Source organism: Misgurnus anguillicaudatus, chromosome 6 (assembly GCF_027580225.2).
Source record: "Misgurnus anguillicaudatus chromosome 6, ASM2758022v2, whole genome shotgun sequence".
Classification (NCBI taxonomy): domain Eukaryota; kingdom Metazoa; phylum Chordata; class Actinopteri; order Cypriniformes; family Cobitidae; genus Misgurnus; species Misgurnus anguillicaudatus.
Window position 1 is genome coordinate 90,809 of NC_073342.2, and position 288,358 is coordinate 379,166.

Here is a 288,358-nt window from a genome sequence, read left to right on the forward strand (position 1 = left end):
GGAAGGGCATAAGCACTTTGAGGGCAGATTCTGCAAGCTTTGGATGTTCAGGAAGGAGCTGAGCCCAGAAGTCTGTTAAGGGCTGTTGTTTGAATGACATTTTGAGACCTCCATCTGATGCAATGTCCGCAAGACTATTGCCTTCTTGTATTGAGAGCTTGGTACATTGCTCAATGATGTCACCAAATGGATTTCTGATCCACTCAAAGTCCACATCTAGCTCTGGAAAATATTTTTCCAGCTGCATGTGAATGCCTTGTAGATGTTCCTTTATGGCTGTGATGGTGTCGTCATCCAGAGTCTCTTTAGTTTCGAGAAGAAAGTCCGCTAGAGTGGGGAAACAGTCAAATTCACGGCGATCGATATGCGCGCACCAGAGCTTTAATTTGGTGCGCGCCCCTTTAATTTTGTCCTGTACATTAAAGACTGTGACCGCGTTTCCTTGCAGTGCTAAGTTGAGCGTATTGAGCGTGCTGAAAATATCTGCAAGATAGGCTAGTTTTGAAAGCCACATAAAGTCATGAATTCGATCATACAATTCATCAGCTTGGTGCAGAAATAATTTTACTTCATCGCGCAGTTCAAAGAGACGACACAGGACCTTGCCACGGGACAACCAGCGCACTTCAGTGTGGAACAGAAGTTTTGTGTGCCCACTCCCCATTTCCTCACACAGGACTTTAAAAAGACGCGAGTTGAGGGCCTTGCCTTTGATTGAGTTGACAATTTTAACTGCCTCGTCCAAAACAGTTTTAAGGCAACTTGGCATCTTTTTCACCGCGAGCTGTTCTCTATGAATGCAGCAATGAGTTGACACAGCGGATGGAGCAACATTACGCACACGCGTTACCAGGCCCTTGTGTTTGGCTGTCATCGCAGTTGCACCATCAGTGCAAACTCCAACACAACATTTCCAGTCAATTTTATTATGCACAATGAAGTCATTTAGTGCATCAAAGATCGCTTCTCCTGTGGTGTTCGTTGGAAGGGATTTACAGAAGAGAAAATCCTCATGAACTGAGCGCGCATGGATGTATCTGACAAAACACAGAAGATTTGCTTCGTTACCAATGTCCGTGGACTCGTCCAATTGAAGAGAAAAGAAGGGACTCTGGGTAATCGTGTGATCAGCTGCTCTTGGATATTTTCGGACATTGAAGTTATGCGTCGCTGGACAGTGTCATTGGACAGAGGTACTTTGTGCATGTCATCACTAGCTTTCTTCCCTAGCATTACGTTTGCCATAACTTCGGCAGCAGGCTTAACTAGCGTCTCTCCAATTGAATGGGGTTTTCCCGTTTTTGCAATGAGTAGAGACACTTTGTATGATGCCTCCGTAGCCTTTGCATTTTCACCGGGCATAAAAACTGTGAAGTGTTTTTACTCATGTGTCGCTCAAGCTCATCACGTTTTCTCTCAAAAAATGACACTGGTTTATCTGTACAATCTTTGTGCTTAGACTCGAAGTGACGCTTGAGTTTGGATGGTTTCATTGCTTCATTAGCCAATATTTCATAACACAAAACACAGTGAGGTCTAGCATCCTCAAGATCCCCAGTCCAGGAAAATCCAAACTTTATGTACTCATTGTTATATTTTCGCTTAACTTTCTCACATGGTTTTCGCTCCATGGTCGGCGGGAGTGTGGTGGCCAGTGGCCGTGACTCGGTGTCATCGATCCCGGCTTCAGTAGGCCTTTGTGATGTTGTAGTTTTGCTGCTTTCAGGGGACGCTTGTTCTTTTCTTTTAACCCCTTTTTGGTTTAGCCACCGATCCATTATACGTTATTAAAACAGTCTTGCAAAAGCATTAAAAATCTTCTTAAATAAGAGATGATTTAAAAACACTTGCCTATAGGTCATCTTTTCGCAGACCACTAGGGGGCGATGGCGGACCACACTTTGAGAATTACTGGTCTACACCCAAGCAGCTGTCGAAGTGTGGCTTGCCCACCGGTCATTTTCAAGCGCAGTGGGCGCAAACTTTATGAAATATTACTAGAACAACCGGCTGGGGTGTGTCTCTCTTAAACGGAGATGTAAGAGAAATGAAGACGACACATATACATGTTTTGTGTATGATCGATCGGCGGTAAAAGTGAATCTGCACGGAACATCGTTGTTGTACTGAATGGTTAACGTTAGTCTACGCCTACGTAAAACGACACTAACGAGATGCATACATACGTTTGAACAAACCAGTGTACACAACAAACATTTTAAATAGATATCAATTAAATCAAATGAATACTTACAATCACACAAAGAATGTCCTTGGCGATGGTCAATTCCGCTGCAGCTCGTTTATGAATCCGTAACAGCTGTTCTATTAACCTAAATCTGATTGGTTAATAATAATCCTATGTCAGTATCTTGCCGCTCTATTGGTTTGACTGATATAGTAGGCAAAAGCGTTTGCCTGCATATTTACGGGGGCATTTTATCATTTCGGGGGAAAATGTGCAATAAATGCGAGTGGCAACACTTTTCATATCGTTGAGAATAAAACAACCGTCCAAACTTTACAAATTCAGGTTCTCCCTCCATGGGGATCATCCATTTCGAAAAGTAAAGCAGATACGGAGCCTCGGCCCACCGTCTATTAGCAAATAATAGTACGTATGAAAAGTTACAATCAAGATTCAGGCCCCACCATAGCACAGAGACAGCGCTGCTTAGAGTTACAAATGACCTTCTCCTAACATCCGACCGTGGCGAAATATCACTCCTTATATTATTAGACCTTAGTGCAGCCTTTGACACAATAGATCACACAATCTTACTTAATAGGCTAGAAAACTATGTTGGCATCAGTGGTCAGGCGCTAGCTTGGTTCAGATTGTATCTAACCAATCGCTATCACTTTGTTTATGTAAATGAGGAGGAGTCACATCACTCCCTGGTTAAATACGGCGTACCGCAGGGATCAGTTTTAGGTCCTATCCTGTTCTCGTTATATATGTTACCTCTGGGAGATATTATCAGAAATCATAACATACAGTTTCACTGCTATGCAGATGACACACAGCTTTACATCTCCTCGCATCCTAGCGAAACACAAAATTTTTTCAAGCTATCAGACTGCATCAGCGATATAAGTGACTGGATGTCACATAACTTTCTTATGCTAAACTCCAATAAGACAGAGATACTTGTTATCGAACCGAATCGCTACAAATATAATATGACAGATTACAAGTTGCCCATAGATGGCTGCACTGTGGTGCCAACCTCCACGGTTAAGAATTTAGGTGTAATGTTCGACAGCAGTTTATCTTTCGACAGCCATATCTCCAATGTCTGCCGCACAGCATTCTTCCACCTTAGAAATATCTCAAAAATACGCCATATGTTGTCTGCATCAGATGCAGATAAGCTTATCCACGCTTTTATGACCTCTAGAATAGACTATTGTAACTCGTTACTCGGAGGATGCCATGCAAAACAGGTCAACAAGCTTCAGCTAGTTCAAAACGCTTCTGCAAGAGTTCTTACTCGATCTAAGAAGTATGACCGCATAAGCCCAATTCTGGCATCTTTACACTGGCTACCAGTTAAATATCGTATACAATTTAAAATATTACTAATCACCTACAAAGCCTTAAATGGCCTAGCACCCTCATATCTTAGAGAATTATTATCAGAATACAATCCATCACGTGCATTGCGGTCACAAAATTCTGGCCTCTTAATTATCCCTAAAATATCAAAAGTGTCTAAAGGTGGCAGATCCTTTTCCTACTTAGCCCCTAAGCTATGGAATGATTTACCAACCAATGTCCGAAAATCAAAGACGGTAGATAACTTTAAATCTAGACTTAAAACTTTTCTCTTTAACAAGGCTTTCAAATAGTTGTTTTAACAATGCTACTTATCTCCTAATAGCTAGCTTGTACAACCTAATAAATACATAAATTAATGAATAAATTAAAACCTTTTTTTCGTCAACACTCCAAAGCATGGTAAATCTCATTAATACTCTTTAGTAATATGCTGAAACTTTGAATTAGTTTTCGATTGAGTCTTAACTGCCAAATATGGCCGGCTTGCAATTTTGGCCTTTTCCCATGACCTTAAAATAGTATGTCATACAGAACCGTTTGCCACTGTACGTCAGTATTAATGACGGCAGTGGGGCCTCTGGCCTTAGTCAAACGAGCTCTGTTTCTAAAATCATCAACTATATGTAATACACTTAACCAGCAATAGTTAGCCTGCCCGGAACCGAGCTGACTAAAATCCACATTACTGTGTGACACTTGCTTTTTATGTGAACGGCCCCTACGCTAATAAGATTTTGTTTCTCTCTCCCTGTCTCGTCCTTGATCCCGAGGACGAGACAAACAGATCCAGTTCCGGTACATGTGAAAGTCGGCACACACCTGATCTACTAGCTGTTCTTCAACGTGATGTCCAGCTGATGCCTGACCAAAGACCACCGGCAGAACCCACTTAATCTCCGCTTAATCTCCGCTTAATCTCCTTCCGTTTCAATGTGTATATATATATATATATATATAACTCCCAAGGGTTTTTTCCTCCTATTACTTTTTTTACTTCCCCGGCTAAAAATTCCGGGGTTTTTTTCTCCTAGGGGGTTTTTCAACCCGGGGAGGCAGCCTTTTTGGGCTTAACTTCTATACGTTACATTAGTAATACGCTTGCTTATAATGTTGATTTATAGCCGTAGCAAATTTAACTGCTTGTGCTATCGTTTATTATGTTGTGCTATCTGTCGATTTTCTGTGCTTTTCACTGCATCTATTATGTAAAGCTGCTTTGATACAATTACCAAATTGTGAAAAGCGCTATATAAATAAAATTGAATTGAATTGAAATTGAAATTAATGTTGGACTTAAAGAAAGGTGTATATACGTCCGTTTCTCGTCATGCATCACAAACAATGACAAGCGCCTCATCAGACTATAAGCAGCTTTCATTAAAACCCGGAACACAGCAGACGAAAGAGGTACATTATACTTTCTTGCACGCGCACATCTGCACCGCTTTGAATATTTACAGGCATGAGGGTTCATGAAGCGCGCACACAGAGAGCAGTCAGCAACACGCGTGATCACTAAACTTAAGTTTTCTTTCTTGTCTAAGTGAACATAAACAGCTGGATGTTTATCAGTATATTGAAGCAGAGCAGTTTTAAAGCTGTCTTGTGTCTTAAAGTGACAGTAACCTGGTGCTATCTGTGTCAGAAATGTTTATTACGCACTAAAAATTAAAATCACTCCTTACTCTTAACTGAACAAGCTTCTGCAGCTCCACATTTAAAACCCTACTGTGAGGACTGTGCAGTGTTTTATTTGTATTTTTTGCTTATGTTAAATCATAGATTCTAATAACTAATATATTTACATTTATTACAGATGCCTGAAAAGTAAAACAAGAGATAGTCTTATGATTAAAAGAAAAAACTAAACATTTGCTTGTCAGAAGCATTGTTGTAGTGACAGCCAAAATACATTGGCCTGTATGTTATTTTAAATAAAACTTTCAATAAATTTTTGTTAAATTGTATTTTTTTTAATGTTCTTAGATTTAAAAAACAAGTTTGTCTGCAGAAGAGCAAAGTCCTGCAGAAAACGTGGTACAATGTTTAAGAGGTTTTAAATAAACAGTAGCACAGCATCTTTCTTTGGTGCTATTAAAACCACCGCAACAAACCTGGATGTAGCTCTTTTATTATATACTAATGAATCGCACTTAAAATCGCGAATCGCAATTAGATTTTTTCTCCGAATCGTGCAGCCCTAGATTGCCTCCTCCCGCCTTTTCATCAGTGTTAATTTCGTTAACGAAGACGATGACGAAAAATATTCGTCAACGAACCTTTTTTCACGGACGAAAACTAAATAAAAACTAAATAAAAGTCAGATATGATGACGAAGACTGTAACGAAATATAACTGACACTTTAGTCAACGAATAAAAATAAGACGAAAATGTTAGGGAGGGACGAATGGACAAGAGATCCAATCAGAGCGACTCATTTTGTGGGACAAGTTGTAAAGAAATCCAATCAGAGCGAATCTGTTAGGGTAGGTTGATCTACGGAGGCAGCAGTCGGCAGAGCCATTTTAAAAACCCGCGGCAAAGTTCGTTTTCACAACAGGTTGTTTACATTATATTTAGTTGTAGCTACCGTCTTAGTTACCCAGCTTTGGCTGATTTTAGTTGACTTCGCTCGTTAGCAACACGCTAACGTTTTGCGGTGCACCCGGTCCGAAGACATGTCTCATTAACAACAAATGTCAATGTCAGAGCTACTGTAGCGTCTAAACTGGTCACACTTCAAATAGGTATGTTGCTAAAATTTTCAAAATGGTTAAATGCTAAAACGAGTTGGTCAGATAGAAAGAGCTTGAAAAAAGCTTTTAAATGAGACCAAGATCATGTATATGGGTTAAAGAATAACAAAATACTGGCCATTTGAAACTCGAAAATCATCACTTTATTTGGTCCCATGTTTTCCATTAAAATTCAAGAAAATGTGTGACCGAATCATGAAAATTATGAAGTTTTTAGCTATAACTTTTTAAATCGTTAAGATATTGACCTGAATCTTTCAGGATAAGCTGTTTGATATATCCTCTACATATTCCACTTCTGAAAAGTCAGATATATAAAAAAACAAACCACTAATTACACCAAATAACACTCTTTATTCAGTCTATATATACAGATATCTTCTACATGGCTATACGGCTGCGTCCCATTCTTTACCATTCAAGCAGATTTTGGTAGAGGTAAAACCACCTTTGGTAGTCGGTCAAATTTCTTAAAATTTCGTTCACTTGTAGTTTAGCAATTAAACTAAATGTCTTTACAATTTCAAGAATGTCTTTACTCAACTTCAGCAAAAACAACGACTATTTTTCAAACAACCGACTTTGGCGAGCTCGCACGGCCAGTGGTTAAACATGAAAGGTTGTGACTGAAAACGAGAAGGTACCTATGGTTCTTCTTCTTCTTCTTCTTATGATTTTGAATGGCGGATTGCAAACCAGCTTTTTGGAGCATTACCGCCACCATCTGGACTGGAGTGTGGATCAAGAGGTCAACCCACACTTACTTAAATCCTTTTTAATAACCCAGTTATCTTCAAAAAAGGAAACAAAAATTGAAAGCAAATGTTCTCTGATCCTCTTTGCAATAAAAGCTGTAAATTTAATGTCATCTGGCTCTCACTAAGTTGTGAGATCAATCTTTGTCTAGCTTGATGGTATTTAGGACAATACATAATTACATGCTCTATGGTCTCTTGACTATTGCAATATTCACACATTCCATCAACATGCTTTTTCATTATAAATAATGTTCCATTTAATCCTGTATGTCCTAGCCTCATTCTAGACAACACATCTTCTTCTTGCTTATTTCTGCATGTATTCCTGCTCTTCCCCACTTCTCTTTGGAATCTATACAGGTGTCTCCCAGACTGATCATTATCCCACATAAACTGCCATTTTTCTTTTGTTTTAGCTTTAATTATACTTTTGACTTCAGCTTTACTGTACTCAACATTCACCTCTATATCAGGTAGTTCTGCTGCTTTCTTTGCACACATATCTGCCAGTTCATTACCTCCTACACCTATATGAGCTGGTACCCATATAAATGTAGTACTAATACCAGACTTAATCAGATTGTTCGCTAGTTGCATTATTTCATACACTATGTCCTGTCTTGTCTCAGAGTGAAGAAACTTAAGGCTTGTCAAAGCTGAACTGGAGTCTGAGGCAATCACCGCTTGCTTAGGTCTGTTGCTCTCTACCCACATCAAGGCCAGCCATATTGCTAACAGTTCTGCTGTATATACTGCCAAATCATCACTAATTCTTTTTGCAACTTGAATGTTTAATTGCGGGATAACATACGCAATTCCCATTTTCGTATCAGTCTTCTTAGAAGCATCAGTATATATAATAATTCCTCCTTTATATTTCCTTGAAATGTATCTCTGTACCATGTACTGATCCACTTCATTATCCTCTTTTTCCTCCAATAAGCCTAAGTCAACTGGTACCTCTGCCAAAAACCAAGGAGGAACCCCTGGGTAAACTACTGAAGGGCTTATTTTAAGTGCACTAATTCCCATTATTACTACCTTCTGCCTTATTGTCCATCCAAAACTTTTAATTAAGTCATTCTCTCTTTCTTGACATTGCCATAGAACTGACTGACTCAAATGTTTGTCACCATGACCCCTCAAATTCGCCCAGTAAACAAGAGACAATTGGTCTCTTCTGAGATCGAGAGGCATCTCCCCCATCTCTACCTGAACTGCTGCTACTGGAGTGGTCTTAATTGCCCCACAGCATAGCTTCAAACCTTGATTTTGAATTACATCTAACTTTTTTAATGATGTTTTGGCAGCTGACCCATACACTATACACCCATAGTCCAATACCGATCTCATCAGCCCTGTATAAATGGATTTCAAAGCAGTTCTACTTGCACCCCATTCTACTCCACGGAGACATCTCATCACATTCAATACTCTCTTGCATTTTTCTATAATTTTTTGAATATGCATTGTCCAAGTCAGTTTTTTATCAAACCACATACCTAAATATTTATAAGCTTCTACTCGTTCTAATTCCATTCCAGATAACTTGATTTTTACATTCATACTTATTTTCTTCCTAGAGAAGAATAACGTCTTTGTTTTGTCTATAGAGAACCTAAAACCCCATTGACAGGCCCATTCTTGGACTTTGTTTACTGCCTGCTGCATCTTATCCCGTACAAATTCTATATTTCTTCCCTTTTTCCACATTGCTCCGTCATCTGCATACAACGCTACCCCAACTGAATTTTGTATATCCTGAAAGATATCATCAATCATTATTGAAAATAATAGTGGACTGATAATGCTTCCTTGTGGGACACCATTTTCCACACTGTAGCTCTTACTTAGTTCTCCATTTACTTTAACTTGTATTGTTCTGTCAGATAAAAACCCTTTTATCCACTGGAGCATTCTTCCCTTTATTCCCAATATTCTTAACTTAATTAGCATACCATCTTTCCACAACATGTCATACGCTTTCTCGATATCAAAAAATACTGCCACTACAGATTCTTTATTCACCTGCGCCTTCCTTATTGTATCTTCTAGGTATACAATGGGGTCCATGGTACCTCTACCTTTCCTGAAACCACTTTGATAATTTTGCATTAGACCTTTATGTTCCATCCAATATGTAAGCCTGTCATTGATCATCCTCTCCATAGTTTTCCCCATCTGAGATGTTAAAGCAATCGGCCTGTAGTTATTCGCTTTTTGAGGATCTTTCCCAGGTTTCCTAATTGGAATGATTATAGATTCCTTCCAGGTTCTAGGAATGCAATTACTTATCCACACTTTATTATACATATTCAACAACACATCCTTCCCCTTATCACTTAAGTTTTCCAACATGGAATAACAGATTTTATCTTTCCCTGGAGATGATTTACCTAATTTCCTCAATGCATTACTGAGTTCAAACTTTGTAAATAATACATCCAATACCCCTTCAACACTATCCTCATTGTCAAACACATATTGATATTTTTGAACTGTTTCTTCTCTACCTCTCTTTTCTTCATAGTGTAAATTTTCTGTGCTGTGCACCTTGGCTAATGTTTTTGCCATAACCTCTGCTTTTTCCTTACTACTAGTGATAGTTCTTTGCCCCTCAATCAGCATTGGATATCCATATTCCCTTCCATTCCCTTTCATTTTTTTAATCATATTCCAAATTCTCTCCACTGGAGTTGTTCGACCAATTGAATCACAGAACTGTTTCCAGTAATCTTTTTTCACCTGTCTTATAGTTTTCCTGACCATTGCTTGAGATCTTTTATATCGAACTAAATTCTGGTAATTATGTGTTCTCTTTAATTCTTTAAACGCTTTATTTCTATCTTTTATTACTTCCTTACATTCTTTCGACCACCATGGTACTATTTTATTTAACATCTTAGGCTTAGTTTTTGGAATAGAATCACCTGCTGCAACAATTATACAATTGCTAATTTCACAACATAATCTTTCGACTTCATGATTATTATCAATAGATGTCAATAATTCATCACTAACTTCTCTATACTTATCCCAATCTGCTTTATCCAAAATCCATCTCTCTTCTCTTACTTCATGTTCCTTTCTTAATTCCACTCCTATCTGAATTCTAATAGGATAGTGATCACTTCCTACTGTATTTCCTCTCAACACCTCCCAAGTACATTTTACTGCAAGTGTTTTAGTGACAATAGTGAGATCTATTGCTGTCTCTATACCCCTTGTCACATCTATTCTGGTTCCAGACCCATCATTCAGACATACCAGCTCTTTCTCTTCCATAAATTCTTCAATTACATTTCCATTAACACCATCCCTCTCTCCCCATAATGTACTATGTGCATTAAAATCCCCACAACAAACAATTCTCCCTGTCAAATCCTTCCAAATATCCTCCAGATGTCTAATCTCTATTTGCTTACATGGATTATAAAAGTTTATAATGGTCACCTTATCTTCACTTGACCTTACTTCTGTGATTATATACTCCAAATCTTTTCCCGTTTTAATCTGTCTATACTGAAGTCCCATTTGTATAAATATTACAACCCCTCCTCCTTTACCTACTTCTCTATCCCTTCTTATAGAATGATACCCCTTTATTACAAAATCCAGCCTAGGCACTAGCCATGTTTCCTGCACACAAATTATATTAGGCTTTTCTTTGAAATTGTCAACATATTTCTTAAATTCTTGACCGTTTGAGATTAAACTCCTAGCATTCCATTGGAGTATAATTAAAACCATTATGTATCCCCAACCCATGTCTGAGATTGTTGTGCTTCATCATTAAGAATGTCTCTTACTCTTTCCCAAGGCATACCTTTTGCATCCAAGTATTTTTCTGCAGACTTAACAATTATTTTAATTCTTTCAGTTCTGCTACTGGTTTGTGCCGAACAATTGATTATCTCCGCCATGAAAAGCACAAAATCACCTTTACTCACAATCAATGTCTCTTCTTTCAATTTCTCACACTTTGCACATTCCCCAACAACTTTAGTTCTGGTTTTTATTGCCTCTACCGGTACACCTTTTGGGACTTTCTTAGTTGCCTCCGCAAAGGAAACTCCTTGGACTACTTTAACTCGCTGTACCTCCTGCATTCTTTTGTTAGTCTCACATCCACCATATGCTGCGCTATGTTCTCCACCACAATTACAACATTTTGGTTTTGTCCCTTCTTCACATCTTCCGTATTCGTGTTCACCACTGCATTTGCTACATCTTTGTTTTCCCTTGCATATCGCAGCTACATGCCCATATCTTTGACATTTAAAACACCGCAGTGGTGGCGGGATGTAAACCCTAACATCATAGCTCATGTAGCCTATAAAGACTCTTTCTGGGAGTTTCTCTTCCTCAAAGGTTAACAAGACTGAAAGACTGTCACATATATTTCCATTCCATCTTGTCTTTAGTCGTTTTGCTTCCCTAACTTTAACATTGCTTATTCCTTCTTTCACCGAATCTACTGATTCACTTAGGGGAATCCCTGAGATTACACCCCTAACAAGCTTCTTGTCAAACACCTTTGAACACTTCACTTGCTGTCCATTTAGTTTATTTATCTTTATTGCTTTTTGTTGTTGTTCCACATTTCTACATATTACCAATAAAGAACCATTTCTCAATTTTTTAGCACTCTTTACCTCCCCAATATCTTTATGTAAAGCTTTGGTTAGTAAAATTGGACTCCACTTATCAAAAGTAGTCCCCTCTTTCAACAGTTTGATAAATACCTTAACCTCATTTTCACTCCTTTCCACCGTATTTGTTCCCTTATCACTGTCACTATCATCCGACTTATCCCTATCCTTATTTTTGCGCTTTTTTTTAACTACTTTCCACTCTTCCACATTCCCACTTCCAACATCCATCTCTCTTACCTCACTTCCTGATCCGTCACTATCTAACTCTTGCCCATTCACAGTCCAGTTGTTGCAAACCGCCTGAAGCTCATGGTTAACAGACAAACGTCTACGTTCCTTTACTCCAGAAGCCGCCATTTTTCGAATCCCCGGTGGAATCACCTATGGTTCTTCCGGTGGTGTTAACAATAAAAACTCAGAAATTTCGCCATCAACAAACCAACAGAAGCATTATTTTCAACAGCACCGCGCGCCGCCTGAGAAAATCTTGAGTTTCGCTGAGTGGAACCAAAACGTCAGCCGCGACAGCGGAGTTAGCAACATACCTACTTCAAATATGACAAGACGACAGCCTGTAAAGACGACTCATCCAGAAATACATGCGAAGGTAAGCATACACGCTATCAGATAAACTACCGTGTTTTCGCTAAACTTGGAATAACATAGAAACGAAAGGAATACACCTCTGAACTGTATTGATTGTATTGGTTTGTCTGAATTAATACTGAGTATAAATATTCAGTGTCCTCAAATTGAATGAAATGTGTAACGTTACTATTATAGTAGATGTTGTGGTTTTACATGACTGGACAAAGTGCGTGCGTAAGTGCGTGTGTGTGTGTCTCTGTCTGTGTGTGTGCGCGCGCGTGTGTCTGTGTGTGCATGTCATTTAGGGAGAATGCATATCTTTTTCAGGGACCATGTATATTTTTAGGTAGAGCGGGCCTTATGCTTGTTTTATGTGATATTATCTTTTTATAAAGCCACGGTCAGTTTTTTGACATTAAGAATAAAATAATAATACGTGTTTTCTATAACAACCATTAAATCTGTTTCTGTATTGCATATTCAAACCTTGATACCATTCCATAACAGACTAAAAAATGTAAGACTGGACTAAGACTAAAACTCTTATGATATTTCGTCGACTTAAACTAGACTAAGACTAAAAGATTTCAGATGACTAAAATAAGACTAAAACTAAATGGTGTGTTATTCAAAAGACTAAGACTAAGACTAAATCAGAATTTGCTGCCAAAATTAACACTGCTTTTCATTTAAAAAAAAACCCCACACCAACGGTCTAAAACTCTCCTGGCAACAAGTTCCCAGAACATCACCGTCAATATCTTCTGTTTAACTCCACCAAGGTAAGATTTTTATACGTTTTTTTTCGTATTAACTTAGTTTTACTCAGTATTTTTAAAACTAGAGATTTCGGAATCATTACAGGTAACTTTAACATAGGTTAATTAGCCGAGATGGAACAATTACAAAAGCGAACTAAAATGAAGTTGGTTAATTATAAAATGTTATATAATAAAAGTGTGCACGCCGACTTTTCGCCATTTATACGCTTAACGTTACCATATTTGTCATAATCGTTCGGTCTCATGATCGAGAAAGAATGCTTCATTACACTTCTAGACGTTTCTTTGCTTCGCAGCCGATGTGAACCATAAGCCCAAAGTCGCATAAAATAATAAATACTACTCGTACACACAATTTAAGTATTCATGAAAGTTTTATTTGAGGGATAGATCGAAATTGATCGTCGTAGTTAAAGAAACATTAGTGATGTTTTCCCGTGCAATGGGCGATTCATTTTTTAATCTGTTCTTTTTAGTGAACCTGTTGAATAACTGCACAAAACTGACATAATGATTCATTTGAAGTCTCGCTCGACTTGCTGAAGTGCGGATCAGGTCAAGCAGTTTCTAATGCGATGTCTCCGCATACATGGATGTAAGTTACCTTATTTATCTGTTATTTCAATGAATCAGTGTCGGTATTAGGGATGGTAACAATTACTGTACTTGATATTCAATTAGTTGTCGATAAGAATTAAATCAGCAGTGGATCTGATAGGGTCCGATACAGAAAATTCAAATACGGTTAGGTTACTGAAAACCAAGACCCTCTTCAGGGTAAGCTGCAACATTACCATAGCAACGCTGCTATCGGGGAAGGAGACCAGAAGCCGTTTTTAATGTACAGATTATAATCTTAAATCCTGGCAAGAAACTGTCAAATGTAAACTGTAAATGACTGACGTTAAACTCTGAACGCCCGCAACATCACTGAACATTATTGACTGGCTACACGCTAGCCAAGTTGACTGTTGCGTGTTTTCTAATGGAAGGTTGCTTTCTGAATGTATGCCGGAGGTCTAAGCTGAAGTGACGACGGGAAAAGTGGCCTTTGTGTGCTTCTTGGATATAATTACAGAAAACGGTGTATCAACGACTATGAATGCGAGGTGAACAACTAAAAATAACACTTGATGATAATGAAACTTTTATTTTGACATGTCATGGACGCGACTTTCATGCGACTGTTGAGTCATATACTGTGTCATTATATTTCATTACGAGATTAGTTTAAATTGATGATTTTATTAAAACACCAACTACATTTACTTATTTTACAATCCCACTAGCATATTATTTAAGACAAAATAAAATCTTTTAATTCGCGTGAGGAAGCTGCCGTTTTTACGTAGATGCACACTTTTATGTCATTGGCTTTGATGGGCACCGAACTCTGTACTTTTATAGGCACCGACCGAATTGCGTCGGTACTACCGAGTATCGATCCACATAAAATCAATCGGTGCTTAATTTCGGTACCTGAGAGAACACGTCAGCGCGCCGCGTGAGTCTGGTACATAGCAAAAGTGTGTGTGCCTGCGAGAGAGAGCGATCGTGTGGGAAGTGAGTCCCCTTTGCAACTTGCTCAGTGGCTAACAGAAAGCGCTCTAACCTGTGGTTACATTTCACAAAGGATGATGCAGATAATGCTACCTGCAATATTTGTATCAGTAAGTGCAAGGCAGGCAGTGGTAATACATTCAACCTGAGGAAGCACTTACACAATGTGTAATTAAAAGCACAGGAGTGCTTATTAAGATGTGTTTTCGTCGATCGGATCACAAGTGGATGAGAGAGACACATTTTGTTTACACCTGGTATTTATCAATACTAGTTCGTCTATTTTGTCCACTTTCGACCGCTTCTGTCCTGATAACTTTCCGTGGAGACTGCGGGGAAGTCCCTCTGCTTTCGTTTTAACTCGAGCTGGAGTAATGACGGGTTTACTAATACTATGGCGCTTCTTGTGCTGTAAGTAAACATGCTGCACATTGTTTTGTACATGAATATGTTGGAGCTTTCTGATTTTTCAGCGCAATTAATGAAATAAGATTGCGCAACTTTCATGCGCTCGCAAAATGAAACTACACGGAGATCGGCCACTTTAGTTTTATCAATGAAAGACTAAAGATAGCGCTGTAAACTGTGTTCACGCTAAAAGTCAGAAAAGACGTAAAACTTTGTGCTCGGTACCACAGCTTACATAAATAGGCGGAGAGAAGGCGGTCTGTGTGATTGTTCGACCACATTCAATCAACCACATGCGGACCAAATGCCAATGCTGGCCAGCTTGGCAAAAAGTATCTCTGTGTCCTCTTCTACATCCTTGGAGCGAGTGTTCTCTACAGCAGGGGACACAGTGAGCGTGGAGCGGGCGGAACCACTACACTCTCATTAGGTTCCGCCCTACTGAAGTCACTCCGTGACACTGACATTTTTGCCACACTTGAATGAGTAAATACATTTATTATATTGACCATTCACACACATGTTGCCTAAGCTTTATTTGTACACATAATATTAATATTCATCTGAATTTCATCAGCTTGTTGCTTCACTGACGGAGCTTCTTCCAGCTGCTATAGGTTTTATTAACCAAAAGATGGCGCTGTTTGCGACACCCTCGTTGAGGCTTCGAATCATGGTTCGAAACAGTAAGGGAAGTATCGGTGCTTGACACTAGACACAAGACCAGGCCCGGCGCCACGAGGGGGCAAAAGGGGGCATTGCCCCCTCAGATCTGATTTGTGCCCCCTCTGTTTCATTTTTGTATTCATGGTTACAAATAAAATGTTCAACCTTTTGAGTTAAGTAATAATTTAAACTTATCCCCATATGGGATTTATAATGTTAAGTGATGTGACATTACTGCCAGATTCAAACGTCTTTCGCGTTGGTTGGCGCTGAGTCAGACGGACGGGCTCAGCGCTGTCATATATCAATGCAGTGTTTTCAACCTCATAATGTTTATTTTAGATTTCAGACATTTAAATATACATAAGCACTGGTAAAACAATAGCCTACATTTAGTTTGTAAAATACACACTGATGTCTATGGAAGCAGCAATAAAAATCTATTCAAATAAGATAATAATTTGCAAATAATAAATAAATATTATTTTCAAATAATAATAATTTGCCGACGTGTGTTATTCATGTCAGACAAACACAGTGGAAGCAACTATAAAGTTTACTCTATTGTTATAAAGGTTATAATGATAACTGTTTGAAAGACGGAGATGCGCACCTGTCAAGCATGCTATTACATAACAGAGCGAGGGCAGAGACAAACGTGCTCTTAAACAGGAATTAATATGGAATAATTTGTGCATCTTTACATAACTGTAAGAATACGTTTCCTTTAAATATAATTTTTGTCATATAAAGTTTTAAGAGATAATAATGTTTTATCCACTTTTATTGTTTATTTAAACTTGCTGTTAACAGCGTGTTTGGCACATTTAGCCTGCCTCAGAGATTATTTCAGAAGGCTAATATTGCTGTTATTCCGGTAATAATAATAAAATTAACATGTCAATCCTGCTTCGTTCTCTGTTTTTTAATTTCATTATGCTGCTAACATAGTTATATGTGGAAATGTATTGCCATATGAGACGTCCGTTGCCATTATATAAATACCCTCGTCTATTCAAATCATATGCGGAATAATGTGTGCATCTTTGAATAACTGTAAGAATACAGTTCCTTTGAAAATAACTTTTGTCAAAGTTTTGAGAAATAATGTTAGGATATTTATTGCAGACGTTTATTTCCGTTGAATAGCCTACTCTCCTCTATAATATGGAAATCACATAGGAAATAATCTGGTATACTGCACAGTTACCCTGCTAATTTTAATTTATATGTGGAGATAAATAATCCTTTGCAAATCTGCTGATTTAATCCATTCATTTCCTGACCAGTGACCACCCAGCACCAGGCTAGAGATTTTAAACATTATTAATCCACACTTACTAGTCTATCAAATAATATCTCATTATCTATCATCATAAGTGAGTTTCTGGTTACCTGTGCTGTGCAGTTGCGTATGGAGTGTTTTATGGACGCTGCATTTAAAAGTATGTCTTTCCAAAGCAAGATCTCAGTGTATCATTGATGGTATTCATTCATTTCTCTTTTCTTCTTATCATGAAAATGCATTATTTATACAAGGCACATACAATTCATTTGAATTTTCCTTTACATTTCCATGATCAGAAAGGAGCAGATGGAAGAATAATATTCTTATATTTTTCTGTCCCCTTTATAAACATAAACAGTAGATGGCATTAACATTGTTCCCTCCACCATCACCCATAATTTATTAACATAAATAGTAGATGACATAAATATCACCAGAAATATATTTACTTAAACAGTAGATGTCACAGCATTATTCCCTCCACCATCACCCAAACATTTATTTAAATGTTTTCAATAATCACATACAGTCCAATTCAAAATTCATTTTGATATAATTCAAGTTGTTTCTTTCTGTAACTCCTTTTAAATTCTAAAATATTTTTACAACTTTTTAAACCTTTCCTAATATAAAGTATAGGTATAAAGTTAAGCCCCCTCAAAAATTTCACATGCCCCCTCAGTCATTTCATCCTGCAGCCGGGCCTTAGTCAACAATGTACTTTACAGGTAACAGTAGACTACACTAAACAGGGTACTCACAAGATTATTCAAACAATGACAGCTCTTGGCACAGGTAACAGACTGGTAACGTCAGACAAACGAGCACAGAACAATGAAAACGAGGACTTTAAATAGGGAGCAAATGATGAGGACAACAGGTGAAACCAATAGACAACATCAGCAAGGGAGCGGGGTAAAAGAGACGAGACACTGAAAACACGTGACTGGAAACACACATCCAAAGCCACGTGTCCCCACACATAACATGGTACTGTCAGAACCCTGCCACTAGAGACTAGATTCTAAACATGACAAGATTCTGACAGGATCCTGACACATCCAGTACAAAAAAAAAAACACACAACACAGAACACTACAAACCACATAGGGACAATTAAATAAATACTCATACTAAATAAAAGTGCTCTCAAAACATTAAAATATTGTCTTTGTAAAAGAACCTAAAAAATATCTTTAAAAAAAACACCTCTACAATTTGTTTATCATATTAACCGCATTTGGTACAAAGCTGCTCTTATATCTTTTCGTTCTACACCTTGGGACTTTATACCTCCTTGCAGATGGCAATAACTGAAACTCACTATGCAGGGGATGAGAATCATCATCTAAGATTGAGATGGCCATCCTTTGTAACTGTTTGGTATACAGGGATGCCACTCCTGGTTTAGACTCACCCAGCAAACGACCAGACCATTTTACTATCTGGTCCAACTGATTTTTTGCCTTTACAGTTTTTTACAGATGCTAGGACACATTTCTCAATATTTGGGTCACTTTTGCAAAACTCTTCACACAGTGAGCACAACAGAAGTATATGTGGGCTAAACTTAACATAATACAAAACTGAATAAGACAGCAATTTGCTACATTTATACAGTAATATTTTAATGAAATATATTTTAAATCTTTGACAACTGGACCAGACACAGCTGTCCACAGCTGAGTAGATTAGCATTACTATTGTATCTATCTGTATCAGTGGATGGTGTGTATAGAAATTATGGTATTTTGGAATTACGCAATGCAAAAAAGTAAAAATAAATAAACGACATAGACATGATGCAGAATTCTTCAATATTTTGAGTCATTCCAGTAACATATATTGCAGTGAATTATAAACAGAGATGTTACACAAGAAAACATTGTATAATGCTATATCCCAGCCAACATGTCCACGTGGGCCCCTTGTGGGTCTTTGATGGGCTGTAACTTGGGCCCCGCATGAGCCACCCAAATGGGGCCCAGATAAATTTGTCCATTGGCTCCACATGGGCCCCATGTGTGTTAGCCCCTGTGGGTTAATGATGGGTACACAGTGGGCTCCAAGTTGGGCCCATGTAGGAGTTCAGTTTATGGGCCCACTTGGGTCCCACATTATATAATATTAATGGGCCCAAAGTGGGTCCCATACATCACCCTTATGGGACCCCAATGACCCCGTATATGGGTTGTGGGACCACAGTGGGCCCCATTTATTAAGTAAACCTGATTCATGTGGATCAAGTTAATGTGCTTTTCTACAAAATTAACTTTCAAATTTTTGTAAACCAGTACCTTCTCAAACCAAGAAAGCATCAAATCAACAGATTTTGTGTTGCTTTAATATTTTAATGTCTAAGGAACTACTAAATATTTGAATTGCAGGGAAAAAATGACTTCAATTCAGAATGTGTAAATAAAAGTTTTTTTATTGAACAATGTCTTCAAGATAAAACCTCAAGTTGTCAGTCCTGTGCCTGTACAGACTCCTCAGCTTCAAACCTAAAGAGTAAAGAAAGAAAAGACAAATAAATACTTTAAAAATCCTAGCAGAACTGCAGAAAACTCACATGAAATTCATTAAAGAAATGCATGAGTATAATCAAAATTATAATTACCCTTATACCCCCCAAAATAATCTAAACTAATACAACCAACATGGATAGAACGTCTCGGTTACGGATGTAACGATCATTCCCTGAAGGAGGGAACGGAGACGTCACGTCGTGACCGACGAATTGGGAACTCGCTTAGAGAGACCAATCTGCTTCGAGTACTACTAAAACGCCAATGAACTTGGCATTGAGATATTTGCATAATGCTGGCGCCGCCCCGCCAGGTGCCTTTATAAGCAGCAGGTGCAAATAGGGAAATTAGCTTCTTTTCGCTGAGAAAGCCGGGAGAATGTGACCGGCCGACAGCAGGGAGCAGCACCTGTGGCGACGGGACGTGATGTCTCCGTTCCCTCCTTCAGGGAACGAGGGTTACATCCGTAACCGAGACGTTCCCTTTCAGTCGGTCACTACGACGTCACATCGTGACCGACGAATTGGGAATCCCTACCAAAAGGCCACTAGGGGCTGACCTCTTCCAGTGTCTGCAAAAAACCCTCCAAATTCCCTTTAGGAAATGGAGAAATAGGATAAGGCAGAAAGGCCGGGCACTAGATGTTCCTTTAATCCCACAGAGTGCCAGCGACTGGGAAGCGCCCTACCTGAGCGGGATAGGAACGCTGCGGAAGCCACCACCCCACTTAAGGGCAAATGGTGGACTAATAAACAGTAATAAAGGACAGCCGTGGCTGTGTAAGCAAAGCAGTGCTCTGCTAAGGGAAACGTGGGCTGGTAGGATTAACCCCACGGAATAATACTCACGAAGGAACCCGGTGGGACACAATGTGGAGCCCGAGCCAGACACGTAGGTTCACGAGGATACAGCTAGTGAAAGGCTGACAGCCAATGCTCCGCAACAAAGGCTGCCAAGGCAGCGGAGGAAGAGCAATTCAAACCATTACGCATTGTTGCTCTGATGGCCTTCCATACTGAAAACTCAATTTGGAGCATCAGTCGGAGGCTGCAAGCCGACTTGCGAGTCTGCTCTCCGTGCCCTCCCTGGTGAGGAAAGAACACGAGAGGATACAGGCTCGATACGAACACTGTAGAATCTAATGAACGTATTAGGTGTCGCCCAACCAGCAGCTCTACAGATGTCTGTTAGCGAGGAACCACGAGCGAGAGCCCAAGATGAGGTAACACTCCGTGTGGAGTGCGCTCTCAAATTAAAGGGGCAAGGAATACCCTGAAGATTATAAGCCAGGGCGATAGTATCAACTATCCAATGAGACATCCTCTGCTTAGTGACAGCTTTCCCTTTCTGCTGGCCACCATAACAAACAAAGAGCTGGTCTGAGGTCCTGAGGCTTTGCGTGCGATCCACGTAGAGTCGCAGTGCGCGTACGGGGCACAACAAAGCCATGGTTGGGTCTGCCTCCTCCGGGGGCAACGCTTGCAAGGTCACCACCTGATCTCTGAAAGGAGTGGTGGGAACTTTGGGCACGTAGCCTGGTCTGGGTCTCAATGTTACGCTCGAGACAGCAGGACCAAACTGAAGGCACGAATCGCCAACAGAGAATGCATGTAAATCCCCTACTCTCTTCACGGAGGCCAATGCTAGCAGGGTCAGAGCTTTCATTGATAAAAGCTTCAGACTCACAGACTGCAAAGGCTCGAATGGCGGTCCTTGAAGTGCTTTCAGCACTATGGACAGGTCCCAGGGAGGAATAGAAGGAGGGCGCGAGGGGTTTAGCCTCAAGCGCCTCTTAGAAATCTAATAACCAAATCATGCTGGTTAACTGATCTGCCGTTGATAAGTGAGTGATGAGCAGAGATAGCGGCGATATCAACTTTAATAGTGGAGGGTGACAGCCTACCGTCTAACCTATGTTGAAGATATGAAAGCACGATAATAATAGGGCATTCTCTGGGGTCCTGGCAAAGAGCACCATGTGACGAAAAAGGTTCCATTTAAACGCGTAAGCCCGTCTCGTAGACGGAGCTCGTGCCGCGTCGATTGTGTTAGATACCGCCTGGAGTAAATCACTTAAACCTTGCGCGCTCAACGACCATACATGGAGATCCCACAGGTCGGGGCACGGGTGCCATAATGTGCCCCCTCCTTGAGAAAGAAGGTCCTTCCTCAGGGAAATCCGCCAGGGAGGGGCTGTCGCGAGGAGCATTAGTTCTGGAAACCAATTCCTGGTCGTCCAATATGGGGCGATCAGTAAAAGGCTCTCCTCGTCCTGCCTGACTTTGCATAACGTCTGTGCTATTAGGCTCACTGGGGGGAATGCGTATTTGCGCATCCCCCGAGGCCAGCTGTGTGCCAACGCATCCACGCCGAGGCTGCCCTCGGTTAGTGAATAAAACAGGCGACAGTGGGTATTGTCCTGCGACGCAAATAGATCTATCTGCTCACGACCACACTTCTTCCAAATCAGCTGGACCGTCTGGGGGTGGAGTCGCCATTCGCCAGGGCACGCAGCTCGGGAAAGCGCATCTGCCGCTGTATTGAGTGAGCCGGGGATGTAAATGGCACGAAGGGACCTCAGATGCTTCTGACTCCTAAGGAGGAGATGACGAGTGAGATGCGACAGGTGAAGGGAGCGCAAACCGCCTTGACGGTTGATATACGCAACGGTCGCAGTGTTGTCGGAGCGTACTAGTACATCCTTCCCTCGCAGCTCCGTAGCGAAGCGTACAAGTCCCAGATATACAGCCCACAACTCGCAGCAATTGATATGCCAATGCAACTGGGGTGCTGTCCACACCCCCGAAGCTGTAAGCTCGTCGTACGTATTATAAGCTAACCGTTGAGGTAAGCCAATATGCGAACACCGCTCTCTCTGAGGGGCTTTAACGCAGCCTCCACTACTTTCGTGAACACACGGGGAGAGAGAGACAGCCCGAACGGTAAAACTTTGTACTGATATGCCCGACCTTCGAACGCAAATCGGAGAAACGGTCTGTGACGAGGGAGAATGGACACATGAAAGTACGCGTCTTTCAGGCCTATTGCTGCAAACCAATCTTGGGGGCGTATTGAATTGAATATTTGCTTCGGTGTAATCATCCTGAAAGACCTCTTCTGAAGAGATCTGTTCAGGACGTGCAAATCCAAAATCGGTCTTAACCCACCGTCTTTCTTGGGTAATATGAAATAGCATAGCAAGCATCATCAGCGGAAAGAGTGCGGGGCTGGTCTGGGAGAAAGGACGGCGTGGTTGGTTGAAGGAAGTTGAAGTGTTCGTTTGTGCTGAAAAGATCGCTGGTAGTGTCTGCGGGCTGAGTCGTTGCAAGAGGAGATAACAGTGGGCGAGTGTTGGAGACCTGCAAGAAAGAGAACATCGTTAGAGAGAACAAAGGGGTGAGCATTGGAATCATTGAAGCCGTTTTGAACATTGGATTACCGCTGTGTGTGGACAACAGTCTGGGCGAATTGCACTCACTGTGTTGATGATATTGGAAGCCTCCTAGAGAAGGGAGAAACGACGATCGAGACAACAGAGCCGTGAGTAATCTCAGATGTGTGTATATGACGACTGCACAACATTAAAGGAGTGTGTGTTTTGCTTTCTTAGCGGCCCCACCGAGTGTGAAACGGGTGGGCGAGCCGGGAGTCGAGTGTGTTGATCAGAGACAACAGAGCCGTGAGTAATCTCAGATATGTGTATCCTTGAAAGTGGTAGTCATGTTTGCTGTTACTGGTGAGACAGAAAGCTCTCTTTGAAAAGATAACATTTTAAAGATCTTTACTTGTGTTCAGAAGATGAACAAAAGTCTTAAGGGTTTGGAACGACTTGATGGTGAGTAAATGACGACTGGTGGTATTCAGCCTATCTGCCCTTAATGTTGAAATGCCACTAATTTGGTTTCCATAATACTTCACATGATGATTTACTATGGACAATTTTTTTTAAATAAGCTACGATTTGACCATACTTCTCTCTTTTTTTTTTAGAATTGAGCCTCTATGGTGTGATGTTTGGTCAGCCGTCTCTTGTACTATGAAGAACTGCAATGGAAGAAGAGACAGTGCTTGATTCGGCAGGTGAACTGCACCTATTTTGTAAGACCAGATTTAATTTTAGAATATTTATCAAGAATAAATGTTTCATTTTTCATCTTTTATTTTTATTCATAATTCTAGCTGGGTAGGTGGCATGACATTAAACTATTAATAAACAACAAAAACACTGTAATAATACATCCTTCCCCCAACACTTTTTTTGCAAAGTCATTACTCATTATCATAGTAAGTAGTGTGCTGTCCCTTTCCCCTTAAAGCAAATGTGGTCTCAAGACTCATCCAATGCCATGTGTAAATAGGGCCTATGTTACATGAGATTGGAATGACAAAGTAAATTTCAGGATTTTATTCTTGACATTCATGTACTTGCATATAGTTACTTTGGCATTATGTAATTATGTGTCCTTAGAAATTTATCAAACTAAATTTGGTTAGCATTATCCCAGCTAGAAATAAAAAGTTCCAAGAACGCTCCCCGAAAGCTCCCAATGCTCCCAAAAACATTCTGCCAACGTTAAAAGTGTCCAGTTTTTTTTTAAGTTCTAGGAACGTTTCTGTTGTCTGAACGTTAGAGTAATGTTACATTTTACCATTTTTAAACGTTATGACAATGTCATGTTTTAATGTTCACACAATGTCCAAAACAACAGCTGTCCACTATATTTACCCGTCCAATTGTTATGTAAATGATAGAGCAACATTGCACCCCATTATTCTAGAAAACACCACCTCTGAATGTTCAGTCAATAAACTCAATTGACTTACCAGGTTTAGATGTTGATGTTTTGTTTCATTTTAAGTCACCCTTATTGTGATTAGTGTTTGTTTTAGTTGGACTCTTGACTCTTGACTTTTTGCTTACTAGTTTTTTCATAGTAGTGTTAACTTTGTGTCAATGCACCACACCTGCCATGAAAAGTTAACAGTGCAATTCTGCGGTGCCCGGCACACAATGGCAAAGATCATCGCCCGACCAATTCACCAATCAAAAGTCCATCCTCTGTCAAAAATGCAAACGAGATCCAGTGCTTTCACAGCAGTTTGTCATTAAGGAGTTTTAGAAACTTTGGACAAAATAGCCGCTGTATAATTGGGATGCACCAACATCAAGAATCAGTGTATGAGTCTCAATCATGGTGACAATTAAATGAAAAACTTCATGCTGCAATGCATGCTGGGTATTAACAAATTACAAATCTCATTCAGGACTCCCAGCATGCACTGCAGCATGGATAAATAAGGATTTATTTTACGATTTTATTTGTCACCATGGTTGAGATTCATAGTCTGATTCTTGATGTTTGTGCATCCCAATTATATAACGGATATTTTTGTCCAAAGTTTCTAAAACTCCTTAATGACAAACTGCTGTGAAAGAGGTGGATCACATTTGCATTATTGACAGAAAATAAACTTTTGATTAGTAAATGAATTAGGTGATGATCTTTACCATTATGTACCAACAACCACAGAATTACACTGTTAACTTTGCATGTTCATAACAAATGTGGTACATTTACACAAAGTTAACACAACCAGGGAAAAAAATAGCAAGCAAAAAGTCAAGTGTCAAGAGTCCAACTAAACCAAACACTAATCACAATAAGGGTGACTTAAAATGAAACAAAACATCAACATCTAAACCTAATAAGTGAATTGTGTTTTCTACAGCAATATATTTACTGAACATTCAGAAATAATGTTTTATAAAATAATAAAATGCAATATTTCTCTATCATTTACATAAAAATTAAACAAGTCAATATAATAAACAGCGGTAGTTTTAAACATTGTGTGAACATTAAAACATGACATTGTCATAACGTTTAAAAATGGCAAAATGCAACATTTCTACAACGTCCAGACAACAGAAACGCCCCCAGAACTCAAAAAACCGGACACTTTAAACGCTGGCAGAATGTTCCTGGGAACATTGGGAACTTTCAGGGAATGTTCTTAGAACTTTTTATTTCTAGCTGGGACAACACATTGTTTCTTTTTCAGATGGTGGAGCAACTTTTTCAAGAGGAAATTGTTGACATTGTCACAGAGGATGATGGTGATAAATTTCATAAAATACAGGGCTCAGTTCTTTTGCACAAGACTTTTTGTACAATAGTTAGCTTGTCTGGAACAAAGCATTCACATAAAGGCTCGTACAGACTACATGACTTTAAAACATTGTCAAGTGTCAAGAGCTCATTATTATTCGACTGAAGCGTGCAGCCGAATAACACTCGCTGCGTAGACGTTTGTAGCACGGCCAGCTACGCAATGCTCGTTCCCGTTATTTCAGGGAACCGGGGTTACGCGAGTTCCCTTTCAATACGGTTCACTTCGCATTGCGTCAGTTGCTGACGCTATGGGGGAAAGTAATCCCATCACGCCGTGCATACACAACGTACTGAAGTGCCTTACCGGAAAGACACTGCGTGTGGCCCTATATCCGGCATATTCACAGCTTTAAAGCAAAAGTGTAAGCACCATATAAAATGTTAACGCGCATACGGTGGGGTTTTAACTGCACCGGGAGCACATAACATAGCACAAGCCGGCAAGATCACCGAGCGCGCCACGAGTGTGCGAGATAAGTAAATTCAGAGTCACGTTAGTGAGCTCGCTGAGCGCACCGTGGTGTACACATAAAACGCATGAGCGTGCATGATTAAGCTGAGAGAACCTGCGCTCGTAGGGCAGGGACGTCTAAGCTGTACAATCTGACAAACGTAGACGGCGAAGACCAGCCGACCGCGTAGCAGATATCAAATATAGATACCCCTGTAGACCAAGTCCATGATGAAGCCAAACATGCGCAGAGTGGGCTCTAACATATAGGACATAGCTCATAGAGGGGCGTGAGCCAGTGCGATGGCTTCAACGATCCATCTAAATAGCCACTGTTAGCAACAGGCATATGTAGTGAGTGATCTGCGAAGCTCACGAACGGCCGATCTGACTATAATATGCGGCAGAACGGTTCGTAGCATGGTATATACAGAAACCACAATAGTGTGAACCCAGGTGATCCCTCGAGTGCATCGGGATGCACATAGGTAGTATTATAGTGCACAGATCGGTGAGCTTTCCAAGCGTGCCGTAAATGTGTACTGACTATAAATTGCACGGGCACAGGTGAACACTTGAGTACATCGTAAATGCATATAGATGAATCAGAGTGTTATAATGCACAGGCCGGCAAGATTCTCGAGCGCGGGGGGTTTAGACTTTTCTCTGTCACTAGACAGAATAGATCAGACTTTGCATAAGGACGCCTTGCGAAAGGGATCCTAGCAGCTTGTGTCAACATGTCATAAGGCAGGTCGTGTCCCACGGATGCAATCTCCACACGCCCGTCGTAACAGGTTAATATGTCTGCATCTTGGTGGTTTAAGCACGAGATGCGTATCACTCTGATTGAACATAGCTTATAAAGCGATGCAATGAGTTTATAAAGGAGATGACTCGTCAGCTTGTACAGGGGTGAGATCTCAGTCTGGCTCGGTGAATAATGAAACCACCGTAGTTTGGTCGACCGCATTATCACAATAACACGGTCGAGAGTGCTGCAGTGCTAAAATCATCCCCTTAATGGACCGTATGTACAGTACAAGGTGATTGATGTGAGACAAACGGGCGTTCCACGCGCTGAAGGCTGATTGCCGTCGTAAGGCGTGTTCAACCCCCATCAGATGCTGGGCGAGCTCGTAATGATAGCACTTCATGTAGCCGTGTGTAACTTAAAGTATAAGCTTCCCGGCCGTCAGCTCGGGGCGGGACCTTGCTTAGTCAAACTGAAGTGGTCTTATGAACAGAATGCCACAATATTCAGCTTTCTGGGGCTCGTTAGATACCGCACATCTGACTGTGAGCGCGCTTTGGTGTTGAGCTCGCTTTCCGAGCATCATAAACGAAACTTATTGTGGCGGGTAGCAAGCTCACTTGAGGTTGATATTACCCTTAATATTTCCGAGTATTGGAGCGGAGCGGAGGTGTGAGCGTCTTCGGATTCACTGATATAAACCAGCTATATGGCCGAAAAACGTCATAAACCGATTGGCTGTAAGCCTTTGAGTGGCCGTCCGGAGAGGGTGCGATTCAAACGCTTGGAGCCATGAAAAAGTCTGAGGCTGCCATCTCTCTAGGAAGAGAAAATAACAGCCGTAAGACCGTGCTCGGCTGCGAGCGAATTTCAACGAGAAGCGTCAAAACCGGGTTTTTCGGTGAGCATCGTTACAATTATATTACTGACTACTTGGCGGGTAAGGCAGAAAGGTGTTAGAGACACCGTACAGCCATGGGGTGTCAATACACAGTATATGGCCAAACTGGGTTTTTTTCGGCGAGCGTCGATACAATTATGGACGGCAGGCCGTGTGTGCGTATTACTGACTGCTTGTCGGTAAGGCAAAAAGTGTTTAAAGACACCGTACAGCTGTGGGGTGTCAATACACTGTATAGTAGGCACGGAAATTGCTCTTAGAGGAATTCAATACCGTTCGCCATTACAGTGAGGTCGCATAACCGACAGTATTACACAGTATGTTTTTTGGATAAACAGCACACAGAAAACATTTCAGGGCAGTCCAGCCGTGGCGCGACTTAACCCTTCCTCTCCCAGACAGTTGGTTCTCTGTCGACGCAGCTTTGCTGCGAAGACCAGATCTCGGCCGTTCAGGTGCACGAGCCTCAGTAGTGACGGTGACCAGAGCGGCTCACAGAGCAGAGCAGTATGTCTGGGTGGTTTAATGTCAGACTGGACCGATCACAGAGAGGAAGTCTGCCGTGAGGCCCGCGGTTTTGCCGTTTATTTAAAGGCAGAAAAACCGGGGTATATAAGAAATGTACCAATATTCAGCGCACTGCATAGGACGGGACTGAATAAAGGGAGGTATTCGGGCCTCAGCATGTTATAAACAAATTTGTTCTGCCTCTGATTCCGTCTAAGCCAGAGAGAAATGACCGGGCAGACGAAAAGTGAGCTCTACCGAAGTGAGACAGACTCAGGCCAGTTAAGCTCTTATAATAAGTGTTCTTAGTGCTCCAATAGCGGCGTGTCCGCCTTATCGAGCAGACGAATGAGATTGCGCCGCTCCAGGAGGGGAGGGGCATGAAGCTTTGTATAGACGAATAGTGAGCTCTACCGGAGTGAGACAGATTCAGGCCGGATAAGCTCTTATAATAAGTGTTCTTAGTGCTCCAATAGCGGCGTGTCCGCCCTATTGAGCAGACAAATGAGATCGCGCTGCTCCAGGAGGGGAGGGGCATGAAGCTCTGTAATCGTTGAACACTCGACAGCTGCAAGCGAAGGCTATCTTCGGTTCTCAGCCGGAAAGCGGCAGGGGAAGACGCTAGACCTGGATTCTGCTATCTTCGGTTCTCAGCCGGAACGGCAGGGGAAGATGCTAGGCCTGGACTCCGCTGCAGGGCTTGTGTCGACGGCGAGGTAAGGCTTCATCTTCTTTGGAGCAGCGAGAGGTTCGCGCTGAAGGAGAAAATTAATGAGCTCTTGACGCTGAAAGGGAACTTTTGTTTGTATATAGACTTCAGACAGAAATTAGTGCTGCAAACCGTTTGCGCGATGCAAAGTCGCAAAAGAAAAAAATTAAAGAGATGTGGATGTGGAGAGGTGGATCAGCACCACATGCGGACAGCAGGGATTAAAGAGTTGGAGGCGAGTACAGCTTGTTTACATAGGAAATATAGCTGCATGCTTATGTTTGGCTATGATCACATTTAAAATATCAAAGTTTTGTCTACTGTGCTTAAAAGCTGTGCTTAAAAGCTGTGTTTCTTGATTTAATTATCGTTCAAATAGAATAGGACAGGCGCAAAGCATGACTTGGAGAGCATTTGACTTTGACCCTGCGATTCTATGCAACAGGTTTGTGTGATTTAATTTCAAACGAATATGAACGGAATGTTGTCATAACGTTTTTTCTGTCTGGGTATGTTTTTGGACTTTTTTGTGTCATGCAGGTGACACATTCAAGTCCCTCAGGTTCAAGTCCAGGATGGGGGACCAGCACCATCTCATAAATAGTTTTGGATACCTGTTCTGCTCTGTACCAGGTTATAAAGGATGATTTCTTGAAGGTAGGGTTATTACAAAATATAAAGATATATATATACTACTTCATTTAAAAAAAGAACACCCATAACATTGTGGACATCAGCAGTTGACTGTCTTTGATAAAAGTATTTTAGTAAAAACTATTATTAGAAACAGGGATATTGTTCAGAAAAGCATAAGTAATTCTATTTTAGGTCTGAACATACCTGTATATATTAATATCATAATTTTATCTGAGCTTACACTATGTGTATATTAAAGTATTTTGTGTATAAACATGAATTATGTTAACTAACACAGCAATAAATATAAAATGACTTCCAAACCTAATATTGTAATATTTGTTATTCTACATGTTGTTTAGTCCCTAGTTTATCTTTATAATTATTTATATGGATTAAGTAAGAAGGGGTCTCATTTATAAAGCATGGGTACGCACAAAACAGGTCTGGAAACATGCGTAGGCCAGTTCCCACGCAAAGGTTGTGATCTATAAAAAAAGCTTAATGGGAGAATGGGCTTGCATGGTGGGATCTGAAGATAATTCATGTACGCACACTTGCAGAAAGGGAGCATTGCTTTTTCTGTCTTAACTCATTCACCGCCAGCCTTTTTGAGAAAAGTTGCCCACCTGCATTTTTGTGATTTTAACAAAAGTTTCACAAAATTCCTTGCAGGAAAAATTATCTTCTATAAATATATAAACATACAAATTATATCAAATTAAAGAACACACCCTTTGCTTTCAAACAAACAATAAACAAACAAACAAACAAACAGGGGAAAAAACGTTTCATTATATATACTTTTTCCACTTAATTTAACCACTGAAATATGGATATTTCTGTTCAAAAATACAACATTTTGAGGAAAAAGCTTAAAAAATTGCGTTTTTGTAAAGGAATTTATGTTAGATATCAGACTCAGAATGACTATCAAACATAAAGGCAGTTAAAATAAATCATTACTTCTTTTTAACTTCCGTTTTTGATAAATTCGGTTTTGGCGCCATCCAGTGGATAAAAGCGGTATTACACTTTCACTTTGAAATTCGTCCAGAAAGGCATAATTATTAGTTAAATATTAACTCATAATTGACGAGATAACTCGTCAATGGCGGGGAATGAGTTAATATTTTTTGACGTATGCCATTTTGGCTTTTGTGCATACGTAGACTTTTAGTAAGGATCCTACGCAGTTTTATAAATGAGACCCAAGGTGTTTGACTCAATAAAGCATGGCTTTCCAATTTTGTTCTACATATAACTATGCAAATAAATCCATTGTAAACTGTAGTCTTGAATTTATAATAATTTAATCACTGACATTTGGTGTGTCCATAATAATTTAATCACTGACATTTGGTGTGTCCTATTGTTTTAGACACCATCAACGGAAGGAGAGTGGCATACAATAGCCATGGACTTCGAAAGGAAGTGGCAGTTTCCACATTGCTTTGGGGTACTTGCTACCACTCCAGCTGTAGCAGACTGCTGACCACAACATGGTTGATGGGCAGTGGAAGAATCATAGGTGCTTTTCAACCAATGAAATACACCTCACATCGCAATTGTATGGCAACAGCAAAAGTGCAACCCACTGAGCAAAGCGTCTTAAAAAGACGTCATTTCGACGTCCCATGAGGAGCCAGAATGAAAGTTTTTATGACGTCTTTTTTTGACCTGTTCTGAACATCCAATATTGATGTCAAGGGGACCTCTACACAAAGTAAAACTATTTAAAATGTGGCCATTTTAGACATTATATTTGTTTATATAATCTTTATATATGAATAAATGTAAAAAAATATTGCTTATAGGTAATTCCCAAATATACAAGTTCCACCTTAACTATCTGTGTCTGCAATCTTCTCTCTCTCTCTCTCTCTCTCTCTCTCTCTCTCTCTCTCTCTATTGAAGTGAAGTGACGTGAACTTCACTCTTCCTCCCACGCTTGCTCTTGCTGGATAATTGTTACATGTACATTCTCTAAAACAATGTCATCACCATTACAAACAGTTGTTTTAAAAAGCATTGTTTTGAAGCAGGACCATACTAAACAAACCAAATTTACTTTATTTTTTTGTAATTTCTACGGCTCATTTTTGAGAATTTACAAGATTCTGATGTTTTATTGAACATGTTTTGTCACCATCATGGTGATCAGTGTTTCCTTTAGTTGGGTAGTTTGACTCCTTGTTTTTATATTATAATATGTGTGCTTGATGATGGTGTTTTTAAAACACATTATTATTGCACCAAGTGTTAGCTGCCAATGCTTGTGGCTTCCCATTAATTACATTGATGGTCAGAAGTGGTGGTATAATATAACTGAACTAACAACACAGATAAAAAATTATATGTTTTGTTTAAAATTAAAATTCTAACACAGTTTTGTTTTGAGCTGCAATAAACATACTGCTGCCTACTGTAATGGAGATTGAAACCTTGTGGCTGTTTCTTTTCTTTTTGACACAGATACAGACATCAAGAATCAGCCCATGAATCACAAGGATGGTGAGTTTTCTAAATGTTGCAGTGCATTGCACCAGCGTATTATAAAAACTTATGAGTCCAGAGAGTGTCACCACTGTTGTGATTCATGGGGTGATTCTTGATGTCTGCATATGTGACAACAATATCTGGACCTTTAATTTTATATAAGCGCTTCACAGTGGTGATATGAACCTAAATAAGTTGGATGTGACACTTCAAATCAACTGAGAAATTGAGACAATACTACATGCTCTACAAAATTAATTCACAGACTTTACATATGTGGAATTACTGTTGATAAACGTTCAGTAAAGTTGTAAGATCCACATGTGAGTTTTGTTTATAACAAATTTTCTTTGCAACAAATAACATGCTTTAGCAAACACTATTATAAAAAGTCAAAGAGTCAAACTACCCAACTAAAGGAATCACCGAGCGTCACCATGGTGACAAAAGATCTTCAATAAAACGTCAGCATATACATCTCTGTTAATACATCTCTGTTAATGAAAGAGAGAGAGAGAGAGAGAGAGAGAGAGAGAGAGAGACAGCATTTAAGGTGGAACTTTATCTATGAGCAGTGCTATGTTTTTGAACACACATTCATATATAAAGATAACATGATTTTAACAGCTTAACAAAATATTCTACAAAAATACATGTTTTTTTTGACTCAGAACTCATAGACCACATTTGTATAAAATATTTTTGTTTTGATTTCCCGAACCCCTTTTGGACGTCTACATGACGTCCAAGAGGGGTCATAGTCAGACGTCCAGATACTGGACCAGATCTGCACGTTGTATAGACATACAGATAAGGGCCTGGACCAACCGACCTAATATAGACATGATCTGCACGTCGTGCGGACGTCTCATGTTTGGTGGGAACGCAATCTGATGCGGGACTACTTTGTCTGAACCAGCGGGTAGTGTTTATTGGCAAGTTCAACACATTTTAAAAGGAACTGATGTAGAGTTATCCCTGCAAACAGCAGATTAAAGTCAGTTATTGTCAGTTTAGGACATTTGTTTTCGTGTGTGTTCTAAAGTCCTGTATTTGTAAAGAACACAAATGTGGTTCACTTATTTATTGTTTTGAGTATTCTGTTTATTGTTGTGTTATTATTCAATTAATTTTAATTGCATACAAATCAAAAGGTGCAGGAATGTAACAAATAAAGGCAATCTGTATGTTGCAATTAAGTGCATTATACTAACTTTATTTCTTGATCCACACTTTCTTGATTCACAGAACATTTACAATGTCTCTATACTAGGGCGATAAACATCAACATATCTGATGATCATGATAAAATTTATGGCGATTGTGATGATAAGCTCTGGGCATTTTTACTCAATGTGGATTAATCTAACAGCCAATCACACACAATTATATTACGATATTTATATCACCACATAGCGAGTTTTGTAATGTTTAATTGTGTTAATGTGGCGCACTGCATGTGTTCTAACAATGTATATTTTGTCTGTCCACATAATATACATTCAAATGTTCTACATTGTTTTCAAGTTGCACAAACAACAATGCAATGCTATAAAGCTCTATATTCATATTGCCTGTTTTTGTAAAATATGACTCAATGTGTTTTATACTTTTATACTTTGTTGCAATAAATGTATTACTTTCGATAGACCATTTATTTCATGAAACAACACTGGGAAATTCAATCTAAACCCTTTAACAAGTTTAATCACCTTATTGATAAATGTAATGCATAGTAAAGTCAATAGTTTGTAAACAAAAACACATCGGGACCGAACATGTCATGTATGATATATGCATAGGGTAGGTTGTTCAGGTGCAGGCCCGGATTGGCCATAGGGAGAACCGGGAGGATTCCCGGTGGGCCGGTCTGTTTTTTTTTTGCCACGAGGGCCGGTGTTGTCATGCCACCGGGATGAAGTGTATTTGCGGGTGAGAGATGTCCCCGCCGCTTTATGCACAAGTTGATTGTGTCCCGAGTCCCGACCACTTATTGGAAGAATTCTTGCGTTAGGGTTCATTGATACCTAAAACGCATGGGAAACGCAGGACGTGCCGCTGTCTTCTGGTTTTCAAAGCGCTTATTTGAACACGAGTTTTGTTTCAGACGTGTCTATATTGAGTGCGCTTGCCGGCCGCGCGTCTATATTTAAAATAAACTTGAGCGCGTCTTTTGAGTGCGCTTGCCGGTCGCGCGTCTATATTTTAAATAAACTTGAGCGCGTCTTTTGAGTGGGCTTGCCGCCCGCGCGTCTATTATATTTTAAATAAACTTGAGCGCGTCTTAATACAAACAGGCTGGCCTCTAAAAGGAAAAGAATTTACAAAACATATTTTTTATCCAAGTCATAGATGAATTCTCTATGAATAGTCATTATTCATCGTTTATTGCAAGAGGAACAAAAATCTATTTGATGCAAAACGCATTAGTTTATTTAAAAAAAGTAGTTTCAAAAGTATATCCATGATGTTTTCTTTTTTTAACACAATGTAGGCCTACCTTAGCCTACGTTATTTAGCAATAGACATGATCTAAGTACTAAAATACTTTTTTTCCATTTGTTTCCAATGCATACTTGATAAATCTTGCTTGTGTCTTGTATATCAGGGGTTTCCAAACGTTATCAACCCAACAGTTAATCTCAAGACTCACCATTTTTTTGAAATATAAATATAGAGGAAAACACAAACACATTTGTTTCCTTTAGTTTTTGAATAAGTTTACTTTAGTAATATTATGGTCTTATGGCAGGGCTGCATGATTATGGCAAAAATTATAATTGCATTTGCACGGAATATGAAATTATATATTTGAAAAATACAGTGAATTGCAAGGCTGCAGAGAACAGTGCACTACTGCAGACTTATACTACTCAGGGTTTAAAGATATTATTTTAATAGTCAGTCGTGAACTAAAGTGGGCCGGTCTAAGGCATGAAACTCCAGGGCTGAAAATGAGTCCCACTCCGGCCCTGTTCAGGTGACAACATTGATCCGCTTCTGTCAGTTTCCTGGGCATTGTATATCATCACCATTATGCTTCTTCTGAAATGTGATAAGAGAACTGGGTCTTTAATTAAAAGAGTCATTAAGAGAGATAAAGTTTGGTACCTAATTAGTGTTAAAGTAGGCTTGGGCGGTAATACGGTAATATGGTATACCGCGGGATCTAAAAATAGCAAAGGTATCAGTTTCTATACCGCCATACCGGCATTAAAAAAAACAAAACAATGAACTTATATAGCAGACAAGGATTAAATATTAAATTAGGGATGGCAAAAACTAAACATTTTCTTAACCGACCACCGAGCCATTAACTGATTAGTTTAAAACAAGTTACGCTGTTTATAATAACAGCCATTTCGAGCTGCGCCTGCAATTTCGCAACTCTGTCGCATCTCTCTGCTGCTCTGCCTCCGGCTCATCCGAAACATCATTCCCGCAAACGCGTCGCCGCGGAGCTTGTATGCTGCTTGTAATCGGAGGACAAATGACTCCTTAGTTTCAAAATGGTTTTGGTAAAGTGATCGCGTGGAAAATAAAGGCGTTTGTCTTATTAGAAGCTCATTTGAAACATTGCCGCGGCTTATTTAAGAAAATGACAGACGCCGCCTAAGTTTGAGGTAGTGCTAAAAATAATAAAGAAAGATGATGATCATCATCACCTTATCAGTTAGCACTGAAATGTAGATGTAATGTATTTCCAAATCTAAACCCAACTTGTGCGGAATGTTGCCTAATAGACTGCAACACGATAAAACAGGCACCTTTAGGGCTCAGTCACACCAAAAGCGTTTATGGCAGTTGCAGGCGCCTTTTTTGAATGATATTCTATGGGCAGGGCGCGTTTGCGCGCTGTTTATGCGTGCCGAGCGCCTTGCGGTTTTCTGCCGCCTGCCGCGCACACGTTTTTGAAGGAGCGCTGAGAGCGGAGAAGCGCCTGACGTCATTCGCGTCTTCCATTGTCCAATCGAATGAGGGGAGAGGCGGGCCTTACGTTGTGCTGAGGGAAGTTTACAGTTGCTTTTAAGAACCGGACTCGCTCACTCTCTCCTGCGTGTTTGTGCACTTCTCACCCTCAAACAAGGTCAGAGCAAGCGCCCTCTTTTTAAAGTTTCTGCTAATATGACAGTTAACAGCAAAAGAGCGCTCACGCTTCAATATTTGATTGACAAGACAGCTGACTCGGTGGTTGCTTAGCAATATGAAAAGCCGTGCCGCACTGCTCTTTTTTAAAAAAGGCAGTGCGTCGCGCCTTGCGTTTGCAAGCGTTTAAAGCGCTTTTGGTGTGACTGGCCCCTCAGAATGCATAAAAGACGCACCGCCAAGGCAGGTCTAACTCACTCTGTGCCTTCTAGTAACGACTAGAACAACTCTTTTGTATAATTATTATTACTTTTTCATTTTTCAAAAAGACAAGTGTCAACTTCTGTTAAGTGCAACACGATGCAATGCTTTGCTGATGCGAGCCGCGAGAAAGCCCTTGTCTGTTTTAGAAAGAATGCAGCAAAGATATTTAATGCTAATGTATGAGTTTCATTCATTTATGATGAGGTCCGTGCGTTCTAGTTAACAATGCAATGCAAGCGAACGCGCCATGCCGACGCCTCCATGTCATGGTTATTATATTGTCTATATTTGCTTTTAATTTATTAAATAAATGCAATTGGTTGATAAAACATTTATTAAAATTAAGACACAATTTATACAAAACGAAATTCACTTTAAAGAAAGGCTTTCTACAAAGCAAAACCTAATTAAGTGGTAAAAATGTCTAATGATTTACAAAAACAAAACTTAATCTGCACTTTACTGTTAACAGACGTGAATGTTAATAATTTGGAATACAACCAGGAAAGACTTTCGTTTTAATTATTTAATTGCTGGATTTTACAAAAAATATTTTTATTTTATATGCTGGAATATGCAGAAATATAAGTTAACAGAAGGAGGACTTTCTTTATTTCATTAAAATATGGCGGAATGTGCAGAAAATAGGTTTAAATGTTCAGCAATTTTCTTCAAGTCTGAGACTGTTGCTTTGATAAAATTTTAGCTTGATACAATGTGAGTGCACAAAACCAAACGCCGTGACCTCGCGCCAGAACCCAAATGCCGTGACCTTGCGCCAAATGTTTTTATTGGTTTATAAGTACAAACAGGCGAGTTACGAAATATTGAGTGTGAGGGATTTGTTCACTTCACACAAAAATATCCTGGAAATTGGAATGAGATGGCTAACTGTAGTCGCGTTTAGTCCACTGTCTATAATAGCCTAATTTAGAGATAATTTTTTTTAACCGACAACTGGTTAATTCTGTTTGACCTTTTGTATTTATCTTTTTTATAAACTGCTAGTTGTTGCTAATAAAAGTTGTTAATATTGTTGTGCATGTTATTTTGTTATTTCAGTATTAGTGTTTGGTATTCAGTTTCTGAAGGGTTTAGCCAACATTATAGTGACGCTGTCTGATTACGTCATAATTGTATAATTATTCACGGTAATACCGTATACCGTAAAATAGGGAGGCGGTTTGATGGTATCAAAATTTGGATACCGCCCAAGCCTATGTTAAAGAGTTATTAAGAGCGACAAGACTCAAAAGCGATCTCCTCACGATGACTGACTGACATCTGAAGCGCGTGCACACAGACGCGCAAGTGCGCGGCCCAGATATATAGACATCTACACAAAATTACAGTTTTACAAAGATCTGTTGGTTAACTGTTGGGTAAAAATATCTAATGGTTTAAGAAGTCTGTCTCAATGTCAATCAAACAAAAGGGAAAAAAAGTTGAACATACATTGATGGTGTTTTTGCTCTGTGTGTGCTAAATCTATTAGCTTTACCAGTGATTTTAAGGTATTGATGTGGTAATTTAATGTATGGATGTGGTGATTTCTGTGGTAATTTGACTCTTTCAAATTCAAACAGGTGTAGTTCTGTCATATTTTGTTATATTTCAACAAATCATGCATTGTTCTATGTTTTAATAGAGAATGTCAAAATATGAACAACAATTTTTTTAAATTTGCTAATTCCGACTCAACTTGCCAGCACAGGTCAGAAATGATGCAGCAGCAAACAAAAATGGAGAAAGAAAATTCTTCTGAAAGGAAAATTCATACAAAACAATGGCTGACGATTCTGTTAAAAATGTAAACAGGCTGTTGTTAACATACATTTGCATAAAGCTATATATATGATTAGAGTATTAAAAACCTTAAAAGTGTTAAATTAGGGTAAATTTAGAATGGATAAAAATTAATTTGCGATTAATCGCGAGTTAACTCATGAAATCATGCGATTAATCTAGATTAATTTTTAATCTATTGACAGCCCTAATATATATATATATATATATATATACACTAACCGGCCACTTTATGAGGTATACCTGTCCAACTGCCCGTTAACGCAATTTTCTAAACAGCCAATCACATGGCAGCAAATCAATGCATTAGGCATGTAGACATGGTCAAGATGATCTGCTTAAGTTCAAACCGAGCGTCAGAATGAGGAAGAAAGGTGTTTTAAATGATTTTGAACGTGGCATGGTTGTTGGTGCCAGACGGGATGGTCTAAGTATTTCAGAAACTGCTGATCTACTGGGATTTTCACACACAACCATATATAGGGTTTACAGAGAATGGTCAGAAAAAGAGAAAATATCCAGGGAGCGGCAGTTCTGTGGGCGTGTCACAGGTCGGAGCGGACCACCCCTATCGTGAGTCTCGCTCCTCCCTCAGTTTCCACCCTGAGGAGGTCCCAAAGCACCCCAATGACGAGACAGACGAGAAGGTATAAAATTAAACAAGGTTTATTTCTTTTTAAAAAAGAGAAATACTAAAAGGGCTGCTGGAATCAGATGGGTAGCTGGGGGTAACTAATGTGAAAGCCCAGGCTCGTCCTCCCGGACTCAAGGGTGCAGAGAAGGGAATTCCTCTAGATAGGCCTCGTACACAACAGGTAAGTGATCCTGGGTTTCCTTCCTCGCTTCACTAGGCGGCAGCAGGTATCTTCCTCTCAACCTCTGGTCCTGGGCTTACTAGAGGAAATGACAAATGAAAGTGCAAGGGTAAGTACGTAGACAGAAACAACAACTCTTAACTGTAGGTTATCCAAAGGCTTACGGTCCATCCACTGATCACTCTGTGTTTGCTCTACGACAGGGGTCCGGTAGGGTGCGCAGACCAATATCACAGCTCTCAGTATTGAACGAACGAACATACAGGTGAGTACCCCGGACTTTTAACTTTGGGCCAACAGGTAAGTTCCCAGGGCTCTCGACGTTGGACAGACAGGTGTGTATACAGGCCTTTCGCTTTGGGCAAACGGGTAAGTAGAGGGGACCTTTAACTGGGGCCAGCTGGGCAAATACACAGGGTCTTTAACTTCGGCAACAGGTAAGTATGGGGGCCTTTAGCTTTGAACAACCAGAAGAGTACCCAGGGCCTTTAACTTTGGGCACCCAGGTAGGTACAGGGTCCTTTAACTTTGGGCGAGCAGGTAAGTATATGGGGCCTTCAACTGTGAACAGCCAGGTAGGTACAGGAGCCTTTACTTTAGACAGGCGGGTAGGTATACGGGGGCCTTTAACTTTGGACAGACGGGCAAGTATATGGGGCCTTTAACTTTAGATGAGCAGGTAAGTATACTGGGCCTTTAACTGTAGACAGTCGGGTAGGTACAGGGGACCTTTAACTTGGGACAGACAGTTCACTTTTACAGCAGGCGGTGAATATACTAAGCTTTAGCAGGCAAGGAGGCTTTACAGGTGAGTATTTGGTAAGCTTAACTTACAGCAGGCGGTGAATACACTGGGCTTTAGCTTTAGCAGGCAAGAATGCTTTACAGGTGAGTATTTGGTAAGCTTAACTTACAGTAGGCGGTAAATACACTGAGCTTTAGCAGGCAAGGAGGCTTTACATGTGAGTACTTGGTAAGCTTAACTTACAGGAGGCGGTGAATACACTGGGCTTTAGCAGGCAAGGAGGCTTTACAGGTGAGTATTTGGTAAGCTTAACTCTCTGGGGTTGACCGCGGCGGGGGCGCCGCAAACTCTTTATTTTTCAATCACTCCACAAAGAGACTTAGATAACTCTGCTGATTTAGGACATACAAATAGGATTTATATATCATTTAAAACATTGAAGTGTCTAGTTTTTTTCTATCCACTTCCAATAAAAACAGAATGATTAAGCAAACAACAAAATTAAAAAAATAAACATGATGCATGTTTTGTTCTCTCTCCCTCAGTGAAGTCCTTTCTAAAACACATCAGAAAAATTCAATGTAACTTATCTTTTGTTTCTATGACATGTATTCGTTAAATGTCTACATAATGCTTGGAATGTCAGCTTTTAAAGGCGGAGTGCATGATGTTTGAAAGCCAATGTTGGTATTTGAAATCACCTAAACAAACACGCCTCTACCCCAATAAAATCTGGACTTTTTGTTGATAGACCCGCCCCACACATACGCAACCCGGCAAGGATGTCGGTTAGTAGACACGCTCCTTACTGCTGATTGGCTATAAGTGTGTTTTGGTAGTCGGCCCGTCTCCTTTTCCAAAGCGTTTTTCAAACATCGTGGACTCCGCCTTTAAATTATGTAAGTTAGATTGAAAACATATATTGTCATTCGGTGTAAACTGTATGAGAAGGAGGAGAGGTACCGTATTTCTCCTGTTACCTGTTTATCTGTAATGAGATGAGATCGCCACACCCCCGCGCCATTGAAGTGAATGAGCAGAGACATCCATATGCATAACTCATGCCTCCTACAGTCAATTGATACGCAATCCAGAATCCAGTCTCTCCATTCCTTGTTGTTCCATCCGAGTGCACCAAATATGACATCTAAATCCTTATTTACTTGCATATGTGTGTCAGTTTCTCCAGACGCGAGTGTTTTCTTTGTTCTTCCGTCAAACAGTTCACGCAACGCGACGCGCACAAACACAAACTCACGAGTCAGGAAATTCAACGTGCTTTTTGGTATTCTTATAAAATACGGGATTGCAAACAGCTCAATCCTTATTGAGTTGCGTCTAGGCGCTTATCTCCGCACAGCAAGTTTATTAAAACACAAGATCACTCGCATGTGCACACATACTGGTTTCATGATCAGCACGTGAGGGAGTAACTTAATGGTGGCGGCTGTAAACAAACATTGATAAGTTTATCACGTTTGTCACTTGTGTTTCTACTATAATGATTACAAAAACACAAACAAGAGTCCAGACAACGATATGTAGTTATTTTGAGCTTTTTACTGCACAAAAGTAAATCTCTCGCTGGCCAAACTAACACTAACCCTGTGTTCATTTTTACAATGGCCAACAGTACCTTTACTATGATTACTATGGTTTTTAAAGGTTTACTTGTGAAATTCATAGAAAATATTTCTATTTAATTATATATATATATATATATATATATATATATATATATATATATATATATATATATATATATATAGATATATATATATATATACATGTGACCCGCCATGGAAACCAGGGACACAAGTCGGCAGCACAAGTTCCGAGAAAATGAGAAACAAAGGCTTTTTTCAAAATTTGTGATTTTCGTTTTATTGGAGAATCTGTTAGTTGAGATCACGAAGAAGCCTCTCCATGTTTGAGATAGCAGTTTTTGTATATTTAAAAGCGTACATTTTGCGGTTAAAATAGGCTTGTTTTTCCAGAGATTCTAGCGTGCAGCGGGGGGCGTCATTGTCTGTGTATATTTACATACTGTATAAGCTTGTGTTTTCGCCTCCGCCCCCAATGGAACAGCGTGACTACTAAATAAGGATAGTTCGCCCAAAAATGAAAATAATGTAATTAATGACTCACCCTTATGTCGTTCTAAACTCGGAAGACCTCCGTTCATCTTCGGAACACAGTTTAAGATGTTTTAACGTTAGATTTAGTCCGAGAGCTTTCTGTCCCCTTCATTGAAAATCTATGTATGGTTTCCATGTCCAGAAAGGTAATAAAAAGATCATCAAAGTAGTCCATGTGACATCAGTGGGTCAGTTTGAACGTGTTGCAGCATCGAAAATACAGTTTGGTCCAAAAATAGCAGAATTACGACTTTATTCAGCATTTTTTTTTTTTTGACTTTATTCAGCATTGTCTTCTCTTCCGGCTCGAGCGCGAAGTCACGTGACTGTAGTGACGCGGCTGCCCTGTTCCTCAGATATGTTTGCTAAGTTGTTGTTTTTTCAAGCGTATAGCGTGCGTCTCCCCAGACTGTAAAGCTCGGGCGCACAAAACGAAAGAAAAATAAAAGAAGCTGGGGCGGAACAAATAACAGTCAGCTGCATCGTACGTCAGCCGCGTCACTGACTTTATGCGGCGCCGCAGTCGGATGACGTCAAAGTACCGCGAGAGCTCCGCAAGAAATCTTTCGGAGTAGTTTAATTTCGAGTCGCTCTCGCGGTACTTTGTCGTCATCTCTTTGTCAGTTCCTGCAGCGCAGCACGAGTCCAAACACACAGAATTTACATAAAGATTGTTGAATTCATTATATAATTGGCTACATGTTTTGTCTATCAATATTTTCCATGAAGTCATTGGCTGATGGAGGAACGAGCGAGCGATTGGTAACATCTTTAAAGGACGTCACGTTTTCGACGGCGCTGTTTGGATGATCTGTTATACTACCTATAAAATAAAAACTTAACTTTGAAGGCGGGTTCACGTGTTTAACGGAGTGTAATCATATACCCTTACATGTTACGATGTAAATAGTCCTCAGATTGTATATTATGTTGTATTACTAGACATTCATGCGAAATCTGATGTCAACAATATAGACTATACATCTTTATTTCACGGATTATACGCATTTGTGGACAAAATGGTCATTGGATCATCTGAAACAGACTGGATTCGAGTTGTGATCAACACAAAGGTAAAAAGTCAATGTTTATTTTTGCATGTTGTCATTTGGACTTCTGTCATAAAATACTACATGATGCTAGAACATCAGTATCCCAAAACGGCTTTACAGAGGGTATGGCTTAGCTTAATGAGATGTAAATGAGCCCTATTGTCTCCCCCAGTTGGAAAGAAGAGTCTCTTTCGTCTCGATTTTCTCGGTTTTAGTATTTCTGAGTCCATATATTCAAATGGCCACAACTTCTCCATATGTTATCAGATTTCCATGTGTTACACATCGTTGGAAAGCTTAGAAAGTGCACTTTCAGAATCTGTGAATAACTCAAAATGGCCCAGATCCGACTTGTGTCCCTACTTTCCGTGACTGGTCACATATATATATACACACATTATATAGATATAAATTGTTGTTATAAATTCCAAAGTAAACCTTATCATGGTTTTACTACAGAGAAAGTTACATTCCTGTTGAACATCCCCACAAGGTTCATTATGTGGCTCATTATTTAACTCTTTTGTTCCTCAGCTGTCAATCACTGATTATTCAGGAGCTTTTCCGCCTCCACACATATGGCCTTTCCCAAGCAAATGTGTCTTAGAAATTGTAAATCAATATATTGTTTTATGTGAATGAGCAGGCCGGATGATTTCCACATCATTTTGAAGAAAAAACTCTAGACTACTAGATCATATTTTGAAAAGTCTTGGGAAAACATGTTTAGAATGAGTTCTGTGGACTTATATCAGTGACTTAAATATTTAGCTTTTTCAAAAACCACGGATAAACCTTTTTTTCTCAAAAATACAAACATGTACATACATGTTGATCATATAATATTGTAGCCCAGTTTGTGCTGAACACAGTGTTATGAGACTTTTGCCATTAATATGTTTTAAGCAACTTAAAAAAGCACAAATGCCAGTGCATGTCAAAACTTCCCCAGGGCCCTAAAAACCCCTTAGACCCCAGAGGGTTAACTAACAGCAGGCGGTGAACACACTGGGCTTTAGCTTTTCAAAGCACACCAGATGGAGGAGACAAGTGTGGATTTATCCTGATCGTGATATTCTGCTTGCAAGCGGACTTCCGGAGAACTCCCCGACACTTTCACTTTTCAATAGTCGATGGAAACAGTACCACATAACCATTTGTTACAACCGAGGTATGCAGAAGAGCATCTCTGAACACACAACACGTCGAACCTTGAGGCGGATGGGCTACAGCAGCAGAAGACCACACCATGTGCCACTCCTGACAGCTAAGAACAGGAACTAATGCTACAATTCACACAGGCTTACAGAAATTGGACAGTAGAAGTTGGAAAAACGTTGCCTGGTCTGATGAGACTCAATTTCTGCTGCAACATTTAGATGGAGGGTCAGAACTTGGTGTCAACAACATGAAAATATGGATCCATCAATGGCTCAGGGTGGTGGTGTAATGGTGTGGTGGATATTTTCTTGGCACACTTTGGGCCCATTAGTACCAATTGAGCACCGTGTCAATGCCACAGCCTACCTGAATCTATGCCACGAAGGATTAAGGCAGTTTTGAAGGCAAAAGGGGGTCCAACCCAGTACTAGTAAGGTGTACCTAATAAAGTGGCCGTTGAGTGTATATTTATATATTAGGGCTGTCAAAATAACCCGTTAATTTCGATTAATTAATCTGAGAAAAAATAATGCGTAAAAAAATAACGCAGATTATATATAGAGTTTATATGGACGCAAACTAATATTATGTCGGAGTCCGCTGCTTGTGTTTAAGTAAACATGCTGCACAGTGTTTTGTACATGTATATGTTAGAGCTTTCTCTGTATTTTCAGCGCAATTGATGAAATAGGATTGCGCAACTTTCACACGCTTGCAAAATGAAACTGCGGAGATCAGCCGCTTTAGTTTAGCAATGAAAGGCTAAAAATAGCGCTGTTCACCGTGTTCACCAGAAGTCAGAAAATACATAAAACATTGTGCTCAGTACCTCAGATTAGATAAATGGGCGGAGAGAAGGCGGTCGCATGTGTCACGACCGGTTCTACACCGGGAAGTGAAAACAAAAGGTGAACCCAAACGCAAAGATGTATAAAAATATAACTATGATTTATTTACAGAAAGGAATAACAGAAACACCCACGAGGGGGTAAAACAGAAGATAACTGAAACACTGTGATGAAACACAAACACGGGAATAACTGGAACAGGTCACGGAGAACATGAACACAGAATTTACAACAACGCACACACACCACACAGAGAACACAAGGGCATTATATAGACAGCACATCAATGGGGAACAGGTGAACATAATTAATCACTTAAGACACGAGTACATAAGGGAGTAGGGTAAAAGTGACAAGACACTGGGAACACGTGTCACACATACATGATGTGAAAACACACGTGTTCCCACACAAACACAATGCTGCCATAATCTTGCCAACATCCGACCTGGACTATAACCAAAGTCAGGCAAGACCATGACAGCCACAAAACACTGGGAACACGTGTCACACATATATGATGTGAAGCACACGTGTTCCCACGTACACACAATACTGCCATGATCTTGCCCTCTAACATAGACCTGAACCTATACTAAGGTCTGGCAAGATCACGACAGCAACAAGACACCGGGAACATGTGGAAGCCACACACACAATGTGATTCCACACGCCCCCACACAGTACATGATACTGCCACGGTCCTGTCAGATGCACTCAGACCAACATCTAGCACAGATGTCTGACAAGACCGTGACAGCATGTGGCTGTTCAAACACATTCAACCACATGTGCGTTTACACTACAAAAGCAATCCGATCGAAAGGGTTTTTGACTACCTCTGAATGTGGTTGAAAGTGGACGAGCTCAAAACGTTTCAACAGCCTCATTGATTGGAACATAAACTTATAAAAACGTCCTGATGGAATTGATGATAAAAATAAAGTTGTCACCAATGTCTGCAGCAAGGAATTTGCATATAACTCTGGAGTTCGTCCACTCTAAAGTACCACATCAATGTAAAGCATCTAAGAACGTTCCGTAATACCAAAGGTAAAGGGGCTGATTTTTTATTTAAGGTTTATGTTCAATTGCACAAAATGCCCTGCAATTGATATTGCACTGTTAAACTTTTGGTAAATAATCTTCCTAAAGCACTTTTACATTTATTTTCTCAGCATATTACTGTAGGTCATTTTGTTGATTTGATATGGCCATTATTTGAACAGTGAAAATACTGTAATAATAAAAGAGTTTTTGGAACTTGTCACTAATGCTGATTATTCATTGATTCATTTAAATTGAAATATTTAATATTTTAACAGCAAAAGTTATGTATGCGATTAATCAGATTAACATTTTTAATCGATTGATTGCCTTTTGACAAGATGAAAACAACTATTTTCTGTTACAAACTTTCACATAGCATCTTTAGGTTATAAAAACATAAAAAATTCAAATCCATAAGTTGATTTTCAAAGATTTATTATAAAAACGGATTATTTTTTCCACAAAATGAAATAAATCATGACAAGATTTTATTCAAAATGCTATAAATCTATTGAATCAATAGCCTATATAAATGCGCATTCATCTTTGCCATGTTATATTCATTTAATTGACTAGTTGTACACACTAATTAAAAATATAAACATTAATGTCATTAATCAAAACACTTACTTTGTCATATTAAGAACCCTGTCATTGTGGTTACGACGTTGCTTAACGTCTTTCACAGCGATCAGCTGTAAAATGTTTTTGGTCCTGCTCGATTTTCGTTGACTTTGAGTAAAATTATGTAAAGTTTTTCATAAGATCCTCTGGGGTCGATGTGTTAGCATGAGAAGCTTGATGCTGTCGGGAGAACAAGCACCCGTCTCCCGAGTGCCTCTCAGGGAAAATATTAGATGCTGATGGCTTACGTTTCTTTCCCATCACAGAAAACCATCACAGGTTTAGCGATGCAATTAAAGTATTATTTTGTTTTGTTTGTTGATCACGAAGTACAAAGTAGATGAGGAAAACTTTTACCGCTTATTTAAACGACGCGTTGATCGTTTTTGTCACCATGTGCTCAGACGCAGCTCCGCATCTCACTCAGAACCTCAAGAATGCGCATTCGCGCAGGATCATTTGACATTACTGTAGAGATGAGAAATAGAGAGGTAAGAATGGTGCACACGTCGAAAAACTTAATAGAAGTCTAGAAACAAAGAATTAAAGTATGTATAGCCATGTCACTCATCTCATTACAATATGTTAACTAGATAACTGGATACAACTTATGTATAGTTTAATAAAATAATGTATTTTGATTATGCAAATTAACTACGACCTTACTATAGGTATTTTTTAACTAACTGCTGACCAGCTTAGGGAATCTCTATGGCTATTTTATAAGACATATTGCTGAATCAGTATGTTGTTTTCTTGTTAATTGAGTCTTTTTTGGTAGCCTATCTTATGCCTAGAATTAGTCAAGGAGGTTAAGTCTTATAACTTCCTTCAAAGTTTGAACAATAGTGCATATGTGCAACAAATGCATATAGGGTGTCAGACTCATAGATTTTCATAATTTAAAGTTCAGGTTTTAAAGTTTGGGTCAACCTGTGGCAAAGCTTTAAAACTGAAACTTATAAAATCCTATCAGAGGTACAAAATGTCATTGAAACACACCAGTGGCTTTGCTGTCATCAGGATTAAACATGTTACCCCTCGAACCCTCCCTCCCAACAGAGCATCCCCACAAAATAAATCCCAATTTAACCCCTGTATATATATTATATATATTCTCATTATTTTTTAACACATCTAAAGATATGCGCTGGCACATAGTTAGACTCTTTTTTACTCCACACAGAAACAGCAACGCGTGCGGCATGACATAAGGAACATCCTGGTTCTGTTTTTTTTGCTCTTCTTTATTCTTTTTTTTAATGTATTATAGAAGTATTGGATCGGGACTCGGTATCGGCAGATACTCAAAATCAAATGACTCGGACTCGAGGGCAAAAAACCCTGATATATAGTATAATGTTTATAAAATTGTATAAAATAGAGACTAGGGGTTCTCAAATCCGGACTCCGCTCCGGATCCAGACCCGACGAGAACTTGATCCGGTCCGTGTCCACTTCATATTACAAGTGCATTAATTTCTATGTGATTGATTAAATGTGTGCATTTGCTACTTTACAAATGCATATTAAACTTGTAAACCATTCGTTTAGTTTTTTTACTTTTTAGATTTAAGAGTATTCCTGATCCGAAAATAAAACGGTTATTTAAAAATTTCCTGCGTGACGCTGTAGCCGTCACACCCAGATATTATGCACAGCTACTTCATGTACTACGGCTTTTGATCAGTAAGTCCTTTTCAATCTGAAATCACTGTTGGTTTGAGCCGTTTAAAACATGCATTTGAAAAAGCAACACTCGTCAAAGATAATCGTTAAACATATTCTTTATTATCATGAAAATACCTGAAAAGGTTTGAAGAACAGCAATATAAATATATCCTTAAGACATTTCCTGGAGCTGCGTGTCTCTGGTTCTTCGTCTGCAGCGCATATTAAGTTTCTGCCCCAGAGCCCCCTTCTGGCTTTTGGATGTAGCGGCATTTCACCGTAATTCATTGAGAAGCATAGCAAGCATCATCAGCCTATTTTATAGGTGCACTCCTAATTTTGGTCAGTTTCTCTGCCTACACTTTTTTTGCCATGGTTTATGCATCTGATGAAGAACAAACTGTGCCATTTCTCTAATTAGGTTGCTCTATATTTTGCACCTGGTTACTTTTGGCATATTTCTTGTGTTTATGTTTAAAACATTTTTAATACACTTAACTATTTGGTTTGATTTGTTATATAAACAAATTATTTACATGAAGTTTTTCCGGACCTATGAAAATGATGAGAATTCAGATTTGGACCTTTGAATGTAAACTTTGAGAACCCCTGATCTAAAATATAGTATATCCTATAGAATCAGCTATGTCTGGCTCTCTCCTAGGATTTTTTTTCCCTCCTGACAAAAAAGCCAGGGGGGGGGTTATCCTAGGGTTTGTACCTATATGTTACATTATTACTACACTCGCTAGTACGGTTTAATCTCCGCAGCTGTATTCTGCTGCTTATGTTGTCCATGGATTTTTCTTTTTTTTTTCCTGCATCTATTCATGTTAAGCTGCTTTGAAACAATTAAAAATTGTGCAAAGCGCTATATAAATAAAATAAAATTCATATTGATAAGGTAGTAAAGACGATATTAAGTCCTGTCAGCACTGGATTGTGAGCTGATATTCTATTAAATATGGTAAGAAGCATCACTTTTCCACCAGATGTTTAAGGTATTCAGCACAACACCCTGGATAGCTGGCCAATCGGGCACACACCGCCTTTTAGAACAATGAGCTTTGTACATAATCGACACGTTTCAGGAAGGCAGGGCATAGAGGAGCAAGAATAATGTATGGTATGTGGAAAATAATGTGTTTTTTGAACCATGATAAATTACACCACATACACAAAATAACATTCTTTTTAGCAACGTAATAGGAACTCTTTAAATTATCATATTGTAAATACATTTTTAATAGCTTAATGTTGAACATAAATCTTTTGTTTTGATCATTTATTTCCCTGCTTCATACATTAAGTTTTTATTTATGAATATATTTCACATATATAGTTTTTTTTGATTATGCAGAGAAAAAAAAACTTTGTCATCATCAGTTATACATTTAAGACTGGTAGTGGTATCACTATATATGTGTTACATACCTTTGCTCCTCGTATGCCAGTTTGACTCCTTGTACTGTGTGTAATGATGTTGCAATACAGTTGCATGTTTGGCATTGTACATCACATCTACTGCTGCCTACACACTGAAAAAAACAACTTGTAAAATTTACTTTAAAAAATCCTCGTAACAATTTGCACGAACTTTTTTTAAGTAAAATTTACTGCTTTTTTATAAGTAAAACTTACCTACTAAAATCTAATAAAATTTACTCAAAATTGCATGATAAAACATATGTTAAATAATTAATTAAATGTTACTTAATTATTTTATTTAGAAGTTAGATTTATTTTAATCGTTTAGGTAAAGTCTATGAGGGTTTTTTTGAAAATTGAAGCATTACTGTCCTAATAATATTAAATAAATTGTATTTTCTGTTTGTTATTTTCTTTAACATATTCCTATGGACCTAGTTATTTTTAGTGTTATAAATGGCATTATAACGCAAAATTCATGACTGACAACAAGTCAGTCATTGAATAAACTTGATTCGGAACAGAAACGCACACAAACTGTGTTTCTGACATGCATTATCAGCACTGCGGAGAGAATTACAATACACTGTTCTGAACAGGCTTCATGAAACACTGATCACCTGAACGGTGACTTCACAAAATTATTATTTACAACAAAACATCATCAATAATATAAGAGCTTAAACCTTTTTGACATTTTGCTAACAAATATTTAAGTAGTTAAAGTTCTTATCAGTTCTTATTCTGTGATAAAGCTTAAAAAATAAAAAATTTCAGTCGCAAAGAATTGTGGGTATTCCTTACAACATGTGCAAATAAATGTAAGTAAATTTTACTTAAATAATACAAGAAAATATCTAATAAGACTTACTATTCCCACACAGTTCATTTTTTACATGAATTAATTGTGTATTTATCATCATTTTACTTAGGAAAATCTAGTTCTCAATAAATGTTAATATTATTATGTAGAAATTATGAGAGTTAATCTAATAAATATTACTACACCAAAAAGTTCGTTTTTTCAGTGCAGTGTAGAAGGGTGTGTCCAGCTGCGAATCTAGGATATAGACAAATAAAACAAACATGTATTCAGTCAAAAAGACATATTATAACAATAGGGTACAACGACTATAAATCGTTAGACTATTCATTAAAACGTTCATGTATTACATATTACATGGCCCAACATTAGCAACACACATTACGTGTTTACTTCATTTCAAAATCTAAGAAAGCTTCAAGTAAATACAACAGTAAAATAGCCTACATATAACGTTAAACAAATCATCTGTACTTAGAGTTTCTTGAGTTTGATCATGAGAACAAACTTTACCGGTAGCCTAACAGTTTAGCTGGTAACTTAGCAAGTTTGTAAACATGTCTAAATCAACATCGATAAAAAACGATAGTCTGCATAATTCAACATACACGTATGTAAATATGGTACGTGTTAGGGTTGCCACCTGTCCCGGTTTTACCGGGATTGTCCTTCTTTTTAATAACCTGTCCCGGGAAATTTGTCAACTCTCCCGGGACACTGAATGTCCCGGTTTTCGAAAAGCTATGTGAATATGTTATTTAGCGCGCGCGGCAGAGACGGAGACCTTGCGTCTGTGTGTGTGTGTGCCTCAGTAAGCGCATGTAAGACAAAGAGCATCCTGATTGGCCTCTTTCGGTAAATCAACCAATCAATTGTCAGTGTGGGCGGGCTTTTATCTCTTCTCAGAAACAGGAGCGCCCCAAAAGCGAAAATATAAGACACGTGTACGAAAGTGTACCCCTGTCTTGTACGCGTTAAAAATAATGACAATCTTGCACAGTGAACAGTTTGTAACAGTGACATATGGGTTAAATGATTGTAAAAGACATGTTGAGGTGAGTTCAACAAGTTTAATTATATGTGCATTATTCAGGCCGGCTAGTTGCTATTTAGACCTGTTTAAATGGAATATAAATAAAACAGTTTACATAAATGGTATAAGCAGCTTATATAAATTGTAAAAGTGATTTACCTATTTAAACTTAATGTTAACTAATGTAGTAAACTAATGAACCCTGTAAAGTGTTACCCAATTATTTGTTAATTAACTAATAATGAACTGCACTTATAAAGCAATTTTTTAAACCTTTGTTAATGTTAATAATACATGATTTAAATGTTGTTAACATTAGTTAATGCACTGTGAATTAACATGAATAAACCATGAAAAGTAATGTTAACAAAGATTAACAAATACAGTAACAAACATACTGCTTACGGTTAGTTCATCTAAGTTAATACATTAACTAATGTTAACAAATAAGAATTGTAAAGTGTTGCCAATAATTGCATAGGTCTATAGAAATATTATGACATTGGGGGGGGGACTTGTGAGCAAAACAATTGTTCAGGTCATTGATATGTCCAGGTTTTTTATCAGACCTGGGTGGCAACCCTAGGTACGTTGTTTATGAAATACAGTATTACAACACAAACAATTAGCTTGCAAGCTTAGCTTTACACGCACATAATGTTAAGCTCCGGTTACGGGTAACGTTACTTAGAGTAAAAGGCAAATAATAAACATGAATACTTACAGCCTGTGATCCAGAAGTGCACGGTAATCCAACTTTCAGGAGGAGATGTCGCGCAAAGCCAGCTTCGGTTCATGAAGCAGTTATTGTGAAAACTCCGTGAACATATTTAACAACTTCTGACTGGATTTTCCCGGAACCTTATTAAAAATGAGTCCTCTGTGGAAGTCCATAAAGTGCTATTTTGCCCTCGCATCTAAAGAGACAGCGTCTACTCGAGAGTTTTTATAGCTAAACGATGAAACAAGAGTTTGCAAACAGAGTCAAAGCAGGGACTCCCAACCTCCGCCATTTTAGCTCTCTTCTGACTCGGCGCTCTCCACCCCCGTCTTTGAGGGCATACCCAAGCAAACAGAGGTGGGTAGAGTACCCAAAATCTGTACTCAAGTAAAAGTACAAGTACTTATGCAAAAATGTACTCAAGTAAAAGTAAAAGTATCAATCTAATTATTTACTTGAGTAAGAGTAAAAAAGTATTAGATGAAAAAACTACTCAAGTAGTTAGTTACTCGTTACTTCCGATCTGATAAAGAAGTAGCGGAAAAGCACTGAATTTCAGACTACTTGGAGGGTTTTCACAAACTTCTCCTTAAAAGTCTCATTGTTCTGCTTATATACAAGTAAAGCAGCCTATCTCAGTCCTGCAAAGGGTACATTAACATCACGTAACGTGTCATTTGAGAAAAAATCTCAAACACACACACACACACACACAGATGTTTTTCTGACGGTTAACTCTGTATTTATTTTCATGTTCACAACACAAACTTGTCAGCATCTGCCTTTAAACATGCAAACAGTAAACAAAAAAAGAACGTGTGTGTCTGTTTGTTATCATGTTTTTATATGAATAGATATTTTCATTGACATTAAAGTGCAATTACTGAACATAAACAGGAGCTTAACCCTCTGTGGTCAGACCATTTTGGGACACTCTCAGAGGTTCTGACATGCTCTTACATTTGGTCTTTTTTCAGTTGCTTTAAAACATAATAATGGCAAGTGTCTCATACCACCGCATTCAGCACAAACTGGGCTTAAATATTATATGAGCTACATGTATGTACATGTTTGCACTCTCGAGAGAAAAACGTCCATGCGTGGTTTTTAAAAAAGCAGATTTCTTAAGTCACTGATACAAGTCCACAAAACCCACACCAAACACGCCTTAACAAGACCTTCCTAATCAGAATCTAGAGTCTTTTCTTCAAAATGATGTGAAAATCATCCTGCCTACCCACTCCCCGCAGTGCAGCATTACTCAAAGTTGCCATGAAGGATACGAAAGTGAAACACTGTACAGCATGTAACAGATATCCGCCATTACGGGAGGTCACGCGGATTTGTTTGTAAATAAGCATGTAAACATGGAATCATATTACAGCACACACTTAAAAGATACAGCAGTTCAGGCTTACTGAAAGTTGCCATGAAGGATATAAGTGAATAACTGTGTTTAACACTGTTATAGCATGCAACAGTGAAATCCGCCATTACGTGAGATCGCGTCCGTTTGTAAACAATGCGAAAGTTTTTCAATCCGAAGCGTGCAGTCTGCTAAGGTTGCTTAACGTTACTGTATGTAGGCTGAACTGCACAAGCCATGAGCATAGCCTATTAAGTTACATGATAGCAAATATAAATGGTATAAATTAACTGTTAACGTTACTTACTTCTAATCCAGCTCCAGTGCGTTCTCTTAGGTAACGTTAAAGAAAAATGCTTCTCTTCCTCAATGTCCAGACATAAGTGAAGATATTCCTCACGTGTGTGTAAAGTTTATCTCCCAAACATGCGGTAAAGTCTTTAAATCTGATCAAACTTTACGCTTTGCTTGTTATGGTTGAACAGCTTGTGTGTCTTCATTACAATGTCAACAGCTGTGGGCGTGGCCGAATTAAAGATAATGAAGTCAGCCAGGAAAAACGGTACTCTCTTTACTTCAATGCAGATTACATAAACAGGCAATATTTGTTTTCGATTATATTTAGCTTGTTTAAAAGTAGACATTTCAGGCTTTCGTTGGATATGTGTATCATGCTTGCGCGGAGTTTCAATTGATTTTTGTAACGTGTTTTGAGAGACAGCTGGCGGAGACAGAAATGTCTGGATGCACACCCTGTTTATTTTCGTTATTTGACAAAAACACAAAGATCTGTTGTTATTGTGAATGAACACTTATTAAAGAAGACCCTTTACCGTTTCAAATGATGTCAAACACGTAAGTGTATGATTATTAATGATGGAGTATTATAAGTTGATTCTGCCATGATAAGGAAAAACACGTCAAAACGCAGCCCCGCGTTTTTGGACCCCAGGGGTTAATAAAAATGATAATTTTAGAATTTCATATAGAACTTATCTGTTTGTGCAAATCAACTCTACATTTATTATAATATATAATACATGTTTCTTTAAAATCAAACTTTATTCTTTTATTTTTATTCATTCATTCTGTAGGAAGGATTTAAATAAAATTCAATTCCGTTTTTATTTGAATGTATTTTCTACACATTAGTGAGGTGTCCGGATTTGTGTATAAATGCAAGACGTCATTACATTATGCTGTTCAGTTCCCTTTCAGTCGGTCACTACGATGTCACGTCGTGACCGACGAATTGGGAACTCGCTTAGAGAGACCAATCTGCTTCGTATACTACTAAAACGCCAATGAACTTGGCATTGAGATATTTAAATAATGCTGGCGCCGCCCCGCCAGGTGCCTTTATAAGCAGCAGGTGCAAATATGGAAATTAGCTTTTTCGCTTCGAAAGCCGGCATTATCTGCTACTGAGAAGCTACTTGCTCTTCTGGGAACGTTTGCTGAAGTTGATTGACAAGCAGTACTAACACAGCGGACGCTCGCAGTATTCTACTGCTCTGCATATTTTTTGTTTTGAGTTTCACCTAAAGAGTGATTTCCCTAATAGAGTGATACGTGAGAGCTCTGTGTCTTTTTAAAGACAGCCACTCTCTCGTATATTCGGAGATCAGCGTCCTTTTCAGGATTGCTTTTCGTCCGTGCGATCCTGGATGCGAGAGGTATAAGGGTTCCAGTGACGGTCACGAGCCCTGTCTTCGTGCTTAGGCATCAAGCACTCCGAGACTACGTTTGTGGAGAGTTTTTGTTCTCTCTGTGAGAGCATAACCCTCTTGGATTGCGGAGATGACTGACGTTTCTACGGGAATGCTATCCGCGCCTTTGCAGTGCTGACGCCGCCATGGTGCGGCTGTCAATCGCTCGCAGGACGCTCTTCGCATCACTACGCTGAGTAGGACGGAGGATGCGTCCTCCACCTACCGGCCTTCTCATCCTCAGCCGGTTGAGGCTCCGGTGGAGACTGCAGAGTCGTGGTCTACGATTTCTGCCGAATCCATTGGACCTCCTTCTGTTCCCGTCACTTCTGCAGCATCACAGGGGTGTCCATGTTTTCCTCCGAGGCGGAGTCGTCCCGGAGATGGTGGCCGTGCCCGCTCGAGCGGCGGAAACGGTAGAGTTGGAGAGGTTAACACCTCTCCGCCCAAACCGTACCGCCCACACGATTGGTACTTCGGAGCTGCTCGGGTCTCTCGGTCCTCTCCTCTTGTGCCTTTCTTTCCCGACGGCACAAAGAGCTGACGTGATTTGCGGCCGTCTCGGACGTTCAGCTTTCACCCCTCACCTCCCTCACCAACGGAGCCGCTAAGGGCGGGGACCCTTCAGTGGAGCGGGGGGTTGCGATGCAGCTGCATTCCTGGAGGGACCACCCAACCCTTCCGGTTGTTGTCGTCCGGTTACGGGCGCTGCTCATCAGGCATGTGGAGATGCGGCTTCAGCCCTGCACGCAATAACGTTGCTGCCGGTTCAGCAAGGATTTACGAGGGAGGCCGCGACCTTCAGTCGTGCGATGTCCACCACAGTGGTTCAAGATCGCCACCTTTGCCTGTGTCTGGCTGACATGACGGACGCAGACGAGAACAACTTCTTGAATGCTCCTGTCTCACAGACCGGCCTCTTGCGCAAGCCCGTGGAGTCGTACAGCTCTGCTGAGCAGACTGAGGCGATCTCCTAGGTCAGTAATTCTCAAAGTGTGGTCCGCCAAAAGATGACCTAAACTAGGCAAGTGTTTATACCAGGGGTTCTCAAAGTCCGGACTGCGGTCCCCGACGGGAACTTGATCCGGACCCGCGTCCACTTCATATTACAAGTGCATTAATTTCTATGTGATTGCTAAATGTGTCATTTGCTACTTTACAAATGCATCATAAACTTGTAAACCATTCGTTTAGTTTTTTTCTTTTTAGATTTAAGAGTATTCCTGGTCCGAAAATAAAACAAGTTTTATTTTATTTTTTGAAACATTTACGAATATTTTGTTTCGAATCATTGGTTCGGAGCTTGTTTCAAAGTGGCCAAAGTCACGTGATCTTAGCAAACGAGGCTTCATTACATCATAACTGTTTCGAAACGTTTCGAAAATCCGACGATTCACCACTAGTGGAGTTGATCACAAATGACCAGTGTAGGTGAACTCGAGTCAATTTTATTAAAAAAGTTCATAAAACATTCATCCTTCTGACTAATAACACTACAGTTTTGTCTACTTTTTGTTTATAGACAGATTTAATGACAGTTCTTCGTCTCCAGCGCATATTAAGTTTCTGCCTGAGAGGGCCCCCTGGCTTATGGATGTAGCGTCATTTCACCGTAATTCATTGAGACATTGAGAAGCATAGTAAGCATTATTTCTTGTGTTTATGTTTAAAAAATTATTTTTAGTTTAAATGCAAAATACACTTATGTTTTTCCCAAACTATTTGTGTTGATTTGTTATATAAACAAATGATTTACATAAAGTTTTTCCGGACCTATGTAAATGATGAAAATTCAGATTTGGACCTTTGAATGTAAACTTTGAGAACCCCTGGTTTATACAATTGTCACTTATTTAAGTAGATTTTTAATGCACTTGCGAAACTGTGATATCAGTTCTTGCCTTTCTGTTTTAATAACATAAAAATGGATCAGTTGGCTAAACCAAAGAGGAGTCAAAATAAAAGATCAAGCATCAACTGAAAGCAGCTAAAATCCACAGATCCAGAGATCTATTAGTTTTGTAATGTACTAGTTTTTGTTCATGTGTAAAATCCCTGTAATTTCAGTGATTTTGGACATTAAGGGGAACATTTTTTTCCAGTATTTTATTGTTACTATAGTTACAACCATAGACTTCATATACCCACCACCTCAGTTTTAGTATGTTTAATTTTTTTCTAGGGATGCACCGAATCCATATTTTTTAGGTTCGGCCGAATCCCGAATCCACCGTTTAAGATTCGTCCGAATCCGAAACCGAATACCGAATCCTACTCGCATCCTTATTCCAACACAGTAAAACACATTAATGAAGTAAAAAACGTCCACAGCAGTGTATTTTTCATTTTATTTAATTTTAACTGTACATTATGCCAGGATGACAAGTTGGAAAAACTATTTTGACAATAACCATAAGCCTATGCATAATGAAAGCGATGCGTTGCGACACGCTCGTTTTTCCAATAAGCAAGCAGCTCCGCGCTGACAACTATATTTAACTGTGAGTGAGAAGCTCCGCTCGTCAATGTCACAGTCTTCACACGGCCGTCCAATTACAGTGGAGGAGGGGCGGGACATTACCACAGCAACCAACCGGCTCACAGCTGAAGCGTCACAGCTACCAAGCGCTCGGCTGAAAAACAGCTGGCATTTGGGGTCCTCAATGCGTTTTCAGCGGTGTTTAAAAGTTTTGGTGTGTCCAGCTGACCGAAAGAGAAAGCTCATCTTCACGTCAGCACCCGATGTGTGTAATCAACGGCTGCGTGACGTCGACCAGCGTAGCGCAAGCCTAGGGGTTCGGTTCGGTGGAAAAAAAATCTAGGATTCGGCCGAACCCGAACCCCGCCAAAAAGCCCAGTATTGGGCCGAATCCGAAACCGAATCCTGGATTCGGTGCATCCCTATTTTTTTCACATGTGCAGTTTGTTGTTCATATTAAGCTGCAACTCATTTCACATTTACTTTTTCAAATGAAATAAAATTCATATAATAATTTCTAAACATAGCATTGCATTTGTTTTTAAAAAATTAGTTTTTGACTTGAAACAGTTGCATATTAAACTTAAACTTAGCTTATCCTTCCTATTTTCTTGTTTTTTGGGGGAGTGTTAGAGTGAGATTCTGTTAGGTGGTCCTCAGATTGGCAGAGAATCACTCTTCAGGAGACGGTATTCGCTCCTTCCCCCGGTAGAGGGTCGGGTGGAAAATTCTTGGGTTGCATGTGTTCCACCGGCTGTTCAGCCGGTACCCACTTAACCACACATAAGTGTGCATTCCTCTTTCCTCTCCAGGGGGTGTATTACAGAAAAGTCCTAACTTTAAAATCTTATCTTAACTGTTTGGTAACCATGGTAATTTTAGTTAGGACCTCATTTAAGACAAAAGCTATTACAGAATGATGTTCCTAAATGCATTATCTTATCTTAATTGCAGATAGGAAAGTGGTATTACAGAAGCATCCTAACTTGACAAAACATCCTAAAAACGGTCTTAACTTTAGGGTAACCTCACAGGTGTCCTAACTTAAAACTTTAATGAGAGCCAGCTGAAACAATCACATTATGATAGAGCTGCAGGAGAATGACATTACATTTTTAACAAAGTGGAGGATGAAAAACATCAATGTTTGTTTTTGGATTACTCTTTGAATGTTTTTTACCTTCACACATTCACATAATCACAATGTTTCTCAGTAGTGGAGCAATCTTTCAATCTCTGTCATCCCTCATTATTAAAAAACGGATATCTTATCAGTGAACACTTGATGGGATTATAGTGAATACAGTACACACTCTATTTCTTGTCATGTTTCTATCAAATGTTGAAATGTACAATAGTATCCTAGCACTTAAGAAGAATAATTTTTTTAATTTTTGTAAGTCACATTTGCTAAATGTTTAAATTGAATGGTAACTGATAGATGATGTGCTAAAACACTAATACAAAAAACACAGACTATGATTACTATGAATTTAATAAAATGTATTTTTCTGGCCCATTGAAATTAAAAGGACAATTCTTTTGTTTACTGTAGGAGCAGCTCAGGCATTGCTGGTTGCTTGGTAACAGACATGACAGTTGATAGCCGAACATGATTAAGCGATTTGGGATTTCCTAACTAGAGATGAGATAAGTTTTGGTGAGATAAGATGAGAATCCTAAATCAATTTAAGATTTGCTTCTGTAATATGAATTTGTGAAAAATCTTAACTTAACACATCATATCTTAAGTTAAGACCTAAGATAGAAAGTTTCTGTAATATGCCCCCAGGTCTCCGGAGGATCGAGAGAGCCGTGAGCGGGCACACACCAGCTCACCCTACCTCTCCTCTATCGCCAGCGGGTGTCCTGAGGAGTCCGAGCTCTCCACTGAGGAGACCGGACCACCAGCACCCTCATCGGAGTCTGCGCTCTCTGCAGAGGAGACCAGACGACTGTCACCCTCAGCGGGCGCTGGTCAGTGTCACACACACACATACTGTAGATGTTTATGCTGTCACAGCAGACGCACCGGCAGTCCGACCTGTCTCGCTTTGCTGCCCCACCGCGGGTACTTCGGTAGTGTCGTTAATTTTCCTCGTACGGTGCCTGGGTGCTTGGCTTCAGTTCCCAGCCCGTTTCGTTGGGTTTTACGCACGGTCCGCCTCGGTTACAAAATTCAATTACCGGCACACCCCAAAATTCTCGGGCTTCGTTTTTACTATAGTGAAAGCGTCCGATGCACATGTACTGCGTGCAAAAGTCGATATCCTGCTGGCGAGGGATGTATCGAGCCGGTCCCTCTTACCGAGATGATGATAGGGTTTTTCCAGCCTTTATCTCATAGTACCCAAAATACGCGGCGGGTTACGATCGATTTAATTTACACTCCGGCTCTACAAAGGTGATCCTTTAGGAGGATAACGCTGAGGATCGTATTTCAATATTCAGATCGGGTTGCAGCCTTAGACCTGTAGGACATGTATTTCATGTGTCCATCTCCCCTCGCCTTAGACCGTTTTTTCGCTCTGCGTCGTGGGGTGGACATATCTCTCTCTCCGTGTCTCCATGAAAGTGCTAGTCACGGCATTAAAATCTCAGAGAGAGAGAGAGCGTTGTTCACGTTCTGCTTATATTTACGTCGACTTATAATAGCTTGTTCATGGCAGATGTGCGCGAACACAGAGAGTTAATGCTTCGGCATCTCGCTCGTTTAAGTCTTCAGGTCAACTGGGAAAGAGTACTTTGCCCCGTGCAGAGGATCCTTTTTCTCAGTATGGAAATAGACTCGATCGACTAATTGGCGTGTTTTACAAGAGCGCGCAACCAGTCAGTTCTGACTTGCCTCGGTTTAATTCGAGGGAAGTACGCGGCCCCTCTGAAACAATTTCAGAAGCTCCTGGACATATGGCAGCAGCTGCGGCTGTGACACTGCTCGAGCTGCTTCATATGAGACCGCTTCAGCGTTGGCTTTACGATTGAGTCTGGAGGAGAGCGTGGCGCACCGGCATACCCCGTAGTAGACCCAGCATTTCTGATAGCAAGATATGCCCCTGAGGGGTCTCCTGGCATTCTGTATCATGTGATGCCCTCAGCACGGGATGATCAGCCACGTATGACGGGCTTGCAGTCTCAGGGGTGTGCATAGCACCCCAACTGCCGCGAGCGGTGCGCTGTATATCTGGGACTTGTACGCTCCGCTATGGAGATGCGAGGGAAGGATGTATTAGCCGACACCGACAACATTGCGACTGTTGCGTTATTTACCGTTAAGGCGGTTTTGCGCTCTCGTCACCTGTCGCATCTCACTCGTCATCTCCTCCTTTGGAGTCAGAAGCATCTGAGGTCCCTTCATGCCATTTACATCCCGGGTTCGCTCCATACAGCGGCAGACGCGCTTTCCCGAGCTGCGCGCCCCGGCGAATGGCGACTCCACCCCCAGATGGTCCAGCTAATTTGGAAGAAGTTCGGTCGTGCGTAGATAGATCTGGTTGCGTCGCCGGACGATATCCACTGTCGCCTATTTTATTCACTAACCGAGGGCAGCCTCTGCGTGGATGCGTTGGCACTCAGCTGGCCGCGGGGGATGCGCAAATACGCATTCCTTCCTGTGAGCTTAATTGCACAGACACTGTGCAAAGTCAGGCAGGACAAGAAGAGCCTTTTATTAATCATCTGTACTGGACGACCAGGACTTGGTTTTCATAGTTAATGCTCCTCGCGACAGCCCTCCCTGGCGGATTCCCCTGAGAAAAGACTTTCTTTCTCAAGGAAGGGCCACATTTGGCACTCGCGCCCCGATCTGTGGGATCTCCATGTATGGTCGTTGAGCGCGCGCAAGGTTTAGGTGATTTATCACAAGCGGTATCTAACACCATCGACACGGTTCGAGCACCATCCACAAGACGGGCTTACGCACTTAATGAAACCTTTTTCGTCACCTGGTGCTCTTCGCAACGCGAGGACCCCAGAGAATGCCCTATTAACATTGTGCTTTCATATCTTCAAAATAGGTTAGACGGTAGGCTGTCACCCTCCACCATTAAAGTTGATATCGCCGCTATTTCTGCTCATCACTCACTTATCAACGGCAGATCAGTTGGCCAGCATGACTTAGTTATTACATTTTAAGAGGCGCTCGCAGGCTAAACCCCTCGCGCCCTCCCTCTTTCCTCCTGAGACCTGTCCATGGTGCTGAAGCCTTCAGGTCCCCCATTTGAGCCTTTGCAGTCTGCGAGTCTGAAGTTTTTATCAATGAAAACTCTGACCCTGCTAGCATTGGCCTCCATGAAGAGAGTAGGGGATTTACATGCATTCTCTGTTTACGATTCGTGCCTTTAGTTTGGTCCTGCTGTCTCACTGAGACCCAGACCAGGCTACGTGCCCAAAGTTCCCACCACTCCCTTCAGAGATCAGGTGGTGAGCTTGCAAGCGCTGCCCCCGGAGGAGGCAGACCCAACCATGGCTTTGTTGTGCCCCGTACGCGCACTGCGACTCTACGTGGCTCGCATGCAAAGCCTCAGGACCTCAGACCAGCTCTTCGTTTGTTACGGTGGTCAGCAGAGAGGGAAAGCTGTCACTAAGCAGAGGATGTCTCTTTGGATAGTTGTTACTATCTCCCTGGCTTATAATCTGCAGTGTATTTCTTGCCCCTTTAATTTGAGAGCGCACTCCACACGGAGTGTTGCCTCATTTTGGGCTATCGCTCGTGGTTCCTCGCTAACAGACATCTGCAGAGCTGCTGGTTGGGCGACACCTAATACGTTCATTAGATTTTACAGTGTTCGTATCGAGCCTGTATCCTCTCGTGTTTTTTCCTCACCAGGGAAAGCACAGAGAGCAGACCTGCAAGTAGGCTTGCAGCCTCCGACTGGTGCTCCAAATTGAGTTTCAGTATGGAAGGCCATCAGAGCAAAAATGCATAATGGTTTGAATTGCTCTTCCTCCGCTGCCTTGGCAGCCTTTGTTGCGGAGCATTGGCTGTCAGCCTTTCACTAGCTGTATCCTCGCTGACCTACGTGTTTGGCTCGGGCTCCACATTGTGTCCCACCGGGTTCCTTTGTGAGTATTTTTCCGTGGGGTTAATCCTACTAGCCCACGTTTCCCTCAGCAGAGCACTGCTTTGCTTACACAGCCACGGCTGTCATTTATTCCTCAACTACGGTTGACTTTCGCCCACCATTAGACAGCCACTCTCTCATATATTCGGAGATCAGTGTCCTTTTCAGGATTGCTTTTCGTCCGTGCGATCTTGGATGTGAGAGGTATAAGGGTTCCAGTTACGGTCACGAGCGCTGTCTTCATGCTTGGGCATCAAGCACTCTGAGGCTGCGCTCGTGGAGAGTTTTTGTTCTCTCTGTGAGAGCATAACCCTCTTGGATTGCGGAGACGACTGACGTTTCTACGGGAATGCTGTCCGCGTCTTTGCAGTGCTGACACCGCCATGGTGCGGCTGTCAAGCGCTCGCATGACGCTCTTCGCATCACTAAGCTGAGGAGGACGGAGGATGCGTCCTCCACCTACCGGCCTTTCATCCTCAGCCGGTTGAGGTTCCGGTGGAGACGGCAGAGTCGTGTTCTACGATGTCTGCCGAATCCATTGGACCTCCTTCTGGTCCCGTTCACTTCTGCAGCATCAGAGGGGTGTCCAATTTTCCTCCGAAGTGGAGTCGTTCCGGAGATGGCGGCCATGCCCGCTCGAGCGGCGGTAACGGTAGAGTTGGAGGGGTTAACCCCTCTCCGCCCGAACCGTACCGCCCACGTGATTGGTATTTCGGAGCTGCTCGGGCCTCTCGGTCCTCTGCTCCTGTGCCTTTCTTTCCGACGGCACGAAGAGCTGACGTGGTTTGCGGCCATCCGGCCGTTCAGCTTCAGCTTTCACCCCTCACCTCCCTCACCAATGGAGCCGCTAAGGGCAGGGACCCTCCAGTGGAGCGGGGGGTTGCGATGCAGCTGCGTTCCTGGAGGGACCACCCAACCCTTCCCTCCCGTGTTTGTAGATAGTCGTCCGGTTACGGGCGCTGTCCGTCAGGCATGCGGAGAGGCGGCTTCAGCCCTGCACGCATTAACGTTGCTACGGGTTCACCAAGGATTTACGAGGGAAGCCGCGACCTTCAGTCGTGCGATGTTCACGACAGTGGTTCAAGATCGCCACCTTTGGCTGTGTCTGGCTGACGGACGCAGGCGAGAACAACTTCTTGAATGCTCCTGTCTCACAGACCGGCCTCTTCGGCGAGGCCGTGGAGTCGTACAGCTCCGCTGCGCAGACTGAGGCGATCTCTGTGGTCATGCCCCGGCGAAGGAGAGCTGCCCTTGGTAAAAACCACCACGCCGGTTCCTCAGTCTGCCTCTCGCCGTCGGCGTCCTGCGGCGACCACCTCCGTTCCCCTCTTCGGACCCCATCTCGGCAGCGCGGGGGAACCGGTCGTCAGCAGATCGGGAGTTTAAGTGGCCAGTAAGCGGGCGACCTGGATTGGCAGAGGATCACTCTTCAGGAGACGGTGATTCGCTCCTTCCCCCGATAGAGGGTCGGGTGGAAAATTCTTGGTTTGCATATGTTCCACCGGCTGTTTAGCCGGTGCCCACTAACCACACACAGAGTGCATTCCTCTTCCCTCTTCAGGTCTCCAGAGGATCGAGAGAGCCGTGAGCGGGCACACACCAGCTCACCCTACCTCTCCTCTATCGCCAGCGGGTGTTCTGAGGAGTCCGAGCCCTCCACTCAGGAGACCGGACCACCAGCAAACCCGTCGGAGTCTGCGTCCTCAGCTGAGGAGACCGGACGACCGTTTCCCTCAGCGGGCTCAGGTCAGTGTCACACACACACATACTGTAGATGCTTATGCTGTCACGGCAGACGCACCGGCAGTCCCGCCTGTCCCGCCTCGCTGCCCCACCGCGGGTACACCGGTAGTGTCGTTAATTCTCCTCGTACGGTGCCTGGGTGCTTGGCTTCAGTTCCCAGCCCGTTTCGTTGGGTTTTACGCACGATCCGCCTCGGTTACGAAATACAATTACCGGCACAACCCCGAAATTCTCGGGCTTTCGTTTCACTATAGTGAAAGTATCCGATGCACATGTACTGCGTGCATAAGTCGATGTCCTGCTGGCGAAGGATTATCGAGCCGGTCCCTCTTACCGAGATGATGATATGATGATAGGGTTTTTCCAGCCTTTATCTCATAGTACCCGAAATACGCGGTGGGTTACGATCGATTTGATTTACGCCCGGCTCTACGGAGGTGGTCTTTTTTTGGATGATAACGCCAAGACTCGTATTTCAATATTCAGATCGGTTGCAGCTTTAGACCTGTAAGACGTGTACTTTTGTGTCCATCTCCCCTCGCCTTAGACCGTTTTTTCGCTCTGCGTCGTGGGGTGGGCATATTAATATTAAGTACATCATTCGAGCTGTCTCTCTCTCTCCGTGTCTCCATGAAAGTGGTAGTCACGGCATTAAAATATCAGAGAGAGAGCGTTGTTCGCATTCTGCTTTATTTACGTTGACTTATAATAGCCCGTTCTTGCCAGACGTGCGCGAACACAGAGAGTTAATGCTTCGGCATCTCGCTCGTTTAAGTCATCAGGTCGACTGGGAAAGAGCAACTTTGCCCCGTGCAGAGGATCCTTTTTCTCAGTATGGAATTAGACTCGATCAACTAATTGGCGTGTTTTACAAGAGCGCGCAACTAGTCAGTTCTGACTTGCCTCGGTTTAATTCGAGGGAAGTACGCGGTCCCTCTGATACAATTTCAGAAGCTCCTGGACATATGACAGCATGCTGCAGCCGTGACACTGTTCGAGCTGCGTCATATGAGACCGCTTCAGTTTGGCTTTACGATCGAGTCTCGAGGAGAGCGTGGCGCACCGGCATACATTGTGTAAACACTACACCTGCGTGTCATTTAAATTTCCCCGTAGTAGACCCAGCATTTCTGATAGAACAAGATATGCCTCTGAGGGGTCTCCTGGCATTCTGTAGCATGCGATGCCCTAAGCACGGGATGTTCAGCCACGTATGACGGGCCTGCAGTCTGGGGTGTGCATAGCACCCCAACTGCCGCGAGCGGTGCGCTGTATATCTGGGACTTGTACGCTCCGCTATGGAGATGCGAGTGAAGGATGTATTTGTCGACACCGATAACTTTGCGACTGTTGCGTTATTTACCGTTAAGGCGGTTTTTGAAAACCGCTCGTCATCTCCTCTTTTGGAGTCAGAAGCATCTGAGGTCCCTTCGTGCCATTTACATCCCGGGATCGCTCAATACAGCAGTACGCGCTTCCGAGCTGCGCCCCCGGCGAATGGCGACTCCACCCCCAGACGGTCCAGCTAATTTGGAAGAAGTTCGGTTGTGCGTAGATAGATCTGTTTGCGTCGCCGGACGATACCCACTGTCGCCTATTTTATTCACTAACCGAGGGCAGCCTCGGCGTGGATGCGTTGGCACACAGCTGACCGCGGGGGGTGCGTAAATACGCATTCCTTCCAGTGAGCTTTATTGCGCAGACACTGTGCAAAGTCAGGCAGGACGAGGAGAGCCTTTTATTAATCGTCCATACTGGACGACCAAGAATTGGTTTTCATAGTTAATGCTCCTCGCGACAGCCCTCCCTGGCGGATTCCCCTGAGGAAGGACTTTCTTTCTTAGGAAGGGGCACATTTGGCACTCGCGCCCCGACCTGTGGATATCCATGTACGGTCGTTGAGCGCGCGCAAGGTTTAGGTGATTTATCGCAAGCGGTATCTAACACCATCGACGCGGTTCGAGCACCGTCCACAGGACGGGCTTACGCGCTTAATGAAACCTTTTCGTCACCCGGTGCTATTCGCAACGCGAGGACCCAGAGAATGCCCTTTAACATTATGCTTTATATCTTTAACATGGGTTAGATGGTAGGCTGTCCCTCCGCCATTAAAATTGATATCGCCGCTATTTCTGCTCATCACTCACTTATCTACGGCAGATCAGTTGGCCAGCATGATTTAATTATTACATTTTAAAGAGGCGCTCGCAGGCTAAACCCCTCGCGCCCTCCCTCTTTTTTCCTGAGACCTGTCCATGGTGCTGAAGCCTTCAGGTCTCCGATTTAGCCTTTGCAGTTTGCGAGTCTGAAGTTTTTATCAATGAAAGCTCTGACCCTGCTAGCATTGGCCTCCATGAAGAGAGTAGGAGATTTACATGCATTCTCTGTTGACGATTCGTGCCTTTAGTTTGGTCCTGCTGTCTCACTGAAGACCCAGACCAGGCTACGTGCCCAAAGTTCCCACCACTCCCTTCAGAGATAAGGTGGTGAGCTTGCAAGCGTTGCCTTTGGAGCAGGCAAACCCAACCGAGGCTTTGTTGTGCCCCGTACGCGCACTGCGATTCTACGTGGTCCGCACGCAAAGCTTCAGGACCTCAGACCAGCTCTTTGTTTGTTATGGTGGCCAGCAGAAAGGGAAGCTGTCACTAAGCAGAGGATGTCTCATTGGATAGTTGATACTATCGCCCTGGTTTATAATTTGCAGGGCATTCCTTGCCCCTTAATTTGAGAGCGCACTCCACTCGGAGTGTTGCCTCATCTTGGGCATTAGCTCGTGGTTCCTCGCTAACAGACATCTGTAGAGCTGCTGGTTGGGCGACACCTAATACGTTCATTAGATTCTACAATGTTCGTATCGAGCCTGTATCCTCTCGTGTTCTGTCCTCACCAGGGAGGACACGGAGAGCAGACTCGCAAGTCGGCTTGCAGCCTCCGACTGAGGCTCCAAATTGAGTTTCAGTATGGAAGGCTAACAGAGCAAAAATGCGTAATGGTTTGATTTGCTCCCTCCACTGCCTTGACAGCCTTTGTTGCGGAGCATTGGCTGTCAGCCTTTCACTAGCTGTATTCTTACGAACCTACGTGTTTGGCCAGGGCCCCACATTGTGTCCCAACGGGTTCCTTTGTGAGTATTAGTCCGTGGGGTTAATCCTACCAGCCCACGTTTCCCTTAGCAGAGCACTGCTTTGCTTACACAGCCACGGCTGTCATTTACCTCAACTACGGTTGACTTTCGCCCACCAATAGCCCTTAACGGGGCGGTGGCTTCCGCAGCGTCCCTATACCGCTCAGATAGGGCGCTTCCCAGTCGCTGGCACTACTGTGGGTTAAAGGAACATCTAGTGCCCGGCCTTCTGCCTTAAAACCTAATTCTCCTATCCTTAAGTGGAACCGGAGGGCTTTATGCAGACACTGGAAGAGGTCAGCCCCTAGTGGCGTTTTAGTAGGGTTTCCCAATTCGTCGGTCACGACGTGACGTCGTAGTGACCGACTGAAAGGGAACGTCTCGGTTACGGATGTAACCCTCGTTCCCTGAAGGAGGGAACGGAGACGTCACGTCCCGTCGCCACAGGTGCTGCCACCTGCTGTTTAGGCCGGTCACCTTCCGGCTTTCTCAGCGAACAGAAGCTGATTTCCCTATTTGCACGTGCGCCTTATATACGCACCTGGCGGGGCGGCGCCAGCATTATGCAAATATCTCAATGCCAAGTTCATTGGCGTTTTAGTAGTATTCGAAGCAGATTGGTCTCTCTAAGCGAGCTCCCAATTCGTCGGTCACGACGTGACGTCTCCGTTCCCTCCTTCAGGGAACGAGGGTTACATCCGTAACCGAGACGTTTTCGTGGTGCTTTAACAAACAGTGTCAGCTTTGTTTATGGCAAAGAAAGTTTGGGGTGGTTAGATTAATGAACTATAATGTGAAATTAATATTAATGTTTAATAAATCAAAGTATTGTGTTGTGTCACACATTATTAGTTCTTTGTCACATGTATAGTAGACCATTTTTGTCGGTGGATATAATGATTGCCCTTTTCACGAGCTACCACCACAAGTAAATTTCAGATCTGTGGGAAACACTGCCATTTGACAGTAGCGCAGTAACGCCACTGAATGTAGCGAAGTAAAAGCACAGTTTTTTCACTAGAAATGTACTTGAGTAAGAGTAAAAAGTACCCATCCTTAAATTTACTCTAAAAGTACTAGTTACCCAAAAAATTTACTCAAGTAAATGTAACGAAGTAAATGTAATTCGTTACTACCCACCTCTGCAAGCAAAGCAGAGAGGGCTGAACTATGATAATGTTGGTCTTCTCTACGTCACTAATCCCAGGAAGTAAACTGTTGCTTACAATCTGAGTGTTTTTTGTAGTCCTAGAACGTTAGAGACGATAACTCGCGTCATCGTTTTCTTTGAGGTATGTACTTTTTGAATATCTTTAGCAATGTACTAATACACACTTACACACAGAAGGATGTTTAAAAACGTGTATCTCATAATAGGTGCTCTTTAATTACTCATGAATATTTTTATTTGTACAGACATACAAGTTTCTCAGCTAGTTCCAGTTTATTATCATTTGACACACTGCTGATTTTACTCTTTGTGAGAGAACTAAGCATTTATGCAGACAGGCTTTTCAGACCAGTGTCCACTCTTGTTACAGACTACTTCCATAGGTCCATCCAGAACATAGCCCTTACTGCAGCCATATTTTATCCGTGCCATATAACCATATTGCTTAAGAACAGCAGATGTGATAAATCCATTTTCTATAGTAGGGGGTACTTTACAGGATACTTCTACAAAAAACAGAAAAAAATATATAAATTACAAACTTATCAAAAAGATTCAGTTATACAATTTTTTGTGTGTTTACACACTACACTTCCTTATAGGGATGTCCCAATTCGATCACGTGTTTGGAAATCGGGCCAGATCACGTGGTTTCAGACTCGATCGGAATCGGCACATAGGCTGAAGGTCTCCCTCTGCTCCGCGCCAGTGTACGTGCTGCGCTGGTGCGTGTGAACTGACGAGAAGTGAATAATGACGTGTTTTCATTCATAGGCTTCACGCTCGTGCGTGCTAGGGCACCCACGACAAAAAATGGATTGCGTGACCGGGTTTTCACCTCTCATTTAATTGACGCGTCGATCGTTTTGACACCATGTGCTCAGTTAATCTACATCTGTACACAGCTCCGCGTCTCACTCAGAACCTCAAGGACGCGCATTTGCGCAGGATTATGACATTAACACATTGTAGAGATGAGAGATAGAGAGAGAGGTAAAAATGGTGCCCACGTCGAAAGTATGATAAATTATGTATAGCTAGGGGTGTGACGGTCATTATATAACCGTGAGACCGACGGTTATAGTTAAACACCGCCATTAGAACTCTATAACCGCCAAAACCATGTTATTATTATTTTTTTTATTATTTATCATAAAGATTTTTAAATACTATTTAAAACAATTGTTAACAGTCTGTGTAAAACGCCCCCTCACGTTCTCACGCAGTGAATAATACAGAGCGGAGCAGACACTGACAACGTGCTGACATAAAGGACAGACCAGGTTTACTTTCGGTTACTTTTGATATTAAACATATTAAACAAAGTCTAACCTTTCAAATAATCTCTTCCTTCTAGTTTATATAGCATCAAATAAACATGAATTACCATGAGAAGGAATGTTGTTTTAACCGCGGAAAGGCGTCAGTACACTCCGCTTTTCAAGTTCAAATCCTCTCATGCTAATCTACTAACTCTTCTGAAAGCACATTCACTGCTAGTTGTCTTGGTGTTATTTTTAAATAAACGTAGAGCAAGTAGCTAATTAGTGTCTAGTTTATTCAAACACCGGTTTCACATCGCAAGCGTGAGCACTGAGCAGCGCGTCTGCGGAGAGCGTTTGCTGTGCGTTGCCATTGTGCTTTTACACCCGCTGCGTCCAGTGCATACTGTGCAGTTTAATAACACTATAACAATCTTAAATTCACATTACTTTCTTTTACATGCATTTATGAGCAAAACCTCTGCGCTTTTTAATCCACATTGTTTTCATGCTGTTCTGGTCCGCAGGGCCGGTTCTAGACATTTGGAGGCCCTAGGCAGAAGTTATGTTGGAGGCTCCCTGCACCACTCATTTCTTCCACTTAAAAAAACGGTTCTTAACCTTTTTATTATATATCTTTTATTACTATTTGTACATTTTCACTAATATATATATATATATATATATATACACACACACATACAAGAACTGTATGTTTTTTGTGTACATGTCTCTTTTCCCTGTATTTGTGTTTCTTCACAATCACTACTATTGCTCCTCTCTCTCTTTGCCATGTTGTTTACCTGACTCTCCAGTGTTCTTCAAAAACCTCATCATTGATCCTACAACATATTTTAAAAAGTGTACCAGTAATGTCATGAGAACGTCTACATTGTTTTCTACAGAGTAAAAGTAAACTTTAGTACTGTAAGTTATGAGATGTACTTCAAAATTATAAAAAATTAGGCCTGTAATTGGTTATTATCATTTTAAAACGAGTAAGCATTTAAGTCAGCCAGGATTTTAGTAGTAGTTTTGCTGTAATTTGTTCAGTAATTTATTTATTTTGCAATAACCTGAGGTGGAAAGAGTAATAAAACATTGTCCTCAAGTAAAAGTAAAGTTACTTTAATAATATTTTACTTAAGTAAAAGTAAAGTTACTGGTCTAAAAATCTACTCAAGTAAAAGTAAAAAGTAAGTCATTTTAACTTTACTCAGAGTAAAAGTTCCTTTTTTTTACAGCGGGAAAGGTGAGGATTCTATTATAGTTCAAAAATGACAAGGGAATATAAATCTCAAACTAGTTGTTTTTAATTGTAGGAACATCTTTACAATTAAAGTGCAATAACAAAAAGTTAATAAAATAAAATAAGCTTTTTTAAACTAAGAAACATTTATGGAATTGTTTATTGATTTTACATATGAGTTATGCACTTTTGAAGGTGGTCAGCAGCTAGTAAATACAATCACTATAGTAAGGTTGTAATTGATGTATTGCTGGTAACATACATTATTTTATTAAACTATATTAAATGGTTGAATGAGCATATAATGCGATGAGTGCCATGGCTATATACTTTTGACACGTTTATTGACTTCTAGCTTGATGTCAGACCTTTATTCTCTCTCTCTCTCTCTCTCTCTCTCTCTCTCTCTCTCTCTCTCTCTCTCTCTCTGCAATGTCTAATGACCTGCGCATTCTCTCGGACGTTCTGAAGTTGTGTTTGACTTGACGCGAAGCTGCTAGACCTCGGAAGATAATGCGCATGGTCTTAAAAATGCGTCGTGCAAATGAGCGGTAAAAACCCAGTCGGCAAACACTCGCTTCGCGTCAGTGGAAAGTGCTCACTTAAATATGACAAGGGGTTTCTTTCATAAGATTTGAACTGAGGCAGGTCTGCATTAGCATGCGCCTGTCTCGTCCGTCTCCATGGTTCTTTTTGCGCGTGTCCCCGCCCGTCAATCATCCGTTGCGCGTCTTTTCACATTGTTTTTTTTTTTTTTTTTACTCAGTAACACATATGATTTAAAATGTAGCGAAGTACAATACTTTAAACAAAACATACTTAAGTAAAAGTAAAAGTACAGACTTTAAAAACTACTCAAAAAAGAAAAAGTACACAAAAAAACTACTCAATTACAGTAACGCGAGTAAATGTAATTTGTTACTTTCCACCTCTGGCAATAACACAGAACAAGGAAAACATCTATACAGAACAACATTACATTTACAGAAGTACACTTGCTGGACATCACATCAGTTCATAAACATCAATGCCTTTATAGTTTTTTTCTATGTGGGTATGAACAGGATTTCCCCTAAAAAACAATGATTTAATATTGCCACATTATGCCATTGCAACACATTAAACACACTATATATACACAAATTAACTGCTAGTGGAAGTGAAACAGACAAACTAAGCAAAAAAAAAAACAGTTGGTTGTTATTTGAAACAATTAAACATACTCTATTGTATTTGCTCCTTGTCTTGGAACTAAAATGTATTTACTGTAATATAATGCAAATCAGTTCCTGACGCGATGTTATTATATGCGCAATTTCATCACGTCTGACAGTCTCGAGTGGACGCGTTACGATGGTCGCCTCAGTCAAATTAAATCGGCCAAGTCAGTAAAATAAAGCGAATGATCCGTATTTGGCAGGTTACATTACAAATTACTTCAAAAGAGGATGACAAATCACATACCTTCATCACGCGCTGCACTTTCTTTGCGTGCCTGCTTTGCCTTTCGCTTAGCAGCCCCCGAAGGATGCACTCGTTTAGGCACCATCATAAATCATTGACTTTTTGCAGAAAAAAACTTTTTTGCATATCGATCTTATCTCACGTTCAGAGGGCGGGAGCTGCGGGACCCACATAAGTGGTTTCACTACAGGTGAGTGACAATTCATTTATAGCCAGTAGACAAAGAGACCACTTGTTGCTGTCCATCCTGATTGGTGTATTAGCGTATAGGGATTTTATGACTATGGAGGCCCCACCTCTAAGCTCGAGGCCCTAGGCAATTGCCTACTCTGCCTATAGGTGGCGCCAGCCCTGCTTGTCCGTGTAATGACAGATATAGACACAATTACAGACATAAAAAGTCCATGGCACAAATCTGTTTCTCTAAAGATTATAAGATAGATGATAGATGGAGGATTAATTTATGCTGGGCAGAGAGTGACAGCACAGTCTTCTGGAAACGGCGTTTTTTTAATATATTTCATTGATTTCTGTCAAATTGCTCAAAGTTATTACTGTTTAAAACACACTTTACATCACATTCATGATTTTATGGTTAAATGACACTTTTGCGTCAATCCACGAGCATTTAAACCAGCAAAACGCACCCCCCCCCAGCCACCGGCGGTTATGTTACGAACTGTCACATTTGACTCATGTCATAACCGTCATCACCAATTCTGAAACCGGCACACCCCTATGTATAGCCATGTCACTCATCTCATTACAATATGTTAACTAGATAACTGGATACAACTTATTGTATAGTTTAATAAAAAATTATCTTGATTATACAAATCAATTACGATCTAACTATAGTGTTCCCTTTCAGTCGGTCACTACGACGTCACGTCGTGACCGACGAATTGGGAACTTGCTTAGAGAGACCAATCTGCTTCGTATAATACTAAAATGCCAATGAACGTGGCATTGAGATATTTGCATAATGCTGGCGCCGCCCCACCAGGTGCCTTTATAAGCAGCAGGTGCAAATTAGCTTTTTCACTTCGAATGCCGGAATTATCTGCTACTGAGAAGCTACTTGCTCTTCTGGGAACGGTTGCTGAAGTTGATTGACAAGCAGTACTAACACAGCGGACGCTCGCAGTATTCCACTGCTCTGTATATTTTTTATTTTGAGTTTAGTGTGTGCGTTGCCTCTCCCTGTGCGCATCATCAGCTGAGCACCTAAAGAGGGATTTCCCTAATAGAGTAATACGTGAGAGCTCTGTGTCTTTTTTAAGACAGCCACTCTCTTGTATATTCGGAGATCAGCGTCGTTTTCAGGATTGCTTTTTTGTCAGTGCGATCTTGGATGCGAGAGGTATAAGGGTTCCAGTGACGGTCACGAGCGCTGTCTTCGTGCTTAGGCATCAAGCACTCCGAGGCTGCGTTCGTGGAGGGTTTTTGTTCTCTCTGTGAGAGCATAACCCTCTTGGATTGCGGAGACGACTGACGTTTCTACAGGAATGCTGTCCGCACCTTTGCAGTGCTGACGCCGCCATGGTGCAGCTTCAGCAGCTTGCCCCGTCCGCTTAGCCGTTGCCGTGAAAATCGGGAGTTTAAGTGGCCAGTGACGGCCGACCCGGTTTGGCAGAGGATCACTCTTCAGGAGATGGTGATTCGCTCCTTCCCCCGGTAGAGGGTCGGGTGGAAAATTCTTGGTTTGCATGTGTTCCACCGGCTGTTCAGCCGGTACCCGCTTAACCACACATAAGAGTGCATTCCTCTTCCCTCTCCAGGTCTCCGGAGGATCGAGAGAGCCGTGAGCGGGCACACACCACCTCACCCTACCTCTCCTCTATCGCCAGCGGGTGTCCTGAGGAGTCCGAGCTCTCCACTGAGGAGACCGGACCACCAGCACCCTCATCGGAGTCTGCGCTCTCCGCAGAGGAGAACAGACGACCGTCACCCTCAGCGGGCTCAGGTCAGTGTCACACACACACATACTGTAGATGTTTATGCTGTCACAGCAGACGCACCGGCAGTCCCACCTGTCTCGCTTCGCTGCCCCACCGCAGGTATTTCGGTAGTGTCGTTCTCCTCGTACGGTGCCTGGGTGCTTGGCTTCAGTTCCCAGCCCATTTTGTTGGGTTTTACGCACAATCCGCCTCGGTTACGAAATACAATTACAGGCATTCTCGGGCTTCGTTTCACTATAGTGAAGGCGTCCGATGCACATGTACTGCGTGCAAAAGTCTATATCCTGCTGGCAAAGGATGTAGGACCGTTTTTTCGCTCTGCGTCGTGGGGTGGGCATATTATTAAGTACAACCATTCGAGCTGTCTCTCTCTCCCCGTGTCTCCATGAAAGTGCTAGTCACGACATTAAAATCTCAGAGAGAGAGCGTTGTTCGCATTCTGCTTATATTTACGTCGACTTATAATAGCCCGTTCTTGGCAGACGTGCGCGAACACAGAGTTAATGCTTCGGCATCTCGCTCGTTTAAGTCTTCAGGTCAACTGGGGAAGAGTACTTTGCCCCGTGCAGAGGATCCTTTTTCTCAGTATGGAAATAGACTCGATCGACTAATTGGCGTGTTTTACAAGAGCGCGCAACCAGTCAGTTCTGACTTGCCTCGGTTTAATTCGAGGGAAGTACGCGGTTCCTCTGAAACAATTTCAGAAGCGCCTGGACATATGGCAGCAGCTGCGGCTGTGACACTGCTCGAGCTGCTTCATATGAGACCGCTTCAGCGTTGGCTTTACCATCGAGTCTCGAGGAGAGCGTGGCGCACCGGCATACACCGTGTAAACATTACACCTGCGTGTCATTTCAATTTTACCCCGTAGTAGACCCAGCATTTCTGATAGCAAGATATGCCCCTGAGGGGTCTCCTGGCATTCTGTAGCATGCGATGCCCTCAGCACGGGATGATCAGCCACTTATGTCGGGCTTGCAGTCTCAGGGGTGTGCATAGCACCCCAACTGCCGCGAGCGGTGCGCTGTATATCTAGGACTTGTACGCTCCGCTATGGAGATGCGAGGGAAGGATGTATTAGCCGACACCGACAACATTGCGACTGTTGCGTTATTTACCGTTAAGGCGGTTTTGCGCTCTGGTGACCTGTCGCACATCGCTCGTCATCTCCTCCTTTGGAGTCAGAAGCATCTGAGGTCCCTTCGTGCCATTTACATCCCGGGTTCGCTCAATACAGCGGCAGACGCGCTTTCCCGAGCTGCGTGCCCCGGCGAATGGCGACTCCACCCCCAGACGGTCCAGCTAATTTGGAAGAAGTTCGGTCGTGCGTAGATAGATCTGTTTGCGTCGCCGGACGATACCCACTGTCGCCTATTTTATTCACTAACCGAGGGCAGCCTCGGCGTGGATGCGTTGGCACACAGCTGGCCGCGGGGGATGCGCAAATACGCATTCCTTCCAGTGAGCTTTATTGCGCAGACACTGTGCAAAGTCAGGCAGGACGAGGAGAGCCTTTTATTATTCGTCCGTACTGGACGACCAGGAATTGGTTTTCAGAGTTAATGCTCCTCGCGACAGCCCTCCCTGGCGGATTCCCCTGAGGAAGGACTTTCTTTCTCAAGGAAGGGGCACATTTGGCACTCGCGCCCCGACCTGTGGGATCTCCATGTATGGTCGTTGAGCGTGCAAGGTTTAGGTGATTTAACGCAAGCGGTATCTAACACCATCGACGCGGTTCGTGCACCGTCCACAAGACGGGCTTACGCGCTTAATGAAACCTTTTTCGTCACCTGGTGCTCTTCGCAACGCGAGGACCCCAGAGAATGCCCATTAACATTGTGCTTTTATATCTTCAACATAGGTTAGATCAGGGGTGTCAAACTCAAGGCCCGCGGCCAAATCCGGCCCGCCCCCTCATTTCATCTGGCCCGCGAGAGTTTACAAATTATGTTAATTATGTGGCCCGCGAGAGTTTACAGATTATTTTATTGTTATTATAAGTTTTATGTTTTGCAGGTTATTTCCTACATTGATTTTTTTTAGCAGCCACCGAAACTAATTTTTGTCCGGCCAAAGTCTTTTTGTAATATAATTACAGTGATAATGTTGATGATTGCATGAGAGAGAACGAGCTGTGTCCCGCACGCGCGCACTACTAGAGTGGCCGTGTCTTAATGCGAAGAATGCAGCGTCCGGAGGTCGCATTTCCAGGCTGCATACGTCATCAAGACTGTCTTGTTTCAATATATTAACAATTATAAAGTTAAATATTATTCTTCGTTTATAGTAAATAGTTGTAATATGCGTATGACGTGCGATTGTAATGGTTAGTTAATTTAAATAAACCAGGCTTGATGACGCTGCATATGCGACCTCCTCAGGCTGCAGCCTTTGGATATAGAAACAGAGTATCTGCTCGTTCTTTCTCTCCCTCTCTCGCGCACGCTCACGCGCATCCAGCGAGAAAATGTTTTCCGTCTCGTTTCCAGAAATGTTTCGCGATGTCCAGCTGGGATTAGTTTACAACGCATCTATTCCCGCTAAATACGCGAACTAATGACTCATCTGAACTGATTACTTTTAATAAACGATTGAAACTATTGATCTGTAGCCTACAACACCGAACTCATGAGACGTCAGTCAATCAGACACTCAAAGGCAGGTAAAAAATTACAACTTTTTTTGTAAAGAGGGCAAGAAATGACAAGTGAGAGTATATGTGTCTAATAAATGCATATTGTGGTGGAGATTGTAAAACAGATTAGTATCTTAAAATTCCTCTAATTTTCTTACCTGCACAATGAAGGATAACAGAAAATGTTGAGTCTACTCACATACAACATGTGTTTTGTCATCACAATTATTTTTAGAATAATCTGTAGAATAGTTGTACTCTATACACTTTGTCAGTATTTGTCCTGAACTTCTACTTTTAAGGGTATTAATTGAGTTATTAACAAAACCAATAGTAAGCAAATGCAGAGAAAATTATGCAATGTACAGTAATTAAAGAGTTGATACATTCATACAGTCGTTCAAATACAACTGGCCCTTTGAGAGTAACCGTAATGCTGATGTGGCCCGGGATGAAATTGAGTTTGACACCCCTGGGTTAGATGGTAGGCTGTCCCTCCGCCATTTAAGTTGATATCGCCGCTATTTCTGCTCATCACTCACTTATCAACGGCAGATCAGTTGGCCAGCATGATTTAGTTATTACATTTTAAGAGGCGCTCGCAGGCTAAACCCCTCGCACCCTCCCTCTTTCCTCCTGAGACCTGTCCATGGTGCTGAAGCCTTCAGGTCCCCCATTTGAGCCTTTGCAGTCTGCGAGTCTGAAGTTTTTATCAATGAAAACTTTGACCCTGCTAGCATTGGCCTCCATGACGAGAGTATGGGATTTACATGCATTGATTGACGATTCGTGCCTTTAGTTTGGTCCTGCTGTCTCACTGAGACCCAGACCAGGCTACGTGCCAAAAGTTCCCACCACTCCCTTCAGAGATCAGGTGGTGAGCTTGCAAGCGCTGCCCCCGGAGGAGGCAGACCCAACCATGGCTTTGTTGTGCCCCGTACGCGCACTGCGACTATACGTGGCTCGCACGCAAAACCTCAGGACCTCAGACCAGCTTTTTGTTTGTTACGGTGGTCAGCAGAGAGGGAAAGCTGTCACTAAGCAGAGGATGTCTCTTTGGATAGTTGTTACTATCACCCTGGCTTATAATCTGCAGGGTATTTCTTGCCCCTTTAATTTGAGAGCGCACTCCACACGGAGTGTTGCCTCATTTTGGGCTATCGCTCTTGGTTCCTCGCTAACAGACATCTGCAGAGCTGCTGGTTGGGCGACACCTAATACGTTCATTAGATTTTACAGTGTTCGTATTGAGCCTGTATCCTCTCGTGTTTTTTCCCTCATCAGGGAGAGCACTGAGAGCAGACTCGCAAGTCGGCTTGCAGCCTCCGACTGGTGCTCCAAATTGAGTTTAGTATGGAAGGCCATCAAAGCAAAAATGCGTAATGGTTTGAAATGCTCTTCCTCCGCTGCCTTGGCAGCCTTTGTTGCGGAGCATTGGCTGTCAGCCTTTCACTAGCTGTATCCTAGCGAACCTACGTGTCTGGCTCGGGCTCCACATTGCGTCCCACCGGGTTCCTTTCTGAGTATTTTTCCGTGGGGTTAATCCTACTAGCCCACGTTTTCCTCAGCAGAGCACTGCTTTGCTTACACAGCCACAGCTGTCATTTATTCCTCAACTACGGTTGACTTTCGCCCACCATTAGCCCTTAACTGGCCATTCGCCCACCATTAGCCCTTAACTGGCTAAGGGTGGCTTCCGCAGCGTTCCTATACCGCTCAGATAGGGCGCTTCCCAGTCGCTGGCACTACTGTGGGGTTAAAGGAACATCTAGTGCCCGGCCTTCTGCCTTAAAACCTAATTTTCCGGAGGAAACCGGAGGGCTTTACGCAGACACTATAAGAGGTCAGCCCTCAGTGGCGTTTTGGTAGGGATTCCCAATACGTCGGTCACGACGTGATGTCGTAGTGACCGACAGAAAGGGAACGTCTCGGTTACGGATGTAACCCTCGTTCCCTGAAGGAGGGAATGGAGACGTCATGTCCCGTCGCCACAGGACTGCTCCCTACTGTTTATCGACCGGTCACATTGTCCCGGCTTTCTCAGCGAAAAGAAGCTAATTTCCATATTTGCACCTGCTGCTTATAAAGGCACCTGGTGGGGCGGCGCCAGCATTATGCAAATATCTCAATGCCAAGTTCATTGGCGTTTTAGTAGTATACGAAGCAGATTGGTCTCTCTAAGCGAGTTCCCAATTCGTCGGTCACGACGTGACATCTCCGTTCCCTCCTTCAGGGAACGAGGGTTACATCCGTAACTGAGACGATTGTTTTACTGACTGCTGACCAGCTTAGGCAATCTCTATGGCTAATTTATAAGACATATTGCTCAATCTGTATGTTTTTTTCTTGTTAATTGAGTCTTTTTTGGGTAGCCTATCTGATTGTGGCAGTATGAGTTAAACTCGTAATTACTTTGCATTCTTGTGGCCAATTGCTGTCCCTGGCTCTCTCCATAAATGCACGTCGTAGTCCTTTGGACTGCTGTCTTGCTCACTGGTAAAGGAAGTGCATCATACTTCTGGGTCACTCGCTCCGTGGGCTCTGCTGTCTCTGTGTATCTCGCTGTTATCAGCTATCGTTATGTTTACCTTGTACTGAATGTTCGTAGATCTCCGGTTGGTTTGTTAATCCTCTATACGGTCGCTTGACGCATTCAAAAGCTGATGTTACTGAAGGCTACCTGTACTGTTTGTACCCTTTGAGCTGCCTTCTCCTGGGTGATACAGAACGATGCCTGATCAGTATGTAGGCACTTGGTGCCAGCTTTATTTATGGTTGATTGGGGTTAATTTTTTTTGTTAAATAACAGAGACCGGGCTGGTTCAACTGGAGACTGACTTCAGCTGCTGAGCATTCATTCACTAGCTGCTGTTTTGCCTGGATCATTGTTCGTGTAGCATGCATACTTTGTCATAATAACCTTAGTGTTAGCTGTGCTGTTCGATGGTTGTACGTTTGTCCCGGATTACTGGTTGTGTAAACGTGCGTCCTTGAAACATTTTATTAATCACCTTACGTGGCTGTCGCACGCTCGCCCTGTATTGCTGTGTGTGTGCACGTGCGTGCTGAGAACATTATACTAGACACCTCATTCAATCTGCATGCCTGCCCTGGACTGTTGTTCATGTACATGCCTGCTGAGAACATTATACTAGACACTTTATTCCATGTAATCGCAAAACTCTCGCTTTGTAGTTCTGGGTGTGACGTGCATGAACATTATACTAGACACCTCATTCAATCTGCACGCCTGCCCTGTACTGTTGTTCATGTACATGCCTGCTGAGAACATTATACTAGACACTTTATTCCATGTAATCGCAAAACTCTCGCTTTGGAGTACTGGGTGTGACGTGCATGTCTTGCGGTCATCTCGGTTATTCTATTAGAGTACTACTTGCTGCTGTTAGCGAGGAACGTATTTTGAACATTGTGTCAGCCACTTTACTGCTCTTCAGCCTCTACGGCCATTGGTCCATTCGTTTACATGGGCGAGCCTCCTGTTTATTGGGCTAGTATTTTAACTGTTCTATGCAGCTGAAGGGGTTTGCTTTGTTATAATTTGGTTGGTTAAGTGTTTTGTTGTTTTGTTTTCCGGTTTGTTAAAGGTTGTCTCTCTTTATTTGGATTTTGTTTTTTTCTTTTGTTACAGTACAAATTAATTTAAGTGTATTTCCCTTTATTGTTTTTTTTTTTTGTTTTATTAGTTTCTTTTCTTTGATTTATTGTATTTTAATTATATTTGTTTTTTGTTTAGTGATAAGTTTAATTGTGTTATTCTGTCTTTATGTGCACTGCCTTTGTGGAGCCATTGTTGGCCCTGGCAATTTATTATATATTTTGTGATTTAAGTGAACTTTAGTTAGCTCGCTTTCATATTGAATTTTGCCTGTTGATTCAACCTCCTGTGTGTTTGTTTTTGTTTCAGTTGCTGAGAGCTGAAGGTGGTGGTATTGGTGCCCCGGGTGGTGGTGTCCCTTGCCTGCATGCCGTGGCAATTACCCCAATTTCCCCATATTCACTGTTGTGTTTTGCTGTGTGTGTGTGTGTTCACGTGGGTGATTTTCTTTGTTTTTTTGGATTTCCCTAAAGCCCTTGTGACTCCTTTTTCCTCCACCGGTAAGCCTCAGCAACCATTATAATTTGTCCCCTTCCCAAGTATGAATCTGTTTTAAATTGTGTATCTAGAATATCAAAATTAGGAACTAACTCCAAGTATTCCCTGGGTGTAAGTCCCAGGGTGGCGTAGTCTATGTTTTGGGGGTAGGTTCTCTTTAAAACTACCCCCCCTCTTTGTAACGCCACATTATGCATTGAATTAGTCAAGGAGGTTGATTCTTATAACTTCCTTCAAAGTTTTATCAATTGTGCATGATGACATGTGCAACAAATGCATATAGGATGTCAGACTCATAGATTTGCATAATTTTAAGTTCAGGCTTTAAAGGCTCAGCCTTAAAGCTGAAAATTATAAAATTCTATCAGAGGTCCAAAATGTCATTGAAACACACCAGTGGCTTTGCTCTCATCAGCATTAAACATGTTACCCCTCAAACACCCCCTCCCAACAAATCCCCCTCCACAAAACAAATCCCAATTTAACCCTGTCTGTACATATCGTCGCTGTCAGATGAAAACCACTTATGTCCATTTTGCATATTTTTTGATTTTTCGACGGATTGAATGCCCAGGTTCATTTCCGTATACAGTATGCTTCACATATCTAAATGGCCAATGAAAAGTTGTGAAATCATGTCATCTGATTTTCACGTATATCCATCTGGTTTCAAAGCTGTCAATCACGCCGCGTATCTCCCACCCTCGTGAAGTTTCATCAAAGCTCAGCACTGGATAGCCAAATAAACATAACCTGGTGAGACAATGACTTTCTTTCATCGAGGTAAACGTTTCCCCCCTGACGGCAGACGTACGTCTAGGAGTGACAAAATTACGGTAGGACTGTGCAAACAAAGTATCTGTCTAGCACAGGGGTGTCCAATTGATCGCAAAGGCAATGCCGGTAGATCGAACATAAGTTAACTCCTGCTCCACGCGCGAAATTTGCATTTTGGTCTTGCAATCTTATGCCAGGCTGCTGCAGCTCAGTCGTCTTTAACCAAAATTCACCAGGATGCTCTTTCTCTCCTTCACACAGGAGCTGATCCACGCGCACAGTGTGTGTGCGTGTGTGTGTGTGTGTGTGTGTGTGTGCGCGTGTGTGTGTGTGTGTGTGTGTGTGTGTGTGTGTGTGTGTGTGTGTGTGTGTGTGTGTGTGTGTGTGTGTGTGTGTGTGTGTGTGAGAGCAAGCAAATGAGAGAGAGACAGAGAGGCAGCATAGCGCTGATTCTAGTTTGTTTAACTAAACCACATCTCCACTATTTTAAGGAGTACTCCACATGTACTCAAGGATTTTTTTAAAGGGGACAGAGAATGAAAAATCATTTTTACCTTGTCTTTGTTGAATAATGGTAGTCTACCCGAATTCACGAACATACAAAAAGTGCTAGACATGCTAAACATCTCATAGAAATTCCTCTTTTAGAAATGTCAGCCAGAAAACGGCCCAATCTGAAAAACGTCTCGGTTACGTATGTAACCCTCGTTCCCTGAAGGAAGGGAACGGAGACGTCACGTCGTGACCGACGAATTGGGAACTCGCTTGGGAAGTCACATTTCAAACGGTGACGTCACGCTGAACAGATCACGCTGAACAGATTGTGCATCGGAGCTCCGTCGAGTTCTTCATCTAAAAACCTTTTTTTACTATCTTATTCCTATTTATATAATATAACTTATTAGTTTTACCTAGGAATACTTTACCGTGACGATTATTGAGCAGTACTACCACGTGAAACTATTTATCACTAATAAACACCCAGTGTTAGCATATAGCCCGCTAGCGTCAACAAACGCTGCCGACTGAAGCTAGCATTTTTCGATCTGATGGCGGATTCATCTGATATATGCTTTTCTGACCTGTCCTCGCCTGAGCGGGAAGCTGTGGAGGAGTTGATCGGTTTGAGCAGATCCAACGCGAGCTACCGCGCCCACCTCACCCTGTCTCCGGACGTCCACACGCGACCCAGGCGTGCAGCAAACAAGCACTCCACGCGATGCAGCTTCACGGACCATGCACGAGTGAACGGAGACGCCATTGCCCAACATGAAAGCGATTGGGAAGCTGTGGAGGAGCCGCTGCCCGGGTTTCGCAGATTCAGCATGCCCCACATCACCTTGGACCCAGATGTTCGCAGGCGACTAAGGAGGCGTGTCACAACCGAACACCCCACGCGATGCAGCTCCGCGGAGCGCGCTCGGGTAAACGAAGACGCCATCGCCCAGCATGAAAGCGGTAAGACTCCGCTTGTTATTGTAACATGTACTTCTTGCCACATGTATAGTTTAGCTTCTGCTGTTAGCATAGAGGGGTTTACATGCACTAAGTGTATTGAAGTATTAAGATTAACTGAGAAGGTTGCTGAACTAGAATCGCGCATCCGAACGCTAGTTGAGGATAGAAAAACCGCTAATGTTACTGTTGTAAATACTGTATCGAGCGAAAAGACTAATGGCTCGGTTCCGACATCAGATGCTAATGTAAACACTACAAATACTGTATCGAGCGCGCATAGTGTTTATCAAAATACACATGGCTCGGTTTCGACATCAGAGTCAAATCAGCGGTCTAACTGGGTGACTGTCAGGCGGCATAGTCATATACGGGGTCCATCTAAGACCCATAACGTTACGGTAATTTCTAACAGATTCGATCCCCTAAGGAGTACATCAGCTGAAACACCTGTTAAAAGTGCCCTGGTCACTGGAGATTCTATACTCAGGAACACTAACATTGAGGCACCAAACACCCTAGTCGACTGTATACCGGGAGCCAGAACGTCTGACATTAGATCCAAACTTAAAGTGCTGGCTAATGCTAAGCGGAAGTTTTCTAAGATTGTTATTCACGCCGGCACAAATGACACCAGACTCCGACAGTCGGAAATCACCAAAGATACTATTAAGGAGATGTGTGAAATTGCAAAAACAATGTCAGACAATGTAATATGCTCTGGTCCCCTCCCCGCCAACCGGGGAGATGAAACACATAGTAGATTAGTGTCTCTAAATGGCTGGATGTCAAAGTGGTGCCCTCAGCATAATGTAGGGTTTATAGACAATTGGAAACATTTCTGGGGGAGACCATTCCTCCTAACCATCCGACATCAGAAGGAAGTGCTATACTTACCAAAAATCTGATTAATAGTCTTAATTCTGATATAGTCTGACTATCCAGGGCCCAGGTCAGAAAAAGACGGATCAGCTTAACCGTCCGTCTGTCAGCTGGCATGATATGTCAAGATCACATATATCCCAGCACTTCGAGTCGATCTCACCAGAAACTCAACACATTTCAACTGTATCTGTTCCCCGAACAAGCAAATACAGAGCACCGCTTGCCACATCACGTACAAATTTGATTAACATAAAATTAGAAAACAATACATTACCAGATGAACCTCAAATGTTAAAATTCGGCCTTCTTAACATTAGATCGCTTACCAATAAAGAACCTATTGTTAATGAAATAATTAATGACCAAAACTTAGATGCACTCTGTTTAACAGAAACCTGGCTTAAAGCAGACGACTACATTAGTTTAAACGAATCCACCCCACAAGACTATTATTATAGACACGAACCTCGATTAAAGGAGAGAGGGGGCGGTGTAGCTACAATATACAACAACATTTTTAAAGTTAACCAAAAATCTGAACTAAAATTTAATTCATTTGAACTAATGTTATTAAATATGGAAATAACTGATCGTAACAACAAACAGCTTTCTTTTGTCTTAGCTACAATCTATAGACCTCCGGGCCACCATGCAGATTTCCTTAAAGAAATAGCAAATTTCCTGTCTGAGCTTGCAGTCACTGTAGATAAAGCTCTTATCGTTGTTGATTTTAATATTCATGTGGATAACTCAAAAGATGCATTAGGACGTGCGTTTATGGATGTTCTAAATTCTCTCGGTATTAAACAAAACGTGTCAGGGCCCACGCATACTCGTAAGCACACATTAGACTTAATTCTGTCACTCAGACTCAATATTAATGACATCGAAATATCACCTCAGAGTGATGCAGTTTCTGACCATTACCTTGTGTCATACACTGTACTTCTAGATAGGATCACTCAATCCACAACATCCTACCGACTAGCCAGAACAATAATTTCCACCACTAAAGATAGCTTTATTAGCACTATTCCAGACCTGTCCCAAATGAAACATGTAGCAGATAACTGTGACGATCTAGATACTTTAATAGAAAACCTGAACAATGTCTGTTCTAACACACTGGATGCCGTTGCTCCCATTCGAAAAAAGAAAATCAAAGAAAAACCGCCAGCTCCATGGTATGACCATCACACCGCTGCTCTTAAAAAGGCAGCTAGAAAAATGGAAAGAAATTATAGAAGCACAAAGTTAGAGGTATGGCGTGCAGCATGGACAGATAGTGTTAAACACTACAGACAGGCTATAAAAACGGCCAGATCAACCTATCTCAGTACGCTTATTAAAGAAAATCATAACAACCCTCGCTTCCTCTTTAGCACAGTCGCAAAACTGACAAGAAACAAAGAACAAACAGAAACCAATAGTAAACTTCAACACAATAGTAACGATTTCATGAACTTCTTTTCTAACAAAATTACGGCTATTAGGGAAAACATCGTAACTACCCAAGCAGCCATCACTCTACCCATTAGTTCACTAAACACTAGATTACCATATGAACATCTTGAGTCATTTAAACCTACTCCCAGCGATGAGCTCTCGACCCGCGTCACCTCCTCCAAATCATCATCCTGTATATTAGACCCCGTTCCCACAAAACTACTTAAAGAGGTATTCCCTGTAGTGTCAACCCCGGTACTACAAATCTTTAACTCATCGCTAGAAATAGGATACGTTCCAACAGCTTTCAAGCTAGCAGTTATTAAACCGCTGATTAAAAAACCACAGCTTGATCAGGGAGAGCTTAATAACTTTAGACCAATCTCAAATCTCCCTTTTCTTTCGAAAATATTAGAAAAGGTAGTGGCAAGCCAGTTACGCACATTCTTGACAAATAATAGTACGTATGAAAAGTTCCAATCAGGATTCAGGCCCCACCATAGCACAGAGACAGCGCTGCTTAGAGTTACAAATGACCTCATGTTAACATCCGATCGTGGTGAAATCTCAATCCTTATATTACTAGACGTAAGCGCAGCCTTTGACACAATAGATCACACAATCTTACTCAAAAGACTAGAAAACTATGTTGGTATCAGTGGTCAGGCGTTAGCCTGGTTTAGGTCGTATCTAACCAATCGCTATCACTTTGTTTATGTAAATGAGGAAGAGTCATATCACTCCCTGGTCAAATATGGTGTACCGCAGGGATCAGTTTTAGGTCCTATCCTGTTCTCGTTATATATGTTACCCCTAGGAGACATTATCAGGAAACATAACATAAGTTTTCACTGCTATGCGGATGATACCCAGCTTTACATCTCCTCACATCCCAGCGAAACCCACACGTTTTCTAAGCTAGCAGACTGCATTAGCGATGTTAGTGACTGGATGGCACACAACTTTCTTAAGCTGAACTCCAATAAGACAGAGATGCTTATTATTGAACCGAATCGCTACAAACATAATATGTCAGATTACAAGTTGCACATAGATGGCTGCACTGTGGTGCCATCTTCCTCGGTTAGGAACTTAGGTGTGATGTTCGACAGCAACTTATCCTTCGATAGTCATATAGGCAACGTCTGCCGCACAGCATTCTTCCATCTTAGAAATATCTCTAAAATTCGCCACATGCTGTCTACATCTGACGCAGAGAAGCTTATCCATGCTTTTATGACCTCTAGAATAGACTATTGTAACTCGCTACTTGGGGGATGCCATGCAAATCAGGTAAACAAGCTGCAGCTAGTTCAAAACGCTTCTGCAAGACTGCTTACTCGATCTAAGAAGTATGACCACATAAGTCCAATTTTGGCATCTTTACACTGGCTACCAGTTAATTATCGCATACAATTTAAAATATCACTTATCACCTACAAAGCCTTAAATGGCCTAGCACCCTCATATCTTAGAGAATTACTATCTGAATACAATCCATCACGTGCACTGCGTTCGCAAAATTCTGGTCTCTTAGTTATCCCTAAAATATCAAAAGTGTCTAAAGGTGGAAGATCCTTTTCCTACTTAGCCCCTAAGCTCTGGAATGATTTGCCAACCGTTGTCCGAGAATCAGACACAATAGATACCTTTGAATCTAGACTTAAAACTTTTCTCTTTAACAAGGCATTCACATAATTGTTTTATTAATGGTACTCTTCTCACACTAGATAGCTTGAACAACCTAATAAATAAATAAACTAAATCCTCATTTTCGTCAACACTTCAAAGCATGGTAAATGCTATTAATATTCTTAAGAAAAATGTTTAATCTCTCCTTACTCGTTTACATATGTGCAGCAAACCATGAGCCGGGCATAAACTTTTAAAAACAAATGTCCACGTTACGTCACGTCGTGACCGACGAATTGGGAATCCCTACCAAAACGCCACTGAGGGCTGACCTCTTCCAGTGTCTGCGTAAAGCCCTCCGGTTCCATTTAAGGATAAGGAGAATTAGGTTTTAAGGCAGAAGGCCGGGCACTAGATGTTCCTTTAACCCCACAGTAGTGCCAGCGACTGGGAAGCGCCCTATCTGAGCGGTATAGGGACGCTGCGGAAGCCACCGCCCCGTTTAAGGGCTATTGGTGGGGGCGAAAGTCAACCGTAGTTGAGGTAAAAATGGCAGCCGTGGCTGTGTAAGCAAAGCAGTGCTCTGCTGCGGGAAACGTGGGCTAGTAGGATTAATCCCACGGAAAAAACTCACAAAGGAACCTGGTGGGACGCAATGTGGATGCCCGAGCCAAACACAGGTTCGCGAGGATGCAGCTAGTGAGAGGCTGGCAGCGGATGCTCCGCAACATCAGGTTGCCAAGGCAGCGGAGGAAGGCAAAACAAATTATTACACGTTTTTGCCTCGATGGCCTTCCATACTGAGCTCAGTTTGGAGCACCAGTCAGAGGCTGCAAGCCGACCTGCGAGCCTGTTCTCTGTGCTTCCCCTAACGAGGAAAGAACACAAGAGGAGACAGGCTCGACACGAACACTGTAAAATCTAATGAACGTATAGGTGTCGCCCAACCAGCAGCTCTGCAGATGTCTGTTAGCGAGGAACCACGAGCGAATGCCCAAAATGAGGCAACACTTCTAGTAGAGTGAGCTCTCAAATTAAATAGACAAGGAATGCCCTGCAGATTATAAGCAAGGGCGATAGTATCAACTATCCAATGAGACATCCTCTGCTTAGTGACAGCTTTCCCTCTCTGCTGAGCACCGTAACAAACAAAGAGCTGATCTGAGGTCCTGAAGCTTTGTGTGCGATCCACGTAGAGGCGTAACGCTCGTACGGGACATAATAGGGACATAATAAAGCCATGGTTGGGTCTGCCTCCTCCGGGGGGCAGCGCTTGCAAGCTCACCACCATATCTCTGAAGGGAGTGGTGGGAACTTTGGGCACGTAGCCTGGTCTGGGTCTCAGTGAGACAGCAGGACCAAACTAAAGGCACGAATCGTCAACAGAGAATGCATATAAATCCCCTACTCTCTTCACGGAGGCCAATGCTAGCAGGGTCAGAGTTTTCATTGACAAAAACTTCAAAGGCTCGAACGCGGTACCTGTAGTAGGGCTTCAGCACCATGGACAGGTCTCGGAGGAATAGAGGGAGGGCGTGAGGGGTTTAGCCTGCGAGCGCCTCTTAAAATCTAATAACCAAATCATGCTGGCCAACTGATCTGCCGTTAATAAGTGAGTGATGAGCAGAAATAGCGGCGATATCAACTTTAATGGTGGAGGGTGACAGCCTACCATCTAACCTATGTTGAAGATATATAAAAGCACAATGTTAAGCATTCTCTGGGGTCCTCGCGTTGCAAAGAGCACCAGGTGACGAAAAGGGTTTCATTTAAGCGCATAAGCCCGTCTTGTGGACGGTGCTCGTACCGCGTCGATGGTGTTAGATACCGCTTGCGATAAATCACCTAAACCTTGCGCGCACTCAACGACCATACATGGAAATCCCACAGGTCGGGGCGCGGGTGCCATAATGTGCCCCTTCCTTGAGAAAGAAGTCCTTCCTCCGGGGAATTCGCCAGGGAGGGGCTGTCGCGAGGAGCATTAACTCTGAAAACCAACTCCTGGTCGTCCAGTACGGGGCAACTAATAAAAGGCTTTCCTCGTAGTGCCTGACTTTGCACAGTGTCTGTGCGATTAAGCTCACTGGAGTGATTGCGTATTTGCGCGTCCCCCGCGGCCAGCTGTGTGCCAACGCATCCACGCCGAGGCTGCCCTCGGTTAGTGAATAAAACAGGCGACAGTGGGTATCGTCCGGTGACGCAAATAGATATATCTGCGCACGACCGAACTTCTTCCAAATTAGCTGAACCGTCTGGGGGTGGAGTCGCCATTCGCCGGTGCGCGCAGCTCGGGAAAGCGCGTCTGCCGCTGTATTGAGCGTACCCGGGATGTAAATGGCACGAAGGGACCTCAGATGCTTCTGACTCCAAAGGAGGAGATGACGAGCGAGATGCGACAGGTGACGAGAGCGCAAAAACCGCCTAAACGGTAAATAACGCAACAGTCGCAATGTTGTCGGTGTCGGCTAATACATCCTTCCCTCGCATCTCCATAGCGGAGAGTAATGCTGGGTCTGCCACGGGGTAAAATTGAAATGACACGCAGGTGTAATGGTTACACAGTGTATGCCGTTGCGCCATGCTCTCCTCGAGACTCGATCGTAAAACCAATGCTGAAGCGGTCTCATATGAAGCAGCTCGAGCAGTGTCACAGCCGCAGCATGCTGTCATATGTCCAGGAGCTTCTGAAATTGTTTCAGAGGGACCGCGTACTTCCCTCGAATTAAACCGAGGCAAGTCAGAACTGACTGGTTGCGCGCTCTTGTAAAACACGCCAATAAATCGATTGAGTCTTTTCCATACTGAGAAAAGGATCCTCTGCACGGGGCAAAGTTGCTCTTTTCCCAGCTGACCTGATGACTTAAACGAGCGAGATGCTGAAGCTCTGTGTTCGCGCACGTCTGCCAAGAACGAGCCATTATAGTTGACGTAAATATAAGCAGAATGCGAACAACGCTCTCTCTCTCGGAGATTTTAATTTTAATGCCGTGACTAGCACTTTCATGGAGACACGGGGAGAGAGAGACAGCTCGAATGGTGTACTTAGTATTAATATGCCCACCCCACGAACGCAGAGCGAAAAACGGTCTAAGGCGAGGAAAGATGGACACAAGTACACGTCTACAGGTCTAAGGCTGCAAACCGATCTGAATATTGAAATACGAGCCTCGGCGTATCATCCTAAAGGATCACATTTGTAGAGCCGGTGCGTAAATAAATCGGTCGTAACCCACTGCGTATTTTGGGTAATATGAGATAAAGGCTGGAAAAACCTTATCATCATTCTCGGTAAGAGGGACCGGCTCGAAATGTCCTTCGCCAGCAGGACATCGACTTTTGCACGCAGTACATGTGCATCGGACGCTTTCACTATAGTGAAACGGATGCCCAAGAATTTGGGGGAGTGCCGGTAATTGTATTTCGTAACCGAGGCGGATAGTGCGTAAAACCCAACGAGACGGGCTGGGAACTGAAGCGAAGCATCCAGGGACCGTACGAGGAGAATTAACGACACTACCGAAGTACCCACTGTGGGGCAGCGAAGCAAGACAGGTAGGACTGCCGGTGCGTCTGCCGTGACAGCATAAACATCTACAGTATGTGTGTGTGTGACACTGACCTGAGCCCGCTGAGGGTGACGGTCGTCTGGTCTCCTGCGCGGAGAGCGCAGACTCCGAAAAAACACCCGCTGGCGATAGAGGATAGGTAGGGTGAGCTGGTGTGCCCGCTCACGGCTCTCTCGATCCTCTGGAGACCTGGAGACGGAAGAGGAATGCACTCTTATGTGTGGTTAAGTGGGTACCGGCTGGACAGATGCAAACCAAGGATTTTCCACCCGACCCTCTACCGGGGGAAGGAGCGAATCACCGTCTCCTGAAGAGTGATCCTCTGCCACTCCGGGTCGCCCGTCTCTGGCCACAAACTCCCGATTTTCACGGGAAGCGACTAAGCGTGCGGGGCGAGCTGCTGACGACCGGTTCCCCTGCGCTGCCGAGATGGGGTCCGAGGAGGGGAACAGAGGTGGCCGCCGCAGGACGCCGACGGCGAGATGCAGACTGAGGAGCCGGCGTGGTGGACCAAGGGCAGCTCTCTTTCGCCGGGGCATGACCTAGGAGATCGCCTCAGTCTGCGCAGCAGAGCTGTACGACTCCACGGGCTCGCTGAAGAGGCCGGTCTGTGAGACAGGAGCATTCAAGAAGTTGTTCTCATCTGAATCCGTCATGTAAGCCAGACATAGCCAAAGGTGGCGATCTTGAACACTGTGGTGGACATCGCACGACTGAAGGTCGCGGCTTCCCTCGTATATCTCTAAAGCCTTCGCTTGGTGAACCTGTAGTACGTTATTGCGTGCAGGGCTGAAGCCGCGTCTCCGCATGCCTGATGGGCAGCGCCCGTAACTGGACAACTGTCTATATAAACACGGGAGGGAAGGGTTGGGTGGTCCCTCCAGGAACGCAGCTGCATCGCAACCCCCCGCTCCACTGAAGGGATCCCCCCTTAGCGGCTCCGTTGGTGAGGGAGGTGAGGGGTGAAAGCTGAACGGCCGAGATGGCCGCAAATCACGTCAGCTCTTCGTGCCGTCGGGAAAGGCTGGCCAGGCCAGCTCCGAAGTACCAATCATGTGGGCGGGACGGTTTGGGCGGAGAGGGGTTAACCCCTCCAACTCTACCATTTCCGCCGCTCGAGCGGGCATGGCCGCCATCTCCGGGACGACTCCGCCTCGGAGGGAAAAAATGGACACCCCTCTGATGCTGCAGAAGTGACGGGACCAGAAGGAGGTCCAATGGATTCGGCAGAAATCGCAGAACACGACTCTACAGTCTCCACCGGAGCCTCAACCGGCTGAGGATGAGAAGGCCGGTAGGTGAAGGACGCATCCTCCGTCCTACTCAGCGTAGTGATGCGAAGAGCGTCCTGCGAGCGCTTGACAGCCGCACCATGACAGGGTTCAGCACTGCAAAGGCGCGGACATCGTACCTGTAGAAACGACAGTCGTCTCCGCAATCCAAGAGGGTTATGCTCTCACAGAGAGAACAAAAGCTCTCCACGAACGCAGCCTCGGAGTGCTCGATGCCCAAGCACGAAGACAGCGCTCGTGACCGTCACTGGAATCCCTGTACTTCTTGCATCCAAGATCGCACGGAGGAAAAGCTATCCTGAAAAGGACGCTGATCTCCGAATATACGAGAGAGTGGCTGTCTTTAAAAAGACACAGAGCTCTCACGTATCACTCTTTGGGGAAATCACTCTTTAGGTGCTCAGCTGATGATGCGCACAGGGAGAGGCAACGCACACACTAAACTCAAAACAAAAAATATGCAGAGCAGTGGGATACTGCGAGCGTCCGCTGTGTCAGTACTGCTTGTCAATCAACTTCAGCAACCGTTCCCAGAAGAGCAGAGAGTAGCTTCTCAGTAGCAGATAATGCTGGCTTTCGAAGCGAAAAAGCTAATTTCCATATTTGCACCTGTGGCTTATATGCGTACCTGGCGGGGCGGCGCCAGCATTATGCAAATATCACAATGCCAAGTTCATTTGCGCTTTAGTAGAGTACGAAGCAGGTTGGTCTCTCTAAGCGAGTTCCCAATTCGTCGGTCACGACATGACGTCGTAGTGACCGACTGAAAGGGAACTGATGCTTATGACATCACAGGGATCTCACTGCCCCTCCACTTTAAAATAATTGGCTACATTTTTGAGTGGCTGCAAAGCCAATCAGTAATGAGATTGCAAGTTAAGCCAGTAGGGGGAGCCAAATAGGTGCAAAACACTTGTTTAAAATTCCCCACACTAATAGAGCTATCTGAGAGAGGTTTTTAGGAAGCTTCTAAAGCATTACAGACCCAAACAAAACAACATTTTGTCTACATGTCACATCACAGATCAAGGATAAATACCCCATTTAATCATTCTATGTCACCTTTAAAGCTCCTCAAAAAGAATAGAGTAATGGTGACAGCCCTTAATTCAATGTAGATATATATTGAAGTAGTTTATTTTAATCCAAAAATGTGCATCATGAGTTTACTAATATAATCCAACTATGCAGTAGTCTAAAGAACCATCTGGACCAGCTGGGTGTATTCAGGTTTCAGGGTAGTTTAAAGAGCCATCTGGACAGGCACAAAAAGTTTTAGTATTAGCAAACAGCCAAGGGTCAAATAGGTCATGGGAACGAGACACTGGTCTGAGGAATGTCATGAGGTTCTTTAGATTACAAATCCTATATTTGTTCTAAGCATAGAGGGGAGGGACCCAAAGTATATATATATCAGCCATGGTGCTAGAAGAAGCGAGTGGATCTTGCAAGATCTCCTCACGGCTTTATTTCGCTAACAATAAAGTCCATCTTTGAAATCAAAACCTAAGACTGAAGATTGTTTCATTTGAAGAAAAAGAAAACCACAACATTTGGTGCCGAAACCCGGGATAGAAAAGAGCTGGACAGTCACACCACCTGGGCGAACCTGACGAGCAACACAAACAACGTATGGCCATAAGGTAAGCACTTTTTGCTTATTAATTAGGTTTGTGTTGTTTGTCAGACTTTGCTCAACGTGGTGAGAAATTTAAGCTCTTCTAAATTTAAGAACCTATATGTGAACTGGGTTTTGATTTCAAGGATACAATCTAACTAAGGGATGCATGCATGAATCTGTATTTTCTTACTGATGAGTTGGCGTTGATGATCACAGTGACTTGAAACAGATTTTAATTGAAGAGAACGCGTAAGAGTTTCTTATATTTGTCGGTGTAAGTGTATAATATAGAAGTCTATACCAGTGGAAAGGAGGTGTATGGTATAGAGGTCAATTTTGTGTGGGTGTAAGTGTATCAAAATTGACAGTATACCGCTTTAAAGTGGTATATTTTATTGTTTTAGTTAACGACCGTGTTGAAGGAGGTGTAATGGTCATTTGATTTGGGTATATAAGGTAATATCAAGGGGTGGCGTACAAGGTTTTATGTATGAAAATATATGTACTCTGTGTGTCTGAATTTTGAGTGTGTTTGCAAGCTGCAGTGTGAGAGTGCGTGTGTGTTCTATAAACTTTGCATCTAGTTGGGGTGGTGCATGCGTTTCCCTTGGTCTGTCATTGTGGCTGAGCAGGGGGGCCGTAAGTGCTGTCTTACTGGGTATAAAGTGAATGCTTGAAATAAGCCCGATAAGGGATAAAGTATGATAGATAAGCCCTATAAATGAAGGGATAACTGTATGACTGAATTATACACCCTACAAATAAAGGGTTGGAGTATGCAAGAAATGAGCCCTAAACTATGAAGGGAGCCCAAATAAATTAATAAAGGGATTGATATGAATGCTGAGTCATTACTGAAACATTTTTGGGTAACAATGTGGTTTATAGATTATTGAGCTAAAATATTGATGTATACTTTTGTAATTTAAGGTTTGGTCAAAACTTATTTTCTGTACCAAATATAAAAAGTTTAGGAAATATAAAAGGTGGCTGATGTTGTGGTTTGATATGTTTTGGATGTGAAAAAAACAAACATTTTAAAACATTTTGAGAAACTGTGGGGATTTTTAGGAGATATATAATTAAAAGATAAGAACATTATAAAGTGTTCTGAGAACAAGAAAATTAGAGGGCTGGTGTATTACAAAATAAAGATATGGCAGACAGTCCTGTTGAACTCTTGGGAGTAAAATACCCATTGAGTAAAGATCTCATAAAGCATCTCTCTAAGAAATGGCAAAAACGTACAAAAAGTATGGTTACCAGATGGCCAAAAGAGGGGACTTTTGATGTGGCATTGTGTGAGGAAATGGAAACATTGGTTAAAAATTACAAAACCAAAAATACGAGTAAGAAAAACAAAAAAGAGAAGAAAAACGTGAAAAGGAGCATGAAGTGTTAACATTGTTCAAAAAAGAAGGGGAATGTCTGCGTAAAAATTTAAAACAGGCCAAAAGGCTGTTGAAAGACATGGAACAAGAAACCATGATTAAGGAACAAAAATATGCAGACCCCCCTCCTTATTTGACCTCTGAGGGTCAGTTTCCATTGCTCAAGGGAACTGTTGAGATTTTGGGTGAGATGCAGATGAAGGGAAATGTTGAAATAGACGATGAGGAGAAAGAGGAGGATGAGGAGATGGAACAAGTAGTAAGACCTAAAACTAAGCCAGCTATAAAAACAAAAGAAACAACACTGCAGTTAGATTGTTACAAACAAGCACGAACAGCATTAGAAAAAATGAAAACACAGTATAAAATGAAAACACCAAGTGCAAAACAAACAGATGAGCAGGTAGAAAAGAAAAAAGAGTTTACAAAAGAAATCTTACCAGAAAGAGAAGAATCTGAAGAAGAATATTTGTTTGAGGTCAAATGTGAACCGAGCAGGGAGGGAGAAAGAGGAGCGGAGTCCCTGGTTGATGAGGGAAAGTGGTCACGCGGGGAAGAAAAATCACTGAGACCATTAACAAAGCAGCTCCCCATTCTAATTAAAGGAGCACAAGGTAACTACGTACCCTGGGGGTCACAAGACTTAGAAAATCTGGTCAACCGACTCCCAGACATCCACGAGGAGGCTGGTAAGTTCATCAGAATTTTGGAGGAAGAATTAGCTGGAAAGCTGATTGCAGTAGGAGACATCAAAGCCCTCCTAGCGAGAATTGTAGGGGGAGCAAAGACTGATCAAATCCTTCAGGACTCTAACTTGCACAGAGCCGTTAATTCCTACGATATGGATGGGATTGTTTTTGATGCATACCGTCCCGCCGTTTGCCGAGTTTTACGAACTGAATATGAAACCAGAATCGACCCCAAGGCACTGAAGGGGGAGGAACTGGGGGAAAAAGAGAATCCCATCACTTATGTTCAAAGACAATTAAAGAGGTGGAAACAAGAGACTGAAGGAGACCCCGAGGGGGACCCTTTAATGACAACACTTTTTAGAAATGCCATAGTGGATGCTATGCCACAGACTGTAAAAAGCAAACTAGAAGAGGTGGTATGTCTAAACTCTAAATCACACAAAGAGTTTTGTGACCACGTGTGTCATGCTGTGGATTTATTCAGAAAAAATGAACAAAAGCTGAAAACACAAGAGAAAGAACTGCAAAGAAAACTGACACAGTTACAGCTGGAAGAACTTTCAAATAAAAACAAGAGAAAGATTCAAGCAGCCGTACAGAAAGATGAGCCTAACCAGATGTCAGTGATGGCTCCTGTGAATTCTCCTCCACCAGCTGTTCAGCAGACTCCGCCCACAACAAACCCTCCTAATGCACACCCGACCCCCGTACCCATCATCAATGTATACGCTCAGCAGCCAGGGCCGATGCAGTGGAAAAGAAATCCACCTCAAGGGGACAGGAGAGGAGCAGGCAGACTTCCTGAAGTATCATGTTGGGGGTGCGGCGAGAGAGGACATATAAAGAGTGGTTGCCCTAGCAACCCTTGGACTCAGCCCCCGAGGGGAAGAAGGGGGAACAATTGGCAAAGGTCTGTACGAGGTCCTGTGAACCCCTGGGTAGGTACAAACCAAGATTTTTAGAGATGCCCAGAGAATCCTATTGGGGAGAGACAGTTACCAATTTTAACCACTAATGCAAATCAAGAACCAATTTTACAGGTTGAAGTAGAAGGAAAAAACATACCCATGATGGTAGACACAGGAGCGGTTTATACATGTGTAAATTCAAATTATGCATCACATCTCCCCATGTCTGGCAAATTTGTAAAGACAATAGGATTCTCGGGACAAACACAGTTAATTCCAATGACCGCTCCGATTTGTCTACAAACTAAAAACAACCGTGTGACCTTACCAATCCTGATATCAAACCAGACTCCTATTAATCTTTTAGGAAGAGATGCATTGTGCAAATTAGGTCTTAAAATGTGGTGTTCAGCAGAGGGAGTGTATGTGGACATAAAAGGAACTCAAATGATGATCTCTGAGCCAAAAGCGAATGTGTATTGGTTAGGACAGATAGAGAATGATGTGAAACAAGCATTTGATAAATGGGGTAAATTTATTGAAGCACAGATTCCTGATGCACAAATACCAAAATCACAGTTCCATTGTACAATGATGTATGACCCTTCAAGAAATACAGAACTTGAAACAAAATGGCAGGAAGGAACCAAAGGACAAAAAATTCAATTGATTTCACATTCTATCATAATAGGTAAACAGGGAGCCGCTATAACCGTAAGTGAGAATGACTTTACAAAGCAATGGTTCAATGTAGCAGATTCTGTACCACATATATCTTTATATGTAGGAAAAAATTGGAAAACGAAAGATATTGGGCCTATGTTAAAAAAGGCTACACAAAGTCAATGGGAAACAACTGACAATCCATTGATTTTTCATTCAGCTGATAAAAATTACATTCAAATACTGTATGGAACTTCTTTGTTAGGTGTTCCTCAGGAAATCATGATTAACAAACAGGAACAAATTCAAATGATGTCAATACCTGAAACAGAGGAGAGTTTTTATGCTGAGTTATTACAAGATGTAGAACGACAAGTCCCAACAGAGCTATGGTCAAAAAATGAAACAGATGTGGGTTTGGTAAAATCAGCCAGCCCAGTCAAAGTAAAGCTTAAGCCAAATGCATGCCTTCCTAGAAAAGCACAATACCCGTTACGCCCAGAGGCTGAGTTAGGCATAAAAGATACCATTGAAGGATTAGTGAAAGCGGGAGTACTGTTTGTAACAAACAGCTATTGTAACACGCCAATTTATCCTGTAATTAAAGCAAACAAAAATAAATGGCGCCTCGTACATGACCTACGAGCAATAAATGACATAGTAGAGGATAGTCCAGTTGATGTGCCAAATCCACACACTCTACTAACAAACGTCCCCACTGATGCCAAATACTTTACTGTGATTGATCTATGTTCTGCATTTTTCAGCATACCAGTTGCGGAGGAAAGTAGATATTTGTTTGCATTTACATATGCGGGTAAACAATATTCATATGCAAAATTACCGCAGGGTTTTAAGGAATCACCCACAATATTTAATCAGGTACTTAAAGCTGATTTGGAAGATATCATGATAGACAGCACTTTGCTGCAATACATGGATGATTTGATGATTTGTTCAACCTCACTCGAACAATGCCATAGGGACTCAATAAAGGTACTTACTAAACTAGCTCAAGGAGGTCATAAAGTATCCAAAACCAAACTACAATATTGCCAGCCACAGGTGGAATATTTAGGGCGGTTAATCTCATATGGCACAAAGGCCATAGCCCCAACACACCTAGAAGCCATAAGTAAAGCACCATTGCCACAAAAAGTAGGACAGATGATGACTTTTTTAGGAATGACAGGTTTCAATGCTGATTGGATAGAAGATTATGCAATCAAAACAGCACCATTGAGAGACATAATGAAACAGGCAGGGTTACAAAATCTAAATGCCTCCTTAAGTTGGACTGCAGATGCATTAGCAGCATTTGAATTGAATAAACAGGAACTACAAAAATCACCTGTTTTAAGTACACCTGATTATACCAAACCCTTCCACCTGTTTGTTGCCAACAGAGCTGATGGATATGCTTCTGCAGTATTAATGCAAGAAACCTGCAGTGGTAGGAAAAAACAACCAATAGCATACTATAGCACTAAATTAGACAATGTAGCACAAGGGTATCCACCTTGTTATCAACAAGGTCTTGCAGCAGTATTTCAGACGTATGAAAAAGCATCTACAATAACTATGGGATACCCAGTTATCATATATACTCATCACAAAATTGCAGAATTAATTGAACAAGGGAAATTTGTTTTGACACAAGCCCGTACTTAGGCATATTCATTGCTACTTACACATCCAGATATTACAATTAAACGGTGTAATACAGTTAATCCTGCAGAGTTAATTCCTTTAGCTTATGAAGGTGAGCCACATGAATGTGTTGCTAACTCATTAGCATTCACCAGGTTACGACCTGATCTTGAATCTACCCCAATGACTGAAGCAGATGTCACGTACTTTGTAGATGGGTCTAGTTTCAGAGATCATTTAGGAATCCACACTGGTTATGCAGTAGTGAAAAAAGAGGGAGATGACTTTGTGCCTGTACTGTCCCAATACTGCACCCAACCATGTTCTGCTCAATTAGCAGAATTAAAAGCTCTTACAGCAGCATGTAAATTGGCAAAAGGACAAACAGCAAACATATTTAGTGACTCAGCCTATGCACATGGCGTCAGCCACTTTTTTTGGGGCAGTATGGAAACAAAGAGGTTTTAAAAGAAGTGATGGAACTCCCATTCAACATGCTGAACAGATAGTTGAATTAATTTCTGCTATGATGTTGCCAAAAAGATTAGCCATTATCAAATGTCAAGCTCACAAAAAAGGCAATAATTTTGTCATCAAAGGTAATAATGCAGCAGATTCAGAGGCTAAAAAAGCCTCTGGGTGTCAGGTGGCAATAATAGTTCCAGAAGTTCTTATAGAACCCAATCCAACCATAGATGATATTGCTCGGATTCAGCAACAGGCAGGACCGTATGAGCAATCTATGTGGCACAGAAGAGGGGCTACAAAAGACTCCCAAAACATTTAGCGGTCTCATGAAGGTCACATTGTTGCACCAACCGCACTGTTAAATATTCTAATCCCAGATGCACATGGATTTGATCATTGTGCCAGAGCAGAAGTGATTAGGAAGATTAAAGAACAAGGGTATTGGTCTCCATATTTGTATGCAACCGTAGAGGAATTTTTGTCAACATGTGAAGTGTGTGCTAAATACAATGTCAGAAAAGGAATAACAACGCCAATAGGTCATATTCCGGTACCAGAGGGTCCTTTTAAACACTTGGTGATGGATTATGTGGATATGATCAAGAGAGTGCAGGGTAAGAAATATATGCTTGTTGTTATTTGTAGATTTAGTCACTGGGTGGAAGCTGTACCGTCGGCTGACAAAGGAGCTGGGACAGTGATTAAATTTCTGACAAGAGAGGTTATTCCTAGATTCGGAATACCATCAGAAATAAGTTCAGACAATGGATCTGCGTTTATTCAAAAAACAGTAAAACAAGTACTTCAACATTTAAGAATAAAGCAAAGATTGGGATGTGTTTATCATCCACAATCTCAAGGAATGGTAGAAAAAGCCAATGGGATCATCAAAGCAAAACTCAATAAAATATGTGCAAGTACTAAACTTAACTGGGTTGATGCCTTACCTCTAGCACTAATGAGCTATCGCATGCAAACTAACAGAAATACACATCTAACACCGCATGAAATGCTTACAGGTCGATCTATGCCCGCTCCACATTGTAGAGGCCTATACTCGGGTCCTCCATTAGAACAATTGCAAATGGAATTAAGGTCATACATGAAAAAACTAACTGCTATCCATAAGGTTATTTATGTGCAGGAAAAAAGAAAGCAGTCGTGTGAGGAGACGGAGACCACATGCCCAATTGCCCCAGGGGACCACGTCTATCTGAGGGTATTCAGGAGGAAATGGAACCAGGCCAGAAGGGAGGGACCCTATAAAGTAGTGGCTGCTAACCCAACAGCAGTTCGAGTGGAAGGCAGCAACACGTGGTATCACTTGAACCACTGCACCAAAGCTCATACAGAAAAGCCAGCGACTGGAAAGGACAGCCTTGGAACGAACAAACAAGAATCATCGACAGATAGAAGCAATGAGACACAAGGTGTGGCATCAGGAAATGACAATGGACAGAACACATCTGATGACATGCCTGATCATCATATGCTTGTGGCCAATTCATGCTACGGACAACACAACGACACCAACCATTCAAGTTCAGAATCACACCACAATGCCATGGACTCCAACACCTGTAACTCCGATTCTGAATCATACTTCCCTGTCATTAACTTCACCTGGAACATCACAGATAATTGATCACACATCTCGAACATCAATTTCACCGGCCATAACACAGACTTTGAACGATACATCCGTTACATCACCGTCACTTGCAACCACAAAGACTTTTAATCACACCTCCTTTCAGCCAACCTCACTTGCACCGACACAAAACCTCAGTCACATGGCCCTGTCATCAACTTTACTACCCTTAACACAAACGCTCAATCACACATCCCAGCAATTGACTTTTGCACACACAAAGGAACCTAGGAACAACACAATTGCGAATACAACTGAACTGACACTGAGTGGAAAACAAAGGAGAAACATTGAGGACGATTACAACATGTATGAAGAAGATACCCAACTAGATATTTTATGGGAAACGGCACAAAGTAATCAATGGTATGAATGGGCAACCTTTACAGCAGGGTTCCCCAAATCTTGCCCTGGAGGGCACTGCAGAGTTTGGCTCCAACCCTGATCAAACACACCTGAGCAAGCTAATCAAGATCTTCATGATCACTAGACAATCACAGGTGGGTAAGTTTCATTAGGGTTGGACCTTGACTCTGTAGTGATCCGGCCCTCCAGTGTAAGATTTGGGGAACACTGCTTTACAGCAACAGACATACAAGGAAAAAACTGCCTATTTTGTTCTAAATCACCTGCAAGCCAAGTAATAATAGTACCAAATCCATTTGATTTTGAGAAATGTGCCGAGATGAATAGACTCTATTGTAATATGAGAATGCTTAAACCTACTTGTCCAGCAGAATGTTTGGGTTTTCTAAGTAATGCCAAAGACAGACTCATGTATCGACACATACGATCATTAGCAGCTAGATGTAAAGGTATCGATATATCCAAAATTATGCAAATACAAAATAATCAAAAAATAGAGATTCCACAATGGTACACCATAGATTATAGTAAGGAATATGAGTGCTTTGTAAAAACCACAGGGGATATTAATATGGGACAATTTAAAGGAAAATGCAAAGTAATTTGGACCATAGATAAAACAAAACTTCGACAGGCTGGCGATTCCTTAGATTTCCACCCTATTAGGTCATCAGGAATAAGAAAGGGAAAGAAAATAGTTCCAGAAAAAACCTGTGAAAATCAAACTATAGCATTACCTGATGCGGATACCTATAAAGATCAAACACAAGCAATAGCAGATTTTTTCTGGGTTTGTGGCCATAGAAAACTTTTACCGTCTTTGCCAATAGGATGGAAAGGAAAATGTACAAGAGTACGACTAATACAGGAAATTCAAATAATGGAATGGGATTTTGATAATAAGTTGGAGAAAAAGGACACAAGTAACCATAGAGTTAAGAGAAATTACGAACCCGATCCTAAAATATATTTAGACCCAATAGGTCAACCAAGAGGAGTACCAAATCAATTTAAGGCTAGAGATGAAGTGAAATCAGGTTTTGAATCAATATTTATTTGGATTTCACAAAATAAAAATACAGAATGGATAAATTACATATATTATAATCAGCAAAGATTCATTAATCACACCAATGAGGCGTTGATGTCATTAGGAGAACAACTTGATGCAACAAGTAAAATGACATGGCAGAATAGACTTGCTCTAAATTGGATATTAGCAGATAAAAATTGAGTGTGTATTTTATTTGGAAATCAATGTTGTACCTTTATTCCTAATAATACCTCACCAGAAGGTACATTTACAAAAGCCATGGCGAAACTCAAAGACTTGCAAATAGAAATGGAAAACAATGCAGGAAGAGACGAGAAAATATGGGACTGGTTCGATTTAAAACTAGGAGCATGGGGAGCTTGGTTCGCAAAATTAGGTATATTCTTGGGAGTAGCAAGCAGCATAGGAGGACTATTATTTTGTTGTGTAATACCCTTATTAAAGTCTTCATTATCAAAGCCACAGTTAAACAAATGGAAGTGCTGAGATATCAAGATGATAGGAAATTGAAATCGCAGAATAATCAATCTGTATATTATCAAGATCTGCTTTACAAGACAGTAATGAATTTACAACTAGTAAATGAGAATTCAAGCACCTCTGATGAGGATGGAGACGAAGATTTAAAAAAAAAAGGTTTTCTTGATATCAAGAATTATTATGCATGCTTTACTCAATTGTATTATTGGTTAATTCCATTTACTAGTTTTATTTGAATTAATTACATTTATGTGTGTATTATGCAATCTTTACTTAGTTTATTACTGGCTATTTACATTTACTTGTTTTATTTGGAGTACTTTACTTTCATTTGTGTTGCAATCTTTACTTAGTATATTAGTGGCTCACATTTTCTTATGTTATTTGAGTTAATCTACATTTATTTGTGTTTATTATGCCATCTTCACCTAGTATTGGTTATTTTTATTTACTTTGTTTATTTGAATCAACTTACATTTATACTTGTTTATTATACTTAATTTTTACTTTTTATGATTCAATTCAGTATCAATTAGTTATATTTACTCGTTTTGAATTTGAACATTAATCTTTAACATTTATTTTGTTTTTATTATGCATACTTTACTTTTGTTTTTATTATTTTTTACTTGGATTCATTAACGTTGACTTAACATTTACGATGTTTTTCATATACTCTACATAACTATAATGATAACTGTAAGCGCAGAACCAATTGCGCACAAACTGTTTAGGGCTTAAGTTCTTTTACTTTTACATTCAAGACAAAATGAGAATGGAAAGACGTTTGTTCTTAATGTCCATAGTTCGAAGTGCTGTGGCATAATTGGGTAATTGGTAATGTATAGTGGCTTTCTTTAGCCACAAGATAGTAATAGGGAGACACTGAATTATGAAACAGCACTCCGGATTAAAATAAATAAACAGGAAAACTCAGGCTAGGTAAGCCTCAGAGCGGGGATTATGAAGTAGTTTATTTTAATCCAAAAATGTGCATCATGAGTTTACTAATATAATCCAACTATGCAGTAGTCTAAAGAACCATCTGGACCAGCTGGGTGTATACAGGTTTCAGGGTAGTTTAAAGAGCCATCTGGACAGGCACAAAGAGTTTTAGTATTAGCAAACAGCCAAGGGTCAAATAGGTCATGGGAACGAGACACTGGTCTGAGGAATGTCATGAGGTTCTTTAGATTACAAATCCTATATTTGTTCTAAGCATAGAGGGGAGGGACCCAAAGTATATATATATCAGCCATGGTGCCAGAAGAAGCGAGTGGATCTTGCAAGATCTCCTCACGGCTTTATTTTGCAAACAATAAAGTCCATCTTTGAAATCAAAACCTAAGACTGAAGATTGTTTCATTTGAAGAAAAAGAAAACCACAACAATATGCAGTATACAGTAATCCTATAAGCATTTAAAGTGTTATTAATTAATACGTTTTTAGCAGGTAGATCTTGTCGGCTTTACCATTTAAAAAGTAGATCGCCACACAAAAAAGTCTGGACACATCTGGTCTAGCATTACCATGTCAGTGTATTGATTTATTGTCCCTTCATAGTTTGCAAGAGACATTTACTAAATGTATAATTAATATTAAACAAACTAAGAGATTTAATAAACTAAGACGTAGGCTATTTAATAAACTGAGCGTATTCATCTGTCAATATGAAATGCGACTTGGCCATTCTTATTAAAGGCAGGATAGGCAGGAATTATCTAAAAAAACTTTTTTACAAATTTGTTTAAACTGTCTTTATATATCAATACATAAGTAAAATGTAAGTACTCTGAAAAAGACAGTATAAAAATCGAGTGCCTGTAGACCTCTCACCACAGCTCATTTTTCCATTCACTCCACCCCCTCCCTTCTGGGTTTCTTCTAAAGCCACACCCCCAAACACATGAACGCGCGACACCGACTGCTTAGCTGGGAGAAGGATTTACCTCAGACAAGCGGAGAGGAAGGAGCACGGTGCATGTAATAACATCATGTCACAATCACATGTAATGATATACCTAACTTTATCACTAAGAATATAAACAGATAGGATGGCTTTTAGTACTCAGTATTAACTCATTCACCGCCATTGACGAGTTATCTCGTCATTTATGAGTTCATATTTAACTAATAAGTATGCCTTTCTGGACGAATTTCAAAGTGAAAGTGTAATACTGCCAAAACAAATTTATCAAAAACGGAAGTTTAAAAAATATAACGTTTTATTTTTACTCTCTTTATGTTTGATAGTCATTCTGAGTCTGATCTCTAACATAAATTTCTTTACAAAAACGCAATTTTTTAAGCTTTTTGCTCAAAATGTTGTATTTTTGAAGAGAAATGTCCATATTTCAGTGGTTAAATTAGGTAGAAAAAGTAAATATATAATGAAACTTTTTTCCCCCATTTTGTTTGTTTGTTTGTTTGTTTATTGCTTGTTTGAAAGCAGAGGGTGTGTTCTTTAATTTGATATAATTTGTATGTTTATATATTTATAGAAAATAATTTTTCCTGCAAGGAATTTTGTGAAAAATTTGTTAAAATCACAAAAATGCAGGTGGGCAACTTTTCTCAAAAAGGCTGGCGGTGAATGAGTTAAGCCAGTGTTTTGCATGGAAGAGTTTCCGTGATGAAAGCATTGTTGACTCTGATGAGGACTACACTCCGCAGACAATACCGCTACCGCATCATCGACTCGAGGAAAAGCCACGCGATATTTAATCTCGTTTGATTGCTTCGTTTATTCCTTTGTTTGCCTTGTTTGCCTTCGCTGACTGGATATGCAGGTACTGTGAGTGAATGCACTTTTGCTCTTCCTAGAGTGCCTCGTGCAAGTTCAAATCAACCGGGTGTGCGCATGTCTGGGCAGATCCCATAGCAACGGGTGGTGCCATGGTCGCGAGAGAGAGTGATATTCGCGCAAGCTAATCATTTGTTTCGTCCCAAATGGAAATAATTAACTGTGTTTAACACAGTCGTGAGAGGTCTACAGACACTCGAGTTTTATACTTTCTTTTTCAGAGTACTTACATTTTAATTATGCATTTGTATATAAAGACAGTTTAAACAAATTTGTGAAATTTTTTTTTGATAATTCCTGCCTACCCTGCCTTTAATGATCGGAAGAACGCGTATCGACGCGTATCAAAAATATGCATGTATGTCCATTTAAACAAAATTTTGGTCAAATGTGGATTATATCATTACACTGACAAGAATATGGTTACATGTAAAGATGCCGTACCAAATATGACAACGCTACATTCAACTGCTTTTGAAATACAGTGGTTTTATTCACTTCCTGAAAAGTAACCGTTTTGGACATACGTGAGTTTCATCGGGCAGCGACGATATGTATATACTATATATATTCTCATTATTTTTTAACAAATCTATAGTTATGCGCTGGCACAGAGTTAGACCCTTTTGACTCCACACAGAAACATCAACACGTCCGGCATGACAACACTTTGTTGCAGAGATGCTACAGAACTGCTCTGTTTGTTCACAGAGTTGTTGAATGTTAAAATAAGGTGAATTCAGTAAAAAATAAGGTGAACCGTTTCAGCTAGTAATGGGAGAAAGAAGCTTTTCAAAGCTGAAAATGATTCACTGTTGCTCCAGAGAACACGTCTCCACTGCTCTAGAGTCCAGTGGCGGCATGCTTTACACCACTGCCTGCCCATGGAAACCCATTCCATGAAGCTCTCTATGCACTGTTCTTGAGCTAATCTGAAGGCCACACAAAGTTTGGAGGTCTGTAGTTATTGACTATGCAGAAAGTTGACAACTTCTGCAAACTGTGCGCCTTAGCATGCGCTGACCCTGTTCTGTGACCTACAACTTTGTGGCTGTTGTTCCCAGCTGCTTCTATTTTGTTATAAATATTACTAACAGTTGACCATGGAATATTCAGTAGTGAGGAAATTTCACAAATGGACTTATTGCACAGGTGGCAACCTATAACTATAACCTATAATTTACCATGCTTGAATTCACTGAGCTACTGAAAATTACCCATTCTTTCACAAAAAGCTGTCTGCATGCTTATGCCGAGTTCAGACTGCATGATTTTCAAACTAGTCGGGTCACAGATGTTTTTACACTGCGTGATTTTCTGGGGTAGCGTTCAGTCGCTGCTGTTTCAGACTGCATGATAGATTGGCGACAGGGGTTCCCTTTCAATACGGTTCACTTCGCATTGCGTCAGTTGCTGACGCTATGGGGAAAACTCCTGTTTACTCCGCGATTGAAGCCTATTGGTTAACGTCTGTAATTACAGATCTATGGCGTTCGAGCCCACGAAAGTGGCGGGACTATGCCCTATAATAGTCAGAAAAAGAGTGCCATAACTCATTCGCATTCTCCTTCAGCGCGAACCTCTCGCTGCTCCAAAGAAGAAGCCTTACTCTCCGACGACACAAGCCCTGCAGCAGAATCTAGGCCTAACGTCTTCCCCTGCCGTTTTCCGGCTGAGAACCGAAGATAGCAGAATCCAGGTCTAGCGTCTTCCCCTGCCTCTTTCCCACTGAGAACCGAAGATAGCCTTCGCTTGCCGTGGTACGAGCCCTGTGCAGCGGACACATGCCTGACGAGGTCTCCCCTGTGGCCGCCCGGTAAGATCAATATTTTTAATTTAAAGCTATAAGCTAAAAGAGCAGGCGCTGTTGTAATAGCGTCCAGCACAGCAGCTCGAGTGAGCCCCTCTGCTATGAATTTCCTCCGTGACCGCTCTATTATGCACGGTTGTTCTATCCATGTTTCGTGCTCCCTCCGAGTGCATCGCCAGGTGATGACCGCTCATACGATGCATGGCTGTTCTATCTGTGTTACATGCTCCCCTCTGCTGTTCCTCTCTTGTTGAGACGAACAAGCGGCAGAGCCGTAGAACTAAGATAGATGAATAGAACAAGCAAACACGGGCGGGTCCGGCCCCGGTTCTTTGTCATAACACAGCCACTCATGCTCTACGCTCGCGGAGTCCCTCGCTCCTCTCTCCGCAGTGGCGAGGTCTCTTTAGCGGCTACTTAGAGTTAGCACGCTGTCTTACGGCTCCTTGCCTCTAAGTGCAGCTGTCTAGTGTTCAGCGATTACAGAGCTTCATGCCCCTCCCCTCCTGGAGTGGCGCGATCTCATTTGTCTGTTCAATAGGGCGAACACGCCACTATTGGAGCACTAAGAACACTTCTTATAAGAGCCTAACTGGCCTGAGTCTGTCTCACTTCGGTAGAGCTCACTATGTTTGTCTGCCCTGTCATTTATCTTTGGCTTAGACAGAATCAGAGGCAGAACGAATTTGTTTTATAATATGCTGAGGCCCGAACACCTCCCTTTATTTAGTCCCGTCCTATATCAGTGCGCTGAATATTGGTACATTTCTTTTTCTGCCCTTTTAATAAACAGCAAAACCGCGGGCCTCACGGCAGACTTCCTCTCTGCGTGATGGGTCCAGTCTGACATCAAACCACCTAGACATACTGCTCTGCTCTGTGAGCCGCTCTGGTCACCGTCACTACAGAGGCTTGTGCACCTGAACGGCCAAGCTCTGGTCTTACCCCCAGCATAGCTGCGTCGACAGAGAACAGACTGTCTGGGAGAGGAAGGGTTAAGTTGTGCCTCGGCTGGACTGCCCTGAAATGTTTTTTGTGTGCTCTGTTTATCCAGAAACATACACATGTAATACTGTCGGTTATGTGACCTCACTGTAGTGGCGAACGGTATTGAATTCCTCTCTGAGAGCAATTTCCATGCTTACTATACTGTGTAATGACACCCTACGGCTGTACGTTGTCTCTAAACACTTTTTTGCCTTTCAGACAAGCAGTCAATATACGCACACACAGCCCGCCGTCCATAATTGTATCGACGCTCGCCGTCAAACCCCGGTTTGGCGATCCATTCCCGGGATTCTAAACAATAATTCAGACGCTTTCTTGCTGAAATTCGCTCGTAGCCCACCTCAGTTTTTCCGCTACGATACTGACAGTGCAAGCGAGCATGGTCTTACGGCTGTTATTTTCTCTTCCTAGAGAGACGGCAGCCTCAGACTTTTTCATGGCTCCAAGCGTTTGAATTGCGCCCTCTCCGGATGGCCACTCAAAGGCTTACAGTCAAGCGGTTTATGACGTTTTTCGGCCATATGGCTGGTTTATATCAGTGGATCTGAAGACGCTCACACCTTAGAGTGGTTTTTGTTTATATTACTGATCATATACTGTATACTAGGCCTAAGGCCTATTGTTTCTACACAAGGCTATAATGACACCCAGTTAAACTTCTAAGGCCCATTGCTTTTACACAAGGATATAAGACACCCAGCTAAACTTTCGTTTCCTCAGTTAACTTTCGTTTTCTCAGTTTCCTAATTAAAAGAGACCAGTTGCTATCCTGCAACTATACCCCGATTGTTCTCGCCACGATTAGTTTGAGAAACAAGGTCGACATAAGCGATAAAGAAGAGGACGCCATTTCAGATTAGTTATCTTTCGTTTTCTCAGTTAACTTTCGTTTCCTAATTAAAAGAGTCCAGGTGCGATCCTGCAACTATACCCCGATTGTTCTCGCCACGATTATCTTGAGAAGCAAGGTCGAAACAACTGATAAACAAGAGTACGTCATTTTAGATTAGAGAATTCGTCCAGCTGTACTTCGCTACATTAACAATAAGGTATCTGTGCAAGCTAGGCCAAGGCCATGAAAACCAATAAGCAGAATATATCATTTTAGATATGAGGCAGGATGCAGCTGCACTTCTGCTGCATCAAACAAATAAAATTAATTGTGGCAGACCGACACCAATGAGAAGAATATACGTCATCTCAGATAAGAAGTGTTTGATCTTACTGTATAAAAATGGAGTCAGATGTTGGGAGGGCAGATGATCTTTTAGCGCCTCTATGAGGGGTATTGATTGTCTCACTTTGTTGGCTCGAGCGAATAAAGTAATTTTTGTTTGGCACCTGGAACCTTTGTCTCCTGAGTATTTTTTCTTATGAAGATTCAAGCTAAGACTTTTTGCCACAACATAACTTGGTGACCACGACGTGATTGGACAGAGGCTACGGAGTGGAGGGCTGCAGACGGGCAGAGGTTGGCCAGGTCACACAAGGGCGCGCCACTATAGAGGTGAGCATAAATTTACTTGCTTATTCTGTATAGTGCTTGTGTGGTCTGCCGAAGGTAAGCCCTGAGCGGTGTTGATACTCTAGGCCTCTCCAAATTGAACGCAGCGATTTGATACTTATACTACTAATTAATTTGCTTCTATTAAGATAAAGATAAAATATTGAATTGCAAAAACAAGAAAGGGTTCCAGATTTCAAACAAGTGTGTGCGTGTGAGTGTGGGTGTATTTTGGTGTTGGACCTGAGTGTTACAGTGCCTTGGGATCTTAAAAAAGATCTGAGTGTTACAGCATTTTGGGGTCCCACGAGAAACCTGAGTGTGACGACATCTTGGGGTCTTTATAAAGATCTGAGTGTTACGGTGTCTTGGGGTTTCAGGACCTGAGTGTTACAGTGCCTTGGGGTCTTAAAAAAGACCTGAGTGTTACGGCATTTTGGGGTCCCACAAGAAACCTGAGTGTGACGGCACCTTGGGGTCTTTATAAAGATCTGAGTGTTATGGTGTCTTGGGGTTTCAGAACTTGAGTGAAATTGCAAGGGTGTGAGTGTAACCACTTCTTAGGCAAGGCGTGTTGGCACCCAGTGTTGGACCTGAGTGTTACAGTGCCTTGGGGTCTTAAAAAAAGATCTGAGTGTTACGGCATTTTGGGGTCCCAAGAGAAACCTGAGTTAGACGGCACCTTGGGGTCTTTATAAAGATCTGAGTGTTACGGTGTCTTGGGGTTTCAGAACCTGAGTGAAACTGCGTTTTAGGTAAAACGTATTGGGGTTCCAGGGTGTGAGTGAGACCACGGTTTAGATAAATCGTGTTGGCGCCCAGAGCGAAGAGCGCTCATAAATCCTGTAGGCCAGGTGGCCATAGGTACGGTCTTTATTATTTTGTTGCTTTGTACATTGCGTTTGTCAATCATTGTAATAATTTGTGGTGAATTGTGTTGAGACAACAATCACTGCCAAAAAGAAGTAATATAGGAAGTTTGAGTGTTCTGTGTGAAGGCCCGGGCTGATGAGAGAGTGTTTTGCATGTCTGTGTATTATTTAGCGTGGGAAAATGTTTGCCTGCTAGCAGAGCATGTGAGCGGTGCGGAGCGGGAGCAGAGCGTTGAGCGGTGCGGTAATATTTCCATCAGAGCACAGAGCGCATTTCCGAAAATTCTGCTCCGCTCGCTCAATACACTCAGCACCGCTCGCTCATCCCAGAATGCCCTTTGGTAATTTGCTAGTTCGAGAATCTGTAAAAATGGCTAGCAATAAGTTATGGAGTTCAAATATTGTTTTAATGAAGTCGCCAGTCTTATATATAAATGAAAGAAATGAAACTAAGATGACAGAATAACTGTAGCGTCGTCTGCTGTTCTAGATGCAGTTTTAAAGATTAAAATAACTTTAATCCAACTGATCAACACAAATACAAATATATTTGTACATAATATAACTGATTGCTTACCAGCATTAAAACCACTTAAAATAAAAACATTTATAGTTCTTTGTGTATGTACAGCGGCCACTCCGTGGATGAGGAAGCTGTAGCCAAAAACGCCGGTGCCTTTAGTATTAACTGACTGAACACTTGATTTACCTGGACATTTAGATATTAAATTTTTTCATCAACAGTATCTGCGTGGAACATTATAAACATTGATGATAATCTGCCGACTCGACTGATTCAGCACATCCTCTATTTTACAGAGACTCCGCTTAATTAACGGCTTTTCGTTCGGTCCGCGTGACCTAAACATTTTTGTTCTGTAATTTGTTCTCGTATAGGCTATATTTCTACATATTTTCGACCATGTAACATTTGGGATAAAATGTACGTTGTTATAGATAGCATTTAAGCTTGTTCTTGTTCTGAAATGATGAAATGTTTAGTCTGACTGAAATGATCTATCCAGATTAATTTAGCCAAAATAATGATTTATTCGTTTTCATAGATACATGTTAATTTATCTACTAATATACTATTGAAAATGCCATAAATAAATATTCTGTATTGCATTCCTTTTGTACATTTACAGGTTCATAAATTAAACTGATCAACACAAATACAAATATATTTGTACATAATATAACTGATTGCTTACCAGCATTAAAACCACTTAAAATAAAAACATTTATAGTTCTTTGTGTATGTACAGCGGCCACTCCGTGGATGAGCTGTAGCCAAAAACGCCGGTGCATTAAGTATTAACTGACTGAACACTTGACTTACCTGGACATTTAGATATTAATTTTTTTCATCAACAGTATCTGCGTGGAACATTATAAACATTGATGATAATCTGCCGACTCGACTGATTCAGCACGTCCTCTATTTTACAGAGAGTCCGCTTAATTAACGGCTTTTCGTTCGGTCCGTGTGACCTAAACATTTTTGTTCTGTAATTTGTTCTCGTATAGGCTATATTTCTACATATTTTCGACCATGTAACATTTGGAATAAAATGTAAGTTGTTATAGATAGCATTAAGTTTGTTCTTGTACTGAAATGATGAAATGTTTAGTCTGACTAAAATGATCTATCCAGATAAATTTAGCCAAAATAATGATTTATTCGTTTTCATAGATACATGTTAATTTATCTACTAATATACTATTGAAAATGCCATAAATAAATATTCTGTATTGCATTCGTTTTGTACATTTACAGGTTCATAAATACTGTCTAATTTTAATTTCTTTAAGACACTGTGTTCTGTTTTTACCGATGCACTGTAAATTCGCACTTAAAAACCTTCTTGTTAAGAAATTGTTATGTTTATTTTAGTTTATTCAAATAATATATTTATATAATATTATAGTTTGTTAATCTTTTTCTCGTAAGGGGAACGAATTGTTATAATATTTCGTAATTACTTATTACATTTATTATAACTTGGATGTCGTGAAAACAAATTGTTAATTTGAATTATATCCATATCAGTTAAACTAAGTCTAATAGCCAACACACAACTGTACATAACTGCTATTTCACTAGTTCGCCAGCGCATTCAGTCTATTGAATGGTGGTAAAATAAAACTTGGTTTGCCGTCCTCAGAGGGAGCTCTATCCCGAGGCTCGCCTCGAGCCCCAAGTTCAGAAATCCCCCCTTTTTAACATTGAGCAGAGAGAGAAATAGGCAACATACAGGAGGAGAATTGGGGAGGAGGAGGGATGCCGGATGAATCGTCAATGTAGGGCGTGGAGATTAACTCGCTTAAATAGGCTATCCGGATGATTGACAGGACTGAATGTTTTAGGCTCCTCCCGAACCTACGTTTAGAACTTCATTTATCAGCTAAAACTTTAATTAAATGCAATTTTCCAAGAACGTCAGTACAGAAAACAATTAGGCTTACTAAATATTTTTTTATGTCGGAGCGGGATCTGAGCGGGAATTGGTTTATTTGCGAGCGTGAGCGGAAAGTTAACGGAGCGCTTGCTTGGGCGGTGAGCGACTGAGTGGAGCGCTTGAACAGTAGAGCGGAATATTTAGGGGAGCGTCACACCGCTCCGCACCGCTCCGCACCGCTCACATGCTCTGCCTGCTAGAACAGTGTCTGTGAAGAGATAAAAGCTTAGAGGGCAGAGAAAGGAGGGGCTCATGGTGTATGAGAAAGAGAGTGAGAGAGATTTTTGTGAATAAAAAACTGTTTTAAGTGAGAGCATATGAGAGATCATTGTGTGTGTCTATATGTGTGTGTTAGTAAAGAGAAAGTGAGGCCTCTGTAAATATAAACTGTAAATATGAGTGATTTTATCTTTAAAAACATAGCTTTTGATCTTATTTTTCATTTTCTCATTTTCTTTTTGCCTTAATATACCTGATGAAGTAATTATGGATGATAATAACTTAAAATATAAGGGACGTGTATTTATAGCAGCTTGTTCATATTGTATATAATAATAATTGCCAACGCATGGTTACACAAAGCTGGCTCCTAAATGAGACAAATTAGCAAAAGCAAAACTTTTTGAAATGCGTCCTACTTTAGAAATGACTTCTGTGGTAGATGAAAAAGAGACAATCTGCCCTTTTTGATTATAATCATATGAGCTGATTGCGTGTTCTTTGATGAGGTAATGTTGCCTGAATATCTGATAATGTATGAATCCTGATTCTGTTGTTGATCTGTTGCTGCTGTTTGCACGTTTAAATGAGATAAAATGTTTTGTTTTTTATCAGGTCACAGACAACTGTCAACTATTTTTACTCAATGACAATTTAATATTAAAATCTTAAGTTAATGGTTAATATTCAGTTAATAAGCTGCGGTTGTGAAAATTAACTGATATGAACATCCCTATTAGCAGCAGAAAGAGTGTGAAATGCTTAAATTCAAACTGAAATAAGAGATATTAACAATAACATCTGGAAAAAGCATTTAGCAAATATTTAGCAGTAATATAAATGAATAGACTGGTATCTGAGATAATTAGTGGAAGTACAAAAGTTACCAGAAGTGAAGAAAAAGTGGCCATAGATAACCTGACAAGTAATAATTTGAATCCTTTGTGGAATGTCATGTTGATAGAATATTTAGATGAGGTTTGCTCATACAACCTTCAGAGATCAAGTAGGCCACGTACGCCTGAAACTGAAAATAATAATATTTTGGAAATATTATTTGTGAGTAAAGTTGTCTATTTATTCATTGGTCACCCCTTATTTTGTATTAGAGAATATACAATAATTATTACATAATATTAAACAATAATAAACAATATTATGAATAAATAAATGAATAATTAAAAGTAATACGTGATAAGAGTATATGCATAAATAAGACCGGTGCATTGTGAACGTAGGCCTTTGATTGCCTGTGACAGAGATGTGTAATAAGAGTATTTGTGGGAGAATTTGAGGGAGGAACCTTGAAGAAATACATTTTTCAAATTTACCTATGTAATTAATTCTAATTATGGTGAAGTGTGTTTACAGACATGGCATCCATATCATTGGAAAGGCTGAAGTCCAGACATCCTATCAGCACGGATTTGATTACAAGAACTACCAAACAAATGGACCAAACGTACCAAACACTTGAGGACAAAATGGCTAGAGGATGGGACATTTGAGGTAACAGTGTGTGAGGATGTGGAAAATTTGTAGAAATTACAAACCCTAAGAGTAAAATATGAGAAGAGATGAGAAAATAATATTATTAATAATAATAATAATGATACTAATTATAAAATAATTGTTTTAATTTATTTAAAAAGGAGGGACTTAACTTTTTAAAATTGAGAGTAAATAGATTTAGAATAAAGAGATTCTAAAAGAAGATGATAAAAAGTTGCAGACAAAGAAAAAGGCCTCCTCTAGGGATGAGGGATCTGAAAACCAATTACCAATAATTACAGATGACATACAATTTGAGGACAGAATAGAAGTAGAGCCAGACCAATCACAGGCTAGAGCACAACCCCTTTAACAAACCCCTAAACTCATCACAAACACAGATGAGCCCACAAGCCCAAAAAAAAAAAAAAAAAGACAGCAAACCAAGGCCACAACCCAGTTCTTAACGCACAGGCCGATGCAGCCAAAACATTAGGAAAGATGTTAACACCCCCTGAGATACATAAGGCATATGATAGTGTAGCCACAGCCCTACATCAGATAACACCCCTAGATGTAGGCAGAACAGAAAGGCTTAAGTTAAGGATGGACAAATTTAGGAATGACATTTTAGAAAAAGTAAATGATACAACACCGACAGGAAGTGTAGAGTAGGGACCAGGCAGGCTGGAGAAACCAGGCCAGTAAAAGCTACAAGCAAGAGGAAAATTCAAGGAAGCAGCCGGTATCTCAAGGATGGAGAGAGAGGGTGCAAGGATTTAAAGTTTGAGACTGGACGCTGGGTAAACGTTGGATAAGAACAGCAAGCTGCATGGATTTATGCCAAGAGACAATGTTTATGTTGAAGAACCCAGAAATACATCAATGTGCCTGATTTTGATAAACGGACAACAAGGACAATATATACACTGGGCCATGCAGGATTTTGATGGACTAGGTGCACGCCTTCCAGAAATACATGAAGGAGCTGGAAAATGGATACAAATTTTTGAGCAAAAGACAGCAGGGTGTGTCTCAGCCATAGGAGATATCATGGCCCTGTTGGCAAAGTGTGTCGGTGGAACAAAGTTGAATGAACTTTTGAATGATGCTGGACTGAGAATTGCAATTGACAACATCAGAAGAGATAAAATGACCTTTGCCCCCTTCAGGAAGAGCACGTGGACAACAATACACAGAGAATACCCCATGCAGATTGACCCGAAGATGCTGAGAGGTGATCCTTTTGGTGAAACAGAGAATCCAACCGCATACGTACAGAAACAGCTGAAACGATGGCGTGAAGAACTGGAAAAAGACCCGGAAGAAGACTTTGTTTTAGCTGCACTGTTCAGAAAGGCAATACTGGAAGCTATGCCACCACCGGTTGAAACCAAACTCAAAGATGTCGTCGAACTGAACTCCAAATCACACAAGGAGTTCTGTGATCATGTTTCACATGCAGTCGAGCAGCACCTAAAGAATGAGCTAAAGGCAACAACAGCAGAGAGAGAGAGAGAGATGCAAAGGGGGCTGCCACAGTTACAGCGGGACGACTTTGTAAGCAAAACTACGAAAAAAGCACAAGCTGTTCTGAAGGAGGAACAACCAGCTCTAAAGGCGCTCATCAACAAACTTGCCCCCCACCATCCAGCAAACACAGATAGGAGCACCAGCCCAACCCACTCTGGGAAATGCTCAACAGCAAGCCAATCTCATTGTTATCTGTGCAAAGCCAAAACAGCAAAACAGCAGGAATGGACAAAAAACAGCGAGGAGGCAGAGGACAAGGCAGAACAAAAAGATCACGTGATAGATGCTGGGACTGTGAAGATGCTGGGGCTAGAGCTGAAGATCTTTGCCCGAACCCGACGGGACCCGTCGGGACCCGACGGGCTCGGGCGGGTTCTGGCTTCATTTCTAACATTTTACACGGGCTCGGGCCGGGCTCGGGCTTGCACTCCGGCTTTGTGAGGTAAATGAGTGGTCAAGTTCAATGCTGCTGGATGCACTATCAGTAGCGCAGGACCGCGCTGAATTCATTTACAGTGGATTTAATGATTTTCCTCATCAAAAACATGTAGCCTAATCTTGGTGAGTAGGTTTTTCAATGTATAACTAAATATGAATCGAGTCTTAAATACATAATTTAGACATAGGATATAGACTAATGTTGGCAGTAATGGAGAGAAGTGCCGACGCAAATCCCGCGGAGCCTTTCTCTTAATTTCGTGAATGCCAAATACCCATCTTAATTCAGAATGTGTTATCTTAATTTAATTCGTTAAGAAATAATAATTTTATGGGCCTATTTATAGTGTATTGCATAAGCCTATTTAGAATGAGATGTTACAATGTTACAGATTACTTATTTTATTTCTTTGTTTCAACTTCCAAGTGGCGTGTAGATTATTAGTCATGAATAAATAATGTTAAAACCTGTGTAAATTTCTCATTCTTGACAAAAGCTGTGTGTGTGCGCACATTTAAATAATGTCGGGCTGTAAACGGGTTCGGGCTTTTAAAAAGCTGTCAATCTAAATGTACGTGCGGGTTCGGGCTGCATTCTGTAGGGCTCCGGACATTTCGGGCCTAACTTTTAAGGCCCGATTACAGCTCTAGCTGGGGCAGCATGGACACTTCAGAAGTGAATTTCCGAATAACCCATGGTCTAATTAAAGATCAACAAAACTGACAGCAGAATCAACAAGGCGGACAGTTGAACCAACAATACTGGTAGCCAAACCAGAGACAGTAAGGCCCACCCATAGCAGCAGCAGCAATCACAACAACAATCACAGTGTGGTCCAGTGGATCTGTGGCATGGGGCAGACCAAAGCTACTACGGTTGCCCAGAGGATTCTAACGGGAGGGGCCAACATCCAATGATAACTGACAATGTTAACAAGAGATTATTGACTCTGCGGGTTGAAGTTGAAGCCAAGTCTGAACCTATGATGACTGACACTGGAGCAACTTACACATGCGTAAGTCCAAATTATATCACACACCTCCACCTGTTTGAAAAATTTTGAAAACAAGCAGGATGTTAAGGAAAACTCCCAGCTGACACCTCTGACTGCTCCAGTCTGTCTGTAAGCAAAAGCTAAACAAGTGATTTTTAGCAATATTAGATTCTAAGCACACCCATTAATTATTAGATTAAAATTGCAGATATCTTGTTCCCCTGTTGGAATTTATATTAACAGTGAGGTAGTTAGAAAAATTACAATGATGACACCACAAGTAAACTTATATTGGATAGGAAAATTTAGAATAGAATATATACATGATAATTACAAAATGGAAAAAGTTTGTGAAAGAGCAAATTAATTAACATAGAAGGTACAGTCTGAATTTTTACTGTATTATGATGTATGACCCCTTATGCAGAACAGATCTAGAAAAAGAGTGAATAAATAAGAAGGAAGGATAGAAAGTTCCCCTGATTTCACCACATATAGAATAGAATAGCGCCCCAAGTTACAGCTTCACAGATAGACACTTGATTTAATTAAAAAAAAAAAAAAAAAAGGATTTTTGACTCTACAGCACATGTAACTATTTTGCAGGCAAATAATTTTAGTATTAAGATCTTAACCATATGATGACAAATAAAATAGGGAACGCAGTAAAGTTCTATACTGCTCATTTTGGAAGAGAGGAGAAACAAGAAAGTTGTGTGCACCATGGTTCTGGCAGTAGTTGCAACTGATAAGATAGAGATTCTTTGGCAGTCATCCCAGAGCAGGCCTAACATCAGAAATAGAGCAGCTGATTCAAACTAATTTATGGAAAAGCTTAAACATATGTGAGTTTAACAAAAATTTAGCAAAATCTGTAAGAATTAAAATAGAAAACAAGAGGTACCCATTGTGACAGGAAACAATAAAATGTAGTGGTTGTCCATTTGGAAGGGGGCGGAAACCAATTATATATTAAACCTGAGGTATGACTATTTAAGAGATGTTGTGGCCCCTTACAAAGGAGAGCTACAAATTGGTTTGAAAACCTTTCGTATGTTTGCATTTCATTTGGTATCAAACAGTGAGTTTGAATTTGTCTAGTTAAACTAGCTCAGAGAAAGTGTGGGTAAGTGAGCTGAACCGGAAGACTTTTTCCTGTGTTTGTTATTTTCTTTCTCGGAAGTTAGGAAAGCTTTAACTCAGGAGATCTTGTAGTTCAGATTAGTTAGCTCACTGCCCTGGCCTTATCTAAGTATTTAGCTTTGACTTTAGTGACATTATATTTTCCATTAGTTTGTTTCGGTTACATTTTTATTTTGGAAAAAAAAAGAAAAAAAGTGATTGATTATCTTTTGCTTCGCCATAATGATTTGTTTTCTGTTTTTTGATTAGCTTAATATAATAGTACCTCAATTGGGTGGTAACAAGCATAATGAGCATGTTGAGCCCTGACCACTTTATGATAGAATAAAAAGAGCCTATCAAATTGCCAATTCTTTTATGATTGGATAGATTATATTGATCAGCCAAGAGAAATACCAAATGGTATCTGAATTCTAAATTTGGATTTAAATTCACACTGGTTTGGATCTGAATGGATTAATCATCTCTATTACAATTAGAATCAATTTATTAACTATAGTGATGATAAAATGAAGCTGATAGAACAAGTAAGACTCAATGATGGTACTAATGTGAAAATTGATAACTGGTCTGCTTCTGTTCCTGGGGAGCTTGGCTAACCAAAACCAATATTTCATGTTATCTTGCACTTGTTTGTTTTCTTTTTGTCTTCTGTTGTGTTCTACCTATCCTCAGGTCTGTGGTGGACAAAGCTGCTGTAAAGATGCAGGTGCAAACAGAACTAAGTCTGTGCCAAAGTACCGACGGCCTAATGCTAAAACATACAGTACAAATTGCACCATTAGCTGACACTACACCACCACCCGACTATGCTTATGAAACTATGAATTAAAATGTCACAACACTTTGTTTTTACTTTACACCCTTTTTGTGATGTTTTTGGTAAGTGAGGGAGCTAGATTGTAATTGTATTTCTTTTATTGTTTTTCAGTATTAGTTACAAATCATTAGTTCTGAGTAGGCAGGAAGTTAGAGAAATTTGTTTTTATCTTTGTTTTCATCTTTAATTTCCCCTCTTGTGTGGTGACTGTAGGTCCTGGTGTCTTTTTAGATATAAAATCCAGGGGACAAATTGTCTAGCTCGGCCGCACAACGGGGGACAATGTAAAGATGTGAAATATACCATATAATACACATAGACTCGTATTATGAAACACAGATATCGGAGCACAACTTCACCTCAACGACTACACTAAAGAGTGTCTCAGATAGCGCCCCTGGTGACCGGAAAAGCTAGGGGTTCCTCTGAGAACGAAGGTCCATCATTGTGCAGTCGCTGGAAATATAATCGTTGCACTAAAGTCACACACATCACCATTATGTTATTAAAAGTAGATTGTCTAGATGTTTTGATTACTGATATATTACACTACTGAATTGTCACTGCTGTATTACATTACTGTTGTATCTCTCTACCTGCACTGAGCACATCTTTAATTAATCAATATATTTACTACTGATCATGATTACTGGCTTATTTTGATTGATATATTTTCTTTCTGCATTCGTTAGTAATGATAAGTTTTGCACATTTTAAAATGTCTGAATTTGATTTTACATGTGTCTTTCTTTTTCTTAATTACAAATAATGAGATATTAATTGTTTTTGAACATTTTCATATTTACGTTCTTTTAGTATACACAGGGTCCAAGAATCTTTTTTTCCTTCCTTTAAGTTAATATAATCACTTAAACAAACAAGAATGGTGCCATTTTGGGAAGGTTTTTGGTTCTTGTTCCCTTAAGGGCGTGAGTGCTGCATCTTAACTGTGTTAGGATCTGCATGGAACCTTTATCCATGAACGCTCTTAGCTAGTATAACATCATGTGCGACGACGTTCTGCTGCAGCACTCTCATTATGTGATGGTCTTCTCAAAAATAACCCCTCATGTTTGATGGACTTAGTAGTCCATGAGGGGGGAATTATATAGTGGTTTTTGTTTATATTACTGATCATATACTGTATACTAGACCTAAGGCCTATTGTTTCTACACAAGGCTATAATGACACCCAGTTAAACTTCTAAGGCCCATTGCTTTTACACAAGGATATAAGACACCCAGCTAAACTTTCGTTTCCTCAGTTAACTTTCGTTTTCTCAGTTTCCTAATTAAAAGAGACCAGGTGCTATCCTGCAACTATACCCTGATTGTTCTCGCCACGATTAGTTTGAGAACCAAGGTCGACATAAGCGATAAAGAAGAGGACGCCATTTCAGATTAGTTATCTTTCGTTTTCTCAGTTAACTTTCGTTTCCTAATTAAAAGAGTCCAGGTGCGATCCTGCGACTATACCCCGATTGTTCTCGCCACGATTATCTTGAGAAGCAAGGTCGAAACAACTGATAAACAAGAGTACGTAATTTTAGATAGCTGTACTTCGCTACATTAACAATAAGGTATCTGTGCAAGCTAGGCCAAGGCCATGAAAACCAATAAGCAGAATATATCATTTTAGATATGAGGCAGGATGCAGCTGCACCTCTGCTGCATCAAACAAATAAAATTAATTGTGGCAGACCGAGACCAATGAGAAGAATATACGTCATCTCAGATAAGAAGTGTTTGATCTTACTGTATAAAAATGGAGTCAGATGTTGGGAGGGCAGATGATCTTTTAGCGCCTCTATAAGGGGTATTGATTGTCTCACTTTGTTGGCTCGAGCGAATAAAGTAATTTTTGTTTGGCACCTGGAACCTTTGTCTCCTGAGTATTTTTTCTTATGAAGATTCAAGCTAAGACTTTTTGCCACAACAACCTCCGCTCCGCTCCAATACTCTGAGAAATTAAGGGTAATATCAACCTCAAGTGAGCTTGCTACCCACCACAATGGCGAGCTCACGTACCTCCCTAACGAGTCCCAGAAAGCTGAATATTGTGGCATTCTGTTCATAAGACCACTTCAGTTTGACTAAGCAAAGGTCCCGCCCTGAGCTGACGGCCGGGAAGCTTATGCTTTGAGTTACACACGGCTGCATGAAGTGGTATTGTTACGAGCTCGGTAGCATCTGCTGTGGGTTGAACACGCCTTGCGACAGCAATCTGCCTTCGGCGCGTAGAATGCCCGTTTGTCTCATATCAATCACCTTGTACTGTACATACAGTCCATTTAAGTGGGTGATTTTAGCACTGCAGCACTCTCGACCGTGTAATTGTGATAATGTGGTCGACCAAACTACGGTGGTTTCAAACTACTGTATTCACCGAGCCAGGCTGAGATCTCACCCCCTGTACAAGCTGACGAGTCATCTCCTTTTTATAAATCTCCTTTTTATACATCTCCTTTTTCCTTTTTCATCGCTTTTATAAGCTAAGTTCAATCAGAGTGATACGCATCTCGTGCTTAAACCACCAAGGTGCAGACATATTCCCCCATTATGACGGGCGTGTGGAGATTGCATCCGTGAGACACGACCTACATGCCTTATGACACGTTGACATGAGCTGCTAGGACCCCTTTCGCGAGGCGTCCTTTTGCAAAGTCTGATCTATCCCTGTCTGGTGACAGCGAAAAGTCTAAACACCCGCGAATTGTGGTGTGGAACACTTTTCTCCTCACTACAGAGGCTTGTGCACGGCGTCTCTCTCCCCCTACGCTATATCTATGTGGCGGCGATAACAGCGAACCACGCTTTTACGACCGACCATTCATTTAATTCACAAGCCTGTCATCTCTCAGATGCGGACGGCGGCGATAACAGAGAACCACGCTTTTACGGCCGGCCATTAATTTAATTCACAAGCCTGTCATTTCTCAGATGCGGACGGTGCCCGAGGTGCAGCACTCTGGAAATGTCCAAGGTCCTGAATGACAGATACGTCTGACATACATCAGACGATCAGCTGTTCGTCTGCTTCACAGATCACTCACTAGCGCACCTGTCAACACAGGTTATTTATGGATCGTTGAAGTTATCACCACAATGATTCTCACTCGTGGTTAAACCTACTCCATGTGTGGATTAGCTTTACCTCGGGCATAGTCTTAGAGGTCTCTCATTTTGACATTTGTGACACGGCCGGATGGTCCTCGTCGCCCACGTTGTCAATTTTTCAGCTTCGACATCCCTGCCTTGCGCGCTACTGGGGTTTGTTGCATTAAAAGGTGCTCCTGTAAGCTCACCTGTATGCACGATATGGTTTTTATTATATGGGTCCACCGAACGCTTAGAGAAGCTCACATATGCATGCTATAAGATTTCGGTATACACTAAAGATGCGCTTGGAGAAGCTCACCTGTATACACGGCTGTGTTATCCATTTGTGACACATACACACTGTTGTTGTTCATCTGTGTACGTTCACGGTGCGTTGGGTACCCACTGTTACATTCATCAATCATATCTGTACACATTCACGGCGCGTTCTGTGCACTGATTTATCTATACGCATTCACGGTGCACTGAAGGGTTCACCTGTGTGCACACAATTATTATCAGGACACATGACGGCGTGCTCGAGAACCTTGCCGGCCTGTGCACTATAACACTCTGATTCATCAACACATTCACGGCACGTTCTGTGCACTGATTTATCTATATGCATTCACGATGTACTCAAGTGTTCACCTGTGCCCGTGCAATTTATTGTCAGTACACATTTACGGCATGCTTGGGAAGCTCACTGACCTGCGCACTATAATATTACCTACTGTATATGCATCCCCATGCGCTCGAGGGCTCAACTGGGTTCACACTATTGTGGTATCTGTATAATCCCACGCTACGAACCGTTCTGCCGCATATTATAGTCAGATCGGCCATTCGTGAGCCTCGCAGATCACTCACTAAGTATGCCGGTTACTAACAGTGGCAATTTAGATGGATCGTTGAAGCCATCGCACTGGCTCACGACTTCCTCAATGAGCTATGATGTTAGATCCCACTCTGCACGAAGTTGGCTTCATCATGGGCTTGGTTTACAGGAGTATCTATTCTTGATAACTGCAACGCGGCAGGCTGGTCTTCACCGTCTACGTTTGTCAGATTTTACAGCTTAGACGTCCCTGCCCTACGAGCGCAGGTTCTCTCAGCTTAACCATGCATGCTCATTCATGCGTTTTATGTGTACATCGGGGTGCGCTCAGCGAGCTCACCAACATGACTCTGGACTTACTTATTCTCGCACACCCGCGGCACGCTCTGTGATCTCACTGTCTTGTGCTATGTTATGTGCTTCCCGGTGCATTTAAAACCCCACCGTATGCGTGTTAATATTTTATACAGTGCTTACACTTTTGCCTTAAAGCTGTGAATATGCTGGATATAGGGCCACATAGAGTGTCTCTCCGGTAAGGCACTTCAGTCCGTTGCGTATGCACGGCGTGATGGGATTACGTTCCCCCATAGCGTCAGCAACTGACGCAATGCGAAGTGAACCGTATTGAAAGGGAACGCTTAGATTACTCACGTAACCCCGGTTCCCTGAAATAACGGGAACAAGCATTGCGTAGTTGGCCGTGCAACAAATGCCTACGCAGCGAGCTTCATTCGGCTATGTGCTTTAGTCGAATGCAAGTGAGTTATGGCGCTCTTTTTCTGACTATTATAGGGCATATTCCCGCCACTTTAGTGGGCTCGAACGCAATAGGTCTGAAATTTTTACAGACGTTAACCAACAGGCTTCAATCGCGGAGTAAACAGGAGTTTCCCCCATAGCGTCAGCAACTGACGCAATGCTCGTTCCCGTTATTTCAGGGAACCGGGGTTACGTAAGTAACCTAAGCGCTTTCATACTGCATGACTTTACCGTTACTGTGTCCCAGTCCGCAATCTACGTCTCACAACCAAACGCACGCAAGAAGTGACGCAAAGGAAACAATGCAAGACCAGAGTTCTCACGTGAGACTGGAATTATTATTAAAAATGGTAGCTCGCAAGAAGCTTACCATACAAACTGCATGTGCGCTCTGCAGCAGAAAGAAGAAGAAATAAAGATTATGAAGGAGGAAATGTTTGGAGAGACTCCTCCCCAAACTTCCAGCTGTCCTGTATGTTGCTCTTTCATTAGCTGTATACATCAACGCCAATGTTATTTTCAGTCAAAACACATTTCACATGGCATGATTTTGAATCGCCGACAGGTTCAGATATCTAGCATGACAGATATCTCACAAGTGTTGTCGACTCTTCTGCGATTCTCTGAGAACCCGTCTTTGATAATTCATACTGTGTGATTGTCACTTGCGTGGACTTGTTTATCATCGTGGAGCCGTTTGGATTTATTTTATAAAGGATGGATGCACATTTTTTGGACTTGAAGGTCGTGGACCCCATAACATCACATTTGATTAACTGAAAAGATCTAAAATACCTGAAAATGTCATCGTCTGAAAAATGATCAGGCTTCGGGGTGAGTAAATCATGGGTTTTATATCATTTTTGGCCGAACTATCCCTTTAATAATCATGACAATTAACATTTGTGTTCAATTTTTTTGGGTTGGTAAAAGTATTTTTGTTTGAGGTATTGCTAAAATGTATGTCCTGTCAGCCTTGACCAACAACTGGCGGTTCCTGCGGTTTTTCTCTACGAATGAAGCATCTAGTCAGCAAATTAATAAATTTCTAATTGTAAAGCAATGAACACAACTCGATTAATCAGAGTCTACCTCTACCAAAAATTACTAATTATCACCTTGGGAATGTCTGACACTGGTGCATACATACTGTTATAGACTTGCCAGAGGCAAAAGCTTGACAGGGGTAGCAACAGTAACTAAGGGGGGCAGGGTTTAGTGAAGGGTCAATTGAACAAATCATGAAGAGTGCTTTTACCATGACACGTGGGTGGGTCTGTCCATGTTCTGTTAGCAGTGCAGTACCCTCTCTCGTTACCGAAAAGTGCCAGTGGTGGCAAACATTTATAAGTAACACCTAATCCGAACTCTGTGGTGTTACCAGTAAAGACCTTATCGTAAATAATTTTGGCATATTTTGGAATCACTGGAAGCCCGCATTTCACAGCTAAAAAAAGAAGGATCATTAGAATTTCATTAAAAAATTTGAATTATATTCGAAAAATTGCAGTTTTAAAATGAGTATACACATATGGTATTTTATGAGTATACACATATAATTACTCTTATACCTACGTTTACAAAGAGGGGTTGGGTTGCTCCATATTGCTGTATGTAAACATTCACAAGAATTGTTCCCATGTAGGACATACCTGAGTAAATAATAACTGGTTATTTCAGAAATTAGTTAAATGACCACAGGGGGATTTTACATTTCTTGTGTAATGTTCGAGTGTGTGTAATATCCTTCACCCTTCATTACAGGTATAATTGATAGTGCTTTGGAACACAATGCTAGTGAAATAAACTTTTCCGTTGGCAGGAGGGTCAGGAGTTGGGCACCGTTTTACTGTGTGAATGTTAAAAATGTAAAAAAATTATATGTAAACACAATGCATGTATAAAATTATGACAGCATGATTGTTCCATTACTTTCCTTTATTAAACCTTTTTTAATCAAGTTAGCCAAATGATTATTAGTTTTATTAACAGTTTATTAAAACTTAATTAAAAATAACACAAGACTGTGATGGAGACATACGTGTGCATTTGAGTGAGCGATCTGTCCACTTTCCTGTAATAGTGCATGTCATCTTACGAGAGCCACCAGTAGGTGTGTATCCTTGAATACATCTTAGAGTGGCCTGCTCACCGGGCTCAAAAACGCGTTGCCCCCCAGAAACCTCTGAACCCTCCACAGGTGGGGGACGACTACATACTGAACATGCATCCAAATAACAGACATACAGAACACAGAACATTTACCCTTAATAACAATGAGAAGCACACACAAGCACCTACATACACTCACCACAAACTGAAAGTTTAGTGTAACAGCTGTGTTACCAAATTGTAAACTTTTGATTTATTGTCTTTAATTTATTAACTTTTGTCTTCTTACCATTTTTTATCAATAATTTTATTCTATCATTATTAATTATTATACAGTATTCTACTCACTGGGTGCATTTATTCAATCATAATATTCTTTGTTGTATGTACTGTATTATTCTTTCACATCTCATTGATTCCTTTTATCACTTATTAAGGAGGAGGAAGCAGTGAGAAGCTTACAGTACACAATAAAAAAAAATCAAATCGTCTAAAGATGATCTTTATCCTACCTATCCCCTAAGCTGTAGAATGACCTTTGCAGCAATGTTCGGGATTCAGACACACTCTGATCAGTTTAAGTTTAAACTAAAGACTAATCTCTTTAAAGGCGGAGTCCACGATGTTTGAAAACACTTTGGAAAAGGAGACGGGCCGACTACCAAAACACACTTATAGCCAATCAGCAGTAAGGAGCGTGTCTACTAAGCATTCACATAATTCAGCTCCTAAACTTATGTTGCAGTAGTTAGCTTTACTGTGACTGGGCAGACACATCCATTATACTGTATAACTGTATGCCTTCAACATGATGACATGTGAGCAGCTTCTACAAAGGGCTTGCAAAATGTTAAAAATCCCTGGTGTACCTTCAGGCAGGTATTCTTCTATTTCTGGTAGCCCAAAATGAATATACTGTAAGTAGCCTGAATAAAAATACATTGTTTTTATGTTGAACATTGATAAATTGATGCAAACAAACTGTTCCCGCCACACTTGGATCACTTGTGATCAACTGAATCACTATAAAATGGTGATTAGATCAAAGCAGATGTGTAAAAAGTACGCAAAAGTTATTCAAGTGAAAGTACAAGTAGTGATTCTAAATTTTACTCAATTAAAAGTATCTGGCCAGAATCATACTTGAGTAAAAAAGTAACACATTAAAATTGTACTTGAGTTTTAAACAAGTAAAAGTAACAGAAAGAATGAAAAATAGAGATTTTTGTTTAAGCTTTTAATCTCTAAAAATGTAAAGTGAATGAACCACATACAAGGTTAAATCTGGCTTAAAATCTGTTTGTATTTAATTGTATTTATTTATAAAACTATAAGACTACTACCTAATTTCAGTTGGAAAACATGCTACTCAAAGTTTTAAAACCTCGAATTTAACTTAAGCAGAAGGTGATTTTCAAAATTCAAGCTCTATCAAGCCTCTCAGAGGCAGCCGATGCAGGAAGAGGTGTATTTGACCTTGTTCACACAGTCAATCCAAATCAGATTTTGGTGCATATCTGATAGGAATCCAATAACATTTAGAATGTGTGAATGGCCAAAAACAACATGAAATCAGTTTTTTTTAAATCCGTTTTACAACCCCAAAACAGAAAAAGTTGGGACACTGTAGAAATTGTGAGTAAAAAAGGAATGGAATAATTTACAAATCTCATAAACTTATATTTTATTCACAGTAGAATATAGATACCATATCAAATGTTGAAAGTAAGATATTTTGAAATGTCATGCCAAATATTGGCTCATTTTGGATTTCATGAGAGCTACACCTTCCAAAAAAAGTTGGGACAGGTAGCAATAAGAGGCCAGAAAATTTAAATGTACATATAAGGAACAGTTAAAAGACCAATTTGCAACTTATTAGGTCAATTGGCAACATGATTGGGTATAAAAAGAGCCTCTCAGAATGGCAGTGTCTCTCAGAGGTCAAGATGGGCTGAGAATCACCAATTCCCCCAATGCTGCAGCGAAAAAAAGTTTTCTAAGTTTCTCAGAGAAAAATTGCAAAGAGCTTGAAGTTATCATCATCTACAGTGCATAATACCATTCAAAGATTCAGAGAATCTGGAACAATCTCTGTGCATAAGGGTCAAAGCTGAAAAACCATACTGGATGCCTGTGATCTTCGGGCCCTTAGACGGCACTGCATCACATACAGGAATGCTACTGTAATGGAAATCATAACATGGGCTCTGGAATACGTCCAGAAAACATTGTCAGTGAACACAATCCACTGTGTCATTCGCAGTTGCCAGCTAAAACTCTATAGGTCAAAAAAGAAGCCATATCTAAACATGATCCAGAAGCACAAGTGTTTTCCCTGGGCAAGGGTCATTTAAAATGGACTTTGGCAAAGTGGAAAACTGTTCTGTGGTCCAACGAATTAAAATTTGAAGTTCTTTTTGAAAAACTGGGATGCCATTTCATCCGGACTAAAGAGGACAATGACAACCCAAGTTGTTATTATCGCTCTTTTCAGAAGCCTGCATCTCTGATGGTTTGGGGTTGCATGAGTACGTGTGGCATGGGCAGCTTACACATCTGGATAGGCACCATCAATGCTGAAAGGTTTATCCAAGTTCTAGATACATATGATCCCATTCAGACGTCGTCTCTTTCAGGGAAGACCTTGCATTTTCCAACATGACAATCCCAGACCACATACTGCATCAATTACAATGTCAAGACTGCATAGATGAAGGATCTAAGTACTGAAATGGCCAGCCTGCAGTCCAGATCTGTCACCCACAGAAAACATTTGCCGGATCATAAAGAGGAAGATGTGACAAAGAAGACCTAAGACAGTTCTGAAGTTCTGACGCAAGAGAGAGACGCAAGAGAGAGACGCAAGAGAGAGAGTGGCAACACTGTTATCTGAGCTCCGCCGAGTTCATCATCTAAATCTTACTTTCTTACTATCTTGTTCCTATCTATATAATATAACTTACTAGTTCATCTTAGGAATACCTTACCGTGACGATTATTCAACAGTTTCAATAAGTGAAACGATTTATCACTGGTAAACACCCAGTATTAGCATATAGCCCGGTAGCATTAGCAAACGAGGAAACGCTGCTCCGTGCATTGGAGCTCCGTCGAGTTCATAATCTAAATCCTATTTTCTTACTATCTCGTTCCTATCTTTATAATATAACGTACTAGTTTATCTTAGGAATACTTTACCGTGACGATTTTTGAACAGTATTAAGAAGTAAAACGATCTATCACTAGTAAACACCTAGTGCTAGCATATAGCCCACTAGCATAAACAAACGTGCCGGTTGAAGTTAGCACTTGCTCACTGTCTGTTTACTGTAAATCTGCCTTCTTTTTCGATCTAATGGCGGACTCATCCGATGTATGTTTTTCAGACCTTTCCTCACCAGAGCGGGAAGCTGTGGAGGAGTTGTGTCCCGGCATTAGCACCAGGCGGTACAGCGTGCCTCACATCACCCTGGCTCCAGGCACCCGGAGACGACCGAGGCACGGAATGAGCGAGCACCCATCTCGATGCAGCTTCACGGACCGCGGTCTGGCGAACGGAGACGCCATCGCCCAGCATGAAAACGGTAAGACTCCGCTTGTCATTGTAACCTGCACTACTTGCCACATGTACAGTTTAGCTTCTTCCGTCAGCATAAAGGGGTTTACATGTGCTAAGTGTATTGAAGTAGTAAGGCTGACGGAGAAGGTTGCAGAACTAGAAGCGCGCATCCGAACGCTAGTTGAGGACAGTAAGACCGCTAATGTTAATGTTACAAACACTGTTTCGGGTGCGCCTAGTGTTAAGCGTAATACACTTGGCTCGGTTCCGACTTCAGAGTCAAGGCGGCTGACTAACTGGGTGACTGTCAGGCGGCCTAGTCGCATTCAGCATCCAAATAACGTTCCTGTTTTAATATCAAACAGATTTTCTCCACTCAGCAATACACCGGCTGAGACATCTGTTAAAGGTGCCCTGGTTATTGGAGATTCTATACTCAGGAACGTTGGCATTGAGGCACCAGCCACCATAGTCGATTGTATACCGGGAGCCAGAGCGTCTGACATTAGATCCAAACTTAAAGTGCTGGCTAATGCTAACCGTAAGTTTTCTAAGATTGTTATTCACGCCGGCACGAATGACACCAGACTCCGCCAGTCGGAGATCACCAAAGATACTATTAAAGAGGTGTGTGAAATTGCAAAAACAATGTCAGACAATGTAATTTGCTCTGGTCCCCTCCCCGCCTACCGGGGGGATGAAACTTACAGTAGATTAGTGTCTCTTCATGGCTGGATGTCAAAGTGGTGCCCTCAGCATAACGTAGGGTTTATAGACAATTGGAAGCATTTCCGGGGAAGACCTGACCTGCTAAAGAGAGATGGCCTCCATCCGTCTCCGGAAGGAAGTGCTATACTCTCTAGAAATCTGACCAATAGTCTTACTTTTGATATTGTCTGACTATCCAGGGCCCAGGTCAGGAAACAGACAGATCGGCTTACCCATCAGTCTGTTAGCTGCCTTGACATGTCAAGATCACATATATCCCAGCACATAGAGCCTTTTTTAACAGAGTACCAACACATCTCGACTGTGTCTGTTCCTCGAACAAATAAATACAGAGCACCGTTTACCTCGTCTCGTACAAATCTTATTAACATAAAAATAGAACATAATACATTAACAGATGAAACTCAAATGTTAAAATTCAGCCTTCTTAACATTAGATCACTTACCAACAAAGAACCAATTATCAATGAAATAATTACTGACCAAAACTTAGATGCACTCTGTTTAACAGAAACCTGGCTTAAAGCAGACGATTACACCAGTTTAAACGAATCCACCCCACAAGACTATTATTATAAACATGTTCCTCGTCTAATAGGGAGAGGGGGTGGTGTAGCTACAATATACAATAAAATATTCAAAGTAAACCATAAATCCAACCTAAAATTTAATTCGTTTGAAATAATACTGTTAAATATGGAAATAACTGATCGCAACAACAAACGACTTTCGTTCATTTTAGCTACCATATATAGGCCTCCAGGCCACCACACAGATTTTCTTAAAGAAATAGCAGACTTCCTATCTGAGCTTACAGTCACTGTAGATAAAGCTCTTATCGTTGGTGATTTTAATATCCATGTGGATAATCCAAAAGATGCATTAGGACGTGCGTTTATGGATGTTCTAAATTGTCTCGGCATTAAACAAAACGTGTCAGGGCCCACGCATACTCGTAATCACACACTAGACTTAATTCTGTCACTCGGACTCAATATTAATGACATCGAAATATCACCCCAGAGCGATGCCGTTTCAGACCATTGCCTTGTGTCATGCACAATACTTCTAGATAGGACCGCTCAGCCTACAACATGCTACAGATTAGCCAGAACAATAATTTCCACCACTAAAGATAGCTTTATTAGCACTCTTCCAGACCTGTCTCAAATGAAACATGTAGCAGATAATCGTGAAGATCTAGATATTATAATAGAAAACCTGAACAACGTCTGCTCTAGCACGTTGGATGCCGTTGCTCCCATTCGAAAAAAGAGAATCAAAGAAAAACCGCCAGCTCCATGGTATGACCATCATACTGCAGCCCTTAAAAAAGTAGCTAGAAAAATGGAAAGAAACTACCGAAACACAAAGTTAGAGGTATGGCGTTCAGCATGGAAAGAGAGTGTTCAACACTACAGACAGGCTATTAAAACTGCCAGATCTACCTATCTCAGTACGCTTATTAAAGAAAATCATAACAACCCTCGTTTTCTATTTAGCACAGTTGCGAAACTGACTAGAAACAAAGAACAAACAGAAACCAATAGTAAACTCCAACACAATAGTGATGACTTCATGAACTTCTTTACTAACAAAATTATGTTTATTAGGGAAAACATAGAAACTACGCAAGCAGCCATCACTCTACCCAATAGTACATTTTCCACTAGATTACCAAACGAACATCTTGAGTCATTTAATCCTACTACAATAGAAGAGCTCTCTAAACTAGTAACGTCATCCAAATCATCGTCCTGTATACTAGACCCCGTTCCCACAAAATTACTAAAAGAGGTATTTCATGTAGTGTCAGACACGGTACTTAATATCTTTAACTTATCTCTAGAATTAGGATACGTTCCAACAGCTTTCAAACTAGCAGTTATTAGACCGCTCATTAAAAAGCAAAACCTTGACCAGGGAGATCTTAATAACTTTAGACCAATCTCAAATCTACCTTTTCTTTCTAAAATATTAGAAAAAGTAGTGGCAAGCCAGCTACGCACATTCGTAGAAAATAATAATACATATGAAAAGTTCCAATCAGGATTCAGGCCCCACCATAGCACAGAGACAGCGCTGCTTAGAGTTACAAATGACCTCCTATTAACATCCGATCGTGGTGAAATCTCAATCCTTATATTACTAGACCTTAGTGCAGCCTTTGACACAATAGATCACACAATCTTACTCAATAGACTAGAAAACTATGTTGGCATCAGTGGTCAGGCGTTAGCCTGGTTCAGATCGTATCTAACCAATCGATATCACTTTGTTTATGTAAATGAGGAAGAGTCATATCACTCCCCCGTTAAATACGGCATACCTCAGGGATCAGTTCTAGGCCCTATCCTATTCTCGTTATATATGTTACCTCTAGGAGACATTATCAGGAAACATAACATAAGTTTTCACTGCTATGCGGATGATACCCAGCTTTACATCTCGTCGCATCCTAGCGAAACCCACCAGTTTTCTAAGCTAACAGACTGCATTAGTGATATTAGGGACTGGATGGCTCAAAACTTTCTTATGCTAAACTCCAATAAAACAGAGATACTTATTATTGAACCGAATCGCTACAAACATAATATGTCAGATTACAAGTTGCCCATAGATGGCTGCACGGTGGTGCCATCTTCCACGGTTAAGAATTTAGGCGTAATGTTTGACAGCAATCTATCTTTTGATAGTCATATCGCCAACATCTGCCGCACAGCATTCTTCCATCTTAGAAATATCTCAAAAATACGCCATATGCTGTCTGCATCAGACGCAGAAAAGCTTATACATGCTTTTATGACCTCTAGAATAGACTATTGTAACTCGTTACTCGGGGGATGCCATGCAAATCAGGTAAACAAGCTACAGCTGGTTCAAAACGCCGCCGCAAGAGTGCTTACTCGATCTAAAAAGTATGACCACATCAGTCCAATTCTGGCATCTTTACACTGGCTACCAGTTAAATATCGTATACAATTTAAAATATTACTAATCACCTACAAAGCCTTAAATGGCCTAGCGCCTTCGTATATTAAAGAACTACTATCAGAATACAATCCATCACGTAAACTGCGCTCACAAAATTCTGGTCACTTAATTATCCCTAGAATATCAAAAGTGTCTAAAGGTGGTAGATCCTTTTCCTACTTAGCACCTAAGCTCTGGAATGATTTACCAAATAATGTTCGAGTATCAGACACAGTCGATCAATTTAAATCTAAACTTAAGACATTCTTCTTTAACAAAGCATTCACATAAAATGTCCAGTAAATGTACATTTCCCGCAGTAGTTAGTTTGTCTAGAACAAAGCACTCACATACCTCATATGGGTAATATACTATTGCCGCAATAGTTAGCCTGTCTGGAACCGAGCCGACTTGAACCACTATAATGTTTGACACTTGCATTGCATGCGAACGGCCCCTACACTAATAGAATTCTGTTTTTCTCTCCCTGTCTCGTCCTCAACCACGAGGACCATGAGACAAACAGACCCAGTTCCGGTTGCTGTGAAGATCATTGCATCACTGATCCACTGGCTGTCCTTCAACGTGATGACCAGCCGATGACCAACGACCACCGGCTAAACCAGTTTAATTCGCTTACCCGCCTCCTATCCCTACCGTTTCTATATATATATATAAATATATATTAATTCCTCCCAAGGGTTTTTGTCCTTCTAGGACTTTTTCCCATTGGGTTTTTTTTTCCTAGAGGGTTTTTAATCCCAGGGAGAGTCAGCCAACTTTGGCTTAACTTAGCACTTTACAGTATACGTTACATTATTAATATGCTCGCTTGTACGGTTTAACCGCTTTCTCTACTTCTTATATTATCTATTGATTTTCTGTGTTCTCCTCTACATCTTCTCATGTAAAGCTGCTTTGCAACAATTAACACTTGTGAAAAGCGCTATATAAATAAAATTGAATTGAATTGAATTGAATTGAACAGTTGAGCAACTAGAAGCCTGTAATAGACAAGAATGGGACAACATTCCTATTCCTAAACATTGGTCCTCCTCCAGCTGTTCCTTATATGTACATTTAACTTTTCTGGCCTCTTATTGCTACCTTTCCCAACTTTTTTTGGAATGTGTAGCTCTCATAAAATCCAAAATGAGCCAATATTTGGCATGACATTTCAAAATGTATCACTTTCAACATTTGATTTGTTATCTATATTCTACTGTGAATAAAATATAAGTTTATGAGATTTGTAAATTATTCCATTCCTTTTTTACGCACAATTTCTACTGTGTCCCAACTTTTTCTGTTTTGGGGTTGTAGGCAGTAGCGGAGTGGCCATCGGGAGAGTCGGGACATTTCCCGGTGGGCCGGTAGTGTTTTGAGGCTCCGAGGGCCGGTCTGATAATAGTTATACATTGCAAGTTAACCCCGTCTGGTGGCCTGATGTGCGGCTGCTTCCCGCTGGTCAAACTGTGCAGCCTCTTTGCTCAACACAGTAGGCTATATAAAAGTGCTCAACCTGTTCGGCAGGTCCAACTATGTTTAGGATTTTAAAAAAATATAGGGGGATTATTGAACGGCCCCTCTCCAAATTGCATAGCCTGTCGGCCTTTGATGTGAAAAGTTGCGTCGCCGAATGCTTGTTTATTTCATAGTGATGTTACGTTTGTGAACGAATCGTTCTTTTTGAACGAATCTTTTAGGTGAATTAATCGTTCACGCCATCCACTGACTCATATTTCTCGTTCAGTGAAATTTCCCTCCCTTCTTGAGGAGCACGGACAAATGAAGCGCGGCTTTCTTTCCGCCTTCAAAGAGTGACAAAACTACGAGCCAATGGCAATCGAGTATAAGCTGTGGCCGAGCATATGATTGGCTCAACGTACTGAATGAATACGCCCTTCACTGACTGAGCCGCTGTTTTGAGTCTGAACGAGAGAGAGAGAGAGAGAGAGAGAGAGAGAGAGAGAGAGAGAGAGAGAGAACGCGTTCTTAAACAAACTGAATGACTTGTACAAGTTACAATCTAATGAATGAGAGAGATCGTATAGAAAGCGAGTGCAACGTAAACAATCTTGTGAAAGAATCATGTGGTTTTATTTTAGTAAAGTTATAGTAACCATGTTTAGGCTAAGGTGACCAGACGTCCCGGTTTTCCAGGGACAGTCCCGTTTTTTGGTGTTCTGTCCCCGACTGAAGCTGTCCCCGGAAATGTCCCCGTTTTACAGCATGTCCAAAACAACCAGCAAATACACAGAAAAACCCGATCAACATTGCTTTTGTAGTACCAGACCAGAGCAATCATGTAATGATTATTTTCACCAGCAGAGGGGGCCGCGAGCTACTTATCACTTGCGCTAAGAATATAAGTCTAATTTTTAGACCAAAATATCAAATTTGTGCTTAAAACAAGCAAAAAAATCTACCACTACTTAATTCAACAAAATATTTTTTTGCATCATTTCAGCACAAATTCACTTAATTTTTTTGTCTTAAAGCTATATTTTTCTTAGGGGATTTTGCTTATAAAGAAAATGCATCTTGTTTTAGATATTTGTACTGAAAATAAGACAAAAATTCTATTAAGTAAGAAGAAGGTCATTTGTTTTTTTGCAGTGAACCGACAACAATAAAAAAAGAAAACTTTTTAATTCATAGATAACTACAAATGAGATTTTAATGATATTTTCACCATTTAACTAGGAAATGTCCCCGGTTTTCATTTTAAAAATCTGGTCACCTTAGTTTAGGCGGACTATTTACCTTAATACAAATGATAAGCAAGGTAATTACTGCTGAAAAATTTTGCATTTCTGTTTAATATAGTTTTATATATATCTATATAGTTTAATCCACCCTTTCACTGAACTTAAATCAGTCATCTGCGTCTGAACGAAGTCTTGAACGACATGACCTAAATTATATGATTCGTGAACGAGGATCTGATGACTGACTGAACCAGAGTAGGCATGCACGGGAGTCTTTATTTACAACAAATCCAGATTAGATGTACTATAAATGTACGTGTGTCTTAATATATTCTGTAGCTTGATAAAATTATGCTTAGTATTTCACAATTTGAGCTTTATTTAAAACTAGAAAATGCATTTCGGGACGAACTGCAAAAGTGTGCTTGCTCTGGTGCCGCCGATTTAGTTTGTGCATCCTCACATTGGAGTCCCAAGTTCATGTACAAAGTTTGGTTTCAATGCGTGAAAGCGTTCCTGAGATAAACTACTTCCTGTTTTGGCGGCGTCGACGCACATTTAGTTTTTGCGGTTAACTTATTTACTCACTTAAGTACACATAACCAAAAGTTTATAATATGGAATATAACATTGTTTTATGCAGTTTTTTGTCAATGCTAATTATTTCACGACCTCTATTTAAACTACAACCGCCATTTTAATAGCTGGCAAACATTAGGCTAGCTTCTAATAAGAGAAATTATACTTTTAGATTTCGTCAGGGCAGTAAAATCAGGTGTATGTTTGTCAGCGCGATACGCATGCAGTGGTGCAGGTGCTGGGCTGTGAGCGATGGGCGATTAACTTACTATCTGTCTGATTATTTAGGCTTCAACGTGGCAAACTCAGCCTAGATTCATGAAGATTTTAACAGAGGTGGAAAGAGTAGCCAAAAACTTTACTGAAGTTAAAGTAAAAGTAACTAAATAAATAATTACTCAAGTAGAAGTAAAAAGTATGCAATGAAAATAATACTCAAGTAGCGAGTTACTAGTTACTCATGAAAAAATAAATCTAGATATATGCACACACACGCACACACACACGCACACACACACGCACACACACACGCACACACACACACACACACACACACACGCGCACACACACACACACACGCAGTGCCCTCCATAAGTATCAGAACAATAAAGACAAGCTTTTTCTGTTTGATGTGGAGACCAGAAATTGGTAAGATAAATATCAGTATGCCAGAAGTTTAGAATGTCACATTTTATTAACCTTTGTTTATGTTTCAACACATACATGCTTTAACAACAAAGAACAACAGCATTAAATGCTGACTTATGTGTATTGTACACAAATGCACATAAGTGAATCAAACTGATCCTGCATATTTTATGCTTTTCATGTGTAAACAGTCAGGACACAGCTCAGTGCCCATTAAAAAAAATAATGTGACAGATTCTGTACTTTTGTCTCATGTTCATCTTTTAATGTTTAGACATTTCTTGACTCCACAACAAACAGAACAATACTTATGAAGGGCACTTCTACAGTATGTGTAAAACTGCAACATACACCAACAGTACAGAAAAAGAATACAAGCACAGAATAGACAAGCATTTCAAATTAACAAATTAACTTTAGTCTCAATGTTGATGTAGCTTGTAGCTGAAATATCAGACAAGTAAACTGACAACAGTTCTGTATATGTATAAAGTTGGAATCTCCTAAGATGGTCTGAGGACATTGACAGTTTACACTATAACAAAACTCATGTTTTCTTACGTTGTCATGTCACGTGTGTTTTGTGAGAATCACTTACATCATACAGTACATTAAACAGCGAATCAGACGTCAATCATCGAATTCATGGATCATGGATTTTCTTCAATCTGTGCTACAGTGTTTCTGGAGGTTGCACGCGTTTAACTGTGTCTGACGACGAACAGGTCGGCGGTCGCGCGTATGTAATGGCGGGTACATGTGTGAAGTTTTGCTTTTAGTTAAAAGATTGGTAAATTCATTTCCACGTCACCCAACACTGGTTATATTCTGCGTGTTTCTACATAGGTTACGAGTAAAACAGCTTCGGACGATTCCGTGTTTGAAGCGATCTGAACAATTCATTCAAACTGATTCGCGAACCACTTTAAAACATTTGGCCCATTCGCTTTGTAAAGAGTCGACTCAAAAGACTCATTTATTTGCAACACTTTGTAATGAAAACGACTCAAATGAGTCATTAATCCGAGAAAAGGCCAGAAACACAAGATAGCAATTTAAAAATAAAATACAAATTTCGTAATTAATTAAAATACCGATGCCAAACGATCACTGCTACGCGAGGACGCGAAACTGACGTCTTTACAAACTAATACGTTTACAATGTATTACATTGATGAAAAAGGGAATTAAACTTGTCGTGCCATATATCACTGAAATAAAAGAAAGGGATTAAAATATGTCTGAATCATATAATTCCTACCTGTATGTGAAAATGCACGTTCTCCAGAGAGCTCGCGTTGATTCAAGCATTCAGAATAGAAAATCCATTTGCAGTTTTGCGTCCGAAACCGCATACTGTATAGTGAATAAGATGAAGTTTACGATTCTAAAAATATGTATCCAGGAATCTGTCCATATACGATACGAAGATTGGGTGGCAGCCGAGGTTACTGAGTCCTCCACGGGCTCGCAGCAGAGTCTGAGGGTGTCGCCTCTTCTTCGGGCTTCTCTGCTTTCTCTTCCTCAGCTCTTCGCTGTATTGTGGCTCTTAAAGGAACACCAGATTCTCTCAAAAGCTCTTTTAAATTCCATTTTGCCATCTTAACATTAAAACTACATCCCGCCATTGTTATTCAAACTTTTCCACGGAGCAATAGCCTGTTAGCTTAGCTTCTAAAGATGGCTGCCGCTATCTTTACATTCTGTCTAAAAAACACGTTTGAACGTAAAGGCTGCCCTCTACTGGTAAAGGCTAATGACATTTTTTATTTTTTACACAGGTTTTAATTGGACATTTTAAAGTGAAAATAACATAATATAGACATGTTACTGCAATTTTTTTTATCTTGGGCATCTTCACATTGGAGTAAAGAGTTCATATAAAATTTTTGGTTAATAAATGTTACAGACATATTGAGATTTGAACTACTTCCTGTTTTGGCGGCGTTGACGCACATTTAGTTTGGGCTGTGGCGCGCAAACGCTTCCGAAAATCAAAAATCCTTCTAGTAACTTTTGTGAGGCTCGGTCCAAGGATCGCGTACGTGGAATTTCATGAAGTTTGGACAAAATTTGTGACCTGTGAAACTTTTTTAAGGTTTTGTGTTCTTTCCAATATGGCGGCCGAACGACATGGATCTGTGACTTCATCCTCTCAAGCAACTTACACCGGTACTGCCCGAACATTTTAAAGTTTGAACGGTGTCTCTGCGTCAAACGGTCTGGTCGCTAGAGCTGACACAAAAAATCTACCCGGGAATAATAATAATAACTAGAAAATGCACTTCCAGAGGAACCGCAAAAGTGTGCTTGCTCTGGTGCGGTCACTAACGTGATTTGTGAAATGTAAAATTTTAGAATGTTTTTTATCTTGTGCATCCTCGCATTGGAGTCCCAAGTTCATGTACAAAGTTTGGTTTCAATACGTGAAAGCATTCCTGACACACACACACACACACACACACACACACAGAAATGTATACAGGCTTGTAACCAGGGGTGTTTCCAGCATTTAAGGACATCCGGGGCTTAGCACAGACCATTTTATGTAAATACAGGGATCACAAGCCTAGAGAACCCGCTCTAGCTAGCCTAGAACCAACTATAACGGCTGTGCTGCACATGTTCAGGGTTCGACATTAAGGCTTGTCCGCTTGTCCGGGACAAGTGGATTTTTTGTAGGACAAGTGTAAGAAAAAATTAGTTGTCCGACTCCTCTATGAAAAATCCCTTGCTCTGCCACTGATTAGCAAAACACAAAAAATACATTATATTATAAAACTTTACCCGGACAAGTGACTTTTGTGCATGGACAAGTGAAACACAAATTTACTTGTCCGAAGGACAAGTTCCTCAAAAAGTTAATGTCAAGCCCTCAGTGTTTTCTTATTAATTTTTTTTTAGAATTGTAATTTAAATAATTTTAATTTTTGAGTGAACAATCCCTTTAAAGTGCCCTATTTTCACACACTAGTTTTGTACATAATATACCAAAAATCCTTTAGTAGTTAAGATAATCTTAAAAACATGAGACTTAAAGGTGCAGTGTGTATATTTTAGCGGCATCTAGTGGTGAGGTTCCAAATTGCAACCAACAGCTAAGTTCACAGCTCACCCCTCGCTTTTGAAATGCATAGAGAAGCTACGGTAGCCACCACAGGACAAACATGTCATGATTGGAGACAACTTAATAAAAAAGTTTGTCCATTAAGAGCTTCTGTAGAAACATGGGAGCACAAAATGGCGACTTCCATGTAAGGGGACCCTCGGTGTATGTAGATAAAAACGTCTCATTCTAAAGTAATAAAAACATAACGGTTAATTATGAAAGGTGTTTATACACCACTGATAATATAGTTTTGTATATTATTTTGCATTTCTGTCAAGAGATCCTTCCAGAAATTACACACTGCACCTTTAATGTAGGCCAGAGTTCACGTCACCAAAAGCAGCAGATATAAGCTGCATTTTATTGATCATAAGCTCATTTTTTAAATAAGCGATAGGAGAGAGCGACAGCAGCACTGATAGCCTAATATCATTGCATTTCTTTACTATTTATGAATATGATTGTGTGTTGAGCATCTACGACAGGGCTATTCAATTAGTTTGTCATGAGGGCCAGAGATATATCAGTGATGATGACTACATATACATTTAAACATACTCATGTTGTAGGCTTTATCTACATCCAGACATGTTCGTATTTTGTATTTTAAAACTGCATAACAACATAAGTGCATTGTAAGATACCCGAGTAAGCTTTATTCTACATTTAAAGGGGTAAATAAGAGCCATATCACACTTATTGAGAATTTAACTTATTTACTCACTTAAGTACACATAACCAAAAGTTTATAATATGGAATATAACATTGTTTTATGCAGTTTTTTGTCAATGCTAATTATTTCACGACCTCTATTTAAACTACAACCGCCATCTTAATAACTGGCAAACATTAGGCTAGCTTCTAATAAGAGAAATTATACTTTTAGATTTCGTCAGGGCAGTAAAATCAGGTGTATGTTTGTCAGCGCGATACGCATGCAGTGGTGCAGGTGCTGGGCTGTGAGCGATGGGCGATTAACTTACTATCTGTCTGATTATTTAGGCTTCAACGTGGCAAACTCAGCCTAGATTCATGAAGATTTTAACAGAGGTGGAAAGAGTAGCCAAAAACTTTACTTAAGTTAAAGTAAAAGTAACTAAATAAATAATTACTCAAGTAGAAGTAAAAAGTATGCAATGAAAATAATACTCAAGTAGCGAGTTACTAGTTACTCATGAAAAAATAAATCTAGATATATGCACACACACGCACACACACACACACACACACACACACACACACACACACACAGACACACACACACACACACGCACACACACAGTGCCCTCCATAAGTATCAGAACAATAAAGACAAGATTTTTCTGTTTGATGTGGAGACCAGAAATTGGTAAGATAAATATCAGTATACCAGAAGTTTAGAATGTCACATTTTATTAACCTTTGTTTATGTTTCAACACATACATGCTTTAACAACAAAGAACAACAGCATTAAATGCTGACTTATGTGTATTGTACACAAATGCACATAAGTGAATCAAACTGATCCTACATATTTTATGCTTTTCATGTGTAAACAATCAGGACACAGCTCAGTGCCCATTAAAAAAAAATAATGCGACAGATTCTGTACTTTTGTCTCATGTTCATCTTTTAATGTTTAGACATTTCTTGACTCCACAGCAAACAGAAGAATACTTATGAAGGGCATTTCTACAGTATGTGTAAAACTGCAACATACACCAACAGTTTACAGAAAAATGTAGCTTGTAGCTGAAATATCAGACAAGTAAACTGACAACAGTTTTGTTTTGTATATGTATAAAGTTGGAATCTCCTAAGATGGTCTGAGGACATTGACAGTTTACACTTAGACAAAACTCATGTTTTCTTACGTTGTCATGTCACGTGTGTTTTGTGAGAATCACTTACATCATACAGTACATTAAACAGCGAATCAGACGTCAATCATCGATGGATTTTCTTCAATCTGTGCTACAGTGTTTCTGGAGGTTGCACGCGTTTAACTGTGTCTGACGACGAACAGGTCGGCGGTCGCGCGTATGTAATGGCGGGTACATGTGTGAAGTTTTGCTTTTAGTTAAAAGATTGGTAAATACATTTCCACGTCACCCAACACTGGTTATATTCTGCGTGTTTCTACATACGAGTAAAACAGCTTCGGACGATTCCGTGTTTGAAGCGATCTGAACAATTCATTCAAACTGATTCGCGAACCATTTTAAAACATTTGGCCCATTCGCTTTGTAAAGAGTCGACTCAAAAGACTCATTTATTTGCAACACTTTGTAATGAAAACGACTCAAATGAGTCATTAATCCGCGAATGCGCCAGAAACACAAGATAGCAATTTAAAAATAAAATACAAATTTCGTAATTAATTAAAATACCGATGCCAAACGATCACTGCTACCCGAGGACGCGAAACTGACGTCTTTACAAACTAATACGTTTACAATGTATTACATTGATGAAAAAGGGAATTAAACTTGTCGTGCCATATATCACTGAAATAAAAGAAAGGGATTAAAATATGTCTGAATCATATAATTCCTACCTGTATGTGAAAATGCACGTTCTCCAGAGAGCTCGCGTTGATTCAAGCATTCAGAATATAAAATCCATTTGCAGTTTTGCGTCCGAAACCGCATATTGTATAGTGAATAAGATGAAGTTTACGATTCTAAAAATATGTATCCAGGAATCTGTCCATATACGATACGAAGATTGGGTGGCAGCCGAGGTTACTGAGTCCTCCACGGGCTCGCAGCAGAGTCTGAGGCTGTCGCCTCTTCCCCAGCCTTCTCTGCTTTCTCTTCCTCAGCTCTTCGCTGTATTGTGGCTCTTAAAGGAACACCCTATTCTCTCAAAAGCTCTTCTATATTCCATTTTGCCATTTTAACATTAAAACTACATCCCGCCATTGTTATTCAAACTTTTCCACGGAGCAATAGCCTGTTAGCTTAGCTTCTAAAGATGGCTGCCGCTATCTTTACATTCTGTCTAAAAAACACGTTTGAACGTAAAGGCTGCCCTCTACTGGTAAAGGCTAATGACATTTTTTAATTTTACACAGGTTTTAATTGGACATTTTAAAGTGAAAATAACATAATATAGACATGTTTCTGCAATGTTTTTTTTATCTTGGGCATCTTCACATTGGAGTAAAGAGTTCATATAAACATTTTGGTTAATAAATGTTACAGACATATTGAGATTTGAACTACTTCCTGTTTTGGCGGCGTTGACGCACATTTAGTTTGGGCTGTGGCGCGCAAACGCTTCCGAAAATCAAAAATCCTTCTGGTAACTTTTGTGAGGCTCGGTCCAAGGATCGCGTACGTGGAATTTCATGAGGTTTGGACAAAATTTGTGACCTGTGAAACTTTTTTAAGGTTTTGTGTTCTCTCCAATATGGCGGCCGAACGACATGGATCTGTGACTTCATCCTCTCAAGCAACTTGCACCGGTACTGCCCGAACATTTTAAAGTTTGAACGGTGTCTCTGCGTCAAACGGTCTGGTCACTAGAGCTGGCCAAAAAAATCTACCCGGGAAAAATAATAATAACTAGAAAATGCACTTCCGGAGGAACCGCAAAAGTGTGCTTGCTCTGGTGCGGTCACTAACGTGATTTGTGAAATGTTACATTTTAGAATGTTTTTTATCTTGTGCATCCTCGCATTGGAGTCCCAAGTTCATGTACAAAGTTTGGTTTCAATACGTGAAAGCATTCCTGACACACACACACACACACACACACACACACACACACACACACACACACACACACACACACAGAAATGTATACAGGCTTGTAACCAGGGGTGCTTCCAGCATTTAAGGACATCCGGGGCTTAGCACAGACCATTTTATGTAAATACAGGGATAGCTAGCTAGCCTAGAACCAACTATAACGGCTGTGCTGCACATGTTCAGGGTTCGACATTAAGACTTGTCCGCTTGTCCGGGACAAGTGGACTTTTTGTAGGACAAGTGTAAGAAAAAATTAGTTGTCCGACTCCTCTATGAAAAATCCCTTGCTCTGCCACTGATTATCAAAACACAAAAAATACATTATATTATAAAACTTTACCCGGACAAGTGACTTTTGTGCATGGACAAGTGAAACACAAATTTACTTGTCCGAAGGACAAGTTCCTCAAAAAGTTAATGTCAAGCCCTCAGTGTTTTCTTATTACATTTTTTTTAGAATTGTAATTTAAATAATTTTAATTTTTGAGTGAACAATCCCTTTGAAGTGCCATATTTTACACACTAATTTTGTACATAATATACCAAAAATCCTTTAGTACTTAAGATAATCTTAAAAACATGAGACTTAAAGGTGCAGTGTGTAAATTTTAGCGGCATCTAGTGGTGAGGTTCCAAATTGCAACCAAAAGCTCAGTTCACAGCTCACCCCTCGCTTTTGAAATGCATAGAGAAGCTACGGTAGCCACCACAGGACAAACATGTCATGATTTTGTCCATTAAGACTGTAGAAACATGGTGGCACAAAATGCCGACTTCCATGTAAGGGGACCCTCTGTGTATGTAGATAAAAACATCTCATTCTAAAGTAATAAAAACATAACGGCCATATAAGAGCCATATGAAAGGTCTTTATACACCCCTGATAATATAGTTTTGTATATTATTTTGCATTTCTGTCAAGAGATCCTTCTAAAAATTACACACTGCACCTTTAATGTAGGCCAGAGTTCACGTCACAAAAAGCAGCAGATATAAGCTGCATTTTATTGATCATAAGCTCATTTTTAAAATAAGCGATAGGAAAGAGCGACAGCAGCACTGATAGCCTAATATCGTTTCATTTCTTTACTATTTATGAATATGATTGTGTGTTGAGCGTCTACGACAGGGCTATTCAATTAGTTTGTCATGAGGGCCAGAGATATATCAGTGATGATGACGACATATACATTTAAACATACTCATGTTGTATTTTGAAACTGCATAACAACAAAATAAGTGCATTGTACAATATACTTTTTCTACAAACATGTATTTTCAAACTGCATACAACAAAACTTGTGCATTGTAATATGACCAAGTAGGCTTTATCTACATCCAGACATGTTTGTATTTTGTATTTTAAAACTGCATAACAACATAAGTGCATTGTAAGATACCCGAGTTCTATTCTTATTCTACATTTAAAGGTGTAAATAAGAGCCATATCTACTCACTTAAGTACACATAACCAAAAGTTTATAATATGGAACATAAAATTGTTTTATGCAGTTTTTTGTCAAAGCTTATTATTTCACAACCCTTTATTTAAACTACAACCGCCATCTTAATAACTGGCAAACATTAGGCTAGCTTCTAATAAGAGAAATTATACTTTTAGATTTCATCAGAGCAGTAAAATCACGTGTATGTTTGTCAGCGCGATATGCATACAGTGGTGCAGGACAGATGCTGGGCTGTGAGCGATGGCCGATTAACTTACTCGTTTAAATTGCATTCTTTTGTGAGAACGATGACTCGCATAATATTTGAGCCTTTGCTGTATGAGCAAGCACAGAGAAAACATTCGTTGTGGCGTTGACTAATGAATATGGATGATCTCTGTTCTTCTCTTCAATGGAGCGGGGCGTGGCTCTTTATAAATAATGCAGTAACATGAGAGACGGTACATCTCCCTCTTTTAATACAGTTAACAACGAAGTACAATATTTGTTTTCGATTTCACTTACACCATTTAAAAGCAGACATTCCAAGCATTATGTAGACATTTATCTTATGTTTCTATGAAAACAATTCGTTAAGTTACAGCTCATTTTTCTGACGTGTTTCTGAAAGGACGTCACTAAGAGAGAGAGCAAACCCGCATTATGTTTATTTTCTTAATTTTGCGAAAAGCACAACATTCTGTTTTTAATGGGAGTGGACAGAAAAAATACTAGACACTTTAAAGTTTTAAATGATGTATAAATCATATATGTAAGTCCAAAATCAGCAGTTATCTAAGTCTCTTTGCGGAGTGATTGAAAAATAAAGATTTTGCGGCGCCCGCGCCTCTGTCGACCCAGACTGTGAAATTAATGATAAAAGAAAATATTTCCCTCAGTGATTGACAGCATAATGCAATCAATCGTGTTCCCGTTCAACAGTAGCTAAGCATACGATTTAGATAAATGTATCTTCTTACCTGAAGATCATGTAAATGGCATATACGCAGTCTTCTGGCAAAAGCTGTGTTTTTAAATGTGTCATACATTTCTGAAAGTCATGACTGTTTAAATACACTTGGCATCACATGCATGATTTAAGGTAAAGTGACACTTTTTCGCGTCAATTCACAATCATTTAAATCATGCAGCTGTCATAGAGCCGACGCCAAACGATCACGCGAGCGAGGACGCGATACTGACGCGAGCGAAACTAATACGTTTACAATGTATTACATTGATGAAAAGGGGAATTAAACTTGTCGTGCCATATATCACTGAAATAAAAGAAAGGGATTAAAATATGTCTGAATCATATAATTCCTACCTGTATGTGAAAATGCACATTCTCCAGAGAGCTCGCGTTGATTCAAGCATTCAGAATATAAAATCCATTTGCAGTTTTGCGTCCGAAACCGCATACTGTATAGTGAATAAGATGAAGTTTTAGGATTTTAAAAATATGTATCCAGGATTCCGCTGTCCATATACGATACGAAGCTTGGGTGCCAGCCGATGGTGCTGCGTGCCCCACGGGCTCTATGCAGCAGAGTCTCAGGCTGTGGCCTCTTCTCCGGGCTTCTCTGCTCTCCGTCTTTCTCAGCTCTTCGCTGTATTGTGGCTCTTAAAGGAACACCGATTCTCTGAAAAGCTCTTTTAAATTCCATTTTGCCATTTTAACATTAAAACTACATCCCGCCATTGTTATTCAAACTTTTCCACGGAGCAATAGCCTGTTAGCTTAGCTTCTAAAGATGGCTGCCGCTATCTTTACATTCTGTCTAAAAAACACGTTTGAACGTAAAGGCTGCCCTCTACTGGTAAAGGCTAATGACATTTTTTATTTTTTACACAGGTTTTAATTGGACATTTTAAAGTGAAAATAACATAATATAGACATGTTACTGCAATGTTTTTTTATCTTGGGCATCTTCACATTGGAGTAAAGAGTTCATATAAAATTTTTGGTTAATAAATGTTACAGACATATTGAGATTTGAACTACTTCCTGTTTTGGCGGCGTTGACGCACATTTAGTTTGGGCTGTGGCGCGCAAACGCTTCCGAAAATCAAAAATCCTTCTAGTAACTTTTGTGAGGCTCGGTCCAAGGATCGCGTACGTGGAATTTCATGAAGTTTGGACAAAATTTGTGACCTGTGAAACTTTTTTAAGGTTTTGTGTTCTTTCCAATATGGCGGCCGAACGACATGGATCTGTGACTTCATCCTCTCAAGCAACTTACACCGGTACTGCCCGAACATTTTAAAGTTTGAACGGTGTCTCTGCGTCAAACGGTCTGGTCGCTAGAGCTGACACAAAAAATCTACCCGGGAATAATAATAATAATAATAATAATAATAATAATAATAAGAATAATAAAACTTAAGAAGAACAATAAGTGTGCTTTTGCAAGCACACTTAATAAAACTTAAGAAGAACAATAAGTGTGCTTTTGCAAGCACACTTAACTAATGAGTTTTTGCAAAAAGTCTTTCATTGTCTTATAACACATAATGACACACATCTTCGCCACCTATTGGTGTATTTATGTAAAATTAAGAAATGGTCACTGAACGAATCAGTGAACGAGACTGAACGAATCATTTTGGTGAACGAACTGAAAATGAACGAGTCACCTAAATGAACGAAAATTTCCATCACTATTATTTCAGTACGCGGTCGGATTGAACCATTAAGCGGAGACTATTTGATAGAAAGTGTGGATTAAGGATGTTTAAAATCTCTAGCCTGGTGGTCAGTACTTGAATGGATAAAATCAGCACATTTGCAAAGGTTTTACAGTTGGTTGGGTTGGGTTGCTTTATCTCCATATGGCAATATATCATAAATAAAATTTAGAAGGGTAACTTTGCAGTATCACATTTTATATTTCCTACTATTAGATGTCTATTAGATTTCCATATTAATAGACGAGAGTATTCAACTTGAATATATAAATATCCTCACAACATTATTATTTCTCAAAACTTTGACAAAAATTATTTTCAAATGAACTGTATTCTTACAGTTATTCAAAGATGCACACATTATTCCAGATATGATTTTAATATTAGACGAGATTATATAACGGCAATGAACGTCTCATATCCACATATAAATTAACATTACAGCATAATGAAATTAATAAAAAGACAAGGAAGCAGAATTGGCATGTAAATTGTATTATTATTAGCGGTAAAAAAGCAATATTACTGAAATAAACTCTGAGGTAATGCGCCAAACACTTTAAAATAAATAAGCAATAACCGTGGAAAAAACATTATTAGGCTATCTCTCAAAACTTTATATGACAAAATTATATTTAAAGGAAATATTTCTTACAGTTATTCAAAGATGCACAAATTATTCCATATTACTCACGTTGATGAGCACATTCATCTCTGGTCTCGCTCTGTTATGTATTAGCTGATTGAGGTGTGCATCTACGTCTTTCAACCAGGTATCATTTTGTATAGTTACTCATTTAGGAAAATTAGCCATGATTTTATAACTTTATTATTATTATGAAAAAAATTTTTTTTTTGCAAATTGATTACGATTTTTATTAGCCTACCCTAGTTTTACTACAAATAGGCTACGAAACATTTTTTTTACCACGGAGGGCCGGTGGTATACGAAATTTCCCCGTAGATTTTTTGGTCCCACTCCGCCCCTGGTTGTAGGTTACATCCAGAGGTGGTTTGAAATCCTTTTCAAATCGCATTTCCATAAATCCATTTCAGTCTGACCGTACTGATTACATTTGTGTAGCTTCCTGATAGAGAGGCTGCAAATAGCACACTTCATGTGTTTCATCGGTTTCAAAGAAGTGAAAAAATTTAGCATATTTCATATTAATGTACTAAAGAACAAAAAAAATTTAGACTTATAGGATGCATTAATAGGTGTGTACGACTTCACTTCACGAGGCGCTGCAAGAAACAACAAGTGGATGACGACAGTGTAACGCGAGAGTGATTTGAAATCAGCCTCCTCTGCAAGATTTCTCACTCTGTCGCTGATGGCGCTGCGTCCATTAATTGTATATAGCAGGACAATTTATCTCCTACTTCTCAGCATGAGAAATACAAGGTGTGGCGTGTAACTGTGTGAACTGACCGAAATGCATGTGTCTCATGGTGAATAGGTGAGACTTGAGAGCCCTGATAGATGTACTTCCACTCACATACCCAACAACTGCTGAACAACGCCGACACACAGACCTTGTCTTTTCCACCACTCTCTCACCTGTACTACTGTAACTGACTGGAAAACCAAAGTTTTCCCAAAGTTACGATCTTAAAGTGCCCATCTTATGACTGCTTTTCCACAAGTTAAATAGGTGTATGAGTTCCATAAAGCATGTTTCAAAAGTTGTTTGCTCGAAATAGCTTGTATGAAAAGATTGTTACCCATCTCTAGGAGCCTCTTTTTCAGCCCTGCTGAAAAAAACAGCATCACACCAGCATGAACCAGCATGGGAATTATGCTGGTCTATGCTAGTTAAGCTGGTGCTAATACTGGTTTGGTGCTGGTTTAGCTGGTGCTAATGCTGGTGCTGATGCTGGTTTGTTGCTGGTTTAGCTGGTGTTCACTAGCAAACCAGCACCAAAACACAATGCTGCTGGTCTTGCTGGTATGCTGTTTTTTTTCAGCAGGGAGGGCATTTCAGATTGTGCTGTTTTGAGCTAGTCATTACATATTTATGAGCTGCTGCTCCTTTGATCACGCCCCACTACTAACGTCATGTGCACGTGCATAGTGATATCATGAGCAGTACAGACCATACTGTGTTATTATTTTATATATTATTATTATTATTGACGGTTTATGTTGCCAACAGACAAATTATGCAGAAAAGTATCACTAATATGTACACTCCAGGAGAAGAAACTCATGACACACAATGATTCCAGAGTCAATTGTGATGTAGCAGTCTCAACAATAAACTCATTTTCCCTGGACAATGCTAACATATTCCCATTATAAAACATTTTCAAACGCATTATTTTCGCAAATTACAGAAATTAAGATCCGGCGGGGGATGTATACTGCTTGTGGACCGCGTGCAAATTGCTAGAAGCTAGCGGGAGGTCCAGACTGTAAAGTTATAAGAGGCTCGGGGGTTAGCCTCGTCAGAAAAGCCGGGGCGGTGTGTCAAACTCATCATGACACACAAAGATTCCAGCGTAAATTGTGATGTAGCAGTCTCAACAATACACTAATTTTCCCTGGACAATACTAACATATTCCCGTTATAAAACATTTTCAAATGCATTATTTTCGCAAATTACAGAAATAAAGACCCGGCGGGTGATGTATACTGCTTGTGGACCGCGTGCTAATTGCTAGAAGCTAGCGGGAGGTCCGGACCGTAAAGTTATAAGAGGCTCGGGGGTTAGCCTCGTCAGAAAAGCCGGGGCGGTAAGGCCCGGTCTCGGTTAGTTTGGCATAAAACTTTTAGTTTGGCAAAGCACTATTACTTAGTTCTTGTAGAATTGTAAAATAAAGCCGTTCAATTTTTTTTAACTTTCGAAACCACGCTGTAAACTATCTAAACAATTTTAACATCACTATACATTTAAAAGGTATAATTTCAGGATTAGCATCAATGTATGATCTCTGTTTTGAGATACAGATGCTCTAGCTCAAAAATGTAGTATTTTGTGACAGAAGATGACAACATGCAAAATATAACGTGACTTCTTACCTTTTGTGTTGATACAACGATCGCGAATCGAATCCAGTCTGTTTCAGATGTGTGAATGATCCATGAAAGTCCAATAAAATACATCCAATGACCCTTTTTGTCCACAAATGCATATAATCCGTGAAATATAGATAGATCTGTTGTTTACATCAGATTTCGCATGAACGTCTTATCGCCTACAATCTGATGACTATTTGTGTTGTAACACACTGTATATAAGATTACTCCGGGTTCCAATAACCACGCGTTAAAACTTTGTTTTTAAAAGTAGGCGTAGGCTCAAGTGAAATCAGTTGTGTTTCCGGTTTCACGCTGAACAGATCGTGCATCGGAGCTCCGTCGAGTTCTTCATCTAAAAGCCTTTTTTTTACTATCTTATTCCTATTTATATATTAAGTTTTACCTAGGAATACTTTACCGTGAGGATTATTGAGCAGTACTACCACGTGAAACTATTTATCACTAATAAACACCCACAGTGTTAGCATATAGCCCGCTAGCTTCAACAAACGCTGCCGACTGAAGCTAGCATTTTCCGATCTAATGGCGGATTCATCTGATATATGCTTTTCTGACCTGTCCTCGCCTGAGCGGGAAGCTACGAAGGAGTTGATCGGTTTGAGCAGATCCAACGCGAGCTACAGCGCCCACTTCACCATGTCTCCGGACGTCCACAAGCGACCGAGGAATGCGACAAACGAGTACTCCACGCGATGCAGCTTTACGGACCGTAAGCGAGTGAACGGAGACGCCATTGCCCAACATGAAAGCGATCGGGAAGCTGTGGAGGAGCCGCTGCCCGGCCTTCGCAGATTCAGCATGCCCAACATCACCCTGGACCCAGACGTTCGCAGGCGACTGAGGCGTACCACAACCAAACCCCCAACGCGATGCAGCTCCGCGGAGCGCGTTCGGGTAAACAAAGACGCCATCGCCCAGCATGAAAGCGGTAAGACTCCGCTTGTTATTGTAACATGTACTACTTGCTACATGTATAGTTTAGCTTCTGCCGTTAGCATAGATGGGTTTACATGCACTAAGTGTATTGAAGTATTAAGATTAACTGAGAAGGTTGCTGAACTAGAATCGCGCATCCGAACGCTAGTTGAGGATAGCAAAACCGCTAACGTTACTGTTGTAAATACTGTATCGAGCGAAAAGACTAATGGCTCGGTTCCGACATCAGATGCTAATGTAAACATTACAAACAATGTATCGAGCGCACATAGTGTTCCGACATCAGATGCTAATGTAAACATTATAAATACTGTATCGAGCGCGCATAGTGTTTATCATAATACACATGGCTCGGTTCCGACATCAGAGTCAAGTCGGCGGTCTAACTGGGTGACTGTCAGGCGGCATAGTCATATACGGCGTCCATCTAAGACCCATAACGTTACGGTACTTTCTAACAGATTCGATCCCCTAAGGAATACACTAGCTGAAACACCTGTTAAAAGTGCCCTGGTCATTGGAGATTCTATACTCAGGAACACTAACATTGAGGCACCAAACACCCTAGTCGACTGTATACCGGGAGCCAGAACGTCTGACATTAGATCCAAACTTAAAGTGCTGGCTAATGCTAAACGGAAGTTTTCTAAGATTGTTATTCACGCCGGAACAAATGACACCAGACTCCGACAGTCGGAAATCACCAAAGATAATATTAAGGAGATGTGTGAAATTGCAAAAACAATGTCAGACAATGTAATATGCTCTGGTCCCCTCCCCGCCTACCGGGGAGATGAAACACATAGTAGATTAGAGTCTCTAAATGGCTGGATGTCAAAGTGGTGCCCTCAGCATAATGTAGGGTTTATAGACAATTGGAAGCATTTCTGGGGTAGACCATTTCTCCTAACCCGAGATGGCCTTCATCCGACATCAGAAGGAAGTGCTATACTCACCAGAAATCTGATTAATATTCTTAATTCTGATATAGTATGACTATCCAGGGCCCAGGTCAGGAAACAGACGGATCAGCTTAACTGTCCGTCTGTTAGCTGGCATGATATGTCTAGATCACATATATCCCAGAACTTCGAGTCGATCTTACCAGAATATCAACACATTTCAACTGTATCTGTTCCCCGAACAAGCAAATACAGAGCACCGCTTGCCACATCACGTACAAATTTGACCAACATAAAATTAGAAAACAATACATTACAAGATGAACCTCGAATGTTAAAATTCGGCCTTCTTAACATTAGATCGCTTACCAATAAAGAACCTATTGTTAATGAAATAATTAATGACCAAAACTTAGATGCACTCTGTTTAACAGAAACCTGGCTTAAAGCAGACAACTACATTAGTTTAAACGAATCCACCCCACAAGACTATTATTATAAACACGAACCTAGGTTAAAGGGGAGAGGGGGTGGTGTAGCTACAATATACAACAAAATTTTTAAAGTAAACCAAAAATCTGAACTAAAATTTAAATCATTTGAACTAATGTTGTTAAATATGGAAATAACTGATCGTAACCACAAACAGCTCTCTTTTGCCTTAGCTACAATCTATAGACCTCCGGGCCACCATGCAGATTTCCTTAAAGAAATAGCAGATTTTCTGTCTGAGCTTGTAGTCACTGTAGATAAAGCTCTTATCGTTGGTGATTTTAATATTCATGTGGATAACCATAAAGATGCTTTAGGACGTGCGTTTATGGATGTTCTAAATTCTCTCAATATTAGACAAAACGTGACAGGGCCAACGCATACTCGTAAGCACACATTAGACTTAATTCTGTCACTCGGGCTTAATATTAATGACATCAAAATATCACCTCAGAGTGATGCAGTTTCTGACCATTACCTTGTGTCATACACTGTACTTCTAGATAGGATCACTCAATCCACAACATGCTACAGATTAGCCAGAACAATAATTTCCACCACTAAAGATAGCTTTATTAGCACTCTTCCAGACCTGTCCCAAATTAAACATGCAGATAACTGTGATGATCTAGATATTGTAATAGAAAACCTAAACAATGTCTGTTCTAACACATTGGATGCCGTTGCTCCCATTCGAAAAAAGAGAATCAAAGAAAAGCCGCCAGCTCCATGGTATGATCATCACACCGCAGCTCTTAAAAAGGCAACTAGGAAAATGGAAAGAAATTATAGAAGCACAAAATTAGAAGTATGGCGTGCAGCATGGAAAGATAGTGTTAAACACTACAGACAGGCTATTAAAACCGCCAGATCTACCTATCTTAGCAAGCTTATAAATGAGAATCAAAATAACCCTCGTTTCCTCTTTGGCACCGTTGCAAAACTGACTAGAAACAAAGAACAAACAGAAACCAATAGTAAACTCCAACACAATAGTAACGACTTCATGAACTTCTTTTCTAACAAAATTACGGCTATAAGGGAAAACATCGTAGCTACACAGGCAGCCACCACTCTACCCGTTAGTTCACTTAACACTAGACTACCACACGAACATCTTGATTCATTTAAACCTACTACAATAGAAGAGCTCTCTAAACTAGTAACGTCATCCAAATCATCGTCCTGTATATTAGACCCCGTTCCCACAAAACTACTTAAAGAGGTATTTCCTGTAGTGTCAACCCCGGTTCTAAATATCTTTAACTCATCGCTAGAAATAGGATACGTTCCAACATCTTTCAAACTAGCAGTTATTAAACCGCTGATTAAAAAACCACAGCTTGATCAGGGAGAGCTTAATAACTTTAGACCAATCTCAAATCTCCCTTTTTCTTTCGAAAATATTAGAAAAGGTAGTGGCAAGCCAGTTACGCACATTTTTGACAAATAATAGTACATATGAAAAGTTCCAATCAGGATTCAGGCCCCACCATAGCACAGAGACAGCGTTGCTTAGAGTTACAAATGACCTCCTATTAACATCCGATCGTGGTGAAATCTCAATTCTTATATTATTAGACCTTAGTGCAGCCTTTGACACAATAGATCATACAATCTTACTCAATAGACTAGAAAACTATGTTGGTATCAGTGGTCAGGCGCTAGCATGGTTTAGGTCGTATCTAACCAATCGCTATCACTTTGTTTATGTAAACGAGGAAGAGTCATATCACTCCCTGGTTAAATACGGTGTACCGCAGGGATCGGTTTTAGGTCCTATCCTGTTCTCGTTATACATGTTACCTCTAGGAGACATTATCAGGAAACATAACATAAGTTTTCACTGCTATGCGGATGATACCCAGCTTTACATCTCCTCACATCCCAGCGAAACACACACGTTTTCTAAGCTAACAGACTGCCTTAGCGATGTTAGTGACTGGATGGCACATAACTTTCTTAAGCTGAACTCCAATAAGACAGAGATACTTATTATTGAACCGAATCGCTACAAACATAATATGTCAGATTACACGTTGCACACAGATGGCTGCACTGTGGTGCCATCTTCCACGGTAAGGAACTTAGGTGTGATGTTCGACAGCAACTTATCCTTCGATAGTCATATCGCCAACGTCTGCCGTACAGCTTTCTTCCACCTTAGAAATATCTCGAAAATACGCCATATACTGTCTACATCTGACGCAGAGAAGCTTATCCATGCTTTTATGACCTCTAGAATAGACTATTGTAACTCGCTACTCGGGGGATGCCATGCAAATCAAGTAAACAAGCTTCAGCTAGTTCAAAACGCTTCCGCAAGGGTACTTACTCGATCTAAAAAGTACGACCACATAAGCCCAATTCTGGCATCTTTACACTGGCTACCAGTTAAATATCGCATACAATTTAAAATATCACTACTCACCTACAAAGCTTTAAATGGCCTAGCACCCTCATACCTTAGAGAATTACTATCAGAATACAATCCATCACGCACACTACGGTCACAAAATTCTGGTCTCTTGATTATCCCTAGACTATCAAAAGTGTCTAAAAGTGGAAGGTCATTTTCCTACTTAGCCCCTAAGCTCTGGAATGATTTACCAACCAATGTCCGAGAATCAGACACAGTCGATAATTTTAAATCTAGACTTAAAACTTTTCTCTTCAACAAAGCATTCGCATAATTTGTCTAGTAAAAGTACTTAACTCGAAATAGTTATATGTACCGAACAAAGCACTCGCGGTCATAAAACAGACCAACCAAATAAATAAATAAAAACCTTATCTTAACCTATAGTCGGATTGCGATTTTGGAACTTTCGTGTTCTTGTGAATAGTATGCCATACAAACCCGTTTGCCACTGATCGTGCATTAACGGCGTCAGTGGGGCATCCAGCCTTAGTCAAACGGGTTGGCACGTATGGTTGGGTTGGGCTTTTGGCGCTTTCTTTATATTGCGAATACTATGCCATACAGACCCGTTTGCCACTGAACCTGCATTAACGACGACAGTGGGGCTTCCAGCCTTAGTCAAACGGGTTGGCACGTATGGTCGGGTTGCGATTTTGGCGCTTTTTTGTGTCTTGTGAATAGTATGCCATACAGACCCGTTTGCCACTGAACCTGCATTAACGACGACAGTGGGGCCTCCAGCCTTAGTCAAACGGGTTGGCACGTATGGTCAGGTTGCGATGTTGGCGTTTTCTCATGATCTTGTAAATAGCATGCAATATAGACCCGTTTGCCACTGAACCTGCATTAACGACGACAGTGGGGTTACAGGCCTTAGTCAAACGGGTCGACAGGTTTCATTTTCTCTTTCTCTTAAAAATCAGAAGGTGACCCTTAGTTACCATATATACCGTCGCAGTGGGCCCCCAATTTGCAAAATCCTCAACTGTGGATAATATAATTATGCCGCAATAGTTAGTCTGTCTGAAACTAAGCTGATTAAACCACATCACTGTGTGACACTTGCATTACATGTGAACGGCCCCTACGCTAATATGATTTTGTTTTTCTCTCCCTGTCCTGTCCTCGACCCTGAGGACAATGGGACAAACAGACCCAGTTCCGGTAGATGTGAAAGTCGACTCACCTCTGATCTACTGGTCGTCCATCACTGTGATGCCCAGCTGATGCCTGACCAACGACCACCGGCAGAACCCGCTTAAACCCCGCTTAATCCCCGCTTAATCTCCTTATCCGTCTATATGTGTTTATATACATATATATCTCCCAAGGGTTTTTCCCTCCTAGGACTTTTTATTTTTTTTTCCTCAGCTCAACAACCCGGGGTTTTAGTTTTTTTCTCCTAGGGGGTTTTTTACCCCGGGGAGGTAGCCTGCTTGGGCTTAATTTAGCATCTTCTCCTAGACGTTACATTAGTAATACGCTCGTTCATAATGTCGAGTCATAGCCTCAGCAAATTTGACAGCTTATGCTATTGTGTATTATGTTGTGCTATCTGTCATTTTTCTGTGCTTTTACTGCTTCTATTAATGTAAAGCTGCTTTGAAACAATTGAGTATTGTGAAAAGCGCTATATAAATAAAATTGAATTGAATTGAATTGAATAATCCATAATATCCAAATAGCGCTGTTATTTCCGTGAGAAATGATGACAGCACAGAGGGTATCAGTGAAGTGACTGCTCTCTGTGCTCTCTAGCTACCTGGTGGGTGGAGACCTGCAAGTGGGGTGGTGGGCGGGAAAATTCAAACTGAATGTGACGAAACGGCTAGTTACGTCACTTCGGGGCTGAGTTTGAAACCGTGTAATCTGAGACTCAAGGCAGAGGACATTCAGAAACCTGTATCTCACTCATGCATGGGTGGATTTTTTTCCAAGTTTGTATGCGTGTGGGAGCATCAGAGACACAAATGAACACCCCAAAACCCAGAAAAAGTGAGTTTTCATAATATGGGCACTTTAAAGAGGCTGGTGGATCCTCTAACTCTTGTGGAACACCATCACTTGCCATACTTGCTGTCACTGCTATCTCTGACTCACTCACTCTACCGTCGACCCGAGAGAACTGCAGAACTGCAGAGTGCCACAGAATGTAGACGGGCTCTGATGGAGCGCATACATAGGGGGAGCCCGGCTGCATTGGCTCTAATCAGAGTTTCAGAGCTTTCAGAACAAATGATTAGTGCTGCATTAACACTGAAATCACTACTGAAAACTAATAGAGAAGAGCGATTAACTAATCAGTAGGTAATAGCATACTAATGTTTGGGTTAAGTAACAACTAGTTACATATAAACTACTGCAATGTTGAAAAATCCTGGTGAACAATACATTAACTCATTCACCGCCATTGACAAGTTATCTCGTCATTTATGAGTTCATATTTAACTAATAAAAATGCCTTTCTGGACGAATTTCAAAGTGAAAGTGTAATACCGCTTTTATCCACCAGATGGCGCCAAAACGAATTAATCAAAAACGGATGTTAAAAAGATTTTAAGATTTATTTTAAATGCCTTTATGTTTGATAGTCATTCTGAGTCTGATCTCTAACATAAATTCCTTTTTAAAAAACGCAATTTTTTAAGCTTTTTGCTCAAAATGTTGTATTTTTGAAGAGAAATATCCATATTTCAGTGGTTAAATTAAGTGGAAAAAGTAAATATATAATGAAACGTTTTTTCCCCATTTTGTTTGTTTGTTTGTTTGTTTATTGTTTGTATGAAAGCAGAGGGTGTGTTCTTTAATTTGATATAATTTGTATGCTTATATATTTATAGAAAATAATTTTTCCTGCAAAGAATTTTGTGAAAATTTTTTGAAAATCACAAAAATGCAGGTGGGCAACTTTTCTCAAAAAGGCTGGCGGTGAATGAGTTAACTAAGACTTATTTCAAGTAACTATGAATTAACTACATATTAACAGTCACAATACATAAAGTCTGATCCTGTAAACTTTTTCGGCGTGCGCATACTTTTTACTTTTTTGGCGTGCGTGTACTTTATGTAGGGATGGGAATTGATAAGAATTTAACGATTCAGATTTTATTATCGATGTTGCTTATCGGTCCGATTCCTTATTGATTCTCTTATCGATTCTCATTGGGTGAGGAAATAAGTACAAATTTGTATGTTTGTATTAACTCGCTTTAATATATGTTCAGAAGACACATAACAGAGTATACACAAATTATGTGTAGCAACCTCAGAACAAACTTAAAAGTAGGTGAGCTACTTCTTAAAGTGAAGTCCAGGGACCTATAGCCTAGGGCAGTGTTTCTCAACCAGTAAATATGTGATAGGACAAACAGAACTAGACTGACATAAAACATGCAACTTTTGGTCATGCATGCATTTGTTATTTTCTTTTGAAAAGACATGATGCTAGACAAAATACAGCAAATTAACCTACCGAAATGCAGAGGCATCTACTGTGGCAAACGGATGCAAACCCTTTATCACTTTACTGCTTGGCAGAGGTGGACACTACTTGAGTATTTTAGTTTCATTTTCCAAGCATCTGTGCAAGAGTGTTGTCTTGGGAAAACAAATTACTTAACTTTACTAAAAAATGTTCACTACATTCTAAAGCATAGAATCATACTGGGTATTCGTTTTATATTGCATATTAAAACTGATTTAATACACAATTACATAAAAATTGTGTACTTTTACTTTTCTTGAGTAAAAGTACAAAAGTACTTTTTACTTAAGTAAAAGTAAAAAAAATATAGCTGCAAGCAGCGATTGCCGAGGTTTAATCGTTTAGGACCTTGACACACAGTTTGAATGATAAAACCCAACCCGCATGTCTGTATAATGTTCTATGGTTCTGGTCAGCGCAGCTGTGTTAAATGTGCTATATAAATAAACTTTACTTACTTACTTACTTACTTACTTTGGCTTCTTGTAAGTTTGAAGCACTTAATCAAGTCCCAATTTCATTGTCATTCAGATTTGAAGATATAACTGTTCAGGATTGCAGTATAGCACCATCTAGTGGTCAAGTGGTGCAATGTTTGCATGAGACTCAGATTATGCACATAAATATATGTCCAAAGTTTGGCGTCAAAAGCTAACTCCTGTACTGCTTTGAAGCCAATCTAATAAAAGTGGCTCGACCCACGATCAGTTGAGGGTACTCGCCAATACCAATGCTCCAAAAGGCTTCTTTGTTAGTTAGAATTATATAAACTAGCCCACATTTTATTACAATATTTATATTTTAAATTATAACCACTTGGAATTGCATTATAGCGCCACCTAGTGGTCAAGCTCTGTAATATTTTGTTTGTAACCCAGATTGGACCCATACATGTGTACAAAATTTGGTATTGGTAGCTCATTTTTGTCCAGATTTATAGGCAAATAAATGTGTGGCTCCGCCCTCAATTGTCATTTGCGTGTGTTTGCCAGTAACAATTCACCAAATGCTGCTTGTATGTTTAAATCATATAAACTAGCCCACATTTCTTTACAGCATTTACATTTGAAGATATATAACCACTTGGAATTGTGTTATAGCACCACCTAGTGGTCAAGTGGTGCAATGTTTGCATGTGACCCAGACTGAGCCCATACATTTGTGTACCAAGTTTGGTATTGATAGCTCAATCCTGTCCTGATTTATTGCCAAATAAATGTGTGGCTCTGCTCACAATGAACATTTGGGGTGCTTGCCAATACCAATGCGCCAAAAAGCTACTTGTAAGTTTGAATCATATAAATTAACCCACTTACATTTACAACATTTGGATTTGAAGATATAACCATTTGGAATTGTGTTATAGCACCACCTAGTGGTCAAGCAGTGCAACGTTTTTATCTGACCCAGATTGGGCCCACACATATGTTTACCAAGTTTAGTATTGATAGCTCATTCCTGTCCTGATTTATAGCCAAATAAATGTTTGACTCCGCCCACATTGGTCATTTGGGCGTGCTTGCCAATAACAATTGATCAAATGCTGCTTGCAAGTTTGATCATATAAACTATTTGAATATGTAACCACTTGGAATTGCATTATAGCGCCACCTAGTGGTTAAGCTCTGCAATATGTTGCATATGAGCTCAGCCTGGGCCCATACAGAAGTGTAGAACGTTTTGTGTTAATATCTCATTCCTTTGATAAATTATAGCCATTTAAGTATAAGTGGCCATGCCCCTTTTAACGTTTGGGCATGGTGTTGCGTCGTCAAGACTAAAGTTCAAATTTTTTTTGATAATAATTATTATTCAGTGTCTAAAGAATATTTCAGCAGTAGATTGGTTGCAATCGGTCAAAAAGCCTAGGACTAGTTTGCGAAAGTAGATATCAGCCATGTTGCTAAATATATAACAAATGATTTGACTGAGACAAGTGGTTCATGAGGCAAGTTATTCAAAATTAGGAGATCTATGCATTGATATGAAAAGTGTGTTTATATCTAAAATACTGCGTAATACACAATCACATAAATACTGAAAAAATGTGATAGCGCCCCCATGTGGCCGATTGTTTTCATTCTTTGTACAGACATTCAGGGCCAAGAGTAAAGCATGCCCGCAGAGTTTCGTTCCGATAGGCCTCCGTTAACCTTGTCAAATAGCTGCTTTTATTTGATTGGTCGATGGCGACCATGTTTTTTGGTAGACACAAATGACCTTTTAGTCGTTCAAAGTACCTTGGACAAAGACCACACGTGCCAAATCTCAAGTCAATCGGTCCAAAATTTATGTGTGAGGATTTGCAGGACAGATGAACCCAAATGCAGACGATGTCGGGGAAAACAGAAAACACTTTTATTTTTACACTTAACAAAACAAAGACCCACGAGGGGGTTCACGACATGAAACATGAAACACTTTACTTGGTATCTAGACTTGACACGAACACCAAACATGGGAACAGAACACAATGAACCTGCACAGAACAAAAGATACACTGACATTAAATACAGAAAACCAAACAAGATAACGAGCGGGAACAGGTGATGGGAATAAGTAATAATAACAATAAGCAGGAGGACGAGGGGGCGGGGACAAATGACAAGACACCGGAGGCACATGCCCAAACACAAAAACAAGGCATGAACCTCCACACAAGGCCAGGGACTGCCAGAACTCTGCCACCATGACAAAATACAAATATAACAAGACTTCAAGGCAGAGTCCTGACATTATGTAGTTATAGCCCTTCAAAATGTATGTCATGTTATAGCCCCAACTAGTGGTCAAGTGGCGGAATTTTTTGCACACAGATTGGGCCCATGTATATGTGTACAAAATTTGGTATTGGTAGCTCATTTTTGTCCAGATTTATAGGCAAATAAATGTGTGGCTCCGCCCTCAATTGTCATTTGCGTGTGTTTGCCAGTAACAATTCACCAAATGCTGCTTGTATGTTTAAATCATATAAACTAGCCCACATTTCTTTACAGCATTTACATTTGAAGATATATAACCACTTGGAATTGTGTTATAGCACCACCTAGTGGTCAAGTGGTGCAATGTTTGCATGTGACCCAGACTGAGCCCATACATTTGTGTACCAAGTTTGGTATTGATAGCTCAATCCTGTCCTGATTTATTGCCAAATAAATGTGTGGCTCTGCTCACAATGAACATTTGGGGTGCTTGCCAATACCAATGCACCAAAAAGCTACTTGTAAGTTTGAATCATATAAATTAACCCACTTACATTTACAACATTTGGATTTGAAGATATAACCATTTGGAATTGTGTTATAGCACCACCTAGTGGTCAAGCAGTGCAACGTTTTTATCTGACCCAGATTGGGCCCACACATATGTTTACCAAGTTTAGTATTGATAGCTCATTCCTGTCCTGATTTATAGCCAAATAAATGTTTGACTCCGCCCACATTGGTCATTTGGGCGTGCTTGCCAATAACAATTGATCAAATGCTGCTTGCAAGTTTGATCATATAAACTATTTGAATATGTAACCACTTGGAATTGCATTATAGCGCCACCTAGGGGTTAAGCTCTGCAATATGTTGCATATGAGCTCAGCCTGGGCCCATACAGAAGTGTAGAACGTTTTGTGTTAATATCTCATTCCTTTGATAAATTATAGCCATTTAAGTATAAGTGGCCATGCCCCTTTTAACTTTGGGCATGGTGTTGCGTCGTCAAGACTAAAGTTCAAATTTTTTTTGATAATAATTATTATTCAGTGTCTAAAGAAAATTTCAGCAGTAGATTGGTTGCAATCGGTCAAAAAGCCTAGGACTAGTTTGCGAAAGTAGATATCAGCCATGTTGCTAAATATATAACAAATGATTTGACTGAGACAAGTGGTTCATGAGGCAAGTTATTCAAAATTAGGAGATCTATGCATTGATATGAAAAGTGTGTTTATATCTAAAATACTGCGTAATACACAATCACATAAATACTGAAAAAATGTGATAGCGCCCCCCTGTGGCCGATTGTTTTCATTCTTTGTACAGACATTCAGGGCCAAGAGTAAAGCATGCCCGCAGAGTTTCGTTCCGATAGGCCTCCGTTAACCTTGTCAAATAGCTGCTTTTATTTGATTGGTCGATGGCTACCATGTTTTTTGGTAGACACAAATGACCTTTTAGTCGTTCAAAGTACCTTGGACAAAGACCACACGTGCCAAATCTCAAGTCAATCGGTCCAAAATTTATGTGTGAGGATTTGCAGGACAGATGAACCCAAATGCAGACGATGTCGGGGAAAACAGAAAACACTTTTATTTTTACACTTAACAAAACAAAGACCCACGAGGGGGTTCACGACATGAAACATGAAACACTTTACTTGGTATCTAGACTTGACACGAACACCAAACATGGGAACAGAACACAATGAACCTGCACAGAACAAAAGATACACTGACATTAAATACAATTCAATTCAATTCAATTCAATTTTATTTATATAGCGCTTTTCACAAGTGTTAATTGTTGCAAAGCAGCTTTACATGAGAAGATGTAGAGGAGAACACAGAAAATCAATAGATAATATAAGAAGTAGAGAAAGCGGTTAAACCGTACAAGCGAGCATATTAATAAAGTAACGTATACTGTAAAGTGCTAAATTAAGCCAAAGTTGGCTGACTCTCCCTGGGATTAAAAACCCTCTAGGAAAAAAAACCCAATGGGAAAAAGTCCTAGAAGGACAAAAACCCTTGGGAGGAATATATATTTATATATATATATATATATATATATATATATATAGAAACGGTAGGGATAGGAGGCGGGTAAGCGAATTAAACTGGTTTAGCCGGTGGTCGTTGGTCGGGCATCGGCTGGTCATCACGTTGAAGGACAGCCAGTGGATCAGTGATGCAATGATCTTTACAGCAACCGGAACTGGGTCTGTTTGTCTCATGGTCCTCGTGGTTGAGGACGAGACAGGGAGAGAAAAACAGAATTCTATTAGCGTAGGGGCCGTTCGCATGCAATGCAAGTGTCAAACATTATAGTGGTTCAAGTCGGCTCGGTTCCAGACAGGCTAACTATTGCGGCATAAGTATATTACCCATATGAGGTATGTGAGTGCTTTGTTCTGGACAAACTAACTACTGCGGGAAATGTACATTTACTGGACATTTTATGTGAATGCTTTGTTAAAGAAGAATGTCTTAAGTTTAGATTTAAATTGATCGACTGTGTCTGATACTCGAACATTGTTTGGTAAATCATTCCAGAGCTTAGGGGCTAAGTAGGAAAAGGATCTACCACCTTTAGACACTTTTGATATTCTAGGGATAATTAAGTGACCAGAATTTTGTGAGCGCAGTTTACGTGATGGATTGTATTCTGATAGTAGTTCTTTAATATACGAAGGCGCTAGGTCATTTAAGGCTTTGTAGGTGATTAGTAATATTTTAAATTGTATACGATATTTAACTGGTAGCCAGTGTAAAGATGCCAGAATTGGACTGATGTGGTCATACTTTTTAGATCGAGTAAGCACTCTTGCGGCGGCGTTTTGAACCAGCTGTAGCTTGTTTACCTGATTTGCATGGCATCCCCCGAGTAACGAGTTACAATAGTCTATTCTAGAGGTCATAAAAGCATGTATAAGCTTTTCTGCGTCTGATGCAGACAGCATATGGCGTATTTTTGAGATATTTCTAAGATGGAAGAATGCTGTGCGGCAGATGTTGGCGATATGACTATCAAAAGATAGATTGCTGTCGAACATTACGCCTAAATTCTTAACCGTGGAAGATGGCACCACCGTGCAGCCATCTATGGGCAACTTGTAATCTGACATATTATGTTTGTAGCGATTCGGTTCAATAATAAGTATCTCTGTTTTATTGGAGTTTAGCATAAGAAAGTTTTGTGCCATCCAGTCCCTAATATCACTAATGCAGTCTGTTAGCTTAGAAAACTGGTGGGTTTCGCTAGGATGCGACGAGATGTAAAGCTGGGTATCATCCGCATAGCAGTGAAAACTTATGTTATGTTTCCTGATAATGTCTCCTAGAGGTAACATATATAACGAGAATAGGATAGGGCCTAAAACTGATCCCTGAGGTATGCCGTATTTAACGGGGGAGTGATATGACTCTTCCTCATTTACATAAACAAAGTGATATCGATTGGTTAGATACGATCTGAACCAGGCTAACGCCTGACCACTGATGCCAACATAGTTTTCTAGTCTATTGAGTAAGATTGTGTGATCTATTGTGTCAAAGGCTGCACTAAGGTCTAGTAATATAAGGGTTGAGATTTCACCACGATCGGATGTTAATAGGAGGTCATTTGTAACTCTAAGCAGCGCTGTCTCTGTGCTATGGTGGGGCCTGAATCCTGATTGGAACTTTTCATATGTATTATTATTTTCTACGAATGTGCGTAGCTGGCTTGCCACTACTTTTTCTAATATTTTAGAAAGAAAAGGTAGATTTGAGATTGGTCTAAAGTTATTAAGATCTCCCTGGTCAAGGTTTTGCTTTTTAATGAGCGGTCTAATAACTGCTAGTTTGAAAGCTGTTGGAACGTATCCTAATTCTAGAGATGAGTTAAAGATATTAAGTACAGTGTCTGCCACTACATGAAATACCTCTTTTAGTAATTTTGTGGGAACGGGGTCTAGTATACAGGACGATGATTTGGATGACGTTACTAGTTTAGAGAGCTCTTCTATTGTAGTAGGATTAAATGACTCAAGATGTTCGTTTGGTAATCTAGTGGAAAATGTACTATTGGGTAGAGTGATGGCTGCTTGCATAGTTTCTATGTTTTCCCTAATAAACATAATTTTGTTAGTAAAGAAGTTCATGAAGTCGTCACTATTGTGTTGGAGTTTACTATTGGTTTCTGTTTGTTCTTTGTTTCTAGTCAGTTTCGCAACTGTGCTAAATAGAAAACGAGGGTTGTTATGATTTTCTTTAATAAGCGTACTGAGATAGGTAGATCTGGCAGTTTTAATAGCCTGTCTGTAGTGTTGAACACTCTCTTTCCATGCTGAACGCCATACCTCTAACTTTGTGCTTCGGTAGTTTCTTTCCATTTTTCTAGCTACTTTTTTAAGGGCTGCAGTATGATGGTCATACCATGGAGCTGGCGGTTTTTCTTTGATTCTCTTTTTTCGAATGGGAGCAACGGCATCCAACGTGCTAGAGCAGACGTTGTTCAGGTTTTCTATTATAATATCTAGATCTTCACGATTATCTGCTACATGTTTCATTTGGGACAGGTCTGGAAGAGTGCTAATAAAGCTATCTTTAGTGGTGGAAATTATTGTTCTGGCTAATCTGTAGCATGTTGTAGACTGAGCGGTCCTATCTAGAAGTATTGTGCATGACACAAGGCAATGGTCTGAAACGGCATCGCTCTGGGGTGATATTTCGATGTCATTAATATTGAGTCCGAGTGACAGAATTAAGTCTAGTGTGTGATTACGAGTATGCGTGGGCCCTGACACATTTTGTTTAATGCCGAGAGAATTTAGAACATCCATAAACGCACGTCCTAATGCATCTTTTGGATTATCCACATGGATATTAAAATCACCAACGATAAGAGCTTTATCTACAGTGACTGTAAGCTCAGATAGGAAGTCTGCTATTTCTTTAAGAAAATCTGTGTGGTGGCCTGGAGGCCTATATATGGTAGCTAAAATGAACGAAAGTCGTTTGTTGTTGCGATCAGTTATTTCCATATTTAACAGTATTATTTCAAACGAATTAAATTTTAGGTTGGATTTATGGTTTACTTTGAATATTTTATTGTATATTGTAGCTACACCACCGCCTCTCCCTATTAGACGAGGAACATGTTTATAATAATAGTCTTGTGGGGTGGATTCGTTTAAACTGGTGTAATCGTCTGCTTTAAGCCAGGTTTCTGTTAAACAGAGTGCATCTAAGTTTTGGTCAGTAATTATTTCATTGATAATTGGTTCTTTGTTGGTAAGTGATCTAATGTTAAGAAGGCCGAATTTTAACATTTGAGTTTCATCTGTTAATGTATTCTGTTCTAGTTTTATGTTAATAAGATTTGTGCGAGACGAGGTAAACGGTGCTCTGTATTTATTTGTTCGAGGAACAGACACAGTCGAGATGTGTTGGTACTCTGTTAAAAAAGGCTCTATGTGCTGGGATATATGTGATCTTGACATGTCAAGGCAGCTAACAGACTGATGGGTAAGCCGATCTGTCTGTTTCCTGACCTGGGCCCTGGATAGTCAGACAATATCAAAAGTAAGACTATTGGTCAGATTTCTAGAGAGAAAACCAAACAAGATAACGAGCGGGAACAGGTGATGGGAATAAGTAATAATAACAATAAGCAGGAGGACGAGGGGGCGGGGACAAATGACAAGACACCGGAGGCACATGCCCAAACACAAAAACAAGGCATGAACCTCCACACAAGGCCAGGGACTGCCAGAACTCTGCCACCATGACAAAATACAAATATAACAAGACTTTAAGGCAGAGTCCTGACATTATGTAGTTATAGCCCTTCAAAATGTATGTCATGTTATAGCCCCAACTAGTGGTCAAGTGGCGGAATTTTTTGCACACAGATTGGGCCCATGTATATGTGTACAAAATTTGGTGTCGATATCTCATTCCTATCCCCAGTTATAGCCAAATAAGTCCAAGTGGCTCCACTCACATCGTACGTTTGGGCGTGGCGTGATGACTGTGAGTCTAAAATTCAACTTTTATTTCATAACTTTTCACATTCACACTCCAAGGAATATTTTAGCACTGGATTGGTTCCAATCTGGCGAAAACCCTAGGACTAGTTTGTTTTTAATTTTTTCAACAAAATCCAAAATTTAAAAATAAAATCGGAGATATACATTTTTTCCAATGATATAAGCAACTTGACAATTGGACAAAAATTGCGCGAGTTATGAGCACAAACGTGTTTGTTGTCGCTATAGCGACATTTAAATTTGTAAATAATTTGCGTCATTTACCTTGCCACAGCGTGGTCCGTGATACACTTATGCCATATGCTTTATTAGAGTTGGACAGTAAATTGCGCATTTTGCTACAGAACTGCAATGGACTCTGATATTTTAATGAGCCAACAAGGTTGGTGTTGTTTCAAAAGAGAATTACAATTTACAATGGAGCGAACGCAGAGCGAGGCGTTAATAAGGAGGGCGTGGGGAGGGAGCGAGGAGCGGAATATTGTACACCCAGAGCGGAGCTTGAGCGGAGTTATTATGAAACGCAAATTCTTTCCACTCCACTCCGCTCACATACTCTGGTGTGCACGATCAGTTTTAGGGAAGAAAAATAATAATGATAAAAATCCTTAGCACTTCGTGCTTGAACCCCTAAATAGATTTTTAATGTACTTAAATATTAAATATAATCCAAAAACTTAAAGTTATGAGATGTAGTGGAGTAAAAATTATGATAATATGCTTTGGAATGTATGTTTAAAAAAAATAAAAACACTGATACATACAAATTTAAAAATGTACTTTTAAGTAGAAATACTTAAGTAGTGTCCGCCTCTGCTGCTCGGTGAAATTTGATATTTGTAGGTGAGGATAATTTGTTATCCTCGCCTCGTGCATTTTATTCCTCCCTACCTCAATTTAAATCTAAACTTAAGACATTCTTCTTTAACAAAGCAGTCACACAAAATGTCCAGTAAATGTACTTTTCCCGCAGTAGTTAGTAGAACAAAGCACTCACATACCTCATATGGGTAATATACTATTGCTGCAATAGTTAGCCTGTCTGGAACCGAGCTGACTTAAACCACTATAATGTATGACACTTGCATTACATGCGAATGGCACCTATGCTAATAGAACTCTGTTTTGTCTCCCTGTCTCGTCCTCGACCCCGAGACAAACAGACCCAGTTCCTGTTGCTGTGAAGGTCATCGCACCACTGATCTACTGGCTGTCCTTCAACGTGATGACCAGCCGATGCCCGACCAACGACCAACGGCTAAACCAGTTTAATCCGCTTACACGCCTCATATCCCTACTGTATCTATATATATATAAATATATATTAATTCCTCCCAAGGGTTTTTGTCCTTCTAGGAGTTTTTCCCATTGGGTTTTTTCCTAGGGGTTTTTTTCGTCCCAGGGAGAGTCAGCCAACTTTGGCTTAACTTATAGCACTTTACTGTATACGTTACATTATTAATATGCTCGCTTGTATGGTTTAACCTTAGCCGCTATCTTTACTTCTTATATTATCTATTGATTTTCTGTGTTCTCCTCTACATCTTCTGATGTAAAGCTGCTTTGCAACAATTAACACTTGTGAAAAGCGCTATATAAATAAAGTTGAATTGAATTGAATTGTAAACTGAGTAGCTAGAGGTGCACGAGAGATACTTTCTGCAGCCTCTGAGTCAGTGTGAGAGCCAGCCAGACTCAATTTGATGGACAATGACAACGGAGATTATCCGTATAGTAAAAGTTTACATAATGAAATGGCGCTCACATTAACATTAACACATGCAACGAGTGGAAACGATAAGTGCAATCGTTAAGCAGGCTTGCTAAAGGTTCAAAGGAATCGATTCACTGGGCACCGGTTCTTAAGAAGAACCTCGATTCCCATCCCTAACTTTATTTTATGTTATAAAATTTGGGGGCCCCAGTTTGAGAACCACTGCTGTAACTATAATAATACAATCTGAAAAAAAATATATGTTTACTGAATTACTCATGTTACCTATCATCACTGAAAGGGTAAAATATGGTAAATATGTAGGATTCAATTCTTATGTTATATATTGATTTTTTTTGCATTTTTATTCTGTTTTCTATCTTATTGATTTAACCATAAACAACCTAAGGAATACACCTCTTAATCTCTAACTATCTTACCTCAAAAAATATATATTCCATGTTTTCAACCTCTGTTAGATATATCCCTCCTTACTGATGTTTATAAGTGTGTGGAAGACTGACTTAATATTGAGAAAATTGTGGTAACCCTTTAGTAATTATTCAAGTATTACCACGCTGTTCTTAATGAATTACTTAAAATCTTAACCATTATTTTATAGTTAAAAACACGGTAACTTATTAGTAATTACTCAGGACTTAAGACATAAATCTTAAGAAATTACTTAAAATGTTGACCATTATTTTAAAATGAAAAACGCGGTAACTTATTATTTACTACTCAGGACTTAAGACATAAATCTTAAGAAATTACTTAAAATCTTGACCTTTATTTTAAAGTGAAAAACACGGTAACTTATTATTAATTACTAAGGACTTAAGACATAAATCTTAAGAAATTAATTAAAATTTTGACCATTATTTTAAAGTGAAAAACATGGTAATGTACTATTGGTGCAACAGATCATCATTGATGCGTGATCCGTTCGGATCACTGTCTTCGGTTCGGCACACACGTGATCCGCGGATTGATTTATGTAAAAAAGTTGTGCGCATTTTCAGTCCACACACAGCGTGATCATGGCGAGCGGAGGAACGGAGGAGCTTGAACGCCCCGCATCATTTAAATCCCCTGTCTGGGAGCATTTTGGCTTCCCTGTCAAATATAATGATGAAGGAAAGAGGTTAGTGGATAAAACCGTGACGGCGTGTAGGCACTGTGGCACAAGAAAGCCATATGACAGCGGTAACACATCAAGCATGGCGACGCATTTGAAGCGACATCATCCCGGTGTTTTACTGACAGGAGTGAAAACGAAGGCTGCTCAACAACCGCTTATCACCGCGGCATTTAAGCAGCCCCTTGATGTACAATCAGACCGGGCTAAAGCCATCACAAACGGTATCGGTGTGTTTATAGGTGCAGGCATGAGGCCATATTCGGTTGTGCAAAACGAGGGCTTTAAACACATGCTGAAAGTGCTTGAGCCACGTTACAACATCCCGTCGCGCACCCACTTCAGGGAAAAGGTCGTGCCAGATCTTTATAAGCAGGAGAAGAAAAAAGTTGTGGATGAACTAGCGCAAGCATCCTCTATTTCGCTTACAACAGACGGGTGGACGTCCAGAGGAACGCAGAGCTATGTGACGATAACCGCTCACTTCATCACAGCAGACTGGGAGATGAGAAGTCCGGTGCTGCAGACACGCCCCCTATACGAAAGTCACACAGGCACTAATCTTGCGCAGGTACTAACACAAGCAGTGGAGGAAAGGAAGATAAAGAGGCCCACTACTAATATCCCAGTCACAACTGATAATGCCAAAAATCAAATAAATGCAGTGAATGAGGCAGGACTGGGCCCACAGATAGGGTGCTTTGCACATGTAGTAAATTTGGCATCACAAAAGGGAATCTCAGTCAATAGGATGGACCGCCTCCTTGGGAGGATCAGGAAGGTGGTTTCCTACTTTCACCGAAGCACAACAGCTGCTCATGTGCTTAAGACAAAGCAAGAAATGCTAAAGTTGCCTACTCATAAGCTCATGCATGACGTTCCAACAAGGTGGAACTCCACTTATGATATGTTGGAGCGTTATCTGGAGCAGCAGGCAGCTATATACTCTGCATTGACCGACAAGACCCTAAAGAAAAATATCAAAGACATCATCACCCTATCAGATGATGATGTGAGAGTGGCAGAGGAGGTTCTCCAGGTGCTTAAACCCCTCAAAACTGTTACATCTCTGCTGAGCACTGAAACTTCACCATCTGTGTCAATGATCCTGCCTCTGAAAACAAGGATTCTACAATCCATGGCTCCAAGTGTGGACGACAGCACGATCACTCGAGATGTCAAGACTGCCATTAGAGAGGACCTGGAGCCCAGATACACTTCACCCCCTACTCTACAGCACTACCTTCACAGATCTACTGCCCTGGATCCGAGGTTCAAGTCCCTGTCTCACATGGACCCTGCTCTACGCCAGAGGACATACAGTGACCTCACCACTGAGATTGTGAGCAGTCTGGGCACTGAAGACTGTGATGAGGTAAAGAAATATTATTTTTATTTAAAAATGATTAATTTAAATTAATTAAATAATTAATTAAATATTTAAATTTAAAATCTAAACACATTTTTTATTTTCAGTAATAATGGCTTTGTTTTATAAAATGTTATTGCCAGATTTTTCATGTCTATGACACATGAAAATTAATAATAGGTTTAATTAATTAACAATTTTTTTGTCTGCAGGGTCAAGCTACAGAACCAACAGGAGCAAACTTGGACACATCTCCTCCGAAAAAGAAGTCAGCGATGGAAGAGCTTTTTGGAGAGACCTTTGCCAGCAAAGACATGGACAGCAAAACTCCTGCTGACATCATCAAAGAGGAGGTGGCATCCTACCTGGCAGCAAGCTGCATTACAGTGGATGGTGATCCACTGACATGGTGGAAAAGCAATGAGTGTAAATACCCTCATATTGCGAAGATGGCAAGATGCTATCTTGCTGTGCCAGGCTCTTCAGTTCCTTCTGAAAGAGTGTTCTCAACAGCAGGGGACATAGTGACTGCAAAGAGGTCCACACTCTCCCCAGACAATGTAGACATCCTTGTCTTTTTGAAAAATAATTTGAAATTATAAGCTCAGGTATGCTTTGCTTTCTTTCTTTTATTTATCTTTGATTATGTGGACATAGGCTTTATTTCATTATCCATGTTTCAAGGAAGATGATGTGCCAGTTCTTATGTTGCACTTTAAGTTGTTTTTTATCAATGGTCATTGTTCATTGGTCCATGTTAAAAGGAAGAAGACATGCCTTTTATGTTGCACTTTAAGTTGTTTTTTATTAATGGTCAATGGTCATTGTTTATTGGTCCATGTTTAAAGGAAGGAGACATGCCTTTTATGTTGCACTTTAAGTTGTTTTTCATTAATTATATTAAAAAGAAGATATTATGCCTTGCGCACTTTAAGTTGATTTTATATATTTTTATTTAAAAGTGTTAATAAACAAAAAGACAAAACTTATGTTTATTTGTCTTGTCTGTATTTTTTATTTTTTGCTGATCCGAAAAATGATCCGATCCGTGACTCTGATCCGAGAAACAATCCGAACCGTGAGTTTTTTGATCCGTTGCACCCCTATAATGTACTAGTAATTAGCACAATGAATTATAAGAAACTGTATTCTGAGGTACAAATCATGGTTACCCCCTAGTAGAGACACAATCCTGTACTTTTATAATAACAACACTATTACAAATAAAATAAATGGTACTGTAAAGGCATACAGTAACGTTATGCAACCTGAAGCGAGTAACAACACAAACAGTAAAGTGGACCTTTGTCTGCATCCATGTAGAAACCTACGACTTATAATAATGTATATATTTTTATAAATTCTTTAAAAATACTTAATAGTTACACAGATTGCTAAATGTTAAATATTTAATTTATGAGTAGTCAGTGCCATATTTTACATAAGATTTTACTCAAAAAGGCTAATGTTACTTATTTAACACAAAATGGCAACTGTAAATCCATGTGCCTGGCTTTGGATGTTTCTTTGATGCAGCAAAATCTCTTCTCTGTTTCGTTTCTCTTCTCTGTAAGCTTTAGCAGTTTGTGAAAAGATAACTCCAATTTCTTGTTGAATCGATGTGTTCAGTTAATTACACAAAAGCTCTTTCCAATATTAGCTGGGCAGCGCGCACTTGCTGTCTGAGTGACTTCCGCATACTTTTGACATCATGCACATCCCCCCTCCTTAAAGTAACTATTTACCATAAAAGCAAGCATAATAATTAAATAATTAAGATGGGTTTAATTCTTACATTTCTATTCTTACGTTAATTCTACGTTCTGGATTTGATTTAATCATGAATAAATATAGATAACATAAAGGATCAAAATGTGATCATATTGCTCATACACGCGCACGCACGCACACAGGCACACACACACACATCATAATTAATTTACAGCAACTGTTCATATGTAGTCAACTAAATGTTACTTAACCCAAACATTAGTATGCTATTAACTACTGATTAGTTAATTGCTCTTCTTTATTAGTTACCAGTAGTGATAACAGTGTTAATGCAGCACTAACATTTGTTCTGCATTACTTCCTTTGTAACTACCTATTAAGTATGGAACATTATTTTAAAGTGTTACCTTCACCAGCTTCCCCAGCTTTGCCAGGCTGGGAGAACCACCTTAAACCAGCTACTGCCACCTTAAACCAGCTACCAGTTTATGCTGGTCTTAGCTGAATTTTTCAGTTGGGTACTTTTTGTTAATCTGATTTATATTTTATATTTAGTATTTAATACCAGTGCCCTGGTCCAACCACCATAACAGATAAGGGAAGCATTGTTGACGATTTCATTCACAACTCTACCACTACTGTTATGTAGCTCATTCAGAGACTACTCATGTTTTTAAACTAGCCAGCAACCTTACACTGTGTGCCATGTGCCCTATCACAAATCATTACTCCCGCTCGCGTTCAAATGATAGCTGAGAGACAGGTGGAAAGTGGACAAAAGAGACGGATTTAAATACCAGGTCTAAACGTGATGTGTCTCTCTCGTCCACTTGTGATCCGATCGACGAAAACACATCTTAATACCAAGTGTAAACAGCCCCAATGTGTACATGTCTTGATTGTTCCTGCGTTTTGCCTTAGTTAATACCAATCACATTTGTAACGTTTGTAATAGGCTAAAAATAGGCTATAGACCTTTATCACAGTGCACGTGTCGCCACTTCCGATAGAAAATAGTGGTGTAAACCGGCTTCCGGTTTGTTGGAGCAATGGAGGCGCGAAGGTTTTCAATCTTACTGCGGAATCTTCCCCAGATAAATAACGTTTACACGATTGTGGAAAATCTTTCACAAACGAAAGTGTCCAAACTTGAGAAAGGATATAAATTCTTCTGTAGCACTTTATTTTACAGTACGTGTACTTACCTTGTACATATATGGTAAATAAGTTGTACTTACCGACAAATTTGTGGTACTTACTGTTAGGTATCTACATGGTAATTAACTGGTTTCATTACTGTACTTACCAGTGGTACATACTTGGTAGTTATTATGTAACTTTAGAGAAGTACTGGGTAATAACAGATACATACTTATAGTGTAGATATACTGTAACTAACAAGAAACACTACTGTACTTACAAATAAATTTGCAATTTAAATATTTAGTATTTACAGGCAAGTTAGGGATGATGACAGGTATTGTACATATATGATAACTAATATCAAACACTTCTGTACTTACAAATTGTATATACACACAATAAGTGTGTACTAGTGAATGTACCCAGTAGTTAATGCGTATAATAGTCAATGTTTGAGTTTGCCTCACAGTAACATGTATATGATGCTATATCTTAGGTGTTAGGTCCTATGTAATAACTGTGTAAAAAGCAACATTTTATTTTACAGTCCTGTTTCCATGCAGTTACCATGGACGTACTATTGAATGTACCCAGTAGTTAATGCGTATGATAGTCAATGGTTGGGTTTGCCGGACAGTGACATGTATATGATGCTATATCTTAGGTGGTAGATCCTATGTAATAACTGTGTAAAAGCATCACTTTATTTTACAGTCCTGTTTCCATGCAGTAACCATGGACGTACTAGTGAATGTACCTAGTAGTTAATGCATACGGTTATTAAATGCTTGGTTTAAAGGACAAAGATACTGAGTCTGAGTACCAAAATGGCACATCAGTAATGTTTGTTCTTAGTTATCATATACGTATGGTATAAGTATAACTAACAATTCAATTTTATTTATATAGCGCTTTTCACAATAGTTAATTGTTTCAAAGAAGCTTTACATTAATAGAAGCAGTAAAAGCACAGAAAAAGGACAGATAGCACAACATAATACACGATAGCACAAGCAGTCAAATTTGCTGCGGCTATGACTCGACATTATAAGCGAGCGTATTACTAATGTAACGTCTAAAAGAGGAAGCTAAGTTAAGCCCAAGAAGGCTGCCTTCCCGGGGTAAAAAACCCCCTAGGAGAAAAAAAAACCCCGGGCTGTTTAGCCGAGGAAATAAAAAAAGTCCTAGGAGGGAAAAACCCTTGGGAGATATATATGTATATACAAACGGATAAGGAGATTAAGCGGGTTCTGCCGGTGATCGTTGGTCAGGCATCAGCTGGGCATCAGGTTGAAGGACAACCAGTAGATCAGAGGTGTGCCGACTTTCACATCTACCGGAACTAAGTCTGTTTGTCCCATTGTCCTCGGGGTCGAGGATGAGACAGGGAGAGAAAAACAAAATCATATTAGCATAGGGGCCGTTCACATGTAATGCAAGTGTCACACAGTGATGTGGTTTAATCAGCTTAGTTTCAGACAGATTAACTATTGTGGCATAATTATATTATCCACAGTTGAGGATTTTGCAAATTGGGGGCCCACTGCGACGGTATATATGGTAACTAAGGGTCACCTTCCGATCTTTAAGAGAAAATGAAACCTGTCGACCCGTTTGACTAAGGCCTGTAACCCCACTGTCGTCGTTAATGCAGGTTCAGTGGCAAACGGGTCTATATTGCATACTATTTACAAGACCACGAGAAAACGCCAACATTCCAACCTGACCATACGTGTCAACCCGTTTGACTAAGGCTGGAGGCCCCACTGTCGTCGACTGTGTGTGATTCTCGGACATCGGTTGGCAAATCATTCCAGAGCTTAGGGGCTAAGTAGGAAAAGGATCTTCCACTTTTAGACACTTTTGATAGTCTAGGGATAATCAAGAGACCAGAATTTTGCAACCGTAGTGTGCGTGATGGATTGTATTCTGATAGTAATTCTCTAAGATATGAGGGTGCTAGGCCATTTAAAGCTTTGTAGGTGATTAGTGATATTTTAAATTGTATGCGATATTTAACTGGTAGCCAGAATTGGGCTTATGTGGTCATACTTCTTAGATCGAGTAAGTACCCTTGCAGAAGCGTTTTGTACTAGCTGAAGCTTGTTTACTTGATTTGCATGGCATCCCCCGAGTAGCAAGTTACAATAGTCTATTCTAGAGGTCATAAAAGCATGGATAAGCTTCTCTGTGTCAGATGTAGACAGTATATGGCGTATTTTCGAGATATTTCTAAGATGGAAGAATGCTGTGCGGCAGACGTTGGCAATATGACTATCGAAGGATAAGCTGCTGTCGAACATCACACCTAAGTTCCTAACCGTGGAAGATGGCACCACAGTGCAGCCATCTATGTGCAACTTGTAATCTGACATATTATGTTTGTAGCGATTCGGTTCAATAATAAGTATCTCTGTCTTATTGGAGTTGAGCTTAAGAAAGTTATGTGCCATCCAGTCACTAACATCGCTAATGCAGTCTGTTAGCTTAGAAAATGTGTGTGTTTCGCTGGGATGTGAGGAGATGTAAAGCTGGGTATCATCCGCATAGCAGTGAAAACTTATGTTATGTTTCCTGATAATGTCTCCTAGGGGTAACGTATATAACGAGAACAGGATAGGACCTAAAACTGATCCCTGCGGTACACCGTATTTAACCAGGGAGTGATATGACTCTTCCTCGTTTACATAAACAAAGTGATAGCGATTGGTTAGATACGACCTAAACAATTACACTTGCCTGCAGGTACCACACACTTATCGTGTATATACAATTTGTAAGTACAGTAGTGTTTCCTGTTAGTTACAGTATACATACACCATATGTGCCTTTCATTAACTTACACTGGCCCACAGGTACCACACACTTATCATGTATATACAATTTGTAAGTACAGAAGTGTTTAAAATTAGTTATCATATATGTACACTATAAATACCTGTCATTTACACTAACTTTCCTGTAAATACAAAATACTTAAATTGTACATTTATTTGTAAGTACAGTAGTGTTTCTTGTTAGTTACAGTATATCTACACTATAAGTATGTATCTGTTATTACCCAGTACTTACCTAGTTACATAATAACTACCAAGTATGTACTACTGGTAAGTACAGTAATGATACCAATTAATTACCATGTAGATACCTAAAAGTAAGTACCACACATTCGTCGGTAAGAACAACTTATTTACCATATATGTACAAGGTAAGTACACGTACTGTAAAATAAAGTGCAACCAATTCTTCTTTGAAAACTTCTTTAATTATGAAGGTAAGTTTAATTTTAACGTTAATAGCTAACATGCTACCTAGCTGACTAACGTTAAACCATTATTGTCTTTGATTAAATCCGTAACACATAAAACTTACAAATACGCAAAACGATACAACTTTGCTGTGATATAGTGTTGTGATTAACGTTAGAATGCTGTTTGTGTACAATAGTATCTGATAGTATCTGAAAAGAGTTGGGTGATTATCAGGGCACGGTGTTACTGGACCATGAAGAAAAAATGAAGAGCCACAGTCTCTTCAGGTTACCTGGTTCAGGATGAATTATAGTTTATTATGTGTTTATTGTTGCTACGGTTGTAGCGTGTTATACTGCGGTTGCAGTTTGTTTAAAAAAGTGTTAGGGCTGTCAATAGATTAAAAAAATTAATCTAGATTAATCGCATGATTTCATGAGTTAACTGCGATTAATCGCAAATTAATCGCACATTTTTATCCATTCTAAATTTACCCTAATTTAACACTTTTCAGGTTTTTAATATTCTAATCATATATACATATATAGATGCTTTATGCAAATGTATGTTAACAACAGCCTGTTTACATTTTAACAGAATCACCAGCCATTGTTTTGTATATGAATTTTCCTTTCAGAAGATTTTTCTTTCTCCATTTTTGTTTGCTGCTGCATCATTTGTGACCTGTGCTGGCAAGTTGAGTCGGAATTAGCAAATTTTTAAAAAATAGTTCATATTTTGACATTCTCTATTAAAACATAGAACAATGCATGATTTGTTGAAATATAACAAAATATGACAGAACTACACGTGTTTGAAGTTGAAAGAGTCAAATTACCACAAACATTTCCACATCCATACATTATATTACCACATCAATACCTTAAAATCACTGGTAAAACTAATAGATTTAGCACACACAAAGCAAAAACATCATCAATGTATGTTCAACTTTTTTTCCTTTTGTTTGATTGACATTGAGACAGACTGCTTAAAATCTAAGTGATCTAATATAATGTTACACATCAGATAGTTTTACCCAAAAGTTAACCAAACATTTACTTAAAACATAACAGATTATAGAGCCTACCTGCGTGAATTCTTATCAAAACAGATATTTGTAAAACTGTAATTTTGTGTAGATGTCTATATATCCGGGTCGCGCACTCGCGCGTCTGTGTGCACGCGCATCAGATATCAGTCAGTCAGCGTGAGGGGATCGCTTTTGAGTCTTGTCGCTCTTAATAACTCTTTAACATTAATCAGGTACCGAACTTTATCTCTCTTAATGACTCTTTTAACATCAAGCAAGTCCTGCAGTCTATTTTCTAAGTCATGCATAAAAGCGAAACCAAAATGAATTGAGACGCATCTTTGTATTAGATTAAGCATTAGCCGGAGGACGGTAACGTTACACCTCTCAGACGTATAAATAAAGATCGTATCAGATGTCCAACGAGCATTTAGAGCATTGGATTTGGTAGACAATTTGCTTAATGTTCTTATTTCTATGAAAACCTTTTACTCATTTAGAGAGAGTCACATTTGTCTGCGTCTCTGTTCATTCAACTATGGGCTGGACCAAGGGTCAAACAGAAATTGCGCGTTGCGTTAATCTCCGTTAATAAAATTAGTGGCGTTAAAATGAATTTGCGTTAACGCGTTATTAACGCGTTAATTTTGACAGCCCTAAAAAAAATGTTATAATGCTGTTGCAGTCAAGTTATGTTCATGTTTCGTCTGTATTCTAATTTTCAACAGTACATAATAATGTTTTATTTATGTAGATTTCATTTAAAGTCGATGAGAATCATCCAATGAACAGTAATTTCCGCTGTTCCTGTCTGGCTGGGAAAGAGCTATGCAACCATTTGGTTGGCTTGCTTGTTTCAGAGTGCACACTACAGCATGATGAAACTACAGCAATGATGAAGACGGTACCACCCACTATACCTAGCACAAGCACTCTACAGACTTGGCACAGGCCCAGGACTCAGGTATAGTAAACGGCTATAAACTATTTTACGCATTAATTATTACAACGTCAGACCGTATTTTTGTCCTATGTGTTTATGCAGTGAAAAGCACAGAAAATCGACAGATAGCACAACATAATACACGATAGCACAAGCAGCTAAATTTGCTGCGGCTTTAAATCAACATTATAAGCGAACGTATTACTAATGTGACATATAGAAGTTAAGCCCAAGAGTAGAGCCCTGCAAGCCCGTCGGGGCCCGACAGGCTAAGCCCATTTGGGCCGGGCTCGGGCCGTTCTTTTTTTTTACAGACCGGGCTCGGGTCGGGCTTATTTTAACGTCTCTCCTCATTGTGTGTGTGTTTGCGTGTGTAGCAGAGACAGCGTGCATCTGAGGCTTACATTAATGGGTTTATCCTTTAAACGTTACTTTTGCTACGTTTACTCCTTTCATTTACACACCACCGTTTTCGACCCTCATAAACGGATTCGTTCGCAAAAGCTGCAGACCCTGTTTTAGTTTGAGAACTCAAGACGTTGCGCTGCAGTGTAAAGGAACGTAGATGGAGTCTTATGTAAACGAATAGCTCATGTTAATGTGACAGGCGCTGTCAGTGACAGCGCATCATTTTCAAAGTAAAAATTATTTTTATTCAGGTAAATGGAGGTTTGCAACGGAGGTTTTGCAATAGTAAACATCTATACCAACCAGCTATTATAAACGCTATATCAGATTGTTTTAACATGTATCCTTATAGAAAATGTCTGTTTTATATTTATGTTTGAGTATTGTTAGGTTTGAATATTGTTGTAATGTTGTTGTTGTTTTGTTTAAATTTATTTAGCTTATTACGAAAGATAGACTGTAATTTTAAACGCCATACGCGTTGTAAAGATTAATTTGAAGGGAGAATTGTAATGGGTGAGACATTATTTTCGAGTTTAATTTAAGTTTTTCTTGCTACTTTAAAATGAATTTCGTTTCATATTATTTGTCTCTTAATTTTAATCGATGTTTTGTTGATAAGTTTTGTGAATATAAATGAATAAACACAAAAAATCAATGTCATATTAATATTTAATGCTTGTTTAGCCGATTGCGCTTTTTGCTATAGCGGAGGACGTGCACGGATCTCGCACACTTTTAAAAATTAACGTCATACTAATTTTTATTTATTAATTGCACACTGAACAGCGACAGTTAAGGGAAGATAAGTTATTTAGTGTTTTTCTGAAGAATACAGTCAGTTCGTACAAAAATGTTCAAATGGACTATAAGATCATAAAGATGAACTGTGAACAATGAACTATTAACTCCCTACATTAAAGCAATAAGCATTTCTAATCTGTAGGCTAAAGCTATACTTCACCTCTTATTACGCATCCGAGAGAGAGAGCGTGCATCAAAGAGCGCGCGCGTCAGAGAGAGCTTAAAAGTGATTGATATTGGTCTCGGGTCAGGTCGGGTTCGGGCTGAAAAAATTGCAGGCCTTGTCGGGCTAGGGTCGGGTAGGGCTTTGAACACTTCGGGCCAGGGCCAGGTTAGGGCTGGAATTTTTGGCCCGTGCAGGGCTCTAGTACAGACGCCATTGAAAGTCTCATACTAAACACAATTGAATTGGTACAACAGTCACTACATTTTCAATAAATAAATAAATAAGAACACTGATCAATGAAGACTTACCTGCCTTTGCAGTCGCAGTGAGCAGTGATTATTTCGCCGTTCTCTTTGCCGATTACCCACGGGAGATGCGAATCACGCTGTGACTCTGCTTGGCCACGATCACTGCTTTCTTTTTGGCAGAAAAGATTGGCCAAACTTTTCGAGAAACAAAAAGTTGAGTGAAGGGTCCAGGGGTTTCTATTAAATAAGAATAAATGTCTCCCCAGCAGATTGGTGGCCAAGACATTGGCGAGTCAGACTAAAGTTTTTTGTCATCCCAGATCTCATATGGGCTTTGAATAACTTCAATTTTGTCACCAATACAAATTTTGAGCTTCTCTCCAAACCTCCTCCGGTCTTCTAAGGTTAAAGAGCTTATATATTGTGGATTTCGCCCGTTAACTCTCTTGAAAGTGCTCGTCGCGTCTTTACAGCCCTCCGTACTGTTTGTTTAGTTGCCACACAACCATTCGCGCATGCATACAAAGATCTTCCGATAAGCTGAAGCTTTCTGTTTGGACTTGGTCCTGGAACCGTCTCTAGACCATGTCTCTGTGCCTTAGTCCAGTATGCAAGGTTCAGTGCTGATGGTTCTATTGATGCCCAGAAAATCCTGAAAACTTTCTCTGAAGGAAAGCGTGTGTAAAATCGGAAGTCATCATCCGAGAGACAAAATCTATTTATTTGAATGCGGGAGACAGACAAAGCTCGCACTTCAGCCTCCAACTCTCTAATTCTTTCTGCTGCAGCATCCAAAAAACCTGGACACCGAGGTGTTAAGTAGTCATGGTCTGTGGGTGGGACGGATCCTTAATAGACTAGGCTATTCATCACTGATCTCTGATTCACTGCAATGTTGGCGCTTTACCTTATCTAGTACATTGGGTCGTTTTTGACAAACACTCCCCCAGTTATTCCATTAAAATCTTGACGGTATAACTCCACGTTTCAGACGTTTACGTGCGGCAGTTGAAGAGTAGTCAGATTCTGTGAAGTGTTGCCCGCATACGTACATACTCCCTTTTAAAACTGCAAAACGTTTGCCTTCATCTCGCCAAATAGCATGAATCCACCCTTTCTTTGCTTCTTTATCATTTGGAAAAGAATGGAAACTGAGATACAGCTGTTTAGTAGAACCATTAGTACACTTAGGAACGCAACAACAATTCCTCGCTGTGCTCGCCGCCATTGCTTTAGACTAGGCCAGAAGTTGGTTTACGCTATTATTTTCTATCGGAAGTGACGACACGCGGAAGTGTGATAAAGGCCTATTGTTAACCATGGTTGAATAACAACAACCCAATATTGGGTCATTTTTAACTCAGCGTTGGTCCAATTTTTACCCAACATTGGACAAAAATAAATATGCGGCGTCTTTAAACATTTATAAAGTCTGGCTTTGTTTTGCAACTTCTCAGGGTAGCATGCCCGACCAAATTTTTTTTACTGACATCATTTAATTTGTACTTTTTTACAACAGTTCATGCTAGTGCTGGGCATTGATTTGATAACAATAATTTTACTGATATACAATTTTCTGATAAAACGATAACGTCAATTCAATAAGTGGTCGAAAATTTTTACGCACTGTGCGTAATGTTGTGCATCACAGTGTCAGTTAGACTTGAAGGAGTGAAAGATGAGGCAAGTTATTCATTTATTAGTAGAGCCCTATGATTTTTGCGATGCGGATAATGCGGACAGAATCCAAACATTTTCCTTTTGTGTAACGTTGGACGCCCAAACAGGGTTTGTCAAAGCCCGGAACACAGCAAACAAAATAGGTACAGTATAATGTACTTTCTTTCAGCTTCCGCCTTGTGTGCGCACACATCCGCACAGCTTTAAAGTATATTTACAGGACATTCACAAATTCAGGAAACTGAAGAAAAACAGCAAATCCACCACTGCAGTAAATATACTGTATGAGTGTGCGCTCCCACAGCAACGTGACGCTCTTGACAACTGTTTATCAGCGTGTATAGCTGGTATATGTATAACACACGCGTGATCACTGAACTAAGTTTACTTTCTTGTTTAAGTGAACATAAACAGCTGGATGTTATTGAAACTTAAAGCAGTCTGTCTTGGGTCTTAAATAGACCTGTTTGAGTTGTGACTCACTCGGATCTTTCACCCTGATCTTTAAATTAACTCATGAGTCGCGAGTCTCTAGTATCATTAACCCGGATCAGTTGAGTCCTACTACAATTCAATGTAAAACCATAAACGGCGCCACCACAAACACAAACCTCTTGCAACATTAGTGATGAGACTTCGCTCGCTCTACAGATCCACTCGTAACCGGCTGATCTGCACGAGAACTGACCCGAAATTCTCACTCAGACCCGGAAACATTGGAAACCCGAGAGACTTGCTTATCCGCACGAGCCGCAAACTGACCTGAGATTTTCACTCAGAGCCGGGAACATTGCGGACTCGAGAGACACGTGAATCTGCAATGTTTCCGGCTCTGACACAAGAATCTCTCAACTTGTAACCGGCTTATCCGCACGAAAGAGCCAGAAATACTGCAGATTCGCAGATCTGCCGGAAACATTGCAGACTTGAGAATCTCCGGCTCGACTCTGGCTGTTATTGGACATATAACATAAAAAAAGGTGATTTAAATTGCAAAGTTTTTTTCTATATTTTCTCTATATTATTATGCTATTATTATTAGGCCTATTTTTTAAATGGTCGACCATACACACCAACCTAAAACCTATAAGCATGTTATTTCAGAAGTGAGAGGCTTTTGTTGTGGATTTGCTTTTGAGGAGACTTCTGCCACTCTATAGATCCACTAACCGGCTCCGGGTGATCCGCGCGAACTGTCTGACTCAAGATTTTCACTCAGATTTAGCAATACTGACTCAAGTGACTCACACAACCCAGATCACTTTAGTGAGTGACTCACAATAACCCGGATCCTTAAAAAGGAATCGAGTTTGCCAGGCCTAGTCTTAAAGTGACAGTAACTGTCACGTAGTGCCCCCTGTGTCCCTGTGTTTTGTCATTCTGGTGTTTTGTTATACTTGTGTTTTGAGTTTATACTTATGTCTCTGTGTTTGACCTGTGTTCATGTATACCCTTGTTCCTAGTTGTGTCTCCCTGTGTTAATTAGTGTCTCCGGCCCCTTGTTTGTAACCATGGTTATTCATTGTGTTCATGCCTCTCCCCTTGTGTGTTGTCCTGGTTACTGATTGTTTCTGCTTTGTCATTGGTCTTGGTCATTCATATATACCCTGCTGGTTCCTTCTGTGTTTGTGGTTTGTTGTTAGATGTCGCTAGTCCCTTGTGTTTCCCTGGTTTTGTTTTCTGCCTTGTTTTCACTTTTAATTTGGAATAAACTGCACTTGGATCCGTACCTTTTGCCTCATCCTGTTTCACCCGGTCTCATCCGTGACAGTAACCTGCTGCTTTCTGTTACAGAAATGTTGATTTCATAACAAATAGATTTACATTTAATACAGATGCCTGAACATTAAAACAAGATTTTAGTATTTGTCATGTTCTGAATAAAAAGTAGTTTAAAACCATTATTAACTGGTCTGGTGTGGTTTTTACAATTTTTTTACAATTTTCATTCAGGAGCAAAAATCTGCCTTTAAATTTGACAGGAATAAAGTTTTTTATTTATCATGACAATTATTGATATTGACTGATATGAAAAAACATTTTCTTGATAATTTTTTTGACCATATCGCCTAGCTCTAGTTCATGCTAAGTATACCAAAGTAGCACACCAAAGAACAATAAAAACAGATTCAAAATATATAAACAGTATTTTGAATCTGTTTTTATTGTTCTTTGAATCTGTTTTTATTGTTCTTTGGTGTGCTACTTTGGTTTAGTATTATTTTAGTTTGCTTACTTTAATGTTTGTTGTTAGTTAATATATATTCATATTTACTTTTTACTTAAAAGTACAAATTATTTTGTCAGTTCTGTATTCTAATTTGGTAATAAAGTTTAACACAACTTTGTTGTGTTATGTTTGAGCTCAGTGAATGAGTTATAAGTGTTGTGTTTGAATTCAGTAAATGGTCAAAAACTATTAGTTAATTTATTGGTTATCAGCAGTTAGTGCCCACCTTGGTTATCGTTATCGGCAAAATACATTATCGGTTTACCTCTATGCTCTTCTCCTCTCCCCGTCTGGATTATGACATGTATAGAAGAATAGTGTTCCTTCACGGCAAGATGTCAAAGTGGTGCCCACAGCATAACATGGGTTTTTATAAACAATTGGAATCATTTCTGGAGGAGACCTGGGGCCAGATTTACTAACAGTGCCAGTGCAAACCATAATTTTGGCTATAAATAGCGATTTCGGGATTTACTAAAGATGCGCTGTGAATAATTAGCGTTAAAAAGGGGGCCAGCAGATTAAATCCACATTATTGTCCCCCTACAGGTGCTGGTCATTTAATTAGAATATCGTCAAAAAGTTTATTTATGTCACTAATTACATTCAAAAAGTGAAACTGGTATATTATATTCATTCATTACTAAAAGACTGATATATTTCAAATGTTTATTTCTTGCACACAGTGCCAAAGCTACCAGTACCTGGTTTAAGGACCATGGTATCCCAGGTCAAAAAGACGTAGTATTTAATGTATTAAAAATATACTTAAAATACAAATAGTATGTTTATAATACATTTGTATTTCCAACATACTTATTTGAAGTGTATTTAAAATACGTAAAAACCGTTTAAACGTATTTTTTAAAAGTATACTAGAAGTACACTGGTAATAAATATATTTAATATACTTAATTACATTTTTAAGAAATATGCTAAACTTAAGAATATTTTAATGTATTTATATTAAGTGTACTAGAAGTACATTAGTAATAAATATATACTTAATTACATTTTAAAGAAATATGCTAAACTTAAGAATATTTTTAATATATTTATAATAAGTGTTCTAGAAGTATGCTGGTAATAAATATGTGCGTAATTACACTTTTAAGAAATATGGTAAACACAAATGTACTTCTAGTGAATTTTTAGTATATTTGGATAAAACATACTTATTTTCAAAACGTGATTCATTAATTGTAATAAACTTACATTGAAATTTCCTCAAGCATGTGTGTATATAAGTTTAGTGTTTATTTTTCAAACAACATACGTGAAACATTATATCATTCCGATTGCATAATAAACTAATTTTTCAAAGATTTGCTTAAAATCTATATAAGTTTAGTGTTTATTTTCAAACAACACACGTGACACACGTGACTAAACCTGAATGGTTGTTGTCATAGTAACACGCCATGGTGCTATCTGAAAGCTGTTGTTCAGTAAGTTCCCAACGTGCATGCGGTTGCTTGCATTAAACGTATAAACTAAATTAATTGGCGATCATGTTTCACCAGAGGACTTAGATAAAACAACTCGATTTAAAATGTGAGCAGTTTTAGTGCATCTGACGTCGAGGGAAAAAGTATTTTGCTTTTTGTTTTGAGATGAACGAGACAACACGAGGAGGTAAGTGATGACCAATTACCCAGCTTCTTTATGTAACGTTCTGTCGGTGTCTCGTGTGGTAATTGGAACATCGTTATTGTGTGACTAGGCATTTCTCTTAAGCATTTCAGAAATCATTAAAACCTTTCATTTTTTTTAGCACAGCGACATAAATATGACCAACCAGAGCAAAGTAGACAGGAACAAATGAAGATACAGCCCATAAAAATACTTATTCTTGGTGGTAAGTTTGTTAATAATAACATTAAGTTCACGTTTAAGTTTTTCTATTGCTTCTCTTGCAATGCTAACGTTAGTTTAAAATGAATGTTTGAGCTGTCTTACCTGAAAATACCATGATATTACCATATGGTTATTATAACTCTAGTAATGTTCAATGGCTAATGTATAGCAGTTCAATCTTGACAACCTTATTGTCTTTTTGTTTATTTTTAAATGTTTTTCTAATTACATATGGACACAAAAATTACATTGTAAGAAGGGATACTTTTATGAGAGATTGTAAAACTGTCGAGGCTGGGTTTGATTATATTATATTGTCTTAAATATATTGTACTCGGGGTAAGTAATTCTTAAAAAGAAAACAAATCATTAATCATCATTTACCTGCCTGTTGTTTTTCAGATAAACTGCTATTGACATTTTTGAATCGGGACAAATGTGGAGTGATTCGGAAGAAAAACGTTTGCAGCACATCCATTCAAGGTGGCTAATTTATGTCCTTTTGAGTTATTCATGTAAAAACCAGTTTTTTTATTGTAAAGCTGTAAGGGACTTGGCCTAGTCATCCTTGCATATACCATTTGGCAGGGCTCCAGACTAACTTTTTTTACCAGGAGCACAGTGGCCCCCAACTGAAAATTTTAGGGGGGCAACCAGAAAATTTAGGGGCACACACGGTAAATCAACATGATAACCAACTATTCACATGTCTACTAATTTCCACTGTATAACTAATAAATACTTTAATTATAGATTCAGAAAGTACAATGTGCTGTTTCAAATTCAGTGTCATATCACAAAAAAAGGTCAAATTTGCAGGTCGCACATTTCTAATTTCCTTAAATCTCCTTAAACAGAGGTGAACCTTAAAGAGCACCTATTATGAGACACACGTTTTTAAACATCCTTTTGTGTGTAAGTGTGTATTAGTACATGCTAACGATTTTCAAAAAGTACATACCTCAAAGAAAACGATGATGCAAGTTATCGTCTCTAACGTTCTAGGACTACAAAAAAACACTCAGATTGAAGGCAACAGTTTACTTCCTGGGATTAGTGACGTAGAGAAGACCAACATTATCATAGTTCAGCCCTCTCTGCTTTGCTTTGGCACGCCCTCAAAGACGGGGGTGGAGAGCGCCGAGTCAGAAGAGAGCTAAAATGGCGGAGGTTGGGAGTCCCTGCTTTGACTCTGTTTGCAAACTCTTGTTTCATCGTTTAGCAATTAAAACTCTCGAGTAGACGCTGTCTCTTTAGATGCGAGGGCAAAATAGCACTTTATGGACTTCCACAGAGGACATCATTTTTAATACGGTTCCGGAAAAATCCAGTCAGAAGTTGTTAAATATGTTCACGGAGTTTTCACAATAACTGCTTCATGAACCGAAGCTGGCTTTGCGCGACATCTCCTCCTGAAAGTTGGATTACCGTGCACTTCTGGATCACAGGCTGTAAGTATTCATGTTTATTATTTGCCTTTTACTGTAATGTTACCGGTAACCGGAGCTTAACATTATGTGCGTGTAAAGCTAAGCTTGCAAGCTAATTGTTTTGTGTTGTAATACTGTATTTCATAAACAACGTACCATATTTACACACGTGTATGTTGAATTATGCAGACAATTGTTTTTTATCAATGTTGATTTAGACATGTTTACAAACTTGCTAAGTTACCAGCTAAACTGTTACCGGTAAAGTTTGTTATCATGATCAAACTCAAGAAACTCTAAGTACAGATGATTTGTTTAACATTATATGTATTTTAATGTTGTATTTACTTGAAGCTTTCTTAGAATTTGAAATGAAGTAAACACGTAATGTGTGTTGCTAATGTTGGGCCATGTAATATGTAATACATAAACGTTTTAATGAATAGTCTAACGATTTATAGTCGTTGTACCCTATTGTTATAATATGTCTTTTTGACTGAATACATGCTTGTTTTATTTGTCTATATCCTAGATTCGCAGCAGGACACATCCTTCTACACTGTAGGCAGCAGTAGACGTGATGTATAATGCCAAACATGCAACATCAGTGGGCACACAGTACAAGGAGTCAGACGGGCATATGAGGAGCAAAGGTATGTAACACATATGATGTATTTAGATAGTGATACCACTACCAGTCTTAAATGTATAACTGATGATGACAACGTTTTTTTTTTCTCTGCATAATCATAGGAACCCAGGCAGTAGCATCGTTTCACAATGTTTCCATCACCATCATCATGCCTTTGCCGTCCATAGCCTGAGATTTTAGATTTGCAGCAAAAAAATATTTTTTCCCATTTATTGGAACGCTGTGCAGGTATTTAAGCATTTTAGTAACTGTGTTAAATAAAGTAGTATTTACTTTTACAATAAATGTATTGCTTGTTTATATTTTTACAGGTTGTACCTTGCAGCCATCCATTACAATGTCACCAAGCCGTAACAAAAGCAGGAGAGGGAAAGTACAAGGTTATGTTCCCAAAACACACAAGTGACATACTGTAAGCAGTAATGTTTTTATTTCAAATATATTCATAAATAAAAACTTAATGTATGAAGCAGGGAAATAAATGATCAAAGCAAAAGATTAATTGACTGCAATATTTGTACAGTTATGTGGATGATGTGATCAGGCTTGTGTTTGCTGAGGTATTTGAAGATAAGCTGAAGGAATCCCCGATTCCAATGGACCTGGCATCACAGTTTGAGAGACCTTCAAAGGAGGACGTGATTGCATGCCATCTACATTGCAGGGTTCATCGGAAGCCAACATTCTGACCAGTCTGATCAGGAAGCTCCAAGCATATCTGGAGAACATCCAGATAAAAAAATCGTTTTATAATCATTTCAACAAATACATTCTATGTGCTACATTTGGTGTTTCCATATAGTTTGCACAGTGATATAGTATGTAAGCAGTCTTTTATAATAAAGTTTACTATAGTAAAATAATGTTAACAAATGAAATAGTTTTATAATCATTTCAACAAATACTTTCTATGTGCTACATTTGGTGTTTCTTTATAGTTTGCACAGTAATGTAGTATGTAAGCAGTCTTTTATAATAAAGTTTACTATAGTAAAATAATGTTAACAAGTGAAATAGTTTTATAATAATTTCAACAAATACTTTCTATGTGCTACATTTGGTGTTTCCATATAGTTTGCAAAGTAATGTAGTACGTTATAATTACCTTTTGGATTTCTTTGCAACACATTTTCGTCTTCGTTTAGCATTCTGGCAGAGCTAAGGACACCTAAAAAAGTTAAATCCAATCGCGTTCATTGACGGAGATCGTTTATATCGTAACGGCCGTCTGAACCCTCTGGATCGAGTTCGAAGTGGTAAGGCAGTACAGACACCAACGTTTATAGAGAAATATAACGCTTGTTTACGTTGCCTGTGACTCTCAGTCAGAACCGGAAAACCCACGCGTAGTCAGGGGCGTAACCTTTCAAACACACGCCGAACCCAGTTGACCAATAACAGTTGAGAAGGTCATCTGACCAATCCGAGCACACTAGACATTTTGGGAGGCGGAGACAGGAACTAAATCAGAGCGTTTCCCAGACAGGGAGAAATCGGTGAGGTATGTAAGCAATTTATAAGACTCACAATGCATTAGTTCAAGTTTTAATAACATGTATGTACTATGGGATATTACAACAACGTGCTAATTTATTAGCATAATAGGTGCTCTTTAAGTTTGCAAGACCACAATAGACAAACAATGGAAAATGATCTAGGTTCAAATAAAACACAATTATCAATATAAAACATATCCTGTAATACACACAGGTTGCTTTATATCATGAGCCTGTTCTAATCCTATTTTCATTCCCACTTGTAGAGTGACACATAAACTGACACGCTTAATGAGGACACAGTCAAAGCTTTAAAAGGTAAACTGAGAAGTTAACAAAACTTCCATACATGCATATCTATGCCAATTTATTTCAAACATGGATAGCCAAATGTTCATTCATTATTGGTTAATTGGTATATTCTGTTTCCTTTTCACAGACCGTGTGATAAAGCAGTCTTCAATTACTATGGTGTCTGAATTGCAAGAAGAAGTGACCCTCCACTTAAACATGTGACATCTAAACTGTTTTGTGTTTTGGTTCAGCTTTTTATAGGTTTATCTTAAGTTGGTTAAAAGCGGAGTGCACAATTTTTGAAAGCTAATGTTAACATTTGAAATTACCTAATAACAAACATGCCCCTACCCCAATAGAATCTGGACCTTCTTTTGATAGACCCACCACACACATACGCAACCCCGGCAAGGATGTCGGTTAGTAGACACGCCTCTTACTGCTGGTTGGCTACAAGTGTGTTTTGGTAGTCGGCCCAACTCTCTTTTCCAAAGCGTTTTTCAAACATTGTGGACTTTGCCTTTAAATTGCACTTAGGCATTTCAGTGTTGGGCAAGTTCCTGAAAATTAGTAATTAGTTACAGTTACTAGTTACTTCTTTTAAAAGTAACTGAATTACTCTACCAGTTACTGTATAGCAAAAGTAATTAGTTACTAAGAAAAGTAACTTTTAAGTTACTTTTATGTCTGCTTTTTAAATGTAAATATGAACAGTACTGAACAGTCAAAAAATAAAATGATATGGTTGGGCTATTTTACACATAAGACTCTAATATATAACATCATGTTGGAGCCTATTTTGCTTTAGATTCAACCTTTGAATATTTTTGTTAGATATCTTAATATGTAAACTTAGTTTATTTATGTATTTAGACAAATATTCTGTGTGTTTACAAAAATATATAAAGTGTTAAAATTGTGTAGTGTCTCTTTAAAAATTTGATCAACATGTCATATTTTCTCAAAAAAATTATAATTTTCCTGATTCCATATTTATTTTAATAAGTTAGAAACGTCTCCGCTGTGTCCTGCTGACAGGCGCGGTGCGCGTGCAGCAGGTGACGCACATTATGGGTCCTCCGAAGGTTAGACCGTCTCATTTCAGTTCTCTTCGCGAGCTTCTGAGCGCCTTAAAAGGCCGAGTGCTCACCTTTTATCGCATGCTTAGTAGGGCACAGCCCTTGAATTGGAACACAGCTTGTGAAGCTTGCCGCAGGGACTTTTTCTGCTTTCACACCCAAACGATTTTTACTGGCGCTGAGCCGAGTGAGGTGCAATTTCACTCCCTGGACATTAGATGGCGCCTAATACAAAACAGATATATGCCGGTACACAGGGTGGCGCTCCGAGACCTTATGCGTCACTCACTTGTCACACAGAAGAAGAGAGCCGGTATTTACACTCGCGTGTAGTCAATAACCATTCATATACGGGCAAACAAACAAACATGACTCTTGAATTTATATATAATCTTTGTACAAACAATATCTCCGTGAACTTGAATACATTTTTAAATGAAATCTTTTTGATTTGATTCTTTTATCATCAGTTAATATATCAGCATCTCCACATAAAATTAACTATTTTTGATAGAACACGTTATATCAAAATTAAAACTCTTTCACAAAATATAAGGTAATGGGTGATCCGATGTGTGTACTTTTAACAAATCTTTTACAAGCACTTTCTCTGTTAACAATTTTCTCAAATTTCCTGCCAAATGTATTGTATTTTGTGATTTGGCTAAAGATGCAAGTTCTCATTTTAACCAATATACTCGTTTTATAGAGGTTGGGTGGGTAGAACAAGGAACCACCATTTTTGTTGTGCCCAAAAATTTTAATACTCCTGCAAATTGGTAAGTGTTGCCTATAAATATAATGATGCAATAATTAGGTGTTTAGTTATTACAATAAGAGGTCAACAATACTAATGTACAAATATATGCATAGTGCCAAAATGTCACGTTATTTACAATTAGTTTTTTTAATCAAACATTTATTTTTGTGAATGAACTGCAGTTTGCAATAACAATCAGAGACATGACAGTAAAATCAAATACAACAGGATTCAGAAATGTTGGTCCACTCCAGAAAAGTCACAATGACTGTAGTAGTGCAACTGAACGGTAGTGCAAATCAACATTTAGAAATTAGACATTTTCAAATGTATTTCTTAAATGTATAAACACTTAAAATACATAAGTAAAATGGTATATAATAAACATTAATTTGTGTGAACAAGAACTGGCAGAGCTGTAGAGCAAATAAGTCACAAGGATAGAAGTCTAAGTGAACTGTAGTGCAAATAAACATATCTATGAAATGTACATGTTCAACTGTATTTCTTGAATGTATAAGCATTAAAAAAATAACTACATAAAATGGTATATAATAAACATCTATAGGTGTGACCCAAAACTGGCAGAGCGCTCCTTCTGTGCTCTTCTTTCTCTCTTCTGTGCTTCGCTTTCAATTTTTTCCCTTTAGCATCTTTTGATAAGAGGTACATCTCCAGAGGTTTGTCTCTGACTGTTTTCTTTTGTTTAGATTGGACCTTGTCACGGCTGGTGCTGGATGATCCTGAAGACGTGCTTGCTGGGGCCTCCTCACTTTTGCTCACATAATTTTAGCAGAAATATTGCTGTGAACACTGTAAAGATAAATTTAGTTTTCATCAGAAACAATCTTTCACACTGAGGGCCATGCCACGATATCCATGAGGTCAATATTTGATTACAAATGTAATTTAGATTTATTGTATTTTATCTGGCTGAACAAATGCAGCAGATGTTACCTATACACAGAACACAAATTAACCTCCTAAAACCCCACCTTTGGTTTGGCTTGCATTTTAGATTTCTCCAAGCTATTTGGGGTTAGGAAGAAGCAATGAATATAATAACCAAATATTTTTCTTTGAACATGAAGCAGTGTAATTGTCCACGTTTGTGTACAACAGGTTCCAGTTACACACAATGAAATACTATGGTGCAAACAACAAAACATGTGATATCACGGTGTACAGGGAACATGCCATGGTATGAAGTGTTCAATGTCAGTGCATTACATATCGTAATGTAATGCACCAATAATAATTTGTTATTACTTGCACAGTTATAATGTAGATTTGCACTACTGGTCTGTTCAATACACTACTGGACTGTCTATTTCATACTCCCTGTTCATTTGCACTGCTGGACTACTTGAATTGCATCGTTTGCACCCCTGTGTACTGAATATTAGAATAACTATTCACAATAACTTAAGCCATTGCACTCTTAACTGACTAGTTACAATCCAAATTCATTAATGCACTACTTAATATATTAATTTCACTACTGTTCTGTTTAGTTTATTATGTACACATCCATTTGTACATTTCTGTATATTATGTTCATAGTACCACCCATAGTAAGTTGTTACATCGTATTACATAATCCTGCACCTATGCAATTAACTTTGATATCCTGCACTTTTTATACTGCTTTTGCACTTCTGGTTAGACCTAAACTGCATTTCGTTGCCTTGTACTTGTGTAATGACAATAAAGTTTAATTTAATCATATAGCCCACACAGCTATGTATTGTAATGTTCTTATATATATCACGTTACCTTCGAAATTCAGTCGATGATGTGAGGAACTCCGACACCTTCATAAACCTTCACAGCCTCGATTCATCTTCTTTGTGTGTTTACCTGTTCCACGTGCTCCGCAAGACCATTTTGTGCTTGAGCGCCATCAAGTGTTTTACTGGAACCTCAGCAGGGCCAGGCACGTGAACAAAAGCGCCAATCTCATTGGTCGGCCAACTTTTAACGCGCCGCGTCAAACCAAAAAACGCGTCCGAGACGTTTTTCTGAAAATGACGCTTTTGCGCCTGGCGCTTTACGCATGGGTCTGCGCACTCACATTGGCGCTCGTTCTTGAGTCATGAGACGTTAAACGTCGACGATAAATGCGCACGAAAAATGTCCCGGTGTGTAAAGACCTTAACTCAGAAAGCATCTGGAATACATCTGCTGTGTAATCCGGAAAATGTCTTTACAATCATAAACATCTTAGAAACATCTTCTAAATGTGTCAGGATTTGACATGACATCTGTCAGGATATGTCTTAGAGAAAAAAACTTGCAGATGTAAATGCAAACATTAAAAAGACTATTCTGAGATGTATGTGTGCTATCTGGGAACATTTACACTAGGCTAAAATGACCCTCCTCCTAAACAAGTGATGTACCCTTTAGCACAATAGTAACCTCTTATAACCAACCAATGTAACAAACAATTTTCTCATATTGATTCAAATGCAAAAAATAGCATGTCATTTTCACATTTGCTCTCACTTAGTTCCATGCAAGCATGCTGAGAATTGGAAATCATTAGCAATGTTATACTTTAACTTAACAGGAATCATTCACGTAGTCTTAAACATTGTTATTTCTACACAAAATATTTAATTAAACCCTTTCTTTCAATATAGAATGTAAACATTGATCTGTAATTCCCATTTCAACATGTATATACACACACATACCTGTCCTTGTATTTACCATATTATGAAGACATACATGGCAAAGAAGCAACAGAGTGAAAATGTGTCTCATCTTCATCATGGCACAGAAACAGTAAGTTGGTTTTGTGGTGTTTGGAGATCATTGACTAAGTGAGGTCAATGAACATGGGGTAACTCTGAGTTGGATGTTGGGACGAGGTATTTGTTTAAGAGTTCAGATTCAGCAACTAGTCAGACCATTAAACAAACAGAAACCGGATTAAAGTTCAGACCAGACATTTATCACGTCACCGCACTTGCACCCGATGAAACAAGCAGGGCCGGCCCTGGCCAATTTGCTGCCCTAGGCAAGATTTCACCTGGTGCCCCTAGAATCACAGACAATTGTGTTCCAATCATTTTATTCATAAACTTACACAGAAACAAACTGCACAGCTTTGTCTTGTTTTTCTTTATTTTAAAATAATATATTAATAATATTTTGGAAACACACACACACACACATTCTTGTTTCCATGTTTTGTGGGGACATTCCATAGACGTAATGCATTTTATACCATACAAACTGTATATTCTATTCCCCTTACCTACCCCATTCCCTAACCCCAACCATTGTTGTGGTTTTCCTTTTCCTCAAATGAAACAATCTTCAGTCTTCGGTTCTGATTTCAAGAGATAGACTTTTATTTTCCAGACACAATAAAAGCCGAGGCCGCCCGGAGAATCCTCCCAAACCCAGTCTGCCGGCCTGGGAGGAATCTCCAAATCAGTCTGCCCCTCCAAGCCAGGGCCTGGCAAATATACAGGTCCTGGTTCCCTCCCCTTATGGCCAAAACAACACAGGATTTGTAATCCAAAGAATCACATGACATTCCTCAGACCTTCCCATGACCTATTTGCCCTTTGGCTGAAAACCCTTTGTGCCTGTCCAGATGGCTCTTTAAACTACCATGAAACTTGAATACACACAGCTGTTCTTAAATCCACACAGAGATGGCTTTTAAACTTCTAACACATAAGACACCACACAGATGGCTTTTATACTCCTGACCCACACAGCACAAATTGCATGTGATTATAATGGTAAACTCATATTCATGTGTAGATGGGATTAAAATAAACTTCTTCATAATCCCCGCTCTGAGGCTTAATTTAGCCTCACTTTTTCTGTTTATTTTAATCCGGAGTGCAGTCTCATAATTCAGCCCTCAATTATTACTATCTTGTGGCTAAAGAAAGCCACTATACCTTACCAATTACTAAATTATGCCACTGCACTTCGAACCATGGACAATAAGACAATAATCTTTCCATTCTCATTTTGACTTGAATGTAAAAGTAAAAGAACTTAAGCCCTAAACAGTTTGTGCGCAATTGGTTCTGTGCGTACAGTTATCATTATAGCTATGTAGAGTATATGAAAAACATCGTAAATGTAAAGTCAACGTTAATGAATCCAAGTAAAAAATAATAAAAACAAAAGTAAAGTATGCATAACAAACACAAAAGAAATGTTAAAGATTCAATATTCAAATTCAAAACAAGTAAATATAACTAATTGATACTAAATTGAAGCATAAAAACTCAAAAATTAAGTATAATAAACAAGTATAACTGTAAGTAAATTCAAATAAACAAAGTAAATAAAAATAACCAATAATAATACTAGGTAAAGATGGCATAATAAACACAAATAAATGTAGATTAACTCAAATAACATAAGAAAATGTGAGCCACTAATATACTAAGTAAAGATTGCAACACAAATGAAAGTAAAGTATTCCAAATAAAACAGGTAAATGTAAATAACCAATAATAAACTAAGTAAAGATTGCATAATAGACACATAAATATAATTAATTCAAATAAAACTAGTAAATGGAAATAACCAATAATACACTAAGTAAAGATTGCATAGTACACACATAAATGTAATTAATTCAAATAAAACTAGTATTAATGGAAATAACCAATAATACAACTGAGTAAAGCATGCATAATAATTCTTGATAATAATTTAAATAAATTTTTTCCATCCTCATCAGAGGTGCTTGAATTCTCGTTTACTAGTTGTAAATTCATTACTGTCTTGTAACGTAAGTCCTGATAACATTCTTGTTGATTTCAAGTAAATTTTTCCATCATCCTGATATTTTAACTTTCATTTGGTTCTCTAACCAGACACCTACGCCTCATTTACCCACTAACCTTTAATTAAAATTGATTCAGTATATGTTATCATGTATTTTTTAATGGCTGCATCTAGTTGTTATCCTAAGATAAATTAATGCCTTATTTGTAAACTTAATAATCTACTTTTTGATTGTAGTACTGTACATAATTTATTTGTTCTGTATTTTTATTTTGAAAAAACTTTATTAAATTCCTTATTTAGCTTAATCCCATCCCTTTATCTAATATGGTACCCATTTGGTTGATCAACAGAATCTACATATAATTTATGATTAATTGTTGTGTTCATCCTTTTATAAGGATTCTAAATACCCTTCTTTTGTAGTGATTTCTTGTCTCCATCATATTTAAGTACTTTTTCTCTCCCTCCTAATGAGGTCAAGCATCTACCAATCCAAAATAATTCTCCAATCGATATTATTTGATCTTCAAATATCTTCATTGTATATGTTGCTCTGATTTGATTATAATATTCTTCTAATAGCATTTCTTTTCTCACTTTTACACCTTAATTTATACTTATGTCTTCACAATAGATCTAGAGGTTTTTTAGATGATTCATTCAAAATTCCTGTTATAAAGCATTTCCTATTTAATTTTAAGTCTATAATTCCATATAATTAAGTCTATAATTCCATAAGGCTTATATTTTCTTGATTGTACTCTTACTGTACCATTCAGAATTTTTACTGTACCATTCTGAAATATCTATCCTTCCTTTTTTTATTTTTAGTGTTTTGTTGTTTACTACCATTGACACAAATTTCCAAATTGTGGCCTACAAGATGTATTTTTAAACTCAGAATTTCCCAAAAGACCTAAATATTATCCAGATAAGTTGACCTTAAACTTTTCCTCTTATCCATAAGAATTCTTGTTGAATTTATCACCCTATTTATGTGGACTTGAAATTGTTATTGCATTATTGAAATCTGGTTTAGTTTAAATCATAAAAAGCAACTTTGTGAGCATATTTCCTTAACTTTACATATTCCCCATTTGTATCATTGTTATCTTTGGGATGTTTCCCATAAAATGTCCACCTTATGTTCTCTGTTCAATGTCTCTATGTTTTCAGTCTTTCTTTCAGAGTCTGTTCCTTTGAAATTATTGCAGATCTTTCACTGGGCCTCGTTTAAGGCAAAAGTCCATCGCCAGGAAGTTGAATTGACTGTAGCAATGCAAATCTTCTGTAGTAATCAGTTTCGTTCTTTAATTGACTGTAGCGATGCAAATCTTCTGTAGTAATCGGCTTCGTTCTTTTCAATTCAATTTCTTTTGACAATTTCTCTTTTTCACTTTTTCCTCTCGGTGCTCAGAACTTTGCTCTCCATCCGTCGGTATACTTGAATTGCTTTAACTTTGATTTGGTTTTGATGTTTCTTGGATCTGTTAATTTTTTGGATCATCAATCTTTTCTTGTCATTAATTGCTCTTAAATCGTGACTAGATACAATTTAGATTTATTTCCTTAAATCGTATGTTTGTTACAATAATTAGTTATTTCTTTTTTCTATTCTCACAGCTTTTTCTTGTTTACCTATTATAGTATCCTATGGTGTTTTTTCAATTTATTTCTTTTATCTATTTTATTTTCCTTTCTGCCATAGCTGTTTGATGCCATTTATATTTGCTTTTTACCTTAGTACCATCATTGGAGTTCTAACTTCCTCTGTAGAATACCAAATTCAAACCCCCCCAATTTTCATTATGCATTTCTTCCTGTCAGATTAATAGGAGTCTGATTTGATTTCAGAAAAGGTAGTCACACACCTAACAACATAAGTTCTTGATCAGCCTTTAAATTTGTCTAGCTGATTTTCACCTAAAGATTGTATGTGTCCCTACAGTTATAAGGTCCTAGCCAAACATTGAACGGCTGTTTACTCTTTCCCCTCTTTCACTCAAAGGCTCGTATGAAAATGAAAAAGTATAGTCCAGTTTTTCTCTTGTCTCCAAGAACAATATTGTCTTTGTGGGTCTCTTTCTGGACTCCACTCAGTCTTTTCGGTGTTTCTCTTTGTAATGATCATATGCGCAGTGCCCCCTTCACTGCTTGAGATCAGTTATAGTCCCATTCATGTAGGATGTGTCCACAGCTTAGTTTATGAGTTCTCCTCTCTTTGCAACTCCAACACTTTGATGTCACACAGTTTTTGCCATTGTCTTTTCATCGCCAGCTTTTATTCACTTTCTTGAATGTCAAAGGATGAGAGCTTTCAGCTTTTCAATGTTTAACTTAACCCATTGCAAAATATTGCCGTTTAATTTAAAATAAAATTTATTTTGTGACCACCTTCAATCATCAGATGAAGACTCCTCTTCATTTTGTAATAATTTATCTTTGTATAATTTATCTGTGTCATTCACCTTTTAATAATTTTCCTGTCCTTTTTATTTTCCTCTTTATTTCCACCTTTAATAACTTGGTCTCTTTTTTTTCTCTAATTTGTTGTTTTTCTTTCAAAGCTTAACTTCTGTCTTCCTGCTAGATTTTGCTTAATCCCACAATTCCCTCGAGCTATGAGAGTTGACCTTCCCCCTCCCTTTCTCTCTCTCTCTTTCTCCCTTTGAGCATTTCTTTGTCTGTTAATTATCTCCTCTTATCTTTCATTAGTTTATATGTTTATTTAGTTGTATCTCTCCTCACACAATGTCACATCAAATGTTTCCTCATTTGAACTCCAATTATTTTATTTTCTAATTCTCCACACAACAATTGTTTATTTTTCCTTATTTTTCCATTGATGTGACTGCCATAATCTTTTCTTTGCAATATACACACCTTATATTTTATAATTATTTCTCATTTAACCACTTCACAAACTTATTGTTTTTATTTGTCCAATTTATATATTCTCCAAATAGTTACTTAGATTTCCAATGTGTCTTTAAAATAAAATTTCCTTTATAATATTTTGTAATGTTTTGTCAAATAGAATCAAATACCATCACCAACATCTGTCCTTTTTTGCACAAGCAATCTTTTCCTATTGAGCACAATATTTTATTTTAATCAATCATTTAAATGAATTATTTAATTTCTAGAAGTAGCTGTATACTTCACTGTAATAACTAATATTTTTGGCTACAATACCTCAGAACCACAATGTCTTCAAATCTAATCTTTAATACCCAACATTTATAACTGTCTCTTATCCATACTCTTACTCATATTCACATACTTTCAAACTTTATCTCCTTTTTTATAGTTTTAAACAATCTTCACTCCCGTAACACAACACCTCTCTGTGCTCTCTACAGAGCAACAGAAGAAAGACACACCCACTGCTCACTCAGCCCCCACCTTTCCTCATATCAGACTTGCTCTCACAGACTCATGCTAGCACAGACACATTGCATTCTCACACAAATAAAATAAAACAACTCTATCTAGACTACCTGGCCAAGTTCATCTTTCCACTACACTTCAGTCGACATGGAAAAGATTCACTTACACAATTTACCAATCCGACATGACAAATAAAACAAAAACAATATCTCTCATCAGCCCGGGCCTTCCAAAACAACAAGACAAATAACACATAGACCGTACCTGACCTGCAGGACTTAATAACTCTTCTCTCCGAACCCCAACGTGTCTGCCCCGACACGGTAACACTCAGGTTCGCGAAACTTTTTAGGCATTTTCTCAACTTAACATTAAATCTTTATCCAAGCCACTCAACGACAAAAAATAAAACTCATTCACACAATAAACCATCATCTGTCCTAGTACACATTCCTCTTGAAAATGAAACCCTTTATTCTTATCATTTAATCTAGTAATCTTTAATTTCCCCTTTTTATTCTTAAATTTGGAAGAGCATTTGTGATTTGACCCCCACGAGCCATCTCAGGTGAACAATACAATCTTTTAACAAGCAAATCTGCTCATCTCTTTAGGTGGCCACCTGATTGCATTGTCCATTGAGAGAGCCAGCTGTGGTCTCTGGTTCTGTGCTCTTTTTGATGTCCCATCTGGTGTCAATTGTTTTTACCAGACCTTAAATTTCAAGTGTATGTTTGATAACCTATAAACCAAATTGTTAACCCAACCATTTTTCAGTAATAACCCATTAGCATTTATGTACAACCCTTTATGTATTTAATTGGGCTCTATTTATTTTATTTATTTATTTCCTTAGGGCTCATTCTTCCACACTATAACACAGTAATTTACCCTATACTCACAGGATATACCCCCCTTAACAGCCCACAGAGACTGCCTAAGGGAAACTCTCTCCCTGCTTTACCAGATGCACGTTCACATTTTTCTCACTAACACACATTCTACAGCTGCATACACACTCAAAATTCAAACACACAGAGTACATATATTTTCATACATAAAACCTTATATGCCACCTTTTGATATCACCTTATATACCCAAATCGAATGACCAGTACACCTCCATCAACCCGGTCGTTAACTAAAACAATAAAATATACCACTTTTACACGGTATACTGTCAATATCAATAAAACTTTCAACCACACGACATTGACCTCTATACCATGCACCTCCTTCCACTGGTATAGACTTCTGTATCATACACTTACAACCAACAGATACAGGCAACTCTTACGCGTTCTCTATACTTACAATCTGTTTCAATTCACCTTGATCATCAAAGCCAAAGTAACTTAATACAGATTCCTGCATGCATGCCTTAATTAGATTGTACCCTTGAAATCAAAACCCAGTTCACCTATATGTAGGGTTGGGCATCGAGAACCGGTTCCAACTGGAACCGGTTCCAAAATAACGATGCCATTGGAATCATTTATAAAATTTGTTTTCGATTCCGATCATCGGTTCCAAACGTGCAAGTTTTGGTTTCCATAGTGGCCACCGTATTTCCGGAAGTGCTTGCCGCGCACGCGCCCGCTTGTTTTGTTGCAGTCATGGAGCACGGTAAGCGACGCTCAAAAGTGTGGCTTTATTTCACATTAAAAAAGCCTGGGTCGGCACAGTGCAACACATGTGATAAACTTATTTCTTGCACGGGAGGATGCACTACAAACATGACTAAACACCTACGCCTGCATGGTGTACAAATTAACAAGGACTGTAGCGTGTTCGACGTGCTGCGCAGGTCAACGGTCTCGTCCTCCTCGGGCAACCCTGTGCCAACAAACGTTACATCGTCGTCACAATCAGGTAAGTGATTGTAGTGTAACAAAGCGCTTAACCAAATTGCTAGTTGTGGTGAACAACAACGTGACTGTTTTTTTCCCACTTGTAGATGAATGTAGTGTTACGCAAATTGCCCACGCTAGTAGCAGTCCTAATGTTACTGCTGCAAATGCTAAACTGGTGGAGACTCGGTGTGAAACTCCATTCACCTTTGCAGCAAAGCAGGGGAAAATGCCAGCAGAGAAAGTGGAAGAGTGCCACAGAAAAGTTACCGCATATGTGGTGAAAAGACTGCATCCCTTCTCTGACGTAGAATCGCCAACGTTCAGGTAACTATTGTTAGTTAACCCTTTAAACCTAAAGCTTATATATAGGTTTTTTTTACTGTAAAATTCTAAAGCCATGTGCTATCTTCATGTGCAAGTTGTCATCTTTTTCAGAACGAATTCAACAAATTACAGTAACCATTACTGTGTGTGGTGAGTTTGTAAATAGAATTTAAATAGACAAAAAAAGAGAATAAATGTACTGATTTTTATAAAACAAATACAGAAAAATCACAAAAGAAAGTTTTTTAACACTTTAAAGTTGAAAAATGAACAAAAAATACATGTATACAAGTCTTTTTTGTGACATTGGGTTGCACAGTTTTGTTTTTTCACACATAAAAATTACATGTTGGTTTAAAAGGGTTAACGTTAATCAAAAAGTAAAGATAGGTTGAACTTTGGAAGCAAGATTTCGAAGTTAACATTAGGTCCTATAATTGTGTTTTTATGTTCACAGGGATATGATCCATTCTATCAACCCCAAGTACACCCCCCCTACCAGAGACTATTTGGCAAACCAGTTAATCCCAACTTGGTACAAAATAGAAAAATCTAATGTAATCTCTGAGCTTGCTGAGGTCCACTCTGTTGCCCTCATTTGTGACTCCTGGACTAGCATTGCTCAAGACCACTACCTAACTGTCACAGCACACTATTTAGTGGAGGGCAAAATGAAGCAAAAAGTGCTGCAAACGAAAGCTGTCTACACAGCCCAGACCGGACATGTCGTGGCAGAAGAGATCGTCGACATCCTGAAAGATTATGGCATTTTTGACAAAGTAGTGGCTGCTACTGTGGATAATGCTGCAAATATGGACGTAGCTATAAAAAGACTAGAGTTTGTAAAACTGGGCTGCTTTGCACACACACTCAATCTTGCAGCACAGAGTCTCTACTCCCTGACTGCAGTGACTCAGTGGACTGCAAAGCTCCGTGCCATCATCGTGTGGATGAAGAGGTCCTCGATGGCAAAAGTTGTTCTGCGAGAGAAGCAAGATCTCCTCAGTAAGAATCACTGAATTTGTTTCATTTTACCACTGTGAATGCTATATAATTAATATGTATTTTTTAGTAATGTACAACAATAGCTGATGTTTGAATGTAACACAATCACATACATGTTGTGTGATGTTATGTTTTTTCTGTATTTGTGATTTTATTGTTTGTGTCAGAGCTACCTCAACACTCACTCACACTTGATGTGAGAACTCGATGGAACTCTCTCTACCTTATGATGGAGAGATTCCTAGAGCAATACCCGGCAATTCAAGCAGCCAGCTTGGATCAACGGCTGAGAAAGAATATGGAGAGGGACAGGTAGAGCTAGTCTAGATAGGAGAGAGGAAAATCTGGGTATCCTACTCAACATAGCACCAATACACAAGATAAATAAGGGTGTTTTCACATATACACTGTTTAGGTCGGCCCAAATGACGTGTCGCTCCGAGTACGGTGCGTTTGGGTCAGTGTGAACACAACAGCCGCACTCGGGTGCGCACTAAACGGCCGCTCCGAGACCGCTCTAAACAGGTGGTCTCGGAGCGGCTGTTGCCGAACTCTGGGGCGACCCACCTGTGGTGTGAACACTGCCGGACCTCGGACCGAACCAAATACAGGAAGTTCTCCACATGTTTGAGCCACTGGGCTTCCGTTGTGACGTGAGCCGGGTGTTATATTGTGGGTTAACAACAAACAAGCCAATCTGGTCCGTTGCAGAGAGATTCGCTGTCTCCTTGACGTTTGAGCTGATGATTTTATAAATGCATAGCTGTCCTCCACACACAAATAGTGACATTACAGGCTTTTTAGCAAACGGCTCCGTGAGAAAGGTTTTAATAGAACAGCTACGCAATTTCGCGTTAAAGCAAAGAAACTTCACAAAGACGTGCATCGTTTATCTCCACATCTTGATAGCTGCGCTCTCTCTGTCAGGCTGGTTGTCGTGGAAACGTGGGGGTGGTCATGAGACGGTAAGAGCTGTCAGAGACCAATGACAGCGCTGACCGTTGTCACATGGTGTACGGTGCGGCATTTCAAGTAAAGTAAAAAATATGTATATGTGAACACGGACCGCACTAACTGAAAAATGATACAATGTATTTTGGTGCGCTCCGAGGCCGCACCACGGTGCGCACCAACATATGTGAAAACAGCCTAAAACACAAAGCAGCTCAAGTTTCAGTCAACTTCAAGTCAGAGTCTAATGTTAGATTAGATCATTAAAAATAAAGTGTAAGCAAGAATAACTATTCATTTTATATTATAAAATGTATCCTAATTGTCACAGACTTGCCCGGCTGAGTGATGAAGACTTCAGGAAGGCAGAGGACTTCATCAACTTGATGAGAGTTCTTTACACTTCCACGCTTTGCGTTTCAACTGAGAAGAACCCCACATGTGGCCAGATCCTGCCAATTCTGAAAAAGCTTGAGATGCACTTTACTGCTGTTGAGGGAGACACCGTTTTTATAACCAATCTCAAGAAGCAAGTTTGGGCAAACTTGTCCAAGCGATATCAGGTAAAAAATATGTGAACTTTCATTAAAGAACAATACATTAAATAATTATATTCCTGTGACTTCATTGTGTATTTAAATAACATTTTTATTTTGCAGAGTGAGGACATCAGGAACTTTCTTGAAGTGGCCACAGCATTAGACCCACGCTTCAAACTAAATATTGGTGGTGATGATGATGCTGTCTGGGACCGAATCAAAAGAGACATGATGAAAGACTCCGAGCATGAGCAGGTTATATAATGTCATTGAAGTCTCCAATTCAGTCATTAAAATATTTGGTCTATAAATGCCAATTATGTTATTAGCAGTCAACAGAGGACGATTGTGGAGAAGGTAGTGAGAAAAGGGATGAGAATGACGAAGTGGAGGAGGAAGATGAGAATGTAAGCACAGAAATGTTGAAATTATATTTAGGATCTTAGCCTTTGCCCTTTAGTAGTATATGTTTTTCTTTTAGCGAACATGTCCATTCTTTGTTTTTGCAGCAACAACCTCCAAGCAAACATCCAAGAAAGTCTCCATTGGAGGAGCTTTTTGCCGATGAGGATGCAGAAAAGATGTCATCTCATAGGAGAACCATGTCCATCCAGGACAAGGCAGAGAAGGAGATCCAGATGTATAAGGAGACACCACCAACCTTTACGTCTGATGACCCTGCTGCCTGGTGGTGGAACCAGCGCATGACTTATCCTTTAATGTCAAACACTGCCTTTTCGTATTTGTGTGTTCAGGCCTCCTCTACACCTAGTGAACGGGTGTTCTCAACTGCCGGTGACACAATCTGTGCTGAACGTTCACGGATACTGCCTGAGAAGGCAGACATGCTCATATTTTTGAACAAGAACTGTTTTTAATTTAATGAGTTAGTTTATACATGTCCAGACCAGGGTGCAAGTTCTGTAATATATAAATATATGTGTGTTTTGGTCTGGTGCGTTCCTAATTTTCTCCTACATAAGCTGCAGTTCCCAAAACTAAAACTCATTGAATCAGAATAAACATTTCCTCTGTGAAATGAGCCTGTGTCATGTTTTAACTCCACCCCTCAAAGAATCGGAATTGAGAATCGAAAAGAACCGGAATCGAAAGCAAGAATCGGAATCGGAATCAGAATCGTTCGAATCAAAACGATGCCCAACCCTACCTTTATGGTTCTTAAATTTAGAAGAGCTTAAATTTCTCACCACCTGGAGCAAATTCTGGCAAACAACACAATTAATAAGCAAAACAGTGCTTACCTTGTATATGGCCATACGTTGTTTGTGTTGCTCGTCAGGTTTGCCCAGGTGGTGTGACTGTCCAGCTCTTTTCTATCCCGGGTTTCGGCACCAAATGTTGTGGTTTTCCTTTTCCTCAAATGAAACAATCTTCAGTCTTAGGTTCTGATTTCAAGAGATAGACTTTTATTTTCCGGACAAAATAAAAAGCAGAGGCCGTCCGGAGAATCCTCCCAAAACCAGTCTGCCGGCCTGGGAGGAATCTCCAAATCAGTCTGCCCCTCCAAGCCAGGGCCTGGCAAATATACAGGTCCTGGTTCCCTCCCCTTATGGCCAAAACAACACAGGATTTGTAATCCAAAGAATCACATGACATTCCTCAGACCTTCCCATGACCTATTTGCCCTTTGGCTGAAAACCCTTTGTGCCTGTCCAGATGGCTCTTTAAACTACCATGAAACTTGAATACACACAGCTGTTCTTAAATCCACACAGAGATGGCTTTTAAACTTCTAACACATAAGACACCACACAGATGGCTTTTATACTCCTGACCCACACAGCACAAATTGCATGTGATTATAATGGTAAACTCATATTCATGTGTAGATGGGATTAAAATAAACTTCTTCACCATCACAGAAACCAGAGGTGGGTAGTAACGAAATACATTTACTTCGTTACATTTACTTGAGTACATTTTTTGGGTAACTAGTACTTTTAGAGTAAATTTAAGGATGGGTACTTTTTACTCTTACTCAAGTACATTTCTAATGAAAAAACTGTACTTTTACTTCGCTACATTCGGTGGCGTTACTATGCTACTTTCAAATGGTAATAATTAATGAATATATTTTATTTTTTAAGTTTATATGGCTTGTTCGAAAGTCTTGCGAGATGTTAGAGAGGCTGCGTGCGTTGCGAGGGGTGGCTACGTATCACCCTTTAGCGCGCGTAGATGAAAGGAGATGACTGAAGCGGAGGATGACCTATGCAAGCTATCGGAGGCAAATCACGCGTGGCCTCAAGTTTGGTCTATGTTTACACTACAAAAGGTCAAAAAGAATAGTTTCATAATGCGATGTATGCTTTGTGCACCAAAACGAACTGACATCTCAGCGTACAGGAATTCAAGCTCCAACCTGAAACAACACGGTGGTAAGTGTCACTTTGTGCAGTGCCTTATTATAATATTATTTTACGCACTGTTTTTGTCATATGCGCTCTTGTGCAAGCAATGAAAATTACTCTAACCTTACAAACAACACACGTTCACATCTGCACATTTCCATATCATTTCCTCATAAAACTAAAATTGAACAGCAAAATGTTAAGTCTTGCATTAAAAATACGGGAGAACCGGGGCAAAAGTAACGCTGGACGAAAGTAACAAAGCGATTTTCACAGAGGACTGATAACATTTGCATCCCAAACTATGACAGCATCTTTGCAACCCTTGACAGAGCTGACAAATATCGCGTTATTTACTCACCATTTTCCGGGTGTAGATCCAGAAAGGTGTTTTCAACCATAAGTAAATTCCAAAAGCGGTCATTGTTTTCTTATAATGCGTTGTGTTTCTCGTTTCATCAATCTTCAGATAATTTAGTGCTCTAACACATCCTGAAGTTTGACTTCTCAAGAGTTTTTCAAAATAAAAGTAAATCAGGTTTAAATGTGAGGAGATCCTGTCGGGACGAAAGTAACACTTACTTTTGTACCATTTATATTATTCTAATTTGATTTAATTTCATTTTCATAGTGTTCAAAAAGTTTGTACTGTCGGTTGCTTTTGAAACATTTGATTAAACCGACATTTAAAATGAAAATGTAATTTCATTATTTTTTGAAAAGATAAATTACAAAATATGTTTGCAGTTACATGTTAAAGAGGTCATAGTCATGTATAGTTAATAAAAACAAGTGTAACACGAAAATCTACATTGTTTTGTTGTGTTAAAAAAAACAATTCACCACTTATGTTCAAAGTGAAATTATACTAGTCATTTTACATTTGTTCAAAATTCCACCTGGTATTGATAGTTACTGACCACAGCAAAAATATAACTCTGTCTGAAACATCATCTTTAAAAATTAAAAAACACTAAAAAAAAATAATTCTGAATAATTGTACTTTTCGCCTGTTCCCTTTCAGTCGGTCACTACGACGTCACGTCGTAACGGACGAATTGGGAACCGCTTCGCGGGTGACCTATCTGCTTCGAGAAACCTTTAAAACGCCAATGAACTTGGCATGCAGATAATTGCATCTGCCGGCGCCGCCCCGCCGCACAGGTATTTAATGAGCGGCAGGTGCAGTTATCAAATCAGCTTTTTAGCTTCGAAAGCTGGCAGACTGACTGCTCACGAGAAGCTACTCTCTGCTCTTTGGAAAACTCTGCGTGTTCGATTTGGTTGGGCAAAGGCATTTCAGCGGAGGCTCGCGGGTGTTCCACCTCTCTTTTTAATTTTTTGACTTTTTTCTCACTCTTAGTTGAGTGTGTGCGTAGCCGTTCCCCTGTGTGCTTCATCAACATCAGCACATTAAAAGAGTATTTCCTCTAAAAGAGTATTGCGGTGTTCTGCGTCTTTTTAAAGACAGCATTTCACTTGCACTGAGACGGGAGCGTCTTTTTAAAGATGTCTTTCCGTCCGTGTTTCTGGATGCGGCAAATGTATGGGTCCCCGGGTGGCCATGATCGTTTTCTCTCGTGCGCAAGAGTGCATGCTGAGGCTGCGATCGTGGAGGGTTCATACTCCTAAGAGAGCATGAACCTCTTGGATGGCGGAGACGGGTTCAATCAATCAATCAATCAATCAAATTCTTTTATTCAGCCATGATATTGTTACAAACACAAAATAATCTCATACACAAATAAATAAATATTATCTTCCAATGCTGAATAGGAGCATGAGGAAGACATCGTCTTATAAATTCATGCCCCTTTTTCCAAATATCTAGTCTAGCACAGAATATATAGCTCGTATTGCTCCCATTCTCTATATCAAAGTGCAAATTTACTTCACATGTATATAATTAACAATTTCATATTTATCAAAAATTTATTCTTATATTTCACTTTCTTCATATTTTCGAAATACCTTTTTTATATATATTTTTTTAAATTGAACAATCGTATAGCATGATTTTTCCTCATTATCCAAAGAGTTCCATAAATTGATCCCAATTACCATAAACCCTTTTTGTTTTTTTGAGGTACGTGAATATGGTACACAAAAGTTGCCTTTTCTTCTATTTTTACTATCTATAATTAACTTAAATTTTTTTTGAATATGTATTGGCACCATATTATTTTTCACTCTCCACATAATTTGCAATATTTTAAATTTGACCAACTCATAAAATTTCAAGGTCTGCAATTTGATAAACAATTTATTAGTGTGGTCCCGAACACCTTTGTGCGTCACAATTCTTATTGCTTTCTTCTGGAGTAAGCACAACCTTTCTGTATAACTGGTGCCTGCATTACCCCACACCTCAGTACAATACGTTAAATATGGGACAATTAAAGTTAAATATAAAAGCTTTAATGAGTCTTCATCCAGTATATATTTAACTCTATAAAGAATACCAATGTTTTTACTTATTTTAATTTTGATATGATCTATATGAGACTTCCAACTTAGTTTACTGTCTAAAATAACCCCTAAGAATTTGATTTCTGAAACACGTTCAATGTTTACATCTTGAATAACTAAATTTGTACATTCTTGTTTTCCCTTATTTCCAAAAACCATATAATTTGTCTTATCCCAATTCAAAAACAATTTGTTATAATCAAACCATTTCTTTAATTTTGTCATTTCTCTTTCAATAGTAACCATTAATTTATTTAAATCTGCCCCTGTCTTAAACACTGTTGTGTCATCTGCAAACAATAAAAAATTCATGTCTTTGGAGGCCTCAAATATATCATTAATAAACAATATAAAAAGCTTAGGACCAATTACCGAACCCTGAGGAATTCCACATACCACAGTTTTATGATTTGAATTATAGTTTTTAAATTGTAGATACTGACTTCTATTACTTAAATAACTTTCAAGCCATTTATATACCCGACCCCTTAATCCATATTGTTGTAATTTTGACAACAATAAATTATGGTTGACAGTATCAAACGCTTTCTGTAAGTCCAGGAATATACTTACAAAATACTGCTTTTTTTCCATTGCAGCTAGAATTTCATCTGTTAAATGAATTAATGCAACAGCGGTAGATCTATTAGAACGAAATCCGTATTGATATTCAAAAAGTAAATTATTTTTTTCCAAAAATAAATCCAATTTATAAATAAACCATTTTTCTATTATTTTTGAAAACTGTGAAAGTATTGAAACAGGTCGATAATTATTAAACTCGTGTTTGTCACCCTTCTTAAAAATAGGTATTATCTTCGCAGTCTTCATATTTTGTGGAAAAACACCTGAACTAAAGGAAAGATTAAAGATATAAGTTAAAGGTTGGAGTATACAATCTATTGTTTTTTTTACAATAGTCATATCTATTCCATCCCCATCACAAGAGGTTTTAGTTTTACACTTCCTCACAATGTCTAAGATTTCAGTTTCAGTTATTTCGTCAAGAAACATTGACTGTAAGATTCTACTACCTCCTGTCATACTATTACCTGCATGATTGGAACGTCACCCCGTTTTTCCGTTGCGGAGCCCCGTTAAAGGTGCGGTGGCAAAACTCCGGAAATCTTATCTCCGTATAGACGGTGCTGAATCGGTTAGCTGGTTCGTCCAGTGACTCTCAGCACCCCCATCCACAGCCAGAGGTGCCGTAAGAGACGGGTGGCGCGTGTTCTACGCGCTCTCGTCCTCTTTCAGTCCTCACAAGGATTCTATGTCTGTCACAGCATCGGAGAGGGGGTCGTCTATTCGGTCGCCGACTCGGACCCACTCCCGCCTTCGGGTTGGGTAGGGGCTCCCGTGCTCGACCCCGAGTGGCGGCCATGTACGCTCGGGAGCACGGAGACGGTCTGTGTGGAGCGGAGAGCTCCTCTCCCACCGCACCGTCCCGCCTAGATGATTGGCACTTCAGGACTGCAAGAACAGCCCCAACCTTCTGTGCCTTTCTTCCCGGGGTGCATGTTGGTTGACACGGTCGTGGAAAACTCGTTTTCCTCCCGGAACCGATCGTTCAGCCATCACCTCTCACCTCTCCTGACGGTGGGGCCGCTAAGGGTTATGCTGCTTCAAGAGACCAGCTTCCCTCCCTTCACAGACCCACGGGCTTGTGAGAGGCGGCCTCTGCCGTGCATGCCATGGCGTGATGGAGGTCCGCCAGGCTAAGGCACTGAAGGATCTGCACAGGTGAGGTCACGGTCCGGCAACTAAAGAATCCTGTGTGGCTCTGACCTGGCGCTACGAGCGACTGGGAACGCCATCTCTGGTTGTGTCTTGCGGGCATTAAGTAGGTCGTTAATAATCGTCCTAATGTTCCATTTTAGACCAGCCATTTCGGCGACGCGGCTGAGAGTGTCCAACAATGATCGGCCGCTTTAGAACAGACTAAGGCATCATGCCACGTCGGAGCCTAGCTGCCCCCTCCGTTACGTCAATATATTGGTCTGCTTTTCGCCGAGGGCGTCCTGCTACGGCTTTTTTTGTTCCTTCATCCCGGCAGCTCTGAGGAACCTGTCGTAAGCAGTACACCCGCCCACTCAGCCCGCTACAGAGGTGGAAAATGAAACTTAGCGGCTCTGAGTCGGGCGATCTGAAGATGGAGAGGATCGCTCTTCAGGAGATGGTGAAAGCATCATTCCCCCCCCCCACCCCGGAGGAGGGCCGGGTGGGGAATCCTTGGTTTCGTTTTGTGTTCCGCCGACTTCAATGGGCACCCACTAACCTCAAAGAGCGAATTCCTCTTCTTTCTCCAGATCACCGGAGGCATATAGGAGTTTCGGACGGGCTCAAAACCCTAAGTTCTCCTCTTCCTCTTTCGCCAGCGGATGTATCGAGCGGGACATCTACAAAGGAGCCTTTGCTCAGCATCCATCAGCGGTTTCGGGTGAGTGTTTCATTACACACAACATCTCACAATGCGGCCAAAGAGCACGCGTCGTTGAGTTCCCCGTCTCCGCTCGCCACGGGTACACACATCGTGCCGTTAATTTCCTCTCGCTCGGTATCTGGGGGCCTGGGAAGAGCTTCCCAGCCCGTCGCGTTGGCTTTTACGCACGATCCACAGAATTCACATTCACAGAATGCTGTTCAAAATGTTTACGCAGAGGAGCATATTTTAATGCATCCGCCCATAGGATTGGTTCGCAGCCTTCAACCTGAAGGACGCATACTTTCATGTCTCCATACTCCCCCGACACAGGCCGTTTCTCCGCTTTGTGTTGGAGGGGAGGGCATATCAGTACAAAGTCTCACCGTTCGGGCTTTCTCTCTCTCTCTCTCACTGTGTCTTCATGAAAGTTGCGGATGGCGCACTGCAGCCCCTGAGAGAGAGAGCGGTGTTTGCGTTTTGGCGTATTGGCTCATAATAGCTCAGTTTCGTCAGATGCTGTGCACACACATAGATCGTGTACTTAAACACCTCGCTCGTTTCGGTCTTCAGGCCAACTGGGGAAAGAGTAAACTTTGCCCCGTGCAGAGGATCTCTTTTCTCGGAAAGTAACGGGATTTGGTCGATTTAACAACACGTCTCATAGAAGCGCGTGTTCAGTCAATTCTGGCTTGCCTCAACATTTAAAGGCAGGGTTGCGGTTCCACTGAAATAATTTTAGAAACTTCTGGGGCATATGACAGCAGCCGCGGCCGTGACACCGCTCGGGCTGCTCCATATGAGACCGCTTCAGTGTTGGCTTTATGACCGAGTCCCGAGGAGAGCGTGGCTCACCGCCTTTCACAGTATTATAATTACATCGAGATGCCGTCACACTTTCACCCCGTGGTCAGACCCAGCGTTTCTCAGGGTGCGGGTGCCACTGAGAGGTCTCCAGGCATGCTATTGTTGGCAAAGATGCCTCTACCACGGGGTGGGCAGCCACGTACGGCGGGCTCGTCACTTCGGGGGTCTGGTCGACATTCTAGCGACATTAGCATAAATTGCCTCGAGTTGTGCACTGTATATCTTGCGCTCGTCCGTTTCATCAACGTGATTTGATGCTTAAGATATAGTGCTTAAGACAACACTGCGGCTGTAGCGTATATCTATCGCCAAGGCGGTCTGCGCTCTCGTCACCTGTCGCATCTCGCCCGTCTCTCCTCCTCTGGAGTCAGAAGTATCTGAGGTCTCTTCGTGCCATTCACATGTCGGGGTCGCTGAACACAGCGGCAGTCGCGCTCTTACGAGCAGCGCGCTCCGGCGAGTGGCGACTCCACCCCCGGTCGGTTCAGCTGATTTGGAAATGTTTCGGCAGAGCGCAGTCAGATCTGTTTGCTTCGTCAGAGACAACCCATTGTCGCCTGTTTTATTCATTATCCGAAGGAACACTCGGCGTGGATGCACTGGCACACAGCTGGCCGCGGGGTTTCCCCCAGTAAGCTTTATTGCGCAGACACTGTGCAAAGTCAGGGAGGACGAGGAGCGCATTCTATTAGTTGCGCCGTACCGGACAACTAGGAATTGGTTTTACAGAGTTCACTCTCCTCGCGACAGTCCCTCCCTGGCTGACTCCCTGGCACATTATGGCACCCTCGCCCTGATCTGTGGAACCCCCATGTGTGGTCTTTGGACGGGGTGCGGAGGTTTTAGGTGGTTTACCCCAGGCGGTATCTAACACCATCGCTGCAGCGCGAGCGCCGTCTATGAGACAGGCGTATACGCTGAAATGGAACCTGTTTGTTGTTTGGTGTACCCCCGAGAATGCTCGATCAGTATTGTGCTTTCATATCTCCAGCACCGCTTGGAGAAGAGGCTGTCACCATCTACTATTAAAGTAGATATGTGGGTCAACACGATCTGGTCATTAGGTTTTTAAGAGGGGCACGGAGGCTGAATCCTTGGCGCCTCCCTCTATTCCTCCTTGGGACTTGTCCATGGTGCTGAAAGCTTCAGCACTGCCCTTTCAAACCTCTGCTGACGGTGAGCGTCAAGTTTCTCACTATGAAAACTTTGACGCTCCTCGCATTGGCTTCTATTAAAAGGATAGGGGATTTTCATGCATTTTCGGTCAACGATTCGTGCCTTCAGTTCGGGCCGGCTGAATCCAGTGTTAAACTAATAGCCCCGGCCGGGCTACGTGCCTAAAGTTCTCACCACTCCCTTTAGAGATCAGGTGGGGAACTTACAAGCGCTGCCTTCCGAGGCAGACCCAGCTATGGCTTTGTTATGTCCTGTACGTGCACTACGTGTGTATGTGGATCGCACTCAAAGCTTTCGGACCTCAGAACAGCTCTTTGTCTGTTACGGTGGTCAGCAGAAAGGGAAAGCTGTCACTAAACAGAGGATGTCTCATTGGATTGTAGACACAATCGCCCTGGCTTATGAGAAACAGGGCATTCCTTGCCCTTTTGGTTTGAGAGCCTATTCAACCAGAAGCGTGGCTTCATCTTGGGCTTTGGCTCGTGGTTCCTCGCTTTCAGATATTTGTAGAGCTGTTGGCTGGGTGACACCTAATACGTTCAGTAGATTCTACAGTGTTCGTGTTGAGCCGGTATCCTCTTGAGTTCTCTCGTAAGATCAGTGAGAACATCGAGGAACGGCTCCTGTGTCGGCTTGGAGCCTTTCTTTTTGGCTGCGCAGAAACCGCACCATTATGGAAGGCCATTAAGGCAAAAACGTTACAAAAAATGTTTTTTGTCTTTTCCACCACTTGGTGACCGATGTTGCGGAGCATCGGCTGCCAGCCTCTCACTAGATGTATTCTTGACTATCTGGGTGAGGCTAGCGCCCACATTGCGCCCCCTAGTGGTTTCTTTGTGAGTATTTCCGTGGAAAGTTTATGGTTTACCACGTTTCCCTTAGCGGAGTTCGTTCCGCGCCTCTCTAGTGTTGCTAAGAGAGTGTATTTTTATAGACCTCGTGTCTTTTTATCCATCACCTTAGTGGTAGACCCCTAGAGGGTTTTTCTTCCGCAGCGATCTTAGTCCCGCCTGACGAGTTCGCTTCCCAGTTCGCCTAGTCACTATCGTGGGTTAAGGAACAAGTAGTGACTGGCCTCTGCTTCAACCCCATTTCCGTTCCCTTAAAGAGGAGAGTCAGAGGGTTTATGCAGGCACTGGAAGGGTCAGCTTCAGTGGCGCTTTGGTAGGGATTCCCAATTCGTCGGTCACGACGTGACGTCGTAGTGACCAACTGAAAGGGAACGTCTCGGTTACATATGTAACCCTCGTTCCCTGAAGGAAGGGAACGGAGACGTCACGTCCCGTCGCCACAGTTTGCTGTTCCACTGCTGATATCGGCCGGACACTTTCTTTCTGTCCAGCTTCCTCAGCAAAAAAATAGCTGATTTGATAACTGCACCTGCCGCTCATTAAATACCTGTGCGGCGGGGCGGCGCCGGCAGATGCAATTATCTGCATGCCAAGTTCATTGGCGTTTTAAAGGTTTCTCGAAGCAGATAGGTCACCCGCGAAGCGGTTCCCAATTCGTCGGTCACGACGTGACGTTTCCGTTCCCTTCCTTCAGGGAACGAGGGTTACATATGTAACCGAGACGTTCTCCCCTACACATAACCGGACACCTTACTTAAATCGGCTTACCCATCAGTCTGTTAGCTGCCTTGACATGTCAAGATCACATATATCCCAGCACATAGAGCCTTTTTTAACAGAGTACCAACACATCTCGACTGTGTCTGTTCCTCGAACAAATAAATACAGAGCACCGTTTACCTCGTCTCGCACAAATCTTATTAACATAAAACTAGAACATAATACATTAACAGATGAAACTCAAATGTTAAAATTCGGCCTTCTTAACATTAGATCACTTACCAACAAAGAACCAATTATCAATGAAATAATTACTGACCAAAACTTAGATGCACTCTGTTTAACAGAAACCTGGCTTAAAGCAGACGATTACACCAGTTTAAACGAATCCACCCCACAAGACTATTATTATAAACATGTTCCTCGTCTAATAAGGAGAGGGGGTGGTGTAGCTACAATATACAATAAAATATTCAAAGTAAACCATAAATCCAACCTAAAATTTAATTCGTTTGAAATAATACTGTTAAATATGGAAATAACTGATCGCAACAACAAACGACTTTCGTTCATTTTAGCTACCATATATAGGCCTCCAGGCCACCACACAGATTTTCTTAAAGAAATAGCAGACTTCCTATCTGAGCTTACAGTCACTGTAGATAAAGCTCTTATCGTTGGTGATTTTAATATCCATGTGGATAATCCAAAAGATGCATTAGGACGTGCGTTTATGGATGTTCTAAATTCTCTCGGCATTAAACAAAACGTGTCAGGGCCCACGCATACTCGTAATCACACACTAGACTTAATTCTGTCACTCGGACTCAATATTAATGACATCGAAATATCACCCCAGAGCGATGCCGTTTCAGACCATTGCCTTGTGTCATGTACAATACTTCTAGATAGGACCGCTCAGTCTACAACATGCTACAGATTAGCCAGAACAATAATTTCCACCACTAAAGATAGCTTTATTAGCACTCTTCCAGACCTGTCCCAAATGAAACATGTAGCAGATAATCGTGAAGATCTAGATATTATAATAGAAAACCTGAACAACGTCTGCTCTAGCACGTTGGATGCCGTTGCTCCCATTCGAAAAAAGAGAATCAAAGAAAAACCGCCAGCTCCATGGTATGACCATCATACTGCAGCCCTTAAAAAAGTAGCTAGAAAAATGGAAAGAAATTACCGAAGCACAAAGTTAGAGGTATGGCGTTCAGCATGGAAAGAGAGTGTTCAACACTACAGACAGGCCATTAAAACTGCCAGATCTACCTATCTCAGTACGCTTATTAAAGAAAATCATAACAACCCTCGTTTTCTATTTAGCACAGTTGCGAAACTGACTAGAAACAAAGAACAAACAGAAACCAATAGTAAACTCCAACACAATAGTGACGACTTCATGAACTTCTTTACTAACAAAATTATGTTTATTAGGGAAAACATAGAAACTATGCAAGCAGCCATCACTCTACCCAATAGTACATTTTCCACTAGATTACCAAACGAACATCTTGAGTCATTTAATCCTACTACAATAGAAGAGCTCTCTAAACTAGTAACGTCATCCAAATCATCGTCCTGTATACTAGACCCCGTTCCCACAAAATTACTAAAAGAGGTATTTCATGTAGTGTCAGACACTGTACTTAATATCTTTAACTCATCTCTAGAATTAGGATACGTTCCAACAGCTTTCAAACTAGCAGTTATTAGACCGCTCATTAAAAAGCAAAACCTTGACCAGGGAGATCTTAATAACTTTAGACCAATCTCAAATCTACCTTTTCTTTCTAAAATATTAGAAAAAGTAGTGGCAAGCCAGCTACGCACATTCGTAGAAAATAATAATACATATGAAAAGTTCCAATCAGGATTCAGGCCCCACCATAGCACAGAGACAGCGCTGCTTAGAGTTACAAATGACCTCCTATTAACATCCGATCGTGGTGAAATCTCAATCCTTATATTACTAGACCTTAGTGCAGCCTTTGACACAATAGATCACACAATCTTACTCAATAGACTAGAAAACTATGTTGGCATCAGTGGTCAGGCGTTAGCCTGGTTCAGATCGTATCTAACCAATCGATATCACTTTGTTTATGTAAATGAGGAAGAGTCATATCACTCCCCCGTTAAATACGGCATACCTCAGGGATCAGTTCTAGGCCCTATCCTATTCTCGTTATATATGTTACCTCTAGGAGACATTATCAGGAAACATAACATAAGTTTTCACTGCTATGCGGATGATACCCAGCTTTACATCTCGTCGCATCCTAGCGAAACCCACCAGTTTTCTAAGCTAACAGACTGCATTAGTGATATTAGGGACTGGATGGCACAAAACTTTCTTATGCTAAACTCCAATAAAACAGAGATACTTATTATTGAACCGAATCGCTACAAACATAATATGTCAGATTACAAGTTGCCCATAGATGGCTGCACGGTGGTGCCATCTTCCACGGTTAAGAATTTAGGCGTAATGTTCGATAGCAATCTATCTTTTGATAGTCATATCGCCAACATCTGCCGCACAGCATTCTTCCATCTTAGAAATATCTCAAAAATACGCCATATGCTGTCTGCATCAGACGCAGAAAAGCTTATACATGCTTTTATGACCTCTAGAATAGACTATTGTAACTCGTTACTCGGGGGATGCCATGCAAATCAGGTAAACAAGCTACAGCTGGTTCAAAACGCCGCCGCAAGAGTGCTTACTCGATCTAAAAAGTATGACCACATCAGTCCAATTCTGGCATCTTTACACTGGCTACCAGTTAAATATCGTATACAATTTAAAATATTACTAATCACCTACAAAGCCTTAAATGGCCTAGCGCCTTCGTATATTAAAGAACTACTATCAGAATACAATCCATCACGTAAACTGCGCTCACAAAATTCTGGTCACTTAATTATCCCTAGAATATCAAAAGTGTCTAAAGGTGGTAGATCCTTTTCCTACTTAGCCCCTAAGCTCTGGAATGATTTACCAAACAATGTTCGAGTATCAGACACAGTCGATCAATTTAAATCTAAACTTAAGACATTCTTCTTTAACAAAGCATTCACATAAAATGTCCAGTAAATGTACATTTCCCGCAGTAGTTAGTTTGTCCAGAACAAAGCACTCACATACCTCATATGGGTAATATACTTATGCCGCAATAGTTAGCCTGTCTGGAACCGAGCCGACTTGAACCACTATAATGTTTGACACCTGCATTGCATGCGAACGGCCCCTACGCTAATAGAATTCTGTTTTTCTCTCCCTGTCTCGTCCTCAACCACGAGGACCATGAGACAAACAGACCCAGTTCCGGTTGCTGTGAAGATCATTGCATCACTGATCCACTGGCTGTCCTTCAACGTGATGACCAGCCGATGCCCGACCAACGACCACCGGCTAAACCAGTTTAATTCGCTTACCCGCCTCCTATCCCTACCGTTTATATATATATATATATATATATATATAAATATATATTAATTTCTCCCAAGGGTTTTTGTCCTTCTAGGACTTTTTCCCATTGGGTTTTTTTTCCTAGAGGGTTTTTAATCCCAGGGAGAGTCAGCCAACTTTGGCTTAATTTAGCACTTTACAGTATACGTTACTTTATTAATATGCTCGCTTGTACGGTTTAACCGCTTTCTCTACTTCTTATATTATCTATTGATTTTCTGTGTTCTCCTCTAAATCTTCTCATGTAAAGCTGCTTTGCAACAATTAACACTTGTGAAAAGCGCTATATAAATAAAATTGAATTGAATTGAATTGAATTAAATGTAGAAAATACATACGAATAAAAACTGGATTGTATTTTATTTAATTCCTTCCTAAAGAATCTATATACTTATAAAAATAAAAGAATAAAGTATGTTTTTAAAGAAACATGTTATATATATTATAATAAATGTAGAGTTGATTTTCAAAAACATATAAGTTCCATTTGAAATTCTAAAATAAGCATTTTATCAAGCTCCTTATGTTCATTAATTGCACATTAATGGCAATGAAAATAACCTATTCATATAAAAACATAATAACAAACAGACACAGACATTCTTTTTTGCTTACTGTAAGCTTGTTTAAAGGCAGATGCAGCCAAATTTTGTTGTGAACGTGAAAATAAAGACACAGTTAACTGTCAGTGTGTGTTTAAGATTTTTTTTTAATGACACGTTATGTGACGTTGGAGGACTGAGATAGACTGCTTTACTTTAACCTAGGTTTATAAGTAGTATATAAGCAGAACAATGAGACTTTTAAGGAGAGGTGTGTGAAACCCTCCCAAGTAGTCTGAAATTCAGGGATTTTACGCTTCTTTTCAATCAGATCGGAAGTAACGAGTAACTAACTACTTGAGTAGTTTTTTTATCTAATACTTTTTTACTCTTACTCAAGTAAATAATTAGATCGTTACTTTTACTTTTACTTGTATAAGTACTTCTACTTTTACTTGAGTACAGATTTTGGGTACTCTACCCACCTCTGACAGAAACCCTTCTACTACTTCACATTTTCAAGAAACTTCATTTTGTTTGATTTATAAGCTTGTTTCCTCATGGGGACTTCAAAATGTCCCCACGAGGTCACAAAAACACTGGTATTCCTATCTTTGTGGGGACAATTGGTCCCCACAACGTGATAATTACCACACACACACACACACACAATACCCTGTCAGGCATTTGATCTTGACATTGTTAAAATCTTGTCTTTTTACATGTTTTAACACTGTACATTTAACTTAAAATATTTAATTTTGTACAAGAAAACAGCTCTTATTAATGAATTATTAGTAGCATGTTGTAGTGTCTCGGGAGATTGTGCTCATTGTTAAATAGCTCTGTGGCTATACTGCACTGAAGCGGCAGTTTAAAATATAAACCCAGAATTCAGCGAACATCAAGAACAAGAAAACGAAAACAACAATCAGACCGAGAAGCAGAATTTACACAACGTTACACGGACCATGTTTAAATTTCAATGTTTCTGCACAGAAATACCAACTTGTTCACTTTGTCTGGTATTAATAAGCTGCACATTGCCGTGCTTTCTGCTCACCACGGTGCTGAAGACGCGCTCTGACGGAGTACTGGTGGCACTTATGCCAGGATTGGTGACGTAGAGAAGACCAACATTATCATAGTTCAGCCCTCTCTGCTTTGCTTGGGTACGCCCTCAAAGACGGGAGTTGAGAGCGCCGAGTCCGAAGAGAGCTGAAATGGCGGAGGTTGGGAGTCCCTGATTCGAGTGTGTTTGTAAACTCTTTCATCATTTAAGCGATTAAATCTCTCGAGTAGACGCTGTCTCTTTAGATGCGAGGGCAAAATAGCGCTTTATGGACTTCCACAGAGGACATCATGTTTAATACGGTTCCGGCAAAATCCAGTCAGAAGTTGTTTGTAAGTTCACGGAGTTTTTACAATGACTGCTTCATGAACCGAAGCTGGATTTGCGCAACGTCTCCTCCTGAAAGTTGGATTACTGTGCACTTCTGGATCACAGGCTGTAAGTATTCATGTTTATTATTTGCCTTTTACTGTAAGTTACGTTATCGCTAACCAGAGCTTAACATTATGTGGGTGTATTCTCTTCTGCGTGGATTCTATTTGACCTAAAAAAGAAATATTGGTGTTCCCTAATAATAAGCCCCACATTAACAAAGGAAGTGAAAGCCTGCATCAACAGGAAAAAAGCAGCTTTCATGAAAAAGGACCAGGTGGAGTTAAAAGTTGTTCAAAAGGAACTGAACATACTATTACGGGACGCTAGAAAACGAAAAAGGGATTATATTGAACAAAACTTTTCATCCTCGAATACTAAAAAACTGTGGAACTCTCTGAGATCCATTTCTAATATGGTCTCTAAGAAACAGCGTCTTATTACAACTGATGATTTTATGAAAGCAAATGAGTTAAATTATTTTTTCTACGGTTCGATAATGCAGATCCTATCAAAGAATGTGAAGAGGTTTTGAAATCTGTTGAATGTACAGCGGAAGCTAGATTACTTGTGGACCCTCAAGAGATCACTTCACTATTTCGTAAAATTTCTGCAAAGAAATCGTCTGGTCCAGATGGGATCTCAGCTTATCTTTTGCGAGAATGTGCAGAAGAGTTAACCCCTGCTTGGTGTCCAATCTTCCAGCAATCTCTAGACCAGGGTTTCTCAAAGTCCGGACTCCGGTCCGGATCCGGACCCGACGGGAACTTGATCCGGACCCGCGTCCACTTCATATTACAAGTGCATTAATTTCTATGTGATTGCTAAATGTGCGCATTTGCTAATTTACAAATGCATATTAAACTTGTAAACCATTCGTTTCGTTTTTTTCTTTTTAGATTTAAGAGTATTCCTGGTCCGAAAATAAAACAAGTTATTTAAAAAATTCCTGTGTGACGCTGTAGCCATCACACCCAGATATTATGCACAGCTACATGTACTACGGCTTTTGATCAGTAAGTCCATATCAATCTGAAATCAATGTTGGTTTGAGTCATCAAACATAATCACTCTACATATTCTTTATTATCATGAAAATACCTGAAAAGGTTTGAAGAACAGCAATATAAATATATCCTTAAAGAGTAACTAAACCCTAAACCAACTTTTTTTAGTTACTGATCTGTAAGAATGATGTTTTATTAGTGCTGTTCATTGATTTTAGTAAGTTTTTTGACATTTGAATATAAAGTGTTTCAATACTACAATATATGGTGTAAAAACGTCTGAGTGCTGCCCTCTTCAGGTTGAACAGTGGCTACTGCAGTTGAATTTTCCTATTGGATGTTGGGTCCAAAAAATAACTCGTGACGTAAGCAGGTTCAAGCTCTTGTTACGATCTCACCACACACTTGGTACAAGCTCAGTTCGTCCTCTCTATCTCTGTTGGGATCTGCCCACTTTTCTTGCATTTTTCAAATATTACCAGTGGGTGGAGTCAGGCTCTGACCCGGGGTTTAGTTACGCTTTAAGACATTTCCTGGAGCTGCGTGTGTCTGGTTCTTCGTCTGCAGCGCATATTAAGTTTCTGCCCGAGAGCGCCCCCTGGCTTTTGGATGTAGCGGCATTTCACCATAATTCATTGAGAAGCATAGTAAGCATTATCAGCCAATTTATAGGTGCACCCCTAATTTAGGTCTGTGTCTCTGCCTACTTTGAGAACCCCTGCTATAGACCATCATACGGTCCCCTCGTTATGGAAAAATACTATCATCACACCTGGGGAATGTGGTAAGAATGTCCACAGAAATACACGCATAGAGACCCACAGGGGGCGCAATGCGGGTGCCTAACCTAACCCAGGTTCACATGGAAACATCTAGTGAGCAGTGGCGGCTGGTCACTAGGGGGCGCCGCCCCCTTAAAGCTGGCCAGAGAGGAAAACTACTTTTACATGTTCCCAAAAAGTTACATATATAGTGCAAATTAATACAAAATAAATTCATTTAGTTGTACTATTTCACTGTTAGTCATGTTATAATTTATTTAAAACAATTACAAATCAAAACTGAGTTCGTTGTGTGTGTGTGTCATGTTTGTGTGTCTAGGGCGTACCCCTAATGAGTGTCTATGTAGATCAGGAAAAAGGGTAAAAACATGTGACCTGAGGCTGAGCTCTAAGTGGCTGGTTTCGGATCCGCCCTGGGGCGCAGGACTGTGCGCCCCAAACATTCCCACTTATGTTGAAAGCGAATCAATATTGCTTTTAATGTTTTTTACCTCTTGTGATTGGATCGTTCAAAGAGTCTCATAACCGCGTGAAAGATTGCTGTGTTAACTGATAGCTACAGTACAGATCAGTGAAAGCAAGTGAAATATCTTGAGATGAAGGAAAATATGCTTTTATCCTTACAAAATCACCCTATACAAGGTATTTAATTGATGAATAAATAAAGGATTAAGAAGCTTAGACCAGATCGACCAACGGAGTCAAATGATTGGCAGTCTGTGTTCTCCACCACTTCTCATGGCAAACGGAGTTGGCTAGCTGGATATCATGTAAGTCTTCTTGAGTTTTATGTTTTCCCTGTTTGCTGTTTTAAAGTCTGAATGCGTGATAGACGTGCACGACATGAACTTTTGTGGCACGTTTGAGCTTGTGTTGTGTGGACATGAGAGCGAGAGCTCATATAATCCGGTATATTTCGTGGCTTGGTCAACTTTGTTGTTAGTTTTGTTATTGTACAGTTTAAAAAAGCACCCACGAGAAAGCCACTGTTTTAAGGAAACTTCACGAACCGTGCATATTGAGCTGATGGACTGTAACAGTTACTTAGTCTGTTGTGAGGGGAAAATGTGCTTGTGCTATTGCTATAATAGCAAAAAGAAACGTACAAGCCTGTGATTAGGCAACTTTAGTGTCTCTTTTTGTGTGTGTTCGGTCGTGTTAAACGAAAAGTCTTTGACGGAGAAAATTTAAGCAGGATAAAGAAAAATATGAGTGCCATTTTGGCAGATTGCCCATACAACTCAACTTGAGAATGTAATTCCTATGTATGTCCAGTTGGTGGCAGTGTGTTGCTCAAATGACGCCCTGGTTTCTAGACATTCTCGCGATATTTTGATGTCATACACTGATTGGTCTGCGCATGGCTGCTGAAGTGAAACACTACAGGAGCGCTGCGACAAGACGCCTGTCTAAGGTAAAGATACAAAATCTAATGACAAGAGTCTGCATTAATCTGCCTTCATGCGTTTATTACATAAGATGGTTTCAGACGAGTTTAGTTCAATTCAGATTTTTACATGTTTATTGATATTTTAATTGCAGTAGTATTTTGTTATTTGATTTGTTCATATTTGCCTGTTCAGCATAAAGCTCTGTGTTTTATTGTCTCCGCTGTCACTGTGAGAAAAAAAACATTAATTCATCTGCTTCGTGTGATGTTAAAGTGATGCACGGTCTCCGTTTATCTGTTCTATAAACAAATGAATAAACACATTTGACTTGTATGCTCGTCTTGTAAGTTTATGATTAGAAATGGACATGTGAACGAAAATGAAAATAATTAATACATGAAATGACGGATAATAAATGACTGTGAAGGACTCTTTACAACGCTGTTAATCAAAAAAATGACGGAGATTGAAAATGTCTATCGCAACCAATCTGTGTGTGTGTGTGTGTGTGCGTGCGTGCGTGTGTGTGTGCATGCGTGCATGCGTGTGAATGATTACCTTGATATTAGTTCATTACAGATTCATAGTACATTTATTTTGTGCGTTTGATTTTCATCATTAAATGCTAATGATACTCATCACCTGATAAATGGCTATTAAGAGTACTGCATTACTACAGTAAAAGTTTGATTTTGAGTGTGTTTGCGCCCCCCCAAATTTTTTTAGCACCAGCCGCCACTGCTAGTGAGTGGCTTACAGCAGAAGCTCTGCAACATCCGCTGTCAAGGCAGTGGAGGAGTGAAAAACGCTATTTTGCGACGTTTTTGCTGTAAAGGCCTTCATAATGGTGCGGTTGTGGAGCACCAAAATAGAGGCTCCAAACCGACACGAGCCGGTCTCTAGTGGTCTATTCTGATTGGAATAAAGAACCCAACACGAACACTGTAAACCTAGTGAACGTGTTAGGTGTCGCCCAGCCAGCAGCTCTGTAGATGTCTGTTAGCAAGGAACCACGAGCCAATGCCCAAGATGATGCTACACTTTTTGTCGAATGTGCAGGCAGATTAAACGGGCGAGGAATACCCTGCTTTTCATACGCAAGGGTAATATTGTCCACAATCCAATGGGACATCCGCTGCTTGGTGACAGCATTCCCCTTCTGCTGACCACCGTAACAAACAAAGAGCTGTTCTGAGGTTCTAATTAGCTTTGTGTCCGAGTTACATACACACGTAGCGCACGCACCGGACATAATAAAGCCACGGCTGGGTCTGCCTCCTCCGGGGGCAGCGCTTGCAAGTTCACCACTTGGTCTCTGAATGGAGTAGTGGGAATTTTGGGCACGTAGCCAGGCTGTCTCAGTATTAAAATGGATTCAGCTGGCCCGAACTGTAGGCACGAATCGTTGTCCGGAAATTCATGAAGATCCCCTATCCTTTTTACCGAAGCCAAAGCAATGAGTGTTAAAGTTTTGAAAGTTAGAAACTTTACACTCACAGTATCTTAGACCCCGTTCCCACAAAACTACTTAAAGAGGTATTCCCTGTAGTGCCAACCCCAGTTCTAAATATCTTTAACTCATCGCTAGAAATAGGATACGTTCCAACAGCTTTCAAACTAGCAGTTATTAAACCGCTGATTAAAAAACCACAGCTTGATCAGGGAGAGCTTAATAACTTTAGACCTCTCAAATCTCCCTTTTCTTTCGAAAATATAAGAAAAGATAGTGGCAAGCCAGTTACGCACCTTCTTGACAAATAATAGTACATATGAAAAGTTCCAATCAGGATTCAGGCCCCACCATAGCACAGAGACAGCGTTGCTTAGAGTTACAAATGACCTCCTATTAACATCCGATCGTGGTGAAATCTCAATTCTTATAATACTAGACCTTAGTGCAGCCTTTGACACAATAGATCACACAATCTTACTCAATAGACTAGAAAACTATGTTGGAATCAGTGGTCAGGCACTAGCCTGGTTTAGGTCGTATCTAACCAATCGCTATCACTTTGTTTATGTAAACGAGGAAGAGTCATATCACTCCCTGGTTAAATACGGTGTACCGCAGGGATCAGTTTTAGGTCCTATCCTGTTCTCGTTATATATGTTACCCCTAGGAGACATTATCAGGAAACATAACATAAGTTTTCACTGCTATGCGGATGATACCCAGATTTACATCTCCTCACATCCCAGCGAAACACACACGTTTTCTAAGCTAACAGACTGCATTAGCGATGTTAGTGACTGGATGGCACATAACTTTCTTAAGCTCAACTCCAATAAGACAGAGATACTTATTATTGAACCGAATCGCTACAAACATAATATGTCAGATTACAAGTTGCCCATAGATGGCTGCACTGTGGTGCCATCTTCCACGTTTAGGAACTTAGGTGTGACAGCAACTTATCCTTCGATAGTCATATCGCCAACGTCTGCTGCACAGCATTCTTCCATCTTAAAAATATCTCGAAAATACGCCATATACTGTCTACATCTGACGCAGAGAAGCTTATTCATGCTTTTATGACTTCTAGAATAGACTATTGTAACTTGCTACTCGGGGGATGCCATGCAAATCAAGTAAACAAGATTCAGCTAGTTCAAAACGCTTCTGCAAGGGTACTTACTCGATCTAAGAAGTATGACCACATAAGCCCAATTCTGGCATCTTTACACTGGCTACCAGTTAAATATCGCATACAATTTAAAATATCACTAATCACCTACAAAGCTTTAAATGGCCTAGCACCCTCATATCTTAGAGAATTACTATCAGAATACAATCCATCACGCACACTACGGTCGCAAAATTCTGGTCCCTTGATTATCCCTAGACTATCAAAAGTGTCTAAAAGTGGAAGATCCTTTTCCTACTTAGCCCCTAAGCTCTGGAATGATTTACCAACCGATGTCCGAGAATCAGACACAGTCGATAATTTTAAATCTAGACTTAGATAGATAGATAGATAGATAGATAGATAGATAGATAGATAGTTTATTGTCCTGTGAACAGGAGATTTGTTTTCACAAACTGTCATACAGTACATGGAGGTAGTACAAACATATATACACAAAAACAACAACAACAACAAAACACAAGATGGTGAAAGTTCAGCTTTGTAACTTATTGAGGATTGAGATTGCTGATGGTACAAAGCTCTTTTTGAAACGAGCCCTTCTCCATGTCAGGGTCCTATACCTGCGGCCTGAGGGCAAGAGAGTGAAGTTGAAGTTGAGGGGGTGCTCTGGGTCTGTTGTTATGGAGTGGGCAAGGCGGGCTATTGCTCTGTCATTAAGTTCTGAAATGTTAGGTGTAGAGGAATGTATTATTTTTGAAGCTATGTGTGTGATTTTACTGAGTTTGTTTTTGTTAGTGACTGACAGCATAGTGTAAAAACTAGTGGAGCAGTATAACAAAATGGGCTGGATGATGCTCATATACAGAAGTAACAGAAGACGAGGGGCAATGCAAAGGGAGCTGAGTTTTCGTAAAACATGTAGACGTTGTTGTGAGCGTTTTTGGATGTCTGTTATGTGATGGTCAAAGGTGAGCTTATTGTCCAGGGTGAGTCCAAGGTATTTGAATTTCTCCACCCGTTCTATGATGTTGCCATGAATGGAGATCTGACTGAGACTGGGTGCGTTGCAGACCAGTTCTTTTGTTTTCTCAACATTGAGATGGAGAAAGTTGTCTGTGCACCAGTGTGTGAAGTGTGATATTGTATCGTGGTAAGCAGCAATGGTGGTATGATCATTGAGAAGAGCCAGAATGGCAGTATCGTCTGAGTATTTGTAGTATGTTGTGATGGGTGAAGGACTAATACAGTCATTGGTGTACAGCGTGTAGAGGAAGGGTGATAAGAAACAGCCTTGAGGAGCTCCAGTGTTAATTATAATGGTGTTCGATATGACAGACCCTATACTCACAGCCTGTGGCCTGTTGCTCAAGAAACTGTGAATCAGATGGATGTAATTAGGTGCAACATTGAGTTGGTGTAGTTTTCTAATCATCTGATGACGTTGGATTGTGTTGAAGGCTGAGCTTAGGTCCACAAAGAAAACTGCAGCAGAGTTACCAGATGTTTCCAGATGTTGAAGGAGGGTGTGAAGGAGACATACAACAGCATCCTCCGTCCCTCGCCTGGCTTTGTATGCAAACTGATATTTGTCCAGCTGTGGATTGACAGTTGACAAGATGATGCGGAGAATCAGTTTTTCATAGCATTTGCTTACTATCGGTGTGAGAGCAACAGGCCTGTAATGGTTGAACTCTGACGGGCGGGGTTTCTTTGGTAGAGGAATGATGGTAGAGATTTTCCATAGGGTTGGCCACCATGCTGTACTGTATGACTCATGCATTATTGAATAGAAAATCGGGGAGAGTTCCACTGCACAAAGCTTGAGCACCCTGGCAGGGATGCCATCCGGCCCCATGGCCTTGCCAACTTTGCATCTACTCAGCTCCTGTCGAACATCTACCTCTGTAAAGGGAGGAGATGTTGGTGGATCAAGAGGGAGAGCATTAAGTAGCTCACTACAGACAGCTGAGTAATCAGTGATGTCAAATCTGGAATAAAAAGTATTTAGGCTGTTTGCAAAGGTCATGGGGTCAGTGATTGTGCTATAATCCTGTTTCACATCCTGTCCTGTCAATATTTTTATTTTCTTGAATGCTTGTTTTGTGTTCATTGTAGAAAACTCATGTTCTATTTTCTCTTTGTATTTAAGTTTTTCTTTAAAACTTTTCTCTTCAACAAAGCATTCGCATAATTTGTCTAGTGAAGGTTATTAACTCGCAATAGTTATTTGTACGGAATAAAGCACTCACGGTCATAACACAGACCAACCAAATAAATAAATAAAAACTTCAAAATTAATTGCATTAAATAGTTTGCCACAGTTTGACACTGAACCTGCATTAACGACGACAGTGGGGCCTCTGGCCTTAGTCAAACGGGTTGGCACGTATGGTCGGGTTGCGATTTTGGAACTTTCGTGTGTCTTGTGAATAGTATGCCATACAAACCAGTTTGCCACTGAACCTGCATTAACGACGACAGTGGGGCCTCCAGCCTTAGTCAAACGGGTTGGCACGTATGGTTGGGTTGTGATTTTGGCGCTTTCTTTGTCTTGCGGATAGTATGCCATACAGACCCGTTTGCCACTGAACCTGCATTAACGACGACAGTGGGGCTTCCGGCCTTAGTCAAACGGGTTGGCACGTATGGTCGGGTTGCGATTTTGGTGCTTTCGTGTGTCTTGTGAATAGTATGCCATACAGACCCGTTTGCCACTGAACCTGCATTAACAACGACAGTGGGGCCTCCAGCCTTAGTCAAATGGGTTGGCACGTATGGTTGGGTTGCGATTTTGGCGCTTTTTATGTGTCTTGTGAATAGTATGCCATACAGACCCGTTTGCCACTGAACCTGCATTAACGACGACAGTGGGGCCTCCAGCCTAAGTCAAATGGGTTGACACGTATGGTCAGGTTGCGATGTTGGCGTTTTCTCGTGGTCTTGTAAATAGTATGCAATTTAGACCCGTTTCCCACTGATCCTGCATTAACGACAACAGTGGGGTTACAGGCCTTAGTCAAACGGGTCGACAGGTTTCATTTTCTCTTAAAGATCGGAAGGTGACCCTTAGTTACCATATATACCGTCGCAGTGGGTCCCCAATTTGCAAAATCCTCAACTGTGGATAATATAATTATGCCGCAATAGTTAGTCTGTCTGAAACTAAGCTGATTAACCCACATCACTGTGTGACACTTGCATTACATGTGAACGGCCCCTACGCTAATATGATTTTGTTTTTCTCTCCCTGTCTCGTCCTCGACCCAGAGGACAATGGGACAAACAGACCCAGTTCCGGTAGATGTGAAAGTCGGCACACCTCTGATCTACTGGTCGTCCTTCAACGTGATGCCCAGTTGATGCCTGACCAACGATCAGCGGCAGAACCCGCTTAATCTTCTTATCCGTTAATATGTGTGTATATACATATATATCTCCCAAGGGTTTTTCCCTCCTAGGACTTTTTTTTATTTCCTCGGCTAAACAGCCTGGGGTTTTTTTCTCCTAGGGGTTTTTTTACCCCGGGGAGGCAGCCTTCTTGGGCTTAACTTAGCTTCCTCTCCTAGACGTTACATTAGTAATACGCTCGCTTATAATGTCGAGTCATAGCCGCAGCAAATTTGACTGCTTATGCTATCGTGTATTATGTTGTGCTATCTGTCGTTTTCTGTGCTTTTACTGGTTCTATTAATGTAAAGCTGCTTTGAAACAATGAACTATTGTGAAAAGCGCTTCATAAATAAAATTGAATTGAATTGAATATTATGAGACTCTTTAACCCTCAGAGGTTCTGACATGCTCTTACATTTGGTCTTTTTTCAGTTGCTTAATAATGGCAACTGTCTCATAACACTGCGTTCAGCACAAACTGGGCTAAAATATTATATGAGCTACATGTATGTACATGTTTGTATTTTTGAGAGAAAAATGTTTATGCGTGGTTTTAAAAAAAAAGATATATCTTACCAAAGTTGTTTATGTTCCTAAGTGTGTTCCCCGAAGTCTCTATTAGGAAGCTTCTTAACACGCTGCCTCTAAGTTCGACGTAACAATAGCGCTGTTCCAAGTGAAGGTGCTGAATTATTTGGGATCGATCGCTCAGGGATCGATTTTCCAATTCACACAAAGGTGCAAGAAAGACAACACGTTCTATACAAAGGAAACATTACTCAAATTATTCCAGTAACATTTATTTTAACATAGTTTAAGTTATCCGTAAAATATAGACTATTAATTAAATTATCTAATTGTCAGTAATACGGATAGACAGGGTTCCCGCGGGGTCTTAAAAAGTCTTAAAAAGTCTAAAATTCAGAATGTTAAATTTAAGGCCTTAAAAAGTCTTAAAAACTCCCAGATTTTTATCCCAGGTCTTAAATTTAATTTACCCAAGTCTTAAATTTCTTACCTCTTTTCATTCCCAAAAAGCGTTGTCCGCAGAATATAAAATAGTAATTTAAAACGCTGAAGAACTAACTTAATCAGTGGCGGTGGGTCTCTAAAAAGAAACGTTCCGCCCTTTGTCATAATCCACGCAAATCGTGCCATAAGCTATATTTCAGGTGTTGTGATCTGACTGTTTACTGTGGGTTTGGCGAGAAACAATCCTTAAACTTAGTTCTGTATAAGCAAAAATCTTTTTCGGGGTAATTTATAAGCCCGTGGCTTACCTGAGCATTTGCCAGGTTCTGAAACATAGAGGACACAGAAGCGAACAAAAATCAATGCTGCTTTATTGAAAATCAACTTAAACAGTCGGCGTGTCAACTTTAGTGTTACACAGTTTTATATTTTAGACTTTAATATTGCTCTCTGCTGCGATGCACTTGAACCTAACACGCTTTCCCTTCAGCTCTCCACAAACATCAGCGATTGACAGACGGAAAGCAAGAAAGTACCGTAATAAACCATATATTTCAAAAAAGTGCAATTGTCTTTTAGGAACAATTCAAACGTTTTGATTGCGCAAATGCTTCAGGAGTTACGGTTAAATGAACAGCGGTAGAATCAGAGCCCTTTCGCATAGGCAGGCTGCTGCATACGGCATCGCCTGGTTTATTTAAGTTAACTGAACATTACATTCGCAAGTCATAAGCATATTACAACAATTAACGATTAACTAAGAATAGTAATCAATATTTTAAAGTTAATTTCAAAGTTAATATTCTGAAATAAGACCATTTCTGAAATAAGAAATGCGACCCTTCGGAGGCTACAGCCTTCGGATTGAGAAACGGTCTTAGTGGATAACGTTAGCAGCACATATCAAACAGCATTTTAATGGTAAATTTCATTTTCTTAATGCAGATTCATCCGTTATTGTGTAATTAGAGAGGCTATTAAACCTGATGGCAGTATATAGTGCATATTTATGCATAAAACGTATGGGTGGAGTGTTTTTTTGGCTCTGTGATTCTGTATTCAATTAAATGCAATACATTAATTTATTAAAAACTTGTATTAATAAAATGCATATATTAATGCTTTTAGGGATTAATAATAATTGAAAGTGATCTTTTGTTCTTTGTATATTTATAATTAGGCACAAGATATATACACAGCACACAGTCAGTTGTACATTAAACATTATGGGGTGGTTTCCCGGGCAGGGATTAGTTTAATTATGACATATATAACTAGTTTGAATAAACATGCCTTACTAAAACAATTACTTGTGTGCATTTTGATGTATTTTAAGATATGTCAGTGCAAATTGTTTTCAAGTTTGAAAAGCTCTTATCCCTGTCTGGGAAACCTCCCCTATAAGCTTACGTACTACAGAGTGTGATGCATTTTAAAGCTTTAAAGTTGTATGAGGCAGTGTAAAACTAGGCACAAACCAGCAGCTGACCATACTAACTGATCTAATATTAGTGAATTTTATTTGTCAAAAAAACATTGTTGATAGAATTTTATAAAAATACTACTTACACATTTTAGTGTGATGTATAAATATTGTAAATCAATGCATTTCTTGACTATTAATTAAGAAAAATCACAGCTCTTTGCCTCTAACTCAATGTATATCAATGGCTCACTATGAGCCATTTTTGGGCTTCCATTGTCAGAAGTCTCTTCCTAAAGGGCTATGGGTAAAATTTGTCGGCGCCAACACTCGCGGTCTAATAGAGTTAAGCATAATGTATTTCCATGTATTTTGATTATCTGTTTTAAAACTGCGTTCATTTTATATTTTTCTATAACTGAATCAATAAAAATAGAAAGTTTTAAGAATTTCTGAGATCATTTGAATGCTTCTAGTAATGTGTCGTGTTGGTCTTAAATTTTACTCATAATGGTCTTAAAAGGTCTTAAAAAGGTCTTAAATTTAACTTGCTGAAACCTGCAAGAACCCTGGATAGACGAACCGGGTATCCCTCGCTAATCATTCACCCTCCTTATCTCGTTGTGCCACTTGTGCCGCTTCTTGACGTGGGTTGAACGACTTTTAAAAGAAATACACTTTTATACTAATGTTAAGGTACTTTACAATCAAAATTGATTGGCAAGCAGCTCCAGTTACTTCTGTTTAATGCGGTAATGCTTGCCATTGGTTAATGTTTTCAATAAAAAGCAACCTAAATGAACAGAGAGAGAGAGAGAGTTAAATACAGAATATGGTCTGAGAAGATCCAGCAGCTCCATAATGAGTTGTCTTGGTAGGCTTATTATTTTTTTATTTAGCCACGTCAGGCAAAATATCAAAAGGATTTAAGTGTTGCCGAGTAAAAAAAATTGGCATGGACTAAACGGCTACGCGGACGGTGTTGTGTCGAAGTCTGTTCCCCCTTTGTTTCCCTTAAGTGTAGTGTTTTTATAGCGTTTTTATCACATTATACGTTTATTCTTTATATACATTGAAAGTTTTATTGGCTACTGAGATGTATATGTGTGCATTTATGTAATGTATCTTTATTGTTCTTAATGGTAAGTCAATTATTTTTACAGTATGAATCATATTATATGTATAATATATATTTATTATGTATGCAAACATAACTTTTTAAAACAAACAGTAAAGATGTTATATGATGTTAAAAGACATACCCTAATATAAAACTGTCAAATGTATATTTAATAAATTGTATTATAGAATACATGATATTATTGTTTTTTAGTATAACCAATTCAATTTTTAATCTTTCTAAATAAATTATAAATGTAACATGATGAAAACGCTATAAACATAGAGAGAACAGACTTCGGATGGGGAACAAACTTTGACACAACACTGGCGACCTTCTTTGATTCATTAGTTCCAATACCAAATAAAGTCAACTGCATAAATTGACTTTTTTCATAAATTGAAAAAAGAAGGCTAAGTAGAGAGAGACGCAATTAAGAGTGGCAACACTGTTATCGGAGCTCCGTCGAGTTCATCATCTAAATCCTATTTTCCTACTATCTTGTTCCTATCTATATAATATAACTTACTAGTTCATCTTAGGAATACCTTACCGTGACGATTATTCAACAGTATCAATAACTGAAACGATTTATCACTGGTAAACACCCAGTATTAGCATATAGCCCGCTAGCGTCAACAAACGGGGCAACGCTGCTCCGTGCATTGGAGCTCCGTCGAGTTCATCATCTAAATCCTATTTTCTTACTATCTCGTTCCTATCTATATAAAATAAGGTACTAGTTTATCTTAGGAATACTTTACCGTGACGATTTTATTGAACAGATTGATATTATTGAACAGTATTAATAAGTAAAACGACCTATCACTAGTAAACACCTAGTGTTAGCATATAGCCCGCTAGCATCAACAAACGAAGTTGGCTGAAGTTAGCACTTGCTCACTGTCTGTTTACTGTAAATCTGCCTTCCTTTTCGATCTAATGGCGGACTCATCCGATGTATGTTTTTCAGACCTTTCCTCACCAGAGCGGGAAGCTGTGGAGGAGTTGTGTCCCGGCATTCGCACCAGGCGGCACAGCGTGCCTCACATCACCCTGGCTCCAGGCACCCGGAGACGACCGAGGCATGCAACGATTGACCACCCATCTCGATGCAGCTACACGGCCCGCGTTCGGGCGAACGGATACGCTAACGCACAGCATGAAAACGGTAAGACTCCGCTTGTCATTGTAACCTGCACTACTTGCCACATGTACAGTTTAGCTTCTTCCGTCAGCATAGAGGGGTTTACATGTGCTAAGTGTATTGAAGTAGTAAGGCTGACAGAGAAGGTTGCAGAACTAGAAGCGCGCATCCGAACGCTAGTTGAGGACAGTAAGACCGCTAATGTTAATGTTACGAACACTGTTTCGGGTGCGCCTAGTGTTAAGCGTAATACACATGGCTCGGTTCCGACCTCAGAGTCAAGGCGGCTGACTACCTGGGTGACTGTCAGGCGGCCTAGTCACATTCGGCATCCAAATCATGTTCCTGTTTTAATATCAAACAGATTTTCTCCACTCAGCAATACACCTGCTGAGACATCTGTTAAAGGTGCCCTGGTTATTGGAGATTCTATACTCAGGAACGTTGGCATTGAGGCACCAGCCACCATAGTCAATTGTATACCGGGAGCCAGAGCGTCTGACATTAGATCCAAACTTAAAGTGCTGGCTAATGCTAAACGTAAGTTTTCTAAGATTGTTATTCACACCGGCACGAATGACACCAGACTCCGCCAGTCGGAGATCACCAAAGATACTATTAAAGAGGTGTGTGAAATTGCAAAAACAATATCAGACAATGTAATTTGCTCTGGTCCCCTCCCCGCCTACTGGGGGGATGAAACTTACAGTAGATTAGTGTCTCTTCATGGCTGGATGTCAAAGTGGTGCCCTCAGCATAACGTAGGGTTTATAGACAATTGGAAGCATTTCCGGGGAAGACCTGACCTGCTAAAGAGAGATGGCCTCCATCCGTCTCCGGAGGGAAGTGCTATACTCTCTAGAAATCTGACCAATAGTCTTGCTTTTGATATTGTCTGACTATCCAGGGCCCAGGTCAGGAAACAGAAAGATCGGCTTACCCATCAGTCTGTTAGCTGCCTTGACATGTCAAGATCACATATATACCAGCACATAGAGCCTTTTTTACCAGAGTACCAACACATCTCGACTGTGTCTGTTCCTCGAACAAATAAATACAGAGCACCGTTTACCTCGTCTCGTACAAATCTTATTAACATAAAATTAGAACACAATACATTAACAGATGAAACTCAAATGTTATAATTCGGCCTTCTTAACATTAGATCGCTTACCAATAAAGAACCAATTATCAATGAAATAATTACTGACCAAAACTTGGATGCACTCTGTTTAACAGAGACCTGGCTTAAAGCAGACGATTACACCAGTTTAAACGAATCCACCCCACAAGACTATTATTATAAACACATTCCTCATCTAAAAGGGAGAGGGGGTGGTGTAGCTACAATATACAATAAAATATTCAAAGTAAACCATAAATCCAACCTAAAATTTAACTCGTTTGAAATAATACTGTTAAATATGGAAATAACTGATCGTAACAACAAACGGCTTTCATTCATTTTAGCTACCATATATAGGCCTCCGGGCCACCACACAGATTTTCTTAAAGAAATAGCGGACTTCCTATCTGACCTTACAGTTACTGTAGATAAAGCTCTTATCGTTGGTGATTTTAATATCCACGTGGATAATCCAAAATATGCATTAGGACGTGCGTTTATGGATGTTCTAAATTCTCTCGGCATTAAACAAAACGTGTCAGGGTCCACGCATACTCGTAATCACACATTAGACTTAATTCTGTCACTCGGAGTCAATATTAATGACATCGAAATATCAACCCAGAGCGATGCCGTTTCAGACCATTGCCGTGTGTCATACACAATACTTCTAGATAGGACCGCTCAGTCTACAACATGCTACAGATTAGCCAGAACAATAATTTCCACCACTAAAGATAGCTTTATTAGCACTCTTCCAGACCTGTCTCAAATGAAACATGTAGCAGATAACCGTGAAGATCTGGATATTATAATAGAACAACTTAACAACGTCTGCTCTAGCACGTTGGATGCCGTTGCTCCCATTCGAAAAAAGAGAATCAAAGAAAAACCGCCCACCCCATGGTATGACCATCATACTGCAGCCCTTAAAAAAGTAGCTAGAAAAATGGAAAGAAACTACCGAAGCACAAAGTTAGAGGTATGGCGTTCAGCATGGAAAGAGAGTGTTCAACACTACAGACAGGCTATTAAAACTGCCAGATCTACCTATCTCAGTACGCTTATTAAAGAAAATCATAACAACCCTCGTTTTCTATTTAGCACAGTTGCGAAACTGACTAGAAACAAAGAACAAACAGAAACCAATATTAAACTCCAACACAATAGTGATGACTTCATGAGCTTCTTTACTAACAAAATTATGTTTATTAGGGAAAACATAGAAACTGCGCAAGCAGCCACCACTCTACCCAATAGTACATTATCCACTAGATTACCAAACGAACATCTTGAGTCATTTAAACCTACTACAATAGAAGAGCTCTCTAAATTAGTAACGTCATCCAAATCATCGTTCTGTATACTAGACCCCGTTCCCACAAAATTACTAAAAGAGGTATTTCATGTAGTGTCCGACACGGTACTAAATGTCTTTAACTCATCTCTAGAATTAGGATACGTTCCAACAGCTTTCAAACTTGCAGTTATTAAACCGCTTATTAAAAAAACAAACCTTGACCAGGGATATCTTAATAACTTTAGACCAATCTCAAATCTACCTTTTCTTTCTAAAATTTTAGAAAAAGTAGTGGCAAGCCAGCTACGCACATTCGTAGAGAATAATAATACATATGAAAAGTTCCAATCAGGATTCAGGACCCACCATAGCACAGAGACAGCGCTGCTTAGAGTTACAAATGACCTCCTATTAACATCCGATCGTGGTGAGATCTCAATCCTTATATTACTAGACCTTAGTACAGCCTTTGACACAATAGATCACAGAATCTTACTCAATAGACTAGAAAACTATGTTGGCATCAGTGGTCAAGCGTTAGCCTGGTTTAGATTGTATCTAACCAATCGGTATCACTTTGTTTATGTAAATGAGGAAGAGTCATATCACTCCCCCGTTAAATACGGCGTACCTCAGGGATTAGTTCTAGGCCCTATCCTATTCTCGTTATATATGTTACCTCTAGGAGATATTATCAGGAAACATAACATAAGTTTTCACTGCTATGCGGATGATACCCAGCTTTACATCTCGTCGCATCCTAAGACAGAGATACTTATTATTGAACCGAATCGCTACAAACATAATATGTCAGATTACAAGTTGCCCATAGATGGCTGCACGGTGGTGGCATCTTCCACGGTTAAGAATTTAGGCGTGATCTAGCTTTTGATAGTCATATCTCCAACGTCTGCCGCACAGCATTCTTCCATCTTAGAAATATCTCAAAAATACGCCATATGCTGTCTGCATCAGATGCAGAAAAGCTTATCCATGCTTTTATGACCTCTAGAATAGACTATTGTAACTCGTTACTCGGGGGATGCCATGCAAATCAGGTAAACAAGCTACAGCTGGTTCAAAACGCCGCCGCAAGAGTGCTTACTCGATCTAAAAAGTATGACCACATCAGTCCAATTCTGGCATCTTAACACTGGCTACCAGTTAAATATCGCATACAATTTAAAATATTACTAATCACCTACAAAGCCTTAAATGGCCTAGCGCCCTCGTATATTAAAGAACTACTATCAGAATACAATCCATCACGTAAACTGCGATCACAAAATTCTGGTCACTTAATTATCCATAGAATATCAAAAGTGTCTAAAGGTGGTAGATCCTTTTCCTACTTAGCCCCTAAGCTCTGGAATGATTTACCAAATAATGTTCGAGTATCAGACACAGTCGATCAATTTAAATCTAAACTTAAGACATTCTTCTTTAACAAAGCATTCACATAAAATGTCCAGTAAATGTACTTTTCCCGCAGTAGTTATTTTTGTTTAGAGCAAAGCACTCACATACATCATATGGGTAATATGCTATTGCCGCAATAGTTAGCCTGTCTGGAACCGAGCTGAGTTAAACCACTATAATGTATGACACTTGCATTACATGCGAACGGCCCCTACGCTAATAGAACTCTGTTTTTGTCTCCCTGTCTCGTCCCCGACCCCGAGGAAAATGAGACAAACAGACCCAGTTCCTGTTGCTGTGAAGGTCATCGCACCACTGATCTACTGGCTGTCCTTCAACGTGATGCCTAGCCAATGCCCGACCAACGACCACAGGCTAAACCAGTTTAATCCGCTTACCCGCCTCCTATCCCTACCGTATCTATATATATATAAATATATATTAATTCCTCCCAAGGGTTTTTGTCCTTCTAGGAGTTTTTCCCATTGGGTTTTTTCCTAGGTTTTTTTTCGTCCCAGGGAGAGTCAGCCAACTTTGGCTTAATTTAGCACTTTACTGTATAAGTTACATTATTAATATGCTCGCTTGTACGGTTTAACCTTAGCCGCTATCTCTACTTCTTATATTATCTATTGATTTTCTGTGTTCTCCTCTACATCTTCTCATGTAAAGCTGCTTTGCAACAATTAACAGTTGTGAAAAGCGCTATATAAATAAAATTGAATTGAATTGAATTGAATAAATAGTCCTGTATCCATTGCAAACATATTTTATTATAAGTCTTAAAATGTCCATAGCATAAAATCATTGTCAATATACCATAGTTTGACTTGTACTGCGCTGCACTGATTTCTAAAGACTGCTGCACAGTGGCGGCGATAGCGTTTTGCGCTCAAACAACGCTAAGAGAGAGCTTACGAATGGTCCAGACCAGGGCCGTGCACAGACCTTTTGAGGGGTATGTGCTGAAACTGAAAAAGGGCACCCCCCTCCAAATAAATATCACATAATAATTGTCTTAAAAGCTTTATATTTATTTACTATTAATGATTGAAATATTCCCTATTAATGAATGAAAAATGACATTTTATGATATATTGGCATTATACAGTGCAAACAAAGGATATCTGGCCTTCTAAGTTGACTTTAACAATTTGCCTCCTGGGTGTTTGTCTGTATTAGTCATTTGTAGTCATGTGTTTGTGAACTGCTCTTGTGTACTCCCTCTTATTTAATTGTGCAATATATTAATTTTCATTTTTTCCCTTTGCTTTGCATACATAAAGTTAAATAAAAATATGTTTGAGGGAAAAAAGCTATTCTTTTTGGTTTTATAAGCTAATTTTATTATTTGGTTAACATGTTTATGTATGTCATTGAGAAGAGAGGAAATATGAGATTTAAGATCAAAATCTTCTCTGTCAGTTACATCTGGAGTAAGACAGAGTACTTATTATTGAACCTAATCGCTACAATAATAATATGTCAGATTACAAGTTGCCCATAGATGGCTGCACGGTGGTGCCATTTTCCACGGTTAAGAATTTAGGCGTGATGTTCGACAGCAATCTAGCTTTTGATAGTCATATCTCCAACGTCTGCCGCACAGCATTCTTCCATCTTAGAAATATCTCAAAAATATGCCATATGCTGTCTGCATCAGATGCAGAAAAGCTTATCCATGCTTTTATGACCTCTAGAATAGACTATTGTAACTCGTTACTCGGGGGATGCCATGCAAATCAGGTAAACAAGCTACAGCTGGTTCAAAACACCGCAGCAAGAGTGCTTACTCGATCTAAAAAGTATGACCACATCAGTCCAATTCTGGCATCTTTACATTGGCTACCAGTTAAATATCGCATACAATTTAAAATATTACTAATCACCTACAAAGCCTTAAAGGGAAACTTCACCCATTTGCATTAAGCTTTGTACCGTTAGAACCCCATTCATGTTTTTGAATGGTCGTGCACCATTCCCTCAGTTTCCCCTGAGAGGGGAGAAATACTGATTTCAGTGAGGCACTTCCTTCTTTCAATGATGTAAAAATCGTCATTTTGCGTCATTGAAAGAAGGAAATCCTGTATCTCTATTGAGTGTGAAAGACTACAGACACTCATTCTTCATTTTTCCAAGGTGGGGGCTATGGGTGGGACCCACTCGCGCTTCAGACCAATTACAGATAAGTGGGTGGGACTTACGAAAATATACGAACACAGACCGAAAAAAAACGATCAGCCGCCATCTTTATGCTAAGCTAAGCTAAACAGAAGTTGTGGAGCGAGCCGAATTCATGTTACAATAACAGTGGAAGTTAATCAATATTACATGGAAGAGGGTGATTTTACAAGCGTGATGCTCTAATCCGCTGTTCATTGCACCTTTATGAGCCACAATACTGCAAAGAGCTGAGGCAGATGTAGGAACAGAAGCCCGAGGAGAAGCCGGAGCCTGGGCGTCGGTTGGGTAGAGGAGCCCGGTGAAGACGCAGCAACCATCGGCCTCTGCTGCGTAGAGAAGCTTGTACAGACTACTGTCTGTATTCTCGCTGTGTGCTTGCTTTATTACATTTCTGCATCAGATAAGGATATGGACGTTTGTTTGGTGAAAGTTTCTATGCAAGAGAGGAACTTTGCGCGCGTTTGGAACGTTTATTTCACGGACATGTTTCGGTTTACGAGCAGACGCGCTGCGGAGTATATAAGCTTGGACGGACTCGCGCCGTTTGCTTTCGGTTTAACATTTCTGGATCAGATAAGGATATGAACGTTTGTTTTGTGAATGTTTCTGGTCACGTGCTTATTTAAAAGACGTGTTTCGGCTTACGAGCAAAAGCTCCAAGAGCTGAGGCAGCGCGTCTGTGGAGATATTATGCAGGGGACGCGTTTGTGTGGAGGATGCATGGTAAAAACGGACGTCTGACTAAAGTGAGTGTTTATATTTTCTTTGTTATACTAACGTGGCATTTATGTACACAATAGCATATCTGAGCGGTGTTTTATATGTCTATATTGTGAGAGCAGTGAGGCCAATAATAACACAAATGTTATTACAGTAAACAAGAGACAAAAAGAAAATTGGTAAAACTAAATAAACATTTAAAATGCATACCCTTTTTTTAACTACTTGAAAATACATTTGTACTGCGGATCTGAAACCGCACGTTACTGTTTGAATAAGACTTTGCTACACACCAGACCAGAGTGTTATTGTGTGTACCACAATGTAACATCACGTTTAAAAGTAAATCATGATTGGTGTCTGTCAGACACAGTGGTGGTGGCTATTTTTTCTTTGTTTTACTGACGTGGCATTTATGTACACAATATCATATCTGAGCCGTGTTCCGATTAATGAGAGTGGCTTGCAGAGCTGTGCATTGTGGTGCATAGTGGCAGTTGTAGTTTTTCATACAAATGTGCTCTAAAGTCACATTTTGTCTTTTCTCTGTCAAATAGGCACAAAATTCTACATTTATGTTACATTTTGACTACAAATATGACTCACTTTCCATAAAGATTAATGTTCCTATCGGTGAAATGGCCCTTTAAATGGCCTAGCGCCCTCGTATATTAAAGAACTACTATCAGAATACAATCCATCACGTAAACTGCGATCACAAAATTCTGGTCACTTAATTATCCCTAGAATATCAAAAGTGTCTAAAGGTGGTAGATCCTTTTCCTACTTAGCCCCTAAGCTCTGGAATGATTTACCAAATAATGTTTGAGTATCAGACACAGTCGATCAATTTAAATCTAAACTTAAGACATTCTTCTTTAACAAAGCATTCACATAAAATGTCCAGTAAATGTACTTTTCCCGCAGTAGTTATTTTTGTCTAGAGCAAAGCACTCACATACCTCATATGGGTAATATGCTATTGCCGCAATAGTTAGCCTGTCTGGAACTGAGCTGACTTAAACCACTATAATGTATGACACTTGCATTACATGCGAACGGCCCCTACGCTAATAGAACTCTGTTTTTGTCTCCCTGTCTCATCCTCGACCCCGAGGACAATGAGACAAACAGACCCAGTTCCTGTTGCTGTGGAGGTCATCGCACCACTGATCTACTGGGTGTCCTTCAATGTGATGCCTAGCCAATGCCCGACCAACGACCACTGTTGTGGTTTCCCTTTTTCAGATGAAACAATCTTCAATCTTAGGTTTTGATTTCAAAGATGGACTTTATTGTCAGCCAAATAAAGCCATGAGGAGATCTTGCAAGATCCACTAAAGTTTTACTGTACCCCAAGTGGTATATATATAAGGGGGCCTCCCCACCCCATGTACTCCATATATGGTCTAATATTCAGTAACATATGGTTTGCATCATATGGAAAACATATGGCATCACTTTGTCAAGAGTACAGTACGTCTTTTGTCTCGGCCTTCGACATGTAACAACCTTCGCCATGTATAAGAACATACTGCAATGCATGCTGGTAAATTTCATACACACAATGGTGAACTATGGTTATATTCATATAGAAAAACATAATGGTAAAGTAAGATTATACTTAATTCCTTTATATTCGGATTAAAGCAAACTTCATCACCACCGGCTAAACCAGTTTAATCCGCTTACCCGCCTCCTATCCCTGCCGTATCTATATATATATAAATATATATTAATTCCTCCCAAGGGTTTTTGCCTTCTAGGAGTTTTTCCCATTGGGTTTTTTCCTAGGGTTTTTTTTTCGTCCCAGGGAGAGTCAGCCAACTTTGGCTTAACTTAGCACTTTACTGTATAAGTTACATTATTAATATGCCCGCTTGTACGGTTTAACCTTAGCCGCTATCTCTACTTCTTATATTATCTATTGATTTTCTGTGTTCTCCTCTACATCTTTTCATGTAAAGCTGCTTTGCAACAATTAACACTTGTGAAAAGCGCTATATAAATAAAATTGAATTGAATAAATAGTCCTGTATCCATTGCAAACATATTTTATTATAAGTCTTAAAATGTCCATAGCATAAAATCATTGTCAATATACCATAGTTTGACTTGTACTGCGCTGCACTGATTACTAAAGACTGCTGCACAGTGGCGGCGATAGCGTTTTGCGCTCAAACAACGCTAAGAGAGAGCTTACGAATGGTCCAGACCAGGGGCCTCTGTTATAAAACTTTGCGTAGGATTTGCGTCAGAAGTGGCGTACGGATGAAACATAGGACGGGCGTACGCACAGAAATATTCGGATTTATAAAACCGTGCGCACGCACATCCTACGCATTTTTCCCTTAATAAATCACAATCAATTCTAAATGTAGCGCAGCTTTTGCGGCTTCATGACACGCCCATAGTTGCCCATAAATAGTCCGTGAAACGCCCACAAGTTAATATGCATTGATTGCGAAATTGAGAGGAAATTAAAAAAAATACGTAAATTCACTCAATGTGAAGTAGAAGTTATCGTTGGCGAGGGGGAAGAGAGGAGAAAAACGTTGTTTGGAGGGCACAGTGTGGGCATTACGCATTGTGATGGGGCATTTTATTTCCATTCATTTAATTGCATCTGACAAGCTACAGATGTCTCTAATAATCGACGTGGAAATGGGACATTGTTCAGCGCAAATGTAATTTCTTGTTGCTTCCTGAATGGTTGAGACATACGCCATACATTGTTTTATCAAAAATAAAACACACTAAAGGCATATGCATGAATACCATAATTCCGTAGATTATGAAGATATGGTTTACTATGAAAACAACTTTCCCCAGTGGACAATTAATACATCTATCTATCTATATATCTCCTTAATTATCTATCTATCTGTCTATGTAATTGCATCTATATCTGCTCCGCCAGACGGACACATTGACGAGAATATCAGTTTTGTACGTTATTTCGTTCTGTTAACGATATTCTTTGAGGATGAATTGAACAACATGCCAATATTATTGCAGAACATATTTCACTTTTCTTTTAGCAAATATGTGTTCATTCGAATTTTTGTTGTCATTTTCGATTTATTTATTTATTTATTTTGTTTCACTGCTGATCGATCAAACGGGTGTTCGTGTAGGCTGTTAATTGTAAGACTTGCTTTGTGAAGTCTTCATGTTATTTATGAGGGGTAGTGTTGTCATTTTTACTTTCACTTTCACGTGTTTCTTCCATCTGCCGTCGGTGTCGCCATTTCTCATTTCACCCGTTTTTGTGCGTACGCCTGGGTCAGAGCTTGCGTGACGGACAGCACATTTTCCCGTCAAGTTTGCTTTTTATAAATAACAACTATTGCGTAGAGGGTGGCGTACGCCTTCTTTTGTGCGTACGCAACGTTTATAAATGAGGCCCCTGGGCCGTGCACAGACCTTTTGAGGGGCATGTGCTGAAACTGAAAAAGGGCACCCCCCTCCAAATAAATAGCACATAATAATCGTCTTAAAAACTTTATATTTATTTACTATTAATGATTGAAATATTCCCTATTAATGAATGAAAAATGACATTTTATGATATATTGGCATTATACAGTGCAAACAAAGGATATCTGGCCTTCTAAGTTGACTTTAACAATTTGCCTCCTGGGTGTTTGTCTGTATTAGTCATTTGTAGTCATGTGTTTGTGAACTGCTCGTGTATTCCCTCTTATTTAATTGTGCAATATATTGATTTTCATTTTTTTCCCTTTGCTTTGCATACATAAAGTTAAATAAAAATATGTTTGAGGGAAAAAAAGCTATTCTTTTTGGTTTTATAAGCTAATTTTTATTATTTGGTTAACATGTTTATGTATGTCATTGAGAAGAGAGGAAATATGAGATTTAAGATCAAAATCTTCTCTGTCAGTAACATCTTCTTCGTGCTCGCACAAGTCTCAAATCAAACAGTGATTGACAACTGGTCCAATGGTGTCGTGGTGTCTCTTTTCTCCTGTTTTAAAAACGCTTAACTAATATGCTGCTTCTTCTTAGCGTTCGCACAAGTCTCAAATCAAACAGTGATTAACAGCTCTCTGGTCCAATGGTGCGGTATGCATGTTCAGGTTGACAGTAAATCTAGCTGGCCCAATGAGATTGGAGGGGGGCACGAGGGGGGGCGATCATATTCCAGGGGGGGCCGGTGCCACCCCATGCCCCCCCTCTAGACACGCCCCTGTCCCTGATTGCCCTCTCGCCCAATCTCGTCTAAACTGGCCCTGCTCAAATGTATAAAACATGCGCAGTTATAGACATACTAGTGTTTCTTTCGTAATGAGACGTTTTACTCAAACAACAAGATATTTATTTACCTTTGCAAGACATTCAGCTGCTCTGCTGTAGAACTTCAGCTCGTCGCAATCAGGGGGCGGAGTTAAGAGGTTTGACTGACAGTTTGAGCGGAACCAAAAAGATTTTTTTTTTAATAACTTTTATTTGATAAATATATTTGTAAAACAGACAGACATACGTAAAGGGTTACCAATAGCATTGATTTATTAAAGAAAATAAAAAAATCTAATCAAATTCTCTAGAAAAAAAGGGCACTTCGCAGTGTAATGACAAAAAGGGCATGTGTTCTGCACAGGTTGAGCGCTATCTGTGCACGTGCCTGGTCCAGACCAACCTTACGAAAGTGTGACTTACAGAAGATATATATATACTTAGCATACAAACGTTTTGGGAATCGTGCCATAGAGTTAAGAGAGAGGTTAAGAAATAGGTTAAGAACTACTTAGCGATAAGAACGTTTTGGGGAACCGGGCCCAGAGCTGTAAACTTCATGTGGCTCATGTTACCATATAACTTTATGTCCAAAAAGTGTTTTTCCACTTCATAGTTTTGTACTGATGAGAGGGATGCAGACCTGTAAGAGAGATATTAACAGCTGTTAGCATAAATTGTCCACAGAAATACATATATAGCTGATGGGTAATCACTGATAGCACTACATTCAGATAAACTATTATGTACATAAACTAAATTCAGAACATCTCATATAAACATCTGCAGTCACTAGCATCGTGCATCAGAGCTCCGTCGAGTTTATCATCCAAATCCTATTTTCTGACTACCTTGTTCCTATTTATATAATATAACATATTCGTTTATCTCAAGAATACTTTACCGTGACGACTATTGAGCAGTACTACCACGTGAAACGATTTATCACTACTAAACACCCAGTGTTAGCATATAGCCGGCTAGCATCAACAAACAGGTGCCGGCTTTAGTTACCATTTGCCGATCTAATGGCGGACTCATCCAATGTATGCTATTCAGACCTGTCCTCACCTGAGTGGGAAGCTGTGGAGCAGTTGATACCCGGTTATCGCAGATCCTACGCGAAGTACAGCGCCCAGTTCACCCAGGCTCCAGACGTCCACAAGCGACTGAGAAGTGCAAAAAGCAAACACCCTACGCGGTGCAGCTTCACGGACCGCGCTCGAGGGAATGGAGACGCCATCGCCCAGAATGAAAGCGATCGGGAAGCCGTGGAGGAGCTGCTGCCCAGCCTTCCCAGATTCAGCGTGCCTCACATCACCCTGGCTACAGACGTCCGCAGGCGATCGGGGCGTGCTGCGAGCGAGCTTCCCTCGAGATGTAGCTTCACGGACCGTGTCCAGGTGACCGAAGACGCCATCACCCAACATGAAAGCGGTAAGACTCCGCTTTTTATTGTAACCTGCATTACTTGCCACATGTACAGTTTAGCTTCTTCCATCAGCACAGAGGGGTTTACTTGTGCTAAGTGTATTTAAGTAGTAAGGCTGAGGGAGAAGATTGCAGAACTAGAAGCGCGCATCCAAGCGCTAGTTGATGACAGCAACACGGCTAATGCTACAAACGCTAATACCGCTAATGCTACAAACGCTAATACCCATAATGCTACAAACGCTAATACCGCTAATGCTACAAACACTGTTTCGGGTGCGCCTAGTGTTAAACGTAATACACATAGCTCGGTTCCGTCATCTGAGTCAAGGCGGCCGACTAACTGGGTGACTGTCAGGCGGCACAGTCGTTTCCGGTGCCCACCCAAGACCCCCCTGGTAATTTCAAACAGGTTCGATATTCTAAGCAATACACCGACTGAGACGTCTGTTAATAGTGCCTTGGTTATTGGAGATTCGATACTTAGGAACGCGAACATTGAGGCACCAGCCACCATAGTCGATTGTATACCGGGAGCCAGGTCTTCAGACATTAGATCAAAACTTAAAGTACTGGCTAATGCTAAGCGTAAGTTTTTTAAAATTGTTATTCACGATGGCACGAATGACACCAGACTCCGCCAGTCGGAGATCACCAAAGATAATATTAAAGAGATATGTGAAATTGCTAAAACAATGTCAGACAATGTAATATGCTCTGGTCCCCTCCCCGCCTACTGGGGGGATGAAACTTACAGCAGATTACTGTCTTTTCACGACTGGATGTCAAAATGGTGCCCTCAGCATAACGTAAGGTTTATAGACAATTGGAAGCATTTCCGGGGGAGACCTGACCTGCTAAAGAGAGATTGCCTCCATCCGTCTCAGGAAGGAAGGGCGATTCTCTCTATAAATCTGACCAATAGTCTTACTTCTAATACAGTCTGACTATCCAGGGTACAGGTGTCAGGAAACAGACGGATCGGCTTAACCGTCCGTCTGTTAGCTGCCGTGATATGTCAAGATCACTTATATCCCAGCACTTCGAGTCAATCTTACCAGAATATCAACACATTTCAACTGTATCTGTTCCCCGAACAAATAAATACAGAGCACCGCTTGCCACATCTGGTACAAATCTGATTAATATAAAATTTGAAAACAATACATTAACAGATGAACCTCGAATGTTAAAATTCGGCCTTCTTAACATTAGATCGCTTACCAATAAAGAACCTATTGTCAATGAAATAGTTACAGACCAAAACTTAGATGCACTCTGTTTAACAGAAACCTGGCTTAAAGCAGACGACTACATTAGTTTAAACGAATCCACCCCACAAGACTATTATTATAAACACGAACCTCGATTAAAGGGGAGAGGGGGTGGTGTAGCTACAATATACAACAAAATTTTTTAAGTAAACCAAAAATCTGAACTAAAATTTTAATCATTTGAACTTAAATATGGAAATAACTGATCGTAACCACAAACAGCTCTCTTTTGCCTTAGCTACAATCTATAGACCTCCGGGCCATCATGTAGATTTCCTTAAAGAAATAGCAGATTTCCTGTCTGAGCTTGTAGTCACTTTAGATAAAGCTCTTATCGTTGGTGATTTTAATATTCATGTGGATAACCCAAAAGATGCACTAGGACGTGCGTTTATGGATGTTCTAAATTCTCTCAATATTAGACAAAACGTGACAGGGCCAACGCATACTCGTAAGCACACATTAGACTTAATTCTGTCACTAGGGCTCAATATTAATGACATCAAAATATCACCTCAGAGTGATGCAGTTTCTGACCATTACCTTGTGTCATACACTGTACTTCTAGATAGGATCACTCAATCCACAACATGCTACAGATTAGCCAGAACAATAATTTCCACCACTAAAGATAGCTTTATTAGCACTCTTCCAGACCTGTCTCAAATTAAACATGTAGCAGATAACTGTGACGATCTAGATATTGTAATAGAAAACCTAAACAGTGTCTGTTCTAACACACTGGATGCCGTTGCTCCCATTCGAAAAAAGAGAATAAAAAAAAACCGCCAGCTCCATGGTATGATCATCACACCGCCGCACTCAAAAAGGCAACTAGGAAAATGGAAAGAAATTATAGAAGCACAAAGTTAGAGGTATGGCGTGCAGCATGGAAAGAGAGTGTTGAACACTACAGACAGGCTATTAAAACCGCCAGATCTACCTATCTTAGCAAGCTTATAAATGAGAATCATAATAACCCTCGTTTCCTCTTTAGCACCATTGCAAAACTGACTAAAAACAAAGAACAAACAGAAACCAATAGTAAACTTCAACACAATAGTAACGACTTCATGAACTTCTTTTCTAACAAAATTATGGCTATAAGGGAAAACATCGTAGCTACCCAGGCAGCCACCACTCTACCCGTTAGTTCACTTAACACTAGACTACCATACGAACATCTTGATTCATTTAAACCTACTACAATAGATGAGCTCTCTAGACTAGTTACATCATCCAAATCATCGTCCTGTATATTAGACCCCGTTCCCACAAAACTACTTAAAGAGGTATTCCCTGTAGTGTCAACCCCGGTTCTAAATATCTTTAACTCATCGCTAGAAATAGGATACGTTCCAACAGCTTTCAAACAAGCAGTTGTTAAACCGCTGATTAAAAAACCACAGCTTGATCAGGGAGAGCTTAATAACTTTAGACCAATCTCAAATCTCCCTTTTCTTTCGAAAATATTAGAAAAGGTAGTGGCAAGCCAGTTACGCACATTCTTGACAAATAATAGTACATATGAAAAGTTCCAATCAGGATTCAGGCCCCACCATAGCACAGAGACAGCATTGCTTAGAGTTACAAATGACCTCCTATTAACATCCGATCGTGGTGAAATCTGAATTCTTATATTATTAGACCTTAGCGCAGCCTTTGACACAATAGATCACAGAATCTTACTCAATAGACTAGAAAACTATGTTGGTATCAGTGGTCAGGCGCTAGCCTGGTTTAGGTCGTATCTAACCAATCGCTATCACTTTGTTTATGTAAACGAGGAAGAGTCATATCACTCCCTGGTTAAATACGGTGTACCGCAGGGATCGGTTTTAGGTCCTATCCTGTTCTCGTTATACATGTTACCTCTAGGAGACATTATCAGGAAACATAACATAAGTTTTCACTGCTATGCGGATGATACCCAGCTTTACATCTCCTCACATCCCAGCGAAACACACGTTTTCTAAGCTAACAGACTGCCTTAGCGATGTTAGTGACTGGATGGCACATAACTTTCTTAAGCTGAACTCCAATAAGACAGAGATACTTATTTTTGAACCGAATCGCTACAAACATAATATGTCAGATTACAAGTTGCACATAGATGGCTGCACTGTGGTGCCATCTTCCACGGTTAGGAACTTAGGTGTGATGTTCGACAGCAACTTATCCTTCGGTAGTCATATCGCCAACGTCTGCCGCACAGCATTCTTCCATCTTAGAAATATCTCGAAAATACGCCATATACTGTCTACATCTGACGCAGAGAAGCTTATCCATGCTTGTATGACCTCTAGAATAGACTATTGTAACTCGCTACTCGGGGAATGCCATGCAAATCAAGTAAACAAGCTTCAGCTAGTTCAAAACGCTTCCGCAAGGGTACTTTCTCGATCTAAAAAGTACGACCACATAAGCCCAATTCTGGCATCTTTACACTGGCTACCAGTTAAATATCGCATACAATTTAAAATATCACTAATCACCTACAAAGCTTTAAATGGCCTAGCACCCTCATATCTTAGAGAATTACTATCAGAATAAAATTAATCACGCACACTACGGTCGCAAAATTCTGGTCTCTTGATTATCCCTAGACTATCAAAAGTGTCTAAAAGTGGAAGGTCATTTTCCTACTTAGCCCCTAAGCTCTGGAATGTCCGATGTCCGAGAATCAGACACAGTCGATAATTTCAAATCTAGACTTAAAACTTTTCTCTTCAACAAAGCATTTGCATAATTTGTCTAGTAAAAGTACTTAACTCGAAATAGTTATTTGTACGAAACAAAGCACTCGCGGTCATAACACAGACCAACCAAATAAATAAATTAAAACCTTATCTTAACCTATAGTCGGATTGCGATTTTGGAACTTTCGTGTTCTTGTGAATAGTATGCCATACAAACCCGTTTGCCACTGAACCTGCATTAACGACGACAGTGGGGCCTCCAGCCTTAGTCAAACGGGTTGGCACGTATGGTTGGGTTGTGATTTTGGCATTTTCATGTGTTTTGTGAACAGTATGACATACAAACCCGTTTGCCACTGAACCTGCATTAACGACGACAGTGGGGCCTCCAGCCTTAGTCAAACGGGTTGGCACGTATGGTCGGGTTGCAATTTTGGCGCTTTCATGTGTCTTGTGAATAGTATGCCATACAGACCCATTTGCCACTGAACCTGCATTAACGACGACAGTGGGGCTTCCGGCCTTAGCCAAACGGGTTGGCACGTATGGTCGGGTTGCGATTTTGGCGCTTTCATGTGTCTTGTGAATAGTATGCCATACAGACCCATTTGCCACTGAACCTGCATTAACGACGACAGTGGGGCCTCCAGCCTTAGTCAAACGGGTTGACACGTATGGTCAGGTTGCGATGTTGGCGTTTTCTCGTGATCTTGTAAATAGTATGCAATATAGACCCGTTTGCCACTGAACCTGCATTAACAACGACAGTGGCGTTACAGGCCTTAGTCAAACGGGTCGACAGGTTTCATTTTCTCTTAAAAATCGGAAGGTGACCCTTAGTTACCATATATACCGTCGCAGTGGGCCCCCAATTTGCAAAATCCTCAACTGTGGATAATATAATTATGCCACAATAGTTAGTCTGTCTGAAACTAAGCTGATTAAACCACATCACTGTGTGACACTTGCATTACATGTGAACGGCCCCTACGCTAATATGATTTTGTTTTTCTCTCCCTGTCTCGTCCACGACCCTGAGGACAATGGGACAAACAGACCCAGTTCCGGTAGATGTGAAAGTCTGCACACCTCTGATCTACTGGTCGTCCTTCAATGTGATGCCCAGCTGATGCCTGACCAACGACCACCGGCAGGACCCGCTTAATATCCGCTTAATCTCCGCTTAATCTCCACTTAATCTCCACTTAATCTCCTTATCCGTTTATATGTGTGTATATACATGTATATCTCCGAAGGGTTTTTCCCTCCTAGGACTTTTTATTTTTTATTTCCTCGGCTAAACAACCCGGGTTTTTGTTTTTTTCTCCTAGGGGGTTTTTTACCCCGGGGAGGTAGCCTGCTTGGGCTTAACTTAGCTTCTTCTCCTAGACGTTACATTAGTAATACGCTCGCTCATAATGTCGAGTCATAGCCGCAGCAAATTTGACTGCTTATGCTATTGTGTATTATGTTGTGCTATCTGTCGTTTTTTTGTGCTTTTACTGCTTCTATTTATGTAAAGCTGCTTTGAAACAATTGACTATTGTGAAAAGCGCTATATAAATAAAATTGAATTGAATTGAATTGATTAGTTATATAAAAAGCTGTTTTCAGATGCCCATCCCCTTATCGTCTAGCTTCTGTTTTAAACGCGTTTCTGTAAGTGTGTATGAACTTTAAAAAAACATTGCATATGGCGTCCATGTGCGAGAGCTTGTGTCTCCGCCTAAACAACACGGCGTTCATAAAAACGGTGTCGCGTGCAGTGATGGGAGTAATGCGTTACTGTAATTCCACTACTTTTATCAGTAACGAGCATGTAACGAAGTATTTTTTTAAATCAAATAACGCAATTACAATTACTGAAATTTAAATGAGTTTGTTATTCGCGTTACTCTATTTTGTAAAAAAGAACACTTACAGACAAGACATTTCTGATTTAACGTCGCAGGACCGTGGTGGGCGGCACAATAAATCATTAAACTTCATGGCTGACAGTGCATATAGAATGAACATGAAAATTCTAAACGGGACAACATACCTTTGTTTAAAAATTGTGCGCAAGTCATAATCCATCCGTTCTCATGTTTGTAAATTATCTTTGCCAAGCAATCCCAGTATGACATTAACTTGCATTTGTAGTCCACAAAAGCAATAAATCTGAGAAATGTTAATATATTCTTAGATGTTTACATCGGCCTTCATGGAAGACATTCCACGATTGTTGTTTCCAGAAAAATATTCACACTGGGCTGTACCAACAGTCATATCACCCTGTAGCCCAAGACAGCTTGCCCACTGAAGCTAAGCAGGGCTGAGCCTGGTCAGTACTTGGATGGGAGACCACCTGGGAAAACCAGGTTGCTGTTGGTAGAGGTGTTAGTGAACCAGGCATTTTGAACCAGCTGTAGCTTGTTTACCTGATTTGCATGGCATCCCCCGAGTAACGAGTTACAATAGTCTATTCTAGAGGTCATAAAAGCATGGATAAGCTTCTCTGCATCTGATGCAGACACCATATGGCGTATTTTTGAGATATTTCTAAGATAGAAGAATGCTGTGCAGCAGACATGGCGATATGACTATCAAAAGATAGATTGCTGTCGAACATCACGCCTAAATTCTTAACCGTGGAAGATGGCACCACCGTGCAGCCATCTATGGGCAACTTGTAATTTGACATATTATGTTTGTAGTGATTCGGTTCAATAATAAGTATCTCTGTCTTATTGGAGTTTAGCATAAGAAAGTTTTGTGCCATCCAGTCCCTAATATCACATATGCAGTCTGTTAGCTTAGAAAACTGGTGGGTTTCGCTAGGATGCGACGAGATGTAAAGCTGGGTATCATCCGCATAGCAGTGAAAACTTATGTTATGTTTCCTGATAATGTCTCCTAGAGGTAACATATATAATGAGAATAGGATAGGGCCTAGAACTGATCCCTGAGGTACGCCGTATTTAACTCTTTCCCCGCCATTGACGAGATATCTCGTCAATCTGCAATACCGCTATTATTCCGCAACTTATAAAAACCGGAAGTATTGCCCTAGGGCAAACAGCTGTATGTCCGTGTGTGTTTTAAAGATCACTCTACATCTGATCTCTATCAAAAGTCCTTCACAAAAATGGAATTATCTCAGCTTTTTGCTCAAAATTTGGTGTTTTTGATGAAACCTACACATATTTGAGAGGTGATAAAAATAGAACACATGAAGGTAGGATGAAACGGATTTTTTTGGTTGAAAGCAGAGGGTCTGTGCTTTTATTTCATATATTGTATGTTTATATATTTAAAAAGGAGCATTTTCTGGAAGGCATTAAACTTTTGTGAAAATCATGAAAAATGCTGGCGGTGAAAGAGTTAACGGGGGAGTGATATGACTCTAACTCATTTACATAAACAAAGTGATATCGATTGGTTACCCAGACAGCAGACGACTCTGGGCCGGATCCGCACCGGATCAGCGCCAGAGGTGTTGACTTTGGCACAGATCCGGAGCGGATCCGGCCCAGAGTCATCTGCTGTCTGGGTAGATATGATCTAAACCAGGCTAACGCCTGACCACTGATGCCAACATAGTTTTCTAGTCTATTGAGTAAGATTCTGTGATCTGTGTAGGGGTGTGCCCCGGCATCCCTCATACTAATTGGCTACATCACTCTGTCTCCTCTCCACTAATAAGCTGGTGTGTGGTGGGCGTTCTGGCGCAATATGGCTGCCGTCGCATCATCCAGGTTGAGGAGATTCCCCCATTCATATGTAAAGTGCTTTGAGTACTGAGAAAAGCACTATATAAATGTAACTAATAATAATAACTGTTAAAACGTGTTAAAACTCCATAGTATGTGTGAGTGCGCTTTAGTTTCAGTTTCACTTGCTCCGTATCCGACAAAACAATCTACTCGCTGTGTGTCCGTCGGACAAAACAATCCATGTAGTCCGTTTTCTGATTAAATATCTTCCTTTAATCCTGTGTATCACTTAAATCCAACAGAAAACATATACAAACCAAAGACCAAATATGACCAAAGAGCGCACTACCACCGCAAGCTTCACAAGCTGTGTCCCAATTCCATGGCCGCGCCCTGCTAAGCATGCGACCTAAGTGAGTGGCACTCGGTCTTTCAAGGTGGAAGCCTCAGAAGTTCGCGAAGAAAACTGAACGGTCTAACTTTCGGAGGACCCATAATTTGCGTCAGCTGCTGGACGCGCACACCGCGCCTGTCAGCAGGACACATCAGAGACGTTTCTGGCTTATTAAAATAAATATGGAATCAGAAAAATGATAATTTTTTTTAGAAAATATGAAAATATTTAAGAATATGATCCAAATTCTTAAAGAGACAATACACAATTTTAACACACTATATATTTTCAATGTAAACACACAGAATATTTGTCTAAATGATATACATAAATAAACTAAGCTTACATATTAAGATAATTTCTAATAAAAATATTCAACGGCTGAATCTAAAGCAAAATAGGCTCCTACAGTATGTGATATATTAGAGTCTTACGTGTAAAATAACCCATCCATATCATGTTATTGTTTGACTGTTCAGTCCTGTTCATATTTACATTTAAAAAGCAGACATAAAAGTAACTTAAAAGTTACTTTCCATAGTAACTAATTACTTTTGATATACAGTAACTGGTAGAGTAATTCAATTACTTTTAAAAAAAGTAACTAGTAACTGTAACTAATTACTAATTTTCAGTAACTTACCCAACACTGGTCGCGTGTAAAGCGCAATGTATGGAATTGCCTTGCATGTAAACAATATGGAATCATATTACAGCAGATCCTGCAGTGCAGCATTACTCAAAGTTGCCATGCAGGATACGAAAGTGAATAACTGTGTCTAACACTGTACAACATGTAACAGATATCCGCCATTACAGGAGGTCACGCATACTCATTTGTAAATAACATGTAAACATGGAATCATGTTATAGCACACACTTAAAAGATACAGCAGTGCAGCCTTACTGAAAGTTGCCATGAAGGATATAAGTGAATAACTGTGTTTAACACTGTACAGCATATAACAGTGAAATCCGCTATTACATGAGATCACGCATCCTCATTTGTAAACAATGCGAAAGTTTTTCAATCTAAAGCGTGCAGTCTGCTGAGGTTGCTTACTGTATGTAGGCTGAACTGCACAAGCCATAAAGCATATTACATGATAGCAAATATAAATGGTATAAATTAACTGTTACTTACTTCAAATATCCTTCTCCAGTGCGTCCTCAATTGTTCTTCTTAGGTAATGTTAAAGATAAATGCTTCTCTTCCTCAATGCCCAGACATAAATGAAGATATTCCTCGCCTGTGTGTAAAGTTTATCATCCAAATATGCGGTAAAGTCTTTAAATCCGATAAAACTTTATGCTTTGCTTGTTATGGTTTGAACAGCCTTCTTCATTACCATGTCAACAGCGCGTACCGCCTGTGGGCATGACCGCATTAAAGATAATGAAGTCAGCCAGGAAAAACTGTACTCTCTTTACTTCAATGCAGATTATATAAACAGGCATTATTTGTTTTCGATTATAATTAGCTTGTTTAAAAATAGACATTTCAGGCTTTCTTTGGATATGTGTATCATGTTTGTGTGACGAGTATAAGCGGAGTTTCAATTGATTTTTGTAACATGTTTTGAGAGACAGCTGGCGGAGACAGAAATGTCTGGATGCACACCCTGTTTATTTTCTTTATTTGACAAAAACGCCAAGATCTGTTATTATTGTGAATGCATACTAAAGAAGACCCTTTACAGTTTCAAATGATGTCAAACACGTAAGTGTATGATTATTAATGATGGAGTATTTTAAGTTGATTCTGCCATGATAAGGAGAAAACACGTCGAAACGCGGCGCCGCGTTTTTGGACCCCAGGGGGATAACATTTCCACCTCAACATCCAATTTAATTCCATATGCAAACAGCATGTTGGAAGACAAAGACAGTTAACTTTCCCTCTAAAAGTGTGACCTCTGATTGGGTCAGACACCTCTTCACAGCTTAAAAACTCCTACCTAAGAACACACTCTGTGTTTTTTCTTATGTGAGAGAGACAGTTCTGAGGAGTTGCGGGGAGATGTTCTGATATGCAAGTTCATATTTCAAAAAATGAAATATTAAAGGCTTGTATATTTCAGTGCCAAATAATAATAAAATATACACAAAAACAGTCGAGTTAGCAATGATCATAGCAATGATTTGAATACTTTTTAGACATAATGTGAAAGATTTTCACTAAAAGAAATCTGAGTTTTGTGTGTGGAACACACACATCTCTTAAGTTTTTCTTTCTGGATACATTTGGAGTCCTGCCAGGCCTTGGCCTTGTGTTTTCATTTTACCAAGGATCATCTGCATCAAGCTGGTTTTTCTCTCATCAATCCTTTCAGCTAAGATCAACTGAAGCCTCACCAAACTACATCAGGACACTTTTGTCATGACTTCTTGGTGATCGATGGTTGTGTGTGGGATATGTGTTTGTTTATTTATCGAGACCCGCCACCGCCAAAGAGATCTTTGCCGGTCTTTTCGTCATCTGTCATCAGAACCAGAGGAGTCTGCATCAGTTATACCCACCGAGGAACCCATGCAACTGGGCAAGTTCCGCATCACTGCTGGTGAGAGAAATTGTCGCCTGTCTAATGGTCTGTGTCTTTATTGTGGGAGACCGGGGCACATGGCGGCTACATGTCCGGTAAAAGGATTCCGCCCGCCGATGAGTTTGGGAGTCTCGGTGGGCGTATCGTCATTTAAATCTCCAGTAAGCAGCACTACATTACCTGTGATAATAAATTATAACCATTCTTTCCATTCGCAGGCGCTGTTGGATTCCGGTGCGGAGGCTTGTCTCTTGGATGCTGGGTTGGCCAAGTCCTGGGGTATTCCATTTATTCCTCTTTCCTTTCCTCTTTCTGCCTGGACATTTAAGGGTCAGCATATGGCTGTGATCAAGCATCGCACACCCCCTGTGAGTTTGTTTGTTTCTGGCAATCATCGTGAGGAGATTGAATTTTTCCTGTTAGAGGATTCACTGGCTATCCAAACATAATCCTCACGTTGATTGGCAGAACAATGTTGTGTTGTCGTGGAAGTCTTCGTGTTATGTTTCTTTTCTTGGTCCTGCTCCCTCTCCTGTCTCTTGTTCTGTTTCTCAGGTTCCGGCTATCGATCTCTCGGGAGTCCCGGCGGATTACTCTGATCTGCACCAGGTATTCAGTAAAGCTCGGGCCACTTCTCTGCCTCCTCACCGGTCGTATGATTGTGAGATCAAACTCCTTCCTAACACTTCTCCGCCTAAGGGTCATATTTTTTCCCTATCTAAACCTGAGAGAAAGGCTATGGATAAGTACATTATTGAAGCTTTAAAAGCCGGTCTCATTCGCCGCTCCTCGTCTCCAGCCGGCGCTGGATTTTTCTTTGTTAAGAAGAAAGACGGGTCTCTTCGTCCGTGCATTGATTATCGAGGGCTGAATGACATTACTGTTAAGAATAAGTAGCCCTTGCCATTAATGTCATCAGCATTCGAGTTGTTACAGGGAGCGCGAGTATTCACCGAGTTAGATCTGCGTAACGCTTATCACTTGGTACATATTAAAGAGGGCGATGAGTGGAAGACAGCCTTTAATACACCTTTGGGACACTGGGAATATTCCGTTCTACCGTTCGGGCTTTGTAACGCTCCGGCTGTCTTTCAGACAATGGTCAATGAAGTGCTGGGTGACATGATTAACAGATTTGTCTTTGTGTATCTCGATGATATTCTCATCTTTTCTCCCTCCATGCAGATCACACTCAGCATGTTCGCATGGTTTTGCAACGGCTTTTAGAGAATCAGCTTTTTGTTAAGGCGAGATGTGCGAGTTCCACAAGGAGTCGGTTTCGTTTCTGGGTTTTGTTATTGCCCGAGGGAGAGATTCGTCTCGATCCCGCTAAAGTTAAGACGTTTGCCGATTGGCCAGTACCCAACACTTGTAAAGAGCTTCAGCGATTTCTGGGATTGGCCAATTTTTACCGGTGTTTCATCAGAAGCTTTGGTCAGATCGCTAAACCTCTTACCGCTCTCACTTCCCCTAACGTGTGTTTCCGTTGTAATAGGGAGGCTCAGGAGGCCTTTCATGATTTAAAGTCCTGTTTCATCTCTGCGCCTGTCCTCTCTATTCCCGATCCGGCTAAACAATTTATAGTGGAAGTGGATGCATCTGATGTCGGGGTAGGCGCCGTTTTATCTCAGCGATCGTCTGTTGATGGGAAAGTGCATCCGTGTGCTTTTTTCTCTGAATTGTTAAACCCAGCAGAGTGAAATTACGACATAGGTAATCGGGAGCTGTTGGCGGTTAGACTCGCATTGGGTGAGTGGCGTCACTGATTGGAGGGAACCTCGGAGCCCTTTCTGGTCTGGACGGATCATAAGAATCTTGAGTATATCCATTCGGCCAGAAGACTAACATCTAGGCAGGCTCGTTGGGCACTTTTCTTTGATCGTTTTAACTTAACCCTCTCGTACTGGCCTGGCTCAAAATAATACGAAACCTGACGCTCTCTCCCGTCTGTTCGAGAAGTCTGAGTCAGAGCGAACCGAGACCATTCTCCCGGAGGGGAGAGTGGTCGGTGCCCTCGTGTGGGGAATCGAACAGCGGGTGAGAGAGGCCGGTCGGGAGGGTGAAGTTCCAGAGGGGTGTCCAGCGGGTCGTGGGTTCCTGAGCGTTTACGTTCCGATGTCATCCGGTGGGGTCAAGAATCCAAATTTGTCGGCCATCCGGGAATTCGGAAAACATTGGCTGCCGTCCGTCAACGTTTTTGGTGGTCTTCTATGACCACGGACGTCAGACAGTTTGTATTAGCCTGTACAGTCTGTGCTCGCAATAAAGCATCTAATTTACCCCCTGCTGGTCTGCTAAAATCTTTGCCCGTGCCCTCCCGCCCCTGGTCTCTTATAGCCCTTGATTTTGTCACCGGCTTACCGGCATCTAATGGTAACCCTGTAATTCTGACTGTGGTGGATCGCTTTTCTAAAGCGGTTCATTTTATTCCCTTACCCAAGCTTCCTTCTGCCAAAGAGATGGCTCAGGTTTTGATCAATCACGTCTTTCGGTTACACGGTATTCCAACTGATGTAGTGTCAGATAGGGGTCTTCAGTTCGTCTCTCGTTTTTGGCAGGAGTTTTGTAGACAGATTGGTGCTACGGCCAGCTTGTCTTCTGGTTATCACCCGCAGACCAATGGGCAATGTGAACGGGCTAATCAGGATCTCGGTCGAACGCTTCGCTGTCTGTCGCCACAATATCCGAATTCCTGGTGCGAGCACCTTCCGTGGGTTGAGTATTTTCATAATTCTCTTCCCGTTGCGTCTACTAATATGTCCCCGTTTGAGTTATCCATCGGTTATCAACCTCCCCTTTTTCCATCACAGGAGCCAGAGGCAGCGGTTCCGTCTGCTTTAGCTTTCGTGCGCAGGTGCAGACGCACTTGGAGGAGAGCTAAACCTCTATTAATATCTAATTCCAGACGAACCAAAGCTGCGGCTGACCGTCATCGACGACCTCCACCCCGTTACGTTTGTGGTCAAAAGGTATGGCTTTCTACCAAGGATCTGTCTCTCCGTGAGCCTTCTCGTAAGCTGGCTCCACGATTCATTGGGCCATACAGTATTTCCAAGGTCATTAACTCCGGTGATGGTAAAGCTTAAGTTACCCCTTTCTCTTGGTCGGGTTCACCCTGCTTTTCATGTATCCAAGGTTAAACCTGTGATATTTGCTCATAATAATCGGTAATTGTTCACCAGTGGTGTCTTGTTTACGTTTCTCTTTATATTGCACGGTGTCTTGTCTCTCGTTGTGCGCTCATTGTTTCGGTCACAGTTTTGCTGCCTTGCCTTGTCTTGTCGGAAGTTTCTGTGCTCTCTCTCATTTTCCCCAGGTTTGGGTTTCGGCATCCAGAAGCTCGTCTTTGCCCAGAGTTCACTCGCCTGTGGATTTATGAACTTGGACTCAATTGAACTCTGACTGTTTCTCGGTACAGCTGGTTCGCTTCATTATTAGACGGTACACCAGCTGCTTCCGGGTTTCATCGGCTAACATCTTCATCCGTGAGTGGATATCTCCAGTCTTCGAACATTGTGGATTATATGAACTTGATTGAACTCTGACTGTTTCTCGGTACAGCTGGTTCGCTTCGTTATTAGGCTGTACACCAGCTGCTTCCAGGTTTCATCAGCTACATCTTCATCCGTAGTGGATATATCTCCAGTCTATGAACATTGTCGAATTTACATCTTCCATCCCTGCCTTTCACCCACCTTCAGTCGATTGTGATTCAAACCCTTTGTTGCGTGTGGTGATTGTGCTGGTTGTCATCGGCTGTGTGCGTGGGTGGCTCTCCAATCGAGATCAGGGGCCTCATTTATAAAGCATGTGTACGCACAGATTTGATCGTAAAGTGTGCGTATGCAAAAATATACGGCAAAGTTCATATTTATAAAAACTGTCTTTGACGTGGAAAAGTGCTTAGCGCCACGTCAGGGTCTGAGCAGACGTACGCACTTTTGCTTGTCTGATTGCTGCAGGTTTTTGGATATATAAACCATTTTTGCATGCTGTTTGAAATTTGGTTTAAACATTGACAAGCGCTCTTTTATATGTCCATGACATTACTTAGGCATTGTTTAAAGGCGGAGATCTGAAACTGCTCGGCTGCGCGCACAAGTTCAGGTTCAGGTTCATTTGCGATTTATAGATTTGAAAGGGGTACGCGCGTTTTCTGCGCGTACATTCGGTTTATGAATCACACGTACGCATTTTTGATAAATGATCATAAGATCAAATGTAGGATGTTTTTTACGCAGCATTTTATAAATGAGACCCCAGAACTGGACTATTAATCCGCAGTGCCGGCTCACTCTCTCCTACTGTCGTGTGTGCATCATACCGGCAGTAGTGATTCCATCCAGAGTGAGTCGGGGGTGATCGTCGTGTGTGGTCTTTTGAATACTGACTTTTGCTCTGCACTCTCTATCCATTTTTCTAAATAAACATTGTGAACTTGCTATTGACTCCGAGACTTTGTGTGACAACTTTCTTTTAACGGTCAAGACATGCAAGTATCATACGGTTTTATTCACCAATGCATCACGAATCATTATCCTCTTTTAACTAAGGTGCATTCAAATTAAGTAACTGATGGTTCGTTTTAGGCTTTGATCTGCTGAATTACAAATACTGCCATAACTTTATGCTTTATTCTTTTCTCTACTTAAACCTTTACCTTCTTCCAATGCTGAACGGTATGTATGTGTGCGTGTTTGTATGTTCAATTCAATTCAATGTTATTTTATTTATATAGCGCTTTTCACAACTGTTAATTGTTGCAAAGCAGCATGAGTAGATGTAGAGGAGAACACAGAAAATCAATAGATAATATAAGAAGTAGAATATGGCGGCTAAGGTTTAACCGTACAAGCGAGCGTATTAATAATGTAACGTATACAGTAAAGTGCTAAATTAAGCAAAGTTGGCTGACTCTCCCTGGGATGAAAAAACCCCTAGGAGAAAACCCGCTGGGAAAAACTCCTGGAAGGACAAAAACCCTTGGGAGAAATAAATATATATATATATATATATATATATATATATATATATATATATATATATATATATATATATATATATATATATATATATATATATATATATATATATATATACAGGCCAGCTGACAGTCTTGCCTGGGCCCGGGACAAGATAATCTTGGAGGGCCCCTCGGCCCCCCTACTTTTTACTGGTAACAAGACATTTGGCATTATCAGATTCATGGCCCACGAATATTGCATTATTATACATTGTATTCAACATTTATATAGTAAATAAATGTAGTACTGACACTATATACTGACACAAAATAACTATTAATTTATATAACGTCAACCCCCTCTTTTGAAAACCTCTATTTTCTTCTTCTCTTTTCTTTTCTTTTCTGAGCACCGGACTTGTGCAGAGTCTGACCAGATATTTTGAGCGTACTGAACTTCAAATCAAATGACATCATAAAATTTTGATCAGTGGCCAAACCATTTTTGTGTTGGGCGGGGGGTTTCTTGACCACTATTTCAAGTATAGGAAGAAAACAAATAAAACGTTTTTTTATGTATCTCAAATACAGTCACCTCCATAAATATTGGAACAGAAGCACATTCCACACTCTCAGCTTTATTTTGAGGGTATTCACATCCATAATGGCTGAAGGATTTAGGAATTACAGCCATTTAATATGTACCTCCCCCTTTTCAAAAGTAATGGGACAGTTGACTTAAAAACTGGTTTATGGACAGGTATTGTCTATTTGGTAAATAATTTCCTCATGAATGACAGATGTTAAAGGTCTGGAGTTGATTTTAAGTGTGGTACTTGCATTTGGAAGCTGTGGCTGTGAACCCAAATCCTTTGATTCAGGGACATCTCCATGCAAGTGATACAGACCATAATTAGTTTCAAAAACACAACAAATCCATCAGAGAGATGGCAGGAACATTAAGAGTGGCCACATCAACAATTTGACACATCCAGATAAAAAACAACAGAGTGGTGAGCTTAGCAACATTAAAATCCTGTATGTCTAAATGGGATAACAGTGGTGGATGATCGCATTATCCTCTCCATTATAAAGAAAAACCATCATAACTGTAACTGGGAAGCAAGAGAGAGACGCAAGAGAGTGGCAACACTGTTATCGGAGCTCCGCCGAGTTCATCATCTAAATCTTACTTTCTTACTATCTTGTTCCTATCTATATAATATAACTTACTAGTTCATCTTAGGAATACCTTACCGTGACGATTATTCAACAGTTTCAATAAGTGAAACGATTTATCACTGGTAAACACCCAGTATTAGCATATAGCCCGGTAGCATCAGCAAACGAAGAAACGCTGCTCCGTGCATTGGAGCTCCGTCGAGTTCATAATCTAAATCCTATTTTCTTACTATCTCGTTCCTATCTATATAATATAACGTACTAGTTTATCTTAGGAATACTTTACCGTGACGATTATTGAACAGTATTAATAAGTAAAACGATCTATCACTAGTAAACACCTAGTGCTAGCATATAGCCCACTAGCATAAACAAACGTGCCGGTTGAAGTTAGCACTTGCTCACTGTCTGTTTACTGTAAATCTGCCTTCTTTTTCGATCTAATGGCGGACTCATCCGATGTATGTTTTTCAGACCTTTCCTCACCAGAGCGGGAAGCTGTGGAGGAGTTGTGTCCCGGCATTAGCACCAGGCGGGACAGCGTGCCTCACATCACCCTGGCTCCAGGCACCCGGAGACGACCGAGGCACGCAACGAGCGAGCACCCATCTCGATGCAGCTTCACGGACCGCGGTCTGGCGAATGGAGACGCCATCGCCCAGCATGAAAACGGTAAGACTCCGCTTGTCATTGTAACCTGCACTACTTGCCACATGTACAGTTTAGCTTCTTCCGTCAGCACAGAGGGGTTTACATGTGCTAAGTGTATTGAAGTAGTAAGGCTGACGGAGAAGGTTGCAGAACTAGAAGCGCGCATCCGAACGCTAGTTGAGGACAGTAAGACCGCTAATGTTAATGTTACAAACACTGTTTCGGGTGCGCCTAGTGTTAAGCGTAATACACTTGGCTCGGTTCCGACTTCAGAGTCAAGGCGGCTGACTAACTGGGTGACTGTCAGGCGGCCTAGTCGCATTCGGCATCCAAATCACGTTCCTGTTTTAATATCAAACAGATTTTCTCCACTCAGCAATACACCGGCTGAGACATCTGTTAAAGGTGCCCTGGTTATTGGAGATTCTATACTCAGGAACGTTGGCATTGAGGCACCAGCCACCATAGTCGATTGTATACCGGGAGCCAGAGCGTCTGACATTAGATCCAAACTTAAAGTGCTGGCTAATGCTAACCGTAAGTTTTCTAAGATTGTTATTCACGCCGGCACGAATGACACCAGACTCCGCCAGTCGGAGATCACCAAAGATACTATTAAAGAGGTGTGTGAAATTGCAAAAACAATGTCAGACAATGTAATTTGCTCTGGTCCCCTCCCCGCCTACCGGGGGGATGAAACTTACAGTAGATTAGTGTCTCTTCATGGCTGGATGTCAAAGTGGTGCCCTCAGCATCACATAGGGTTTATAGACAATTGGAAGCATTTCCGGGGAAGACCTGACCTGCTAAAGAGAGATGGCCTCCATCCGTCTCCGGAAGGAAGTGCTATACTCTCTAGAAATCTGACCAATAGTCTTACTTTTGATATTGTCTGACTATCCAGGGCCCAGGTCAGGAAACAGACAGATCGGCTTACCCATCAGTCTGTTAGCTGCCTTGACATGTCAAGATCACATATATCCCAGCACATAGAGCCTTTTTTTAACAGAGTACCAACACATCTCGACTGTGTCTGTTCCTCGAACAAATAAATACAGAGCACCGTTTACCTCGTCTCGTACAAATCTTATTAACATAAAACTAGAACATAATACATTAACAGATGAAACTCAAATGTTAAAATTCGGCCTTCTTAACATTAGATCACTTACCAACAAAGAACCAATTATCAATGAAATAATTACTGACCAAAACTTAGATGCACTCTGTTTAACAGAAACCTGGCTTAAAGCAGACGATTACACCAGTTTAAACGAATCCACCCCACAAGACTATTATTATAAACATGTTCCTCGTCTAATAGGGAGAGGGGGTGGTGTAGCTACAATATACAATAAAATATTCAATGTAAACCATAAATCCAACCTAAAATTTAATTCGTTTGAAATAATACTGTTAAATATGGAAATAACTGATCGCAACAACAAACGGCTTTCGTTCATTTTAGCTACCATATATAGGCCTCCAGGCCACCACACAGATTTTCTTAAAGAAATAGCAGACTTCCTATCTGAGCTTACAGTCACTGTAGATAAAGCTCTTATCGTTGGTGATTTTAATATCCATGTGGATAATCCAAAAGATGCATTAGGACGTGCGTTTATGGATGTTCTAAATTCTCTCGGCATTAAACAAAACGTGTCAGGGCCCACGCATACTCGTAATCACACACTAGACTTAATTCTGTCACTCGGACTCAATATTAATGACATCGAAATATCACCCCAGAGCGATGCCGTTTCAGACCATTGCCTTCTGTCATACACAATACTTCTAGATAGGACTGCTCAGTCTACAACATGCTACAGATTAGCCAGAACAATAATTTCCACCACTAAAGATAGCTTTATTAGCACTCTTCCAGACCTGTCTCAAATGAAACATGTAGCAGATAATCGTGAAGATCTAGATATTATAATAGAAAACCTGAACAACGTCTGCTCTGGCACGTTGGATGCCGTTGCTCCCATTCGAAAAAATGAGAATCAAAGAAAAACCGCCCACCCCATGGTATGACCATCATACTGCAGCCCTTAAAAAAGTAGCTAGAAAAATGGAAAGAAACTACCGAAGCACAAAGTTAGAGGTATGGTGTTCAGCATGGAAAGAGAGTGTTCAACACTACAGACAGGCTATTAAAACTGCCAGATCTACCTATCTCAGTACGCTTATTAAAGAAAATCATAACAACCCTCGTTTTCTATTTAGCACAGTTGCGAAACTGACTAGAAACAAAGAACAAACAGAAACCAATAGTAAACTCCAACACAATAGTGATGACTTCATGAACTTCTCTACTAACAAAATTATGTTTATTAGGGAAAACATAGAAACTACGCAAGCAGCCACCACTCTACCCAATAGTACATTTTCCACTAGATTACCAAACGAACATCTTGAGTCATTTAATCCTACTACAATAGAAGAGCTCTCTAAACTAGTAACGTCATCCAAATCATCGTCCTGTATACTAGACCCCGTTCCCACAAAATTACTAAAAGAGGTATTTCATGTAGTGTCAGACACGGTACTTAATATCTTTAACTCATCTCTAGAATTAGGATACGTTCCAACAGCTTTCAAACTAGCAGTTATTAGACCGCTCATTAAAAAGCAAAACCTTGACCAGGGAGATCTTAATAACTTTAGACCAATCTCAAATCTACCTTTTCTTTCTAAAATATTAGAAAAAGTAGTGGCAAGCCAGCTACGCACATTCGTAGAAAATAATAATACATATGAAAAGTTCCAATCAGGATTCAGGCCCCACCATAGCACAGAGACAGCGCTGCTTAGAGTTACAAATGACCTCCTATTAACATCCGATCGTGGTGAAATCTCAATCCTTATATTACTAGACCTTAGTGCAGCCTTTGACACAATAGATCACACAATCTTACTCAATAGACTAGAAAACTATGTTGGCATCAGTGGTCAGGCGTTAGCCTGGTTCAGATCGTATCTAACCAATCGATATCACTTTGTTTATGTAAATGAGGAAGAGTCATATCACTCCCCCGTTAAATACGGCATACCCCAGGGATCAGTTCTATGCCCTATCCTATTCTCGTTATATATGTTACCTCTAGGAGACATTATCAGGAAACATAACATAAGTTTTCACTGCTATGCGGATGATACCCAGCTTTACTTCTCGTCGCATCCTAGCGAAACCCACCAGTTTTCTAAGCTAACAGACTGCATTAGTGATATTAGGGACTGGATGGCACAAAACTTTCTTATGCTAAACTCCAATAAGACAGAGATACTTATAATTGAACCGAATCGCTACAAACATAATATGTCAGATTACAAGTTGCCCATAGATGGCTGCACGGTGGTGCCATCTTCCACGGTTAAGAATTTAGGCGTAATGTTCGACAGCAATCTATCTTTTGATAGTCATATCGCCAACATCTGCAGCACAGCATTCTTCCATCTTAGAAATATCTCAAAAATACGCCATATGCTGTCTGCATCAGACGCAGAAAAGTTTATACATGCTTTTCTGACCTCTAGAATAGACTATTGTAACTCGTTACTCGGGGGATGCCATGCAAATCAGGTAAACAAGCTACAGCTGGTTCAAAACGCCGCCGCAAGAGTGCTTACTCGATCTAAAAAGTATGACCACATCAGTCCAATTCTGGCATCTTTACACTGGCTACCAGTTAAATATCGCATACAATTTAAAATATTACTAATCACCTACAAAGCCTTAAATGGCCTAGGGCCCTCGTATATTAAAGAACTACTATCAGAATACAATCCATTACGTAAACTGCGCTCACAAAATTCTGGTCACTTAATTATCCCTAGAATATCAAAAGTGTCTAAAGGTGGTAGATCCTTTTCCTACTTAGCCCCTAAGCTCTGGAATGATTTACCAAATAATGTTCAAGTATCAGACACAGTCGATCAATTTAAATCTAAACTTAAGACATTCTTCTTTAACAAAGCATTCACATAAAATGTCCAGTAAATGTACATTTCCCGCAGTAGTTAGTTTGTCTAGAACAAAGCACTCACATACCTCATATGGGTAATATACTATTGCAGCAATAGTTAGCCTGTCTGGAACCGAGCCGACTTGAACCACTATAATGTTTGACACTTGCATTGCATGCGAGCGGCCCCTACGCTAATAGAATTCTCTTTTTCTCTCCCTGTCTCGTCCTCGACCACGAGGACCATGAGACAAACAGACCCAGTTCCGGTTGCTGTGAAGATCATTGCATCACTGATCCACTGGCTGTCCTTCAACGTGATGACCAGCCGATGCCCGACCAACGACCACCGGCTAAACCAGTTTAATTCGCTTACCCGCCTCCTATCCCTACCGTTTCTATATATATATATATATATAAATATATATTAATTCCTCCCAAAGGTTTTTGTCCTTCTAGGACTTTTTCTAATTGGGTTTTTTTTCCTAGAGGGTTTTTAGTCCCAGGGAGAGTCAGCCAACTTTGGCTTAACTTAGCACTTTACTGTATACGTTACATTATTAATATGCTCGCTTGTACGGTTTAACCGCTTTCTCTACTTCTTATATTATCTATTGATTTTCTGTGTTCTCCTCTACATCTTCTCATGTAAAGCTGCTTTGCAACAATTAACACTGAAAAGCGCTATATAAATAAAATTGAATTGAATTGAATTGAACTGGAATACATTTTGGTAAACAGCTAAAATAACACAAAATGTGCTTCTGTTCCAATATTTATGGAGGTGACTGTATTAGATTTTTTCCACAAATATGCCTATTTTCTTTATTTTTTAACAATTGCAGTGTTTCCACCAGGATTTTGAGAGACTGTGGCGGCGATGACGTCACACGCCGATTAGCATATATGTGGCGTCATTGCGTCGTGTTTTACTCTTTAATCTGTCACATTATATTGCTTTTTTTTTATTTATTTATATAGTGCAAACACAGAAAGTGACTCTATTTACATGTGGTAAATAACAATGAATAGAACAAAACGGAAAACAGAAAAACAGATAAGACAAACAAATAATAAATACAGCCATTGCCCATACATATCATGTTGTAAGTATATGTGTGTGTAAAGAATGAGGGGATATTTAGAGTAATGCATACACGTTTAACAGTAGGTAATCCAATTAATAGATACATTTAGATAAATTCATACGGTTAGAATAGAAGAAGAAAGAAAGAGAAAATAATAATAATAATAAAAAAATAAACAAAGAAAGAACAAAAAAAATATATATATACCAATAAATAAAAAGGGGGGAGGTAGCACAAACAGAGGGGTTGAAAGATGAGGAAAATACAAACACCACAAGCACCTAGCCTTGTGTGTTTTGAGGTATTGGGGACAGATGTGGCATCGGGCCCAAGGAGCAGCCCCTCATGGTCCCACAGGGTAGTTCCCACCTCAGGCCTACCCTGTTTTGTTTGAATAATGATAAATGAAAAATCAAAACCTCTAATGTGTGGTGCATTTAAAAAAATGGACATGCAGTGGAGATCCAGACCCGGGTAGTGGTCAGGTCAACACACACGTCACACTTACCCTATGTTATATTTGTAATATTAGGTTGATACTGAATTAATATGTCGATCAAGAAATCTACTGGTGTTTAGTGAATTAAAAACAGTGTGATGTGCAGTGCCGAACCAGGTCATAGTAAAGCCCTTGCCAGCACACACGCCACACTTGCCCTATATTTTGGTTATGGTGTCGATATTATATTTTTAAAGTGTTTTAATAATAGCAATAATAATAATAATAATAATGATAATGATAATGATAATGATAATAATAAATGGAGGAGGCACAAAAAGCTGGGTCAGACTGAGGCTGGGAACAGAAGAGGAAAGATTATGGGGACAACCAGGTGGCAATTTCCTCAAACTCAATGCCACATCCATCCACCATCATCAGGCAGAAAATCAGAGGAGAGGAAAAAAAGGGGGGGGGGGACTGGGGACAGAAGGAAGATGGGGGAAAAGAGAATGAAATGTCGATATGTTTATAATCAGTACAATATTAATAATTATAATAATTAATTGATACTACTAATAACATCATCAATGTCTCTCCCTCTTCTCAGAAATGTGTTTGGGGGAGAAAATGAGAAAAACAACAATAATAATGTCAAAAACAATAATACTACTAGTAATAATAATGATAATAATAATATACTTTTTTTAAAATAGATAATTAATTAAATAGAAGAGTGAGGAGGGGAGTATAGCATTTTAACACAACTGAATGCTATTTTTACATATTATTTGTTCTGTTGTTTATAAAATAGTGACTAAACAGGACCCAGTAACGACCCAATGACTCATTGTCAATGTATGTTAATGTCAATGTAAATCCAATCAGCTCTTTCTTTAACTGCTGCTAAAAACGCGCCCTCATCTGACAAAATCATCATACATTTACATTGATGAGAAGAGCAACATTAGTACAGCCTCAGTGTTGTTGCGTTATGAGCGCTTTTTTATTTTAAACACGAGTGGTAGTTTTATTGTATATCATGGCGTATAGCGCAGAGAATTTGTTGCAAATTCAGAATATGAATATACACGGTTAGTGTTACTCAGTGGCGGCTTAGAGAGGAAAGCTGGCCAGAGAGGAAAGCTACTTTAACATGTTACCAAAAAGTTAAATATATAGTGCAAATGAATACAAAATAAATTCATTTAGTTGTACTATTTCACTGTTAGTCATGTTATAATTTATTTAAAACAATTAAAAATCAAAACTGAGTTTGTTGTGTGTGTGTCATGTTTGTGTGTCTGGGGCGCACCCCTAATGAGTGTCTATGTAGGTCAGGAAAAAGGGTAAAAACATGTGACCTGAGGCTGAGCTCTAAGTGGCTGGTTTCGGATCCGCCCTGGGGCGCAGGACTGTGCGCCCCAAACACTCCCACTTATGTTGAAAGCGAATCAATATTGCTTTTAATGTTTTTTACCTCCTGTGATTGGATGGTTCGAAGAGTCTCATAACCGCGTTGGAGATTGCTGTGTTAACTGATAGCTACAGTACATATCGGTGAAAGCAAGTGAAATATCTTGAGATGAAGGAAAAGATGCTATTATCCTTACAAAATCACCCTTTACAAGTTATTTAATTGATTAATAAATAAAGGATTAAGAAGCTTGTATCAGATCGACCAACGGAGTATGGCAGTCTGTGTTCTCCACCACTTCTCATGGCAAACGGAGTTGGCTAGCTGGATATCATGTAAGTCTTCTTGAGTTTTATTTTTTCCCTGTTTGCTGTTTTGAGCTTGTGTTGCGTGGACATAATGAGAGCGAGTGCTGCTCATATAATCCAATATATTACGTGGCTTGGTCAACTTTGTTGTTAGTTTTGTTGTTGTACAGTGTTGTAGAGTTTAAAAAGCACCCACGAGAAAGCGACTGTTTTTAAGGAAACTTCACGAACCGTGCATATTGAGCTGATGGACTGTATGTACTCCCTGTTGTGAGGGAAAAATGTGCTTTGTGCTATGGCTATAAAAGCAAAAAGAAACATACGAGCCTGTGATTAGGCAACTTTAGTGTCTCTTTTTGTGTGTATTCGGTCGCGTTAAACGAAAAGTCTTTGACGGAGAAAATTTAAGCAGGATAAAGAAAAATATGAGCGCCATTTTGGCAGATGCCCATACAACTCAACTTGAGAATGTAATTCCTATGTATGTCCAGTTGATGGCAGTGTGTTGCTCAAATGACGCCCTGGTTTCTAGATATTCTCGCATGGCTGCTGAAGTTAAACACTACAGGTCAGGAGCGCTGCAACAAGACGCCTGTCTAAGGCAAAGAGTATAGAAGCCCAAGAGGCGAAACTCAATAGAACGCTCCATAGCAACAGTTGCCCCCATGACGTGACGGTGCGGCCGCCATTATGGACTGAAAACTGAAGAAAAACGTCGAAAAATAATGAGAGTCAATGGCACTGAAACAACTTAACATAACAAAAACTTGGCATAACTTTTTTTTTTGGTTGTTATATCTAAATACGAAAACAACGTGGTTATGCATGGCCTAATTATCCTTAGGAAAATAGTATTTTACAAAATATTACTATAAAAGTACGATAAGACTACTATAGAAATACTATAGCGGCTCTAGGATATTATAGAGGTATTACAGAACATAACATACTTCTGTGATGTCCTAATACCTCTATAATATTTTAAAGCTGCTATGGTATTTCTATAGTAGTCTTATCGTACTTCTATAGTATGTCCCAAATTATTATAGTATTCCTATAAGATTACTATTCTATTTTGTCCCAAAATACTATAAGATTCCTATCGTAAGGGTATGTCCCCCACCATATCGGCTTCATTAGCCTACCACTTACGGTTTGCAAAGATACAATTATAAAATTACTGCAAACCTTTAATCTATCAATATTTATGTTCTATTATGCAGTTTCCTTGTTATATGAATAACAGAAATTCATGAAATAATATATAGGCAGACACACAGTAATAACATATTTATTCAAATGTTGATTTTGAAATGAGTTAACATCACCATATATATGATTTGGAAAAATAAATAAATAAAATTATAAATGAACATTTCTTAAGAGTTAATCTTTTACATAGAATATCACAAAAATATGAACAAGTTTTTTTCTTCAGTGAAAGTGCACACAGTGAAAGTTTCAATGGCAAGAACAAAAACAATCTGTGAATGTCCTATTACAGGCGGAAAGGTACAAAAAATATGTGCAATCTAGCAAGTGCACACATGAACTATAAACAGTACTAAAATGGAGCCATAAGATCTCAGTAATTAATCAGACACCACCATCTATTGTGTGAGCATTTGTGTATGAGAAGTTTTGTTGTTTTTTTTCTTTTTGTGAGAGAAGAGGCACTGACATAGAATGGAAGCATTTGTCAGCTACTAGCCAGTTCAAGTTTTGTATAGATTTCTAAAAATGAACAATGACTGATTGGAAGAACTGATCATTTGAACTGATTGAAAGAACTGATCATTTGAACTGATTGAAAGAACTGATCCTTTGAACTGATTGAAAGAACGGCTGATTTAACTGATTGAAGTGAAGTGCTCCTAGACGACCTAGGCTGGTAGTGGTGGATGCCTGAGATGGAGGACATTGACATAGAATGGAAGTGTTAAAGGAATAGTCTACTCATTTTCAATATTAAAATATGTTATTACCTTAACTAAGAACTGTTGATACATCCCTCTATCATCTGTGTGCGTGCACGTAAGCGCTGGAGTGTGCTGCGACACTTCAATAGCATTTAGCTTAGCCCCATTCATTCAATGGTACCAATCAGAGATAAAGTTAGAAGTGACCAAACACATCAACGTTTTTCCTATTTAAGACGAGTAGTTATACGAGCAAGTTTGGTGGTACAAAATAAAATGTAGCGCTTTTCTAAGCAGATTTAAAAGAGGAACTATATTTTATGGCGTAATAGCACTTTTGGGAGTACTTCGACTCGCCTTAAAAGTCCGCTCCCCTTCCCCCTCTCATAATGGGAGAGGGAGGGTGTTACTGCGCCGAGTCGAAGTACTCCCAAAAGTGCTATTACGCCATAAAATATAGTTACTCTTTTAAATCCGCTTAGAAAAGCGATACGTTTTATTTTGTACCACCAAACCTGCTCGTATAACTACTCGTGTTAAATAGGAAAAACGTTGATGTGTTTGGTCACTTCTAACTTTATCGCTGATTGGTACCATTGAATGAATGGGGCTAAGCTAAATGCTATCGAAGTGTCGCAGCGCGCTCCAGCGCTTACGTGCACGCACACAGACGATAGAGGGATGCATCAACAACTCCTAGTCAAGGTAACAACATATTCAGTAGACTATTCCTTTAATGTAACAAGGAAGGAGTAGACGTGGAAAAGGATGATTGTGACATTAAGAGTGTGTGAGGAGCCAACATTTTACTGATGAGTTAACTTCAAGAATTTTCTGTTACGTTTCTGATTAGGCTGAGAGATGCACCGATTTTGGGTGCGCAATACATGATGAATTCTTATCCTGTTGAATAATTTCACCAAGTACACAAGTGATTTCTTGCACTCTTCCCTGCTACACACTACTTCCCTGCACTCACTGACAACCTCCATGCTGCTAGTAAATAATTTATTTCCCATGCCAACACTGTGAATAACACTGCTGATGTGTTTCCGGAAGTTAGACTCCAGGGCTGTGAGTAAGTCCACCAGTGCAGTGCTGGGCACTTTCAGGCCCTTCTCTCCTAAGACGAGGTCAGTGTACTGTTTGTCTTTAAGGAAAGTGTATCTACTATCAGTAGGAATGTGTGTGCTAAGAAGTGTGCACTCCTTACAGGGACCTTCTGGATCAGTAAATTTTCCTAGAACCTTGTCAGCAATGTATCCAGCGATGTAGACTAACACATTTCCATCATGGTCAAAGGCTGGAGATGATTGTGCTGAAGGCTTAGTCAGTAGATCCAGAACAACTTCAGGTGGGCCGATGTGAGACCTCAGGACAGCATCACTACTCTAGAAATGAAAACAACAAAATATAACATTAACAATAAGACAATACTGTCAATAATTAGGTTGTGTGCTAGATTGAAAATCCTCAGTTCTGTCTTTTGGTCTAGACCTGATGTTCTTGGAGATAGCTGGTCCTGGCTGAGCACTCTCCCTCAGAGTTTCCAGCAGTAGACAGCTGGTCCCTGCTGACTACTCTCCCTGACTTATCTGACTCACACAAGAGATTCTCTCTCTCCCTGACCTCAGTGAAGTCCATTGAATCTTTTTAATGAAGGATAGAAGATAATTAAGCATTATTAAGTCAAATGTAATTGGAAAGTAGGGCTAAAACAATAATTATCACAATATAATTTTTCTCGATACAGCGGTATCAAGAGTTCGATAAATGTTCAATAATGTTTATGCACCAAAAGCGGAACGAATTATCGTGATAAATTTTTTGGGCTATATCGCCAAGCCCTATTGGAAAACATAACATACTCAACATAATTACTCACCACAATCAGTGGCCACTCTACAGTAGCCATGTTCTTCCATAATGCTCTTAAGGTCAACGTTGACCAGGGGACTCTCTTGAGAGGCATATGCACTGAACTGCAGCAGAAACATGTCAAGGTCTTGTTCACAATTGGTCTTTTCGGAGTTGCTGAACATTAAACCTGTGGCCACAGCTTGGTATTCACATTCAAACTGAATGGAGTCTGGATTATCACGATTCCCCCCACGGCTGAAACACACACCAACATCGGTTTTCAAAGTAAGGAAATCAGCAAGACTTGGCAATTACTATATATGGATAACATTGAATATATCACATATGTATTATGAATATAAAGTGTATTTAACATACCTCTGATACTTGAGAAGGCATTTTCCAGGCAGTCTTGATAAAGACGATTTGTTAAGAGTAAGGACACTGGATGACGTTGCCGAAGGTCAGACCACAGCATTTTCAGACACACGATGTTGTGTTGCCACCCCTCCACACATGGAATCTGCTTCTTGTTACATTTACCACCAACAAGCCTCAGGCGTGGGAGCCACTCCATGCATTTGTCCAGAAATGCAAAATGTGAAGATGCATCTGAGATTGCACATTTCAACTTCTGAGAATCCTTTAGCAGTTTGGAATTGAAGCAGTCAAAGAGGCCATTGAAGTTTTCACAGAAACGGGCAGCCGCAAGATAGTTTTGCTGACGTTGGCCTGTAAGACCCTTAATGTCTGCCAGAGTCTTGATCCCAACTGCAACTGAGTGACTAAGGACCTGTGTGGCGAACCTTACCCGCATGGAGGCAAATGGAGGAAGATGGACATGCTTCTTGGTAAGACGACAGCACAAACGTATTTCTTGCCTAGTCATAAGTGTAGAGATCCTCCAAAATTCCCCAGATAATTTCATCACCATCCAAAGTGAAGCCACGATGACGCCAATTGTTCCGGATGTTTTTTATGAGGTGAGGTGGATCCCAAAGGCAAAACACTCTGACGCCATCAACACTGAAGAATGGCTGTTCCTTGGTCACTCCAAGGCGAGAAAGCATGGCACGGTTCCCAGCACCCTGGTCACATATAAACACCAAGCACTCCATTCCTGCCTTCCTCAGCTCGCGGATTCCATCAACAAGCATTGACTGGAGTCGCTTGTGTGGTATAGGCCCACTAGTAAAACAGTAGCCAAAGAGCTGCTTCCACTTTGTGAACAGGCCTCTTACCATAAAAGCAGAGGCATAGTTGGCCACATAAGGGGTGCGCTGACCTCTGCCGAAGTCCTCAAAGCCCTCAACCCTGTCAGCAGCTTCGTCATAGTGCAATGCTTCTTTTAATGACATCTCGTCTGTGATGATGGCACACAGCTTGTCGATGGGCTTGGTGGTCTCCATGGCCTTCTTCATGGTGGCTAAAACAGTGTTATTGAAACCAGTTTTGAAGTCAACAGCCTGGATGGTTTTTTGCAATGTGCGGACAGAGGGCATGGAAAACAATCTGCAGAGAAGCCAATAACATTTTGGACTTGCGTGCCACAGGGACAGGAAAAAAGCTTTATCCTGAGTGGTCCACCTGTAACCTTGACACTTTCGCTGAGACATGCGTAATTGTGTGCGCACAAAAGCAAAAACTTTAGCAGAAAGCAAACGTTGCAGTTCATTCATCACTCGCTCCTTATCACCTGCCCTGCTGACCTTTGTTTGTCGCAGCTGTTTCACTTTTGATCGCAGTTTACTCACTTGAGTCTTCAGAGCCCTGATCTTCATTGTGAGCGAATGCTCCCTCACAGCAGCCGTACGAACATGGCGTTGTACGGATGAAGGTGCTGCTGACACATCCTCAATGTCTCCCTCTTCCATTGATGAAGGCCCCGCTACAGCTTCTTCAGTGTACTGCGCCCGTGATGAAGGCCCCGCTACAGCTTCCCTGGTATGCTGGTCTTTGGAGGGAGGAGGAACTTGACTCTGCTTGCCTGACACACACACACACAAAAAAAATTAAATATAATTTCACTGCAGAACAATATTAATAAATACAATTTCAGATACATTTGCTGTAAAACATAAGAGAAGTCTGAACTTCCATCTTTTATAAATAGAATCAGTCTACCTGAATATATATATATATATATATATATATATATATATATATATTAGGGGTGGAACGGTACACAGAAGTCCCGGTTCGGTTCGTACCTCGGTTCAGGCGCCACGGTTCGATTCACTTTGGTACAATGGAGGGAAAAGCAAAACAAAAATTAAAGATTTTTTTTAGTACTTAAGCTAATCTTAAAAACATAGGTGTCCTTATCAGTGTTATTTTGAGATGTCATGAATATGAACTGAAATGCATTTAACATACTATCTCGTATTTCAAAAATGTATACCACTTTAAGTAATCTTGTACTCATCTTTCATACAAATATGGGTTCAATTCTATTAGAAGTGTTACCTAAATACATTTTAAAATTACATTTTGGCCTTATTCCATATTAATGTACTAAAGAACAAAAAAAGGCTCTTAGGATGAATTAATAGGTGTGTACGACTTCACGAGGCGCTGCAAGAAACGACAAGTGGATGACGTCAGAGTAACGCGAGAGCGATTTGAAATCAGCCTCCTCCGCAAGATTTCTCGCGGTACTCTGACGCTGATGGCGCTGCGTAAAGTTGAGCACGCTTAAAAAATTGAAAGCCGCTGAACTCGACAGAACTGCCCTGCGTATGCCTGTTGTATATAGCAGGACAATTTATCTCCTACTTCTCAGCGTGAGAAATACAAAGTGTGGCGTTTGAACTGACTGAAATGCGTGTTTGTCAAGGTGAATGCGTGACACTTGAGAGCCCTGATTAGATGTATTTCCACTCACATACCTAACAATTGCTGAACAACGCCGATGCAAAGTCCTCGTCTTTTCCACCACTCTCTCGCCTGTACTATTGTAACTGACTGGAAAACTGAAGTTTTGCCAAACTTGCGATGGCTGGCGGAGCGTCTAACTCTTGTGGACCACCACTTGCCATCCTCGCTATCTCTGCTCACTAACTGACTGGACCGGCTTCGACGTGACAAAAAACTGCAGAGTGCCAGAATGTAGACATGCATCTGCGCCAATCAGAGCTTCAGAGCTAAAGCGGGGCAACAGATTAGCTGTCCATAAAGAACCAGCGTATCTAACAGTAGTTCCGCATTACATTAATTATTTTGCACGCAAGTTTTTTTATTTTCATACAGTGTATTCTCCGTTTAAATTCATGCACCGAACCGTGACCCCCGTACCGATTCGGTTCGAAACGAATACATGTATTGTTCCACCCCTAATATATATATACATATATATATATATATATATATATATATATATATATATATATATATATATATATATATATATATATTGTGTGTGTTTGTGAAATAGAAATAAATGAGCATCTTACGTTTTTTACGTGGCAACTCCTGGCGTGTCTTCGGAGGTTTACGCTTCCTCTCGACATCTAGTGGGGGAGGTGGGTTAGGGGCCTGTATTTTTGTGGGCACAGCATCCCAGTTCAGCCCACCATGGCTGTAAGACAATGACATGATGGAGTAGGAGTTTAGAAAAAGGAGAAAATGAAGTAAAGTAAATTGCAGTTTTAGAATGAGATGAAATGTTAGAAGGTACTTTAAGATGAGCTAGATATTATAGATAGAAGAGCTACACATTTAAACATATTTTCAAGAAGTATTAGAGTTTTATATTACACATACACATCAGATGGTCTTTTAAACTGGCTGCTGTGGAAATGGGCACTGCACACCCTGTAGGTCCGATGCAGCTGATCCAAAGGTATGCCATGAAGGGATGCATTCCTTAAATTCTGGACCCACCTGGCACACCTGCAATGTATACATATGAAACATGATGAATAAATGTTTTCAAGTGTCAAATTTATTTTGAACAAAAATAGAAAACTTCTGTTACACTTAAATCTATTTATAATGCGAACATAAAATGGCATTGCACCTGGTATGCATTTTCATCTAACGTTATAAGGCACGCACAAGATGGCAATTGCTATCTGGGTGCAAACACTTTGCCTCAGTTAAATGTACCATTCATTTCGGTCAGGCATTAAGCAAAATTAAGTAATCACTACTTCTCCTGTCGCATACCATCAACATAGTATATTGTTATTTCTGTTATTTCATTAACATTAGCTGGTGCGGGTTTTAATCAACTCATGCAAGCATCTATCATTTAGCATTCCCTGTTAAAGAAATTCCCGCCACTTTGAGCCTAAAAATTGTTAGCAGCTACCACTATTTCATCCACCACACTCAAAACAGCAATTTTTTTCTTAAAAAACATGTCTATGCTATGGAAAATAAATGCGATCTAAAAAATCCGTCAATCATTAGTTTATAAGGCAAACTTGACAGATGCACTAGCCTAACATTCAAGCAGATTTACAAAAGTTAACAATGCGTTCAACATTCAAGTTAAACCACGACATCATTAAAATATTTCCACTTAAATGAGTTATTACCTTTGAGCATCCTTTGGGAAGCGATGAAATGCCACATCACTTCTGGTGGACTGATAGTTTTTGCAATTAATTGCAGAACACTGCTTTCGTTTCGACCACTTGCTTATATTCACAGTTGTGAGGCGCGCTAACGATTTCAGCAGCTTTCAGTCCATAATGGCGGCCGTGGCTCCGCAGCGTCATCTACAGACTGTTACCCATAACACAACAGAGGATCGCCTCTTGGGCTTCTATACTCTTTGTCTAAGATAAAGATACAAAATCTAATGACAAGAGTCTGCATTAATCTGCCTTCATGCGTTTATTACATAAGATGGTTTCAGATGAGTTTAGTTCAATTCAGATTTTTACATGTTTATTGATATTTTAATCGCAGTTGTATTTTGTTATTTGATTTGTTCATATTTGCCTGTTCAGCATAAAGCTCCGTGTTTTATTGCCTCCGCCATCACTGTGAGAAAAAAAACATTAATTCATCTTCGTGTGATGGTAAAGTGATGCACGGTCTCCGTTCATCTGTTCTCTAAACAAATGAATAAACACATTTGACTTGTATGCTCGTCTTGTAAGTTTATGATTAGAAATGGACATGTGAACGAAAATGAAAATAATAAAAAATGAAATGACGGATTATAAATGACTGCGAAGGACTCTTTACAACGCTGTTTATCAAAAAAAATGACGAAGAATGAAAAGGTCTATCGCAACCTCTCTCTCTCTCTCTCACTATCTCTCGTTGCTCTGTGTGTGTGTGTGTGTGTGTGTGTGTGTGTGTGTGTGTGTGTGTGTGTGTGTGTGTGTGTGTGTGTGCGTGCGTGCGTGCATGTGAATGATTACCTTGATATTAGTTAATTACAGATTCATAGTACATTTATTTCGTGCGTTTGATTTCAACTGTAACATTTTCAGCATTAAATGCTAATGATACTCATCACCTGATAAATGGATATTAAGAGTACTGCATTACTACAGTAAAAGTTTGTGCCCCCCCCCCCAAAATTTTTTTAGCACCAGCCGCCACTGGTGTTACTACAGAACACGTGCACGAGCATACCGCATCATAGGTAGGGAGAGAGCTCGGACACAGACTCACACCAGAACGGGTATGTGTGGTAATGCTGACCTTTTGTTAAGTCACTCATGATGAACTCCATCAGCCATCTTCTCTATCAGTGACATATCCGTGACTGTTGACGTTTACGCGAAAAAGAAAGTTAAAGGAACGCGGAGTTAAAATACTTTTGACTGTAAGTTAGAGAGAGCTGCGCGGCTTGCAACAGGAGAGAGAGGGGAGGGGCGCGCGCTGTTGAGGCGCTGCATGCAACGAGAGAGGGAGGAGGGAGGCGCACTGAGCGCTCACTACAATAAATATAGTAAAATTAAAATGTAAATGGTAATCATGAAATATCTATTTGTGGCGGCCAGTGTTGATTCTATGGCAGATAAATCAATGTATGGAAAACACTGAATTATTCCATAGGTTCCAGTTCTGGGCCCCCCCTCATCCTGGGCCCGGGACAACAGACCCATTTGTCCCCCCTGTCGGCGGGCGTGTATCTATCTATCTATCTATCTATCTATCTATCTATCTATCTAAATATATATATATATATATATATATATATATATATAGATAGATAGATAGATAGATAGATAGATACGGTTGGGATAGGAAGCGGGTAAGCGGATTAAAAGCGGTGGTCGTTGGTCGCGCATCGGCTGGGCATCACGTTGAAGGACAGCCAGTAGTTCAGTGGTGCGATGACCTACACAGCAACAGGAACTGGGTCTGTTTGTCTCATTGTCCTTGGGGTCGAGAACGAGACAGGGAGACAAAAAAGTTCTATTAGTGTAGGGGCCGTTCACATGTAATGCAAGTGTCATACATTATAGTGGTTTAAGTCAGCTCGGTTCCAGACAGGCTAACTATTGGGGCAATATTATATTACCCATATGAGGTTTGTGAGTGCTTTGTTCTAGACAAAATAACTACTGCGGGAAAAGTACATTTACTGGACATTTTATGTGAATGCTCTGTTAAAGAAGAATGTCTTAAGTTTAGATTTAAATTGATCGACTGTGTCTGATACTCGAACATTATTTGGTAAATCATTCCAGAGCTTAGGGGCCAAGTAGGAAAAGGATTTACCACCTTTAGACACGTTTGATATTCTAGGGATAATTAAGTAACCAGAATTTTGTGATTGCAGTTTACGTGGTGGATTGTATTCTGATAGTAGTTCTTTAATATACGAGGGCGTTAGACCATTTAAGGCTTTGTAGGTGATTAGTAATATTTTAAATTGTATGCGATATTTAACTGGTAGCCAGTGTAAAGATGTCAGAATTGGACTAATGTGGTCATACTTTTTAGATTGAGCAAGCACTCTTGCGGCAGCGTTTTGAACCAGTTGTAGCTTGTTTACCTGATTTGAATGGCATCCCCCGAGTAACGAGTTACAATAGTCTATTCTAGAGGTCATAAAAGCATGGATAAGCTTTTCTGCATCTGATGCAGACAGCATATGGCGCATTTTTGAGATATTTCTAAGATGGAAGAATGCTGTGCAGCAGACGTTGGAGATATGACTATCGAAAGATAGATTGCTGTCGAACATTGCACCTAAATTCTTAACCGTGGAAGATGCCACCACCGTGCAGCCATCTATGGGCAACTTGTAATCTGACATATGTTTGGAGTGATTTGGTTCAATAATAAGTATCTCTGTCTTATTGGAGTTTAGCATAAGAAAGTTATGTGCCATCCAGTCCCTAATATCACTAATGCAGTCTGTTAGCTTAGCAAACTGGTGGGTTTCGCTAGGATGTGACGAGATGTAAAGCTGGGTATCATCCGCATAGCAGTGAAAACTTATGTTATGTTTCCTGATAATGTCTCCTAGAGGTAACATATATAACGAGAATAGGATAGGGTCTAGAACTGATCCCTGAGGTACGCCATATTTAACGAGGGAGTGATATGACTCTTCCTCATTTACATAAACAAAGTGATATCGATTGGTTAGATACGATCTAAACCAGGCTAATGCCTGACCACTGATGCCAACATAGTTTTCTAGTCTATTGCAACCTGATCTCACGAATTTCTGTGGCAATAGTCACGGTGACTCAACTGTTTTGTCCTATTTTCTTAACATTGTCGCTTCGGTTTAGGGTTAGATTTACATAAAATTACATCCCTACCCAAACCCAACTCTAACCCCAACACCAGGCGACAGTTGATTAAAGTTTAGAAAATATAAAAGAATACATCAGAAAAATAGTATAAACCAATACTTAAAGTTACATACTAACGCAAACACCAAATCTAACCCTAAACCAAAGCGACAATGGTTTGAAAATAGGAAAAAGCAGTTGAGTAACCAATCCGTGAGAATGCCACGGAAAAGAAAGTCTGTGGCAGGGCCACGGAAATATGTGGAGATGAATGAGCAAAAAATTCCGTGACTATCCCCTAAAACTTTGTGAGATCATGTAGTCTATTGAGTAAGATTCTGTGATCTATTGTGTCAAAGGCTGCACTAAGGTCTAGTAATATAAGGATTGAGATTTCACCACGATCGGATGTTAATAGGAGGTCATTTGTAACTCTAAGCAGCGCTGTCTCTGTGCTATGGTGGGGCCTGAATCCTGATTGGAACTTTTCATATGTATTATTATTCACTATGAATGTGCGTAGCTGGCTTGCCACTACTTTTTCTAATATTTTAGAAAGAAAAGGTAGATTTGAGATTGGTCTAAAGCTATTAAGATCTCCCTGGTCAAAGTTTGTTTTTTTAATGAGCGGTCTAATAACTGCTAGTTTGAAAGCTGTTGGAACATATCCTAATTCTAGAGATGAGATAAGATTTTTAGTACCGTGTCTGACACTACAGGAAATACCTCTTTTAGTAATTTTGTGGGAACGGGGTCTAGTATACAGGACGATGATTTGGATGACGTTACTAATTTAGAGAGCTCTTCTATTGTAGTAGGTTTAAATGACTCAAGATATTCATATGGTAATCTAGTGGTAAATGTACTATTGGGTAGAGTGGTGGCTGCTTGTGTAGTTTCTATATTTTCCGTAATAAACATAATTTTCTTAGTAAAGAAGTTCATGAAGTCGTTACTATTGTGTTGGAGTTTACTATTGGTTTCTGTTTGTTCTTTGTTTCTAGTCAGTTTCGCAACTGTGCTAAAGAGGAAACGAGGGTTGTTATGGTTTTCTTTAATAAGCGTACTGCGAAAGGTAGATCTGGCGGTTTTAATTAGGGATGCACCGAATCCAGATTTTTTGGGTTCGGCCGAATACCGAATCCGCTGTTTAAGATTCGGCCAAAACCGAATACCTAATCCTACTCGTATCCTTATTCCATTAACACAGTAAAACACATTAATGAAGTAAACAACGTCCACAGCAGTGTATTTTTCATTTTATATAATTTTAACTGTATAAAAAGGATGCCAGGATGACAAGTTGGAAAAACTATTTTGACAATTACCATAAGCCTATGCATAATGAAAGCGATGGGTTGCGACATGCTCGATTTTCCAATAAGCAAGCAGCTAGCGGGTTTTTTCCGCGCTATAAACCGGCGCTCTGTTTTTTTCCGCGCTGAGCGCCGAGAGTTTAAAAAAAATTCAACTTTGAGT

At 40.1% G+C, this 288,358-nt stretch overlaps 6 protein-coding genes, 2 long non-coding RNA genes and 1 pseudogene across 13 annotated transcripts; 6 read left to right on the forward strand and 3 right to left on the reverse strand.

The window, feature by feature from the left end:
- Positions 1-19,439: 19,439 nt before the first annotated feature.
- Positions 19,440-198,178, reverse strand: LOC129435000 (beta-2-glycoprotein 1-like). 4 transcript variants are annotated; one of them, XM_073868324.1, is made up of 8 exons: positions 198,019-198,178; positions 127,624-127,800; positions 127,335-127,431; positions 127,158-127,234; positions 126,841-127,029; positions 22,992-23,054; positions 22,720-22,911; positions 19,440-19,528 (listed from the first exon to the last, which is right to left on the reverse strand). In XM_073868324.1, the coding sequence occupies exons 1-7, from the start codon at positions 198,095-198,097 to the stop codon at positions 22,760-22,762; spliced, it is 834 nt and encodes a 277-aa protein (XP_073724425.1). In that variant the 5' UTR covers positions 198,098-198,178; the 3' UTR covers positions 19,440-19,528; positions 22,720-22,759. The 4 variants fall into 4 exon arrangements, with proteins under 4 accessions (XP_073724425.1, XP_073724424.1, XP_073724427.1 ...); XM_073868323.1 differs by having other exon boundaries at positions 22,720-23,054; XM_073868326.1 differs by having other exon boundaries at positions 22,720-23,054; positions 198,035-198,157.
- On the forward strand, positions 116,795-135,213 carry LOC141364219 (uncharacterized). Its single transcript, XM_073868321.1, has 2 exons — positions 116,795-117,929; positions 131,099-135,213. Exon 1 carries the CDS (start codon positions 116,795-116,797, stop codon positions 117,926-117,928), a length of 1,134 nt encoding a protein of 377 aa, XP_073724422.1. The 3' UTR covers position 117,929; positions 131,099-135,213.
- LOC141364220 (uncharacterized) lies at positions 118,073-135,213 on the forward strand. Of its 2 annotated transcripts, none has more exons than XM_073868322.1 (2): positions 118,073-118,941; positions 131,084-135,213. In XM_073868322.1, exons 1-2 carry the CDS (start codon positions 118,938-118,940, stop codon positions 132,154-132,156), a joined length of 1,077 nt encoding a protein of 358 aa, XP_073724423.1. In that variant the 5' UTR covers positions 118,073-118,937; the 3' UTR covers positions 132,157-135,213. The 2 variants fall into 2 exon arrangements, 1 of the variants encoding a protein (XP_073724423.1); XR_012369846.1 differs by lacking the exon at positions 118,073-118,941 and adding an exon at positions 127,696-130,731.
- On the forward strand, positions 169,205-181,616 carry LOC141364216 (E3 SUMO-protein ligase ZBED1-like). Its single transcript, XM_073868319.1, has 2 exons — positions 169,205-174,120; positions 174,327-181,616. Exons 1-2 carry the CDS (start codon positions 172,648-172,650, stop codon positions 174,714-174,716), a joined length of 1,863 nt encoding a protein of 620 aa, XP_073724420.1. The 5' UTR covers positions 169,205-172,647; the 3' UTR covers positions 174,717-181,616.
- LOC141364221 (uncharacterized) lies at positions 189,993-195,435 on the forward strand. Its single transcript, XR_012369847.1, has 3 exons — positions 189,993-191,918; positions 192,002-193,504; positions 193,626-195,435. It is a non-coding gene; the product is annotated as an uncharacterized lncRNA (long non-coding RNA).
- A 5,742-nt stretch (positions 198,179-203,920) lies between the features above and the next one.
- LOC129454407 (E3 SUMO-protein ligase ZBED1) lies at positions 203,921-209,418 on the forward strand. Of its 2 annotated transcripts, none has more exons than XM_055218931.2 (7): positions 203,921-205,809; positions 206,117-206,664; positions 206,832-206,976; positions 207,947-208,178; positions 208,275-208,409; positions 208,484-208,561; positions 208,664-209,418. In XM_055218931.2, exons 1-7 carry the CDS (start codon positions 205,733-205,735, stop codon positions 209,030-209,032), a joined length of 1,584 nt encoding a protein of 527 aa, XP_055074906.2. In that variant the 5' UTR covers positions 203,921-205,732; the 3' UTR covers positions 209,033-209,418. The 2 variants fall into 2 exon arrangements, with proteins under 2 accessions (XP_055074906.2, XP_055074907.2); XM_055218932.2 differs by having other exon boundaries at positions 208,487-208,561.
- On the reverse strand, positions 206,502-209,556 carry LOC141364217 (uncharacterized). Its single transcript, XR_012369845.1, has 4 exons — positions 209,417-209,556; positions 207,949-208,104; positions 206,888-206,987; positions 206,502-206,639 (listed from the first exon to the last, which is right to left on the reverse strand). It is a non-coding gene; the product is annotated as an uncharacterized lncRNA (long non-coding RNA).
- Positions 209,557-256,990: 47,434 nt separating this feature from the next.
- Positions 256,991-257,107, forward strand: LOC129434634 (5S ribosomal RNA; annotated as a pseudogene).
- Positions 257,108-278,002: 20,895 nt separating this feature from the next.
- LOC141364218 (uncharacterized) lies at positions 278,003-284,292 on the reverse strand. The gene is made up of 4 exons (XM_073868320.1): positions 282,924-284,292; positions 282,614-282,738; positions 279,187-281,148; positions 278,003-278,692 (listed from the first exon to the last, which is right to left on the reverse strand). Exons 1-3 carry the CDS (start codon positions 283,172-283,174, stop codon positions 280,043-280,045), a joined length of 1,482 nt encoding a protein of 493 aa, XP_073724421.1. The 5' UTR covers positions 283,175-284,292; the 3' UTR covers positions 278,003-278,692; positions 279,187-280,042.
- Positions 284,293-288,358: the final 4,066 nt, after the last annotated feature.

Coding starts and splice junctions, on each gene's coding strand:
- LOC141364219 (XM_073868321.1), top strand. CDS start 116,795: ATGCCAAGAGACAATGTTTATGTTGAAGAACCCAGAAATACATCAATG.
- LOC141364216 (XM_073868319.1), top strand. CDS start 172,648: ATGGCGAGCGGAGGAACGGAGGAGCTTGAACGCCCCGCATCATTTAAA. Junction 174,121..174,326: donor GCACTGAAGACTGTGATGAG/GTAAAGAAATAT, acceptor TTTTGTCTGCAG/GGTCAAGCTACAGAACCAAC.
- LOC129435000 (XM_073868323.1), bottom strand. CDS start 198,097: ATGATGAAGATGAGACACATTTTCACTCTGTTGCTTCTTTGCCATGTA. Junction 127,235..127,334: donor AATTATACCTGTAATGAAGG/GTGAAGGATATT, acceptor TTATTTACTCAG/GTATGTCCTACATGGGAACA. Junction 23,055..126,840: donor AGACCCACCCACGTGTCATG/GTAAAAGCACTC, acceptor TCCCTTCTCTAG/GAGGCTTCCAATATCATCAA.
- LOC129454407 (XM_055218931.2), top strand. CDS start 205,733: ATGTGCTATCTTCATGTGCAAGTTGTCATCTTTTTCAGAACGAATTCA. Junction 206,977..207,946: donor AAGAATATGGAGAGGGACAG/GTAGAGCTAGTC, acceptor TAATTGTCACAG/ACTTGCCCGGCTGAGTGATG. Junction 208,179..208,274: donor ACTTGTCCAAGCGATATCAG/GTAAAAAATATG, acceptor TTTATTTTGCAG/AGTGAGGACATCAGGAACTT.
- LOC141364218 (XM_073868320.1), bottom strand. CDS start 283,174: ATGCCATTTTATGTTCGCATTATAAATAGATTTAAGTGTAACAGAAGT. Junction 282,739..282,923: donor TTTAAAAGACCATCTGATGT/GTATGTGTAATA, acceptor ATTGTCTTACAG/CCATGGTGGGCTGAACTGGG. Junction 281,149..282,613: donor GGAGTTGCCACGTAAAAAAC/GTAAGATGCTCA, acceptor TGTGTGTGTCAG/GCAAGCAGAGTCAAGTTCCT.